This window comes from Anolis sagrei, chromosome X, assembly GCF_037176765.1.
Source record: "Anolis sagrei isolate rAnoSag1 chromosome X, rAnoSag1.mat, whole genome shotgun sequence".
Taxonomy (NCBI): Eukaryota; Metazoa; Chordata; class Lepidosauria; order Squamata; family Dactyloidae; genus Anolis; species Anolis sagrei.
Window position 1 is genome coordinate 6057971 of NC_090034.1, and position 288358 is coordinate 6346328.

Below are 288358 nucleotides of genomic sequence, written 5' to 3' on the forward strand. Positions count from 1 at the left end.
CTTTCCTTCCCTCCCCCTTTCTCTTCATTCCCTCTTCCTTCGCTCCCTCTTTCCTTCATTCTTTCCCTTTTTCTTTCCTTCTCTCCTTCCTTCCTTGTCTAACTTTCCTTCCTTCCCCCCTTTTTCCCTCCCTCTTTCTCTCCTTTCTTCCTTCTTTACCTCTTTCCTTCCTTCCTTTTCTCTTTCCTTCTTTCCTTCCCTCCCCCTTTCTCTACATTCCCCCTTCCTTCGCTCCCTCTTTCCTTCCTTCTTTCCCTTTTTTCTTTCCTTCTCTCTTTCCTTCCTTGTCTAACTTTCCTTCCTTCCCCCTTTTTCTTTCCCTCCCTCTTTCTCTCCTTTCTTCCTTCTTTACCTCTTTCCTTCCTTCCTTTTCTCTTTCCTTCTTTCCTTCCCTCCCCCTTTCTCTACATTCCCCCTTCCTTCGCTCCCTCTTTCCTTCCTTCTTTCCCTTTTTTCTTTCCTTCTCTCCTTCCTTCCTTCTCTAACTTTCCTTCCTTCTCCTTTTTCTTTCCCTCCCTCTTTCTCTCCTTTCTTCCTTTTCTACCTCTTTCTTTCCTTCTCTCTTTGCTTCCATGCTTCCTTCTCCTTTTCCTTCTCTCTCTCTCTCTTTCTTTCTTTCTTTCTTTTTTCCCCCTCCCCTTCCCTCTCTCTTTCTTCCTTTTTTCTGTATTGTCATGTAGCTTTTGTCATTTAGCTTTTGGGGGCTTTTTAATTCCCTTCTGCTGTGTTTTTCAGTGTTTTTATGAGTGAAGGACATACATTGGGTTGTTAGGTGTCTTGTGTCCAAATTTGGTGTCAATTCCCCCAGTGGTTTTTGAGTTCTGTTAATATCACAAACGAACATTACATTTTTATTTATATAGATTAATTAAAGAACAAGACCTGCCTGGGACACACCAGGTATCCAGGAACTCAGCAAGCTCTGTCTCCGCCAAACCAAACAAATGGATAATCCAATCTGTTTGGAGAACGGAAATGGTTCACTTTAACCAAACTGGCTTCTTTGCACCATTCACAAAGCTGTCCTTCTCTTGATCAATCCAGCTCATGTCCAAATGCAGACTGCTAAGATATATACCCACTAAAACCAAGAATCTTGAATGTAGCAGACTGAAAGGCACAGGTTTTCCTGCCTCAACCAGGAACGGAGCCAGCTCCTCTTCCTTCTCCTCCTTCCAAAAGTCGAGTAGTTGTCTTCATGGCAAGCGGCAAGGAAGTGTGTGTGTCCTGATGAAAGCGAGGGCTGGAGACTTCCGCTGATGGGGTCAGCACAAACTGAGCCACGCTGGGCATTTTCAGCAAGTTCATCAACTCAGTGGCTCGGGTCAGGATCGCTTCGGCATCGTCAGCAGTGTAGGTGGAGACAACCGCCGGGCTTTGGACAAACGTCCGCAGCTTGGACAAGAAGAGGGAGACCCTGTGCGGAGATTTCAAAAAACAGTGGGCCCTGCATGAGTAGATGGTGGGTATGTAAGGCAACAACAATTTGGAGCAATGTCTAGGACTCCACGCAACCAAAACCTGGGGTTCTTTCTGCAAAACATTGCAAGTGAAGCAATGTCTAGGACTCCACGCAACCAAGACCTGGGGTTCTTTCTGCAAGACTTTGCAAGTGGAGCAATGTCTAGGACTCCACGCAACCAAGACCTGGGGTTCTTTCTGCAAGACTTTGCAAGTGGAGCAATGTCTAGGACTCCACGCAACCAAGACCTGGGGTTCATTCTGCAAGACTTTGCAAGTGGAGCAATGTCTAGGACTCCACGCAACCAAGACCTGGGGTTCATTCTGCAAGACTTTGCAAGTGAAGCAATGTCTAGGACTCCACGCAACCAAGACCTGGGGTTCTTTCTGCAAGACTTTGCAAGTGGAGCAATGTCTAGGACTCCACGCAACCAAGACCTGGGGTTCTTTCTGCAAGACTTTGCAAGTGGAGCAATGTCTAGGACTCCACGCAACCAAGACCTGGGGTTCATTCTGCAAGACTTTGCAAGTGGAGCAATGCCTAGGTCTCCACGCAACCAAGACCTGGGGTTCTTTCTGCAAGACTTTGCAAGTGGAGCAATGTCTAGGACTCCACGCAACCAAGACCTGGGGTTCTTTCTGCAAGACTTTGCAAGTGGAGCAATGTCTAGGACTCCACGCAACCAAGACCTGGGGTTCTTTCTGCAAGACTTTGCAAGTGGAGCAATGTCTAGGACTCCACGCAACCAAGACCTGGGGTTCTTTCTGCAAGACTTTGCAAGTGGAGCAATGTCTAGGACTCCACGCAACCAAGACCTGGGGTTCTTTCTGCAAGACTTTGCAAAGCAGCATGGGAATTGGCTTCAATTTACCTTTCAATTGAATTGAAACTACAATTGTAATGTACTATTACTATAGTGGACTGGATGGTTCCTAGGTTTGCTCCTATTACTGCAGACCAAAAGGTCAGCAGTTCGAATCCAGGGAGCAGGGTGAGCTCCCGCTGTTAGGCCCAGCTTCTGCCAACCTAGCAGTCCGAAAACAGACAAACGTGAGTAGATCAATAGGTACCGCTCCTGCAGGAAGGTAACAGCACTCTATGCAGTCATGCCAGCCACGTGACCTTGGAGGCGTCTACGAACAACGCCGGCTCTTGCTTTGAAAAGGAGATGAGCGCCAACCCCCAGAGTCAGACACGATTGGGCTTAATGTCAAGGGGAAACCTTTCCCTCTACCTTTACCATCATATCATCATCTTATATGTCATTGCCAGATTGCTTTTGCCTCCTTGGTCACCCTGCTCTGGGAAGGTAACAACGCTCCATGCAGTCATGCCAGCCACATGACCTTGGAGGTGTCTACGAACAACGCTGGCTCTTTGCTTTGAAATGGAGACGAGCATCATCCCACAGAGTTGGGCACGACTAGACTTAATGTCAGGGGAAATCTTTACCTTTGAATTGAATTGAAACTACACTTGTAATATACTAGTATTATAATAGTGGTTTACTATTACTGTATGTGGCCGGCATGTAGTCATGCTGGCCACACGACCTTGGAGGTGTCTACGGACAACGCCGGCTCTTCGGCTTAGAAATGGAGATGAGCACTACCCCTCCTCCCCAGAGTTGGACACAACTGGACTTAATGTCTGTGACTGGGCAACTTTTTGAGTCTGGACTCCAACTCCCATCATCCTACGATTGGCAGAATCCAGCCTTCTCAGATCTAGTTCAGGGTGGGCAGCTTGTGGAACTCCACACATTTTTGGACTCTTTCAGCATACCCCATTAGTCTAGCCCAGGCATGGGCAAACTTTGGCCCTCCAGGTGTTTTGGACTTCAACTCCCACAATTCCTAGCAGCCTACCGCCTTCTAGGAATTGTGGAAGTCCAAAAGACCTGGAGGGCCAAAGTTTGCCCATGCCTGGGCTAGCCAATGATTATGGATAATAATATGAGTCACACCCTACTGAAAGCCATCCTGGCTCTTCTCTGATGGCCACATTTCTCACCTTGGGATCAGGTCCTGGCTGCGTGAGGCGAGTTTGGCCAGGGCGGTCATCAGCACAGCAATGATGCGGGGAGAGTACTTTGGGACGGTGGCCGAAGGGCGCAGCTGGGTGATCTCAAAGAGCATGGCCTCCAGAACTTCAAAGAACTTGTTGATCTGCTCGGCTGTGCACCTCTTGTCGTGGAAGACTGACACGTATTCACCAATGGCCCACACCTGTAAGAAGACGTGACACTGAGAAAAGAGGCGAACACAATTCCATACTACCATGCCAGCAACACTCGTAAACAAAACAAAACAAAACAAAACAAAACAAAACAAAACAAAACAAAACAAAACAAAACAAAACAAAACAAAACAAAACAAAACAGCAAATGTTCATCAGGTGCTCTGCTAAGGCTGATTTCTCTGGTTGAAGTAGTCTGCAGTGCCTTTCATGTTCCTTGATTCGTGTCTGGGCAATGCTGCGTTTGGGGGTCCCTATGTAGACTTCTTGTCCACAGCTGCATAGGACACGGTTGACTCCTGCAGAAGTGAGAGGATCCCTCTTGTCCTTTGCTGAACGTAGCATTTGTTGGATAGCAGAGCACCTGATGAACCAACCTGGACACAGCGTTTTATTTGAGAACACAGAAATGCTGGACCACTCTCACAACCACCACGTCAGACTACACAGAGAAGCCATTGAAATACACAAGCATGTGGACAATTTCAACAGAAAGGAGGAAACCATGAAGATGAACAAAATCTGGCTAGCAGTATTTAAAAAAACTCTAAAATTACAACAGCACAACAACAGAGAGGAAACAAACAAGGACATCTAATCACCTCTCAACAAAAGTTTGCTCTAGGCAATGTCAGGCCATCAAATGCTAATCAAGGTGGTCAGTTGAAACATTCCCACCTAGCTCCAGCAGACAAGAGTCCTTTGTCTCACCCTGGTCATTCCACAGATATATGAACCCCTTTTCCTAGTTCCAACAGACCTCACAACCTCTGAGGATGCTTGCCATAGATGCAGGCAAAACGTCAGGAGAGAATGCCTCTAGGACATGGCCATATAGCCCGAAAAAACCTACAACAACCCAGTGATTCTGGCCATGAAAGCCTTCGACAATACAAATTGGAAATTTAAAAATAGATTTCACTTAAGCAGGATGTCAACATGTATGGAAACAAGGAAAAGGGGTATATGCAGGTTGATCTTTACCACATGGGTGAAGATATCCTCTTTGTTCTGGATGTTGGTGACTGTTCCCGAAAACTCCAGAAGCGGCTTAGAGAGTTCCACAACCAACGAAGGATGCAGCTTGCACAGAACAGGCAACTGGGAGCTCATCACTCTGTCAATTAAACAAGGGTGGTTTTAGGATCAAGAAAAGAGCTTTGGCCTATATTTCCTTCCTTCCAACTCCTAAGCTAACCTTTTGCTTTGGGAGGCAATAAATGTTTTGGTGTTGGATGCCATCTCCCAGACCTTGAACCAATATCTGACAGCTGTGATGGAGTGGATGAGGGCTAACAGGGTGAAGCTTAATCCAGACAAGACAGAGGTCAGACCGGGTTATTGGGTGGCAACCTGTGCTCGACGGGGTTACACTCCCCCTGAGGGCGCAGGTCCGTAGCTTAGGGGTCCTCCTGGATTCATTGCTTGATGCTCAGGTGTCGGAGGTGGCTGGAAGGGCCTTTGCACAACTCAAACTTGTGCGCCACCTGCTACCATACACCGTGAAGTCTGACTTCGCCAGGGTGGCCCATGCCTTGGTTACATCCAGACTGGACTACTGCAATGCACTCTACGTGGGGCTGCCCTTGAAGATGGCCCAGAAGTTTCAATTGGAACAACGGGCAGCAGCCAGGCTCCTTACAGGAGCAAACCTATAGGGAGCATACAACACCCCTATTACAACAGCTTCATTGGATGCCGATAAGTTGCCGAGCCAAATTCAAGGTGCAGGTCATGACCTATAAAGCCCTAAACAGTTCAGGCTCCGCCTGTCTTTGCAATCGCATCTGCTTCTATGAACCGGTGCAAACTCTAAGATCTTCTGGGGAGGCCCTTCTCCTGCTCCCATCTCCATCACAAGCATGGTTGGTGGGGACAAGAGAGAGGGCCTTCTTGGTGGTGGCCCCCCACCTCTGGAATGCCCTTCCAAGGGAAATAAGACAGGCCCCATCCCTCCCCTCCTTTCGTAAGAGCTTGAAGACCTGGTGGTTTCAACAAATCTTTGAGAAGGACCAGTTCTAGCTCAGCCAAAACATTATTGAATATAGCCTTCTTTGTTGTTGTTCATTCATTCAGTCATTTCTGACTCTTCGTGACTTCATGGACCAGCCCACGCCAGAGCTCCCTATCAGCCGTCACCACCCCCAGCTCCTTCAATCCAGTCATTTCAATGGCCTTCTACTTCCTACCTATTACCCTGGCCATCCCTCTAATAGGCACTGGAAATGTGCAGCCACAGACCTGTACCTGCTATTGCTGTTAGCCTGTTATAGCACCATACTTAATTCCCGGTCCCCTCATATTTTGAGTTGGCACTAGCCCGGCCTTTTAATTGCTCTGCACAAGCAGGATTATTTTTAATATATATGTGTTATTGTGATAGTTTTTTTGCTTATGTTGTTTTGTTAATTTTATGTTATGCTGTTTACGCTGTATGTTTTGGTGATGTTGCTTGGAAACCGCCCTGAGTCCCCCTCGGGGTGATAGAGCGGTATATAAATAAAGTTTTATTATTACTAGCTATCCCCTGCCAGGCGTTGCTGTGGCCCAGTCTGGTGAGCTGGAAAATAAAGTAATGAGAAAGTGTTGGTTTCTAATATATGTAATGTCTTGATGCTTGTGGGTGAACAGAATTTCTTGCTATTTCTTTTTCAGTGTTGATGTGGAGAGTGTCTGGTTTGCCTACTCTGGAACATGCAACCTAGCATTGTCCTTCTTTATGGGTCACTTTCAGATCTATGATACTATATCTGTGTGTGTGTGAATCATATCTATCTATCTATATCTATGGCTGGATGGTTCTTTGTCAGGAGGGCTTTGATTACGTTTTCTTGCCTTGGTGAAGGGAGTTGGACTCGATGGCCTTAAGTATTTTCTGTTGATCGTGGGGGTTCTGTGTGGGGTTCAGAATGCTCTTTGATTATAGGTGAACTATAAATCCCAGTAACTACAACTCCCAAATGTCAAGGTCTATTTTCCTCAAACTCCATCTGTGTTCATATTTAGGCATATGGAGTATTCATGCCAAATTTGGTCCAGATTCATCACTGATGGAGTCCACAGTGCTCTCTGGATGGAGGTGAACTACAACTCCCAAACTCAATGCCCACCAAACCCTTCTAGTGTTTTCTGCTGGTCATGGAGTCCTGCGTGTCACGTTTGGTTCAATTTCATCATTGGCGAGGTTCAGAATGCTCTTTGATTGTAGGTGAACTATAAATCTCAGCAACTACAACTCCCAAATGACAAAATCATTTTTTTTGAGTGAAGGACATACATTGGGTTGTTAGGTGTCTTGTGTCCAAATTTGGTGTCAATTCCCCCAGTGGTTTTTGATTATGTTAATCCCACAAACGAACATTACATTTATATTTATATTTATATTTATATTTATATTTATATTTATATTTATATTTATATTTATATTTATATTTATAGATAGAGATTATGTTGCTGCCCCTACCCACATCCCAATCTTGAAGAACCATTTAATTCAGCCTCAGATGCAACCTTCTGCTTATAATTCTACACACATCTTCTTAAGCGCACTACTCACCTGTACACTTCTGTCCTGAACCCTGGAACTTCGTAAAGCTGGTCACTTCTCTCCAGCATTGCCAAGACCAGCTTGCTTGCAAGGGACCCATCTGCAAACTGGAGAAGGAGATGGCCCTTGAGATGTAACCAGCAAAGTCTGAGGATGGGGAAACCTGACAAGTTTTGTGGTGGGGCCTATTTCAGTTCACTGCTAAAACATAGAAATACCAGGCGTCTGTCTCGTCATTCTTTTGGTTTGGTTGCAGACGTACCACTATGCTAATGGGAAACATAGTTGAGTGCCTAAAGCTGTGCAAGGCCCTCACTCCCAATTTTAGTGACTGGAATATTGGATCAAGCCAATTAAGAGTAAGTAAGTGTACACAGAACTGCAGGGCAAGGCATAATTCCTGTTGCTAATACTAACTAGAACAGACTCATCGAATCTACAGGATTTGCCTATTTGGGTTGCAGTAAGTTTTTCAGGCTGTCTGGACACGGTTCAGAAGCATTCTCTCCGGACATTTCACCCACATCTATGGCAGGCATCCTCAGACGTTGTGAGGTCTGTTGGAAACTAAGTAAGTGAGGTATATATATCTGTGAAATAATGTTCAGGGTGGGAGAAAGAACCGGAACTGTGGCGCAGCTGGCTGGGAGTCAGCTGCATTAAGATCTCTACTGACTAAAAGGTCATGAGTTCGAAGCAAGCCTAGGTCGGAGTGAGCTTCCAACCAATTTGTGTAGCTTGCTGTCGACCTTTGCAGCCCAAAAGACAGTTGCATCTGTCAAGTAGGACATTTAGGTAGCCCAGGTTGAAGTGAGCTTCCGACCAATTTGTGTAGCTTGTTGTCAACTTTTGCAGCCCGAAAGACAATTGCATCTGTCAAGTAGGAAATTTATGTGGGGAGGCAAATTTAACTAATTTACGAGGCCATAAAAGTCTGCAGCAAGCATGCAAAGAATGAGGAAGTACTTCATCGGAGTCACAAATGGTCGGTGAAGGGACAGCTCTCCTGGTGGACAGAATAACCTCAAGAAAAAGCTGGAATGTTAAATTGCCTCTGTGTCTGTCTATATCTGTTGTGTGTCTATGGCATTGAATGTTTGCCATGTATATGTACATTGAAATCCACCCTGAGTCCCCTGCGGGGTGAGAAGTGTGGAATATAAATACTGTAAATAAATAAATAGTCTGTTTGAGGCAAATGTGAATGTTGCAATTGGCCACCTGCAATGCACTTGCAGCTTCAAAGCCTGGTTGCTTCCTGCAAATCAAGGAACATGAAAGCCACTGCAAACTAATTCAACCAGAGAAGTCAGCCATAGCAGAGCACCTGATGAACCAACCTGGACACAGCAGATTATTTGAGAACACAGAAATGCTGGACCACTCCAACAACCACCGCATCAGAATACACAAAGAATCTACTAAGATCCACAAGCATATGGACAACTTCAACAGAAAGGAGGAAACCATGGAAATGAACAAAATCTGGCTACCAGTATTAAAAAACTCTAAAATCAGCATAGTAAATAAAGAACAACACTTAAAAAAAACAGGGGAATTCCAGACAAGAATCAATCAGGGCCAGTTAACACCTCTCAACAAAGGATTCTTCTAGCCAGCAACCAACCAGGTCATTCAACGCTAATCAAGGTGGCCAATTGCAACATTCACACCTGCCCCCAACAGACAAAAGGTTCTTTCTCCCACCCTGGACATCATTCTACAGAGCAATACTCAAAAGGCAGGTGAATTCCACATATGAAACAATCAGGGCCAGCTAACAAAGGACCCACCAGGCAGGAAGCAGCCAAGCCTTGAAGCTGCAAGGCTATTCAATGCTAATCAAGGTGGCCAATTGCAACATTCACACTTGTCTCAAGCAGACAAGAGTTCTTTCTCCGACCCTGGACATCATTCCACAGATATATCAGCCTCAGGATGCCTGTCATAGAAACAATCAGGGCCAGCCCAACAAACGCCTCCCAACACCTTCCAACAAAGGATTCCCCCAGGCAGGAAGCAGACAAGCTTTGAAGCTACAAGGCTATTCAATGCTAATCAAGGTGATCGATTGCAACAGTCACACTTGCCTCAAGCAAACAAGAGTTCTTTCTCCCACCTTGGACATTATTCCACAGATACATAAACCCCACTTATCTACTTTCCAACAGACCTCACAAACTCTGAGGATGCCTGCCATAGATGTTGGCAAAACATCAGGAAATAATGCTTCTGGAACATGGCCAGGCAGCCCGGAAAACTCACAGCAACCCAAATAAAAAGAAGGTTGTTGTGAGGATAACATAGGATAACAAAGGTCGGAATTCTCTCAACAGACCTGTTTTAGTATTTGGCTTATTCAGGAACTGATTTGATGGGCCTGATGGGGGCTACTGAAAGAGGCATGGGCCATGATTCCACTGGGCTTCCCAAAGGAAATGCATTTGCCAACTTACACTACTCTATCCAGAGTATGAAAAATCGGAGGCACTTTAAATACTGGATGGCCAGAAGCTGGATGGCCATCTGTCAGGGGTGATTTGAATGCAATATTCCAGCTTCTTGGCAGGGGGTTGGACTGGATGGCCCATGAGGTCTCTTCCAACTCTTTGATTCTATGATTCTATGATTCTATGGATGCCATTGCCTTCGATGTTTCATACTCTGGATAGAACACAATGAATGCAGGTTGAAATGCAGCCTAGTTCCAAGCACGCACCTGCACTCTGGCATATGAACAAAGTAAACAAACAAACAAACAAATAGCAGATTCCTCCAAGAGGCAACTTACCTTGGCTACAACTCCAAAGAAGAGTTGCAGCAGGACAGGGACGCTCTCTGCACACTGCGCAACGCGAGGGGGAGTGGGCACAGACCCCAGGAGCTGGCGGACAGGAGCCAACCTGTTGGAAACACCCCAGCAGAAACTGTCATATCCTCGAGGCATCCCTGGCATTCCCCAAATGTTTCCCTCTTCCCAGAAAAAAATGAAGGGGGGGAAATTCACTTTTTCACTGCTCCTTATACAGCAAGGGTGGAAAGTCCCCCAATCAATCCTCTTTCGACATCAGTTTTGAACTTGATTTTGTGGCACTCAAAAAAGCTCACTCTTTGTAAGGTGGGCCTAGCACTGGCAGCTAAGGCAGGAATCATGGGAACTTCTAAAGGTTTTCAAACCTCCAGCAAAAGTTTGATCAGAGCAACCAAACTGTCAAACTGTCTTATTTTCTTCCTGGGGAGAAACTACACTTAAGTCTGTTATCATAGGCTTTCAGGGCCAGAATCACTGGGTTGCTGTGAGTTTTCCGGCCTGTCTAGCCATATTCCAGTAGCATTCTCTCCTGATATTTCACCCACATTTATGTCAGGCATCCTCAGAGGTTGTGTTGGAAAAGGTCTGTTGGAAAATAGGCAAGTGGGGTTTATATATCTGTGGAATGATGTCTAGGATGCAAGGAAGGACTCTTGTTTGCTTGTTTCTCTTTCTCTTTTCTCTCTTTCTTTCTTTTTCTCTTTTCCTAATTTAATATACATCTATATTTTAATGGAATCTCAAAACTGAACTCTTGTCTGCTTGAGACAAGTGTGAATGTTGCAATTGGCCACCTTGATTAGCATTTAATGGCCTTGCAGCTTCAAAGCCTGGGTGATTGCTGCCTGTGGGAATCCTTTGCTGGGAGGTGTTAGCTGGCCCTAATTGTTTCCTGTCTGGAATTCCCCTGCTTTTTAACAGCGCTCAAAAACAAATCAAGGAACATGAAAGGCACTGCAGACTAATTCAACCTGAGAAGTGAACTATAGCAGAGCCCTTGATGAACCAACCTAAACATGGAATATTATTTGAGTACACAGAAATGCTGGACCACTCTCACAACTACCATGTCAGACTACATAGAGTAGCCATTGAAATCCACAAGAAGCATGTGGGCAAGTCCAACAGAAAGGAGGAAACCATGAAAATATACAAAATATGGCTACCAGTATAAAAATATACTCTAAAATCAGGACAGTAAACAAAGAAAAACACTCAGACAGAAAACAACCAACACCTCCCAACAAAGTATTCCTCCAGGTAGCAACCAGCCAGGCTCTGAAGCTACAAAGCCATTAAATGCGAATAAAGCTGGCCAACGGCAACATCACACTTGCCTCCAACAGACAAGAGTTCTTTCTCCCACCCTGGACATTCCACAGATATATAAACCCCACTTGCCTAGTTTCCGAGAGAGCACCCAGGCTTTGAAGCTGCAAGGCCATTCAGTGCTAATCAAGGTGGCCAACTGCAACATTGACACTTTACTCAAACAGACAAATAGTTCTTTCTCCCACCCTGGACATCATTCCACAGATGTATAAACCCCACTTGCCTAGTTTCCAAAAGAGCAGTCAGGCTTTGAAGCTGCAAGGCCATTCATTGCTAAATGCAACATTCACACCTGCCTCAAACAGACAAAGAGTTATTTCTCCCACCCTGGACATCATTCCACAGGTATATAAACCTCATTTGCCTAGTTTCCAAGAGCTCACAACCTCTGAGGATGCATGCCACAGATGGGGTTGAAATGTCAGGAGGGAATGTTAGAACCTCTGGCATAGTTGTGGGCCAAACATCAGAAGAGAATGCTTCTGGAACATGACCATACAGCCCAGAAAATTCACAGCAACCTGATGAACACTGAACTGATTTGTTTGGGGACTAGCTGTGGACCCGACATCCAGCAGCAGAAGAGCTTGGTCGGTAGAGAACATCAGTGGGAAAAATGGTGAAAAGACCTGACCCTCCCACCATTTTTCCTGTTGTTGTTTTGTAGTGATCCAGATCCTCTTCTGATCTAGCTACTCTCTTTCCCCTCGCTTTTAGTCACTCATCCATCTAGGTAACAGTCGATTATATTACATTTCTAACAGAACAAAGCAAAAAAACAGACAAAATACAACATTTGTGAGTTTGGTAGTTGATTAAATTTCCTTTGACCAGTATCTGGCCCCTTGGAGTGCCTCTGGTGTTGCTGCAAGAAGGTCCTCCCTTGTGCATGTGGCAGGGCTCAGGTTGCATTGCAGCAGGTGGTCAGTGGTTTGCTCTTCTGCACACTCGCATGTCAAGGATTCCACTTTGTGGCCCCATTTCTCAAGGTTGGCTCTGCATCTCGTGGTGCCAGAGCGCAGTCTGTTCAGTGCCTTCCAAGTCGCCCAGTCCTCTGTGTGCCCAGGGGGGAGTCTCTCATTGGGTATCAGCCATTGGTTGAGGATCTGGGTTTGAGCCTGCCACTTTTGGACTCTCGCTTGCTGAGGTGTTCCAGCGAGTGTCTCTGTAGATCTTAGAAAACTATTTCTAGATTTAAGTCGTTGGCGTGCTGGCTGATACCCAAACAGGGGATGAGCTGGAAATGTCTCTGCCTTGGTCCTTTCACTATTGGATGCTACTTCCCGGCGGATATCAGGTGGTGCAATACCGGCTAAGCAATGTAATTTCTCCAGTGGTGTAGGGCGCAGACACCCCGTGATAATGCGGCATGTCTCATTAAGAGCCACATCCACTGTTTTAGTGTGGTGAGATGTGTTCCACACTGGGCATGCGTACTCAGCAGCAGAGTAGCACAGCGCAAGGGCAGATGTCTTCACTGTATCTGGTTGTGATCCCCAGGTTGTGCCAGTCAGCTTTCGTATGATATTGTTTCTAGCACCCACTTTTTGCTTGATGTTCAGGCAGTGCTTCTTGTAGGTAAGTACAAGTAAATACATCTAGGTAACTGAGGTACAAATATTCCAGAGAAAGGAAAAGAAAAGAGAGGCCATCGATTCAGCAACATGTCCTACCTGCCAGGCTCTCCAGGCGCCAACTCGGCCCGGAGAAGGTACTGGAAGAGGCCCCTGTATTCCGGGTGACGGAGGGCTTCCTGGCAAGTGGTTGGCTTGGAAGAAGGGTCCAAGGGCGTCCGTTCAGACAGCGGAGTCAGGGAAGACCTATTGTAGTCGTTGTCCAAAAAAGTAGCCATGTTAGTCTCTTGCAGCACAAAAAGGAGGGGGGAAAAGAAACATTGCAGCACACTTAAGACAAACAGATTGTGATTCCAGCATAAACTTTTGTGGATACAGACTTACTTATTACAATGCAGTACAAAGTGATGTTAAAGCCTCGTGTTATGAAGCATAAAAGCAGCATATTGATGCTCTGTAATAACCCCAGTGCATGGCAAGTGCCCAATGTACAATTCAACTACACTAAAGCGCAAACACACAACTAAAACATAAGACTGAGACACCAAACTAAGACTAATGCTCAAACTATCAATACAAACTAACTAAGTTGAATGTAAAGAAATTCTACCACCTCTTCCAAACTATAATGAAAAAAGGAAATCCAAAAAAGGTAATGTATTGTTCTATCATTACAGATCTAGCTAAATACGGATCCTGCATTTAATTAATCATATCAGTTTATTAATCTGTTTGCAGTTGTGTACCTTTTACCACTGAGCAAATTGGGTCTTTGGATTGCAATAAAGGTTTGATTGATTGATTGAGATCTAGCTAAATTAAACTAACTATGGTTGCTAGAGCTCCTGATGGCGCAGTGGGTTAAAGCACTGAGCTGCTGAGCTTGTTGACCGAAAGGTTGCACGTTCGATTCCGGGGAGCGGCATGAGTTTCTGCTGTCAGCCCTAGCTTCTGCCAACCTAGCAGTTTGAAAACATGCAAATGTGAGTAGATCAATAGGTACCGCTCCGGCGGGAAGCTAACGGTGCTCCATGCAGTCATGCCGGCCACATGACCTTGGAGGTGTCTATGAACAACGCCGGCTCTTCGGCTTAGAAATGGAGATGAGCACCACACCCCAGAGTCAGACATGACTGGACTTAATGTCAAGGGGACAACCTTTACCTTTTACTATGGTTGCTAGTAGCTAAATTATTAGATTTTTTTTTATCAGAAATTGTTTCGTAGAATCCTAGACTTGGAAGAGACCTGGAGGGCCATCCAGTCCAACCCCATTCTGCCAAGAAGCAGGAAAATCGCATTCAAAGCACATCCAACAGATGGCCATCCAGCCTCTGTTTCTAAGCCTCCAAAGAAGGAGCCTCCTCCACACTCCAAGGCAGAGAGTTCCACTGCTGAACAGCTCTCTCTCTCACTGTTAGGAAGTTCTTTCTCATGTTCAGGTGGAATCTCCTTTATTTCCTGTAGTTTGAAGCCACTTAAGAAGATCTTAACATCTTAGAAGGTTCATAAGGAGAGATACGTTCGGATAGGTAAGGTATAGGTATATCCTTATAGGCTTCTGACTTTGCCATCCTACAAGTGAGTGGGAAATTGGTTTCTGGGCCTTCGCTTCTCTCACCTGCCTATCAACCTGCACTGTTGCTGGGGGAGCAACTGTTCCAAGCAGAAGGGGCCATCTGTGGCATGGGGAAGGCTGGCAGCCCCAGACGCCATATAGGGTGAAGGGCACCTTTACCTCAGTTGGACATCCAGCACAGCAGTCAAACAAGGCAGGTCGAGCAGCAAGTGAAATATCTCCAAGGCCGTGTCCGGTCCAAGCAAGGCTGGCAAAATGTCCATATAGTCCGCAACCAGGGCTGGGCTATTCCATGCTAGGAACTGCAAAGAGAAGAAGTTGATAGCCATGTATAAATATGTAGGGGATATGACAGCCATGTATAAATATGTGAGAGGAAGCCACAGGGGGAGGAGGGAGCAAGCTTGTTTTCTGCTTCCTTGGAGACTAGGACGCAAGGGAACAACGGCTTCAAACTACAAGAGAGGAGATTCCATCTGAACATGAGGAAAAACTTCCTGAGTGTGAGAGCCGTTCAGCAGTGGAACTCTCCGCCCCGGAGTGTGGTAAAGGCTCCTTCTTTGGAAGCTTTTAAGCAGAGGCTGGATGGCCATCTGTCAGGGGTGATTTGAATGCAATATTCCTGCTTCTTGGCAGGATGGGGTTGGACTGGATGGCCCATGAGGTCTCTTCCAACTCTTTGATTCTATGATTCTGTGATTCTTTGCACATCCCAAGTGAATGATCAAACAGTGGGCGGAAAGCACAGCAAAACAAGAGGAGGAAGCTAAGAGTTTAATCTCTTTGCACATTGACATAATTCTGCATAATGTAACTAATCAGGTCCTGCTGTCTATCAAGCTCTGTAAGGCCCTGTAACGATGGCCAACAATTTGTGAAGAAGCCACCGGTTTGTAACGATTTTGTAAAGATGCCACCACTTTGTAAGGGCTTATTAAATTGATAGCGTAGCAAATAGCTATTAATATTGAATTGGTCTTTTTTCAAGGTGTAGCGTGACTTAACTTGGAAAGAGGGGCGGCTCAACCCATTACGCAAAGTAAGGATTTGCAGTGTAGTTGATTTTGCCCAGGGGCACTCTTGAGGCGCTCTTGGGGGGAAATAAACCTTGAGATATGCGAGTTGTAGTTACTGGGATGTATAGTTCACCTACAATCAAAGAGCATTCTGAACTCCCCCAAAGATGGAATTGAACCAAATATGGCACACAGAACTCCCACAACAGAAAATATATATCAGTGATTTGGAGGGGGGGGGGGGGGACACCAAAAATACTGTGTGCTTATCATTGAAAATTACCTCTGCTTGGAAAGGATTTGTAACAGAGGCTATGCTTTATAAAAACTGTAACAAGTTTATGGAAATGTAGCAGAAGCTTGATGGTTTCAATGTTTCTTACTCTTAGAGACACATATCTTCCGAGGTTACATTTATAACATTTCTTAAACCAACTCTGGAAAAGACTCTTCCTTCCACTAAACAGGTTTCAAACTTATTTTTCGTCAAACGGTGTTTCTTTCCTTTGTACATAATAATATATAATAATAATAAACTTTATTTGTACCCCGCTCCATCTCCCCAATGGGGACTCGGTGCGGCTTACATGAGGCCAAGTCCAAAACAACAATTACATGAAATAAAAAAACCCGAAAATGCAAATAATAAACAATAATAACGCAATTACATAAAACAAAAGACAACATAACAATATAAAATTACAATAAACACAATCACGGTAACATGGGCGAGATACAAGATACAAGCTTATTCTTTCTTTGTGATATTTTTGTTGCAAATAAGATTCTCACTGGGTTTCTCTCACCCCTTCTACTCATACACTAACTACTAATATAAATAAGTCAACTCGACTTATCTAAACTACCTAGGCTAAAAGCCAAAACCTTCCTGATCCTCACTACAGTAGAATCAGACTTTCCCTGTAGTTTTTAAACTACAGATTATTATTATTATTATTATTATTATTATTATTATTATTATACTTTATTTGTACCCCGCCAGCATCTCCCGAAGGACTCGATGTGGCTTACATAGGCCAAGGCCTCAAAACACAACACAACAATACAACACCTAAAGCAAATTAAAAACAGTTAAGCAGTATTAACAACAAGCAATAAACAATACATCAAGACACTATAAAACTGGGCCGGGCCAGAGTAATGGGTACAAGATTAAAAGTGCTGATGTGACAGGTGATATGTAAGGATTATAGGGTAAGTGCAGTTTGCAGTAAGCTTAGTTCTACTAAAGTGCTTCTGGGACTTGTTATTGGAGATTCCTATTCTGGAAAGGCATATCGGAACAGCCAGGTCTTCAAGTTCTTTCTAAAGAGTGCCAATGTCGGGGCCTGTCTAAGATCTTTTGGGAGGGTGTTCCAGAGTCGGGGGGCCACCACAGAAAAGGCCCTGTCTCGTGTCCCCACCAAGCACGCCTTCCTGTTTCTCACTACTACAGAACCAACCACTCCTGTAGTTCGCTGACTACAGACTGACTGTTTTAAAATGGCTGCCCTGCCAAGTGGCAGTTGGCTCCGCCCCTATTTCCAAAGCAACCCAGCTCAAAGTGAGCTGAGCAGGCTACCGTCCTCCCCAGTTATGCAACTTTAAATACTTACCCTTTCAAACGCCTATCTATAACTATACATAACAGTAGATTAAAATTTACACTTCACCACAAGCCCATACCAAACTTTTCTGAATCTGACATCCTCCATATGCATTTAACTACAGCATTTGGGCTGTGCAGACACTTTCCAAAATTCTCCCCCTGGCTTACAATGCAGCCTTGGTACCTTGAATATGTTTGGGGTGTTCTGGCGGAAGATGCTGACACTCTCGGCAAATAAGGGAAGGTTGTGCCTGCAGAACTGGACAAACTCGTAGGCCAGCATGGGGCTGTGGAAGAGCTGAGCGGGGACCTTGGTGAACAGGTGCTTGTAAACAGCCTCCGAGTCCACTGCTGCCGTCTCGCCTAAGGATGGACAAGGAAACGGCAAAGAGAAATAATGTAAGAATACAGGGGTATTTGCAGGAATGAAGTTACTGTGTTCTTGGCCATTAGTTCCTTCACAGAAAATGTGGTAATGGAGGCAGAGGGGTTGCTTCTGGTGTGAGAGAATTGTCTGTCTGCAAGGAAGTTGTTTAGGGCATCCTGTGGGAGGCTTCTCTCATGATCTTGCATAAGCTGGAGCTTATTTATTTATTTATCGTGTCAGGAGCAACCAGACAGTTGTATTACATTTTTAACAAAACAAACAAACAAACAGACAGACAAAACACAAAGTATGCAAGCTTGGTAGTTGATTGAATGTCCTTTGACCAGTATCTGGCCACTCGGAGTGCCTCTGGTGTTGCCGCAAGAAAGCTAGAGAAGGAAGAATGGAGAGAAAGAGGGAAGGAAAAGAAAAAGGGGAGAAGGAAGGAAAGAGGTAGAGAAGGAAGGAAGGAAGGAAGGAAGGAAGGAAAGAAAAAAGGAAGGAAGGAGGGAGTGAAGGCAGGAGGGCAACATGTGGCGAGTACAGCTAGTAACATATAATAACACTTTATTTATATTCTGCCCTATCTCCCCAAGAGGACTCAGGGCAGGTCACAGTACATACACACGGCAACCTTCAATGCCATTGTGGATAGTTGGGACAGAGATAGACAGAAAAGAAAGGAGGTGTGTTGTGTTGACATCCAGCTTTTTGGCTCCATGGAGGTTGTGCTTGAATCCAGCCACAGGGGGGTGCTGTCGCTCCATCCTCTGTGGCGAAGAGCCACCAGGACTTACTCTTTCCTTTTGGGCATTTTCTGATCTTTTTCTTTATGGTATCATAAAATACCTCCCTCACTTTTTAGCGGTACCTAATTTCTCTACTTACAGCTTAAGCTGTTTTTGAACTGTTTAGTTAAACAGTAAGCTGGGCTGACAGTCAGGTGCTCACACCAACCCAGGACTTTGAACTGGCAACCTTTTGGTTGGTGGAGCTTATTTATTTATTTATCATGTCAGAAGCAAACCAAACAGTTGTACTGTATTTTTTAACAAACAAAAAAACAAACAAAACACAAAGTTTGCAAGCTTGATAGTTGATTAAATGTCCTTTGACCAGTCTCTGGCCACTTGGAGTGCTTCTGGTGTTGCCGCAAGAAGGTCCTCCATGGTGCATGTGGCAGGGCTCAGGTTGCATTGCAGCAGGTGGTCAGTGGTTTTCTCTTCTCCACACTCGCATGTTGTGGATTCCACTTTGTGGCCCCATTTCCTCAGGTTGGCTCTGCATCTCATGGTGCCAGAGCGCAGTCTGTTCAGCGCCTTCCAAGTCGCCCAGACCTCTGGGTGCCCAGGGGGAGTCTCTCATTTGGTATCAGCCATTGATTGAGGTTCTGGGTTTGAGCCTGCCACTTTTGGACTCTTGCTTGCTGAGGTGTTCCAGCGAGTGTCTCTGTAGATCTTAGAAAACTATTTCTTGATTTAAGTTGACGTGCTGGCTGATACCCAAACAGGGGATGAGTTGGAGATGTCTCTGCCTTGGTCCTTTCACTATTGGCTGCTACTTCCCGGCGGATGTCAGGTGGTGCAATACCGGCTAAACAGTGTAATTTCTCCAATGGTGTAGAGTGCAGACACCCCGTGATAATGCGGCATGTCCATTAAGAGCCACATCTACTGTTTTATTTTCTGGTGACAGCTCATGAGACAGGTTAATCTCCTTTCCCTTTTCTCCCTCTGTTTTCTTGCTTAGTAGGTAATTCTGTGGACGGCTGTTGTTTATCCTTCCCATTGTAGGCAAGCATGCACAATGAAAGTAGGGTTGGCTAGACTAGAACCCCAATGCTTCTCAGAAGAATCATAGTTGGAAGAGATCACATGGTCCAATCTTTAAGCAGTGGTTCTCAACCTGTGGGTCCGCAGGTGTATTGTTTACATGTGATTTATATTAATTGTATTGTATTTATTGTTTTTGTTTAATTGCTTTCTGTTTTTATTGATGTGTTGTTGGGCTTGGCCTCATGTAAGCTGCTCCAAGTCCCTTGGGGAAATGGTGGCGGGGTATAAATAAAGATTATTATTATTATTATTATTATTATTATTATTTTGGCCTACAACTCGAAAGGGTCTGCAAGAAAGATGTCGAAATCAACGGGGTGACAATCCCCAAAGGCGTGGTGGTGATGGTCCCTCCCTACAATCTCTACCGGGATCCAGAATACTGGCCAGAACCTGAAGAGTTTAGACCCGAGAGGTAATCTCTTCTCCTTTCTCTGCCACTCCTCGGACGGATTCATGATAGTAGATCTTTTGTCAGTGGGTCAATATCTTTCTTGAATGAATATGGGATTTTCATAGTGAAATTATATGTTCTGCAGGTAATTAGATAGATGGATGGATAGATGGATAGGTGGATAGATGGCTGGCTGAATGGATAGATGGATGGATAGAGGGATAGAGGGATAGAGGGATGGATGGATAGAGGGATGGATAGAGGGATGGATAGAGGGATAGATAGAGGGATGGATAGAGGGATAGATAGAGGGATGGATAGAGGGATGGATAGAGGGATAGAGGGATGGATGGATAGAGGGGTTGATAGAGGGATAGATAGAGGGATGGATAGAGGGATAGATAGAGGGATGGATAGAGGGATGGATAGAGGGATGGATAGAGGGATGGATAGAGGGATAGATAAGAGGGATGGATAGAGAGAAGGATAGAGGGGTGGATAGAGGGATAGATAGAGGGATAGATAGAGGGATAGATAGAGGGATAGATAGTAGATCTTTTGTCAGTGGGTCAATATCTTTCTTGAATGAATATGGGATTTTCATAGTGAAATTATATGTTCTGCAGTTAATTAGATAGATGGATGGATAGATGGATAGGTGGTTAGATGGATAGATGGATGGCTGGATGGATAGATGGATAGGTGGATGGATAGATGGATAGAGGGATAGAGGGACAGAGGGATGGATGGATAGAGGGATGGATAGAGGGATAGATAGAGGGATGGATAGAGGGATGGATAGAGGGATAGATAGAGGGATGGAGAGAGGGATGGATAGAGGGATAGATAGAGGGATGGATAGAGGGATGGATAGAGGGATAGATAGAGGGATGGATAGAGGGATGGATAGAGGGATAGATAGAGGGATGGATAGAGGGATAGATAAGAGGAATGGATAGAGGGATGGATAGAGGGATGGATAGAGGGATAGATAGAGGGATGGATAGAGGGATGGATAGAAGGATAGATAGAGGGATAGATCCATCTATCTAAGAGGGATAGAGGGATAGATAGAGGGATAGAGGAATAGATAGAGGGATAGAGGGATAGAGGGATAGATAGATAGATGGATGGATGGATAGATAGATAGATAGATAGATAGATAGATAGATGGATAGAGAGATGGATGGATGGATGGATGGATGGATGGATGGATAGATGGATAGATAGGTGGATGGATGGATGGATGGATGGATAGATAGATGGATAGATAGACAGATAGATGGATGGATGGATGGATGGATGGATGGATAGATAAGTGGATAGATAGATATTTTTCATAGATGGATGTACGTTCTTTGGATATTCATTACATACCCTATACAGCAGTGGTTCTCAACCTGGGGTCCTCAGATGTTTTTGGCCTACAACTCCCAGAAATCCAAGCCAGTTTATCAGCTGTTAGGATTTCTGGGAGTTGAAGGCCAAAACATCTGGGGACCCACAGGTGGAGAACCACTGCTTTAGAGTATTCTTTCCTGCAGAAATACCTGTTCACAATCAATACCAAAAGTCTATGTTTTTGTGCATCCACATAAAGTTCCAATACACTTTCCAGCCATATCTAGACTTCAGATTGCACATTAGTTTTACCAAGGGTATAAAGGGTGGTGTCCTGAGAAGGGGAAAGGCCATAATTCTGACATACTGTGGTTCAGGAAGAACTGGGCAATAGGCAGCAACACCCGAGCGTAGGAAAGGTCTCCACTGATCCGGCTGTGCAAGTTCTTCAGACAAGAGAGTGAGCGGTAGACGTAAGAGGAGTCCTGCCTGCAAATAATATCCATGATGGTGATTGCTTCAACGAGGCACTGCAGGGGAAAGAAAAAAAATCCCACAATGACAGATCCCACAATGCTTGCCCTTCATATACAAGGCCTCCTTCTCGCTGCGCTACTTACTGCTTTCTGCAGCTCGGCATCTGCCTTCTTCAGAGCACCTGGCAGGCAAAACAAATCCAAGTCAAACCGTGTCCGAAATATTAAAAAATATTTTTAATTACAAAAATGGGAGTCAAGCACTGAAAGGGTTATATGGATACAATCACTCAACAAAATCTGCAGTTCAATATAAGCAGGTGTGCCTGTAGCTTAGTAGTCTGCAGTCTGAGACAGGTCTCTGTGGGAGAAAGGCCTCAGTGTGTTAGTAGGCCACAATATGAGTAGGGCTCACTGTTAGTTTGCCTCTGTATGAAAGAGGCATCAGTCTGAGAGAGCCCTCAGTGGGAGAAAGAAACATCAGTCTGAGAAAGCCCTTAGTGGGAGAAAGGCTTCAGTGTGTTAGTAGGCCTCTATATGAGTAGGCCTCACTGTTAGTTTGCCTCTGCATGAAAGAGGCATCAGTCTGAGAGAGCCCTCAGTGGGAGAAAGAAACATCAGTCTGAGAAAGCCCTTAGTGGGAGAAAGGCTTCAGTGTGTTAGTAGGCCTCTATATGAGTAGGCCTCACTGTTAGTTTGCCTCTGTATGAAAGAGGCATCAGTCTGAGAGAGCCCTCAGTGGGAGAAAGACCTCAGTGTGTTAGTAGGCCTCAGTATGAAAAGGCCTGATGTGAGAGAATTCCAAAGTTGAAGGCCTTGTATGTAAAACTATTGTGTGAAACTCCAGTGTGAAACTCGTGTGTAACTTCAATGTGAGAGGAGTCTCTGTTAGAGCGAAGCTGTTTATCTGCATGAGAAAGAAGCCCAGTGTGGAAGCAAAGAAGGAAGTAAAAAGAACTCTATTTGTGTTATGGAAACTTTGTATGAAAGAGGCATCAGTCTGAGAGAGCCCTCAGTGGGAGAAAGACCTCAATATTAGTAGGCCTCAGTGTTAGTTCACCTCAGTGTGAAAGAGACATCAGTCTGAGAGAGACCTCAGTGGGAAAAAGGCCTCAGTGTGTTAGTAGGCTTCAATATGAGTAGGCCTCACTTTTAGTTTGCCTCGGTGTGAAAGAGGTATCAGTCTGAGAGAGTCCTCAGTGGGAGAAAGGCCTCAGTGTGTTCGTAGGCCTCAATATGAGTAGGCCTCACTGTTAGTTTGCCTCTGTGTGAAAGAGATGTCAGTCTGAGAGAGTCCTCAGTGGGAAAAAGGCCTCAGTGTGTTAGTAGGCCTCAATATGGAGTAGGCCTCACTGTTAGTTTGCCTCTGTGTGAAAGAGGTGTCAGTTTGAGAGAGCCCTCAGTGGGAGAAAGGCCTCAGTGTGTTAGTAGGCCTCAATATGAGTAAGCCTCAGTGTTAGTTTGCGTCAGTCTGAGAGAGCCCTCAGTGGGAGAAAGGCCTCAGAGTGTTAGTAGGCCTCAATATGAGTAGGCCTCACTGTTAGTTTGCCTCTGTGTGAAAGAGGTGTCAGTGTGTTGGTAGGCCTTGGTATGAAAAAGCCTGATGTGAGAGAATTGCCAAGTTGAAGGCCTCATATGTAAAACTATTGTGTGAAACTCCAGTGTGAAGGCTACAGTGTGAAACTCCTGCGTAACTTCAATGTGAGAGGAGGCTCTATGAGAGTGAAGCTGTTTATCTGCATGAGAAAGAAGCCCAGCGTGGAAGCAAAGAAGGAAGTAAAAAGAACTTTGTTATGGAAACTTTGTTCTTATAACTAGTGCAAGCATATTATTTTGCAATAAAGGAAAGCCTCCTAAAGAAGAAATAACATTGGACTGTGTGTTTTTGTTCTATCACTTTTGGCTACTGGTGCTGGGTCATGCTGCTGCTAAGTTACTCTGCTGCATATTTATGATGAGGGTCTTTTGTTAATAAGTCCATTTGCCCAACAAACCCCTTATAATGTGGATTGGGAGAGCTCAACCCAAGGGTCCTGCCTGGCCCATGCCCCACAACTGACTCCAAGGCAAAGTGGAAACACAGTCACTGTTGGATTGCTCATGAAGATTCAAAATCTTGGGGTGAGGAGGAGGATCTGTTATTTGAAGTACAATGAAACCCATATAAGCTGCAATGTGGGAAAGGAAATAGTATGGGAAAGGGTTGAAAGAGCATAGTAAACATCTGCACGCCAACCACTGAAACGAAAAGACCATGAAGACTCACGGCGGTTGCACTGCTCTATAAGACGCTGGCAGTATTCGAAAGCCTTCTCCCGCAAGCGCTCCTTTGGAGGAAGAAGGCGGCTGGAGCTGGAGGTGACAGAGACCATGGACACAATAGAGCCATCCACCTCGGATTTGTCATCTGCAAGGAAAGCCATAAGGTGGGATCTGCAAGAATGGTCTGAGAAGTCAGCCAAAGGTCCCTAAAGAGGCATATTCTTTGCTAATTAAAACTAAACACACACTTTTTTGTTTTTGTGTTATGTCTTAATTAGATTGCATGCTTGAGAGCAGGCAACTTTTTTGTTGCTCTTGTAAAGCACAATGTGGGTACTATATAAATAATAAATATTAATAAGAATCAAAACAAAGCATGCTGTTGCTAATTCCCTCTCTCGCCTCAGAGAGCCTCGTTCAAGCCCTTGATCAGCCAAACGAACCCAGAAATCACACTTTCTTACCAGAATTTGGACCAGCTGCCCCATCGCTACCATAGCACAGGAGCCACTTCCGCAATATGGAAAAAGCCTGCATGTTGAGCCACTGGTCCTCAGTGTAATACTGCCCAACTGAAAGCACGGTGAAGAAGTCTGTAGCGACTGTGCCATCAACCTCCGCAATGGGACCTGGCTGAAGGAGGGAAGAGACCAGTTACGTTCCAGAAATTCTGGACATCACAAGAAGCTTTTTGAAGCTTCGAGGATCACTCCTGGTTGATCATGAATGATCTCAAATGTTACATATTTTGTTCCTATTTCCATTTCCATCTCCACACCTGTCTTGCTCTGGGATTGAAGAAGCCTCCTGAGGTCTGGGGAACTCCTTGCTGGACACTGGCATACCTCAGCCAGTCCACCATCCTTTTGCTGAGCAGATTGATCTGATCTAGGAAGGCAAAGCAATGAGGGAAACACAACTGTGAGATATGTTACATGCTTTCCATGTTGATGGTTTTTCCTAAGCCAGACCTCTGGCCTTTTCTCAGGCCAAATTGCATTCACACGTCCATAAGATTGTTGCTTTTACCGTCATTAAGGCTCGCTGGTGCAAGACTGATGACCTTTGACAAGAGGGGAAGGAGGTGCCTTGCATTCGGACCTTCGGGAAGTCGGCCTTCGAGGATTTTCACCACACGCTGCCCCACGGCTTCTATGTCTTCCATTTTACCGCCCTTTGCATAAAGTAAACATTGGAATGAGCCACAAAAGCTACAGTAAATTATATGAAGCTCACCAAAAAGTCATCCACACTCTAGCAATATAATCTAGAAACATTACTTGTCTCCAGAATCTCCCAGCTGCATGGGATTGTTCTTGCATTAGTAAAAGTAAAGGTTTCCCCTTGACATTAAGTCTAGTTGTGTCTCACTCTGGAGGGCGGTGCTTATCTCCATTTCTAAACCAAAGAGTTGGCATTGTCCATAGACACCTCCAAGGTCATGTGGCCAGCATGACTGCCTGGAGTGCCATTACCTTCCTGCAGAAGCAGTGCCTATTGTTCTATTCACATTTGCATGTTTTTGAACTACTAGGTTGGCAGAAGCTGGGCCTAACAGCAGGAGCTCAACTTGTTCCCTGGATTCGGACCACCAACCTTTATTTATTTATTTATTTACATTTATATACCGCCCTCCTCACCCCAAAGGGGACTCAGAGTGGCTTACAAGATATATATACATACAATATAGTATATTATTAGCGTACTACAATATCAGTATTAAATATTACTATATTGTACTATACAATATATTATATTGTATAATATAATATATACAATGACCTTGTATAGTACAATATATTGTACTATACAATATAATGGCACAGTGGGTTAAAGCACTGAGCTTGTTGACCAAAAGGTCACAGGTTCGAATCCTGGGAGCGGCGTGAGCTTCTGCTGTCAGCCCCAGTTTCTGCCAACCTAGCAGTTTGAAAACATGCAAATTTATTATTTTACTCTGTTATTATTATTAATACCCCTCGAGTGTAAGCCGAGGGCAGCTTTTACAGCCTAAAAAAAAGGCTGAAAAACTCAAGTATATACAATAATAAGCTACCATTAACTGTTAATCGCAACTTTTATTTCCAAAGACGAAATAATATCGGATATACAGTGAGGCTTAGAAATCTGGCTTTTAGCTTACAGTAAAAACCTAGATTTTGGTAAATACCAGAAGTCACCACATGAGGGAAGCTTTAGAAAGAGGCAAGAAAAACACATTATTTACTAGTGATCTTAACATGTCTGAAAATCTAAGTATGAAGTGAGACAAACTAACTATGAAACAACAATGTAGAATATCTATTTACTTATATTTCTGTAATTTGGGTCTATGGAATGTTGTTGATTTATTGTCTTGCTATGGCCCAATCTGTGTATGTGTGTATTGTGTGTATGTATGTATGTGTGTATGTGTATATATGTGGTTTTGTGTTGTAATGGGGTTTTTGCTTTTTAAGTCATTTGTGCTGTGTTTTTCAGTGTTTTTATGAGTGATGGTCACTTGTTGGCCTGAGAGGTGTACTGTGTCCAAATTTTGTGTCAATTGGTCCAGTGGTTTTTGAGTTATGTTAAACCCACAAATGAACATAACGTTTTTATTTATATAGACTAGCTGTCCCAGTAACTACAAACCCCAAATGTCAAGGTCTATTTCCCCCAAGCTCTATTTGTGTGCATATTTGCGCATATGGAATATTAGTGCTAAGTTTGGTCCAGATCCATCATTGTTTGAGTCCACGGTGGTCTCTGGCTGTAGGTGAACTACAACTCCCAAACTCAAGGTAAATGTCCAAAAACCCCTTTTAATGTTTTCTGTTGATCATGGGAGTTCTGTGTCCCAAGATGGGTTCAATTCCATCATTGGTGGAGTTCAGAATGCTCTTTGATTGTGGGTGTACTATAAATCCCAGCAATTACAACTCCCAAATTACAAAATCAATTTTTTTGAGTGAAGGACATACATTGGGTTGTTAGGTGTATTGTGTCCAAATTTGGTGTCAATTCGTCCAGTGGTTTTTGAGTTATGTTAATCCCACAAACGAACATTACATTTTTATTTATATAGATATGCTGGATTGTCATGTGAGGGTTTTTTGTATTATGTAGTTGTGTTTTATTTTGTATGCCACTTTGAGTCCCAAAGTGGGAGAAAAGTGGGATAGAAGTAAGTAAATAAATAATAATACTAATCTACGGATGTTGCAAGACACTAGCAGACTTACCTGGGCTAGCATAATGGGGAACACCAGACTCAAGAGCCTGGTGTCTTGGATCTTATCCCAAGACAGGGATAAGTCACTATATGGAGAAATCTCCCTCAAGATGGCCGCACAAAGTGTCTGCACTTGCTCAGAGGACTTTGGGAGATGTAGTACTGTCTGTAGCAGTTCCACAAATTTGCCATCCAACCTGCAAGAAGTCATTTCAATCAATCACGCAATTACGAAAGCAAAGGCATTAAGTTGCAAAAGCAAGAGGACAGGAGATTAAAGGCCCTTCTACATTGCCATATAATCCAGAATATCAAGGCAAATATTCCACATTATCTGCTTTGAGATGAGTCCACACTGCCAGATAATCCAGTTTAAAGCAGATAACACCGGGACTGTGGCACAGCTGTCTGAGTGTCAGCTGCATTAAGATCACTTCTGACCATAAGGTCATGAGTTCGAAGTCAGCCCAGGTCGGAGTGAGCTTCCGACCAATTGTTTAGCTTGTTGTTGATCTTTGCAACCCGAAAGACAGTTGCATCTTTCAAGAAGGAAAATTAGGTACCACCTATGTGTGGGGAGGCTAATTTAACTAATTTACGAGGCCATAAAAAAGACTCCAGCAAAGCACTCCATGCGGGGAATGCGGAAGTACTTCATCAGTGTCGCAGATGAACAATGAAAGCGACAGCTCCCCTGGTGGCCAGAAAAGTTAAATAGCCTCTAACTGTTTGTCTATATATGTTGTGTTTCTATGGCATTGAATGTTTGCCATGTATATGTACATTGTAATTCGCCCTGAGTCCCCTGTGGGGTGAGAAGGGCGGAATACAAACACTGCAAATAAATAATAAATAAATAAATAATCTGAATTTTATACAGCTGTGTGGGAGAGGCCTAAGACATTTTACTATTGATATTTTACTCTATTGATCTGAGGTCTGTACAATGCTCTCATGAACAACTGCTTGCTAAAGGAGTATTTCTGGATGTCAAAATATACAGGAATAATAATAATAATAATAATAATAATAATAATAATAATCTTTATCTATACCCTGCCACCATCTCCCAAACGGGGACTTGGGGTGGCTTACATGAGGCCAAGTTCAACACAACATTATAATATGATAAAACCAGAATACAAAACAATCAGCACAGTAAAGTAAATAAAACATGAGAATACAATAAACAGTATAAAATAGTACAATGAGAAATCATTCACAATCACAATGACAATGAGTGGGCCACATATACCTTGATAACAAAGGCTCTGACAAAGGCGTTTCTATTTATGAAGTCTTTTTCTACCCAAACAGCCCTGTCTTCTCCTCCCTGTTCTGTCATTAACTTCCATTTGGACCCAAAACAAGCAGCATTTGCTTCCACTCACTTCCGCCTGTATTTCGTGGCTGAGACAATAAGGAGGAGCCTTTGCAAGCAGTCAATAGTTTCGGTGCCCACGTCATGATTCTGGAGGAGGACGTATATTCGAGAAATGAATTTCTTCAGTTCATCGTCTTGGATTTCCCTGGTATAACAGAAGAATATACAAGTTAAGATAGCCCAAGGTTTTGTAACAACAGTGTGATGCAGCACCTTAAAAAGCCAATGGGATTTTGCACTGCATCAAAAGGTGTCCAGAGTCTAAATCAAGCATGGGCGAGCTTCAATCCTCCAGGTGTTTTGGACTTCTTCCACAATTCCTAGCAGCTGGTAAGCTGTCTGAGGGGTTTGATACTGAAGTCCAAAACATCTGGAGGAAGGGCTAAAGTTTGCCCAAGCCTGATCTAGATCAAGGGAAGTCATGGTGCCCCTCTATTATGCTTTGGTTAGACCTCACCTGGAATGCTATGTCCAATTCTGAGGGCCACAATTTAAGAGGGATATGGTCTCTAAACTGGAAGGTGTCCAGAGAAGGGCAACTGAAATGACACAAAGCTCTGGAGACCATGAATCATCCCTATGAGGAGTGTCTTAAAGAATTGGGCATGTTTAGCCTGCAGAAGAGAAAGTGGTGAGGAGACACGAGAGCCATGTTTCACGATTTGAGAGGATGCTATAAGGAAGAAGGAGCCATGGGTTCAAATGACAGGAAAGGAGCGAGGACCGGATCCTGGCTGTCAATGGCACAAGCCTCATTGGTTCTGACTACCAGAGGTAGGCAAAAAGGGAATTGCTACTGATGGTGCATAACTGCATAATCAAGCAGGGATGTGTGTTACAACTCAAGTACCTCATTCAGTTTCCATGATGCGTTCAGGCTTCCTGCTCTGCCTTAGATGTCAGCTGGTTTTCTTTTAACCCTCAGACTGTATATTTTATTTATTTATTTATTTTTATTTAAAACATATTTTGCCCTTTTCACCCCGAAGGGGACTCAGAGCGGAGCACAACATAAACATGGCAAACATTCAATGCCTGGATACAATACATAAACATTAAAAAAACATTTATCTAAATATTAAAATACACCATTTAAAATAACACAATTTAAAACTGTCCTAGCCATCCGCATCAAATCCAATTGACCCTGTCATCTTTCCCATTGTCGCTTCATTGCCCTGTCCCGAATGCTTGGTCCCACAGCCAAGTTTTGACCATCCTTCTGAAGGACAGGAGGGAGGGGGCCGACCTGATCTCACAAGGAAGGGAGTTCCACAGCAGGGGAACAATCACCGAGAAGGCCCTGTCTCTCGTCCCCACCAATCAGGGGGAAGCGATTTCCATCCCTGTTGCTTGTCTTGAAACTGTTCTAATTTTTAGATTCACACAAAAGACAATGGATTCCCAGAATCGCAACAAACACAAATCCACTACAAGTCATAGTACATAAATCACAAAGATAAATGTTTTTTAGCTTATATAATACAATATTAAATGTATAACCAACTTATATAATACAGCGAAACAATGGCTTCAAACTACAGGAAAGGAGATTCCATCTAAACATGAGGAAGAACTTCCTGACTGTGAGAGCCGTTCAGCAGTGGAACTCTCTGCCCTGGAGTGTGGTAGAGGCTCCTTCTTTGGAAGCTTTTAAACAGAGGCTGGATGGCCATGTGTCAGGGGTGATTTGAATGCAATATTCCTGCTTCTTGGCAGGGGGTTGGACTGGATGGCCCATGAGGTCTCTTCCAACTCTTTGATTCTATGATTCTAAGAGCCATCGGGTCCAACCCCCTTCTGCCATGCAGGAAGATACAATCAAAGCACTCTCGACAGATAGCCATTTAGTCTCTAGAATCATAGAATCAAAGAGTTGGAAGAGACCTCATGGGCCATCCAGTCCAACCCCATTCAGCCAAGAAGCAGGAAAATCGTATTCAAAGCACCCCTAACAGATGGCCACCCAGCCTCTGTTTAAAAACCTCCAAAGGAGGAGCCTTTACCACACTCTGAGGCAGAGAGTTCCACTGCTGAACAGCTCTCACAGTCAGGAAGTTCTTCCTCATGTTCAGATGGAATCTCCTCTCTTGTAGTTGGAAGCCATTGTTCCATTGCGTCCTAGTCTCCAAGGAAGCAGAAAACAAGCTTGCTCCGTCCTCCTCCCTGTGGCTTCCTCTCACATATTTATACATGGCTATCATATCTCCTCTCAGCCTTCTCTTCTTCAGGCTAAACATGCCCAGCTCCTTAAGACGCTCCTCATAGGGCTTGTTCTCCAGACCCTTGATCATTTTAGTCGCCCTTCTCTGGACACATTCCAGCTTGTCAACATCTCCCTTCAATTGTGGTGCCCAGAATTGGACACAATATTCCAGGTGTGGTCCAACCAAGGCGGAATAGAGCATGGGGAGCATGCAAAATATCCAGATCTCTTTCATAGAATCCTAGAGTTGGAAGATACTTCATGGGCCATCCAGCCTCTGTTTAAAAGCCTCCAAAGAAGGAGCCTACACCACACTCCAGGGCAGAGAGTTCCACTGCTGAACAGCTCTCACACTCAGGAAGTTCTTCCTCGTGTTCAGATGGAATCTCCTTTCTTGTAGTTTGAATAGAATAATCTGGATTCAAATAAAATAATATGGATTATCTGTTTTGATAGTCTGGGTTATAATTTGGCATTGTTGAAGGGGCCTTATCTATTCACCAGTAGTTCCCCGAGCTTGCTACAGCCATGTATTTGGGAATGGCAAGTCCCAGAACCCCCCACTCGGGGATTCTGGGAGTTGTAGTCTCCCAAAAGGCCAAAGAAACAGCCCTTCTTCCTCCTACCTGGCCTGACGCAAGAAGCTCTCGCTCCCCGCCGTGTACATCTTGCTCCCTTTTCGCTTCTCTGAAGATAACTGGAAGGAAGAAGCCAAAAAGGAACTTCAAAGGAACACACTGATCACTTGTTTCTCTGGTCGGCCATTTTGGCCGGTGAGTCACTTCTGCGCATGCGCAAGGGTCCGTTCCTAAAGGTTGCCCGGGTTGAAAGTCGGTCCCTCGACATTATAGTTCCAGAGGCGTTTGGGTTGATTGGAGCCTTGAGTGGAGCCTTGCTGGACTGTGTGTATATAGATATATCTATATCTATATATATCTGTAGAATGATGTCCAGGGTGGGAGAAAGAACTCTTGTCTGTTGGAGGCAAGTGTGAATGTTGCAACTGGCAAACTTGAATAGCATTGAATGGCCTTGCAGCTTCAAAGCCTGGCTGCTCTCTTCGAAACTAGGCAAGTGAGGTTTATATATCTGTGGAATGATGTCCAGGGTGGGAGAAAGAACTCTTGTCTACTGGAGGCAAGTGTGAATGCTGCCATTGGCCAGCTTGATGAGCATTGAATGGCCTTGCAGCTTCAAAGCCTGGCTGCTCTCTTCGAAACTAGGCAAGTGAGGTTTATATATCTGTAGAATGATGTCCAGGGTGGGAGAAAGAACTCTTGTCTGTTGGAGGCAAGTGTGAATGTTGCCATTGGCCAGCTTGATCAGCACTGAATGGCCTTGCAGCTTCAAAGCCTGGCTGCTCTCTTCGAAACTAGGCAAGTGAGGTTGATAGATCCGTGGAATGATGTCCAGGGTGGGAGAAAGAACTCTTGTCTGTTGGAGGCAAGTGTGAATGCTGCCATTGGCCAGCTTGATGAGCATTGAATGGCCTTGCAGCTTCAAAGCCTGGCTGCTCTCTTCGAAACTAGGCAAGTGAGGTTTATATATCTGTAGAATGATGTCCAGGGTGGGAGAAAGAACTCTTGTCTGTTGGAGGCAAGTGTGAATGTTGCCATTGCCCAGCTTGATGAGCACTGAATGGCCTTGCAGCTTCAAAGCCTGGCTGCTCTCTTCGAAACTAGGCAAGTGAGGTTTATACATCTGTAGAATGATGTCCAGGATGGGGGAAAGAACTCTTGTCTGTTGGAGGCAAGTGTGAATGTTGCCATTGGCCAGCTTGATGAGCATTGAATGGCCTTGCAGCTTCAAAGCCTGGCTGCTTCCTGCATGGGGGAAATCCTTTGAAAAGGGGAACTCTCTGCCCCGGAGTGTGGTGGAGGCTCCTTCTTTGGAGGTTTTTAAACAGAGGCTGGATGGCCATCTGTCAGGGGTGATTTGAATGCAATATTCCTGCTTCTTGGCAGAATGGGGTTGGACTGGATGGCCCATGAGGTCTCTTCCAACTCTTTGATTCTATGATTATGTGATACCTCACTTGCCTCGTTTCCAACAGACCTCACAACTTCTGACGATGTCTGCCGTAGATGTGGGTGAAACATCAGGAGAGAATGCTTCTGGAACATGGCCATACAACCCAGAAAACTCACAGCAACCGGCCATGAAAACCTTTGACAACACATATAATAAAGTGGTTTATTATAACCATGACACAAAATGCAAGAAAGCAGCCAGGCTTTGAAGCTACAAGGTCATTAAGTGGTAATCAAGGTGGCCAGTTGCAATATTCACACTTGCCTCCAACAGGCAAGAGTGCAAAGTGCTCTGAATGGTCCAGCAAGGGGCCATCAGGTCCCATGCGTGTTAAGAAATGTCTTTTATGTAGATAAGTGACCCATCTTAAAAAAAAAACAATTCAAACATATCAATTTTTTACATATCCTTAGAATCATAGAATCAAAGAGTTGGAAGAGACCTCATGGGCCATCCAGTCCAACCCCATTCTGCCAAGAAGGAGGAATATTGCATTCAAATCACCCCTGACAGATGGCCATCCAGACTCTGTTTAAAAGCCTCTGAAGAAGGAGCCTCCACCACACTCTGGGGCAGAGAGTTCCACTGCTGAACGGCTCTCACAGTCAGGAAGTTCTTCCTAATGTTCAGATGGAATCTCCTCTCTTGTAGTTTGAAGCCATTGTTCCACGTCCTAGTCTCCAAGGAAGCAGAAAACAAGCTTGCTCCCTCCTCCTCCCTGTGGCTTCCTCTCACATATTTATACATGGCTATCATATCTCCTCTCAGCCTTCTCTTCTTCAGGCTAAACATGCCCAGCTCCTTAAGCCGCTCCTCATGGGGCTTGTTCTCCAGACCCCTGATCATTTTAGTTGCCCTCCTCTGGACACATTCCAGCTTGTCAGTATCTCTCTTGAATTGTGATGCCCAGAATTGGACACAATATTCCAGGTGTATTCCAGAGAGAAGGGGCCAGGGGACAGTTCCACCTTGTCTCCTCTGCTGTACTAATTATATAATATAATATAATATAATCTTAATCTATTTAAATACAAAATGTAATGTTCGTTTGTGGGATTAACAGAACTCAAAAACCACTGGACAGATTGACACCAAATTTGAACACAAGACATTTAACAACCCAATGTATGTCCTTCACTCAAAAAATGGATTTTGTCATTTGTGAGTGGTAGTTGCTGGGATTTATAGTTCATCTCCAATCAAAGAGCATTCTGAATCCCACCAACGATGGAATTGAACCAAACTTGGCACACAGTTCTCCCATGACTGACAGAAAATACTGGAAGGATTTGGTGGGCAGTGTCCTTTGGTTTTGGAGTTGTAGTTCACCTACACCCAGAGAGCACTGTGAACTCAAACAATGATGGATCTGGACCAAACTCTACACAAATACTCAATATCCCCAAATGTGAACACTGGTGGAGTTTGGGGAAAATAGAATCTTGACATTTGGGAGCTGTAGTTGCTGGGATTTGTAGATCACCTACAAAAGCATAAAAGCAATGAATAATAAAAATTATAAAAACTATGTCTTCTTGTTCAAAACCTTGACAGTGCCATTTGGACACAAGACACTTCTCAGGCCAACAAGTGACCATCTAATAAAAACACTGAGAAACAGCAGAAGGGACTTAAAAAGCAAAAAAAAAAAAAACCCCATTATAACGCATGTGCAAAACCACATATATACACAAACACACATACACATACACACAAATATATACACACAGATACATGTATATATACACACACAAAACACATATACACAGAAAGGGAGAAGGGAGGAAGGGAGGGAGGGAGAGAAAGAGGGAAAGAAGGAGGGAAGGAGAGACGAAAGGAAAGAAAGGTAGAGAAGGAAGGAAAGAGAGAAGGAAATAAAAAAGTGAAAGAAGGAAGGAAAGAGAGGGGGAAGGAAGGAAGGAGAGAAAGAGGGAGGGAAGGAAGGAAAGAGAGAAGGAAGGATGGAACCAAAGAGCAAAGGGAGGGAGGAAAGAAACAGATAGAGACGGAAGAAAGAAGAAGGGAAAGGAGAATGGAAAGAAAAAGAGAGAAGGAAGGAAAGAGGGAGGGAAGGAAGGAAGGAAGGAGAGAAAGGGGAAGGTTGGCCACAGCAACGTGTGGCGGGCACAGCTAGTATAGTATAATAGATTAACAGTCCAAACAGGGCTGTAGCCCTGAAAAATTTTTCAGGAGGGGTTGAAATTTTCACTGGGGGGTTGAAACCTGCCTCCTAGCTCATGCTGAAGCAAAGAATACAGCAGGGGGCAGAGCAGCCTTCAATAGCCTGCAACTCCACCCCTGTCAACCACCTCCACCAAGTCTGGCCTCCTTAATGAGAGCATTCAACACCCACACCCACAACTTGGTTGCTTCACTACATCGGCTATTGCTGCAAGTAATGACAGTGTGAATAAATTGACCACCAAACGCAGCGCCCAGACACGCATAAAGGAACATGAAAGGCACTGCAGACTCCTTCAACCAGAGAAGTCAGCCATAGCAGAGCACCTGATGAACCAGCCTGGACACAGCATATTATTTGAGAACACAGAAATGCTGGACCACACCAACAACCACCATGTCAGACTACACAGAGAAGCCATTGAAATCCACAAGCAGGTGGACAATTTCAACAGAAAGGAAGAGACCATGAAAATGAACAAAATCTGGCTACCAGTATTAAAAAACTCTAAAATTACAACAGCAAAACAGCAGAGAGGAAACAACCAGGCACAGATTAACACCTCCCAGCAAGAGATTTTCCCAGGCTCAGGCAGGCCTTCAAATGCTAATGAAGGTGATCAGCTGAAACATTCACACCTAACTGCAGCAGGGAAGAGCTCCTTGCCCCACCCCAGCCATTCCACAGATATATAAACCCATTTTTCCTACTTCCAACAGACCTCACTACCTCTGAGGATGCTTGCCATAGATGCAGGCGAAACGTCAGGAGAAATGCCTCTAGAACATGGCTCTATAGCCCGAAAAAACCCACAAGAACCTTGTCAATATTTGCTTGAGATAGAGTTTGCAGTTCTGGAGGGACTTTTGATTTTTTGTATTTCATAGACTTAGCATGGGAATTTGGTTAACCAGTTAAAATTCATGAGTAAACCAGTTTTTTTAAAAAATCTGAAACATTTTGGGAGGGGTTTGAACCCCTAAAACCACCCCCTCGCTACAGGCCTGAGTCCAAACATAAAATCCCATGTAGAATTCTTAAAAGAAAGTGATAGCAGAAGGCCAAGAATTGGTACACTTTTGTGCAAACTTTGAGAAGACCAGAGTCTTCGCTTTGGGGTTGAGAGCCGAGCCACTGAACTCAGCAAACATGAACTTCTTAATAAGCATGCCGAAGCCGTCGTGCTTTTCAGTGACATTCAGCTTTTCTGCTCAGGGCTTTTCCTGAGGATTTCCTTTGATAACGGCTTTGCGACGCTTCCCTCTGAAATGCTGAGACAATAATACTTAAGGAAGTAGGTTATTAATTATTGTTCTAAATGTGCCACCTTGTTCTGAGAGGTTTCCGGGGCTTATCCAGGTTTTTGTTTCCTGAGAACTGGGTCATTGGAAAGTGATGTGGAAAAAGAAAGTTTATTTTGCATATATATATATATACACACTAGCTGTACTAGCCATGCATTGCTGTGGCTATCCTTCCCTCCCTCTTTCTCTCCTTCTTTCCCTCCTTTCATTCCCTCTTTCCTTCCTTCCTTCCCTTTTCTTCTTTCCTTCTCTCCTTCCTTCCTTCTCTACCTCTTTCCTTCCTCCCTTTTCCTTTTCCTTCCCTTTCTCTCCTTTCTTCTTTCTCTGCCTCTTTCCTTCCTTCCTTCACTTTTTGCTTCCATCCGTCTTTCTTTCCCTCCCTCTTTCTCTCCTTTCTTCCTTCTCCACCTCTTTCCCTCCTTCCTTTGCTCCCTCTTTCCTTTCCTTTTTTCTTTCTTTCTCTACCTTTCTTTCCTCCCCCTTTTCTTTTCCTCTCTTTCCTTCTCTACCTCTTTCCTTCCTTCCTTTGCTTTTTGCTTCCATCCTTATTTCTGTCTTTCCTTCCCTCTCTCTTTCTCCCTTTCTTTCTCTTTTTCCTTTGCTCCTTCTTTCCCTCCTTTCCTTTTTTCCTTTCTTCTCTCCTTCTTTCCCAACCCCTTTCTTTCCATCCCTTTTCTTTTCCTCTTTTCCTCCTTTCTTCCTTCTCTATTTCTTTCCTTCCTTCCTTTGCTCTTTCCTTCCATCTTTCCTTCTTTCCTTCTTTCCTTCCTTCCTTCCTTCCTTTTTTCCTGTATCGTCATTTAGCTTTTCGTCATTTAGCTTTTTGGGGGTTTTAAGTCCTTTCCACTGTTTTTCTTTTTGCGGGGGGGGGGGGGGGGGTCTGAGTGATGGTCACTTGTTGGTCTGTTAGGGGGGGTAGTATCCAAATTTCGTGTCATTTAATCCAGTGGTTTTTGAGTTATGTACATTTTTAAGTTATGTTATATAAGCACAAAGCTGACATAGGGCTCATGCGGACCCCGGACCAAGGTTCCTCTCACTTCCCATCACCCATCTTGACCACCCTTTCATCCCAATGGACCCCATACCAACCCTCACCACCATGGTTGCCCCAGTCCCCTCGGCTGGGAGCCCCCAGTATACATGGATCCCTATTATGTACCTTACTTAATGTATATATCCTTTTGCTCCCTTGCTACTTCATGGTTCGCTTTTCGCAGACTCGCTCTTTTGCGGATTAAAAAAAAAGAATTTAAAATATACAAGTAACTTATTTACTTACTTACTTACTTACTTAGGTGATCCCTTGTTGTCTGAGTAGGATTGTCTTCCAAGACTGGTGTCCTGGCGGTGGGTCCGTAGGTGGCTGTGGAGCCCTATTCTTGACATGCATCTTCTCCCGCAGTGAGGGCATTGGTTTCTAGGTGGAAGGCGGTCTCCATCGGGATTGGCTTGATGCGCCTTCCTCTTGGCACGTTTCTCTCTTTTGCCCTCCATTTATGCCTCTTCAAATTCTGCAGCACTGCTGGTCACAGCTGACCTCCAGTTAGAGTGCTCAAGGGCCAGGGCTTCCCAGTTCTCAGCATCCAAACCACAGTTTCTAAGGTTGGCTTTGAGCCCATCTTTAAATCTTTTTTCCTGCCCACCAACATTACGTTTTCTGTTCTTGAGTTCGGAATAGAGCAACTGTTTTGGGAGATGGTGACTGGGCATTCAGACAACGTGGCCGGTCCAGCGGAATTGATGGCGGAGGACCATCGCTTCAATGCTGATGGTCTTTGCTTCTTCCAGCACGCTGACATTTGTCCGCCTGTCTTCCTAAGAGATTTGCAGGATTTTTTGGAGTCCGGGCTGATGGAATCATTCCAAGAGTTGCATGTGATGTCTGTAGATAGTCCATGACACGCAGGCGTATAACAGGGTTGGGAGGACAATAGTTTTATAAACAAGCACCTTGGTATCCCTACAGATGCCCCAGTTGTTGGGAATCAGCCTGTGTTTGTGTTTCAGGATCCTGATGTGGGAAATGATGAGGGAAACGAAGGTGCTGAGGTACAAGATAGAGATGGTTTGGTCAATGATTTTCAGGCAGACAGTGACAGAGAGGCCCCAGTGCAAAGGGCAGTTTCTCATGAGAATATCCCTGCTGGGCCTAGCAATAATGGTTCACTCCCTCTCTCTGTGAGCTCTCAAGATTTGGGTTTGGAAAACAATCTGACACCTGGGAATTTTAATGAGCAGCCAGATAGGGAGCTGAAGAATACACGGCTGGAGATTAGCCAGGATCGACAGCAAACTCAGTGTTTACGCCGCTCCGAAAGGCTTTGTCTGATAAGAGGAAAATGTGGGGGGAAGCGAAACCAATTTCTGAGTTTTGGGATATAAGGTTTGCCTCAAGGGAAAACCTGTTAGATCAGGCATCGTTTGGAAATCAAGTTCATGTGCTATGGAAATCCTATTCAGGGGTCTTGTTCCTGTGAAGTTTTTTAGCCTTTTGGATTGTCTTTGCATCTTGGTGATTCCTGTCTGGATAAATGCTTCTTGGATTGCTTTTCTATCTGGTGTGGACATTGCTTTGTGTTACTACCTTTTCTGGACTTATTACTTTTTGGAACTTTCTTATTTTCTTACAAGCATTTATTTCTTCTGGCAATTTACTAAGCTTCAATAAAAGAAGATCTGTTTCTTCACTCTTTGTGTGGTGTGTTTTAAAGTCAGAGGGCTTTTTCCTGACCTGGAGTGCAACACCGGTCCTCGAACACTCTCTGCTTCATTCGGAAAAATTCTGCACTTGCAGAGCTCAGGCAGTGTTGTATTTCAGTGTCAATGTTGACTTTTGTGGAGAGGTGGCTGCCAAGGGAGCAGAAATGGTCAGCATTTTCTAATGTTACACCATTAAGCTGTATCTCTGGCATTGGAGAGGGAGTGGTTGGTGACTGCTGGAAGAGTACTTTGGTTTTCTCAATGTTTAATGACAGGCCGAGTTTCTCGTATGCTTCTGCAAAGGTGTTTAGAGTGGCTTGTAGGTCTTCTTCTGAATGTGCACAGACTACGTTGTCATCAGCATATTGGAGTTCTATAACAGTTGTTGTTGTGACCTTGGGAGAGCTGACCATCCTGTTAAAACAGAGCCAACAGCTGTGTGATTGGAAGGACAAAATGTTCAATGACAGGCCGAGCTTCTCGTATGCTTCTGCGAAGGTGTTTAGAGTGGCTTGTAGGTCTTCTTCTGAATGTGCACAGACGACGTTGTCATCAGCATACTGGAGTTCTATAACAGTTGTTGTTGCGACCTTGGAAGAGCTGACCATCCTGTTATATCAGAGCCAACAGCTGTGTGACTGGAAGGACAAAATGTTCAATGACAGGCTGAGCTTCTCGTATGCTTCTGCGAAGGTGTTTAGAGTGGCTTTTAGGTGTTCTTCTGAATGTGCACATAGTACGTTGTCATCAGCATATTGGAGTTCTATAACAGTTATACTAGAAGTGTGGTAAATAACTGCTTAAAGGGAAGAAATGACGAGGGAATTGGATTTTTGTCGGGAAAGAGAACCATTCACCCCGCCTGCCATGCCTAGCTTAGGGAAATAAATACTGACCTACTTTATGGGGTCTTGTAAAGATTACGGAGATAATGTATGTGAAGCCGTGCCGATTCAATACCATCTTCTCAAATGAGTTGGAATTGCTGGAGTATTATCCTAAGCCTAATCGCTTTTTGGTGTTTGTCGTCTCCTTGATCCTCTCCTCCCGCCTCTTCCTGAAATCCAACGGAGCCGTTCGGAGGCTTAACCTTTCCCGAGTCTTCAAATTATGAACAGGGCTCACTACTTCGTCGTTGATGCTTCTTACAGCAAATGGCTTTGTTAAAACACTTGTTGGGGGGATTTGGCCAACGACAACGCACTTAATGAGATTTCCCAATTTGGCACGCTGCGGTTCTTTTAATTAACCCGCCGAATATGCCGGGCTTCAAGTCCCAGGCCCTTCTCCCTTCGGCCTGCAAAGTCTCTACTAGTCTTGCGGGGAAGAATATTCTGTTAGGAACCCAAAGAATGTCTAAATGCATGAATTTGTCTGCCTTCCCATTTGAGATGAGGGAGAATCAGCATTTGGGAAGCATCGGGCAAAGGAAAATCAGAACTGTTGGGGCCAAGCACATTTTCTAACTTGCTAGGACTCCTTACTAAGAGGACTGGCTTCCCAGGGATGGAAGGAAAGAAGGGAAGGAGGAAGGGAAGAGAGAAAGAAGGAAGGGAGGAAGGAGAGGATGGAAGGAAGTGAAGGAGGAAGGAAAAAGAGGAGAAAGGAAGGGAGGAATAGAAGGATGAAAGGAAGGAAGGAAGGAAATAGAGTAGGGAGGGAGGGGAGGATGGAAGGAGAAAAAGGGAGGTAAGGAAAGGAGGGAGGGAGGTAAGGAGGAAGGAAAGAGAGAAGGGAGGGAGGGAGGGAAGGATGGATGGAAGTGAAGGAGGAAGGAAAAAGTGAAGGAAGGAAGGGAGGGAGGGAGGGAGGAATCGAAAGATGGAAGGAAGGGAAGGAAGGAGGAAGGAAAGAGAGAAGGAAGGAAGGAAGGGAGGGAGGGAGGAATAGAAGGATGGAAGGAAGGGAAGGAAAGAAGGAAGGAAGGAAGGAAGGAAGGAAGGAAGGAAGGAAGAGAGGAATAGAAGGATGGAAGGAACGGAAGGAAGGAGGAAGGAAAAAGAGAAGAAGGAAGGAAGAGAAAGAAAGAGAGAAGAGAAGAAAAGAGAAGAGAAGGAAGTGCGATAGGGTGGAAGAGAAGGTTTGGAAGGAAGTGAAGGAGGAAGGAAAAAGAGAAGGAAGAAAGAGGGGAATAGAAAGATGGAAGGAAGCAAGGGAAGGAGGATGGAAAGAGAGAACGAAGGAAGGAAAAAGAGAGAGAAGGAAGAGCGAAAGGGTGGAACGGAAGGATGGAAGGAAGTGAAGGAGGAAGGAAAAAGAGAAGGAAGGAAGAAAGAGGGGAATAGAAAGAAGGACAGAAGGGAAGGGAGGAAGGAGGAAGGAGAGAGAGAAGGAAGGAAGGAAGGAAGGAAGGAAGGAAGGAAGGAAGGAAGAGAGGAATAGAAGGATAGAAGGAAGGGAAGGAAGGAGGAAGGAAAGAGAGAAGGAAAGAAAGAAAGAAAGAGAAGGAAGGGCGAAAGGGTGGAAGGGATGGAAGGAAGTGAAGGAGGAAGGAAAATGAAGGAAGGAAGGAAGAGAGGAATAGAAGGATGGAAGGAAGGAAAGATGGAAGGAAGGGAAGGAAGGATGGAAGGAGAAAGACAGGGTTAGGAAGGGTGGGAGGGAGGTAAGGAGGAAGGAAAGAGAGAAGGAAGATCGAAAGGGTAGAAGGGAAGGATGGAAGGAAGTAAAAGAGGAAGGAAGGAAGAGATGTATAGAAATATGGAAGGAAGTAATGGAAGGAGGAAGGAAAGAGAGAAGGAAGGGAAAGAGGACGAAAGACTGGAAGGGAATGGAGGGAGGGAGAAAGAGGGAGGGAAGAAAAGGAAGTAAAGGCAAAAGGGAAGGAAGGAAGGGAGAAAGAGGGAGACAGATGAGAGGAAAGAGGGAAGTAAGGAGGGAGGGAAGAAGGAAAGAGAGAAGGCAGGAAGGATAGAATGGTGAGAGAGAAGAGGGCCTGAGAAAAGAGCCCAAGGGGTCGCATCCAGCCCCTGGGCCTGGGTTTGCCCATCCCTGCCTTAGTGTCTGGAGAACAAGCCCTATGAGGAGCGGCTTAAGGAGCTGGGCATGTTTAGCCTGAAGAAGAGAAGGCTGAGAGGAGATATGATAGCCATGTATAAATATGTGAGAGGAAGCCACAGGGAGGAAGGAACAAGCTTGTTTTCTGCTTCCCTGGAGACTAGGACGTGGAACAATGGCTTTAAACTACGAGAGAAGAGATTCCATCTGAACATGAGGAAGAACTTCCTGACTGTGAGAGCCGTTCAGCAGTGGAACTCTCTGCCCCGGAGTGTGGTGGAGGCTCCTTCTTTGGGAAGCTTTTAAGCAGAGGCTGGATGGCCATCTGTCAGGGGTGATTTGAATGCAATATTCCTGCTTCTTGGCAGGGGGTTGGACTGGATGGCCCATGAGGTCTCTTCCAACTCTATGATTCTATGATTCTATGATTCTATGATTCTATGATCTGAATGCAATATTCCTGCTTCTTGGCAGAATGGGGTTGGACTGGATGGCCCAGGAGGTCTCTTCCAACTCTTTGATTCTATGATTCTATATGCATCTTCACTGTAGATTTAACACAGTTTGCTCCCACAAGGCTCAATACTATACAATCATGGGAGCTGTAGTTTTACAAGGTCAGTAGCCTTCTCTGGCAGTGTTGGTGCCTCACCAAACTGCAACCACCAGGACTCAATGGCACTCAACTATGGCAATTCAAGTGGCATCAAACTGCATAAATTCTATATTTAAATCCTATATTTAAAGGGCTCTTTTGGACCTGAACCCCTTTCACTTTACACTGGATGCTATCAAACTGTCCCCTTTGCCAGGCTTTGCACACCCCAATGCAATCCCCTCTCTTTGCATTTACATTCTCTGGATATTCTGGAAGGAAAGGGTGTTTTTACCCACCGGCTCCTTCCTGAATTTAAAGATAATATAAATGCAAAGCATGTTTGCTGGAGATGGATTTTATTTTAGTGTCCTGACACTGTATAAAATTTACAGCTGGATTTCTCCAACTGCCGAGCAGAGAAATCTTTGCACATTGTCATCGCTCATCAGCTACAGACTAGGAAGCATGTTGTCTGAAATTCTACATTTTCCAGCATGGTGGGTTGTTTTTTTTTCCTTTCAAAAACTGTATCAGAAATTGACTGACAACTGTAAGATGCCTTCAAATTACTCTCTTTTCAGTTGCGTGCCAGAATGGCACAAACATATTGCTGCCCGGGGTAGATAGAAATAACTCTAAACCTTGCTTCAGTGTTATGTGAATACCGCAAAGGGAGAAAGAAGGAATAATTGCATCTCTCAGGATTCGATAGCATTGAGCCACAACAAAGTGGTGTCAAACTGCATTAATTCGACAGTGTAGATCAGGCGTGGGCCAACTTGGGCCCTCCAAATGTATTGGACTTCAACTCAACACAATTCCTAACAACCTAATAATAATAATAATAATAATAACAATAACAACAAGATTCCTAACAGCCTCATAACAACAATAACAACAACAACAACAACAACGGCCTGATTCTGGCAGCCCAAGAACAAACCGTTAGAACCAATGCCATCCAAGCCAACAACAACAACAACAACAACAACGGCCTGATTCTGGCAGCCCAAGAACAAACCGTTAGAACCAATGCCATCCAAGCCAACAACAACAACAACAACAACAACAACGGCCTGATTCTGGCAGCCCAAGAACAAACCGTTAGAACCAATGCCATCCAAGCCAACAACAACAACAACAACAACAACAACGGCCTGATTCTGGCAGCCCAAGAACAAACCGTTAGAACCAATGCCATCCAAGCCAACAACAACAACAACAACAACAACAACGGCCTGATTCTGGCAGCCCAAGAACAAACCGTTAGAACCAATGCCATCCAAGCCAACAACAACAACAACAACAACAACGGCCTGATTCTGGCAGCCCAAGAACAAACCGTTAGAACCAATGCCATCCAAGCCAACAACAACAACAACAACAACAACAACAACAACAACAACGGCCTGATTCTGGCAGCCCAAGAACAAACCGTTAGAACCAATGCCATCCAAGCCAACAACAACAACAACAACAACAACAACAACGGCCTGATTCTGGCAGCCCAAGAACAAACCGTTAGAACCAATGCCATCCAAGCCAACAACAACAACAACAACAACAACAACAACAACAACGGCCTGATTCTGGCAGCCCAAGAACAAACCGTTAGAACCAATGCCATCCAAGCCAACAACAACAACAACAACAACAACAACAACAACAACAACAGCTTGATTCTGGCAGCCCAAGAACAAACCGTTAGAACCAATGCCATCCAAGCCAACAACAACAACAACAACAACAACAACAACGGCCTGATTCTGGCAGCCCAAGAACAAACCGTTAGAACCAATGCCATCCAAGCCAACAACAACAACAACAACAACAACAACGGCCTGATTCTGGCAGCCCAAGAACAAACCGTTAGAACCAATGCCATCCAAGCCAACAACAACAACAACAACAACAACAACAACAACAACAACAGCTTGATTCTGGCAGCCCAAGAACAAACCGTTAGAACCAATGCCATCCAAGCCAACAACAACAACAACAACAACAACAACAACGGCCTGATTCTGGCAGCCCAAGAACAAACCGTTAGAACCAATGCCATCCAAGCCAACAACAACAACAACAACAACAACAACAGCTTGATTCTGGCAGCCCAAGAACAAACCGTTAGAACCAATGCCATCCAAGCCAACAACAACAACAACAACAACAACAACAACAACAACAACAACAACGGCCTGATTCTGGCAGCCCAAGAACAAGCCATTAGAACCAATGCCATCAAAGCCAGAATTAAAAAGTTGATGACAGATCCCAAGTGTAGACTCTGCAAGGAAGCAGACAAAACAATAGATCATGTCCTCAGCTGCTGCAAGAAGATCGCGGACAGACTACAAGCAGAGTCACAACACCCTTGCTCAGATGATTAATTGGAACTTGTGCCACAAACACCATCTGCCTGCGACAAAGAACTGGTGGGATCACAAGCTGGAAAAAGTCACAGAGAATGAACACTCGAACTCCTCTGGGACTTCCGGATTCAGACAGAGTTTTGGAGCACAACACTCCTGGCCTCATGGTTGTGTTAAAAAACCAAGTATGGATGGTCGATGTTGCAATCCCAGGTGACAGCAAGACTGAAGAGAAACAACTGGAAAAGCTGACACGATATGAGGATTTAAGGATTGAAATGCAAAAACTCTGGCACAAGCCAGTCAAGGTGCTCCCAGTGGTGATTGGCACACTGGGTGCAGTGCCTAAAGACCTTGGCCTGCACTTAAGCACAATCAGCACTGACAAAATTACCATCTGCCAGCTGCAAAAGACCTTACACCTTACTAGGATCTGTACGCATTATTCGTGGATACATCACAGACTCCTAGACACTTGGGAAGGATCTGACGTGTGATCCAATTCAACAGCCAGCGTAGTATAGATTGTCGATGTTGCAATCCCAAGTGACAGCAGGATTGAAGAGAAACAACTGGAAAAGCTGACACGAGACAAGGATTTAAAGATCGAACTGCAAAGACTCTAGCACAAGACAGTCAAGGTGGTCCCAGTGGTGATCGGCACACTGGATGCAGTGCCTAAAGACCTTGACCTGCACTTAAACACAATCAGTATCTGCCAGCTGCAAAAAGGCCACCCTACTGGGATCTGCACGCAGGTTTCGCCGATACATCACACAGTCCTAGACACTTGGGAATGGTACGACATGTTTGTTTGTTTTTCTGTCGTGTCAGGAGCGACTTGAGAAACTGCAAGTCGTTTCTGGTGTGAGAGAATTGGTTGTCTGCAAGGACGTTGCCCAGGGGACACCAGGATGTTTTGATCTTTTACCATCCTTGTGGGAGGCTTCTCTCATGTCCCCGCATGAGGAGCTGGAGCTGACAGAGGGAGCTCATCCGCACTCTCCCCGGATTTGAACCTGCGACCTGTGGGTCTTCAGTCCTCCTGGCCAGGATGTTCTGACCTTTTACCATCCTTGTGGGAGGCTTCTCTCATGTCCCCGCATGAGGAGGTGGAGCTGACAGAGGGAGCTCATCTGTGCTCTCCCCGGATTCGGAACCTGGGTCTTCAGTCGGCACAGGGATTTAACCCTCTGCGCTACCAGGGGCTACTGGTACGACATGTGATCCAATACAACAGCCATCAGAGTGATCTTGTCTGCTGTGAACTCATCTTGTTGTGTTTCAAATAATAATAATAATAATAATAATAATAGTAATTATTATTATTATTATTATTATTATTATTATTATTATTCCTGGGAAAAATTGAGAGCCAAATTGACAAAGAAAAAACCTGGATGTGGCTCACGAATGGAAATCTGAAAAAGGAGACAAAGGAGGGCCTGATTCTGGCAGCCCAAGAACAAGCCATTCGGACCAAGGCCATCCGAGCCAGAATTGAAAAGTCGACGACAGATCCCAAGTGTAGACTCTGCAAGGAAGCAGATGAAACAAGAGATCCCATCCTCAGCTGCGGCAAGAAGATCGCGCAGACAGACTACAAGCAGAGGCACAACACCGTTGCTCAGATGATTCATTGGAACCTGTGCCACAAACACCATCTGCCTGCGACAAAGAACTGGTGGGACCACAAGCCTAAAAAAGTTACAGAAAATGAACACTCGAACTCCTCTGGGACTTCTGGATTCAGACAGACAGAGTTTTGGAGCACAACACTCCTGGCCTCATGGTTGTGTTAAAAAAGTATGGATTGCCGATGTTGCAATCCCAGGTGACAGTAGGATTGAAGAGAAACAGCTGGAAAAGCTGACACGATACGAGGATTTAAGGATCAAAATGCAAAAACTCTGGCACAAGCCAGTCAAGGGGGTCCCAGTGGTGATGGGCACACTGGGTGCAGTGCCTAAAGACCTTGGCCTGCACTTAAACACAATCAGCACTGACAAAATTACCATCTGCCAGCTGCAAAAGGCCACCTTACTGGGACCTGCACACAATATTCGCTGATACATCACACAGTCCTAAACACTTGGGAAGGGTCCGACATGTGATCCAATACAACAGCCAGCACAATGATCTTGTCTGCTGTGGACTCATCTTGTTGGGTTTCAAATAATAATAATAAGAAGAAGAATAAGAATAAGAAGAAGTTGTCATGAGCTGGCCAGTTGATTGCCTATCTATCCATCACTTGCCTATCTATCTATCTATCTATCTATCTAATCTGTATCTATCTATCTCTATCTCTATCTATCTATATCTATCTCTGTATCTATCTATCTATATCTGTATCTCTCTCTCTCTCTCTATCTATATCTGTATCTATCTATCTATCTATCTATCTATCTGTATCTGTATCTATTTATCATCTATCTATCTATCTATTTATCTATCTATATCTGTATCTGTATCTATCTATCTATATCTGTATCTATCTATCTATCTATCTATCTATCTATCTCTGTATCTATCTATCTATATCGGTATCTCTCTCTCTCTCTCTATCTATATCTGTATCTATCTATCTATCTATCTATCTATCTATCTCTGTATCTATCTATCATCTATCTATCTATCTATCTATCTATCTATCTATCTATATGTGTATCTATCCATCTATATCTCTATCTATCTATCATCTATCTATCTATCTATCTATCTATCTATCTATATGTGTATCTATCCATCTATATCTCTATCTATCTATCTATCATCTATCTATCTATCTATCTATCTATCTATCTATCTATATGTGTATCTCTGTATCTATCTATATCTCTATCTATCTATCTATCTATCTATCTATATGTGTATCTATCCATCTATATCTGTATCTATCTATCTATCTATCTATCTATCTATCTATATCTGTATCTATCTATCTATCTATCATCTATCTATCTATCTATCTATCTATCTATCTATATCTATCTATCTATATCTGTATCTATCTATCTATATCTGTATCTGTCTGTCTGTCTGTCTATCTATCTATCTATCTATCTATCTATATCGGTATCTCTCTCTCTCTCTCTATCTATATCTGTATCTATCTATCTATCTATCTATCTATCTCTGTATCTATCTCTGTATCTATCTATCATCTATCTATCTATCTATCTATATGTGTATCTATCCATCTATATCTCTATCTATCTATCATCTATCTATCTATCTATCTATCTATATGTGTATCTATCCATCTATATCTGTATCTATCTATCTATCTATCTATCTATCTATCTATCTATATCTGTATCTATCTATCTATCTATCATCTATCTATCTATCTATCTATCTATCTATATCTATCTATATCTATCTATATCTGTATCTATCTATCTATATCTGTATCTGTCTGTCTATCTATCTATCTATCTATCTATCTATCTATCTATCTATCTATCTATCTATATCTCTATCTATCTATCTATTTACAGTACTTATATTCTGCCCTTCTCACCCTGCATTTCCAGATTTCACTGTGGACTTGTCTATTTTTGACTGCAGCCCAATCCCATTTTGTGACCCGCGCAACAGGGCACCCCAGAAAACTGGATGCTTGTACATGCTCATAATATGACTTTGGGATTAAATAGTAATTTACTGCGAGGAGCGTTTGGGAATATCACATTAGCACTAATGCATTCGATCATGAAAGGTAATCGGTTTAATGGCAAACCGCCCAGGCAAAGTCTTGAAATGAATGTGTTACGTTAACTATCAGCAAAATCATTATCTGTTAGATGGTTCCTTTAAAAAAATTACCCAAAATAATTGACACCCCCAAAATACTCCGCCCCCCCCCCCCCCCGCCCTCATTGCAAGAAATGATGGATTACATTAAAGTGAAATGTTAATCATTACATTAAAACATAACGGACTTACTTTAAAATAGTTTCTGAAAATGCTAAAAAGGAAGGGGTATTTATTCATTTATTGTGTCACCCGCAATCAGAACATTGTATTACATTTCTAACAGAAACAAAGCAAACAGACAAATAAAAAAAACCCCACAAATTTTGCAAACTTGGTAGTTGATTAAATGTCCTTTGATCAGTATCTGGCCACTTGGAGTGCCTCTGGTGTTGCCGCAAGGACGTCCTCCCTTGTGCATGTGGCAGGGCTCAGGCTGCATTGCAGCAGGTGGTCAGTGGTTTGCTCTTCTCCACACTCGCATGTCGTGGATTCCACTTTGTGGCCCCATTTCTTAAGGTTGGCTCTGCATCTCGTGGTGCCAGAGCGCTGTCTGTTCAGCACCTTCCAAGTCGCCCAGTTTTCTGTGTGCCCAGGGAGGAGTCTCTCATTTGGTATCACCCACAGATTGATGTGCTGGGTTTGGGCCTGCCACTTTTGAACTCTCGCTTGCTGAGGTGTTCCAGCGAGTGTCTCTGTAGATCTAAGAAAACTATTTCTTGATTTAAGTCGTTGACGTGCTGGCTGATACCCAAACAGGGGATGAGCTGGAGATGTCTCTGCCTTGGTCCTTTCACTATTGGCTGCTACTTCCCGGCGGATGTCAGGTGGTGCAATACCGGCTAAGCAGTGTAATTTCTCCAGATACCCCGTGATAATGCAGCATGTCTCATTAAGAGCCACATCCACTGTTTTAGCGTTGTGAGATGTGTTCCACACTGGGCATGCGTACTCAGCAGCAGAGTATCATAGCGCAAGGGCAGATGTCTTCACTGTGTCTGGTTGCGATCCCCAGGTTGTGCCAGTCAGCTTTCGTATGATATTGTTTCTAGCACCCACTTTTTGTTTGATATTCAGGCAGTGCTTCTTGTAGGTCAGAGCACGGTCCAGAGTGACTCCTCCCAGGTATTTGGGTGCGCTGCAATGCTCCAGTGGGATTCCTTCCCAGGTAATCCTCAGAGCTCAGGATGCTTGTCTGTTCTTGAGATGAAAGGCACATGTCTGTGTTTTAGATGGGTTGGGGATCAGCTGGTTTTCCCTGTAATAGGCAGTTAGAGCACCTAGAGCTTCGGAGAGCTTCTGTTCTACCATCTCAAAGCTCCCTGCTTGAGCGGTAATGGCACGATCATTAGCATAGATGAAACTCTCTGTCCCTTCTGGCAGTGGCTGGTCATTTGTGTCGATGTTGAAAAGGAAGGGGTAAAAGTAATAGTTTTAATGAGTTGTTGCCATGCGTCCAGCAGGAATTGGCATTTTGTGCCTGTCCTAGGCTTGGGCAAACTTGAGCCCTCTGAGTGTTTTGGACTTCTAACAGCTGCCTCAAATGTGTAGCTTGTTGTCAACCTTTGCATCTGTCAAGTACGAAAATTAGGTACCACCTATGTGTGGGGAGGCTAATTTAACTAATTTACTAGGCCATAAAAAAGACTCCAGCAAATCATGCGGGGAATGAGGAAGTACTTCATCAGTGTCAGAGATGGACGATGAAAGCAACACCTCCCCTGGCGGCCAGAAAAAGTTAAATAGCCTCTGTCTATGTCTGTATATGTTTGCATGTCAAATTGGCATTGAATGTTTGCCATATATGTGTACACTGTAATCCGCCCTGAGTCCCCTGCGGGGTGAGAAGGGCGGAATAGAAATACTGTGAATAAATAAATAATAAATAACACCTCCCAACAAAGGATTCCCCCAGGCTGAAAGCAGCCAGGCTTCGAAGCTGCAACGCCATTCAGGGATAATCAGTGTGGCCAATTGCAACACTCACTCTTGCCTCCAATAGACAAGAGTTCTTTCTGGACATTATTCCACAGATATATAAACTCTGAATGTGATTTTGTTGCTTCTTGGAAGTGTTGGACTGGATGGCCCGCGAGGTATCTTCCAACTCTATTATTCTATGAAACCTCACTTGCCTAGTTTCCCGCAGACCTCACTACCTGCTGTAGTTCAGCGTGATGGTAACGTTGCTACTACTGGTAGGAGGGAGAAGAGGGCTGCGCAGGTGCTGGAAGAGGAGCAGCAGCGAAAGCGGATTAGAGAGATAATCATGGCCCCGAGTGATTCTGAAACCTTTGAGGGCTTCTCCGACTGTGAAATGGGGGATGGGGAGGAAAGCAGGGGAGTCAAGAGGGTTACTTGCGATCCAGAGTCTGACGAGGAAACTCAAAGGAAGTGTATCCATGATATACTTAATGCTCCTACGGAGGACGAGGACTTCATGGGCTTTGAAGGGAGTGATGGGTCTGGGAGTGACATGGTGGAAGAGGATGGGCTCGACTGGACCCGTGTACAGGAGATTAGGGATATCTGTAACCAACCCACCTCCAGCGATGACTTTGAGGGGTTTACAGAGGAATGGCAACCAGGGAGCACTTGGCAAGATCTAAGTCTTGACAGATGCTGGCAGAGGTGGAGGGATGGGCGCTCGGGTTCAGCTGCAGGGAATGGGGCAGCTGAGAGCGATGAGGAAAGGGTGGGGAGCACCTCATCTTCTGATGAGGAACTTTAGGATAAAAGTTAGTATTGTTTGCATGAATCTTTGCAGAAGGCAAAGTGTCTCTTTTGGGGTGTGAATCTTTGTTACTGCCAATTCTCGAGTTTGGGTCCTTGGGCTACAGATTCCTGTGTTCCTGTGTTTACTTCTTGTGATTCCGTGAACAACGACTTCTACTCTACTGCTTTGACTCCGGACCGTTTTGGACAACGCGTTTTTACCTTTTAGACTTTGTCAATTTGCTTGCGTCGTGCTACAACTTCGGAAAGTTTTTGGACTGTGTTTTTGCCTGTTTCTATTGTGCCTTTGTACCTCTATTTCTGCTTCATTGATTATTCTAAAGCCTTTGACAGTGTGGATCATAATAAATTGTGGCAAGTTCTTGGTGGGATGGGCATCCCAAGCCCCCTTCCCTCTCTCCTGAGGAATCTGTACAAGAACCAAGGAGCAACAGTAAGAACTGACCACGGAACAGGAGACGGGTTCAAGATTGTGAAAGGCGTCCGGCAAGGCTGCATCCTCTCACCCAACCTTTTTAACGTGTATGCAGAACACATCATGCGAGGATGTGCGGGGCTTGAGGAATGCAAAGCTGGGGTGAAAATTGCTGGAAGAAACATTAACAACCTCAGATATGCAGATGACACCACTCTGATGGCCGAAAGCGAGGAGGAGCTGAGGAGCCTTCTAATCAAGGTGAAAGAAGAAAGCGCAAAAGCTGGGTTGCAGCTAAACATCAAAAAAACCAAGATTATGGCAACAAGAATGATTGACAACTGGGAAATAGAGGGAGAAAATGTGGAGGCCGTGACAGACTTTGTATTTCTAGGTGCAAAGATGACTGCAGATGCAGACTGTGGCCAGGAAATCAGGAGACGCTTCCTTCTTGGGAGGAGAGCAATGTCCAGTCTCGATAAAATAGTAAAGAGTAGAGACATCAGACTGGCAACAAAGATCCATTGCCTAGTCAAAGCCATGGTCTTCCCTGTAGTAACCTACGGATGTGAGAGCTGGACCTTCGGGAAGGCTGAGCCAAGAAAGATAGATGCTTTTGAACGGTGGTGTTGAAGGAAAGTTCTGAGAGTGCCTTGGACTGCGAGAAGATCCAACCAGTCCATCCTCCAGGAAATAAAGCCCGGCTGCTCACTGGAGGGAAGGAGACTAGAGACAAAGTTGAAGTCCTTTGGCCACATCATGAGGAGACAGCAAAGCCTAGAGAAGGGAATGATGCTGGGGAAAGTGGAAGGCAAAAGGAAGAGGGGCCGACCAAGGGCAAGATGGATGGATGGCATCCTTGAAGTGACTGGACTGACCTTGAAGGAGCTGGGGGTGGTGACGGCCGACAGGGAGCTCTGGCGTGGGCTGGTCCATGAGGTCACGAAGAGTCGGAGACGACTGAACGAATGAACAACAACAACAAAACTGTGTTTGGACTCTACATAGTGTTGAGCTTCTTTAAGGCTTCTGAGTCTTGACACTACCTCTGATGTGGGTGAAACATCAAGAGGGAATGCTTCTGGAACATGGCCATACAGCCCAAAAAACTTACAGCAACCCAGTGATTTGGTCTTGAAACCCTTCGACAATACGTATGCGTATTAATCTTAATTAATCACAGAATATCCTCCTTCCATTGATGGCTGCACTCCCCGTTGAAAATAAACATTTCCGAAATGCCTCCAGGGCCTGGCGAGATGAGCAATATCTCGTATAACTTCCGAGCCCTAACCTGTCGTAAACTTGTTCATAAATGTCATGCAAATCGAGGCCGGCGCATTCTTCACCTGTTAGATTTATGCCCCGATGTTATTAAAATGTTATGTTTTTGATATGGAAATCAAACAGGGGGAGGAAAATGCTTGTACAAGCAAGTTCGGGGAAGGCCCGCCGCGCCTCGGGGTCAATTCGTTGCCGCTCTGCGATGATAGAAATTTAACTGGGGTAAATGTTCCATTATACGAGGCCCATTGCTCTCCGAGCGCAGCTGTCTATCATAACTTCAGAGCGCCCGCATTTACATCTTTGTTCAAATTGACTGTGTCGTTAACGGGGGAACGGCGACCCCAGAAGTTCTCGCAATTAAGGAAAGGAAAGCGGGTTTATCACCCATGTTGCGGCAGGCGGAGAGCACATTACGGGCTGATAGATGTTGGGTAATTAAAACCCAGGAAGACAGGTGCTTAAAAACGCCAAAGTTTACTTCCTCATCGGTGCTGCAAAATGAGTTTTCAGGCTGGCAAGAAGGAAGGTGTAATATTGGGGCTACGCAACATGGCTCTCAACACCACAAAGATGGATTCGCAGGCTTTCCGCAGGTCTTTCTGTATTTTTAACAAGGTGCACACTTAATATTTCTCCTTTCTGAATTTAGCATCACCTCATTCCCTTCCGATCCTGGATGGATAACGTGTGCAGAAGGGGGGAGGGGGCAGGGAAGCCCAATTGCAATCATCTCCATCAGAAAAATAGAAACTACTGTTAAGTTGGCTTTGGAGGCAAGTCTCGTAAATCTATGGAAACAAGGTCCATTTCTAAGCGGAAGAGCTGGCGTTGCCCGTAGACACTTCCAAGGTCATATGGCTAGCATGACTGCATGGGGTGATGTTACCTTCCTGCCGGAGAAGTACCTATTGATCTACTCACATTTGCGTGTTTTTGATCTGCTAGGTTGGCAGAAGCTGGGGCTAATAGCAGGAGCTCACCCTGCTCCCCAAATTAGCACCACCAACTTTTCAGTCAGCAAGTTCAGCAGCTCAGTGGTTTAACCCACTGTGCCACTGGGGCTCCATTTGCAGGTAGTCCTCCATATTTGCTGAGATTGGGGTCGCACTGGGTGCCAGTTTTTTGGAAAGTGGAAACATTCAAATTGAAAAACCAGTTTTTACGTGAGAACACACGTCTTTAGAAATCTCTAAGCGTTTCATCACAATTTTATGATCAACTTCTGCTGGAGGCGTTTTCTCTAGGCATAGATAGATCCTGTGGTCGATTTTCAGCTGAAGGTGATTGTAAAGTTGTGTTGGAGGACTTAGAGATTCCTATAGAGTGTCGTGTATCATGTTCTGCAGTTGAGGGTGGGTGGTGGTAGGCCTAGCAGTTGGTGATGGGAGGGTTAATGTAAGTCTTAGTTCTAAGTAAGAGTTCATGGGTGAAAACAATTAAGGGTGGAGGTATGCAAGAGATAGGCTGCAGCTGGGTGTTTCTGGATATAAGGAGCGAGCCTTGGGACTGATCTTCAGGAGAAATGTAATTGGGTTGTTGTAGTTTTTTTTTAGGCTATATGGCCATAGTCTAGAGGCATTAGCCCTAAAATATAGCCCGAAAAAACCTACAACAACCCAGTGATTCCAGCCATGAAAGTCTTCAACAATACAGAAAAGTAATTGTTTTACTTTGGTGGTAGATGCTGCTGGTTTCCCCCCAGTTTGTGGATTTTTGGTATCCTGACCTGTCTCTTGAACCCTTGGAACCCCAGAACCTTGAATCTTTGGACTGGCTTTGGACTACGGTATAGACTTTTGATCCCTGGACTTTGCTAACTGAACTCTCTGCGTTTGACCACTGGACTGGACCTTTTGACTACAGTGTTTTCTTGAATCTGCAACACTGTTTGCTGTCAGTTTTGTTTTATATTCTGTGGCTGAGTGCTATCTTTATGTTTTATATTTTGGGCTATTAAAACAGCCAGGAAGTAAGTGCTGCTTTAACTAAATTGTTTAACACAAACTGGGGGTTTGTTTGGTTCATCTCTACCTGAATAAGGCAGAGCCCTGGCATTGTGACATAGAGCAGGCATGGGAAAACCAAGGCCCAGGGGCAGGATGCAGACCCTTGGGTGCTTAACTCAGGCCTCCTTATTTTCCTTGTCCTAATGGTATAAGGACATGGTGGCCCACTGCATCGTTGTGTCAAAAAGACAAGGGAGGAAGGCATGCAGAAGCTGAGTCGTCTGGTGCACTCTTAGCCATTGTATGTCTTGCCGTCCTCCTGGCATAAGGATGGGGCTCCTCCTGGTATAAGGATGGTATTTGCAGCCCCATCCTTATGCCAGGAGGACGGCTCGAGGAAGGCATGCGGCACCTAAGAGCCCTCCGGAGCACTCTCAGCCATTGCCTGTCTCGCCCTCTTCCTGGCATACTGCGAAGAGGACAGCCTGACAATCCAGAAAGGCAGATTGGGGCAGTCTCCGTGTGTCTTGCCTTTATCCCAGCATAAGAACAGGTTGAGCAGCCCCAACTTTATGCCAGGAGAACAACCTGAGGATGACCCTTTCCTGCCCCTCTAAATCCAGCATGTACCTGGCTCCCCTCCCTCCTGGTCAGGCGTGCAATGCAGCACCAAGGCAAAAAAGGTTTGCCAATGCATTTTAATCAAATCTGTAAATAACCAAAGCTGTCATAGATGTGGAAAACCAACTTTAGAGTGAAACAGAAAACATGGAGAAGGTGAACGTCAATTTTTCCATTTCCATAAAAACTGCTTCTTTCCTGTTGAATTTTCCAAACCAGACATTAGAGCAGCGTTTCTCAACCTGAGGGTCGGGACCCCTGCGGGGGTCGCAAGGCAGTGTCAGGGGGGCCGCCAAAGACCATCAGAAAACACAGTATTTTCTGTTGGTCATGGAGGTTCTCTGTGGGAAGTTTGGCCCAATTTTATCGTTGGTGGGGTTCAGAATGCTCTTTGACTGTAGGTGAACTATAAATTCCAACAACTACAATTCCCAAATGTCAAGGTCTATTTTCCCCAAACTCCACCACTGTTCCCATTTGGGCATATTGAGTATTCGTGCCAAGTTTGGTACAGATCCATAAGTCCACAGTGCTCTTTGGATGTAGATGAACTACAACTCCAAAACTCAAGGTCAATGCCCACCTAACTCTTCCAGTATTTTCTGTTGGTCATGGGGGTTCTGTGTGCCAGGTTTGGTTCAATTCTATCATTGGTGGAGTTCGGAATGCTCTTTGATGGTAGGTGAACTATAAATCCCAGCAACTACAATTCCCAAATGTCAAGGTCTATTTTTCTCAAACTCCACCAGTGTACATATTTGGGCATATTGAGTATTTGTGCCAAGTTCGGTACAGACCCATCATTGTTTGAGCCCACAGTGCTCTCTGGATGTAGCTGAACTACAACTCCCAAACTCACCAAACCCCATCCTCCCACCAATCCTCCCATCCCAACCCCACCAGTATTCAAATTTGGGCATATTGGGTATTTGTGCCAAATTTGGTCCAGTGAATGAGAATACATCCTGCATATCAGATATTTACATAACGATTCATAACAGTAGCAAAATTACAGTTATGAAATTACAGAAAATAATTTAATGGCTGGGGGTCACCACAACATGAGGAACTGTATTAAGGGGTCGCGGCATTAGGAACGTTGAGAACCACTGCATTAGAGTGTCCCATTCTGCCTCACCAGGAATTGTGTTAGTGGATCCACCCACATTCTGTCTTTAAGTCCATAGTTTCCCAAGGCTCTCTGTTCTCCACTGAGGCCTGCCCATGTTGGGTGCCATGAGCAAGGAAGCCACACTAGCCATTTCATTCATCAGTCGTATTCCACAAAAGAAGGAACGGGACTGTCCCTGCTGTCGGTTCTTTTTCACCGGAGCGGAAGCGGACAGCTGGCGAGGGAGCTGAACAAAAGCTCTCTTGTGTTTGCAAAGGAGGAATGCAGGCTGGCGAGTTGGATGTGCATCGCTTTGACTCTGGAGACTTGGGACAAAGACGGATCCTGTTCCTTTTGCTCTGAAAGAATGCAAGCAACAGATGCTTGAAATGTGTTTGTGTAAGTATGTGTACGCCTTGAGGGAAACTTAAGATTCCCTGAAGGCATACACATATGTATACAAACGCATCTGTTTGAGAGCATCCTTCTACCTAAACTAGTGCTTCCCAATCTGTGGTCCGTGGACCACTAGTAGTCCCCAAAAACTAAAATATGGTCCATGGCTTCACCATTACTGTATGAGAGCGACTGGTCTCACAAAACCCTCTTATAGTGCCGAGTCAATGTGGATGTCGGGAGAGAAGAGACTGACTACCCGCGAAAGGCATGATAACAAGCCTTCTCGCTGCTGCTTCTCTTCCTCCTCACACCCCTGAACGGAGCCATTCTATGTGGCACCTGGAAGTAGGGGCACCTTGGAGGGAGCAAGCTTGTTTTCTGCTTCCCTGGAGACTAGGACGCAAAACAATGGCTTCAAACTACAAGAAAGGAGATTCCATCTAAACATGACTAAGAACTTCCTGACTGTGAGAGCCGTTCAGCAGTGGAACTCTCTGCCTCGGAGTGTGGTGGAGGCTCCTTCTTTGGAAGCTTTTAAACAGAGGCTGGATGGCCATCTGTCAGGGATGATTTGAATGTAATATTCCTGCTTCTTGGCAGAATGGGGTTGGACTGGATGGCCCATGAGGTCTCTTCCAACTCCAGGATTCTATGATGTGGTCTGTCCAATGCAAGTTTCTGAATCGGAACCCCAAATAACCAAACAAACCTAAAGCTGACCAAAAACTGATTCGTAATCCTTTTGGTACTCATGTTAGAGAATGGTCGCGGGTCAAAGTGGTCCCTGGTCAACAAAGAAGTTGGGAATCACTGACCTAAACCATTAAAACTGCAGGGAAAGAGATTCCACCTAAATGTGGAACTGCAGGGAAAGAGATTCCATGGCCAGAATCAATGGGTAGTTGTAGGTTTTTTCGGGCTGTATGGCCATGGTCTAGAGGCATTCTCTCCTGACGTTTCGCCTGCACTTTAGCAAGCATCCTCAGAGGTAGTGAGGATGCTACCTCTGAGGATGCTTGCCAAAGTGCAGGTGAAACGTCAGGAGAGAATGCCTCTAGACCATAGCCATACAGCCCGAAAAAACCTACAACATTCCACCTAAATATTAGGGAAGAATTTCCTGACAGTCGGAGCTATTCGACAACGGAAGACACTGCCTTGGAGTGTGGTGGAATCTCCTTCTTTGAAGGAATCTACACAGAGGCCATCTGTCATGAGGGTTCGGATTGTGTCTTCCTGCATTCATGTCCCCTGGGGTCACTTCCAATTCTCATGAGTCTATGATTCTATGAAATTACAACTATTATCATGAAATTACAACTATTATCCCCCTGGAGCATTGCAGCGCACCCAAATACCTGGGAGTCACTCTGGACCGTGCTCTTACCTACAAGAAGCACTGCCTGAACATCAAGCAAAAAGTGGGTGCTAGAAAAAATATCATACGAAAGCTGACTGGCACAACCTGGGGATCACAACCAGACACAGTGAAGACATCTGCCCTTGCGCTGTGCTACTCTGCTGCTGAGTATGCATGCCCAGTGTGGAACACATCTCACCACACTAAAACAGTGGATGTGGCTCTTAATGAGACATGCCGCATTATCACAGGGTGTCTGCGCCTTACATCACTGGAGAAACTACACTGTCTAGCTGGTATTGCACCACCTGACATCCGCCGGGAAGTGGCAGCCAATAGTGAAAGGACCAAGGCAGAGACATCTCCAGCTCATCCCCTGTTTGGGTATCAGCCAGCTCGTCAACGACTTAAATCTAGACATAGTTTTCTAAGATCTACAGAGACACTCGCTGGAACGCCTCAGCAAGCGAGAGTCCAAAAATGGCAGGCTCAAACCCAGAACCTCAACCAATGGCTGATACCAAATGAGAGACTCCCCCCTAGGCACACAGAGGACTGGGTGACTTGGAAGGCGCTGAACAGACTGCGCTCTGGCACCACGAGATGCAGAGCCAACATCAAGAAATGGGGCTACAAAGTGGAATCCACGACATGCGAGTGTGGAGAAGAGCAAACCACTGACCACCTGCTGCAAAGCAACCTGAGCCCAGCCACATGATGCACAAGGGAGGACCTTCTTACTGCAACACCAGAAGCACTCCAAGTGGCCAGATACTGGTCAAAGGACATTTAATCAACTACCAAACTCACACATTTTGTATTTTGTCTGTTTGTTTGCTTTGTTCTGTTAGAAATGTAATATAATTTGACTGGTTGTCCTGACATGACAAATAAATAAACAACTATTATCATGGGATTCATTGGGAAGGATCATACACCCTGATACCTCAAACTACGGCAAGGCTATTCTTTTATTTCGTTTTTATTCTGCCCTCCTCCAAGGAGGGCACGGTGGCATACAGAGTTCTCCCCCCGCCCCTCCCCGCAACTTTATCCTCACAACAACCCTGTGAGGTAGGTTAAAAGAGACAGTGACTGGTCCAAGGTCCCCCCGTGAGCGCCATGGATAGACAGGACATCTGAACCCCTCTCGTTAGGCTGAGCCCAACATCTTAGCCACACACACAACATTGGCTCTTTCGGTGTCAGGACCAGCCTTGAAAACTGGCACTGTGTTAAAAACAGATTCTATATATCCCATTTCTCTCTCTTTCTCTTGTATGTGGTGTTGCTCAATGAACCGGAATGACACTGAAGATGGTGTGAGCTGCTCCACAAATCCCCATATATGTCAAAAGATTTGTGGACTGACAATGAAACTAAACCTTTCGTGCACCGTGTTAATTTAACACTCTCAACTAGAAATGACAATACAATCCTCAATATGCTTCGGGAACTTCTCGTGGATATGCAAAACCACCTATTGAATAAACTGGCAGGAGCATATCATAGGGTCACGCTGGAGGACCTAGGACATGCCGAGAAAGGGAATTATTTCGTTCAGAAAGAAGTAAATGAACCCATGGGTATCAGTCATGTGGTTAGGAGCACCCGGTGGCGCAACGGGTTCTACTGTTGTGCCGCAGGACTGCTGACCGAAAAGTCGGCGGTTCAAATCTGGGAGCGAGGTGAGCTCCGTCTGTCAGCTCTAGCTCCCCATGCAGGGACACGAGAGAAGCCTCCCACAGGATGGTAAAACATCAAAACATCTGGGTGTCTCCTGGGCAACGTCCTGGCAGATGGTCATGTGGTTAGGAGTCCCCAGTGACGTAATGGGTTCAACCCTTGTGCCGGCAGGACTGCTGACCAAAAGGTCGGCGGTTCAAATCTGGGGAGCAAGGTGAGCTCCGTCTGTCAGCTCTAGCTCCCCATGAAGGGGCATGAGAGAAACCTCCCACGGGATGGTAAAACATCAAAACATCTGGGTGTCCCCTGGGCAACGTCCTTGCAGACAGTCATGTGGTTAGGAGTCCCCAGTGACGTAATAGGTTCAACCCTTGTGCCGGCAGGACTGTTGACCAAAAGGTCGGCGGTTCAAATCTGGGGAGCGAGGTGAGCTCCGTCTGTCAGATCTAGCTCCCCATGCAGGGACACGAGAGAAGCCTCCCACAGGATGGTAAAAATCAAAACATCTGGGTGTCTCCTGGGCAACGTCCTTGCAGATGGTCATGTGGTTAGGAGTTCCCAGTGACGTAATGGGTTCAACCCTTGTGCCGGCAGGACTGCTGACCAAAAGGTCGGCAGTTCAAATCTGGGAGTGAGATGAGCTCCCATCTGTCAGCTCTAGCTCCCCATGCAGGGGCATGAGAGAAGCCTCCCACAGGATGGTAAAAATCAAAACATCTGGGTGTCTCCTGGGCAACGTCCTTGCAGACGGTCATATGGTTAGGAGTCCCCAGTGACGTAATGGGTTCAACCCTTGTGCCGGCAGGACTGCTGTCCAAAAGGTCGGCGGTTCGAATCTGGGGAGCGAGGTGAGTTCCGTCTGTCAGATCTAGCTCCCCATGCAGGGACACCAATTCTCTCACACCAGAAGCGACTTGCAGTTTCTCAAGTTGCCCTGACACAAAAAAATGAGCTCATGGGTATCAGTCATGTGGTTAGGAGCCCCCAGTGACGTAATGGGTTCAACCCTTGTGCCGGCAGGACTGCTGACCAAAAGGTCGGCGGTTCGAATCTGGGGAGTGTGGTGAGCTCCGTCTGTCAGATCTTGCTCCCCATGCAGGGACACGAGAGAAGTCTCTCACAGGATGGTAAAACATCTGGGCGTCCCCTGGGCAACGTCCTTGCAGACAGCCAATTCTCTCACACCAGAAGTGACTTGCAGTTTCTCAAGTCGCTCTTGACACAAAAATAAAATATGTTTATGGGGTCATTCTTTCTCAAGTTGCTCCTGACATGAAAAAAAAATGAACCCATGGGTATCAGTCATGTGGTTAGGAGCCCCCAGTGGCACAATGGGTTAAATCCTTGTGCTGGCAGGACTGCTGACCAAAAGATCGGCGGTTCGAATCTGGGAGCGAGATGAGCTCCCTCTGTCAGCTCTAGCTCCCCATGCAGGGGCATGAGAGAAGCCTCCCACAGGATGGTAAAACAAAACATCAAAACATCTGGGCGTCCCCTGGGCAATGACCTTGTAGACAGCCCATTCTCTCACACCAGAAGCGACTTGCAGTTTCGCTCCTGACACAAAAATATAATATGTTTATGGGGTCATTCTGTTATGAGCCAAAAATGATTGCTATGTTCTCAGGTCAACTCACTTTGGCAATATCGAGTCCCGGAAATAGAACAACTGTGATACCAAGGAATGGGGAAACTGGCCTGGTTTTTTAAAGGGGGAGGAAATTAGAAAACGATCAATAACTTTACCAGCAATTGTGTGCATATGGGAAAATCTGGTTCCCAAAGAAATGTTCAGAAAAGAGAGGATCCATCCGTTTTTGAGGGTTTGGAGTCGTGAGATGAAAGGATGTAAAGTTCTCTCATTGCAGAGTATGGAAGTGTTCCTGTTTTGGACTACGAATCCCAAATCTCACATCCAAGTAGATGGGAAATTCTGGGAGCCCAAAAGTAGCATTTCCATGCATGAGAGGGAGAGAAATTTGAGAAAGAGAGAAAGAAAGGAGTCGTCTTTGGAGACTGAACGCCCCACCGCTGCCTCCTGCCCTCCCCACCCCACTCGAATACATGCTTCTGTCCTGTGTTTTTAATATGCTCTCACAAAACTACCATGCTTTGGAGGGGAAGAAAGAAAAGGAAGGGGGGGGGGTGTTGGGTGGGAAATCCCAGCAGTCATACAATCAAATTGTCTTTATTATTAATTATTAATTATTATTATTTGTTTTTTTTAAATCTAAAAAGGAGAGAAAAATAATCTCCAAAGTGAAAAGCAAAAAGAGGATTTTTCAGACCACAGGTCAGTGGGGGGTGGAAGTGGGGGGCTTATTTATTTGCGTATTTGTTTGGCACCTCGGGATCCGAAAAACCGCTGACCTGTTTGCTTTAAAAACATGCTTCGAAGGGAGCTTTTCCTTTGCGTTGGTAGAAACATCTTGCTGGGAAAAAAAAAGATGTTACAGTCATATCTCTTGGTTTTTTTCTTTTTTTCTTTTACAAAAAAAAAAAATTATCTCCACCAAAGCCACTGCCGCTGCATTTCCGAACCTCTGGGTTCCTCATTCGCCAGCGGCCTGTCCTTGTGGGGTGGCGGAGGTGATGACGCCGCCGGTTTGCAGCAGAGCCGCTCCTCCTGCCTTGGACTCCTCCATCCGAGGCCGCTTGACCTCCGGCTCATTGGAAACCTCCTCCGTGTCTTTTGTCCCAGCTTCTCTTGCTTGGTTGACGACCACTGGAGTGGAGGAGCTGGCCTGGGCCGCAAGGAGCTGCAAGGGATTGGTGAGGGCTGGAGAAAGAAACGGAGAGGAGAATGGAGTGAGCTTCCGACCAATTTGTGTAGCTTGCTGTCGACCTTTGCAGCCCGAAAGACAGTTGCATCTGTCAAGTAGGAAATTTAGGTACCATTTATGTGGCGAGGCTAATTCACGACACTATAAAAGTCTCCAGCAAGCATGCAAAGAATGAGGAAGTACTTCATCAGTGTCACAAATGGACAGTGAAGCGACAGCTCCCCTGGTGGCCAGAATACCCTCATGAAAAAGCTGGAATGTTAAATAGCCTCTGTGTGTCTGTCTGTATATGTTGTGTAAAAGACAAAAGGTCCCTAAGACCAAAAGTAAAACAGTTATATAATAGCAATAATGTATATTATGTCTTTGCTTAATTGCTATAACATTCAATATATGGCATCTAGTACAAAATATACTACACATGGAATTGCGTAGTACCTTGGGAAGTACCTTGGAATTGCGTAGTACCTTGGCCACGGTGGTCGTACCTTGGGAAGTCTGATCTGGCCACGGTGGTCCACGCTCTTGTTACATCCCGAATAGACTACTGCAACGCTCTCTACGTGGGGTTGCCCTTGAAGACTGTTCGGCAACTTCAACTTGTCCAGCGAGCGGCGGCCAGACTGCTCACCGGAGCGACATACAGGGAGCATACCACCCCCCTGCTGTGCCAGCTCCACTGGCTGCCGATTCAGTTCCGAGCACAATTCAAAGTGCTGGTTTTGACCTACAAAACCCTATACGGTTCCGGTCCAGTGTATCTGTCCGAACGTATCTCCCTCTACGTCCCACCTCGGAGTCTGAGATCATCCGGGGAGGCCCTGCTCTCGACCCCACCACTGTCACAAGTGAGGCTGGTGGGGACGAGGAGCAGGGCTTTCTCAGTGGTGGCCCCTCACCTGTGGAACTCACTCCTGGGGGAAATCAGGGCATCATCATCCCTCCTCGCCTTTAGGAGGAGGGTGAAGACGTGGTTATGGGACCAGGCCTTTGGGCACTCTGGCAATTAAATTAGACAATCAGCGAGTAAGACCAACAGGATTGATGAAGTGGAACATAAAACTAGATCTATGAGTTAGCGAATGCTGACTATGTAAGAGGGAAATTGGGTTTGTATAGGTTTTTATTGATTTTATGGTTATAATGCATGAACTGTTATTAATTGAGAATTGATGTAATTTTGTGTATGATTGTTTTATGATGCAGGAATCGAATCGTGCCTTTGCCTTTGTAAGCCGCCCTGAGTCCCCTTTGGGGTGAGAAGGGCGGGGTAGAAGAACCCCAAATAAATAAATAAATAAATTCTCTAAACCAAAAATTATTTTTCTTATGTGGTATAAACAACAAATTCTTACAGCAAAATGTACAGCTGTTTTCAAAGTTTTTTTGAAAATCAAATTTATCAATAACAATACAAAGTTTGTAAGTCTTTTTACAAGTCTCTTAATCCAGAGCTTCTTAATGTAGGTACACCGCTGATTGCTACAGTTAAATATATCAGTTTGTAGACCATATTTTGCTAAAGTTTGTCCACAGTTTTTCAGTCCTTTTTCAAAATCCACAGTTTGTCAACCACAACTGGTTTTGACTATATGCAGTCTTCTTCAGGTGGTAGTAGAAATCCAAAATAGTAAGTTTTGTAAAGTGGACAATTCTTCAAGTAAGGTCAATATATGAAGGTAAACAATGATGAGGACCTAAAGGGAACACATTCAGTGGCTAAACGTAGTAAGGAAAACAATTATTAAAAGTAAAGAAAAAAATCAGATTAAGAGACTTGTAAAAAGACTTACAAACTTTGTATTGTTATTGATAAATTTGATTTTCAAAAGAACTTTGGAAGCAGCTGTACTTTTTGCTGTAAGAATTTGTTGCAGGGGATTGGTGAGGGCTGGAGAAAGAAACAGAGAGGAGAATGGAGGGATATTTACTTATTTACAGTACTTTATATTCCGCCCTTCTCACCCCTCGGGGGACTCGGGGCGGATTACAATGTACATATACATGGCAAACATTCAATGCCATAGACACACAACATATATAGACAGACACAGAGGCTATTTAACATCCCAGCTTTTTCCTGAGGGTATTCTGGCCACTGGGGGAGCTGTCACTTCACTGTCCATTTGTGACATTGATGAAGTACTTCCTCATTCTTTGCATGCTTGCTGGAGATTTTTATGGCATCGTAAATTAGCCTCCCCACATAAGCGGTACCTAAATTTCCTACTTAGAATTATAGAATCAAAGAGTTGGAAGAGACCTCATTGGCCATCCAGTCCAACCCCCTGCCAAGAAGCAAGAATGTTGCATTCATATCACTCCTGACAGATGGCCATCCAGCCTCTGTTTAAAAGCTTCCAAAGAAGGAGCCTCCACCACACTCCGGGGCAGAGAGTTCCACTGCTGAACGGCTCTCACAGTCAGGAAGGTCTTCCTCGTGTTCAGATGGAATATCCTCTCTTGTAGTTTGAAGCCATTGTTCCGCGTCCTAGTCTCCAAGGAAGCAGAAAACAAGCTTGCTCCCTCCTCCCTGTGGCTTCCTCTCACATATTTATACATGGCTATCATATCTCCTCTCAGCCTTCTCTTCTTCAGGCTAAGCATGCCCAGCTCCTTAAGCCGCTCCTCATAGGGCTTGTTCTCCAGATGCAACTGTCTTTCGAGCTGCAAAGGTCGACAGGAAGCTACACAAATTTGTCAAACACTCTCTACTTGACCAATTTGTGTAGCTTGCTGTCGACCTTTGCAGCCCGAAAGACAGTTGCATCTGTCAAGTAGGTGAGTGTTTGAGGACATCTGTAGGGAGGCCAAGGTGCTTGTTTATAAAGCTATTGTCCTCCCAATCCTGCTATATGCCTGCGAGACGTGGACTATCTACAGACGTCACATGCAACTCCTGGAACGATTCCATCAGCGTTGCCTCTAGAAAATCCTGCAAATCTCTTGGGAAGACAAGCGGACAAATATCAGCATGCTGGAAGAAGCAAAGACCACCAGCATTGAAGCGATGGTCCTCCGCCATCAACTCCGCTGGACTGGCCACGTTTTCCGGATGCCTGACCACCGTCTCCCAAAGCAGTTGCTCTACTCCGAACTCAAGAACGGAAAACGGAATGTTGGTGGGCAGGAAAAGAGATTGAAATATGGGCTCAAAGCTAACCTTAAAAACTGTGGCATAGACACTGAGAACTGGGAAGCCCTGGCCCTTGAGAGCTCCAGCTGGAGGTCAGTTGTGACCAGCAGTGCTGTAGAATTTGAGGCACGAATGGAGGGTGAAAGAGAGAAACGTGCCATGAGGAAGGTGCGTCAAGCCAACCCCGACCGGGACCGCCTTCCACCTGGAAACCAATGCCCTCACTGCGGGAGAACATGCGGGTCAAGAATAGGGCTCCACAGTCACCTACAGACCCACTGCCAGGACATTGATCTTGAAGGACAATCCTACTCAGACTATGAGGGATCGCCTAAGTAAGTAAGTAATGAGGAAGTACTTTATCAGTGTCACAAATGGACGGTGAAGCAACAGCTCCCCCGGTGGCCAGAATACCCTCATGAAAAAGCTGGAATGTTAAATAGCCTCTGTGTGTCTGTCTATATATGTTGTGTGTCTAAGGCATTTAATGTTTGCCATGTATATGCACATTGTAATCTATCCTGAGTCCCCTGCGGGGTGAGAAGGGCAGAATATAAATACTGTAAACAAACAAACAAACAAACAAACACCAATGGCCCTCCCTCCAATGACATTGCAAGTTATTGTGAGCACCCTAAACATGTGCAACAGCCCTGCCAATGTCCTCCACAAACCCCATCCTGCCCACCACCCAAGTGAAGACTTTCATATGGGGGCAATTCCAACCTATATTTTAGGTGTCCTTTGGGACTCTATAGTGTGCCCTCAACCTCTCCTTTTTTGAAAATTGATTTTTCATAGGTGATTTTTCACCTAAAAGCATGACTAACTGATTCAAAACCATCCAAAAATCAGGATCCCCCAATGCCTGGATCAAAACAAACCCCTTCACAAATTGAAGCAAAGTGGTGGTAGCTTCTGGCCCACTGAAAACACTGGTGAGGATCACTGTAGTTGGGAGTCATTGGCCTTCCACAGCCCTGGATTTAATACTATATATAAGGGGGGGGGGGGGGGGTGGGAATCAGCAGCATAGAAGGAAACTCTGCATTTCCAGTGGATGTACGGTTCCACGCATGAATAGACCAATCTACCTACCGTAGGTGCCGCTGGTGATGCTGTTGGTGGGGACAGCGTGCTTTCCGTTTTGCGTCACGGCTCGGACGGGGAGCTGGTGTTGACCGATGGCCACCGGGGTGGCTTGCTGGAGGATGGTGACCGTTTGTCCTGGGACGCCCTGAGACATCTGGCTGGCCACGGTCTGGATCACCCGGCTGCCAGTGGGGATTGCAGCAAACGCAATGGTGGGCTTATCTTCAATTCCTGCAGAAAGAGAGCGCATTGTCACCCTTAGGAGCAATGCTGGCTATGCCTTTCCTCCCTTGCCAACATTGGGAAGGGAGGAAATCCAATGTTACTATGTTTCTGTGGATAGACTGGGTATATATTGTGGAGCTAAATTTCACTGATATTGATGTGGGAGAGGGCCTTCTCTGTGGTGGCATCCCACTTGCTTAAATGTTTCCCTCCTCCCTAATTTTCAGAAAGAAAAACACTTAATAATTTCCCCATTTTGGGGGGAGGGAAGAGGATTCCAAGCAAATAAAAACCTGGGTTACTGTGAGTTTTCCTGGCTGTCTGGCCATGCTCCAGCAGTATTCTCTCCTGACATTTCACCCACATCTACGGCAGGCATAATAATAATAATAATAATAATAATAATAATAATAATAATAAGTTGTAACTTTTTAGGACTGTATGGCATGTTCTAGAAGCATTCTCTCCTGACATTTCACCAGCATCTGTGGCTAATGGCATCCTTAGAGGTTGCGAGGTCTGTTGGAAACTAGAAAAGTGGTTTATATATCTGTGGAATAATGTCCAGGTTGGGAGAAAGAACTCTTGTCTGTTGGAGGCAAGTGTGAATGGTGCAATTGGCCAACTTGATTAGCATTTAATAGCCTTGCAGATTCAAAGCCTGGATGGTTGTGGATTAGGGAATCCTTTGTTGGGAGGTGTTAGCTGGAGGCAAGTGTGAATGTTGCAATTAATCACCATGAAAATGAACAAAATTTGGTTGCCAGTATTTAAAAATACCCTAAAATCAGGACAGTAAACCAAGAAAAACACTCAAAAAACGGGAATTCCAGAAATGAAACAATCAGGGCCAGCTAATCATCTCCTAACAAAGAATTCCTCCAGGCAGGAAGCAGCCAAGCCTTGAAGTGGCAAGGATATTCAATGATAATCAAGGTGATTTTTTGCAACATTCACACTTGCCTCAAGCAGACAAGAGTTCTTTCTCCCATCTTGGACATTGCACAGATATATCAACCCCATTTTCCTAGCTTCCAACAGACTTCACAACCTCTGAGGATGCCTGCCATAGATGTGGGTGAAGCATCAGGAGAGAATGCTTCTGGAACATGGCCAGGCAGCCCGGAAAACTCACAGCAACCCAGTGATTCCGGCCATGAAAGCCTTCGACAACACCTCAAAAAAATCTCTATTATATGTTACCAGAGCTTTTGGGGCTTCCTCAAATGCACAGCTGAAAATGTGGGCAGAGAGCCAAGAAAACGATTACTAAAATAAACTACTTAGTTCCAAAGGTATAAGCTTGATTCCTTCTTTACTAAGTGGTCACTTTTCTAAGAGCAAGGTAGGTATCTGAGTGCACCTAACAGCCTACCGAATGAAGAAACACAAAAAGCTCCTATTTTATGACGTTTTGGAGCATCTGTTGGGAGCCCCCCGCACCAACCGCAGCTCTGAGATCAGAGTGAAGAGAGGGTCCAGGAAGGCAGTTCCATCTCGTCTCCTGCACTGTGCTTATAATATATCTAGCTGTACCCACCATGCTTTGCTGTGGCCAACCTTCCCTCTTTCTCTCCTTCGTTCCCTCCTTCGTTCCCTCCTTCGTTCCCTCCTTCGTTCCCTCCTTCCTTCCTTCCTTCCTTCCTTCCTTCCTTCCTTCCTTCCCATCTTTCCTTCTCTTCTTCCTTCCTTCTCTCTTTCCTTCCTTCCCCTCCTTTTCTTTCTCTTCTGCTGTCTCCCTATTCTTCCTTCTCTCTTTCCTTCTTTCCTTCCCTCCCTTTCTCTACATTCCCCCCTTCCTTCGCTCCCTCTTTCCTTCCTTCTTTCCCTTTTTTCTTTCCTTCTCTCCTTTCTTCCTTCTCTCTTTCCTTCCCCCTTTTTCTTTCCCTCCCTTTCTCTCCTTTCTTCCTTCTCTGCCTCCTTCCTTCCTTCCTTCCTTCCTTCCTTCCTTCTCTCTTTGCTTCCATGCTTCCTTCTCTCTTTCCTTCCTTCTTTATTTCCCTCCCACTTTCTTTTCTTTCTTTTCTCCCCTTCCCTCCCTCTTTCTTCCCTTTTTTCTGTATTGTCATTTAGCTTTTCGTCATTTAGCCTTTGGGGGCTTTTTAAGTGTTTTTCTCTGTTTTTCAGTGTTTTTTGAGTGAAGGATATACATTGGGTTGTTAGGTGTATCGAGTCCAAATTTGGTGCCAATTGCCCCAGTGGTTTTTGAGTTCTGTGAATACCACAAACGAACATTACATTTTTATTTATATAGATATAATGTAATGTAATGTAATATAATATATTGTATATACATATAATATTGATAATATTATAATGTGTTATATATATATATATATATATATATATATATATATATATATATATGCTCTGTGCATAATGAGTACCTTAAAAACAAAAGAACCAATGAACGAAATCACACCAAATTTGGCAAGAAACGTTTCACAACACAAGGAGTGACCATCACTAAAAAAAAATGATTTTGTCATTTGGGAGTTGTAGTTGCTGGGATTTATAGTTCACCAATAATCAAAGAGCATTCTGAACTCCACCAACGATGGAATTCAACCAAACTTGGCACACAGGACTCCCATGACCAACAGAAAATGCTAAAAGGGTTTGGTGGGCATTGACCTTGAGTTTTAGAGTTGTAGTTTGCCTACATCCAGAGAGCAATGTGGATTCAAACAATGATGAATCAGGGCCACACTCTACACGAATACTCAATATCCCCAAATGTGAACACTGGTGGAGTTTGGGGAAAATACAATCTTGACATCTGGGAGTTGTAGTTGCTGGGATTTATAGTTCACCTACAATCACAGAGCATTCTGAACCCCACCAACGATAGAATTGGGCCAAACGTCCCACACAGAACCCTCATGTGGGCCACAGCAGCGCGTGGCAGTGGACGGCTAGTACAATATACTATTACTAATAATGATAATCATATATTATAATTATATATTATATATTAAATGTAATATTACTAATAATATTACAGTATAATGTTATAGTACAATGTAATATAATATATAATATTAATATTGTGCTATGATAATAATATAATATATTGTATTTACTTTTTACTTGTAAGCTGCTCTGAGTCCCCTTTGGGGTGAGAAGGGCGGCATATAAATGTCGTAAATAAATAAATAAAGTCACATGATATTGCTAGAACAGACCCACAAACATGATTCACATTTCCCTGCTGGATCAAGTTAATTACCTCGAGGCTCACCAGCCAAGTCCAGGACTGTCCCTGTGGCGGCTTCATGGCTGCCACTTGCTGGGCCCTGGTTGGTCAGGATATATCCATTTGCAGAGTTTGCAGAGGAGGTCACGACCCGGACCATGGTGACCGTCGGGGCTTGCTGGACCACATGAATGGCATGGCCCGAAGGCTGCTGGGAGGTCACAATGGAGGCTGGCATGTAGGCCACTGGCTTGGCCATGAGGGCTGAGGGCCGAGAAGGGACTGCCATGATTACTGGCTGGGCACTTACAGGCGAGCCTGGGGGAAAGGAAGAGGAAATGGGAGGAAATTGGTCAGAGGAGAAGATCCTAATCCAAGCAGCTCTGAATTCAAGCTTTTCAAAAAGAGAGATATCAGCCAGCACGTCAACTACTTAAATCCAGACATAGTTTTCTAAGATCTACAGAGACACTCGCTAGAACACCTCAGCAAGCGAGAGTTCAAAAGTGGCAGGCTCAAACCCAGAACCTCAACCAATGGCTGATACCCAATGAGAGACTCCCCCCTGGGCACACAGAAAACTGGGCAACTTGGAAGGCGCTGAACAGACTGCGCTCTGGCACCACGAGATGCAGAGCCAACCTCAAGAAATGGGGCCACAAAGTGGAGTCCACGACATGCGAGTGCGGAGAGGAGCAAACCACTGACCACCTGCTGAAATGCAACCTGAGCCCTGCCACATGCACAAGGGAGGACCTTCTTATAGTAACATCAGAGGCACTCCCAGTGGCCAGACACTGGTCAAAGGACATTTAATCAACTACCAAGCTTGCAAATTTTGTTTTGTGTCTGTTTGCTTGTTTTTGTTGTGTTAGAAATATAATACAATCGTCCGGTTGCCCCTGACACGATAAATAAAAAAAAGTAGAATGGAATTCCAGGTTCAACCAGGACGTTTTCCAACCGCAACAATTCTCTCATGCAAAGGAATTACTTACCAGGTGCACTTTGTGAATACCGATACTCTGGAACGGAGGCTAGCTTTGAACCAAAGTCGTGATCATGTGGAATGGGTGAGCCCTCCCTCGACAGGCACTCTGGGGTCTGGAGGCCACTTGTGTGAGGAGACAGCAAGCCAGGATGAGTGGGGGACGCAGGGGCACTCCTGGAAGGCACGGTCCAAGGGGAAAGTCACCGTTAGCTTACCAAAGATGACAACATTTGGATGCCAGCATGATGTGCAGAGTTTGGTGACATACAGGACTCTTTGGAAAATGACAATTCCCAGAATTGCACAGAACTGAGTTATAGCATATCAAACTGTATATACTCGAGTATAAGCCGACCCGAATTTAAGCCGAGGAAACTGGGAAAACGTATTGACTCGAGTCTTAAGTCGGGGGTTGGAAATGCAGCTGCTACTGTAAATTTCAGAAATAAAAATAGATACCAATAAAATTACATTAACTGAGGTATCAGGAGGTTAAATGTTTTTGAATATTTACTATGCGATAAACTGGCATTGTAAGTGGAAAAGGAGGGTCAACAAAAACAATATGGTATCAACAATAACTTTTTAATAATAATTATAATAATTGTAATTATAATAATTATAATCTATATATATATAAATGTAATATTCGTTTGTGGGATTAACAAACTCAAAAACCACTGGACACCAAATTTGGACACAAGACACCTAACAAACCAATGTATGTCCTTCACTCAAAAAAAATTTGATTTTGTCATTTGGGAGTTGTAGTAGCTGGGATTTATAGTTCACCCACAATCAAAGAGCATTCTTAACTACACCAATGATGGAATTGAACCAAACATGGCACACAGTTCTCCCATGACCAACAGAAAATACTGGAAGGGTTTGGTGGGCAGTGTGCTTTGGTTTTGGAGTTGTAGTTCACCTACATCCAGAGATCACTGTGGATTCAAACAATGATGGATCTGGACCAAACGGAACACGAATACTCTATATGCCCAAATGTGAACACTGGTGGAGTTTGGGGAAAATAGAATCTTGACATTAGGGAGTTGTAGTTGCTGGGATTTATAGTTCACCTACAATCACAGAGCATTCTGAACCCCACCGACGATAGAATTGGGCGAAATCTCCCACACAGAACCCCCATGTGGGCCACAGCAACGCGTGGCAGGGGATGGCTAGTAATAGTAATAATAATAATAATAATTATTATTATTATTATAATTATACATTTGTATCCTGCCTTATCTTATGGGGACTCAGGCCAGCATCCAACAGAGTAACAGGCAAACATTCAATGCCTATCTAAACAATGCAGAGCTAGATACAGATATATAATTATATATACTAATTTCACATATGCATTGCCTCCTGAAACGTTTGCCAATTCTCTCTCGCTACATGTGCATTGCCCTTGTGCAATATTTGCAAGCCCTATATATCTATATTCAGATATATTTAGATATCTCTCTATATATAATGATATCTATATAGGATTTGCAAAAAATTGCAAACATAGATAAAATTATTTTACATACACACACACACATATACACACACAGATATATAAGTACCTTTATATATTTATTGATATTTGTATCTATATAAGATTTGCAGAGACTTGCAAACATGTGAGGGGAAAATTCAAATAAAAATAATGTATACATACAAGTATAGAGGTACATGGAAAATAATGTATATAGACAGATATAGAGGTACATGGAAATCTCTAGATATCTATATGTATATATATTCTCCCCTATGAACCATCAAGGTTATTAAGATCTTCTGGAGGGGCCCTGCTCTCGGTCCCTCTTCTTTCGCAATCGCGATTGGTGGGGACGAGGGACAGGGCCTTCTCGGTGGTGGCCCCTCGGCTCTGGAACTCCCTCCCAATGGAGATTAGATCTGCCCCTTCCCTCCTCACTTTTAGAAAGCTGGTAAAAATATGGCTTTGGAATATTGCATTTGCAGAATGATGACTGAGTCAATAACTGCTGACCACATGGGTGGATGACGATGAATTTATGATTTATTCTGACAAACTGACCTTTTGTAAGTTGTATAATTGAATTTTAATTTATTTTTGTACTATTGTATTATGATGTTTACTGTGGTTTATCTTATTGTATTTTAATCCTATGCTGTTAGCCGGCCTGAGACCCTCTTCGGAGGTCGAGAAGATCGGGTTATAAAAGCTCAAAATAAATAATAATAATAATAATATATAGGATTTGCAAAGTCCTGCAAACATAGGAGAGGAAGACTTCCAAGGGAACAAAAATTCACATATAAAGTTAATACATTTAGATACACACACAAAAAATCCAGGAAATTGGGTGGGTTTGGAAGAGACCCATACAAACAAGGCGGACATGAAAAATATCTCCTTTCTCTCCTTCCCTCCCTTTTGACTGGAAAAGGAAACACACTGTCAAGGGAGGGGAAGAGGAGACAAAAATATGTCATATATTGAAAGCAATGGTCTCCAGGCTCCGCTGTCCGGCCTTGACCCCATTATAAGCCAAGGGAGGCTTTTTCAGCTCAAAAAGAGGGCTGAAAAACTCCTCTTATCTTCGAGTATATACAGTGCATTGATTCTACAGTGTCAAGGCACCCTTGGAAGCAAGTTCCAGAGTCTGGGAGCAGCCATCAAGAAGACCCTGTCCCTTGTAGCTGTGACAATGGTGGGACAGAGAGAAGGGTGGCTTCCTCCTACAGTGGAGCAGGAGATGGCTCTTGTCCTGCTCTCCAACCAAACTTACCGGGAGGAAAGAGGCCCAAAAGGGGTTCGGAAGCAGGATACCCCCCTCTGTCTCCGTTTTCGGAATGCCTGTTCCACCAGTTTGCCTTCTGAGGGAGGATCGATGCGCCAAAAAGAGCCCTTTCCCGGCTCCTCCTGAGAACGTGGGACTTTAATAAAATAACGGTTCAAGGAGAGGTTGTGCCGAATGGAATTCTGCAGGGAGCGAAGGAAAAAGAGGGTTATCCCAAAGCCAGCAAACGAACGAGAGCCGCGTTCTTGCAGAGCTTCCCGTGCGAGCCTTACCTGCCAGCCTTTATCAGCTGTCCGGTAATAAGGATAATGCTTGGTGATGTGGGCATAGATCCCACTTAGTGTTAATTGCTTGTCCTGGGCTGACGAGATAGCTTGAACAATTAGCTGGGCATAGGAATATGGCGGCTTGGATTCGTCCTGCAGACAGACAACACAAACACAGACACACAGGGGAGTTTTTAGCAGCTTCACAGTTCATTAATGATTTAGGTTGCAGCTTTTCTAACAAGGTAGGCGCCAACTATCCAGATGCCTTTCAAGGTAACACCAAGAAACAAGCAAGCAAACAAAAATCCCAAAACTGTTCTCCCCAACATGGAAATTCCCCATTTCTCTCTGTGCTTCTTGGGCCAATTCTTCTCCCTGAACACAAGCGCAAAGAGTTTTGGTGGAACTAGTCTTTTTAAATGTGTTGTCGAAGGCTTTCATGGACTGAATCACTAGGTTGCTGTGAGTTTTCCAGGCTGTCTGGCCATGTTCCAGAAGCATTCTCTCCTGACGTTTCACCCACCTCTATGGCAGGTATCCGCAGAGGTTGCGAGGTCTGTTGGAAACTAGGCAAGTGAGGTTGATATATCTGTGGAATTATGTCCATGGTGGGAGAAAGAACTCTTGTCTGTTGGAGGCAAGTGTGAATGTTGCAATTGGCTACCTTGATTAGCATTTGCAGATTCAAAGCCTGGATGGTTGTGGCCGGGGGAATCCTTTGTTGGGAGGTGTTAGCTGGCCCTGTTTGATTCTTTTTTTTTCCTTTTAAAAAATAAAGGCTAAAAATCAAAATAACATTTGCCATCACATAAGTACTGCCAGCAATGGGGCAATGCAGTACACCATTGTTTTCGTGGCTGGTTTTTGGATTGCCTAGAGGCTTTGGTGGCCCCTGGACATGATGTGAGACTGGGTCAAGTATTTTTGTACAACTCATAAAAGTCGGCGGTTTGAATCCGGGGAGCAGAGTGAGCTCCCGTCTGGAATGAATGAATGAATGAATGAATATATATGTGTATGCGTAATGTTCGTTTGTGGGATTAACATAACTCAAAAACCACTGGGGGAATTGACACCAAATTTGGACAGCGTACACCTAACAACCCAATGTATGTCTTTCACACAAAAAAAATTGAGTTTGTCATTTTAGAGTTGTAGTTGCTGGGATTTATAGTTCACCTACAATCAAAGAACATTATGAACTCCACCAATGATGGAATTGAACCAATCTTGGCACACAGAACTCCCATGACCAACAGAAAACACTAGAAGGGTTTGATGGGCATCGACCTTGAGTTTGGGAATTGTAGTTCACCTACATCCAGAGAGCACTGTGGACTCAAACAATCATGGATCTGGACCAAACTTGGCACGAATATTCCATATGCCCAAATATGAACATACATGGAGTTTGGGGGAAATAGACCTTGACAATTGGGAATAGTAGTTGCTGTGATTTATAGTTCACCTACAATCAAAGAGCATTCTGAACTCCACCAACGACTGAATTGGGGCAAACTTCCCACACAGAACTCCCAAGACCAACAGAAAATACTTAAGGCCATCCAGTCCTACTCCCTTCACCAGGGCAAGAAAACGTAATCAAATACTGTTTACCCACAAGCAGAAAGAAATTACATATATTAGAAACCAACACATTCTCATTACTTTATTTTCCAGATCACTAGACTGGGCCACAGCAACTCGTGGCAAGGGACAGCTAGTATATATATAAAAGACCAAGCAGGAATCCAAAATCTGCTCTATAGAGTTATAATGCTCAGACCACTGCATTAAGTTAATATTTGTCTGCAAAGAATAATTTTAGTGGTTCCCTCCACGTAGTCTGGAGTGTTGACTCACCAAATGTTTTGAACTTTGATTCCCATGGAACCTTGCTATTGGCCTTACTCTGCTCCCTGGATTTGAACCGCTGACCTTTCGGTCAGCAGTCCTGCCAGCACAAGGATTTAACCCATTGCACAACCAGGGACTCCATGTTTGGTCAAGAGGTATTAAAATTAACTAGGTATTTTTAATTACAAAAATGTGAGTTAAGCACAGAAAGGGTTAAATGGGTGCAATGTCTCAGCAAAAGCTGTAGTTCTATAAAAGCATGTGTGCCTGTAGCTTAGAAGCCCTCAGTGTTAGTGGACCTCAGTGAGAGAGCCCTCAGTGTGAGGTAGGCCTCAGTGGGAGAAAGTCCTCAGTCTGTGTGAGGTCCCTGTGGAAGAAAGGCCTCAGTGTGTTAGTAGGACTCATTATGAGAAGGCCTCAGTGGTAGTTTGTCTCAGTGGGGGAAAGGTCTCAGTGTGAGAGAAGCCTGTGTGAGAGAGGCCTCAGTGGGAGGAAGGTCTCAGTGTGTTAGTAGGCCTCAGTATGATAAGGCCTCAGTGTTAAGTTTGCCTCAGTGGGGGAAAGGTCTCAGTATGAGAGAAGCCTGGGTGAGAGAGGCCTCAGTGGGAGGAAGGTCTCAGTATGAGAAGGCCTCAGTGTTAGTTTGCCTCAGTGGGGGAAAGGTCTCAGTGTGAGAGAAGCCTGTGTGAGAGAGGCCTCAGTGGGAGGAAGGTCTCAGTATGAGAAGGCCTCAGTGTTAGTTTGCCTCAGTGGGGGGAAAGGTCTCAGTGTGAGAGAAGCCTGTGTGAGAGAGGCCTCAGTGTGAAAAGCTTCAGTGAGAGGAAGCCACAGATTGAAGGTCATTGTGTGTGAAGCTTCAGTGTGTGAAGCCTGCTGTGTGTAAAGTTACTGTGTGTAAAGTTACTATGTAAGTTTGGTGTGAGAAGAGGCTCTGTGAGAGCAAAGATGTTTATCTGCATAAGAAAGAAACCTTGAAGTTAAGAAGGAAGTATAAAGAACTTTATTTGTATTATAGAAACCTTGTTCTTGTAAATAGTGCAAACATATTATTTTACTACAAAAAAAGCCTCCTGTAGAAGATATAACATTGGTCTGTGTGTTTTTGTCCTTTTTTCACTTTGGGCTACTGGTGCTGTGTGACGCTGCTTATAATAAGTTACTCTGCTCTGCATTCATGGGGATTTTCTTTTCTTAATAAGACTAACCGCCCAGCAGAAACCCAAGCAAGTCACTCTCTCAGCCTCAGAGGAAGGTACCCTCCCACACATATCTTGCCAAGAAAACCTGTGACAGGCTTGCTTTGGGGACACCTTAGGTCAGTGGTTCTCAGCCTGTGGGTCCCCAGGTGTTTTGGCCTACATCTCCCAGAAATCCCAACCAGTTTACCAGTTGTTAGGATTTCTGGGAGTTGAAGTCCAAAATATCTGGGGACCAACAGGTTGAGAAGCCCTGGTCTACAGGGTATTCAAACAAGAAAGGGGGTATCATGCACAAGTCACTCTTTCTTGCTGTGGGTATAACAATTTAGGAAGTGGAGATCTGTGGACCTGCCTTGAGCTCATGAAGAAAATGGACTAAAAAACCACAGTGGTTGGAAATAGGTAGACAGAAGAGTCTAGCTTCTTGGAACACACCTTTGGGCTGTCTCCACCTGACGCATCTGCCTGCTGCTCCGACGTAGCCTTTGCTGCATATTCAGCCGCCAGCTGCAGGTCCGAGGTAACGTTGTGGGTAAAACGGTATCCTGAGGAGCCAGCACCGCGGGGACTGGCCGGGCACGAGTTGGGAACACTGTGGAAGGAAGAGCGATGGAAGAGAGAGGGAGGTTTCTTAGCTACGTGTTAGCAATGCACATACTTAAAATATTAATAATGCAAAGATACTTCACACTTTATACCATTATACCACCTTTCCGACATATTCTGCAAACCAGTTGGCTGAAACTGAAAATCCTTAGTGTATTCCCTAAGGAACCTGGCAAGAACAGTGTGAGCTGAATATACAGAAAAAAAGCTCAAAATCCTTTGCAAGCATTTAAGTTCCTTGAAGAAAAGCCTAGCCCAACAAGGTTATGTTGGTGGAGGATTTTCACGTTGATACAACACCCCAAAATGTCCTTTCTATTAATGGTATGCCAGTAGAGCCGTGGCAGGCTGATAGAGGTGGAAAAATCACAATGAGGAGACGTGCCACAAGATGGCACTCATGGCACGAGCTGGAAGAAATACATGCCAAGCAATAAAACAGAAAAAAATATATGAATGCTTACTTAAAGCAGAGGCTCTTTCAGACCAAAGAGGAGTCATTAAGATGTGGGAGGATTAATAAGTAAATCAAAACCCACCATCAAATAACTATGACCTGGAGAGAAAAGCACATCTGGGGGTGCAGAATGGCACAGGGACCAGCCGGAAAGGTACAAGGCACATTGAGCGTTTTCCTTGGCCCTTCACCTGCAGTCTGCCTGCCAAGAGCATCACAGCTGAAGAAACAGGCAAAGCACTCTGATCAAAAGACCACTGCAGTTGTGTATCCCGCATATGCCAAGCCCCTATATTCACACAATGACACACGTCTTGAGAAATCAACTGGCACCCTTTAAATGCCACCAACAGGGAATGCACCAAAATCTATCCAATGAACTTGTGCACACTGCCAGGAGGAGAAAAGTGAAGGCTGAGCATCGTGATGAAAGAAATCCCTCCAATGCCCACGCAATGCCTCCTTTGCCATCTTTATGTCTGACAACGTTGGCACAACTCAACATGAACACCGGTAACTATAGTTTGGGACATAAAAGCTACACTTGTGTGGATGACACACAATGGTGTAGGCAGAACAGCATGAAAACAGAGCTCTGAGAAGTTACTCTTTTGGATTTATGACTTTCAGAAGCCAGCATGTCTAGTTTAACTCTGCACTGTGTAAAGAACTACCTACTTTAATGTTCAATGTTCACGGTAATTGGCCCAAACCCAGCACCTCAATTCATGGGTGATACCAGATGAGAGACTCCCCCCTGGGCACTCAGAAGACTGGGCGACTTGGAAGGCGCTGAACAGATTGCGCTCTGGCACCATGAGATGCAGAGCCAATCTTAAGAAATGGGGCTACAGGGTGGAATCCTCGGCATGCGAGTGCGGAGAAGAACAAACCACTGACCACCTGCTGCAATGCACCCTAAGCCCTGCCACATGCACGATGGAGGACCTTCTTGCGGCAACCCCAGAGGCACTCCAAGTGGCCAGATACTGGTCAAAGGACATCTAACCAAATACCAAATTTACAAAATCTGTGTGGTTTTTTTCTTTTTTTTCTTTTTCTTTTTAATCTCTGTGTTTGTTTTGCTCTGTTAGAATTGTAAAACAATGGTTGCTGATGACACGATAAATAAAATACGGTAATTGGAGAATGCTGGGAACTACAGTCCAAAGACTACTTTTCAAAGCTGAGCATGAAGGTCAACATACTGTGGGAGGGACATAGTTTATGCCTTTGGAACAAATAGCTAGAAAACCAAGGAATTGGGAGGAGGGGGTTACTAAATCCATTTCACATGCAAGGCTAGTTCAAAGCCAAGACATTTTGATGTCTGAAGAAAGTGGAACTACCCAATGCTCCTTGTTCTATACTTAGGCTTTAAAAGATAGGTTCCAGCATGTTGCAGTGGATTTAGAGTTGGAATATGAGCCATTCAGCAGTGGAACTCTCTGCCACGGAGTGTGGTGGAGGCTCCTTCTTTGGAAGCTTTTAAACAGAGGCTGGGTGGTCATCTGTCAGGGGTGATTTGAATGCAATATTCCTGCTTCTTGGCAGAATGGGGTTGGACTGGATGGCCTATGAGGTCTCTTCCAACTCTAGGATTCTATGACTTTAGAGGACCAGGGTTTGAATCCTTGCTTGGTCATGAAAGTCTACTTGATGACCCTGAATGAGTCATGCACTCTCAGCCCCACCCTAACTCTAACTCTAACCTGTGACAGGTTCTCATCAGTGTCACCACAAATCCACAACAACTTGTAGACACACAACCAGGAACCATTCAGTCCCGGCCCTCATCTATTCAACCCACTCGTGCTGACTCAAGAAGTGGGTCATTTCTTTCTGCTGGCCATTTGTAAACAAGGCTTGCAAGAGAACTTTTGCTCTCTGAACTGGTGCCTTCAAACAAAAAAGCAAACAAAACTGGGAGAATGGGTCTAGTTGTGAATATCAAGACACAACAAGAACCGTGATGATCCAGACCAGTGTTTCTCAACCTTCCTAACGCCACGACCCCTTCATACAGTTCCTCATGTTGTGGTGACCCCCAACCATAAAATTATTTTCGTTGCTACTTCATAACTGTAATGCTGCTTCTGTTATGAATGGTAATATCTGATATGCAAGATGTATGTTCATTCACTGGACCAAATTTGTCACAAATACCCAATATGCCCAAATCTGAATGCTGGTGGGGTTGGAAGAGGGGATTGATTTTGTCATTTGGGAGATTTATAGTTCACTTACAATCAAAGAGCATTCTGAACTCCACCAACAATGGAATTGAGCCAAACTTGTCATACAGAACTCCCATGAACAACAAAAAATACTGGACAGATTTGGTGGGCATTGGCCTTGAATTTTGGAGTTGTAGTTCACCTATATCCAGAGAGCACTGCTGACTTAAACAATAATGGATTTGGACCAAATTTGGCACGAATACTCAATATGCCCAAATGTGAAGACTGGTGGAGTTTGGGGAACATAGACTTTGACATTTGGGAGTTGTCATTGCTGGGGTTTAGAGCTCACCTACAATCAAAGAGCATTCTGAACCCCACCAACAATAGAATTGGGCCCAACTTCACACACAGAACTCCCATGACCAACAGAAAATACTGTTTTCTCTGATGGTGTTTGGTGACCCCTCTGACACCCCTTCACGACCCCCCCAGGCGTCCCGACCCCCAGGTTGAGAAATGCTGATTCAGACAGAAGAAAACTGGAGTGTCTCAAATCTTCACTTTCCTTTGCAAAGGCTGCCTATGGCTGGATGCAGGAGTCTAGATGAAGACAATGCAAGATAGCCCAAAAAGTCCTACGAGGGAATGCCAGCATTCCTATGCCAAAGGGTTCTACATGGAAGAGAAAAACTGCATTTTCTTTTACTCCAGATTGAGTCACTTGCGATAAACACGGTCTCCCAAAAGGGAAGTGCCATGGGAAACTAGATTCCTAGCACTCAGCAGTTGCAACAACATTTCGACTACCCAATTAAACAATGTATCAGCCTACTTGAGACAGTAAGAAAAAGAACCTGGACCCGGGTTTCTACTGCTCTCCTCCCTCCTAGAAACTTTAATATGTTGTCAAACGCTTTCATGTCCAGAATGTTTCCATAAACCCACTTTGGTTGGGATTCAATGTTTACTTTTAAGCTCTTTTTTGTATTTATATTTGAATTATTGTATGTTTACTTTTAAGCTTTTTTTATTGTATTTCTATTTGAATTACTTCTAAGCTTGTTATTGTATTTATATTCGAATTATAGTCCCACTGGGACTCAGGGTGGTTAATAATAATAATAATAATAATAATAATAATAATAATAATGGGTTGTTGTAGGTTTTTCCAGGCTATATGGCTATGTTCTGGAGGCAATGTTTCTCCTGACGTTTCGCCTGCATCTATGGCAAGCATCCTCAGAGGTAGTGAGGTCTGTTGAAAGTAGGAAAAACGGGTTTATATATCTGTGGAATGACCAGGGTGAGACAAAGAACTTTTGTCTGCTGGGGCTAGGTGTGAATGTTTCAGCTGATCACCTTGATTAGCATTCAATGGCTTGGAAGCGCCTGGGGGGAATCTTTTGTTGAGAGTGATTTTATGTGCCTGTTTGTTTCCTCTCTGTTGTTTTGCTGTTGTAATTTTTGAGTTTTTTAATACTGGTAGCCAGATTTTGTTCATTTTCATGGTCTCTTCCTTTCTGTTGAAATTGTCCACATACTTGTGGATTTCAATGGCTTCTCTGTGTAGTCTGACATGGTGGTTGTGAGAGTGGTCCAGCACTTCTGTGTTCTCAAATAATATGCTGTGCCCAGGTTGGTTCATCAGGTGCTCTGCTATGGCTGACTTCTCTGGTTGGAGTAGTTTGCAGTGCGTTTCATGTTCCTTGATTCCGGCCATGAAAGCCTTCGACAATACAATAATAATCCTAACTGGCTTGCTTTGACTTTTCCAGGCAGTATGGTCATATTCTAAAATCATTCTCTCCTGATGTTTTGTCCACATCTATGGCAGGCATCCTCAAAGGTTGTGAAGTCTGCTGGAAACTAGGCAAGTGGGGTTTATATATTGTGCAATGATGTCCAGGGTGAGAGAAAGAACTCTTGTCTGTTGAGGCAAGTGTGAATGTTGCCATTGGCCACCTTGATTAGCACTGCAAAGCCTTGCAGCTTCAAGGCTTGGCTGCTTCCTGCCTGGGGGAATCCTTTGTTGGGAGGTGATTAGCTGACCCTGATTGTTGTTTCTTGTCTGGAATTCCCCTGTTTTTGAGTGTTGCTTATTTCTTTACTGTTCCGATTTTAGATTTTTTAAAATACTGGTAGCCAGATTTTGTTCATTTTCATGATTTCCTCGTTTCTGTTGAAATTGTCCAAATGCTTGTGGATTTCAATAGCTTTTCTGTGTAGTCTGGCACGGTGGTTGTGAGAGTGGTCCAGCATTTCTGTGTTCTCAAGTAATATGTTGTGTCCAGGTTGGCTCTGCTTCAATCTGAGAAGTCAACCATAGCAGAGCACTCGATGAACCAACCTGGACACAGCATATTATTAGAGGACACTGAAAACACCTCCCAACAAAGGATTCCCCAGGCAGGAAGCAGCCAAGCCTTGAAGCTGCAGGGCCATTCAATGTTAATCAAGATGGCCAATGGCAACATTCACACTTGCCTCCAACAGACAAGAGTTCTTTCTCCCACCCTGGACATTATTCTACAGATATACCCACTTATTTCACAATGCAAATCCCTCCAATTTCTTACTGATATGGAGGTTATTCTCAGTTGCCTAGCCACAAAAGCCATCCCTTGAGTCGGAAAATAGCTGGGAAATTTTACTTTTCACCATCAAGGCATAATTTCCTGGAAATTTATGCTGTCATAAAAATCAACTATTTTACCAGAAAACGTTAACCACAAGCTTAGCTGGCTGTGATCAATTTATCCCTGGATGTGTCAGTTTGTCCTAGATGCAGAATTGTTCATGCACATGCATAATGCTTTGCCTAGGGAAAAAAACACACACTCGGGCAAGTATGTCTATTTTTTGACTTTGAAACACCACAATATTTGTGCATTTCCCTCGCAGAAGGAGAAGCAAACACGGCAAAACCCACCCGAGTCAAGAGCCACCTGCTTTGGGATAATACCAAGAAATGAGACAGGATCTTCTCATAATCCTGTCATGATTTACTTGATAAATCCCACAGGTAATGGGTTTGCCATACAAATTAAACGATATCGGAGGAAAATAGCAATGGGTGGGGAAGTGGGGTGGGAGGCTGAGAACAAAACACAAAGCTTTAAAATATAATGCTACATACTAATACCAAACTTAGTCACTCAAAGGTAGAATAGGGACAATAAAATGTTTTGGTGGGGAGGAAAAAGTTTCGCTAGTTACCAGGGGAGCATTTGCACAGTTAAAACTTGTGCGCCAGCTGCACCCGTACCTGACTGGCACAACCTGGGGATTACAACCAGATACAGTGAAGACATCTGCCCTTGCGCTGTGCTACTCTGCTGCTGAGTATGCATGAGTATGCATGCCCAGTGTGGAACACATCTTACCACACTAAAACAGTGGATGTGGCTCTTAATGAGACATGCCACATTATCATGGGGTGCCTGCGCCCTACACCACTGGAGAAATTACACTGCTTAGCCGGCATTGCACCACCTGACATCCGCCGGGAAGTAGCAGCCAATAGTGAAAGGACCAAGGCAGAGACATCTCCAGCTCATCCCCTGTTTGAGTATCAGCCAGCACGTCAACGACTTAAATCTAGACATAGTTTTCTAAGATCTACAGAGACACTCGCTGGAACACCTCAGCAAGCGAGAGTCCAAAAGTGGCAGGCTCGAACCCAGAACCTCAACCAATGGCTGATACCAAATGAGAGACTCCCCCCTGGGCACACAGAGGACTGGGCGACTTGGAAGGCGCTGAACAGACTGCGCTCTGGCACCACGAGATGCAGAGCCAACCTTCAGAAATGGGGCCACAAAGTGGAATCCTCGACATGCGAATGTGGAGAGGAGCAAACCACTGACCACCTGCTGCAATGCAACCTGAGCCCTGCCACATGCACAATAGAGGACCTTCTTGCAGCAACACCAGAGGCACTCCAAGGGGACAGATACTGGTCAAAGGACATTTAATCAACTACCAAACTCACAAATTTTGTATTTTGTCTGTTTGTTTGCTTTGTTCTGTTAGAAATGTAATATAATTGACTGGCTGCCCTGACACGAAATAAAACCCGTACCTTGGGATGCCTGACTTGGCCACAGTAGTCCACGCTCTGGTTACATCCTGTATAGACTACTGCAATGCGCTCTACGTGGGGTTGCCTTTGAAGACTGTTTGGAAGTTTCAAATGGTCCAACGGACGGCAGCCCGATTGTTAACAGAAGCGGCGCTCAGGGAGCATACAACTCCGCTTTTGTGCCAGCTCCACTGGCTGCCAGTCTGCTACCAGGCACAATTCAAAGTGCTGGCTTTAGCCTATAAAGTAAACGGTTCTGGCTCAATTTACCTGTCCGAACACATCTCCCCTTATGAACCATCTAGGACTTTAAGATTGTCCAGGGAAGCCCTGCTCTCAAACCCACCCTCATCACAAGTACGTTTGGTGGGGACGAGAGACAGGGCCTTCTCTGTGGTGGCCCCCGGCTATGGAACGCCCTCCCTAAGGAGATTAGAATCGCTCCCTCACTCTTAACATTTCAGAGACAAGTTGAGAAATGGTTATATGAGCAAGTGTTAACAAATGCAGAATAACTGACATAGGAAATGGAATAACTCGCAAATGGAACTTGGACAACGTTATTTAACTAGGAGAGGCTGATGATAATGACGTTGGTTTTTATTGTTTTTATTGCTTCTATTGTGGTTTTATACTGTTTTAATGTTTATTTTGTATTTTGTTGTTATGAGTACTGACTTGTTGTAAACCGCCTTGAGTCACCAATAAGGTTGAGAAAGGCAGTATACAAGTATAGAAAATAAATAAATAAAAAAAGACATTATAGTGGGTTGTTGTAGGTTTTTTCAGGCTATATGGCCATGTTCTAGAGGCATTTCTCCCGACAACAACAGAGAGGAAACAAACAAGGACATCTAATCACCTCTCAACAAAAGATTGCTCCAGGCACTACCAGGCAATCAACTGCTTAAAAAAACCTCTAAAATTACAACAGCAAAACAACAGAAAGGAAACAATCAGGCACATCTAATCACCTCTCAACAAAAGATTCCCCCAGGCACTGCCAGGCCATCAAATCAAGGTGATCAGTTGAAACATTCACACCTAGCTCCAGCAGACAAGAGTCCTTTGTCTCACCCTGGTCATTCCACAGATATATAAACCTCTTTTTCCTAGTTCCAACAGACCTCACTACCTCTGAGGATGCTTGCCATAGATGCAGGCAAAACGTCAGGAGAGAATGCCTCTAGAACATGGCCATATAGCCCGAAAAAAACTACAACAATCCAACGATTCCGGCCATGAAAGCCTTCAACGAGACATTATGGTGGTTGTGAAGGATCCAAAAACCAGTCAAATGAGGACCGAGCATTCTTAGTAGCAAGGATATTGACTGATTGGTAGGGATATATAAAACTGGGGAAGAGGGTATTCAAATGGGGCAGAGTAACAGGAAAGAGGCTATTAATGGCTGCTTGCCATCCTGAACAGAACCATTCCATATTGTAAAAAATGACTGCAAGTTCCCCTTACTCTTTTTAAAGACGATGAAAACAAGTCTCTAAAAATACCAAAAGAAGATGACTGCATTCCCTTGGCTGCTGACCACGCTGTTCTTGAATGTGACATGCTAGCTGTGCCGCAAACAAACGTGCCCTCAAGCCTTTTGTGCCTTTCATCAAAGACTTAACTAATTTTGTTCCCAAACCACAAAATCCATCGCGAATGGTGCCACTCAGAGCTTGGATGTACTATCTGTTGCCTAAACATGGCAGTCACTGAATGCCCATCAATCTTGGCTGATAGAGGCAAAAGTGAGAAATGTTGGGGGTTGCAATCCAAAAACATTTTGAGGGGTGTATTTCTCCCTCACTCCCTAATACTTACAGACACATATGGCACTGCAGGATTGGCATCTCCACCCACATTTAGTGAAGATAACTTCAATTTCCCACAGTACCTACTCATCTTTTGCCAATTAGAAGGGGCTAAATGCCCTAAAGGTGCTAGATCTCATCTGATCTTAGAAGCTAAACAGAATCAACCCTGGTGAAAAGTTGTATAGGACACCACATTTAAATATGAGGTGCTGTAAGCTCTATTTCAGAGGAAAGGAGTGACAAAACTATCTCTCAGTTCTCCTTGCCTAAGAAAACACCATGAAATTAATAATAATAATAATCATAATCATCATCTTTATTTATTTATTTTATAAATAAAGTTTATAATATATTTATATATAAATATTATAATAGGGTTGCCATAAGTTAATGCTTATGTTATTGTTTTACTGTCTTGTTGATTTTAATTCTTGTATTGTTGTTGTTATTGCTTGTATTGTTGTATTCTGGGCTCAGCCTCATGCAAGCCGCACCAAGTCCCCTAGGGAGATGGTAGCGGGGTATAAATAAAGTATTATTATTATTATTATTATTATTATTATTATTATTAGTCAACAGACAACTTAAAGAAATATTCACACAAAAACCCAACTGCATGTCTTAACGATAAAGATGCAAAACCCCAATGTAATCATTATTTGAATCGCTGATATTGCGCCACCTGACATCTGCCGGGGAGTAGCAACCAATAGTGAAAGGACCAACGTAGTGGCATCTCCAGCTCATCCCCTGTTTGGGTATCAGCCAGCACATCAACGACTTAAATCTAGAAATAGTTCTCTAAGATCAACAGAGACACTCACTGAACACATCAGCAAGTGAGAGTCCAAAAGTGGCAGGCTCAAACCCAGAACCTCATCCATGGCTGATACCAAATGATAGACTCCCTCCTGGGCATACAGAAGACTGGGCGACTTGGAAGGCGCTGAACAGACTGCGCTCAGGCACCACCAGATGCAGAGCCAACCTCAAGAAATGCGCTACAAAGTGGAATCCATGACATGCAAGTGTGGAGAAGAGCAAATCACAGACCACCTACTACAATGCAACCTGAGCCCCGCCACATGCACAACGGAGGACCTTCTTGCAGCAACACCAGAGGCACTCCATTTGGCCTGCTACTGGTCAAAGGATATTTAATAGAATACCAAGTCTGCAAACTTTGTGTTTTGTTTGTTTGTTTGTTTTTAATGCAATACAACTGTTTTGGTTCGCTCCTGACAAGATAAATAATTATTTGAGTGTTGTTGAAGACTTTCATGGCCGGAATCACTGGGTTGCTGTGAGTTTTCTGGGATGTATGGCCATGTTCCAGAAGCATTCTCCCCTGATGTTTCACCCACATCTATAGCAGGCATCCTCAGAGGATGGTAAAACATCAAACATCTGGGCATGCCCTTGGCAACCTTCTTGCAGACGGCCAATTCTCTCACACCAGAAGCAACTTGTAGTTTCTCAAGTCTCTCTTGACACAAAGAAAAAAACCCTCAGAGGTTGAGGGGTCTGCTGAAAACTAGGCAAGTAAGGTTTATATAAATTTTATAAATTTATAAATATAAATTTAGTTCATTTTCATGGTTTCCTCATTTCTGTTGAAATTGTCCACATACTTGTGGATTTCAGTGGCTTCTTGTTGTAGTCTGACATGGTAGTTGTTAGAGTCGTTCAGCATTTCTGTGTTCTCAAATAATATTCTGTGTCCAGGTTGGTTCATCAAGTCTCTGCAATGGTAGACTTCTCTGGTTGATTTAGTCTGCAGTGCCTTGCATTTTTCTTGATTTGTGTCGGGCATTTTCATGGTTTCCTCCTTTCCTTCCTCCAAGGAGGAATCAGCCAGGCTTTGAAGCTGCAAGGCTATTCAGTGCTAATCAAGGTGGCCAATTGCAACATTCACACTTGCCTCAAACAGACAAGAGTTCCTGGACATTCCAAAGATATATAAACCTCACTTGCCTAGTTTCCAACAGACCCCTCAACATCTGAGGATGCCTGCCACAGATATGGGTGAAAGGTCAGGAGGGAATGCTTCTGGAACATGGCCAGACAGCCCTGGCAACTCACAACAACCCAATTATTTGAGTGCTAGACTAGGGCTCTGGGAGACCATTGTTTGAAGCCATGGAAACCCACTAGGTAACCTTAAGCAAGTCACACTCTCTCAGTCTGCTTAGGAGAAGACAAGGCAAATTTCCTCTGAGTAACGTTGGTCAAAAAATCCCTCCTTCGGTAGAGATTTCATATGTAGGAGTCGAAACTCATAATTTGCTTAGAAAACTGTATGACAGCTTCTGAAGATCACCATATGTTGGAAACAATTTGAAGCAACAGAATGACAGCGCAAACTTTAGATCTAGACAGTTTCATAATTTTCCTTCCTTGCCATTCTTATTCCCATTTTAGAGATGTAAAACAGATGCAAAATGTCAGCAGCCACATTCCAACACCATAGGTTATGGAAACCAATGAGGTTAAAAACATGACTCTCCAAAGTCTATGTGGTCAATGGCTTGCATAAAGCCATCCTGGAAAGAAGTAAGTTTGGAAACACGATATCGAAATGCAACACACAATCCACAGAACCGCAAGGTCTCCTAGAAGCCATTCGCGATATTCCTTTAAAAAAAAAAAAGCAACGAAGATAATCCAAGCAATTCCAGCCTCATGCTTCTTTCGCACACAAAAAACATGCTGTTTCCAATTAGGGCAGCATTGAATTTAGATATGCATTATGAAAAGCAGAATACATCCAATCAAGATTGCAAACAAGAGCTGCTCAGCCCATTTGAAAAAGTATGTTCATCTTTTGAAGTCGATGCAATGCAATTATATCAACAGCATATTTCCTGAGCATGGGAAGCCCGGAGAAGAGAATTCATTATTTGTTTGGCTAGTTGGATCTGAAATTGAAGCTGAATGTATTCAAATGCATCGGCTTCCTTTCGTACTCGATGCCTGCGCCTCTCACTTCCTCCTACAACGGGACTCTACCAAGTTTTGTTGTCCTGCTTTTGCCTGGTCCAGCAAAATAGTTGAGCGCTGCGGGCCAAACAGGGAATTATGAGATGTTCAGTGCTGCTGTTACAACACTAACATAACCTGTATTGTCAAAGGCTTTCATGGCCAGAATCACTGGGTTGTTGTAGGTTTTTTGGGTTGTATGGCCATGTTCTAGAAGCATTCTCTCCTGACGTTTCACCTGCATCTGTGGCAGGCACCCTCGGAGGTTGTGAGAACCTCACAACCTTTGAGGATGCCTGCCACAGATGCAGGCAAAACATCAGGAGAGAATGCTTCTAGAACATGGCTATACAGCCTGAAAAACTGACAACAATCCACTAATGCAGGGGTCCTCAAACTTTTTAAACAGAGGACCAGATCATAGTCCCTCAAACTGTTGGAGGGCCGGATTATAATTTGGAAAAAAAATGAATTCCTATGCACACTGCACATACCTTATTTGTAGTGCAAATACCACTTAAAACAATAGAATAATTAAAATGAAGAACAATTTTAACCAATATAAATGTATTAGTATTTCAATGGGAAGTGTTGGCCTGCTTTTGGCTGATGAGATAGGATTGTTGCTGCTGCTGTTGTTGTTGTGTGCTTTCAAGTCATTACAGACTTAGGCTGACCCTAAGCAAGGGCTGGGTAAATGACCTTGGAGGACCACATTCGGCCCCCGGGCATTAGTTTGAGGACCCCTGCACTAACGTAACCCTTTCGTGGATTCCTGGCTAAGAATATTGCTGTTATTACTACAATTCAGTCATAGAATCATAGAATCAAAGAGTTGGAAGAGACCTCATGGGCCATCCAGTCCAACCCCATTCTGCCAAGAAGCAGGAATATTGCATTCCAATCACCCCTGACAGATGGCCATCCAGCTCCTGTTTAAAAGCTTCCAAAGAAGGAGCCTCCGCCACACTCCGGGGCAGAGAGTTCCACTGCTGAACAGCTCTCACAGTCAGGAAGTTCTTCCTCGTGTTTAGATGGAATCTCCTCTCTTGTAGTTTGAAGCCATTGTTCCTTGTCGTACTCTCAAGGGAAGCAGAAAACAAGCTTGCTCCCTCCTCCCTGTGGCTTCCTCTCACATATTTAGTAATTTACTCCAAGTCACACAGAAACCAAATGATAGGTGATAACTGAATTAATTTAATTGATAAAAGCCGAAGTATTTAGTGTGGATTAAAACATTGTGCATCCTTTCATTCATAGCTAGTTTGCAAATTGTCACCATATAGGGTTAACATTTTGTGCCTGTATGCCAGGTTCTGAACTGATTCCTACAAATATGTGTTTTGATGGATTTTAACTCCATTTTTAGTGCTGTTTGTTTTTAATTCTGTTTTAACTAAGTGGCACAGTGGGTTAAACTGCTGAGCTGCTGAACTTGCTGTCTGAAAAGTTGGCGGTTTGAATACAGGGAGCAGGGTGATCTCTCGCTGTTAGCTTCTGCCAACCTAGCAATTCGGAAATATACAAATTGAGTAGATCAATAGGTACTGCTTCCGTGGGAAGGTAACTGTGCTCCATGCAGTCATGCATAATCTTGGAGGTGTCTACAAACAATGCTGGCTCTTCGGCTTAGAAATGGAGATGAGCACCAACCACCAGTGTCGGACTCGACTAGACTTAACATCAAGGGGATACCTTTACCTTTACCATCTGTATATTTTTAAACTGTATACTAATACTTTTATGTTGAGCCATTTTGAGTCCCCTTTAGGGAGATAAAGTGGGGTATAAATAAATATAATAATAATATATGTGACAAAGAACTGGTAAGATCACTGCCTGAAAAAGATACAGAAAATGAACACTTCAAAATACTCTGGGACTTCAGAATTCAGACTGACAGAGTTCTGGAGCACAATACTCCTCACTTCATGATTGTGGGGAAAAACAAAAGTATGGATCGTCCATGTTGCAATCCCAGGTGATAGCAAGATTGAAGAGAAACAACTGGAAAAGCTGACACGATATGAGGATTTAAAGATCAAACTGCAAAGACTCTGGCACAAGCCAGTCAAGGGGGTCCCAGTGGTGATAGGCACACTGGATGCAGTGCCTAAAGACCTTGGCCTGCACTTTAACACAATCAGCGATGACAAGATTACCATTTGCCAGCTGCAAAAGGCCACCCTACTGAGATCTGCAGGTATTATTCGCCGATACATCACACAGTCCTAGACACTTGGGAAGGGTCCGACGTGTGATTCAATACAACAGCCAGCAGAGTGATCTTGTTTGCTGTGTACTAATCTTGTTGTGTTTCTAATAATCATGATGATGATGATGCAAGGGAAAAGGGAAAAGCTTACACGATATGAGGATTTAAAGATTGAACCGCTAAGACTCTGGCACAAGCCAGTCAAGAGGGTCCCAGTGGTGATGGGCGCACTGGGTACAGTGCCTAAAGACCTTGGCCTGCACTTAAAAACAATTGGCGCTGACAAAATCACCAGCTATCAGCTGCAAAAGGCCACCGTACTTGGATCTGGACGCAGTATTCACCAATACATCACACAGTCCTAGACACTTGGGAAGTGTCCTACGTGTGATCCAATTCAACATAGTGATCTTGTTTGCTGTGTACTCATCTTGTTGTGTATCTAATAATAATAATAATAATAATAATAATAATACTTATGGATCGTTGATGTCGCAATCCCAGGTGACAGCAGGATTGCAGAGAAACAACTGGAAAAGCTGACACGATATGAGGATTTAAAAATCAAACTGCAGAGACTCTGGCACAAACCAGTAAAGGTGGTCCCAGTGGTGATCGGTACACTGGGTGCAGTGCCTAAAGACCTTGGCCTGCACTTAAACACAATCAGTGCTGACAAAATTATCACCTGTCAGCTGAAAAAGGCCACTCTACTCGGATCTGCACACATTATTCGCTGATACATCACATAGTCCTAGACACTTGGGAAGTTTCCGACATGTGATCCAATTCAACAGCCAGCAGAGTGTCTGCTGTGGACTCATCTTGTTGTGTTTCAAATAATAATAATAATAATAATAATAATAATAATAATAGCTTCCACTACACTCAAAGGCAGAGAGTTCCACTGCTGAACAGTTGCAAGTAATACAACAGCCAACAGTGTGATCTTGTCTGCTGTGGACACATCTTGTTTTGTTTCTAATAATAATAATAATAATAATAATAATAATAATATTTTAATATATATGGATCAAAATGTATAATGGGAATGGATCCTTAATGCATCTTGAACAAGATTTAATTAAATGACAATTTACATTAGGGCTAACGAAGTACTATATTATCCCTATTCTGCAGTTATGTTCACACAACGATTGCAATGGCTCAGCATTGTCACACTTCTGTGCTGGCATTTAATTTAAGGGTACGCCATTCCCCACTCCTCCATCCCTCCTAAAATTACTATACAGCTTCTGAAAAGACTCACATGGCTATTCCGTGCCTCGGAGGAGTTTCTCTATATCTCTGCAGTCAGACGCACCAGCATGTGTTCAGCTAGTATGTTCATGTGTCATTAGAGTTGATTTAAAGTAAAGATTTACAACAAAAAAACCCCTAGCCCTCCATTCAAATTAGATTTTTTAAATGTTTCTTAAAGACACAATACCATAGAAAGAGCCTAAGTCGTAGAAATAATCACTAACATTAATTCTCCCATTTCTAATTATATTATGTGAATACTAGCTGTACCTGCCATGCATTGCTGTGGCCAGCCTTCCCTCTTTCCTTCCTTTCCCTCCTTCCTTCACTCCCTCTTTCCTTCTCTTCTTCCTCTATTTCCTTCCTTCCCCCTTTTTCTTTCTCTTCTGCTCTTTCCTTCCCTCCCTCTTTCTCTACATCTTTCCCCCTCCCTTTGCTCCCTCTTTCCTTTCTTCTTTTTTCTTTCCTTCTCTCCTTCCTTCCTCCTCTAACTTTCCTTCCTCCCCCCTTTTTCTCCCTTTTTCTCTCCTTTCTTCCTTCTCTACCTCTTTTCTTCCTTCTCTCTTTCCTTCTTTCCTTCCCTCCCTCTTTCTCTACATCTTCCCCCTCCCTTTGCTCCCTCTTTCCTTTCTTCTTTTTTCTTTCCTTTTCTCCTTCCTTCCTTCTCTAACTTTTCTTCCTCCCCCCTTTTCCCTCCCTCTTTCCCTCCTTTCTTCCTTCTCTACCTCTTTTCTTCCTTCTCTCTTTCCTTCTCTAACTTTCCTTCCTCCCCCCTTTTTCTCCCTCTTTCTCTCCTTTCTTCCTTCCCTACCTCTTTTCTTCCTTCTCTTTCCTTCCCTCCCTCTTTCTCTACATCTTCCCCCCTTCCTTCCCTCCCTCTTTCCTTTCTTCTTTTTTCTTTCCTTCTCTCCTTCCTTCCTTCTCTAACTTTTCTTCCTCCTCCTTTTCCCTCCCTCTTTCCCTCCTTTCTTCCTTCTCTACCTCTTTTCTTCCTTCTCTCTTTCCTTCTCTAACTTTCCTTCCTCCCCCCTTTTTCTCCCTCTTTCTCTCCTTTCTTCCTTCCCTACCTCTTTTCTTCCTTCTCTTTCCTTCCCTCCCTCTTTCTCTACATCTTCCCCCCTTCCTTCCCTCCCTCTTTCCTTTCTTCTTTTTTCTTTCCTTCTCTCCTTCCTTCCTTCTCTAACTTTTCTTCCTCCTCCTTTTCCCTCCCTCTTTCCCTCCTTTCTTCCTTCTCTACATCTTTTCTTCCTTCTCTCTTTCCTTCCTTCTCTAACTTTCCTTCCTTCCCCCTTTTTCTCCCTCTTTCTCTCCTTTCTTCCTTGTCTACCTCTTTTCTTCCTTCTCTTTCCTTCCCTCCCTCTTTTTCTACATCTTCCCCCCTTCCTTCACTCCCTCTTTCCTTTCTTCTTTTTTCTTTCCTTCTCTCCTTCCTTCCTTCTCTAACTTTCCTTCCTCCCCCCTTTTTTCCTCCCTCTTTCTCCCTTCTCTACCTCTTTCCTTCCTTCTTTCTTTGCTTCCATGCTTCTTTCTCCATTTCCTTCCTTCCTTCCTTCCTTCCTTCCTTCCTTCCTTGTTTTTCTCCCCTCCTCCCCCTCTTTCTTCCCTTTTCTTCTGTATTGTCATTTAGCTTTTCATCATTTAGCTTTTGGGGGCTTTTTAAGTCCCTTCTGCTGTGTTTTTCAGTGTTTTTATGAGTGAAGGACATACATTGTGTTGTTAGGTGTCTTGTGTCCAAATTTGGTGTCAATTCCCCCAGTGGTTTTTGAGTTCTGTTAATCACACAAACTAACATTACATTTTTATTTATATAGATTAGTTTATGGGGATGGGAAATAAGCTGACCAGTCCTGGTTCAGGTGTGCTTTCTCTCTCTTGGCCTTTCCTCACCTTATGTGCAAAGACAAAGAACAATCAACATGGATTTTGGGATCTAGAGTAGGTCAAACAAGGAGGAAAAGGAGCTTGGACTGAACTGCAAAGGATCTCCTTTGTGGTTACTTGAAAACTAATCTGAAAAACCACCCAGAGGAACATTTAGTGCACATTCTCCTTCCTCTCTGAATATGTATTAAACCTATATTAAAAAATAATGCACATCTTCTTTGGAGAATGATTAAATAAATATAGGATCTTCCTCACTAGTGGCTTCAATGGTGATTGATCATTACAGCCGAGTCCTTCGGAGAAGCAATTCCAATCATGACTTAAATCAATTTAATTTAGAACAAATCAGTCCTGTGCGTCCCGATAAACAAACCAACTGTGGTGTGTTTATCCCCTCCCACAGCGCTCAGAAGTGATTACATTGCATGATGGTCATGAATAAGAGGCCTGCGTTTGAGAGGAAGAGGACAGTAAATAAAACACCTGGATTTTGCTTCTCCATTTGTGGAAAACAAATGAACAAACTAGGACAGAGTTGCTGTGAGTTTTCCAGAAGCATTCTTTCCTGACGTTTTGCCCACATCTATGGCAGAGGTTGTGAAGTCTGCTGGAAACTAGGCAAGTGGGGTTTATATATCTGTGGAATAATGTCCAGTGTGGGAGAAAGAACTCTTGTCTGTTTGAGGCAAGTGTAAATGTTGCCATTGGCTACCTTGATTAGCATTTAATGGCCTTGTAGCTTCAAAGCCTGGCTGAGTGCTGCATGGGGATCCTTTATTGGGAGGTGTATAAATAGAGTAAAATAATAAATGTAATAATAATAATAATAATAATAATAATAGAGTAAAATAATAAATGTAGTAATACAGAGTAAAATAATAACTTTAAAAACAATTAATAAATGTAATAATAATAGAGTAAAATAATAAATGTAATAATACAGAGAGTAAAAAATACATGTAATAACAATAATCAATAGAGTAATTTAATAAATAGTAATAGAGTAAAATAATAAATGTAATAACAATACAGATGGTAAAAAATAAATGTAATAACAATAATAATATTTATTTATTTATTTATTTATGGCATTTATATGCCGCCCTTCCCACCCTGAAGGGGACTCAGAGCTTACAAAATATATATACCTACAATATATTATATTAACATAGTACAATATCAGTAGTAAATATTACTATATTGTACTACACCATTATATTGTAATATTATTAGTAATATAACAAGTAATATAAAATATATAATTATAATATCATTTTATTATTAATATTATATTGTATTACATTATTATATTATATCAATATTATATGTATATACAATATATTATAATTATAATTATAATATATATTATATTATATCAATATTATATGTATATACAATATATTATAATTATATTATAATATATTATATATTATATTATAATAATAATAGAAGAGTAAAATAATACATAACCTTGACTCAAGTATAAGCCGAGGGGAGCTTTTTCAGCCCAAAAAAGTCCCTACAATTTGGTCAACTAACACTACTGAAGATCATAGAAGAGCCCAGACAACTATGGGAAATATGATATTGATTTTTGAAGCTCTCCAATAAAAATTCACACCTCGACAACAGACTGTCTAGGCACATATCATGTGGAGAGGCACTATACTCTTTTTGCAAAGAACACAAGAAAGAAAGAAAAACACAGAAGTTTTGTGCTTTGATTTGATGAAGTATCTCTTCCTTTGTGGCCAAAGGTAAGCATCCAACGTATCTGTCTTTCAATGAAATGGTGATATTCAGCTTATCTGAATATACAGACTGAGTTGACATGATTTTGTCTTGGTGAATGGCTGTTATGTAATTTATCCTATATGTATTGGTTAATTTTAATGTTGATGCATGATATTTTAGATTTTAGTATTAGCATTGAATTTTTGCTGTCAGCCGGTCTGAGTCCCTCTACAGAGGTAGAGAAAATCGGGATATAAAAGTTTTAAATAAAAATAAATAAATCTGTTTGAATGTATCTCTCCTTATCTAGGACCCTAAGATCTTCTGGGAAGGCCCTGCTCTCAGTCCCACCTTCTTCACAGATGTGGTTGGCGGGAACGGGAGACAGGGCCTTCTCAGCGGTGGCCCCTCAGCTATGGAACGCCCTCCCTAGAGACATTAGATCGGCCCCCACCCTCTTAACATTTTGCAAAAAAGTTAAAACCTGGCTTTTTGAGCAAGCTTTCCCAAATGCAGTGTAGCAGACAAACTCTGATCTTCAGAACGACTGGACAATGTGATTGGATAATGATTTTAGTAAGGAGTTGCGGAGGATTTATGTTTATATTGTTTTATTATTTATTGAATTTTACTTATGTTAAATGTTTTAATTGTTTTTATGTTATTGCGGGCATCGAATGGTGCTGTTTGTAAACTGCCCTGAGTCGCCCTCGGGCTGAGAATATAGTAAAAAATATAGTAAATAAATAAATAAACAAACGTAGACCTGAACCTCTTCGCTTCAGTTAGAGGCCCTAGACTTGGAAGACAGGAAAAAAAAGTTTTTGGCCATTTCCACAAACATGATCTCATAGACAGGATGTTTCTATTGGCTTTCTCCCCATGACCAAGGACCATTTTTCTCAGTGCGGAATAAGAAGGCAAATTATTTGGGGGGAGGCATTGTAAAAAGGATATTTAAAGATGAAATCTAGGGTCTGAGGGACAAAACACGATCCAATGTTTAAATCTGAATTTTCACCGAGTTTACAGGACTATCCCCCTCTTCCACAAGACTACCACATTTGCTTAAAATCGGAAATGCAGCAAAGGGGGTTTCTTAGACACTAAAGCGATGAACTAAGCAAAAGGTAAGGACAGAAAAGGATAAAGAAAGGGAGGAAGGGAGGAAAAGGAAAATGGAGGCCAATAATTCCTGTTTTTGTTCATTTCCCATGATGGAACTGCTGAAGTGGGCAGTTTTCCTTTGGCTGAGTGAACGCTCCACCATTTCCTATTCTTTGGGGAGAGAAACCCCAACATAAACTGACAAAAAGGGGGGAGGGAAAGAAAGAGATTACAAGCACAAGAACAAGAAACTGGTGGTGGAAGGAAGGGAAAAAACCTGGCAGGAAAACATGTGAGAAAGTAAACAGAGAAGCAGTCGGAGGGGTGGGACTGTTTGTTTTGTGTGTGTGTGTTCCTGTTCGTGGAGCCAACGCTGGCCCAACCAATTCAAGGGGAGCTGGGAAGGGGAGGGCCGGGCTCGGATTTCCAAAAAGGAAACTAATTTCGGATCTCTCCAGGCTCCAGCCTGTTTTCCCAGTGACCAATCAGGGGAAGGAAAGGCAAACGCACACCAAATTAGGCAAGTGAACTCTACCAAAGGGAGGGGACAGGGAACACACACAGAGACAGACACACACACACACACACAACACTGGAAAGCTGAGCTAATGAGAACCGCTTCCCAATGCGCCGGGAGGGAAACAAATGAGAAGGGCTCCAAACTCACCCTGCCCTCCTTATGTGGATTGTTGACATTCCTCAAAGAAGGCAAGAAAGCGCATAGCAACCAGGGAATCTAGTAAAAAGCATTCTCCATAAGCAAGCCTCTGGGAAGTCTGGTTTTTCCCTGGAGCAAAACAGACTTGGGTACTTCAGTGGGATGGGATAGGCTGCCCTAATGCCTTGGATCAGAAGTTCCATCTAATCCAGTGGTTCTCAACCTTTCTGATGCCGCAACCCCTTAATACAGTTCTATATGTTGTACTGACTTGCAACCATGAAATTATTTTCATTGCTACTTCACAACTACAATTTTGCTACTGTTAGGAATCATAATGTAAATAAGTGATATGTTAGATGTATTTTAATTCAGTGGACCAAATTTGGCACAAATACCCGATACGCTCACATTTGAATACTGGTGGGGTGCAGTGGGGGGATTGATTTTTGTCATTTGGGAGTTGTAGTTGCTGGGATTTATAGTCAACCTACAATCAAAGAGCATTCTGAACTCCACCAATGAAGTAATTGAAACAATTTTAGCACACAGAACTCCCATGACCAACAGAAATTACTGGAAGAGTTTGGTGGGAATTGACCTTGAGTTTTGGAGTTGTAGTTCAGCTACATCCAGAGAGCACTGTGGACTCAAACAATGATGGAGCTGGACGAAACTTGGCATGAATACTCAATATGCCCAAATGCAAAGACTGGTAGAATTTGGGGAAAACAGACCTGGGCATTTGGGCGTTGTAGTTGCTGGGATTTATAGTTCACCTACAGTCAAAGAGCATTCTGAACTCCACCAATGACGTAATTGAAACAATTTTAGCACACAGAACTCCCATGACCAACAGAAAATACTAGAAGGGTTTGGTGGGCACTGGCCTTGAGTTTTAGAGTTGTAGTTCAGCTACATCCAGAGAGCACTGTGGACTCAAACAATGATGGAGCTGGACGAAACTTGGCATGAATACTCAATATGCCCAAATGCAAAGACTGGTAGAATTTGGGGTTGGGCCAAACTTCACACACAGAACCCCCGTGACCAACAGAAAATACTGTGTTATCTGATGATCTTTGGTGACCCCTCTGACACTCCCTCGCGACCCCTCCAGGGGTCCTGACCCCCAGGTTGAGAAATGCTGATCTAATCCAACCGTACTGGGCTCTCAAATCTAGGGTCGGAAAGCAGGAATCCTTCTTGTCCTGGCTGCACACCCCACATCTATCTCAATGAATCCTCCGTCACCTTTACAGCTGCTTTCAAAATGCCCCAAGTTCTCTCTCCCCCTCCCATTTTTGTCCTTTGTCTTTGACTTCAATAGCTTCAAATGGAATTCAAAGTAGAAAAGTAATCTGCATTCATTTTACTTGGAGGGGACGGGGAAAGGGGAGGGGAGGGAGCCTGCACATGTCCTGGTTTTTACATGTTGGCAGGTATGCAATATAAGGTACAGAAATCCAGTGTGTTGTGGTTTGAGCACTGGATGTTAACTCTGGATCCCCACTTTGAAAGGCATAAAAATCCATCTGGTGACCTATGGTGAGTCACATAATCTCAGCCCCAGAAACTCCCGTGGGCTTAAGTTGGGGGAAAAAAAACCCTTGAAGGCTGAGAGTGTCAAAAAAAGTAAATGTTGGTCTCCTTGGGGGGACGGGGACCCTACAATTTGGTGAAGTAACACTACTGATGTTCATAGAAGAGCTCAGACGACTATGGAAAATATGATATCTATATAAATAAAAATGTAATGTTAGTTCGTGCTACCATCAGAACTCAAAAACCACTGGGGGAATTGACACCAAATTTGGACACAAGACACCTAACAGTCCAATTTATGTCCTCCACTCAAAAAGATTGATTTTGTCATTTGGGAATTGTCGTTGCTGGGATTTATAGTTTGTTGTTGTTCATTCGTTCAGTCATCTCCGACTCTTCGTGCCCTCATGGACCAGTCCATGCCAGAGCTCCCTGTCGGCCGTCACCACCCCCAGCTCCTTCAAGGTCAGTCCAGTCACTTCAAGGATGCCATCCATCCATCTTGCCCTTGGTCGGTCCCTCTTCCTTTTGCCTTCCACCTTCCCCAGCATAATTGTCTTCTCCAGGCTTTGCTGTCTCCTCATTTATAGTTTACCTACAATCAAAGAGCATTCTGAACTCCACCAATGATGGAATTGGGCCAAACTTAGCACACAGGGCTCCCATGACCAACAGAAAAAACTGGAAAGGTTTGGTGGACATTGACCTTGAGTTTGGGAATTATAGTTCACCCACATCCAGAGAGCACTGTGGACTCAAACAATGATGGATCTGGACCAAACTTGGCACGAATATTCCATATGCCCAAATATGAACACAGATGGAGTTTAAGGGAAATAGACCTTGACATTTGGGAGTTGTACTTACTGGGATTTATAGTTCACCTACAATCAAAGAGCATTCTGAACTCCACCAATGATGGAATTCAACCAAACATGGCATACAGGACTTCCATGACCAAAAGAACACACCAGAACGGTTTGGTGGGCATTGACCTTGAGTTTGGGAGTTGTAGTTCACCTACATCCAGAGAGCACTGTGGACTCAAACAATGATGGATCTGGACCAAACTTGACACAAATATTCCATATGCCCAAATATGAACACAGATGGAGTTTGGAGGAAATAGACCTTGACATTTGGGATTTGTAGTTACTGGGATTTATAGTTCACTACAATTAAAGAGCATTCTGAAACCCACAAATGACAGAAATGGGGCAAACTTCCCACACAGAACTCCCATGGGCCACAGCAACGTGTGGCAGGGGACAGCTAGTGATATCTATAAGAAGGGAAAGAATCTGAGTAAAATGAAAGCAGATTACTTTTCTACTTTGAATTCCATTTGAAGCTATTGAAGTCAAAGAATTCTGCATGTGGAAATAAGCTTTCGTCAGCAATCACTGCCTATAGTGACACAACTGAGTCTCCTTGGGGGGAGAGGGCGGTTTGTAAATAAAGCATTTATTACTTGATACATAACAAGATACGTACACAGCAAACAAGATTGCTGTGCTGGCTGTTGTATTGGATCACATGCTGGGCACTTCCCAAGTGTCTAGGGCTGTGTGAGGTATCAGCGAATAATGCGTGCAGATCTGAGTGAGTAGGGTGGTCTTTTGCAGCTGACAGATGGTAATTTTGTCAGCGCCAATTGTGTTTAAGTGCAGGCCAAGGTCTTTAGGCACTGCATCCAGTGTGCTGATCACCACTGGGACCACCTAGAGTCTTTGCAGTTCAATCTTTAAATCCTCGTATCGGGTCAGCTTTTCCAGTTGCTTCTCTTCAATCCTGCTGTCGCCTGGGATCGCAACATCGACAATCCACACTTGTCTTTTCCCACGATTGTGAGGTCAGGAGTCTTGTGCTCCAAAATTCTGTCAGTCTGAATTCAGAAGTCCCAGAGTAGTTTGACGTTGTCATTTTCTGTAACTTTTTCAGGCTTGTGGCACAAGTTCCAATGGATCATCTGAGCAAGGGTGTTATGCCTCTGCTTGTAGTCTGGCTGCATGATCTGCTTGCAGCAGCTGAGGATGGGATCCATTGTTTCATCTGCCTCCTCCTCCTCCTCCTCCTCTTCTTCTTCTTATTTCTTTGTATCTTGCTTTTATTTCTTGATTGAGACACAAAGTCGCTTGCAACATTAAAAGACAAAGCCATAGCAAACAACTATGAAAACAGAACTCAACAAAGAATAATGGTCACCCAATGAGTGGGCTGCTTTGGCTGAATGAGGAATCAAATCTTAGGCCCCTACTACACTGCCATATAAAATCTGGATTATCTGCTTTGAACTGGAATATATGGCAGTGTAGACAATATAATCCCGTTCAAAGCTGATAATGTGGCAAATAATGCATGCAGATCCGAGTAGGGTGGCCTTTTGCAGCTGTCAGGTGGTGATTTTGTCAGCGCCAATTGTTTTTAAGTGCAGGCCAAGGTCTTTAGGCACTGCGCACAGTGTGCCAATCACCACTGGGCCCACTTTGGCTGGCTTGTATCAGAGTCTTTGCAGTTCGATCTTTAAATCCTCATGTTGTTGTGTTATTTGTGGTGGTGGTTGAACTAATTACTCTCCCACCAGAGCTAATGAGTGCAATAATTTCTGCAAGTGAATTACAGCGTTTGGGATGTTTACTTTTTCCCTGGCTTTTTGGATTCCAACTCCCAGAATCTGAATACCCTGGAGGATTCTGAGAGTCGTAGTCCAAAACCAATACTAGCCCAACTTCCGTAATGAAAGAAATAGGAGACACTCCAGCTCCAGAAATCCATTTTTTTCTTCCTCTAGAACTAATGAATACCAGGTGCTGTAGGCTGTGTTCCAGGAGACGGAACTGACAAAAACCATATTTGAGTATTTCTTGCCCTATTAAAGTAATGGGGTTGCCATAAGTCAACTTGAACACACAAACACACACAACCTCCCTTTCCTTATCCCTTTAAAAGCCCTACAAGACAGGGCATCTTGTGCTCTCTGATGTGAAGGAATGGCAAGGCTCACGTGCCAGGGTTGGCGCCACAATTGTGCCCACGGACTACAACTCTTTCTTTCCTTCCTGGAAAATTGCCGTAGCCAGAGAGCTCGCCGATTGGCAGTGGTCCACAGGTCACCATTTTGAGTAACACCGCTTTAAGGCGAGTCTGACGGAGAGAGAAGGACCTAGCAAGCTACAAAGGAGTCGCTTTTAGACGACTCCACTCTTTCAAAAACAAAAACCATACAAAAAATACATCACTCTCATATTCCAAAAGGAACTGATCTCATCCGCTCGGCTTCCTGAGAACAGAAAGCAAGGCGCAGAGTTGTCTCACGTGGGGCAAAGCAGAAAAGGGGATGTTTACACATTCAGCAGGCCCTCCCCTGAAACAAGAAATACACAATGCAAAAGCTGGGCCAGAGTCAAAAACCTCAAAAGTATTTTTTCCCCCCAGAAACTGGGTTAGATTTGCTGCTTCTAAGCCTCAGCGGATGTGGAAGCCTCAGGCCAGCGTTTCATAAAACATTCTTCTGTCGGACTGGGCAGGATTATCATCTCTCACTTTCTCTTTGCGACAAAGCCGCTTCCCAAAGGCTGTGCTGCTGGCGGGGAGGATCTGGTCTAAGAGATACATAAACAGCAGCATTAAAAATGGAGGGCGTTTGCTGAGTTCTTTTGCCACCCTGCCGCCTGCAAAAGCAGCCATGGAAGACCTAACTCTAATGTCATCAAAAGGAGGATGTTAGGAAACAAAACCACAAATGCTTCTGCTAGAAAGAGAATGAAAATAGAACACGTTCTGGGTTGTTGTAGGTTTTTCCGGGCTATATGGCCATGTTCTGGAGGCAATTTTTCTCCTGACGTTTCGCCTGCATCTATGGCAAGCATTCTCAGAGGTAGTGAGGTCTGTCGGAACTAGGAAAAATGGGTTTATATATCTGTGGAATGACCAGGGTGAGACAAAGGACTTTTGTCTGCTGGGGCTAGGTGTGAATGTTTCAGCTGATCACCTTGATTAGCATTCAATGGCTTGGAAGTGCCTGGGGGGAATCTTTTATTGAGAGTGATTTGATGTGCCTGCTTGTTTTCCCTCTGTTGTTTTGCTGTTGTAATTTTTGAATACTGGTAGCCAGATTTTGTTCATTTTCATGGTTTCTTCCTTTCTGTTGAAATTGTCCACATGCTTCTTGTGGATTTCAATGGCTTCTCTGTGTTGCCTGACATGGTGGTTGTGAGAGTGGTCCAGCACTTCTGTGTTCTCAAATAGTATGCTGTGTCCAGGTTGGTTCATCAGGTGCTCTGCTATGGGTGACTTCTCTGGTTGAAGTAGTTTGCAGTGCCTTTCATGTTCCTTGATGCATGTTTGGGCAATGCTGCTGTGTTTGGTGGTCCCTCTGTAGACTTGTGCACAGCTGCATGGTACACGGTAGACTCCTGCAGAGATGAGAGGATCCCTCTTGTCCTTTGCTGAATGTAGCATTTGTTGGATTTTCTTGGTGGGTCTTTAAGTGGTTTGTATGTTGTGTTTCCTCATCAGTTTCCCTATGCGGACAGTGGTTCCCTTGATGTATGGCAAGAACATCAAGATAGATATCTACATAAACGCTCCAATCATCACCCAAGTCAAAAAAGAAGCACAATTAAAGCCTTGGCAGACCGTGCAAAAAGAATCTGCGAAGCCCACCTCCTCCAAGATGAACTGAACCACCTCAACTGGGCTCTACAGGCCAATGGAGACTCCACCTCAGACATCAGAAGAACTGCAAGACCACCGAGGACAAGCCACGAGAGTAAAGATGAAGATCCACCCAGAGGAAAAGTGTTCTTGCCATACATCAAGGGAACCACTGACCACAGATGGAAACTGATGAGGAAACACAACATACAAACCACTTACAGACCCACCAAGAAAATCCAACCAATGCTCCGTTCAGCAAAGGAGAGGAGGGATCCTCTCACCTCTGCAGGAGTCTACCGTGTACCATGCAGCTGTGGACAAGTCTACAGAGGGACCACCAAACGCAGCATTGCCCAGACACGCATCAAGGAGCATGAAAGGCACTGCAAACTACTCCAACCAGAGAAATCAGCCATAGCAAAGCACCTGATGAACCAACCTGGACACAGCATATTATTTGAGAACACAGAAATGCTGGACCACTCTCACAACCACCACGTCAGACTACACAGAGAAGCCACTGAAATCCACAAGCATGTGGACAATTTCAACAGAAAGGAGGAAACCATGAAAATGAACAAAATCTGGCTACCAGTGTTAAAAAAACTCAAAAATTACAACAGCAAAACAACAAAGGGGAAACAAACAGGCACATAAAATCACTCTCAACAAAAGATTCCCCCCAGGCACTTCCAAGCCATTGAATGCTAATCAAGGTGATCAGCTGAAACATTCACAGCTAGCCCCAGCAGACAAAAGTCCTTTGTCTCACCCTGGTCATTCCACAGATATATAAACCCATTTTTCCTACTTCCAACAGACCTCACTACCTCTGAGGATGCTTGCCATAGATGCAGGCGAAATGTCAGGAGAAAAATTGCCTCCAGAACATGGCCATATAGCCCGGAAAAACCTACAACAACCCAGTGATTCAGGCCATGAAAGCCTTCGACAATACATAGAACACATTCTCTCTCTTATTTTAACTATATACATATGTTCAGATTACTCGCAGCTCACACCCAAGCAGCCAAAAGCAGCAACAGAAAAATACCGAGAGGTGCCAAACACTGGACGTGACAGTTTGCCCATCTCTATTATTTATTGTTTCATATCCCATGCTTCTTCCGGTCTGGGACTCAAGGCAGCTTATACAAGGAGGCAAATCTATATAAATAAAAATGTAATGTCGTTTGTGGGATTAACATAACTCAAAAACCACTGGATGAACTGCTGCCAAATTTGGACACAAGACACCTATCAGGCCAACGAGTGACCATTGCTCATAAAAGCACTGAAAAACACAGCAAAGGGGACTTAAAAAGCCAAAAAACAAAATTCATATTACAATGCATGCACAAAACCGCACATATTTATTTATTTATTTATTTATTTACACCATTTCTACCCCGCCCTTCTGACCCCCGAGAGGGGACTCAGGGCGGCTAACACAGGCAACTATTCAATGCCAACAGTATCAAAACAACAATATAAAACAACAATATAAAATCTATTACATAACAATTAAGCAGTGATATTAATTAAAATTACAAAACCACATAGAATACATCACAGAATTACAGGTCATAAAGCCATTTCCAATTTTCGAACAATCCTATTGTCCGAGTTCAGTGCCTAAAGTGCTGTTGTGCCCACTAGCCAAAGGCCTGGCTCCAAAACCACGTCTTTAGTTTTTTCCTAAAAGTAAGGAGGGAGGACGCCGATCTAATCTCGCTGGGGAGCGAATTCCACAAGCGAGGGGTCACCACCGAGAAGGCCCTGTCCCTCATCCCCAACAGACGCGTTTGAGACGCTGGTGGGACCAAGAGCAGGGCCTCCCCAGCAGATCTTAAATTACGAGGTGGAATGTAGAGAGAGATACGTTCGGATAAGTAAGCTGGGCTGGAGCTGTATAGGGTTTTATAGGCCAAGACATATATATGCAAACACACATATATACACACACAAAATACATATACACAGACTGGGCCACAACAATGCATGGCAGGGAACAGCTAGTCTTAGATAAAAAGCTAAATATCTGACAGTAAAATCACCAGTAATTTTAATAAGTGGAAAACAGTTTGAAGACACTCAAATATACAGCGCATACATCTTAGAAAAAGATTCCCTGTAACAAATTAATAATAATAATAATAATAATAATAATAATAGGAGACCGAGGGCCTGATTCTTGCAGCCCAAGAAAAAGCAATTAGAACAAATGCCATCAAAGCCAGAAAAGTCGAAGACAGATCCCAGATGTAGACTCTGCAAGGAAGCAGGCGAAACGATAGATCACATCCTCAGCTGCTGCAAGAAGATCGTGCAGACAGACTACAAGCAGAGGCATAACATCCTTGCTCAGATGATTCATTGGAATTTGTGCCACAAACACCATCTGCCTGCGACAAAGAAGTGATGGGATTACAAGCCGGAAAAAGTCACAGAAAATGAACACGTCAAACTACTCTGGGACTTCTGAATTCAGACAGACAGAGTTTTGGAGCACAATACTCTTGAACTAATGATTGTGTTAAAAAACAAAGTATGGATTGTCTATGTTGCACTCCCAGGCGAAAAAAGGATTGAAGAGAAACAACAGGAAAAGCTGACACGATATGAAAATTTAAAGATTGAACTGCAAAAGCTCTGGCACAAGTCAGTCAAGGTGGTCCCAGTGGTGATCAGCACACTGAGTGCAGTGCCTAAAGACCTTGGCCTGCACTTAAACACAATTGGTGCTGACAAAATTACCACCTGCCAGCTGCAAAAGGACACCTTACTGGGATCTCCACCGATATATCACACAGTCCGAGACACTTGGGAAGTGTCTGACATGTGATCCAATACAACAGCCAGCAGAGTGATCTTGTTTTCTGTGTACTAATCCTGTTGTGTTTCTAACAACAAAAAACAACAACTTTATTTTTGTATCCCGCCTCCATCACCCCGAAGGGACTCAGAGTGTCTTACACAAGGGACAAAATGTCCACAAAACATCAAAGCAAAAAGGTCCATTAAAAACAAAAACAAAATCAATTAAAAAATCGCAAATCATAATAACAATCAGATAAAAGACCACCAAATAAGACATAAGGGTACAAAACACCAGCCTTAAAACTCACTCAAACAATGCAAAACAAAAAACCAATTATTTGAGGTCAGTGAGAATGAAAAGCCCTTTGCTGGTTGGTGAAAAAAGCACATGTATTTACAAATCTAGAAAGAGACTCAACTCCACCTCAAAGTAGAGTGAAACTTCATTCCATCCCATTCCAACCACTTCATCACGCTACAGAAAAACTCCACTTAAAATCCTGCAGAATTCTGGGGTTTGTAGTTTAGTGAAGCTGTTAAAGGTTCCTCCCTAAACTACAAATCCCAGAATTTTGCAGGAGGCAGAAACCGGATTTGAAGTGGATTTTTTTCTCTAGTGTGATGAGGTGCTGTCCCTGCAGGAAGTTGCCTCTCCACACAACAACATATCAGAGAGGAAGACAACTTGGTAGTCTGTATAAAACACGCTAAAGACATTCACAGGTTGACATAAGCCATGGTGGTTTTTTGATGTGCAAATCCACTTGTGTCAACAAGCTGGTTAGTAAATCATGGATTGTTGACACAAATAGATGTGCACATCAACAAACCACCATCTGAACCTTCCATCTGTTGCTGGCAAAGGCTTACAAACCTGGCTTGTTCAACCGATAGCTTATTTCAACGTCAAAACCAACACACATGGTTTGTTCCTAATTCCTCAGTTGCCTACTCCAAAAGAGGATCAGACAAAAGGAGTGGAACAGAAACAAATAGAAAGAAAGTAGATAAAAACCAATATTTGTTTGATTGTCATCTCTTTTGCAGCAAACCACCTTCAACACAAATCATGGTTTATTGTTGACATGCACTGATTGAGCGATGGAAGTCTGCTACTCACTGGATGCTAGCGCCCTGAGCACTGGAGTAACCACAATGATGGCAACATGCAATCTCCTTACCTGATAGTGCCAGTGGGTGATGGCAGGGGGCTGACCAGGCTCCGGAGATCCGGCTCCGGAATGTGAATCTTAAGAGGGGAAATCTGTGGGTAGAGTGGCCGAAGTGGAGGTGATGAAGCTTCTTCTTTGACTTCCTCTTTGTGATAAAGCGACGTGAAATGGATCTTGATGTTTGTGCTGGGGAATCGGAAGGTGCATCTGAGGAAAAGAAAGAAAAGAGTTTGGTCATCTGCACAGCACTGAAGTTCTGGGCTGGTACATACAATCTGTACATTCATATTTGCAGGTTTGACTTCTGTGGACCTGATTATTCCTGGATTTGATTAAACATATTCTGCCTAAAAATCTCTAACTCCTCCCATGTGTTCAACTTTCTCCAGTTATGCTGTAGGACTAAAAGATTGTTAGAGGGAACATCTCTGTAGAAGTCTCTAGTCAGTGGTTCCCAACTTTTTTTTTTACCAGGGACGACTTGACCAGGGACCACTTCAATACAGACCACTTGATCAGGGCCCACTTTGACCAGGACACCACTTGACCATGGATCACTTTGACCAGGGACCACTCTCCAACATTGGTACCAAAAGAGTTACAAATCAGGTTTTGGTCAACTTTCGATTCAATTTGGTTATTTAGGGTGTTGATTCAGAAAACTGCATTGGATAGAGCACATCAGCTCTAGTTTCTGATACAGAACATATGCCATCCAGTAGTCACCATCTGCTCACCCAAAGAAAACCACATTTAACGATCCAGAGCTGATGTGGTAGTAGTCAACTTTTGTGAGTAGTCAGCCTCTCCCCTCCCGATATCCCTGTTGCCTCGGCACTACAAGAGGGTTTTGTGAGACCAGTCACTCTCATTGCCGTGTGGTTTGAAGGCAATGGTGTAGCAATGGTGAGCCTGCAGACCATATTTTTGTTCTTGTGGATGACGGACGGTCCATGGACCACAGGTTGGGAGCCACTGTTCTAGGTCCTCCAATATTATTCTGTGGCCAGCTTCCAGCAGAAGGAAACCAGAGTCATGCTAGAAACCTACATATTCCTAGAGAGGTGTTCTCTCAGTAAAAAACAAAACAAAACCAAGAAGTTCTTTATTTGCATTTTTTACAAGGGTGCTTTGCCCCTAACCTCAGCGAATTTTTTTACAGGGGTGCTTTGCCCCTAACCTCAGCGAATTATTATTATTATTATTATTATTATTATTATTATTATTATTATTAAATCTGTGACATTTATACTGAATGTCACAGATTAAACTAGGAAACACTGCACCCGACATCAAGTTCTCTTCTTCCAGATTCAAAGAATCATAGAATCGTTAAGTTGGAAGAGATCTTGTGGGCCATCCAGTCCAACCCCATTCTGCTAAGAAGCAGGAAAATCACATTCAAAACGCCCCTGACAGATGGCCATCCAGCCTCTGTTTAAAAGCCTCCAGAGAAGGAGCCTCCACCACACTTCAGGGCAGAGAGTTCCACTGCTGAACAGCTCTCACAGTCAGAAAGGTCTTCCTAATGTTCAGGTGGAATCTCTTTTCCTGTAGTTTGAAGACATCGCTCTGTGTCCTAGTCTCCAGGGCAGCAGAAAACAAGCTTGCTCCCTCCTCTCTATGACTTCCCCTCACATTTTTATACATGGCTATCATGTCTCCTCTTAGTCTTCTCTTCTGCAGACTAAACATGCCCTGCTCTTTAAGCCGCTCCTCATAGGGCTTCTTCTCCAGACCCTTGATCCTTTTAGTCACTCTCCTCTGGACACATTCCATCTTGTCAACATCTCCCTTCAATTGTGGTTTCCAGAATAGGACACAGTATTCCAGGTGTGGTCTAACCAAGGCTGAATACAGGGGTTTAATATTGTCCCACAATATTAAAAGCAACTTTTATGCAACCCTGCATTTGCCTTTCCTTTCGTTCAAGAAGAACTTGGGAAACCAACTTTTCAGCATGTGTAGGTATTTCCCCCCAGAAATAGTACAAGAAGAATATAAGCCAGGAAAGTTTTCATCCAGCGCTGTGCATCTCAAGAGCTATACATCACGGCTCTGTAAAATCCAGATGTCCCACAAAATGTACCTTTCCCACCAAAACAATATCTCCCTGGTGATTTGTTCAAGGAAATGCCCAGGCCCGCTCCATTTCATCTGACATTTCCTCCATCAGCAGTTATGCCTGGTTGTAACCGGATGCACAGACATCAAACATGTTATAAGTATGGACAGTTATGATGGATGTTATAGCATACAAGTCAATTTTCTGCTGGCACATTTCTCTCTCCAGGACTGCAAACTGCCTTGGCAAGGTTCCTGCTACCCTGCTACATCTCCCCACTGGCAAGCGCTGAACAAAGGATGGAGAAATGGTAATTCCAGTTCTGAAAGATCCTGTGGGAGAGAAGCAGCACGGGGAGGGAGTAATGCTTTCCAGACACAAAATGCCAACAGCAAAACTCCTGTTTTTTGGGTGCACACTCCCTTTTATGTGAAACATGCCCGGTTAATTACTCTGATTGTTTAAATACTTCTTATTTTTCCAGAATTGACAGGAAAAAAGAAGACAAAACCAAGGATGTGATTCTCCAGGGAACTAAAATGGGGTTACATTCTCCCTGAGGTTCAAACTACAAGAAAGGAGATTCCATCTGAACATGAGGAAGAACTTTGTGAGAGCTGTTCAGCAGTGGAACTCTCTGCCCTGGAGTGTGGTGGAGGCTCCTTCTATGGAAGCTTTAAAACAGAGGCTGGATGGCCATCTGTCAGGGGTGCTTTGAATGCAATATTCCTGCTTCTTGGCGGAATGGGGTTGGACTACCCCGCCCTTCTCAACCCCCGAGGGGGGACTCAGGGCGGCTTACAAACAGGCACAATTTGATGCCTACACAATAATACAAAACGTATAAAAACAGCAGTTAAACAGTTATAGCAATTAACTGTTTAATTGCTATAATCACAATCAATAACCAATCTCATGTTCAGTGTTCGCCAGCTCATAGTCCATACTTCATTCCACATAGTCTATTCCTATCCGTCGTCGCAGTCCTTTATTTATCTACCAGATTGCCCAAACGCCTGGTCCCAAATCCATGTTTTTAATTTCCTTCTAAAGGAAAGGAGGGATGTTGCTGATCTGATTTCCCCGGGGAGTGAATTCCATAGGTGAGGGGCCACAACTGAGAAGGCCTTGCTCCTCGTCCCCGCCAATCTCACTTGTGATAGAGGCGGGGCTGAGAGCAGGACCTCCCCAGAAGATCTTAAACTCCGAGGTGGGACGTAAAGGCCCATGAGGTCTCTTCCAACCCTATGATTCTATGATTCTAGGTGTTTCCCCCCCCCCCCCCCTCGCTTTGGAACACCCTCCCCACGGAGGATAGGCAAGCCCCTGCACTGTCCTCGTTTCATAGGGATCTGAAAATCTGGATGTTCCAACAAGCATTTGAGAATGACTAGTCCCTACTCAGGCGGGAAGGTAATTGCGCTCCATGTAGTCATGCTGGCCACATAACCTTGGAGGCGTCTACGTTCAACACCAGCATTTCGGCTTAGAAATGGAGATGAGCACCACCCCCAAGAGTCAGACACAGCTAGACTTAAGGTCAAGGGAAATCTTTACCTTAACTTAGTCCCTACTTATCAATGCCCACTCCCTAGCCCATGAGATACAGAGCGGTTGCTCCCGACACGAAAAAAAAGAAAGAAAAGCCCACGAGATAGTGCTCAGTTCTCTGCACTTCTTCCAATCCCCTGACCCTATACTATGCTGTTTTGCACTATCCCATACACGGTTCTTTTTACATCTTGATCATGCCCATCCTAGTATTTCCAATAACTGTTTTTTTGTTGTTGGTGTGTTGTTTGAGTGAATTTTAAGGGCTACTTAAGCCACGAAGTGGAGCCCAACCTGGGTCTCTTCGCACTGGAGCTGGAGGACCCCAAGTCTCGTCCCCCCCGCCGCACCACCTCAATAGCATGAACCCCAAGCTCTCCATCAATTGCCACGCTATGGCCTACGAGATCTAGGGAGCCCTGGGCTGGCCTTCCTCGAAGCGGAGCACCTCATAGCACCCGCCTCCCCACCTGGAGCAAGATGTCGTCCCTTGCATGCCCAGCCACGGCCCTTGGCAGAAGCCCAAGAGAACCTCCTCCAGCCTGGCCTTGCATGCCCAGCCACAGCCCCTGGCAGAAGCCCAAGAGGACCTCCTCCAGCCTGGCCTTGCATGCCCAGCCACGGCCCCTGGCAGAAGCTCAAGAGGACCTCCTCCAGCCTGGCCTTGCATGCCCAGCCACGGCCCCTGGCAGAAGCCCAAGAGGACCTCCTCCAGCCTGGCCTTGCATGCCCAGCCACGGCCCCTGGCAGAAGCCCAAGAGGACCTCCTCCAGCCTGGCCTTGCATGCCCAGCCACGGCCCCTGGCAGAAGCTCAAGAGGACCTCCTCCAGCCTGGCCTTGCATGCCCAGCCACGGCCCCTGGCAGAAGCCCAAGAGGACCTCCTCCAGCCTGGCCTTGCATGCCCAGCCACGGCCCCTGGCAGAAGCTCAAGAGGACCTCCTCCAGCCTGGCCTTGCATGCCCAGCCACGGCCCCTGGCAGAAGCCCAACAGGACCTCCTCCAGCCTGGCCTTGCCCAATTACACCAGGTTTTCCCTGGCTAAGATCGCCCTCCGAAGGCACCTGAACCAGGACCACGTTACGGGTGCCAAAGTCACATATGGTGAGAAGCACCAGAGAGTGGAGCACCTCAAAGAGAACAGCCTGACTTTCCCAAGCCCAACAACATCAAGATGAGCTCTGAAGACCTGTCCATCTTCTCCTGCAGCAAATGAGAAGGCTCTGTGTGAGAGTCGGAATGTCTGCAAATAACGGGGAGGCCATCACTAGCCTTTCCATCAGCATCCCGCTCAGCCCAAAAAGCTCCCTGTTAGTATCCCCCTGGTCAGTGTAGTCCTCTCTAGCCATCTTGAGAAGGTGTGGAGCACACCCAGCCCTGTCCACCAGAACCTTGACTCCTTTTCGACACTTGAAAAACAACATGGTGCTAATTCTCATAACAGTGTTAGCCATGCTGCAGGCAACAAGCCACTGATTTTGGCAACCTCAGGTGTTTTATGCCCTTATGCTTTATTTGGTGGTGTTTTATCTGATTGTTATGCTTTGCTATGTTTTATTTTAATTCTATTTTCTGTTTTTAATTAACTGTTTTGCTTTGATGTTTTGGGGACACGTTGTCCCATGTGTAAGCCGCCCCAAGTCTCTTTGGGGGGATGAAGATGGGCTACAAAAATGAAGTTATTTATATTATTATTATAAAAATGCACAACTAGAGGTGGTGGGTGCACCGGTTATTTCAACTCCGAACTTTATCTCAAATCTACCCAGACCTGTTTCAATTTATGATTTGTCTTCAACACCTTAGTTTACACTAAAATTATTTAGAACATGTGTTAACTCACATTTTTAACATGAGATCTCCACGCAACACACAAGTAAAACCAATTCAAAATCATTAATACAATTATTGAAACAGACTAAAATGTACGAAACATGTTAACAGGTTGAAAATATGAAAACAGATTATCCTGTGCTTAAGCATTTGAAGGTGATTCCCAAAGGTTTTATGTCTTTACTTTGTGTTTAATGAAGTCAAAGTTGGCATCGATGGGCTCCAAAGGGGAGCATTTCACAACAGGGGAGCTACATTTGAAAAGGCCCTTCCTCTCCCATCTCTGAAGGTAGTTATGTAATTCTGATGCGGTCTCAGGGGTGCCTTTAATGTCTGGGAATTTGCTGGTGTATAAATAACAGATGGTCTAAAGAGCTAGGAAGCCCAAGACAACATTTCAAATACTCATGGCATCTCTCCCTGTGGCGTTTTAAGGAGAGAGAGTTGCCCCAGGGAGATGGCATCCAAGAAGATTTCGCAGCAAGTGATGAGAAATTGATCCTGTATCTCCATATTTGAATTGACACATTAAACCTGGAAGTGCAGGCATGGGCAAACCCAGGCTCGGGGGGGGGGGGGGGTGGATGTGGCCCCTTGGGTTTTTTTTTCCTTTGGCCTTCCTCACTCTCACCATCCTATCCTCCCTTCCTTCTCTCTTTCCTTCCTTCTCTCCCTTCCTTACATCCCTCTTTCTCCCTCCCTGCTTCCTTCCTTCTCTCCCTCTTTCTCTTTCCTCCCTTCCCAACCTTCGATCCTTCCCTCCCTCCCTTTTGTTTTTCCTTCCTTCTCTTTCCTTCCTTCCTTCCTTCTCTCCCTCTATCTCCCTCCCTCCTCCCTTCTCTTTCACCTTCCCTCTTTCCTCCTCCCTTCCCTTTTGTCTTTCCTTCCTTCTCTTTCCTTCCTTCCTTATCTCCCTCCCTCCTTCCTTCCCTTTCACCCTTCCCTCTTTCTTCCTCCCTCCCCTCCCTCCCTCTATCTCCTTCCCTCCTCCCTTCCCTTTCACCCTTCCCTCTTTCCTCCTCCCTTCCCATTTGTCTTTCCTTCCTTCTCTCTTTCCTTCCTTCTCTCCCTCTATTTCCCTCCCTCCTTCCCTTTCACCCTTCCCTCTTTCCTCCTCCCTTTCCTTTTGTCTTTCCTTCCATCTCTTTCCTTTCTTCCTTATCTCCCTCCTTCCTTCCCTTTCACTCTTTCCTCCTCCCTTCCCTTTTGTCTTTCCTTCCATCTCTCTTTCCTTCCTTCCTTATGTCCCTCTATCTCCCTCCCTCCTTCCTTCCCTTTCACCCTTCCCTCTTTCCTCCTCCCTTCCCTTTTGTCTTTCCTTCCTTCTTTATCTTCCTCTATCTCCCTCCCTCCTTCCCTTTCACCCTTCCCTTTCCTCCTCCCTTCCCTTTTGTCTTTCCTTTCATCTCTCTTTCCTTCCTTCCTTCCTTATCTCTCTCTATCTCCCTCCCTCCTTCCTTCCCTTTCACCCTTCCTCCTCCCTTCCCTTTTGTCTTTCCATCCTTCTCTCTTTCCTCCCTCCCTCCATTCTCTTCCACCCTTCCTTCTTTCCATGCTTCTCTTCCTCCCTTTCTTCCTTCTCTTTTTCCTTCTTTCCTCCTAAGAGATGTTTAGTTGGGAGAAGAGATGGTTGAAAGGGAACAGGAGAACCATGTTTCAAGATTTCAAAGGGTGTCCCACTGAAGAGGAGAAAGAGGAGGAGAACTGACTTTTTGCTGCTCTAAAAACCAGGGCACAAGGGAGCAATGGGTTCAAATGGCAGGAAAGAGAGTCGACTGAAAAGATTAGGAAAAACTTCCTGGAGAGTGGCCTAGGTTGCCTCAGAGTGTGGTGGAGTCTCCTTCTCTGGAGGCTTTTCTGCAGAGCCTGTCTATCAAGAGCGCTTTGATTGTGCCTTCTTACATGGCAGGTGGTTGGACTAGATGGCCCTTGGGGGTCTCTTCCAGCTCTAAGATTCTATATCAGGAGGTGGCAATATGGGGCCTCACGGAGACACTTTTCCTGTCATGTCCACCATCTCATCCTGACAAAGGCCAACCCTTTTGGGATGCAAACGTTTCCTGTCATTCCTTCACTTTCTGCCTCCAAAAGAGAAGAGGAAAGGGACTTGGGGAGGGCCCACCTATCCCACTCCGGCCCGCCATGTGGTCCCCAAGTTAAAAAGTTTGCCCATGCCTGTGGTAGTACAATCAGATTTGCTTTGAAATTCAAATTACATATTTTTCTGCTTGGAAACTAAGACAGGAATCTTAGCTGTTTCCAAATGAAAGGATTATTCCATTTCACCTAACCAACTTGTTTCCAGCCAAATGTAGACGATGAGACCTGGCCCCACAAGGACTGGGAGAGGAGGAGGAGGGAGCTTACCAAGTAAATAAGGTATATTAGGATTTCCCAAACTCTGGTCTTCCATGTGTTCTGGACCCCAGCATTATTTATTTATCATATCAGGGGCAACCGGACAATTGTATTACATTTCTAACAGAACAAAACAAACAAACAGACAAAAAACACAAAATTTGCAAGCTTGGGAGTTGATTAAATGTCCTTTGACCAGTATCTGGCCACTTGGAGTGCCTCTGGTGTTGCCGCAAGAAGGTCAGCCATGGATTGAGGTTCTGGGTTTGATCCTGCCACTTTTGGATTGTCGCTTGCTGAGGTGTTCCAGCGAGTGTCTCTGTAGATCTTAGAAAACTATTTCTTGATTTAAGTCGTTGACGTGCTGGCTGAAACTCAAACAAGGGATGAGCTGGAGATGTCTCTGTCTTGGTCCTTTCACTATTGGCTGCTACTTTCCGGCGGATGGCAGGTGGTGCAATACCGGCTAAGCAGTGTAATTTCTCCAGTGGTGTAGTGCGCAGACACCCCGTGATAATGCGGCATGTCTCATTAAGAGCCACATCTACTGTTTTAGAGTGGCGAGATGTGTTCCACAATGGGCATGCATACTCAGCAGCAGAGTAGCATAGCACAAGGGCAGATGTCTTCACTGTGTCTGGTTGTGATCCCCAGGTTGTGCCAGCCAGTTTTCATATGATATTGTTTCTACACCCACTTTTTGCTTGATATTCCGGCAGTGCTTCCTGTAGGTCAGAGCACGGTCCAGGTATTTGGGTGTGCTGCAATGCTCCAGTGGGATTCCTTCCCAGGTGATCTTCAGAGCTCAGGATGCTTGTCTGTTCTTGAGATGAAAGGCAAATGCTGTGTTTTAGATGGATTAGGGATCAGCTGGTTTCCCCTGTAATAGGCGGTAAGGGCACCTAGAGCTTCGGAGAGCTTCTGTTCTACCATGTCAAAGCTCTCTGCTTGAGCTGTAATGGCACGATCATCAGCATAGATGAAGCTCTCTGTCCCTTCTGGCAGTGGCTGGTCATTTGTGTAGATATTGAACATAGATGGAGCAAGCACACTCCCCAGAGGCAGGCCGTTCTTCTGTTTCTGCCATCTACTTCTCTGGCCTTGGACCTCAACAAAAAAGCTCCTGTTTTGTAGCAGGTTTCCTATGAGGCGGGTGAGGTGGGTGACTCCAGAATTGACCAAATATAACATCTAGCCCTGGTATGGGCAAACTTTGCCCCTCCAGGTGTTTTGGACTCCCAACTCCCACAATTCCTAACAGCCGGCAGGCTTAGGAATTGTGGGAGTTGGAGTCCAAAACACCTGGAGGGCCGAAGTTTGCCCATGCCTTATCTAGCCTGACTCCACTTTGGTTTCTCACATATGCCCACCACTCAATTTTCTTCTATTTCACAATTTAGAAAGTACTTTTCCAGTTTTAAACTTAGAATAAGCACAGAAAAACGGTATTGTTTTAACCAGAGCGCCTGGAAATTAAACATTAATAAATCCTCACCCCAGAGCAGTATCATAAAATATTGTTAGACTAATGGATTTCTTTAAAAGCCCTTTCATTTATTCTGAGTTCTTGCAGTGGGAAAAAAAGACACCACATCCCAAACAACAGAAGTAAAAGAAAAGATGGGCTTCTTTATCAATCTCCTTCACGACGCATGCAAAATTCAACCACTGTGACTAGAGAGGCATGCTAAATGCAAAAAAAGAGAAAAGCTGTAAAGAAGGAACTGGCAGTATCTGAAAGCCAAGGCTCAGAAGCCACGGACAAAAGTATTTCATTTTTAAAAATTAACCACCACAGAAAAGGGGGAAAGCTGAACGGATATTGGATGGGGAAAGATCCGTTGGCCTTTCTTTCCTTTTTCCTTTCAAACACACACCTTTTTTACAGTTCGCTGGGCACAAGGCACTGTAAACATGCCTGTATAAATAGGAAGGCTTCCATAAATCACCCTGGAACTGTAAATTCTGCAGACATCTTGCATTACTCAATCCATGAAAATATTTGCACTGTAAGAGCTTGTTTACACACTCAAGGATCTCGGGGCGGCTGTCTCAGCAATGTTATTCCCAAGAGAGCCATTCTTGCTATTTGAAACAGACAATAAGTTGTGGGGTGTTCAAAAGTCACCTTTCTGGTCACCATTCTCTGGATGTTCACACACTGCTAGCCCAGTTTAGTCAAGTCATGCACTTGATGTGCCTGCACGCAACTCCTTTACACCAAAACTATGAATTGAGCTCTTGGATTGATCTAGACTAGAAGCGTCAAACTTTTAGCACTCCAAATGTCTGGGCCTTTAACTCTTGGAAGTCCTAGCCAGCTCAATGGCCAGCTGAGGTCTAAAACATCTGGAGGGCACAACACAATACTATTGCTCCCCCTCAACACTTCTATCACTGGAATACATGCCTCCCCCCCCCCCCCCAATGGGAAGTTTAGTTTCATAACCCTGTGTATCTTTATGAGCTCCCAACAAATAACTTGCTCCTAGGTTGTTGTAGGTTTTTTTGGGCTATATGGGATTTTGGGCTATAATGGAATTTTGGCCTGCATCAATAGGAGCATAGTGTCTAGATCTAGGGAAGTAATGCTCCCCATTCTCTATTCTGCTTTGGTTAGACCACTTTACCTGGAATATTGTGTCCAATTCTGGGCACCACAATTCAAGAGAGATATTGACAAGCTGGAATGTGTCCAGAGGAGAGCGACTAAAATGATAAAAGGTCTGGAGAACAAGCCCTATGAGGAGCGGCTTAAGGAGCTGGGCATGTTTAGCCTGAAGAAGAGAAGGCTGAGAGGGTATATGATAGCCATGTATAAATATGTGAGAGGAAGCCACAGGGAGGAGGAGGGAGAAAGCTTGTTTTCTGCTTCCCTGGAGACTAGGACGCAATGGAACAATGGCTTCAAACTACAAGAGAGGAGATTCCATCTGAACATGAGGAAGAACTTCCTGACTGTGAGAGCCGTTCAGCAGTGGAACTCTCTGCCCCGGAGTGTGGTGGAGGCTCCTTCTTTGGAAGCTTTTAAACAGAGGCTGGATGGCCATCTGTCAGGGGTGATTTGAATGCAATATTCCTGCTTCTTGGCAGGGGGTTGGACTGGATGGCCCATGAGGTCTATGATTCTATGATATGGCCATGTTCTAGAGGCATTCTCTCCTGACGTTTTGCCTGCATCTATGGCAAGCATCCTCAGAGGTAGTGGGGATGCTTGCCATAGATGGAGGCGAAAAGTCAGGAGAGAATGCCTCATTACCTCTCAGGATGCTTGCCATAGATGCAGGCGAAACGCCAGGAGAGAATGCCTCTAGAACATGGTCATATAGCCCGAAAAAACCTACAACAACCCAGTGATTCCGGCCATGAAAGCCTTCGACAATACATTGAACATCTCTACGGGCAGAAACTGTTCCAAGACACACGAAAATTGGAAAAACGAAGGACCAGGAAAGCATATCTACAGTGCTCCCTGACTTTCCTTCTACGTTATAGAGACACAGATACCATTCCACAATTTCTTGCAGCCAAAAGGACTTTCAAAACACCACAGGCTCTCCAGATCTATGACTGCCTGGAACGCAACCTCTTACGAGAGAGAATTCACACCATCCGCAAAGAAGTCACCTCACTACCTCTGAGGATGCTTGCCATAGATACAGGCGAAACGTCAGGAGAAAATGCCTCTAAAACATGGCCATATAGCCTGAAAAAACCTACAACAACCCAGTGATTCCGGCCACGAAAGCCTTCGACAATAACTTGCTCCTATTTTTATCTCAATATAGTTTTTAACATTTTATCCTGTACATGGGGCCCGCCCACTGTTTACTATGTTTGTGTTTTTTGTTTATTCTAATGCCTTTTTATCGATTTTTTAAATGTAATTTTGATGATGTTGCTTGTTGTTTATATTTTGGTTTTATCTTGGTGTAATATGTTGCAGTTGCTTATTTATTTATTTACAACATTTATATCCTGCCCTTCTCAACCCGAAGAGGACTCAGAGTGGCTTACAAGATATATATACATACAATATATTGGGTTGTTGTAGGTTTTTTCGGGTTATATGGCCATGTTCTAGAGGCATTTTCTCCTGAAGTTTCACCTGCATCTCTGGCAAGCATCCTCAGAGGTAGTGAGGTCTACTGGAACTAGGAAAGTGGGTTTATATATCTGTGGAATGACCAGGGTGGGACAAAGAACTCTTGTCTGCTGGAGCTAGGTGTGAATGTATCAGCTGACCACCTTGATTAGCATTTGATGGCCTGGCTTTGCTGATATTCTGTGCTAAATGGTTGAGGTTTCTTACTTGAAGGAATTGTACTTAGAGGTATTTAGGAGTGATGATGATGATTAGAAACAAGCATGGCCATATTCACTATTCAGTGCTGCAGCATTTCAGCACATTTCCCTTGCAGAAGGATAATTACGTTAGTCTGTCCCAACAAATAACAGAGTTCGTAGCACTTGAAAGCACAACATTTATTATTGTATGAGATTTTGTGATGTACACTTCTGCAGGAGCATGACCCAGAATCTATATATATAAATTTGTTAGGGGCATCCAACGAGGAAACAAAACTCAAAAACCCCCCAACGAAACTTAACCAAAATTCCCATGCCCATAACACAACCCACAAGGTACAAACATATCTACTCAAAATGAAAAACAACACAACAACACACTCACAAAACGGCAAAACAACAAAACTCAAAAAAACCCAACAAAACTTAACCAAAACTGCCATGCCCATAACACAACCCACAAGGTACAAACATATCTACTCAAAATGAAAAACAACACAACAACACACTCACAAAACGGCAAAACAACAAAACTCAAAAATCCCCCAACAAAACAACTAAAATCCCCGTGCCCATAACACAACCCACAAGGTACAAACATATCTACTCAAAATGAAAAACAACACAGCAACACACTCACAAAACGGCAAAAGAACAAAACTCAAAAAACCCCAACGAAACTTAACCAAAATTCCCATGCCCATAACACAACCCACAAGGTACAAACATATCTACTCAAAATGAAAAACAACACAACAACACACTCACAAAACGGCAAAACAACTGAGCATGCGCATTGGCGCCCAGCCGCAAGTTCCCTGGTGCGCGCACATGGCCTTCCGGCCAACGTTCCCTCTGCGGAAACCATGCCCACTCCAAGCCCCGCCGCGCCGCTTCCCGCACACACACACCCCCTGCCGCACACACACACGCAACCCCACACTCCATCACTCCCCCCGCCGCCGCATACACACACGCAACCCCACTCCCCCCGCTGCCACACACACACACACAACCCCACGCTCCATCACTCCCCCCACCGCCGCACACACACGCAACCCCACTCCCCCCGCCGCCGCACACACACACGCAACCCCACTCCCCCCGCCGCCGCACACACACATGCAACCCCACGCTCCATCACTCCCCCCGCTGCCGCACACACACACGCAACCCCACGCTCCATCACTCCCCTGCCCCAATCTTACCTCCTTTTACTTCACGCCATCTCCAAACCCCACCCCGCTCCTTCCTGCCCTGTCAAAATCTAGGAAAGACAGGAAGGAAGGAAAGAAGGAAGAAAGAGAAAGGGAGGTAAAGAAAAAGGGGGAAGGAAGGAAAGTTACAGGAAGAAGAAAAGGAAAGAAAAGGAAAGATGGAAGGAAAGAAAAGAGAGACAGCAGAAGAGAAAGAAAAAGGGGGAAGGAAGGAAAGAGATAGAGAAAGAAGAGGAGAAGAAAAGATGGGAAGGAAGGAAGGAAGGAAGGAAGGAAGGAAGGAAGGAAGGAAGGAAGGAAGGAGGGAGGGAGGGAGGGAAAGAAGGAGAGAAAGAGGGAAGATTGGCCACAGCAACACGTGGCGGGTAAAGGTTGTTATTTCTATTATTATTATTATGCTATTGTTCCTCTGAGACCCTTTTAGGGGGAATGGGAGAGGTGTCAGGTCCCGGAGGCTTGCATTATTGTTATTGTTATGATGGTGGTGAAATAAAAGGAAATAAAAAGTGAAAGAAGGAAGCAAACAGGGAGGGAAGAAAGGCAAAGGAAGAAAGAGGGAGGGAATGAAGGAAAGAGAGAAGGATGAAACCAAGTAGTGAAAGAAGGAAAGAAAGAAGTAGGGAAGGAAGAAAGGAGAGAAAGGGGGAGGAAAAGGGGGAAGGAATAGGTAGGGACCTCTCTTTCATAATAGTCCAGATATCTACCTCAACTTTGATAAGTTTTACTATAGGCCACAGCAAAGCGTGGCAGAGCACAGCTAGTACTATATATATATGGTAATCACTGCTATAGCTAGAAGTGGGATTCTTCATGCATCCACAAAAGTACATGATGCTCATTGCGAAGGTGCCACAGGTCTCTTAAAGAGGGACCATAGTGCTTTAATTGTGTGAAAAAGTGTAAAAGGGTGCTTTAGAAAGAACAAAACAGCATGTGGCCTTGGTAAGGGCACATGATAACATCCAAGCGCATTCAACAACACAAAGAGTGGTTTTGTCTCATCGGAGGCTGAAGGAAGAGAAATGAAAACAAAACCAACACAAACGCACAGCAAAGTGCAAAGCTGTTTGCTTCCTGCATTCCACTTACAACATTTTGTCCAATCTGGCAGAAATATGTTTGCTCTTGGCCTGAAATTCGGCGTGGAAAGCATTCTGGTTGGCGGGGTTATTTCAGCCAAACCCCAAACAGCCTGAAATAGCAAGGCTCTTCTCTCCTGTTTTAAGGAAACTTTTTGCAACCTGAGACTGCAACAGGATTATTAGGTAAACTATGACAAGCAACTCAGTTTGAGAATCTAACTAAATAAAACGGCTGCTTCTTGGGATAGGATTCGATATACAGAACTCATTACCTTTGACACGGTCCTCAATATTGTAATTTTGGGCTCATGAAGCAAGCTCTTGAGCACTATAAATCAGTCCTGAATATACCAGATCTGTATTTATTCATACGTTTAGGGCTTCTCCCAGCACAGTTCAAATTAAAGACTTTTAAGCTCTCTGAGGCCGGCCTTTTTGCTTCTATTACTGCAACCTGGTGACTGCAACTTGTCACTTAGCTCTTCCCTTCCAAATTCTGCATGGAATGTAAACAGTAAACAACTTTTTGAATCCACAGGTTCTGTATCCATAGATTCAACCCAAAATATTCAGGAAAAAAACCCTGCTTTGAGTCCCCCTCGGGGTGAGAAAAGCAGTATACAAACACTGTAAATAAACTGTAAATAAAAAAACAATCCTTGTTTTTGCAGCACAATAACCATTATGCTGATGTGTAGACATTTCTTACTGCAGCTTCCCGTCTTTTCCCAGATCCTAAGGCTCTCACCAAACTTGTTTGAGTTGCTTGCCATAATATATAAGGACACTATTTTACGGTGCCATTCAAACAATGGGACTCGAGCATTCATGGATTTGGGTACCCACAGGGTCTTGAAACCAAACACCAGTGGATACCGGGGGCCCCTTGTATTTCCATTCCAAGAGCACTGGTTTGAATGCTAGAGTAAGATTTTGGAAAAGCAGAGCCAAATGTCTAGTAGACCAGGAAAACATACTTGGTGACTTTAGCTACTTTACCGTCTGTCAGTCTCAGAAGACAGAGGTGAGCCTCTGAGAAATCCTGACAAGAAAACACCATGGCAGGGTTGCAAAAAGCTGAATTTAATTAGATGGCTTATATATTGAGCCATGAGTATTTCAACAAGCTATGACTATGAAATAGTAGCTAGAGTCAGCACGGTGTATTGGTTTGAGAGCTGGATTTGGGAAGGCTAGGGTTCCAATCCACAGAAGTCTATTTTTGACATTTCCCCCCAAACTTTATTTATTTCTCTCTCAGCCTATGACAAAAGCAATGGCAAACACCCAGGGATCAAATCTTGGCAGGAAACCCCTGTGATAGATTTGCCTTACTTGAAGGCATACATCATCATCAACAACAACGATAACAATATTTCCTATGCTCAAGATTGAACAAGGCAGTTCAAGAAACGTAACTATAGATTTTATCCAGATCAAACAATGGCTAGCCCTAAACTGGTTGGGACCTGCCTATCTTCGTGACCGCATCTTCCCCTACTAACCAACACGATCTCTAATATCGTCTGGGGAGGCCCTTCCCTCACTCCCACCCCCGTCTCAGGCACGGTTGGTAGGGATGAGAGAGGGCCTTCTTGGTGGTGGCCCCCTGGCTCTGGAACTCCCACCCCAGAGAGATTAGACTAGTACCCACCCTGTCCATCTTTCGTAAAGATCTAAAGACATAGCTGTTCCGCTGTGCTTTTGACTAGACCAGGGGTTCTCAAACTATGGCCCGGGGGCCGGATACGGCCCTCCAAGGTCATTTACCTGGCCCTCGCTCAGGATCAACCTAAGTCTGAAATGACTTGAAAGCACACAACAACAACAATCCTATCTCATCAGCCAAAAGCAGGCCCACGCTTCCCATTGAAATAATAAGTTTATATTTGTTGCAACTGTTCTTCATTTTAATTATTGTATTGTTTTAAAGTGTTTTTTGCACTATAAATAAGATATTTGCAGTGTGCATAGGAATTCATGTTTTTTTTTTCAAATTATAATCCGGCCCTCCAACAGTTTGAGTGGCTGTGACCTGGCCCTCTGTTTAAAAAGTTTGAGAACCCCTGGACTAGACAATCCCCCAGATAGCTTGGCCCCAACTAGGAACCAAAATCTTGTTCTTGCACTTTACTATTGCCTTGTATTTAAAGTTATAATGCTCTATCTCATACTGTCCTCTATCTCTACTGCTGCCATATGACCTATGCACTTTATCAATCACCCATATCCTCACAATTGTTCTTGCACCAGTTCACCCACCCATGCCCAGAAACTGCTCATTCTTGCAGAGCTCACTGGTTACTGGTTTGATGTTTGCTTTTATATTTTGTTATGTTGTTGTTTCAGGTTGCTGTTTATATATTTTTATGTGCTATATTTTAACCATGTTGTTCGGGCTTGTCCCCATGTAAGTCATCCAGAGTCCCTTTGGAGAGATGGAGGTGGATACAAAAATCATAGAATCATAGAATCAAAGAGTTGGAAGAGACCTCATGGGCTATCCAGTCCAACCCCCTGCCAAGAAGCAGGAATATTGCATTCAAATCACCCCTGACAGGTGGCCATCCAGCCCCTGTTTAAAAGCTTCCAAAGAAGGAGCCTCCACCACACTCCGGGGCAGAGAGTTCCACTGCTGAACGGCTCCCACAGTCAGGAAGTTCTTCCTCGTGTTCAGATGGAATCTCCTCTCCTCTTGTAGTTTGAAGCCATTGTTCCCTTGCGTCCTAGTCTCCAAGGAAGCAGAAAACAAGCTTGCTCCCTCCTCCTCCCTGTGGCTTCCCTTCACATATTTATACATGACCCTCATCATGTCTCCTCTCAGCCTTCTCTTTTTCAGGCTAAACATGCCCAGCTCCTTAAGCCGCTCCTCATAGGGCTTGTTCTCCAGACCCTTGATCATTTGAGTCGCCCTCCTCTGGACACATTCCAGCTTGTCAATATCTCTCTTGAATTGTGGTGCCCAGAATTGGACACAATATTCCAGATGTGGTCTAACCAGAGCAGAATAGAGGGGTAGCATTACTTCCCTGGATCTAGACACTAGGCTCCTATTGATGCAGGCCAAAATCCCATTGGCTTTTTTTGCCGCCACATCACATTGTTGGCTCATGTTTAACTTGCTGTCCACAAGGACTCCAAGATCTTTTTCACACGTACTGCTCTCGAGCCAGGCATTGTTACCCATTCTATATCTTTGCATTTCGTTTTTCCTGACAAATAAAGTTGTTGTTGTTGTTGTTGTTGTTGTTGTTGTTATTATTATTATTTTTATTATTATAGCTAAACACTTGCAGAATTTGATAAACTGCTCACAAATGTGTCATTCTTCATTGATCAACTCAAATTCCACACCAGACAAAGCAATGATTGTATGATAGAGACAATAGCTTAAATCTAACTATCAGCTCCAAGCAAAGTAAATACAGAATCAGTGGGAAGCTGGGATTTATGTAAATTCTATTTGTTAAATGGGCATACTCTGGTTGGGACTAATACATCCAATTCAGTCCAAATTAGATGGAACCTTGTTAATGGAAATATACCTCCCTAACTTTTAGTTGTCTCCTTACGTTTAGTGGCAAGATGGAGATGCGTACTTGCAGTAAATGAAGGATTCCAATTTGCATTGGTGACAGGGTTGCCATGTTTTCAAAACAGCAATAACAGACAGTTGGAATTCATGACAAGCAAGTTGACAATCGAGATGAACAAGTTTGTGCTCCCCCTAAATATCTTGGGTGAATGTACAAATTCATTACACCTTAATAGAAATGAGTGCAACTAGGAGTGTTTTAGATTTCTTTCATATTTTAGAAAACCTGTGTTGTAATACACATATACAATGGGATATCAAAGAGACAGAACCCAACTTTATTTTTATTTTGTACACATAGCTGAATGTGATTTTATACACAACATTTGTAATATTTTTGTGCATGACATAAAGTTTATGTGCAATCAACAGTCAGAAAGCAAAGGCATCACTATCTCAGCCACTCACTTGGGTAATTTTAATTTTTTTGAAAATGTCAGAATTCTGGGTAATAAATGCTCAACCTGTAATCACCGCTGTTAACTAGCCATATACTGCATATACTCAAATATAAGTCGACCCGAATATAAGCAGAGGGACTTAATGTTTTTCCCACAAAAAAACAGGAAAACATATTCATTCGAGTATAAGCCGAGGGTGGAAAATGCAGCAGCTATTGGTAAATTTAAAAATAAAAAGGGATACCAATAAAATTACATTAATTGAGGCATCCATAGGTTATATGTTTTGAATATTTACATAAAACTGTAATTTATGATAATACTGTCCAACTCTGATTTAACCATTCTAACCTTCTTCATGTAAATGTGCTTACGTATCTTCCAATAATAATCAAGAGAGTAAAATAATAAATGTAATAATAATAATAATAGAGTAAAATAATAAATGTAGTAATAATAACAATAATAGAGTAAAATAATAAATGTATGATAATAATAGAGAATAATAATAATAGAGTAAAATAAAGTAAATGAAATAATAATAATAATAATAAGAGTAAAATAATAATAATAATAATGTAAAATAATAAATAACCTTGACTCGAGTATAAGCGGAGGGGTTTTTTTTCAGCCTTAAAAAGGCTTATTCCTGAGTATACACAGTATTTCTTTGTAAAATTAAAACATTACGTATATTCATAAAATACATTATGCATGGATTTCTTTTTTGATGAAGGGCATCTTGTTCAGTCTATATAAAAGGAAAATCTCAAATAAAGGACATTCCTTATAATAGGGATAACTGCTGGTCTGTTAAGGGACAAGATTTCTGAACCTCAAATTACGGCTGTCTCTTGTAATATGGGCCCTTTGATAACATAGTTGGTGCCTGCATATACAGGAGAAGAGTCATTATTTTGGATGGTCCAAAATATGTGAATCTAGTATGTAGCATTTGTTATTGTCATGTGTGTCCAAGGGAAACCTATCACAAGAATTTCTGGGGCTGAGAGTGTATGAGTCACCTAGAGTTACTCAATGGCTGTTGTAGTTCAGCCTGAGATTATGTCTGATGTCAATGGGGATGATGGTTTTCCTGGGCCTGTGTCTGATGTCAATGAGGGTTCTCAAAAACAGAGTGCTTCTCCTGTAGATTCCCAAGGTCGAATTCCTGGGAGAGGCCCACAGAAGTCTTTATCTGAGAAACTGTCTTCTGAGGATGATTTGTCAGGTGCAGAATTTAATGAGTTTGGGAGATAGAAAACAAGGCTTTTAAAAACTGAGACAAAATTCTCAAGATCGGCAAAGGTCAGCCCGTCTGCTAGAAAAGAGAGATAAGAAATCCTTATCTGGCTGTAATGGCAAATGGAAAGCTTTCCTTTCAGTTCATGGGACAGGAAAAACTTTATATGATATGAGGAAAGGATTTTAGCTCAGTCTCGCCAACGTTGGAGTTTCATGATGGTCTTGCTTCCAAGTGGATTTCTAGTTTCATGTTTCAAGCTTTGCCAGGTTCCTGTTCTGGGCATTGGATCTCCATGCTGTCTTGTTCCTTTTTTGGATCTTGTGTTTTTACCTTTGTACCCTGAAGTTCATGGCCTATCTGTACTCTTTGGAAAATACTATTTGGACTATACTGTTTCTATAATTTTTATTGTTTTGCTTACATATGTCCTTCAATGAACTGCTTGCTGATTTTACTATACTTGTGTGGTATTTAAGGACAGAGGTGTTCCTGTTCTGGAATACAACAATGGCTTTCCACAACTGAGCAGGGACTTGAAAGGGTCTCTAAGGAAGTGGTTCTCAACCTGAAGGCCTACAACTCCCAGAAATCCCAGCCAGTATACCAGCTGTTAGGATTTCTGGGAGTTGAAGGTCAAAACATCTGGGGACCCACAAGTTGAGAACCATTGCTCTAAGGTCTACATCTAATGCTCAAACTACTACACTAAACTGGCTTGTGTTCATGTTTAATGTTATTATGGACATTCAACCTCTCTGAAAATGGAAATAAAGCCCTATTAAATACATTTAAAAGTACATTTTATATGCTATGTTTGTCCAATTATCTCTGAGCTCTAGGGAAGATAGTAAACAAAACAAACATCCACCACAATGGTTTACAACAAATCTAAAACCATCACCATCATAAATACCCGAAATAAATTTCAGAGAATGGAGGGTAGGAAACCTTGCAGCAATAAAACAAGTCTGAAGCTGAAGACAAAAGAATAAAATCCACGATCAAAATAATAGAAAACCATGACATAAATTTACAAGCTTGGGATTTTTAGAAATGTTGCCAAGACAGGCCTTCCTGTTGTGGCTAATGAACAGGCCCTTTGGTTCCGTTTGAGAAAAAATAACAAGACCGTGGTTTCAAAATAAATTAAAGCAAAATCCACCACTCCACTGTTCCACGCTGGCGGAAAGCACTTCACTCCCTTGATGTAACACTGCTCACACCACTATTAAGAGTCCCCATAATATGACCTAAAGCGTCTCTTGCAAAATATCTCTTTTTCTTCCAGCCTAGAAGATGCAGCTGTTCCTGCCGTACCTGATCCGCTGTCTGCATTCCTTTGCAATTAGGTAAAGAAAGAAAACTGAAAGGGGTGAGAGGGGGCTGGGAGGAGCTGCCATTGGGAATTTGGCTGTGGGAATGCTTCCAGCCTCTAACCCACACAATAGACAAACATGGATGAACCCCTTTCTATTTGCCTCCTTGAACCTCAATGCCATTATTTCAAAATCACACAACTCTAGATTTTGAAGAGACCATAGATTTGGAAGAGACGACATGGGGCATATAATCCAACCTCCTGCCATGAAGGAAAAGCACAATCAAAGCACCCCCGACAGATGGCTATCCAACCTCCGTTTAAAAGCCGTCAAAAATTATCTATTTTTTGTTTTATTTTATTGTAATATGCTGTTGAGCTTGGCCTCATGTAAGCTGCCCCAAGTCCCCATTGGGGAGATGGTGGCAGGGTATTAAATAAAGATTATTATTATTATTACTACTACTACTACTACTACTAGCTGTACCCGCCACGCTTCACTGTGGCCAAACATCCCTCTTTCTCTCCTTCTTTCCCTTTGCTTCACTCCCTTTCCTTCCCATCTTCCCATCTCTTCTTTCTTCCTTCTCTATCTCTTTCCTTCCTTCACCCTTTTTCTTTCTCTTCTGCTGTCTCTCTTTTCTTCCTTCTCTCTTTCCTTCTTTCCATCCCCCCTCTTTCTCTACATCTTCCCCCCTTCCTTCGCTCCATCTTTCCTTCCTTCTTTCTCTTTTTTCTTTCCTTCTCTCCTTCCTTCCTTCTCTAACTTTCCTTCCTTCTCCCCTTTTTCTTTCCCTCCCTTTTTCTCTCCTTTCTACCTTCTCTACCTCTTTCCTTCCTTCCTTCTCTTTTTGCTTCCATGCTTCCTCTCCCTTTCCTTCTTTCTTTCCATCCCTCTTTCTTTCTTTCTTTCTTTCCTTTCTTCCTTTCTTTTTTCTCCCCTTTCCTCCCTCTTTCTTCCCTTTTTTCTGTATTGCCATTTAGCTTTTGGGGGCTTTTTAATTCCCTTCTGCTGTGTTTTTCAGTATTTTTATGAGTGAAGGACATACATTGGGTTGTTAGGTGTCTTGTGTCCAAATTTGGTGTCAATTCCCCCAGTGGTTTTTGAGTTCTGTTAATCCCACAAACAAACATTACATTTTTATTTATATAGCTTAAAGAAGGAGGCTTTCAAATGTTATACTCGAGGATCTATCGCACAGTAAATTTTAGGTATATACTTCAAAATAAACCTTTTCTCCTTTACATCACAGGTCAATTTGTCAGATAACTGGAATTGCTCTCTTTCAGAACTGTGTTTGCTGCTTTGGAATATCTGAATCGCGCCTGCGGGCGGTTTACCAAGATTGTACACCAGCTGGGGCCACAAAGTGAGATGAAGTTTGAGAGCCTCTGACCTAAATCAAGCAAAGGCCTGCTATATTGAGGGTCATGGAAAGGGTTTTGTTTTATATCGCCACAAGCTAGTTCAAAATGAATCAACATCATTTCCAACGCGAACTTGTAATATACTCTATGCTTCCATCCCTGCCTTGCTCTGTTGTTCCCCTCAACCACAAACGGTGCAGAAAAAGCCTTGAAGTATGTTCTGCTTTCCAACTTTTCTTTGTCCCCTCCATAATCCTGGAATAGCCTCCTGCCAAAATGGGTGATCAAAGAATAGTACAGTCATAGCATGCAACTCAAAGTGGGGGAAAAAGGTCTTAGAGCAGTGGTTCTCAACCTGGGGTCCCCAGATGTTTTTGGCCTTCAACTCCCAGAAATCCTAACAGCTTGTAAACTGGCTGGGATTTCTGGGAGTTGTAGGCCAAAAACATCTGGGGACCCCAGGTTGAGAACCACTGTCTTAGAGGCTACAAGCAGATTTGCTACTATGAACATCTGATTATCAACAAGGGTGGAAAGAGAACTTAAAACCTGACTATACTTTGCTTAGTTTCATTCGAACATATGGAATATACAGTAGAGTCTCACTTATCCAACCTTCGCTCATCCAACGTTCTGTATTATCCAACGCAGTCTGCTTCCCACCTGGATCCACAGCTGTTTCAATACATTGCAATGTTTTGGTGCTTTAATTCGTAAATACAGTAATTACTGCATAACGTTACTGTCTATTGAACTTCTATTTCTCTGATCTATAAATAAAAATGTAATGTTCGTTTGTGCGATTAACAGAACTCAAAAACCACTAGACGAATTGACACCAAATTTAGACACAAGACACCTAACAACCCAATGGATGTCCTTCACTCAAAAAAATTGATTTTGTCATTTGGGAGTTGTAGTTGCTGGGATTTATATTTCATAGAATCATAGAATCAACGAGTTGGAAGAGACCTCATGGGCCATCCAGTCCAACCCCTTGCCAAGAAGCAGGAATATTGCATTCAAATCACCCCTGACAGATGGCCATCCAGCCTCTGTTTAAAAGCTTCCAAAAAAGGAGCCTCCACCACACTCCGGGGCAGAGAGTTCCACTGCTGAATGGCTCTCACAGTTAGGAAGTTCTTCCTCATGTTCACCTACAATCAAAAAGCATTCTGAACCCCACCAAGGATGAAATTAAACCAAACATGGCACACAGTTCTCCCATGGCCAACAGAAAATACTCAAAGGGTTTCGTGGGCAGTGTCCTTTGGTTTTGGAGTTGTAGTTCACCTACATCCAGAGAGCTCTGTGGACTCAAACAATGATGGATCTGGACCAAACTCTACAAGAATACTCAATATGCCCAAATGTGAACACTGGTGGAGTTTGGGGAAAATAAAATCTTGACATTTGGGAGTTGTAGTTGCTGGGATTCATAGTACACCTACAATCACATAGCATTCTGAACCCCAACAACGATGGAATTGGACCAAACCTCCCACACAGAAACCCATATGGGCCACAGCAACCCGTGGCAAGGGACGGCTAGTTTGTTATAAAACATGGTGTTTTGGTGCTTAATTTGTAAAATCATAATGTAATTTGACGTTTAGTAAGCTTTTCCTTAATCCCTCCTTATTATCCAACATTTTTGCTTATGAAATCCTCTGCTGGCCCATTTATTTTGGATAAGTGAGACTCTCCTGTACTTCATGTATAAGCTGACCTCATGTATATGTTGAGTGCAGGTTTGAGGACCAAAATTATCAATCTATATCTAGACTGAGACATGAGTATACTTTACTGTTACCTCTAACCACAATGGGCTCATACATACATACATATTTAATTATTTATTTACATCATTTCTACCCCGCGCTTCTCACCCCCGAGGGGGGACTCAGGGCAGCTTACATGGACAACAATTCAATGCCATAATATCAGTACAACAACATAAAAACAAATACATAGAAAATTAACAATAACATTAATTAAAATCACATACTCATATACTAACATACAAGCAACACACGCAACCAATCGCCAAATAGAAAGGAAAAGTAATTCTGTACCGCATAGGTATTTTCACAAGGCTGTGCAGGCATTTACGCAAAGTAAGCATGCTTTAGAAAATTATCTTCAAAAGCTCTAATTACACACAGCGATTTCTCTGTACTTAATACCAATTACGTTAGCGGCAGTGAACATTTCCCATTTATATTTGCCGAAAAACAATTCCGTAATATTGCGGCACTCAAGCACTTTGTGTGAGCTTGCTTGGAAGAGGACTTTTCGAATAAATTTGCTGTTTTCATTTACCGTAATATGCCACTGCAACAGAACCCCAGTGGATAACAAGTAGAAGCAACTCCTCTTGTAGTTCCCAAGTACAAATCTCATCTGAGTCCTTGAGTTGGGAGAGGAAATGATCGGGACATTTCAGCTTATTTTGCAAAATTTCATTCTGTTCTGCTTGGGGGTGTGTGTGTATACACACACACACACACTTCTGTTTACTCTCCCCATGTCATTACCTATTTTGATGATGGGCTCAAAACTCACAACGGCCTTTTTCCCCATACAAGGGAGCTCTAATTTCTTCAGACATTCGCCACGGGAGAAAACAGGCAGTAAGTTGAGACCAAGCAGAACAAGAAAGGCATGAACTTCAAAGGGATTAATCAATAAATGAATTAGAAGCTTTAAGCTGAGCTAATGGCACATTTGTTTTTCCGCTTTGTGGCAATTTGGGTTCTGGTGCATAATTGTCGCAAAGGAAAACATTACAGGGGACACTTGCTACTAAGTAAAAGATCTTTATTAATTTTAATTTGACTCTGAAACAGAGGAAAAAGCTCCTATATTGAGATTACAATAATAGGATAATTTAAGTAATTCAATAGGCTTCCCAAATTGGTTTCTCAAGGTGTTTTGGATGTCAACTCTCAGAAGCCTCAGCTATTATTGATTTATTATTATTTATTTAGAGTTTTTATAACCAGGTCTTCTCGACCTCTGGAGAGAGACTCAGGCCGGCTAACAACAGAGGATTCAATACAGTAAGATCATCATTCTGCAAATGCAGTATCCCAAAGCCATGATTTTACCAGCTTTCTAAAAGTTAGGAGGGAAGAGGCAGATCTAATCTCCACCGGGAGGGAGTTCCAGAGCCGAGGGGCCACCACCGAGAAGGCCCTGTCCCTCGTTCCCACCAAACGCGATTGCGAAGGAGGTGGGACCGAGAGCAGGGCCCCTCCAGAAGATCTTAACAATCTTGATGGTTCATAGGTCAATAGCTATGTTGACAAATAGTCAGAAATTTTGGGAGCTGAAGTCCAAAAGATCTGGTAGACCAAAGTTTGGAGACCACTGGATTAGTAATCTAAGAAGCATTATTTAAAACAGCGGTCACCTTCAAAACAAAAAGCTGTCAGATCCATAAGTCCATCCAGGTCAGCGCTGCCTATGTTCACCAGGAATGGGTCCACATTTTGTTTCAATCCATTGCTGAAGGTCCAAATTGGACAAAATTTGCAACTTGGGGTGGACCAGGAGAAGAAAAATTTCTGAGCTCTGGCTCTTCTTCCCAGTAGAAAACAAGGTGTTAAGAAGGTGCAGATTCACTGTCAGAATCACTTATCTAGGTAAATCTTGGAGGAAATGCTAGGAAAGAGCCTCCAATGCGAACAAAAACCACAACAAAGAAAGTTTTTCAAGGTGTTTTGGACGTCAATTCTCAGAAGCCTCAGCTATGTTGACAAATAGTCAGAAATTTTGGGTGCCGAAGTCCAAAAGATCTGGTGGACCAAAGTTTGGAGACCACTGGATTAGCAATCTAAGAAGCATTATTTAAAACAGCGATCACCTTCAAAACAAAAAGCCATCAGATCCATAGGTTCATACAGGTCAGCGCTGCCTATGTTCACCAGGAATGGGTCCACATTTTGTTTCAGTCCATTGCCAAAGGTCCAAATTGAACAAAATTTGCAACTTGAGGTGGACCAGGTGGACCAGGAGAAGCGACAATTGTGAGCTCTGGCTCTTCTTCCCAGTAGAAAACAAGGTGTGAGGAAGGTGCAGATTTACTGACAGTATCACTTATCTAGGTAGATCTTGGAGGAAATGCTAGGAAAGAGCCTCCAATGCGAACAAAAACCACAACAAAGAAAGTTTCGATTTGCTTGCTGAAGCCTGCACTCCACCCCAGAATGTGGTTGAAAGACTGTACAAAAAAATACCAACAACTGATCATAAATATGGTGCAAAATGGATTTCCCAGCTCCTATTCAAGACAGTGACCAATCTGCAAGGGAACTAGAGTTCCCTAGACGAAGTAGGGCTGGGAACATTCATTAGTTTCCTGGAGTTGTTGAGTGACAACAATTGCGCTGTGGTTTGGTGACTCAGTGAAGACCGTTAAAAGGGCCAACCTTTGAAAGACACACATTGTCACAATTTTGGCAGCTCTCTGGGGCTTGTCTGTCAATGACAGCACAAGGCAACAAAAGAGGATGTTCCATAATTGCATCATGCGTCCACATCCGATTTCAAAATACCAGAGTCCATTTCATAACATTTCATTCATAACTCTGTTTGTGGACAACACTCACCACCAGGAAACAAAGGCAAAGACACATCAAAGCTCTTGGAAGAGGAATCAGTGTTCAATGTGATAGAGATGATTGCACAGAAGAACAAAACAGAAACAAGCCAGGCACAACAACTTTCCTAAGGGGGCTGGACTGAAATTGCACATTTGTTCAAAACTCTTTTAGCACACACTAGTATAGCAAGGCATACATCAAGTGGCTTTCTTGTTTATCTCCACTGCTCTTCATAGGCACTCAGAGAGGACTTTTGGGATGTGATCCTACACAACTGATCACAACATATATTTTGGACCCCAGTACAACTCTCTTCTCAACACATCCAACCTCTCTACCACTGACACTGACCATAGCGTCACACTAGAGGACATAGGGAAACCATATTAATCAAATCCGTGTAAATGGAAACAGCAAATTTGGAGGGTTACCATATATGGATCTACCTGAATTTCTCAACCTGGAGGTCAGGGCCCTTGGGGGGGGGTCACAAAGGGGTGTCGGAAGGGTTGTGAAAGACCATCAGAAAACACATTCACACCTAGCTCCAGCAGACAAGAGTCCTTTGTCCCACCCTGGTCATTCCACAGATATATAAACCCTTTTTCCTAGTTCCAACAGACCTCACTACCTCTGAGGATGCTTGCCATAGATACAGGCAAAACGTCAGGAGAGAATGCCTCTAGACCAGTGGTTCTCAACTTTCCTAATGCCGTGACCCCTTAATACAGTCCCTCATTTTGTGTGACCCCCAACCACAACATTACTTTCGTTGCTACTTCATAACAGTCATTTTACTACTGTTATGAATCATAATGTAAATATCTGATATGCAGGATGCATTTTCATTAACTGGACCAAATTGGGCACAAATACCCAATACACCCAAATGTGAATGCTAGTGGGGTTGGGCGAGGATTGATTTTGTAATTTGGGAGTTGTAGTTGCTGGGATTTATAGTTCACTTATAATCAAAGAGCATTCTGAACTCCACCAACGATGGATTTGAACCAAACTTGGCTCCCATGAGCAATGGAAAACACTGGAAGGGTTTGATGGGCATTGACCTTGAGTTTGGGAGTTGTAGTTCACCTATATGCAGAGAGCACTGTGAACTCATGCAATGGTGGATCTGGACCAAACTTGGCACAAATACTCAATATGACCAAATGTTAATGCTGGTGGAGTCTGGGGAAAATAGATCTTGACATTTGGGAGTTGTAGTTGCTGGGATTTATAGTTCATTACAATCAAAGAACATTCTGTACTCCACCAAGGATAGAATTGGCTCAAACTTCCCACATGGAATCCCCATGACCTACAGAAAATACTGTGTTTTCTTATGGTCTCTGGCGACCCCTCTGACACCCCCTCGCGACCCCCTCAGGGGTCCCGACCCCCAGGTTGAGAAACACTGCTCTAGACCATGGCCATATAGCCCGAAAAAACCTACAACAGCCCACAGTATTTTCTCTTGGTCTTGGGGTTATGTGTGGGAAGTTTGGCCCCATTCTATTGTTGGTAGAGTTCAGAATGTTCTTTGCTTGTAGGCGAACTATCAATCCTAGCAATTACAACTCCCAAATGTCAAGGTCTTTCCCCCCAAACTCCACCAGTGTTCACATTTGGGCATATTGAGTATTCATGTCAAGTTTGGTCCAGATCCATCATTGTAGTGATTGTAGTAACTGTTTATTAATTGTGTAATGTGTTAAGTTGTTAACTGTTTTTACAATGTGCATTGAATTTTTGCTGTTCTTATTGGTTGTGAACCGCTGTGGGTCGCCTTCGGGCTGAGAACAGCGGTATATAAGTAAAGTAAATAAATAAATAAATAAATAATAATTGTTTGAGTTCACAGTGCTCTCTGGATGTAGGTGAACTAGAACTCCTAAACTCAAGGTCAATGTCCAACAGATCCTTCCAATATTTTCTGTTGGTCATGGGAGCTCTGTGTGCCAAATTTGGTTCAATTCCATCACTGGGGGAGTTCAGAATGCTCTCTGATTGTAGGTGAACTATAAATCCCAGCAACTACAACTCCCAAATGACAAAATCAATTCCCACCCCAGTATTCAAATTTGGATGTATTGAGTATTTGTGCCAAATTTGGTCCAGTGAATGAAAATACATCCTGCATATCAGATATTTACATGACGATTCATAACAGTAGAAAAATTACATTTATGAAATAGCAACGGAAATAATGTTATGGTTGGGAGTCAACACAACATGAGGAACTGTATTAAGGGGTTGCGGAGTTAGGAAGGTTGAGGAACACCGATTTAGCCACATCACTGCCCATTCAGAAGCGGAGAGGCGGGACTTCAGGGGCCGCTTCATCCAGTTGGCAGAGAAACCAGCTGTCTTTGGAATCCTTCCCTCCAGAAACTCTTTCTATTTGAGGCAGTCATTACAAGAATGTTCCTTGAAGGACCAGTGGCCAAGTCTGCTTATATCCCTCTTCCCCTTTTCCCTCCATTGCATTTGCTAAATTGTAAACCGAGACTGTCTTGTGTGCATTTTTAAACACTGTACAGTGCTGGCTACATTGCACATGTTTTATAAACCCACAATTCTGCATGTCTACACAAAGAGCTGGAATATATCCCCCATGAATATGTGTATCATACTGCATTCCTAAATGGAAATGTAGTAAAACACCATTTGGCCCGCCCACTGTGTTCTATTTCTCTATCATGTTATTTTGTAATTGTTTATTTTATTTTGTTATTTCGTGTATTTATTTATTTATTTACTAGCCGTCCCATGCCACACTTTGCTTGGTCCCACATGGGGGTTCTGTGTGGTAGGTTTGTAAGTGATTGTAGGTGAACTATAAATCCCAGCAACTACAACTCCCAAATGAACCATCAAGAGTATTAAGATTGTCTGGAGAGGCCCTGCTCTCGGTCCCGCCACCTTCGCAGGTGCGTCTGGTGGGAACGAGAGACAGAGCCTTTTCTATGGTGGCTCCTTGGCTATGGAATTCCCTCCTGAATGAAATTAGATCTGCCCCCTCCCTCCTGACCAATCAATTTTTGTGTGACAGACATCCATTGGGTTGTTAGGTGTCTTGTGTCCAAATTTGGTGTCAATTCGTCCAGTGGTTTTTGAGTTCTGTTAATCCCACAAATGAACATATTTAGTATTCGTGTAGAGTTTGGTCCAGATCCATCACTGTTTGAGTCCACAGTGATCTCTGGATGTAGGTGAACTACAACTCCAAAACCAAAGGACACTGCCCACCAAACCCTTCCAGTATTTTCTGTTGCTCATGGGACAACTGTGTGCCAAATTTGGTTCAATTCCATCGTTGGTGGGGTTTCTAATGCTCTTTGATTGTAGGTGAACTATAAATCCCTGAAACTACAACTCCCAAATGACAAAATCATTTTTTTTTGAGTGAAGGACATCCATTGGGTTGTTAGGTGTCTTGTGTCCAAATTTGGTGTCAATTCGTCCAGTGGTTTTTGAGTTCTGTTCATCCCACAAATGAACATATTGAGTATTCGTGTAGAGTTTGGTCCAGATCCATCATTGTTTGAGTCCACAGTGATCTCTGGATGTAGGTGAACTACAACTCCAAAACCAAAGGACACTGCACACCAAACCCTTCCAGTATTTTCTGTTGCTCATGGGAGAACTGTGTGCCAAATTTGGTTCAATTCCATCGTTGGCGGGGTTCAGAATGCTCTGTGATTGTAGGTGAACTATAAATCCCAGAAACTACAACTCCCAAATGACAAAATCATTTTTTTTGAGTGAAGGACATCCATTGGGTTGTTAGGTGTCTTGTGTCCAAATTTGGTGTCAATTCGTCCAGTGGTTTTTGAGTTCTGTTAATCCCACAAATGAACATATTGAGTATTCGTGTAGAGTTTGGTCCAGATCCATCATTGTTTGAGTCCACAGTGATCTCTGGATATAGGTGAACTACAACTCCAAAACCAAAGGACACTGCCCACCAAACCCTTCCAGTATTTTCTGTTGCTCATGGGACAACTGTGTGCCAAATTTGGTTCAATTCCATCGTTGGTGGGGTTCCTAATGCTCTTTGATTGTAGGTGAACTATAAATCCCTGAAACTACAACTCCCAAATGACAAAATCATTTTTTTTTTGAGTGAAGGACATCCATTGGGTTGTTAGGTGTCTTGTGTCCAAATTTGGTGTCAATTTGTCCAGTGGTTTTTGAGTTCTGTTATAGATTTATTGGCCTGAAGCAGGCCTCCAAAAATTGATTGCTTATGTATTTATTTTGATGGTATTTTTGCTTCTTTGTATTTTATTTTGCTGTACTGTAATTTTGAGCTTGGCCTCATGTTAGCCGCCCTGAGTCCCCTTTGGGGAAATGGTGGCAGGGTACAAATAGATTATTATTATTATTATTATTATTATTATTACCACCTATTTTTAAAAAACAAACCAGTGAATGAGTGAAAAAAATCTGGGCAAAGTAAACGATCAATAATCAGTGGAAGCAAATAGGCTTGTGTGCTGCCCAAAATGGTAGTGACAACTTGGATTTTCTGAAATGGCAGTCATCCCTCCACATTTGTGTTTCTGACTTTTGTGAGTATGATTATTCACAGATTTCATTAGTCTTCTCCTCATGAATCTCTAAGTCCTCCAGTATACCTCTACAGTCAACTTCCCCTACCCATAATGGAGAATTTAGAGATTTCCAGGAAGAGATCTCTAGGAAAAATTCTTAGATATTTATCTCTAGGAATCTTTAGGTCCTCCAGTACAATTCTACGATCCGTTTCCAGTGGAATTCAACCATAAGGTCATACTGGAAGATTTCAAAATTCCTAGAGAAGTGTTCTCTCCAGTAGAAGGTTCCCTGGATTCCGGCCCAGTTTACCTGTGTGAATGTATTCTCCCCTATGAACCATCAAGAGTATTAAGATTGTCTGGAGAGGCCCTGCTCTCGGTCCCACCACCTTTGCAGGTGTGTCTGGTGGGAACAAGAGACAGGGCCTTTTCTGTGGTGGCTCCTCGGCTATGGAATTCCCTCCCGAATGAAATTAGATTTGCCCCCTCCCTCCTGACCTTTAGGAAGCTAGTGAAAACTTGGCTGTGGAATGAAGCTTTTGCGGAATGATGTCTGAGACCGGAAATTGACCAAAGTTACTGACCACAATATATGGACTGAATATACGGACTGAGTTGGACATAATTTTATCTTGGTGATCGGCTGTTATGTAATTTATCCTATATGTATTGGTGAATTTTAATGTTGATGTATGATATTTTAGATTTTAGTGTTAGCATTGAATTTTTGCTGTTAGCCAGTCTGAGTTCCTCTACAGAGGTAGAGAAGATCGGGATATAAAAGTTTTAAATAAATAAATAAATAAAAATTCATATTTTTTTTATTGTCAAAGGCTTTAATGGACGTAATCACTGGTTGTTGTAAGTTTTTTGGGTTAAAGAACATGGCCATATAGCCCGAAAAACTACTCTGCCATGCTACTCTACTGCTGAGTATGCATGCCCAGTGTGGAACACATCTCACCACTGCTTAGCCGGTATTGCACCACCTGACATCCGCTGGGAAGTAGCAGCCAATAGTGAAAGGACCAAGGCAGAGACATCTCCAGCCCATCCTCTGTTTGGGTATCAGCCAGAACGTCAACGACTTAAATCAAGAAATAGTTTTCTTAGATCTACAGAGACACTCGCTGGAACACCTCAGCAAGCGAGAGTCCAAAAGTGGCAGGCTCAAACCCAGAACCTCAACCAATGGCTGATACCAAATAAGAGACTCCCCCCTGGGCACACAGAGGACTGGGCGACTTGGAAGGCGCTGAACAGACTGCGCTCTGGCACCACGAGATGCAGAGCCAATCTTAAGAAATGGGGCTACAAAACTGAATCCACGACATGCGAGTGCGGAAAAGAGCAAACCACTGACCACGTGCTGCAATGCAACCTGCGCCCTGCCACATGCACAAGGGAGGACCTTCTTGCGGCAACACCAGAGGCACTCCAAGTGGCCAGATACTGGTCAGAGGACATTTAATCAACTTCCAAGTTTGCAAAATTTGTGTGTGTTTTTTGTCTGTCTGTTTGTTTTGTTCTATTAGAAATGTAATACAATGGTACGGTTGCTGATGACACAATAAATAAGTAAGCCCGAAAAACCTACAACAACCCAATTTCTTTTTTCTTTATTCATTTTCATGGGGATCCTATGTTTCTCACCCCAGGAAACAACAATCTCTGTCAAAAACAACATATTTTCACTGGTTAAGCGCACAGAGAGGCCACCTTTCCAACCCAACATCTATATAGATGCCAAATATGTTCAGCATTTTGTATCTCGCTCCTCCCAGTGAAGGGCAGCAAATGAACCCAAGGAGATAATAAACTATGTCAATTTCAGACCCAAGAGAAGAGGCGTTCCTCTGCTTCGGCAGTCCCACTTGGCTACACCCCAACATCTGTTTTCAATCTATATGGAGGTGAAGGAGAAATTAAAAACATAATGTAATTACAGCCGCCTCAATTAAGGAAGTTTTAGGACAATTATGGGAGTTTTAACATTGCATTTTAGTAAGAACTACAGCACTGAAGCTAGATTTGTGGGAATGCATAGCTGTATCAGCCTCACCACACTAAAGATGTTACACAGGTGGCATTATATGGCTATTAAACTGAACAGAATTAGCTTTTCTATCTCCCTTCTTTGCTGCAGGGAAAAGGGAACCATTTTTCACTCATGCATATAGTGTAAAGATGAGCACAATCGTTGGTTAATGGGATTAATGGTTAAGAGCATTACTGGATAATGGGGACTTTTTTCAGCTATGGATATAATGTAGAGGTATGCACAATAATTTGTTAATAGTATTAGAAATGATATTTTTGTTGTGACTCGGCTGGAACCACAGAATGATAGTGTTGTAACTCAGATGGGTCTCAGAGTGACTCTGACTAGGATGATGGGATTCAGGTTCACAATCAGGTTCAAAATGTTCCTGTTGTAGACAATGAGGAACAGGGTGTGCAAGTTCAGTTTCCCACAGTAGGGAATAATGTTTTTAATACTGAAACTAGCCAGGTTCAAATTGACTCAGAAAAGGAGGACAGTTCTCAACCTGATAGTAAGCAGGAAGGCAACCAGGCTGACACTAACGAGCAGCCTGACCTTGATGCAACGGGAACATTAGATCGGGCTGACTGTTTGGAATTCAGTGTTCGAAGGAGTGTGAGAATAGCTAATGAGAAGAAGGTCCGAGGCCAAATAAATGCTTTCATGTGTTGCAAAGTGTATTAAGCAGGGTGTTTGAAAACAAATCTTTGTCAGAGCAACTTTTTGCTCAATCAAGCAGCTTGTGCTCATTTGCCTGGATTATCTTGTAGCTCCTGTGTCCATGGTCTCGGGACTTTGTCATGTTCTCATGGGATTTCGTTTTGTTGGTGCCTCTTGGAATCATGCTTCATAGTGCTATGTTATATTGATCTCTTGGAACATTACTTGCTTTGAAGAACTTTTTATCTTTTACTTTTCAATAAACTACAAAGATTTCAGTCCGTGTGCAGTTTGGTGATTTCAGCAAGGTGAATTTATTCTGAGGTGCGACAATTGTTAATTCCAAAGCAATGGATATGTATTTGTTATGAACTTTAACAATGTGGGTCTATGACATTAGGGTTTGAATCACTCAGTCGTTGATACCCAGTTGGTGACTTTGGGCAAGTCACTTTCAGCCTCAGAAAAAGGAAAGGACGACTCCACTGTGAACAAATCTTGTCAAAATAACCCCAAGTAATAGGTTCACCATAAGTCAGAAGCATACATAGTTGGTGAGGAGCAAGAACATGGAATACCACTGGAATGGAGAAGCCCATTTTAGATATTAACTATTCTGAAGATAGAAGCTTCCCTAGGTTGCCATTTTATAAACATATACTCTCCACAGCACCAGACATTTAGTGCTTTAGATATACAACAGTGTTGTGGCTCACTTTGAGCCTGAGTTTCCTCAGGACGAGGAGGATGATGGGTTACAGATTTTTGAACCTGTTCCTGTTATTGAGGCGGACAGTGTTAATTCTGGAGATGACATTTCTGTTCCCCAGAGAAAGGAATGTTGTTTTAGATAAAGACAGTGAAACTTCACAGCTGCAGGTGGATGAGTTGGCCCCATCTGGTAGTTCAGGGCCTCTTGTTTCCCAGGGTGACCTGGCTCAAGATAATGAGGGATCCAGCCTTGAAGATGGAGACTTGATTAGGGAGGACCGTTTGCAGTTAAGGGTTTGCTGAATTGCGCACCTTGCCCACAAACGTGAAATTTGAGGTCAACATAATGCTTTCATGTTGGGGAAACATATTTCATGATCTAATTGAAGTCTGTCCGTTGTCAATGCAATGTTGCTTATACCCTGTTAACTTCTCTGAAATTACCTCGGCTTTGGGGGAAAGCTTCTAGCTCTTTGGGACTTTGGTTTTGCTCTTGATTTTTTGGGGACTTTGTCATGCTGCCATGGATTCTTGTTAACCAATGCTAAAAGAATATACTTCATGTTCTTGTCTCTGGATCTTGGGAACTTTGTCTTTGCATTTAAGACTCTGTTTGGGCTATTGAACTTTTGCAACTTTACTTCTATGTTTTTGATCTTGCTTTTTCTTCAATAAACTACAAAACCTACAGCCTTGGTGTGTGGTGGTGTCTTGAGCAAGGTGAATCTATCCTGAGTTGCAACAAACAGGCCCTCTACTTTTCCTGGAGCCTGGATGTAGGACCCCAAAACAAAGTGGAAAAAATGAATTAAAAATCTGCTTTTTAAAAAACAGACAGATCACAGGGACAGCTAATCACCTCTCAACAAAGGATTCTCCTTGGCAGTAACAAGCCACACCTAAAAACTGTCAGGCCATCAAATGCTAATCAAGGTGGCCAATTCAAACATTGCCTCCAACAGACAAGAGTTCTTTCTTCAACCCTAAATTTTCCAAAGATATATAAACCCAATTTTCCTAGTTTCCAACAGACCTCACCACCTCTGAGGATGCTTGCCATAGATGTAGGCAAAACATCAGGAGAGAATGCTTCCAGAACATGGCCATACAGTCCAAAAAACCTACAACAACCCAGATCACAGTGTTCACCTAGGAATCTATAGGTCACTTTGTGGCATTCTATGGTCAATGTCTGCCATTTGACCATAAAACTGTGCTAGAGGACTTAGACATGCCTAGAGAGTTGTTCTTTCCAAGTATCTCTAGGGCAGTGGTTCCTAACCTTAAAAAAAACAGTGATCACTTTATCAGAGACCAGTTTGACCACGGACCACTCTCCAAAATTAGTACCAAAAGGGTTACGAATCAGTTTTTGGTCAACTTTAGATCTGGTTTGGTTATTTGGGGTGCTGATTCAGAAAACTTCATTAGATAGCTCAAGCCTAAGCAATGTGCAGTCACTGAATTCTTGACAGCAAAAGGTGTCAACCCAAAGGAGATTCATCAGAGGATGCAAGTTGTTTATGGTGATTGTGTTGATGTGAGTCCTGTGCGTCGTTGGGCGAGTAAGTTTAAAGATGTTGAGGTGACACCTTCTGCTTTCAAGAATTAAATGACTGCACGTTGCTTAAGTCACATTGACCGACTGTCTGCACAAGGTTCCATACTTTACACTTTGACAACACAACTGTTCAATGCTAAGGCTTCCCGCCAAAATGGAACTGTAGACGAAAGTCTACTGAAGAAGCCAGTACCTGCCACATACCTGTACTGCCATCTGTTGAGGAGTTACAAAGGTCAAAATTGTAAAATTGAAGGTCTGAACTTTTCATACGAGAAGCAAAATGATTATTAGCTTTGTATATATCTATAAATGTAACTATTCTCTTATCACAGGACAACATGTATTTGACAATTTAGAAATTAATTCATCTGCTCACTCCGAGAGTCCCTGGTTGCTTGCTGACAATACGACTGTAAGTTATTACTTTGCACATTAAAGCTTGTTTCAAGAATAGTAAAATAATGACCAGGGCTGGAGGAAAAGCGCATCTTTCAAGATCTGATACTCTAATACTCCTAAATCTTGTAAATGTCTCTTGCTATGTCAGCATTAACTTCTTCTGACAATAACAGCCGCTGTCAAAAATCTGTTGGGCACCAAGTCACATTTGATGGAATGTCTTTGATTGATTGCATACCCCAACTCTGTTCCTCAAGCATCCAATGTGGATGGAAATGAATTGGGAGTTTAAGGTTACACGCACCTCTAAATACTTGGAAGTATCTTGACCAAATATTGACCAGGGCTAAATTCTAGGAAACCTCATAAATCAGTGTTTCAGGGTATATCATGTGGTGGACAGACTTTCCCCTCTTAATACAACACAGCTGGTAACCAAACTCTAATAGATATCACTGTATTTTCTATTATCTACGGGATAGTCTATATTATTATTTTGTGTTAGTCTCCATCCTTAGTTTGGACCAATGGCTAACCAAACCCTTTATTTATATTACTGAAGTCATTCTCAACATACCTCTGGTCATGTAAAATATGGACTGCTCTCTAAAGGCTAGAGGTGTACAATGGATTTTTTTTCATGTCAGGAGCAACTTGAGAAACTGTAAGTCGCTTCTGGTGTGAGAGAATTGACCGTCTGCAAGGATGTTGCCCAGGGGACATGTGGATATTTTACTATCCTGTGGGAGGCTTCTCTCATGTCCCCGAATTAGAAGCTGGAGCTGACAGACGGGAGCTCACCCCACTCCTCGGATTCAAACTACTGACCTTTGGGTCAGCAGTTCAGCCGGCACATGAGTTCAACCCATTGTGCCTCCATTCAATGGAATGGAAGCCTCAATAGACCTCTTCCTCTGAATCTCTAATTCCTCCATTTTTCCCTACAAATCCATTGAAAATAGTGAAGGGACGCGACTTCCTATCAATTCCTATTTCATTTTGAGAAGGATTAGTAAGGAAAAGAGAGGTTTTAGAGGATGGTGCATGGTTCTAGGGATGGTGATGAGGTATTTTTTTAAATAAGTGTTTTCATGAATGAGGGTGTTTTTTATTATTATTCTAAGGCAAAACCTCAAAAAAACCACCACCCCCTTTTTTAAAGAGGATTAAAGTGCATTGGGAATCTAGCAAGGGATCGCATGAGCCGTAAATGTGGCATTCAAGGGGGACATACAGTCAATCAGGTGCAATATATCAACCCATCTAAGACTGTATGCAAGCAGTCCACAAGTTACGAACAAGATATCTGTAGCTGAATGGGTATGTACAGTATATACTTGAATATAAGCCGAGTTTTTCAGCTCTTTCTTCAGGCTGAAAAAGTCCCCCACAGCTTATACATGAGTCAAAGTTATTTACTCTGTTATTATTATTATTTTATTACATTTATTATTTTACTCTATTTATTATTATTATTGCATTTATATTATTTTACTCTATCATTATTATTATCACATTTATTATTTTACTGTATTTATTATTCTAATTATTACATTATTTTACTCTATTATTATTGTTACTGTTACATTTACATTCTTTTACTTATTATTATTATTATTATTATTTTACTCTATTATTACTGTTATGATTACTTTTCCATTATTTTACCCTACTATTATTATTGTTAAATTTATTATACTCTATTTATTATTGTGATTATTATATTTTTACTCTATTATTATTGTTATTATTACATTTATATTATTTTACTTATTATTATTACTTTTATCTTTTTACTCTATTATTACTGTTATGATTACTTTTCCATTATTTTACCCTATTATTATTATTATTAAATTTATTATTTTACTCTCTTTGTTATTATTAGAAGGATACGTAAGCATATTTACACTGCAGGTTAGAATAATGGTTTAATCAGAGTTGGACAGTCTTATCTTAAATTACAGTTTTATGTAAATACTAGCTGTACCCGCCTCGCATTGCTGTGGCCAACCTTCCCTCCTTCTATATCTCTCCTCCTTTCTTTCTCTCCTTCCTTCCTTCCTTTTTTCTTTGATTATCTCTTCCTTCCTTCCTTTTCTGACTTTTCCCTTACTTCCTCCCTTTTTCTTTCCCTCCCTCTTTCTCCCCTTTCTTCCTTTCCTACCTATTCTTGTACTATAATCCACAGCAGTCCTCCTGATCAATCTATCTATTTACCTATCTATCCCTAATCTATCTATCTTATCTATCTGGAGGATTGCTGGGAGTTGCAGTCCAGGAATAGGAAATTGGAAATATGCAGGGATTGGGATGCTCTTAAAAGAGGTCCAAGGAGAAGAAAGCTTGCATCTTGGAAGCAGTACATTTGGGTCATCCTCCTCTCCTAAAGGGCCTGGTCTAGGGGATGCTGGGAGATGTAGTCCTGAAGAGAGTGTGGATATGCTATTGTGTGTTTTGTTTGCTTTGAGAGTCGTTTTGCACATGAGGTGTAGCTTCTTTTTGCTTTTTAAGTCCCTTCCGTTGTGTTTTTCACTGTTTTTATGAGTGATGGTTACTCGTTGGCCTGATAGGTGTCTTGTGTCCAAATTTGGTGTCAATTCGTCCAGCAGTTTTTGAGTTATGTTATTCCCACAAAATAACATTACATTTTTATGTATATACTAGCCATCCCCTGCCATGCGTTGCTGTGGCCCACATGGGGGTTCTGTGTGGGAGGTTTGGCCCAATTCTATCATTGGTGGGGTTCAGAATGCTCAGGTGAACTATAAATCCCGGCAACTACAACTCCCAAATGTCAAGATTCTCTTTTCCCCACACTCCACCAGTGTTCACATTTGGGCATATTGAGTATTCGTGTAGAGTTTGGTCCAGAGATCCATCATTGTTTGAGTCCACAGTGATCTCTGGACGCAGGTGAACTATCTTGTAGCTCCTGTGTCCATGGTCTCGGGACTTTGTCATGTTCTCATGGGATTTCGTTTTGTTGGTGCCTCTTGGAATCATGCTTCATAGTGCTATGTTATATTGATCAAGATTCTATTTTCCCCAAACTCCACCATATGGAGTATTCTTGTAGAGTTTGGTCCTGATCCATCACTGTTTGAGTCCACAGTGATCTCTGGACGCAGGTGAACTACAACTCCAAAACCAAAGGAAACTGCCCACCAAACCCTTCCAGTATTTTCTGTTGGTCATGGGAGAACTGTGTGCAAAGATTGATTCAATTCCATCGTTGGTGGGGTTCAGAATTTTCTTTGATTGTAGGTGAACTATAAATCCCAGCAACTACAACTCCCAAATAACAAAATCAATTTTTTGAGTGAAGGACATACATTGGGTTGTTAGGTGTGTTGTGTCCAAATTTGGTGTCAATTCATACAGTGGTTTTTGAGTCCTGTTAATCCCACAAACTAACATTACATTTTTATTTATATACTAGCCGTCCCCTGCCACGCGTTACTGTAGCCTGGTCTGTGTATATGTGTTTTGTGTGTGTATATATGTGTATATGTTTATGTATGTGGTTTTGTGCATGCGTTATAATGTATTTTTAAAAAAATTTGCTTTTAAGTCTCATTTGCTCTGTTTTTCAGTTTTTTTTATGAGTGATGGTCACTCGTTGGCCTGAGAAGTGAATTGTGTCCAAATTTGGTGTCAATCTGTCCAGTGGTTTTTGAGTTATGTTAATCACACAAATTAACATTACATTTTTATTTATATAGATTCGAAAACATTTAACCTATTGATGCCTCAATTAATGTAATTTTATTGGTATCTATTTTTATTTTGAAATTTACCAGTAGCTGCTGCATTTCCCACTTGTGGAGATAAAGCTTCAGTGGAGACACTTTTCCCCCATGATAATAACTTTTCCACGAGTGGATTCCCCTTCATTCTGAGGGGTGGATAATATAGAATCATAGAATCAAAGAGTTGGAAGAGACCTCATGGGCCATCCAGTCCAACTCCATTCTGCCAAGAAGCAGGAATATTGCATTCAAATCACCCCTGACAGATGGCCATCCAGCCTCTGTTTAAAAGCTTCCAAAGAAGGAGCCTCCACTACACTCCGGGGCAGAGAGTTCCACTGCTAACGGGTCTCACAGTCAGGATGTTCTTCCTCATGTTCAGATGGAATCTCCTTTCTTGTAGTTTGAAGCCATTGTTCCGCGTCCTATCTTATTTCTGTTCTTAACTATGAGTCATTTGTAAGTCAGATGTTTGTAACGTGCCTGTATTGTGTTCCCAGTTAAATCACATTTTAAACTGAAGTGAAATGGAAACAGAATAGTACATAAGGCCTCTTGTATAAACTGTTTTAACAATGAAAGAAGACTGTATTGCTGACAAGCATCATACAGTGCTTTATGGAAGTACTGCATGTGCTTTCAAGTCATGTGTTGACTTATGATGACCCCATGAATTTCTTAGGGTTTCCTAACACTCTGCATTCTTTGCCCAAGTTCCCTCTTTTGAAATGTAGCACACAGCACTTGGTATTAGTTGGCAGTCTCTCATCCAAGTACTAAACGGGGCTAATCCTGCTTAGCTTCCAAGTTCACACATGATTTGGTACTTTTAATATATTTAGGAATTATGTATTTATTTACATACTGTTCAATACTCTAATTAATCTGGGTGATACCGGAAAAACATGTGGTTGAGTTGCTGTGAGTTTTCCAGGCTGCATGACCATGTTCCAGGAGCATTGGAAGCAAGTGTGAATGTTGCAATTGGCCAGCTCCAGACAAGAAACAATCAGGGCCAGCTAACACCTTCCAACAGAGGATTCCTCCAAGCAGGAAGCAGACAGGCTTTGAAGCTGCCAGGCTATTCAATGCTAATCAAGCTGGCCAACAGATAGGAGTTCTTTCTCCCACCCTGGACATTACTTCACAGATATATAAACCCTACTTGCCTAGTTTTCAACAGACCTCACAACCTCTGAGGATGCCTGCCATAAATGTGGGTGAAACATCAGAAAATAATGCTTCTGGAACATGGCCAGATAGCCCAGAAAACTCATAGCAACCCAGTGATTTTGGCCATGAAAGCCTTTGACAACACAAGAAATTATGTGTTTCCTAATTGGTTGGTCTTATGCATTTTGAAATTTGTTCTTTTTTCATATTAAAAAGAAAACAAGTCTCAAGTGAGCCAACAAATATCTGGTCATCTAAAATCAAGTAATGGCAGAGCACCTGGACAATCGCTTTCTGTACTCTGCCTCCCAACCTTCCTATGTCAATACATCTCAGCAAGGCTGTTTGAACAACGTTTAATAATAAACAGATTTGAACAATCCCGAGAATAATAGATGAGGGATAGTGCTCACTGAAAGACCAATGTGAACGCTGAAAATGAAGGATTGGAAGCAACCTCCTCTGCAATTGTACGTTTCTCACTCTTTTCCTTCTTCCGCCTTGGAAGTGAGGCAGTTGCCCAGAGGGTCTCATTTCCAGATATTGAGCAGATTTGCTGAGAAAGGTGGCAGTTTTGTGAACCCTCAGACCCAAAACTTGGAAAATTAGGAGGAGGAACTGTTCATACTGTGTGTCAAAGATACACAAAGAATAGCTAGTGAGGCCAAATACAAAACAGAAACCCATGTAACTTGGAAGAAGTACCAAAATACTGTACTCTTTCCACTGTACACACTCTACACAGCGTACAAATTTTTTTTAACAAACAGGTATACCTTAGTGAACATAGTATCTCCTATTTACAAAGTCTTTTGATGCTCAGCCAGCCTCCCTTTTCTTCCACACCATGTCTACACAGTGTGTTACAGGCAGACTCAGGGCAGCCTTCCTGGAATATGATCTTCCCCTTGTCCTACCACCCTCCACTCTGCAAACTATTATTGTCTTTTCTAGTGAGTCATCTCTTTTCATGATATGGCCAGAATACAACAGCCTCAGTTATTTTGCCCTTGGAGGGAGGTTTCAAGCATAATTTCTTCTAGTGTCCATTTATTGGTCTTTTTAGCATTTTGTTGTTGTTGTATTGTCGAAGGCCTTCATGGCTGAAATCACTGGGTTGTTGTAGGTTTTTCGGGCTATATGGCCATGTTCTAGAGGCATTCTCTCCTGACGTTTTGCCTGCATCTATGGCAAGCATCCTCAGAGGTTGTGAGATCACAACCTCTGAGGATGCTTGCTATAGATGCAGGCGAAACATCAGGAGATAATGCCTCTAGAACATGGCCATATAGCCCGAAAAATCTACAACAACCCTTTGTTGTTTATTTCGTTCAGTCGTTTCTGACTCTTGGTGACCTCCTGGCCCAACCCAGGCCAGAGCTCCCTGAACATGGTGGCCACCTGCAGCTCCTTCAAGGTCAAGCCAGACACTTCTAGGATATTATCCATCCATCTTGTCCTTGGTCGCCCCCTCTTCCTTTTTCCTTCCATTATCCCCAGCATCATTCTCTTCTCCAAGTTTTCCTGTCTTCTCATGATGTGGCCAAAGGACTTCATCTCTGCTTCCAACATCCTTCCGTCCAGTGAGCAGTCGGGCATTATTTCCTGGAGTATGGACTGGTTTGATCTTCTTGCAGTCCAAGGCACTCTCAGAATTTTCCTCTACCACCAGAGTTTCAAAGCATCTATCTTCCTTCACTCAGCCTTCCTTATGGTCCAGCTCTCACATCCATAGGTTACTACGGGGAATACCATTGCTTTAACTATGTGGACCTTCGTTGACAGTGTCATATCTCTACCCTTCACTCTTTTATTGAGATTGGTCATTGCTCTCCTCCCAAGAAGGAAACATCTTCTGGTTTCCTGGCTGCAGTCTGCGTCTGAAATCATCTTCTCTCCTAGAAATACAAACCCTGTCGCTGCCTCCACGTTGTCTCCCTCTATTTGCCAGTTATCAATCAGTCTGGTTGCCATCATCTTGCTTTTTTTGATGTTGAATTGCAACCCAGCTTTCTTCTTTCATCTTGGGTAGAAGGCTCTTCACCTCCTCCTTGCTTTCAGCCATCCAAGTGGTATCATCTGCATATCGAAGGTTGTTAATGTTTCTTCCAGCAATTTCAACTCCAGCCTTGGATTCGTCAAGCCCCGTACACCACATGATGTGTTCTGCTTACAAGCTGAAGAAGTCGAGTGAAAGTAGATGGTCCTGCTGTACACCTTTCCCAATCTTGAACCAGTCTGTTGTTCCATGGTCTGTTCTGACCATTGCTACTAGGTCATTGATTCCTCAGGAGACAGACAAGGTGACTTAGGATCCCCATACCACCAAGGACTTGCCACACAGAATCATAGAAATATAGAATCATAGAATCAAAGAGTTGGAAGAGACCACATGGGCCATCCAGTCCAACCCCATTCTGCCAAGAAGCAGGAATAATGCATTCAAATCACCCCTGACAGATGGCCATCCAGCCTCTGTTTAAAAGCTTCCAAAGAAGGAGCCTCCACCACACTCCGGGGCAGAGAGTTCCACTGCTGAATGGCTCTCACAGTCAGGAAGTTCTTCCTCATGTTCAGATGGAATCTCCTTTTATTTATTTATTATGATCCACAGAGTCAAAGACTTTAGAAATAGATATTTTTTTCTGAAACTCCCTTCCTTTCTCCATTATCCAGTGGATACTGGCAATTTGGTCTCTCATAAATGAGTTCTTTTTCTTCCTTTGAGCTTTCTTTGCTGTCCACCTTTGACAACACATAGAGAAATGGGATTTGCAATGCCATGGACCATTCTAATGTGAGCCTTTAGTGATACATCTTTACACTTTAAGATCTTGTCTCGTTTCTTCACAGCTGCCCTTGCAAGTCCTAATCTTCTTCTGATTTCTCGACTACAGTCAGCACTACTTGCAACTCTATCATTCACAGGGTCACCATAAATCAAAAAGGACTTGAAGTCAAGTGACAACAGCAACTCAGCAGTGGAAAGATGACAGAAGAGGACTGGGAAACACACGTTTTCAGTGACTGGTTGGTTGCAGCTGTGTCTGCAGTAAATAATGCAATAAATCATTAGGCACCCCCATAACTAGCAGAGTCAGCAGCACGCCTGTGCAATATGTAAGCATTTGGCTGGGCCTTCGTAGTCAGATGCAGACCAAGGATGGGTCTCTACAGCCAAACATCTTTGGTTGTGAAATGCTGGTATCAGCAGATGATGTCATCAGTCTGTGCCTATGAGGCAATTTGCCCCTTTGATGCCCTCTGATTCCCTCCAGCAATGGAATGGCCTTGGGTGAGGATTATCACTACTCAATGGTGAAGGGAAGGAGGAGAATCTTTGGATGTTGCAAAGGGAGAAGGGGAATGTCAATGTCTTCAACAGCTAAAGAACCCACATATTTGCCATCTAAGGTAGAAGTGAGTTTGCAAGACAGTCCGTGTTTTGAATTGCTTTGAGTTCCAGAGTACAAGTGTGGACAGCATGGTTCAAATCCCCACCCAGCCAAGGAAATCCACTAGATAATCTTGCACAAATTGCACCCTCACAGCCTCCAGGGAAGACAAAGGCAAACCTCCTCTGAAGAAATTTTGCAAATGAACTCCCATGATAGGTATGATATGGTTACCATAAATTAGAAATTACTTGAAGACGCACAACAATCTCATTAACAGAAAGAGAGCTTATGACTGCATCAGGGAAGAAACCTAGGCAAATACCAATAATGTAAAGTATTCTCATACATATCTTGTGCTTGGGCATAAAGGGCTTTAAGTCATGATCTTCAAGAATGTATGTGTGTGAGAGAGACAGTCTTCTAATGACATTGCCCACCTACTGCACCAGAACCAATAAAAACTGGATTGCCTCAATTCTTGGAAAGGAATAACAAAGAAATAAGCCATTCAAGCTAGACAGCAATGTATATATATGTCATTGATGTGTGCTTTAAAGTCATTTCCTAAGAAGAATCTATACTGCATTTTCCTAGCAAGGTTTCTGCAGCCTTCCTCTAAGGCTGAGAGAATGTTAGTTGCCCAAACAGATGTTCATGGAGTTCTAGTCCAACATTCAAACTACAAGGGGCATTCATTAACTATTTCCCCTGACCCACTTCTATTTATCACAGAATGCTGAAACTGCACATGTGTAATGATATCAGTCTCTATAGGTTACATGCCAATTTACAACTCAGAACTGATAATGGTCTTGATGTTACAGGTGCTGAAGTGGTGTGAGGTTTGAGAATGGACCCAGTGGAATACAGAACACTCCTCAAGTTCCTTTCTTTGCAAGGCTGCACACCAAAGGAGGCATTCGAGGAGATGAAAGAGATTTATGGTGATGATTCCCCATCATATGATGGAGTCAAAAACTGGCATTGTCAATTCAAATGTGTTTGGACTTTGGTGAAAAAGCTCCAATTCCAGGGCGACTCCACTCTGCTATTGGTGAGCACATCATCCAGCAAGTGGAGGTCGTCATTTTGGGAAATCACCATGTAATCATTCGCCACCTAGCCCAAAATATTAAGGTTAATATGGGGTTCATGGGGGAAAAAAAACATCCAAGACCATCTTCCCATGCATAAGGTATCCACTTGCCGGGTCCCCCGGCTGCTCACACCTTTCCAGAAGCAGAAACGAGTTGAATACTCTCGGGCTCTATTGACGATGTGCCATGGAAACTAGGATCATAGAATCATATAATCAAAGAGTTGGAAGAGACCTCATGGGCCATCCAGTCCAACCCCCTGCCAAGAAGCAGGAATATTGCATTCAAATCACCCCTGACAGATGGCCATCCAGCCTCTGTTTAAAAGCTTCTAAAGAAGGAGCCTCCACCACACTCCGGGGCAGAGAGTTCCACTGCTGAACGGCTCTCACAGTCAGGAAGTTCTTCCTCATGTTCAGATGGAATCTCCTCTCTTGTAGTTTGAAGCCATTGTTCCGCGTCCTAGTCACCAAGGAAGCGGAAAACAAGCTTGCTCCCTCCTCCCTGCGGCTTCCTTTCACATATTTATACATGGCTATCATATCTCCTCTCAGCCTTCTCTTCTTCAGGCTAAACATGCCCAGCTCTTTAAGCTGCTCCTCATAGGGCTTGTTCTCCAGACCCTTGATCGTTTTAGTCACCCTCCTCTGGACACATTCCAGCTTGTCAATAAAAGGAGGACTTTTTCAACAGACTGATCACACAGGATGAAAGCTGGGTCCATCACTATGATTTTGGGACTAAAGTACAGTTGATGCAATGGAAGTATCGTGACTCACTGCCTCCAAAGAAGGCACATGCCCATCTCTCGGCAGGCAATTCCCAGCACGGAGTAATATTAATGGATTTCCTAGCAAAGGGGACCATGATCACTGGGGTATATTATGCTTCACTGCTGAGGAAATTGCGGGATGCCATCAACACCAAGAGACAATGTGCCATGCTCCCCAAAGGTGTCCGCCTTCTGCAAGGCAATGCACCAGTTCACAACTCACATGTTGTCCAAATGGAAGAAGCATATTTCTGTGGCTTTCAAATTCAACCGCATCCCCTTTCTTCACCCAAGCTCGCACCATCGGACTTCCACCTCTTTCCAACAAGGAAGTTATTTTGGAAGGACAAGCATTTTTCAGATATTTATTTGTCGTGTCAGGGCAACCAGTCAATTATATTACATTTCTAACAGAACAAAGCAAACAAACAGACAAAATACAAAATTTGTGAGTTTGGTAGTTGATTAAATGTCCTTTGACCAGTATCTGGCCACTTGGAGTGCTTCTGGTGTTGCCGCAAGAAGGTCCCCCATGGTGCATGTGGCAGGGCTCAGGTTGCATTGCAGCAGGTGGTCTCTGGTTTGCTCTTCTCCACACTCGCATGTCGTGGATTCCACTTTGTAGCCCCATTTCTGAAGGTTGGCTCTGCATCTCATGGTGACAGAGCGCAGTCTGTTCAGCGCCTTCCAAGTCGCCCAGTCCTCTGTGTGCCCAGGGGGGAGTCTCTCATTTGGTATCAGCCATTGGTTGAGGTTCTGGGTTTGAGCCTGCCACTTTTGGACTCTCGCTTGCTGAGGTGTTCCAGCGAGTGTCTCTGTCGATCTTAGAAAACTATTTCAAGATTTAAGTCGTTGATATGCTGGCTGATACCCAAACAGGGGATGAGCTGGAGATGTCTCTGCCTTGGTCCTTTCACTATTGGTTGCTACTTCCCGGCGGATGTCAGGTGGTGCAATGCCGGCTAAGCAGTGTAGTTTCTCCAGTGGTGTAGGGCGTAGACACCCTGTGATAATCATCACCCCGTGATGATGACACTCTGATTTTCGAAGTCACAATGTGGCTTTTGGAGCAACCTGTCGACTTCTACAAGCGATGTTTTTCCAGTTACTTCAAAAAGATGGGCAAAGTGTGTGTCCCTCGGTGGCACTGATGGAGATAAGGACTCAGAATTGGGCCAAGTTTCATTGCTCTCAGTCTGCAGGAAGTGGTTCAGGGGAAATCTTTAATGAACGCACCTCGTACTATACCACCCTGGATCTTGAGGTATACACAACATAAAAGAAATAGAGATAGTACTCCTAATGATCGTGAGTGTGTGTCTCTAAACTTCCACAGCTGCGGGCCTTAGGCATTTCCACACTCCAAAGCAGCAAAACGCAACCATTTGCAGAGTCCAGTTCATAAAGTAACTTAATGGCAAAGCCTCCAAGGAAGAGGCACTGTGTTAGCATCTTTGCTGGATACACCAGACTGGTTTAATTGTTATGTAAATTACACTTGCTATGCCATCAACTTTCTCTTAATGGGCCATTCATCACTGCAAAGTTTTCTTTGAAGGAGCCAGCTGCTCTCCCTCAGAGGTCTCCTGAAACATCTTAGGTTTTTTAAAAACTGCTGGAATTACCCTGAAGTAAAAAAGCGAGATAGAGAAATCTCAAATTCACAAATGCATTCCATTCCCTCTATGCATGAAAGGAAGTTAACTAACCATTAAATAGACTAAAGGTTTGCTAACAGCCTAATTCACAAGTCAGTTAATCCAACCTACCTGGACAGAGCTATATATAGTATATTCTACAGATTTAAAAGGCACACACCTACACAAAGGAAGCATCCAGTTTTCTAGATGCAGAAGAGCTTACACCTGCAAATATGTGCATAGGTTATTATTTTCTCAATAATGTTGTAAACTCCTGGATGTAAACAAAGAAAAAAGAACTCACAACTGGATTCAAGAAGTAGAGGATGATTCTGTGGATACCTTGAACCACCTAATGACAAATAAATAGGACCATGAGCAAACCTAGATGTCAAGATGAGTAAAACTGAGACTTACACACTTGGGACATATCATGTATTTATTTATTTCATATCAAAAGCATTGCATAAATTAGTACAAAACTGATAAAAATAGAAGGAGCACAAGTGGCTAAATATCCTTTGACCAGAAACGGACAACAGCGACCGCATTGTCTGTAGCCTCAAACAATTCTTCCTCTGTGCATGAGGCAGGACATTGTGGACAAGCATACAGATGTGGTTGTGTGTTTTGCTCCACAGTTGCACAAGATGGAAGATTCTTTTAGGTAGTGACATTTTGTCAAGTTGTCTTTGATCTGCCCACTCCTGTGGTTCTCCTGAAGCTTTTTTTTTAAAAAAGTATATTTTTATGTTTTACTTATTCTATTGAGATGTTTGTTTTATGCTTTTGTGTTATGCTATTGCTCTGTTATTGTAATTGCACTACCGGGCTTGGCCTCAAACCGAATCCTCTTTGGGGAGGTGGTGGCGGGGTATAAATAAAGATTATTATTATTATTATTATTATTATTATTATTATTATTATTTGAAACACAACAAGATGAGTCCACAGCAGACACTCTGTTGAATTGGAGCACACGTCGGAGACTTCCCAAGTGTCTAGGACTGTGTGATGTATCGACAAATAATGCATGCAGATCCCAGTAAGGTGGTCTTTTGCAGTTGGCAGATGGTAATTTTGTCAGCGCCAATTGTGTTTAAGTGCAGGCCAAGGTCTTTAGGCACTGCATCCAGTGTGCTAATCACCACTGGGACCCACTTTACTGGTTTGTGCCAGAGTCTTCGCAGTTTGATTTTTAAATCCTCATCTCGTGTCAGCTTTTTCAGTTGTTTCTCTGCAATCCTGCTGTCACCTGGGATTGCGACATCAACGATCTATACTTTGTTTTTTAACACAATCATGAGGTCAGGAGTATTATGCTCCAAAACTCTGTCTGTCTGAATCCGGAAGTCCCAGAGGAGTTTGGCGTGTTCATTCTCTAACTTTTTCCGTCTTGTGATTCCACCAATTCTTTGTCGCAGGCAGATGGTATTTGTGGCACAAGTTCCAATGAATCATCTGAGCAATGGTGTTGTGCCTCTGCTTGTAGTCTGTCTGCGCGATCTTCTTGCAGCAGCTCAGGATGTGATCTATTGTTTCACCTGCTTCCTTGCAGAGTCTACATTTGGGATCTGTTGTCGACTTTTCAATTCTGGCTTTTATATTATCATCATCATCATCATCATCATCCATGATTTGAGTCAACTGAGAGGATGCTGATAGCCATGCAGTGTGTTGCTTTCACAGTGTTCAACCTTATTTCTCTCACAGTTAGAAGCAACTTCCCATCTCACGTTAGGGGGGGGGGGGGGCAATGCCAGCTAGCTTGTAGAGGACATATCATGAGAAGGCATGAAGAAATGCTGCTAGCTGATCAACAACAAAAACAACACACTTTATTTATATTATACTTTATTTCCCTGGAGGGCATCAAAGTGGATTATTTTAGTTATTTACAGTATTTCTATACCGCTTTTCTCACCCCTAGTACACATATAAGGCAAACATTCAATGCCTCTTTACACAAATAACATACAGTACAGAGATAAGGTAAATGCCTTCCCCTTTTTCCATCTCCGGTGATGCTCAACTTCTGGCCATGGGGAGGTGATCTCGTTCCATTTTGCCTGCCGAAGGAGCCTGCTGTCTGTAGACACCTCTGATCTTTTTGCCAGCATGTATGCATAGGGCACATTTTACTTTCCCACCAAGGTGGTACCTATCAATCTACGTGCATTGCATGTTTTCGAACTGATAGGGTTGGGAGAAGCTAGGACTGACAATCAGGAGCTCATACCGAACATAATATATGTGTAGTATGATCTGAAAGATGCACACGAGGGGAAAAGGTCCCACTGAATTCAGTACATCTTTTCAATAATCATATTGCAGATCCTTTACTGTTAATGAAATGTGTAAATATTAAGTGTACTATATGTTTATTTTGCTTTCAGTAACTCTACCAAGTCTTGAGGTAAGAAGAAAGCTACCAGGAATCTCAAAGGGAGACGTAGGAGGACTGAACAGGAGATATCACATGAAAGAATAACTTCCCAGCTTCTGCAAATATTAATTATTTTGTTAAGGTCTTTAAGAGCTTTTAATATCTAATAAGAGAAGTGCTTCATGCAAAATTAACTCCCATAAGGAATGTACATACGCATCGCTATGAACCGTTCCCAAAGGCCGTCTTTAAAAAGGAGATTGATGGGCAGAATCATTCACGGATATCAGGAAATGTATCGTCATAAAAGCTGAGTCTGGCTTCTAACACACGCGCTTTCTACCTTGCAAACAGGTGACATGAGTACAAGTATCCAAATCTAATAAAAAAGCTTGTATATGTTATTTCCAAAGAACATATAAAAGGTTTGTTTCAACATAAAAAAGCAGGGGAGAAAGGTGCTTTGGGGGAAAATATAATATCTTTGTTGTTGTTTCTTCATTTAGTTGCTTCCAACTCTTGGTGACCTCCTGAACCAGCCCAGGCAAGAGCTCCCTGTGGGCTGTGGCCACCCCCAACTCCTTCAAGGTCAAGCCAGTCACTTCAAGGATAACATTCATCCACCTTGCCTTGATGGGCCCCTCTTCCTTTTTCCTTCCATTTCCCCCAGCATCATTCTCTTCTCCAAGCTTTCCTGTCTTCTCCTTATGTGGCCGAAGAACTTCATCTTTGCCTCTGATGTCCTTCCTGCCAGTGAGCAGCCGGTCATTATTTCCTGGAGTATGGAGTGGTTGGATCTTCTTGCGGTCCAAGGCATTCTCCACATTTTCCCCCAACACCAATATTTTTAAGATTAACTTCTTTATTTTCGAATAAGCTTTCACACATTTCAATGTACGTCTTCAGACACACTGAACATTCATGTTTTGGTGCATCAGACATGGACTAAAGGGTATAAAAGTGTATGATGAAAGAAATCAATCTCAAAGATGCTACTGGATCCTCACTCCACTTTTCATTCTCATGCCTTTTCCTTTCTCTTGTCCTTTTTATGTTCACTTGCAAGAATTCACTAGAAGCAAAGATGACTAAGGCTGTCTATTAATTTACTTACTTACTTATTTGTATACCACCTTTCTCAGCCAATTGGCGACTCAAGGCGGTTTCCAACGAATCAGTATACATAAAACATAATATATATATATAAAAAACATTAAACTGTCTAAGACATCACAAAAGCAATAAAAACAACATCATCAGCGTCTCATTATTCTCAAGCATTGTCTAGTTCCATTTTCAGGTCATTCGATTTCCTATATTAGCTACTCTGTATTTGTAAATGCTTGCTCGAATAGCCATGTTTTAACTTGCCTCCGAAACGTCAAGAGGGAGGGAGCAGATCTGATCTCCCTAGGGAGGGCGTTCCATATACGAGGGGCCACCACTGAGAAGGCCCTGTCTCTCGTCCCCACCAAACGTGCTTGTGACGAAGGCAGGACCGAGAGCAGGGCCTCCCCAGATGATCTTAAAGTCCTCAGTGGTTCATAAGGGGAGATACGTTCGGACAGGTAAGTTGGGCCAGAATTGTTAGAACTGTCTACCCTGGACATATCTTCCATCTCACTGGAAAAGATCATAACGTGTGGCAAAATGGAAGGCACTAGGGGAAAAGGCTATAGCATATATAAATGGAGCCCCCGGTGGCGCAGTGAGCTAAAGCCTTGTGCTGGCAGGACTGAAGACCAACAGGTCGCAGGTTCGAATCCCGGGAGAGGTGGATGAGCTCTCTCTATCGGCTCCAGCTCCTCATGCGGGGACATGAGAGAAGCCTCCCACAAGGATGATAAAACATCAGAAATCATCCAGGCGTCCCCTGGGCAACGCCCTTGCAGACGGCCAATTCTCTCACAACAGGAGTGGTTGCTCCTGACACGACCAATATATATAAAATCAATGAATCCTGAGCTAACAAGGTCTTAGCAGGGGTCCCAATAACAGAGTGTACTAGATGTTCCTTGTTCCTCATTCATAGGGTCACCATAAGTCAAAGTCGGTGCAATAGCGAATAACAGCCACCACAAAAGCCACAACAACCACAGCAAATCACACAAAAAAATCCCCAGAACTACCACAGAAAACAACAACCACACCGATTGCTGCAGTTGCAATAGATGTGTGAACTGAACAAAATGGATGCAAAACTAAATAATGAAGCTTTCTAACTATTTGACTAATACCATAAAATATCAAAAGAAAGTCACTCAATATTTAATGCATTTGCCCTTCTGCAATGTGAAGCGTAAACATTTTGTTAAAACTAGCCAAATAATATAATCTACGAGTGAATGTTCTATGTTGCTTCTGCAGCTCCTCTTATACAAGTAGAGCACATATTGCCTACAATTCCAAAATCTGAAATTGTCCACATGGGTTGCTGATGCTTTTCTAGTGGTTCAATGCACACAACAACTCGGTTTGATACACAAAATCCTTAAAAATATTGTATATAGGCATGCCTAAAATGTGTATATGAAACAGAAATGTCATGACACAGCCAATGGGCCTTCCTTTCCTACAAATACTGACTTTTTTCAGTTTGCAAGCTTTGAACTTGCTTGATATACCCAGGCCAGAATTCTATGTCTGAAGCAATGGCTAAATGTCAACTGGACTTGTCCAAGAAATAAGTTGTGGGCTTTATAGAAAATATTCCTAAACCTTGGAGGGAGGCTATCTTCAAAGAGATGCTGCTGTGCAAATCTACTGATTCGAATAAAAGTTCACCAATAGGAGCTGCTTTGCAAAGACACAAAGTTCTCCCTGCAATGCAAAAGCATTAAAGAGCAAAAGAAAACCTGCACAGTGCTCCAAAGCACATACAAGGCATGTTTCTTGACCACAGATGCCACATTTCCACTTGGAACTAGAGACAGGAAGCTGTGCACATCTGTGCAAGTTTGAACCAAAACAGGGATGGCTGTGTTATGATTTTCGGAGAAGGGGATAAAACAGCCTTTGGATTTGCAAACACAGAATGCACAGATACCGCTGGCATGGAAAGACAGAGTCAAAGAGGCAGCTCCAGCCCTAGTTTTGCAAGCAACATCGGGTGGTTGGATGTGAGGTGAGCATTTGGAGTGGCCCATCCCAAAATAAACAGATAGAGATGGATACTCAGTCTATCCTGCTCCACCCCCCCCCCAATAAATCATCCACAAGTGACTACAATATACTCTCCTTAAAATATATTCCTGATTTGGCTTCCCCAATCCCTATGGTTTCTAACAAGCTTGGACAGAAGGGCATACAAGAGGCACTGCTGGATTTGATGTCAGGTCCAACTAAGTCTGAATATTTTGCAACTAACAGCCAGATGCTGCGCAGAAGCTTACCAGCAAAGCACAAAAACATGTTCTCTTATTGCTGGTCTACCTGGTTTTCAAAAGCAGGGTTGAGAAGTTGATATGCCAAATCCATGACTCTGTTTTTCAATTGCTCGACTCTGACTTCATCTCCTTAAGGCAAATGTATATTAGTAATAACAAATGTCCTGTAGCAAAAAGCACAAGTGAATCATCTCAAGTTAACAGAGCATTAAACATGTTTTAATTGAACAACATTTCTGAATCAGCAAACATCTCAAATTTCAATAAAAGTAAACAGGGAACAAAGTAGGCACTGAATATTGTAAGTGCTTATTTTGAAGCTGAAGTGGGTACGTTTCTATTGACTACATCTTCACCCCAAATTGCTTCCAAAGCCAACACAATGATTTCAAATTTTACCTTTTGTATACAAATGTGTATGTAGTTCCAAAGCATAAACACTGCATTCCTTTGTCAATATTCACTTTCTCCTTTTCCAAAAACATTTTAACAACTTTGGCCCCTGATGAACTGCATACTACAGGCATTTTGAGGCAGAAATATGCCTTCTCTGATTATGAATAGCTATTGTTATCATTATTACAGTAAACTCTATTATTTACTCTATTATTAGTAGTAGTAGTATTATGTTTGTAATAATAGCAATGGAAATACACAAAAAAAACAGCACCCACATTCCCTGCCTTCTGATTGAAGAGGACATATTTATTTATGTATTTATTTACAGCACTTTTATTCCACCCTTTTAATAATAATAATAATAATAATAATAATAATAATAAAAAAAAAAAACTTTATTTGTACCCCGCTATCATCTCCCCAAGGGACTCGGTGCGGCTTACATGAGGCCGAGCCCACAATACATCAGCAAAAAACAACAACAGTAATACAAAACAATAATACAAAACAGTAATACAAAACTGACCACCTCTCGGCCTATGAGCCCTCGAGGACTTTGAGATCTTCCGGGGAGGCCCTGCTCTCGATCCCGCCCGGCTATTTGAGAAGGCATTTGATCAAGAAGTGCAATGACTGGCAATTGACCATAGGAATGGAACAACGGAAATTATATCGGATTGTGGCTTGACAATGAGACAATTCGGAATGGAGTAGTAATTTTGTAGTAATGTTGTTGTTTGATAAGATGTTTTTTATGATTATGATGAATTGTGGACTGTTTTGCACTACGCTTTGTAGATTGCACTTGTTTTTTCATGTTGTACACCGCAATGAGTCGCCCCTGGGCTGAGAATTGCGGTATATAAACGCAGTAAATAAATAAATAAACAAACAAACAAATAAAGGCGACTCAGGGCGGAGTACAAACTGGCAACAATTAGATGCCACAACACACACACATCCATCCGTTAAAAGCAGTTAAATCACATAATAAAATCCATATAAAAATCATTAAAACTACAATAATCAATGTCTTCCAGTTCAACTCCTTGTCTATTTACATTGTTTAAGCCATTCCGTGTTCGTTCATAACACTGTGTTTGGTTACCCTGAGGTTTCAAAAGCTTGCTCGAAGGACCAGGTTTTTACTCTTTTCCAAAAGGTCAGGAGGGAGGGGGTCAATCTAATATTCCTGGGAAGGGAGTTCCACTGTGGAGGGGACATCACTGAGAAGGCCCTGTCTCTTGTCCCCACCAAGCGCACCTGCGAGGCAGGCGGGATCGAGAGTAGGGCCTCCCCAGACGATCTTAAATTCCTGGAAGGTTCGTAAGGGGAGACACGTTCGGATAGGTAAGGTGGGCCGCGATTAAGGCAATATTCTCAAGTGATTTGTGCCTTTGCAAAGTCAAGTTTCAAGTCGGGTTTTTTTCAATGCTTAGACCATAGGTCGTTCACATATAAGGCCAACAACATAAATGAAAACCAGATTATGAAATACAATATAAGCTACACCATTAAAACCCTCAGAGGCTAAGGTCAGTCAGTGGGCTTCTTGTACATTAATTTCTACACCATGCTGGCTACTGACCCCCAAATAGGGCTAATTTATTTTGGGGCAAATCCAGCAACCACCATGTCAGACAACACAGAGAAGCCATTGAAATTCAAAAGCATGTGGACAATTTCACCAGAAAGGAGGAAACCATGAAAATGAACAAAATCTAGCTACCAGTATTAAAAAACTCCAAAATTAGAACAGCACAACAGAGAGGAAACAAACAAGGACATCTAATCACCTTTCAACAAAGGATTGCTCCAGGCACTGCCAAGCAATCAAATGCAGTTGAAACATTCACAACTGGCTCCAGCAGAAAAGAGTCCTTTGTCCCACCCTGGTCATTCTACAGATATATAAACCCTTTTTCCTAATTGCAACAGACCTCACTACCTCTGAGGATGCTTGCCATAGATGCAGGCGAAACATCAGGAGAGAATGCCTCTAGAACATGGCCATATAGCCCGAAAAAACCTACAACAACCCAGTGATTCCAGCCATGAAAGCCTTCGACAATACAAAGTTTTGCTTTGTTTACATAAACACAGTACTCAAGGCAAAAGATCTTGAAAAAAGTAAAAGAAACGTAATTTTATTTTTGGTCTTCCGAAGTAGAACGTACACTGTGCAGTCAATGGCAAACAGACCGTCAGAGGAAAATAATTAGAAAACAGGTTAAGTATGTATCACCTTGTTAACAGCGCTGGGTTTGAACTAGCAGTTATGTGGTCAAAGTAACTCCCAAGCGAACAGAGGTTACTGTTCTCTCTTAACTCTGAGCATGTGTACACATACATGTATCCTGATAACATCATCTTAACCACAAGAATAGAATATCCAGGCAGCCATTGAGGTCACAAGAAAGCAGACGCCATGATGCGCAATGCTGCCAGCGACCGTGTTGAGCCTCGCTACTTAAAAGGCTATGCCTGAGCATTTGGGCTTTTGCAAACACACACACACACACTCCAGCAGCACAACTTAAAATGGCTCCTAGCCCATGGAAACTTTCCAAGAAGGAAAGAAGCCAGTGTATCCTACAGAAGGGTTGGGTGACTATGGGCGAATAAGGGAACAGTTTTCTGCCTGGGAATAATCCAGGAATTGCATGGTTTGCCAAAAATGATTGTGCAAAAAGGAAGAAAAGTGGTTCCCTACTTCCACTTGAAAGTAGTTACTAGATGCCCTTGGGTACATCACAGTGTCTCAGCCTTAGAGGGAGACAAGATAAACCTCCACTGAGTAAATCTTGTCAAGAAAAGGCTAGGATACTTTCAACAACAACAACAACAACAACAACAAAACTTTATTTATATACCGCTCTATCTCCCCAAGGGGAGATACCAAAAACATTAATTGATTTGAATGAATATGGCAACAACAAAGAGATATGGAGAGACTACACACCTGGAGTCTAATAATTACTGTATATACTCGAGTATAAGCCTACTTTTATAAGCCAGCATGACTGCATGGAGCGCTGTTACCTTCCCGCCAGAGTAGTCCCTATTGATCTACTCACATTTGCATGTTTTCGAACTGCTAGGTTCGAAAACTGTATGGATATATATCTTGGATATATACCTTGTAAGCCGCTCTGAGTCCCCTTCGGGGTGAGAAGGGTTGCATATAAATGTTGTAAATAAATAAATACCCCCCCCCCCACACACACACACACACACATTATATATATCCGGAAGACCAAAGCTTTTGGGAAACGCTGTTTTACTTCCAAAGCCTGGAAGTTGTGGTTTCAAAAAAAAAAAAAAAGGTTTTTTTGCACTCTGGGGAGAGGGATGGATTTTGGAGGATGGAAATGAGAAGGAAGGAAGCCAGGTGCCTTCTCTCCAAAGCTGCATCCCTTTTCTTTAGGAAGAGGAGTCACCCAGCATTATGGGGGTTTTTGGGGGACTCCCTGAATGTTTTAAAGAGGAGGGGATCGTCCACCCAAGCAAGCCATGCCCTAAGCCTCCCCTCTTAAAGGGCCACGCTCTTTATTTTGGCCAAGGAGGAGGGGTGACATCGTGCTTTGCTTGCTTCAGGAGAGGGGAGCCAAGCTGCCATTTTGAACCGCTGAAGGGGGCTCCACTAGGCAGCCATTATCCGTACCCCCTCCCCCCCAAAATAAAAAAGTTCAATGAGAATGCCTATGGACTCCAATGCTTGCTGGTCACCCCACCAGTGAGGACGCAATGCCTTTCGGGAGGGTTACAAAACGAGGCCGGCGCTCCGCCGATCCTGTCCGCAGCTGGAGTTTCTCTTTACAAAGATGTTATATATATATGTATATATACACACACACACACACACACACACACACACACATACATATATATTAGGCCTGGGTAACAATGGAAAAATTTGTTTCTAAAATCGATTTGAATTTGGGGGGTTTTTTTGTTTCGATATTTAAAATAATTACAAAATTTTCCTTTTAAAAAGTTCGATATTTACGAAATTTCGTAAATGGTAAAAAATTAACGAATCGATTTCCGAAACAATAACGAATCGATTCGTTAATGGCGGACGCGACCGCGAAATACGCTAAAAAACCTCCAAAATCTTCTGAAGCTTCCCTCTCCCTCTGTTGTTGACTGTTGGTGTGATATTATAATTTTTTTTCACTAATTAAACCATAAAACTGGCCCAGACATGCGGAAATAATAACGAAACGACCTCAAAACAATAACAAAACGAATACAATATCGAAATACGAAGCATTTGCAAAACGTTTTTGAAAATTCGGTTTTTTTAAATAATTGCTCCAGAATGGTTCGTTATCGTTTTGTAATTGAAAAAATTAACGAATTATTAACGAATTACGAATTAACGAAACGAAACCGCCCAGCCTTAGTATATATATATATATATACACACACACATACATATATATATATACACACACATTCACACACTCCATGCACTCCCCCTGTTCAGAAAGCCAAACAAAACAAACCCTGGGACTTCATTTTATGTTCCACCTGAGGTTGGATGAGCCGACAGCCAAACACCCCCAGGAAAAATGATTCTGAAGAATGACCTAAAGAACGCAGGCAAACCTGCAACTATTTGCCTGCAAGAAACGACAGGGCAAATTCCATTTTAAAGACAGCAATGGGAGGAGTTTGCATCATTTCTTTTACAACTTGCAAAAAGAGTTTATTTACTCCATTCATAAACACTGGCCGGAAAAGCACTTTATTGTTTCAGGGCTCCCAGTTGCCTAGAAATAACTGAATGAAACCCTTCCCCCCACCCCCCACCCCCTTTCTTTCAAAGCTTAAAAGGAAAGTCTTTTCCCCTGTTCCAAATAAAAAGTACAGACAGCTTACTTTGTCCTCTTTTAATTCGACACAAGGTTTACTTCTCGGGGAAGGAAGTGACAAGGCGCAGAAGAAATGTACACAAGTAAATCAAGAGCTTATAGGAGAAACACAAGAATGCCCTGGGCTTCACAAAAAGAGGGGAGGGGGGGGAGATAGAGAGAGAACCCGGCTTGTTTTACAAGAGGAAATTAATTACACTGACATAGTCCAAGTGTTTCGCCTTCTAAAAAGAAGTATTTCAAAGCCCTTATGCCTCGGAGGAAGCAAGTGGCTGGGGATTTATAACTAAATTGCTAAACGCAAGAAAATGGCTTGTACAGCATTGAATCTCTCTTTTTTTAGGTTTCCAGAAAATATGGAGTAGGTGATTAACCTAAGGACACCCTACGTTTCCACCCATCACTTCCAAATGCAAGTTTAGCATCCCTTATTGGGAATTCCAAAATCTGAAATTCTCCAAAATCAAAATATGTTCACATGGGGGGGGGGGGGATTTGAAATAGTGACACCTTTGCTTTCTGATGTTTCAATGTACATCAACATTATTTCATGCATAACAAATAATTTTGAAGTATGTGTGAAAGTCAGTGGTTCTCAACCTTTGGGTCCCCAGGTGTTTTGGCCCACAAGTCCTAGAAATCCCAGCCAGTTTACCATCTGTTAGGACTTCTGGGAGTTGAAGGCCAAAACATCTGGGGACCTACAGGTTGAGAACGACTGGCGTAAGATGTATAGGAAATATAAATGAATATTTTGTTTAGATTTGGTTCCCACCACTAAGATATCAAGGTAGGTAAAATAAAGGTTTCCTTTAAGTTTATTCGTATCCGACTCTGGTTGGTGGTGTTCACCTCCACTTTTAAGCTGAAGAGCCAGTGTTGTCCGTAGACGCCTCCATGACTGCATGAAGCTCCATTACCTTCCTGCAGAAACGGTACCTATTGATCTCACATTTGCATGTTTTCAAACTGTTAGGTTGGCAGAAGCTGGGCCTAACAGTGGGAGCTCACCCTGCTCCCCGGATTTGAACCACCAACCTTTTGGTCAGCAAGTTCAGCAGCTCAGCAGTTTAACCCGCTGCACCACCAAGGGGTATAATGGGGAAAAATGCAATTTTAAATGTACAACATACAATTGTGATGATCTTGTATTGGAAGTAGAAATCTTTCTCTTACTTGCATTGTATGTAAAGATTTGAGAAATGACTGGAGGGCAGTAAACAAAATACCTTGTTGTTTTATATGCTTATGTATCATTTTTCTATTGTTGAGTCCCCCCAGGGGTCAGAAACGCAGTATATAAATACTGTAAATAAATTAAGTGCAGCACTTGAAGTGCTTCTGTGAGCTGTCCCGAGTCCTTCGGGGATATGGTGGTGAGGTACAAATAATAATAATAATAATAATAATAATAATAATAATAATTTTGTGAGGAGCCCCCGGTGGCGCAGTGGGTTAAAGCACTGAGCTGCTGAGCTTGTTGATCGAAAGGTCACAGGTTCGATTCCGGGGAGCGGCGTGAGCTTCCGCTGTCAGCCCTAGCTTCTGCCAACCTAGCAGTTTGAAAACATGCAAATGTGAGTAGATCAATAGGTACCGCTCCAGCGGGAAGGTAACGGCGTTCAATGCAGTCATGCCGGCCACATGACCTTGGAGGTGTCTACGGACAACGCTGGCTCTTCGGCTTAGAAATGGAGATGAGTACCACACCCCAGAGTCAGACATGACTGGACTTAATGTCAGGGGACTACCCTTACCTTTACCTATTATTATTTTTATTATTACCTCACCACCATATCCCTGAAGGGCTTGCAGAAGCTCACAGAAGCACTTCAAGTGCTGCAGATAAATAATAATAATAATAATAATAATAATAATCTTTATTTATAACCCATAAAACAACAATACATAAGTATATAAAACAACAAGGTATTCTGTTTACTGCCCCACAGTCATTAATACAAAAATTTACATACAATGCAAGTAAGAGAAAGACTTCTACTTCCAATACAAGATCATAGCAATTGTATGTTGTACATTTAAAATAACTATCTGACAACTGCAAACGGCCACCTTACTTGGATCTGCACGCATCATTCGAAAATATATCACACACTCCTAGATGCTTGGGAAGTGTTGGACTTGTGATTTTGTGATACGAAATTCAGCATATAGATCTTGTTTGTTGTGACATACTATGTTTTTGTGTCAATAAAATAATAATAATAATAAAGGTAAAGGTAGTCCCCTGACATTAAGTCCAGTCATGTCTGACTCTGGGGTGTGGTGCTCATCTCCATTTCTAAGCCGAAGAGCCAGCGTTGTCCGTAGACACCTCCAAGGTCATGTGGCCAGCATGACTGCATGGAGCGCCATTATAATAATAATAATAATAATCATCATCATCATCATCATCATCATCTTGTCTTAAGCAATGTATTCTAAAAAGAAATATTCCAAAATCCTTTTTTTGTGTGTGCAAAAAGTGTAGAAAAACACAATTACCCCGCCTCCCGGTACATTCCCCATGCATCCATCTACCTGGAGCCTCAATTCGACTATAAAAACAAGAGCCAGAAGATTCTTAGATAGCAAATTCACTTTCTATACTGTTTCCATACAATCCAGCAAAAATACAACAGGACCCTAATATTCGTGATGGGTATGTTTCCCAACAACACACAAATATGCTAATATCATGCATAATAGTGCATCCTATTGAAATTGAAGACTTCCGGCTCAATAACACTATAGTATTTTCTAGGACAACCCAAAAAATGCCTAAATGACATCTTTTGGCAGATGTGTATAAATGAAGCCATAGAAGTCCTATAGACATGGGACCCTTGTGTATATATTTCTTCGTGTAATCTGACCACTCTTGATGAACCACCATGTTTCCTACACCAATTGTGACCCTGGGATAGAAAGACAGCTGTTGTTCCTTTCCCATCTGTGGAAACTTTCTCCACCCCCACAATCCGATATCCCTTTGGAATTTCTTTCTTTTCCCACAATGAAGTTATTTGGTCCCTAAGGAGGAGAGGTATTTACTACAACCAGGCTTGCCTCAGGGATACTCTATACTTTCTTTTTTTTAATTAGCACCAATCAGATATGCATTTTAAGATCGTAAATAACTTAACTGTCTGCCTTCACAATTATTCTGAAATTGATGATTTATATCCTGCTTTCATCTCTTGATTGAGACTCAAATAAACTCATATTGTGAAGGGGGGGAGGAAACAACACAGTTTAAAATGTACAACAAATGAATATTAAAATGTATTAAATTTGCAGATCAGTTGAAATCACTTTAAACACGTCAAAACTGTTAAAATAATCAAGACACTGCAAAGCAGCCTGTGGATTGTTCTCAAAAACAGATTCCTCCTAAGGTGACATCAAGTAGTCCCTTGATAGGTAAAGGTAACGTTTTTCCCGTGATATTAAGTCCAGTCGTGTCCGACTCTGGGGGTTGGTGCTCATCTCCAAGCCGAAGAGCCAGCATTGTCCATAGACACCTCCAAGGACATGTGGCCAGCATGACTGCATGGAGCGTTGTTACCTTCCTGCTGGAGCAGTACCTACTGATCTACTCACATTTGCATGTTTTCGAACTGCTAGGTTGGCAGAAGCTGGGGCTAACAGCGGCAGCTCACACCACTCCCTGGATTCGAACCTGCGACCTTTTGGTCAGCAAGTTCAGCAGTTCTGTGCTTCAACCCACTGCGCCACCGGAGGCTACCTTGATATCCACAGGGATTTGGTTCCAGGGATCCCCATGAATATCAAAATCCATAGATGCTGGCATGCATTAAATATAGTATCATAGTAAAATGGTTCTCCTTATATAAAATGGCAAAATCAAGGTTTGCTTTCTGGATTTTTAAAAATATTTACAAGCTATGGATGCAGGAGTTCGATCTCAAAATAAACTTGATAGTTTGGACCACATTCTCAATATCATTTTTCTTCTCTAAGACTTACTCTAGAAATCTCATATTTTGACTAAGAGAATATTTTCCTATACGTCTATTCTATTGCATCTCAAGACAAAAAAGAAGCATCCACTCTGCTGTGAGTCCAGGGACTTTCAACTCCATATCCCGCTAACATTTTCCCATCTCAACAAGTCTTTGCAAGAACTGGATGATGACTGCTTCAATTTGCTTCTCACCCTGTTTCCCATATTCCTGCAAGTCTGCAGAGTTTTGTTTCCTATTCGTCCATAAGCCACTTCAGAACAGTGAGGTTCAGAAAAATATTATTACACAAACCAACATTTTCCACTGAATATAACCTATACCACCAACAACACCAAAAGAGTTTGAATCTCCACTTGGCTACGGAAATCTACTAGGAGATCTCAGGTAACCTGTCTCCGTTTAAAAACCTTTGAAGAAGGAGACCCCACCACACTTTGAAAGTAGCATATTTCACTCCTGAACAGTCTTACCATTTTGGTGGAATCTCTTTTCCTGGAGTTGAAATCCATTACTACCTGTCTTAATCTCCGGAACAGCCAATAGTGAAAGGACCAAGGCAGAGACATCTCCATCCCATCCCTTGTTTGGGTATCAGCCAGCACGTCAACAACTTAAATCAAGAAATAGTTTTCTAAGATCTACAGAGACACTTGCTGGAACACCCCAGCAAGCGAGAGTCCAAAAGTGGCAGGCTCAAACCCAGAACCAATGGCTGATACCCAATGAGAGACTCCCCCCTGGGCACACAGAAAACTGGGCGATTTGGAAGGCGCTGAATAGACTGCGCTCTGGCACCACGAGATGCAGAGCCAACATCAAGAAATGGGGCTACAAAGTGGAATCCACAACATGTGAGTGTGGAGAAGAGCAAACCACAGACCACCTGCTGCAATGCAACCTGAGCCCTGCTACATGCGCAATGGAGGACCTTCTTGCGGCAACACCAGAGGCACTCCCAAGTGGCCAGATACTGGTCAAAGGACATTTAATCAACTACCAAGCTTGCAAACTCTGTTTTGTCTGTTAAATAAATAAATCTTCGGAACAGAAGTAAACAAGCACTGGTAAAGACTAAAGTTATTGGACCACAATGTGCTGACTGAGTTGGACAATGTTTTTAATTTGGAGAATGGTTTTATATGTATTTTAATCTTATATGTTTTTAACCTATTGTTTTATGTATGTTGTTTTAAATTATTGGTTTTTTGCTGTTAGCTGTACTGAGTCTCTCCACGGAGGTAGAGAAGAACGGGATGTAAAAGTTCTAAATAAATAAATAATAATAATCTTCAATATGAAACCTTTCAAATATTTAAATATGGTTATCATGTCCCCTAGTAACCTTTTCTTCTCCAAGCTAATCATACCCAGCGTATCTGTCCGAACGGATCTCCCTCTACGTCCCGCCTCGGAGTTTAAGATCTTCTGGGGAGGCCCTGCTCTCGGCCCCGCCTCTATCACAAGCGAGATTGGCGGGGACGAGGAGCAGGGCCTTCTCGGTGGTGGCCCCTCACCTGTGGAATTCACTCCCCAGGGAAATTAGATCAGCGACATCCCTCCTTTCCTTTAGAAGGAAATTAAAAACATGGATTTGGGACCAGGCGTTTGGGCAATCTGGCAGATGAATAAAGGACTACGGCGACCGATAAGAATAGATAATGTAGAACGAAATATGGACTCTGAGTTGGCGAACGCTGAGCTTGAGATTGGTTTATTGACTAATATATATTGATTGTTTTAATTGTTTTAATTGCTGTTTTACACGTTTATTTGTATTATTGTGTAGGCACTGAATTGTGCCTTTTTGTAAGTCGCCCTGAGTCCCCCCTCGGGGGTTGAGAAGGGAGGGGTAGAGTTACACGAAATAAATAAATAAATACCTGGCTCTTTATATTGCTAAACATAGGGCTTGGGTTCAAAACTTTTTACCATTTTGGTTGTCTTCTCAATATTCTTCTTGAATTGTGGTAACCAGAACTGGACAGACGATGTCTCTTCAAAGCAGAACAGTGTGGGACAATAACTTCCCTCAATATTGCCATTGTATTCCTATTGAAGCTCTCTAGAATTCCACTGGCCTATTTAGGCTGCCACATCACATGGTTGACTCATGTTCAATTCAACAGATTGAGAATTCCTTATTTGGAATTCCCAAAATACTTCAAAATAGTCCACATAGGTGGCTTGGATCCTTTGTTTTCTATTTTTCCAATGAACGCAAACTTCGTTCCATGCACAATCTTAGTAAAAATATATATATATAAATAAAAATGTAATGTTCATTTGTGGGATTAACATAACTCAGAAACCCACTGGACGAATTGACAACAAATTTGGACACAATACCCCTATCAGGCCAACAAGTGGCCATCACTCATGAAAACACTAGAAACACAATGGAAGGGACTTAAAAGGCCAAAAAAAGCAAAAAGACGCTACAGCGCATGAGCAAAAACAACTCCGCCTGGCAAATAAAACACACAACAGCATATCAATACTCTCTTCTATGAGTTCCATTTAAATGCCCTGCTCCTATTTTATCTCATCATAGTCTGTTAATTGTTTTTATTCGGAATATGTGGCCTGCCCATTGTCATCTCTATTGTGATTGTGTCTATTGGAATTTTTATATTATTATTATTATTATTATTATTATTATTATTATTATTATTATATTTTTAATGTCATTTTGATAATGTTGTTGTTGTCTGTTGTATATGCTTTGATTTTATTGCTGTATTATGTTGTCCAGGCTTGGCCCCATGTAAGCCGCTCCGAATCCCCATCGGGGATATGGTGGCGGGGTAGAAATAAAGATGATGATAATGATGATGATGATGATGATTATTATTATTACTACAGCTCCTTGCATCCCCTAGACCAGGGCTTTTAGGAGAGGAGGATGATCCAAATGCACTGCTTCCAAGCTGCAAGCTTTCTTCTCCTTTGATTTTTTGAGAGCATCCCAATCACTGCTTATTTCCAATGCCCTATTCCTGGACTGCAACTCTCAGCAATCCCCCAAATAGATAGATTAGATAGAGATAGGTAGGTAGGTAGGTAGGTAGGTAGGTAGATGGATGGATCAGGAGAACTGCTGGGAGTTGCAATCCAAGAATAGGTAGAGAAGGAAGAAAGGAGAGAAAGAGGAAGGGAAAGAAAATGTGGGGGGAGTGGAAGGGAAGAAGAAGAGAAGTGAAGAAGAAAAGGAAGGAAAGAGAAAAAGAAAGAAAAAAAGGGAATGAAGGAAGAGGGAGGGAAGGAGAGAAAGAAAGAAGAGAAAGAGGGAGGGAGGGTTGGCCACAGCAATGCGTGGCAGGTACAGCTAGTATTGTATAAAATTGCATCCATAATATGTGTGCAATGTGAATATGAAGCATAACTGATGTTCATGCTTAGATTTTGGGTCCCATCTCCAAGATATTGCATTATGTACATAAATGCAAATGCAGGTTTTCTGACATTGAAAATACAAAATATTTGTGCTCCAATGCATTTCAGATAAGGGATACTCAATCTAAACCGCCTTTACCTCCATATACAGCTTTCCTATTGACAGTTTATCATTTGGCCCAAAAGTCATCTTCAGGACAATTTTCAGCATTTGGTAGCCCATCCATGTTTACAGTGCAACAGAACTGAATCCTGAATCCTTTCTGTTGCTAACAGGAATTGTTGTTTTTTTTTAAAAAAAATTCTGCTGGTATAAACAGTAAAATAACCTTTTTGGTATTTTTTAAAAGGAAAAACAAACAAAGCATCAAACTATGCCACTCTACCAGGCTGATTCAGTTTTCATTTTTTCTCCCCATATATAGAATACGGTAACCACAAACCAGCCTCACATGTGTGTGTGTTTGTGTGGGAATCCTAATCAAAGCAACCCTGAGTCCAAATATTTCTGAAAAAGTTACCCACTACCTAGCAACAGACCACCAAACCAAAACAAACCCAACTACTATTCTCACAGGTTTAATGCAGCAGTATCCTCTCCCAACAAAATCCCATCCGAAGTTAATTCTTAGGAATCACATGGTAAAATTAATGTCGTTATGACATGACTATAAACTACAAGAAAGGACTGGGTAGTTGTAGGTTTTTTCGGGCCATATGGCCATGTTCTAAAGGCATTTTCTCCTGATGTTTCGCCTGCATCTATGGCAAGCATACTCAGAGGTACCTCACTACCTCTGAGGATGCTTGCCATAGATGCAGGCGAAACGTCAGGAGAAAATGCCTTTAGAACACGGCCATATAGCCCGAAAAAACATACAACAACCCAGTGATTCCGGCCATGAAAGCCTTCGACAATACAAGAAAGGAGATTCCATCTGAACATTAGGAAGAACTTCCTGACTGTGAGAGCTGTTCAGCAGCGGAACTCTCTGTCCCAGAGTGTGGTAAAGGCTCCTTCTTTGGAAACTTTTAAACAGAGGTTGGATGGCCATCTATCGGGGGTGCTTTGAATGCAATTTTCCTGCTTCTTGGCAGAATGGAGTTGGATGGGATGGCCCATGAGGTCTCTTCCAACTCTATGATTCTATGACTTTAGCTACCATGGCTCAATGCCATGGAACCATGAGTTGTAGTTTGGGGAAGCTCCAAAACTAAAATTCCCATGACTCCATAACATTGAGACATGGCAGTGAAATGATGTCAAAACGTATTAATTCTACAGAGTAGACACATCCTAAGACACAACTCAGAACTATCTGGGGTAACTATAACGAAGGAGGATTACCATGAGGATTTTGGATTTTACTCTGGGCCAGATTTGTAAGTCATGCCAAATTCATGTCATCTGAGATGAGGAGAGCATACACCCCATCACAACCAAGACACTAAGCACAACAAATATTTTGAGCCACTCTGACTTCCAACTTAGAGGAATGAAAGCAGGGTACAGACAATCAAACCAACCACATTCTTCCTTCCTCTGAGCTTCTTACTGGGCTCACACATGGGTCTTATTCTTTTCCACCGTGGACTGTTTTGAGTTGGTTAATAATCATGATGATAATAAATATAGTAACAACTAGTACATAAATCAACAAACAAACAAACAATAACACAATATCTATTTCTGGGGCCAGCACATGGGCCGCATACTTTACAACTGTCAGCCACTTTGAGTCCCAATAAATTTTGGGAACGCAGGATAGCAATCAATAAAAACAGACAATAAATCATAATGATGATATAGTTAAACGTGATAACAAATACGTAATGATATAACAATACATTATCCTCCTCCCTATGAGCTCCCTGCTTTGGGGGGTACATCTGGCTTGTATTATTTGCAACTCTAAGCCACTTTGATGTTCCGATCTTTTTGAGAGAAAGTGGGTATACAAATAAGCAAACAAATACACAAACCACAAAGCACTGCCGTCCTCCATCACAACTCTCTATGTCTGGGCCCTAACATTATATATTTGCTATAATAAATATAATAAATATGACGAATATAATAGTACATTCTCCTCCTCTTCTCTCAGAGGTCTCTACTCGTAGTTCCTTCTTTGCCATTGGAGACCACTTTGCACTCTCTTGGGAGAAAGTAGTATACAAACAAACAACAGAACATCCCCTTTGCAATAGTATATATAGGCTATCATCAATATAATAAACATGAGAAATATAGTAGTACTTTCTCCTCCCTCCTCAGAGGTTTCTACACATGGGTCACCTTCTTTGCAACTGTGGGTTGCTCTGGACTCTCTTGGAAGAAAGCAGTATAAAAATAAACAACAAAACTTTCCCTTCCCAACAGTACAGATTAGCTATAATCAGTAAACCAAATACAACAAATAGAGGAGCACATTCGTACGTGGATCGCCTTCTTTGCCACTGTAGGCCACTGTGTGCACTCTTGGGAGAAAGCAGCATACAAATAAGCAACACAGTTTTCCCTTTCTAACACCATATATTGGCTATATAATAAATATGACAGATATAGTAGCACATTCACACATGGGTCGCCTTCTTTGGACTCTCTTGGGAAAATGCACTATACAAAATAAACACCAAACATTCCCTTCCCAACAGCAGATACTGGCTATATAATAAATATGACAAATATAGTGCCTTCTCTTCCTCCCTACACATGGGTCGCCTTCTTTGCCACTGTAGGCCGCTTTGGACTTTCTTGGGAGAAAGTGGCATACAAATATATAACACAACTTCCCCTTCTCAACAGTACAGATTTACTGTATAATAAATATGTCAAATAGCATAGTGCCTTCTCTTCCTCCCTACACATGGGCTGCCTGGTTTGTTACTACAGGCCACTATGGACTCTCTTGGGAGAAAGTGGCATACAGATAAAAAGCACAACTTTCCCTTCCCAAAGGTATAGATTGGCTATATAATAAATATGACAAAATAAACAACAAAGCGTTCCCTTCCCAACAGCAGATATTGGCTATATCTATATAAATAAAAATGTAATGTTCATTTATGGGATTAACATAACTCAAAAACCACTGGACGAATTCGCACCAAATTTGGCCAACAACTGACCATCACTCATAAAAACAGTGAAAAACACAGCAGAAGAGACTTTAAAAGCCAAAAAATAAAAAATACATTACAACGCATGTGGAAAACCATACATATATGCAAACACACATATACACACACACAAAGAACATATATACAGACTGGGTCACAGTAATGCTTGGCAAGGGACGGCTAGTAATAAACATGACAAATAGAGTAGTGCCTTCCCTTCCTCCATAAACATGGGGTGCCTTATTTGTTACTGTCGGCCGTTTTGGATTCTCTTGGGAGAAAGTGGCATACAAATACACAACATAACTTTCCCTTCCCAACAATATAGATTGGCTGCATAGTAAATATGTCAAATGGAGTAGTGCCTTCTCTTCCTCCCTACACATGGGTCACCTTCTTTGCCACTGTAGGATGCTTTGGATTGTCTTGGGAGAAAGTGGCATACAAAGAAACAAGAAAACATCCCTTTTGCAGTAGTTTATATCGGCTATCATATAGTAGCACATTCTCCTCCTCCAGAGATCCCTGTCACCTTCTCTGCCGTTGTAAACCACTTTGGACTCTCTTGGGAGAAAGCGGTATACAAATAAACAACAAAACATTCTCTTCCCAACAGCATATATTGGCTATATAATAAATATGATGAATCGCATAGTACACTCATACATGGCTCGTCTTCTTTGCCATTGTAAGCCACTTTGTAGTCTCTTGGGAGAAAGTGGCATACAAATACACAACAAAATTTCCCCTTTCCAACAGCATATATTGGCTATATAATAAATGTGACAAATAGAGTAGTGCCTTCTCTTCCTTCCTACGCATGGCCCGCCTTCTTTACCATTGTAGGCTGCTTTGGACTCTCTTAGGAGAAAGTGGCATAAAAATAAACAACACAACTTTCTCTTCCCAACAGTACAGATTGGCTGTATAATAAATATGAGGAATAGAGTAGCGCACTTGCCATTGTAGGCCACTTAAGATTCTCTTGGGAGAAAGTGGTATACAAAAAACAAGAAAACATCCATTTTGCAGTAGTATATATTGGCTATCATCAGTATAATAAATATGACCAATAGAGTAGTGCATTCTCTTCCTTCTCTACATGTGAGTCACCTTCTTTGCCACTGTAAGCTGCCTTGGACTCTCTTTGGGAGAAAGTGGCATACAAATAAACAATACAACTGTCCCTTCCCAACAGCATATATTGGCTATATAATAAAAATGACAAATATAGTGCCTTCTCTTCCTCCCTACACGTGGGTCGCTTTCTTTGCCACTGTAGGCCGCTTGGGGCTCTCTTGGTGGAGAATGGTATACAAACAAACAACAAAACATCCCTTTCATTAGGCTGCTTTGGACTCTCTTGGGAAAAAGTAGTATATAAACAAACAAGAAAATATTCCTTTCACAATAGTTCATATTGGCTATCATCAACATAAACAAATATACTGGAGCATTCTCCTTAGAAAACATCTCTTTTGCAAATGTTTATATTGGCTATCATCCATATAATAAATATGACCAATAGAGTAGTGCATTCCCTTCCTCCCTACACGTGGGCTGCCTTGTTTGCTACTATAGGCCACTTCATTTATTTATTTACTTACTATATTTATATGCCGCCCCTCTCAGCCCAGAGGTGACTTGGAGCTTTGGTGTCTCTGGGGAGAAAGTGGCATAAAAATAAACAACACAACTTTCCCTTCCCAACAGTATAGATTGGCTATATCATAAATAGGACAGAGTAGTGCCTTCCCTTCCTCCCTACACGTGGGCTGCCTTGTTTACCATTGTAGGCCGCTTTGGACTCTCTTGGGAGAAAGCAGCATACAAATAAACAACACAACTTTCCCTTCCCAACGGTATAGATTGGTTGTATAATAAATATGACAGAGTAGTGCCTTCCTTTCCTCCCTACATGTGGTCTGCCTTGTTTGCCACTGTAGGCTGCTTTATTTATTTACTTACTTACTATGTTTATATGCTGCCCCTCTCAGTCCAGAGGCGACTTGGAGCTTTGGAGTCTCTTGGGAGAAAGTGGCATACAAATAAACAATGCAATTTTCCCTTCCCAACAGTATAGATTGGTTACATAATAAATATGACAAAGTAGTGCCTTGCCTTCCTCCCTACACGTGGGCTGCCTTGTTTACCATTGTAGGCCACTTTGGACTCTTTTGGGAGAAAGCAGCATACAACTAAACAACACAACTTGCCCTTCCCAACAGTATAGATCAGCTATATAATAAATATGTCAAATAGAGTAATGCATTCACATGTGGCTCGCCTTCTCTGCCATTATAGGCAACGTAAGACTCTCTTGGGAGAAAGTGGCATACAAGCAAACATGAAAATATCCCTTTTGCAATAGTTTATACACACTATAACGATCAATATAATAAATATGACCAATAGAGTAGTGCCTTCTCTTCCTCCCTGCACGTGGGCTGCCTTCTTTGCTATTGTAGGCCGCTTTGGACTCTCTTGGGAGAAAGCAGTATACAAATAAACAACACAAAATAAACAACACAACTTTCCCTACATAATAGATATGACAAAGTAGTGCCTTCCTTTCCTCCATACACGTGGGCTGCCTTGTTTGATACAGTAGGCCGCTTTGGACACTCTTAGGGGGAAAGCGGCATACAAATAAACAACACAACTTTCCCTTCCCAACAGTATAAATTGGCTATATCATAAATAGGACAGAGTTGTGCCTTTCTTTCCTCCCTACACGTGGGCTGCCTTTGGACACTCTTGGGAGAAAGTATCACACAAATAAACAACACAACCTTCCCTTCCCAACAGAATAGATTGACTATATCATAAATAGGACAGAGTTGTGCCTTCCCTTCCCTACACATTAGTTGCCTTCTTTGCCACTGTAGGCCGCTTTGGACTTTTTTGGGAAAAAGTGTCACACAAACAAACAACACAACTTTCCCTTCCCAACATTATAGATTGGCTATATCATAAATTGGACAGAGTTGTGCCTTCCTTTCCTCCCTACACATCAGTTGCCTTGTTTACCATTGTAGGCCGCTTTGGACTCTCTTGGGAGAAGGTGGCATACAAATAAACAACACAAAATAAACAACACAACTTTCCCTTCCCAACAGTATAGATTGGCTATATCATAAATAGGACAGAGTAGTGTCTTCCCTTCCTCCCTACACGTGGGCTGCCTTGTTTACCACTGTAGGCCGCTTTGGACTCTCTTGGGCAAAGGCGGCATACAAATAAACAACACAAAACAAACAACACAACTTTCCCTACATAATAAATAGGACAGAGTAGTGCCTTCCCTTCCTCCCTACACGTGGGCTGCCTTGTTTACCATTGTAGGCTGCTTTATTTACTTACTTACTTACTTACTATGTTTATATGCTGCCCCTCTCAGCCTTGTTTACCATTGTAGGCCGCTTTGGATACAATTGGGAGAAGGCGGCATACAAATAAACAACACAAAGTAAACAACACAACTTTCCCTATATAATAAATATGACAAAATAGTGCCTTCCCCTCCTCCCTACATGTGGGCTGCCTTGTTTACCATTGTAGGCCGCTTTGGACTCCCTTGGGAGAAAGCGACATACAAATAAACAACACAACTTTCCCTACATCATAAATATGACAAACAACACAATTTCCCCTTCCCAACAGTATAGATTGGCTACATCATAAATAGGACAGAGTAGTGCCTTCCCTCCCTCCCTACACATCAGTTGCCTTGTTTACCACTGTAGGCCGCTTTGGACTCTCTTGGGAGAAAGCAGCATACAAATAAACAACACAACTTTCCCTTCCCAACAGTATAGATTAGCTATATAATAAATATGTCAAATAGAGTCGTGCATTCACACGTGGCTCACCTTCTTTGCCACTATTGGCTACTTAGGACTCTCTTAGGAGGAAGTGGCATACAAACAACACAACTTTCTCTTCCCAAGAGTATAAATTGGGACAGAGTAGTGCCTTCCCTTCCTTCCTAAACGTCAGTTGTCTTGTTTGCCACTGTAGGCTGCTTTGGAGTTTTCTGGGAAATAGTGTCACACAAATAAACAACACAACTTTCCCTTCCCAACAGTATAGATTGGATACATAATAAATATGACAAAGTAGTGCCTTCCCTTCCTCCCTACACATGGGCTGCCTTGTTTGCTACAGTATGCCGCTTTGGACTCTCTTGGGCGAAAGCAGCATACAAATAAACAACACAACTTTCCCTTCCCAACAGTATAGATTGACTATCATAAATTGGACAGAGTAGTGCCTTCCCTCCCTCCCTCCCTACACGTGGGCTGCCTTGTTTACTATTGTAGGCCGCTTTGATCTCTCTTGGGAGAAAGCGGAATACAAATCAACAACACAAAATAAACAACACAACTTTCTCTACATCATAAATATGACAGAGTAGTGCCTTCCCTTCCTCCCTACACGTGGCATGCCTTGTTTACCATTGTAGGCCGCTTTGGACTCTCTTGGGTGAAAGGGACATACAAATAAACAACACAAAATAAACAACACAACTTTCCCTAATAAATATGACAGAGTGGTGCCTTCCCTTCCTCCCTACACAACTTTCCCTTTCCTCGTAGTTTCCATGCCCGGGGAGGGCCTTCCCACGTGGGAGGCCTCTGCGAAAGGGCGAGGAGAGCGGCCTGCAAGTCCAGAGAGGCGGCGGGGACTCACTGTGGCGGAAGGCGCAGGGCCGGGGCGCTCCTCCGCTGGAAGGCCCCGTCGACGAAGACGCCGTTCTTGCCGAGGCAGCTCAGGTAGAAGTGCGGGGCGCGGAAGGCGAGCTCGAGGTGGCGGCGGGAGATGAAGGAGGAGCGGCCCATGGGCACGTCCACGGCGCCCTGCGAGGAGTTGCGCCCGATGGTCACCGCCGCCCGACGCACCAGGAACTCGAAGTCGCGGCCTAGCAGACGGGCCAGCGGCGCCGACAAGGGCTCCCCCGCCGCCGAGGAGGAGGGAGCGGGTCCCGCCGGAGGAGGAGAGGGCGAGGGGGCCGAGCGCAGCTCCAGCAAGGCCCGCGCCCCGCTCCGCTCCTCGCCCGCTTCCGCCATCTTTGCCCAGCCAGGCGAGCAGGCAGGGGAGGAGGAGCCAAGGCCGAAAGGGAGGGAAGCAAGCAAGCAAGGAAGGCCTCCGCCTCCTAGGCCGCTTGCCACGCTCAGGGCCCTCAAGTGTTTTGGACTTCAGCCCCCAGAGTTCCCTCTCATTGGTCTCTGCAGCTGAGGCTCATGGGAGTTGGAGTCCCAAACTCGAGGCCTAGCTAACCAAACCTCTACTCTGGGCCCTCAAGTGTTTTGGACTTCAGCCCCCAGAGTGCCCTCTCATTGGTCTCAGCAGCTGAGGCTCATGGGAGTTGGAGTCCCAAACTTGAGGCTTGGCTAACTAGGCCTCTCCACTCTAGGCCCTCAAGTGTTTTGGACTTCAACCCCCACAGTTCCCTCTCATTGGCCAAAGTAGCTGAGGCTCACGGGAGTTGGAGTCCCAAACTGAGGCTTAGCTAACCAGGCCAACCCCCAGAGTGCCCCCTCATTGGTCCAAGTAGCTGAGGCTCATGAGAGTTGGAGTCTGAAACCCAAGAGTTGGTGAAACAAGGCCTCCACTCTGGGCCCTCAAGTATTTTGGACTTCGGCTCCCAGAGTGCCCACTCATTGGCCAAAGTAGCTGAGGCTCATGGGAGTTGGAGTCTGAAAAACCAAGATTTGGTGAAGCAAGGCCTCTACTCTGGGCCCTCCAGTGTTTTGGACTTCAACTCCCAGAGTTCCCCCTCATTGGCCAAAGTAGCTGAGGCTCATGGGAGTTGGAGTCCCAAGCTCGAGGCTTGGCTGACCAGGCCTCCACTCTGGGCCCTCCAGTGTTTTGGACTTCAACTCCCAGAGTTCCCTCTCATTGACCAAAGTAGCTGAGGCTCATGGGAGTTGGAGTCCCAAATTTGGTTAACCAGGCCCTCTACTTTCATGAGAAGAAAGGAAAGCTTAGAGAAGAGTATGATACTGGGGAAAATGGAAGGGAAAAGGAAGAGGGGCCGACCAGGGGAAGATGGATGCTATCCTTGAAGTGACTGGATTGACCTTGAAGGAGCTGGGGGTGGTGACGGCTGAGAGGGAGCTCTGGCATGGACTGGTCCATGAAGTCATGAAGAGTCGGAAACAACTGAACCAATGAACAACAACAACTCTTGATATCGAGTTAGAATTTGGAGGCTCCCACCTAGGAGAGAGGAGCCCTTAGACTCACCAACGAGAGTCTGGTCCTCTGGCGAGCGAAGAGAAAAGAGCCAAGAATTTTCCCTGAATTTTCCCAATAAATCTCACCAAAGTTGAAGAAAAGCCACCGAGTTGTATTTATTTCGTCCAGCTGGAACAGATGTCATCAGGAGAGACATACATGCAGTGAATTTTGGTCCAAGGCCTCTACTCTGGCCCCTTGAGTGTTTCGAACTTTGGCTCCCAGAGTTGCTTCTCATTGACCACAGTGGCTGAAGCTCATGGGAGTTGGAGTCCCAAACCCAAGACTTGGTTAGTTAGGCCCTCTATTCTGGTACTTCTGCTCCTCATTGGCCAAAGTAACTGGGGCTCATTTCCTACAGACCTCTGAGAAACCTCTGAGGATGCCTGCTGTAGATGCAGGTGAAGTGACAAGTGGAGTGCCGCAGGGTTCCGTCCTGGGCCCGGTCCTGTTCAACATCTTTATTAATGACTTAGATAAAGGGTTAGAAGGCAGGATCATCAAGTTTGCAGACAACACCAAATTGGGAGGGAAAGCCAATAGTCCAGAGGACAGGAGCAGGATTCAAAACGATCTTGACAGATTAGAGAGATGGGCCAAAACTAACAAAATGAAGTTCAACAGTGACAAATGCAAGAGACTCCACTTTGGCAGGCTTTTAAACAGAGGCTGGATGGCCATCTGTCAGGGGTGATTTGAATGCAATATTCCTGCTTCTTGGCAGAATGGGGTTGGACTGGATGGCCCAGGAGGTCTCTTACAACTCTTTGATTCTATGATTCTATGAAACGTCAGGAGAGAAGGCTATTGGAACGTGGCCTTACAGCCCGGAAAACACACAGCAACCCAAAAAATAAGTCGACTGCAAAATACCTGAAACTCACGGTACAAGCATGTGTCGTATGATGGGCTCCGTCAGTTGCCGTTTCTTAAAACGTGTAGAAACGCTGAGGTTATTGCACATGATGAAGTCCTAGGACACAATGGAGCCATGGATTCCAACTGCAGAAAAAGAGGTCCCACCTAAGCATTAGGAAGAACTTCCTGACAGTACGACACTGCCTTGGAGTCCAGTGGATTCTACTCCTCAGAGGTTTCTAAGCAGAAGCTGGATGGCCATCTGTCGGGAGGGTTTCAAGTGTGTCCTCCAGCCTGGTAGAAGGAGGTTAGACTTAGAATCATAGAATCATAGAATAAAAGAGTTGGAAGAGACCTCATGGGCCATCCAGTCCAACCCCATTCTGCCAAGAGGCAGGAATATTGCATTCAAATCACCCCCGACAGATGGCCATCCAGCCTCTGTTTAAAAGCTTCCAAAGAAGGAGCCTCCACCACACTCCAGGGCAGAGAGTTCCACTGCTGAACAGCTCTCACAGTCAGGAAGTTCTTCCTCGTATTCAGATGGAATCTCCTCTCTCGTAGTTTGAAGCCATTGTTCCGCGTCCTAGTCTCCAGGGAAGCAGAAAACAAGCTTGCTCCCTCCTCCCTGTGGCTTCCTCTCACATATTTATACATGGCTATCATGTCTCCTCTCAGCCTTCTCTTCTTCAGGCTAAACATGCCCAGCTCCTTAAGCCGCTCCTCATAGGGCTTGTTCTCCAGACCTTTGATCATTTTAGTCGCCCTCCTCTGGACACATTCCAGCTTGTGAATATCTCTCTTGAACTGTGGTGCCCAGAATTGGACACAATATTCCAGGTGTGGTCTAACCAAAGCGGAATAGAGAATGGGGAGCATGACTTCCCTGGATCTAGACACTAGGCTCCTCTTGATGCAGGCCAAAATCCCATTGGCTTTTTTTGCCGCCACATCACATTGTTGGCTCATGTTTAACGTTGTCCACGAGGACTCCAAGATCTTTTTCACACGTACTGCTCTCAAGCCAGGCGTCCCCCATTTTGTATCTGCATTTTGTTTTTTCCTGCCTAAGTGGAGTCTCTTGCATTTGTCCCTGTTGAACTTCATTTTGTTAGTTTTGGCCCATCATCTCTCTAATCTGTCAAGATGGTTTTGAATCCTGCTCCTGTCCTGTGGAGTCTTGGCTCTCCCTCCCAATTTGGTGTCGTCTGCAAACTTGATGATCATGCCTTCTAGCCCTTCATCTAAGTCATTAATAACTTTATGACCATTGTGATCTTCTCCAGCTCTTTGAATCTATGAATATATACACATGGAGTCTTGCTTGGCCAGCTCTGGCCATTGTGAGGGACAAAGCCTTGCCAGATTGCACCGTGTTGATTTTGCCGCTGCGTCCTTCCGTATCGCGGCACTACGCAAACAGAAGGGCTTTGTGGAAGAAGAAGTGATTTAAAAATATGTCTTTCTCTTCTGTTCTTCCACAGGATGTGTGCCCAAGCCAAACACGTTCCTGATAACGTTTTCCAGGGCTTATTATTCTCCTGAATGTAACTGAATACACTTTATTTCCAGTCCCAAAGAGAGAGAGAGAGATTGGTCATAGACATAGCAGGCAGGTAAACTTCACTTTCTCAGTGTCTTGTCAGTAAGTGTATGGGGCCCACAAGCCCTGTTGTACCCGGCTTCAACCCTCAATTATTATTATTATTATTATTATTATTATTATTATTATTTGAAACACAACAAGATGAGTGAACAGCAAACAAGATCACTCTGCTGGCTGTTGTATTGGATCACACGTCAGACCCTTCCCAAGTGTCTAGGACTGTGTGATGTATCGGCGAATAATGCGTGCAGATCCCAGTAAGGTGGCCTTCTGCAGCTGCAACACAGTGCCAATTGTGTTTAAGTGCAGGCCAAGGTCTTTAGGCACTGCACCCAGTGTGCCAATCACCACTGGGACCACCTTTAGTGGTTTGTGCCAGAGTCTTTGCAGTTCGCTCTTTAAATCCTCATATCATGTCATCTTTTCCAGTTGTTTCTCTTCAATCCTGCTGTTGTCTGGGATTGCAACATCGACAATCCATACAATGCTGGCTGTTGTATTGGATCACACGTCGGACGCTTCCCAAGTGTCTAGGACTGTGTGATCTGTCAGGGGATAATGCATGCAGATCCGAGTAGAGTGACCTTTTGCAGCTGACAGGTGGTAATTTTGTCAGCGCCGATTGTGTTTAAGTGCAAGCCAAGGTCTTTAGGCTTCACCTAGTGTGCCGATCACCACTGGGACCACCTTTACTGGGGATGAGTCTTTGCAGTTTAATCTTTAAATCCTCATATCGTGTCAGCTTTTCCAGTTGTTTCTCTGCAATCCTGCTGTCACCCCGGATTGCAACATCGACAATCCATACTTTGTTTTTTAACACTGGTGATCCACCGAGCACATGTTGGGAACCACTGGTGTAGACCCATACAATGCGGTTTCATTGAACTGCATTATATGGGTCTACCCTGACCATATAATGCAGTTCAAGAGGCATTCTATGGAAGTGTATATCCATGCTTTGTTCCATACTACAAAGATTGTATGACATTATGTGACAAATGCAAGATACTCCACTTTGGCAGGAAAAACGAAATGCAAAGAGACAGAATGGGGGACAATGCCTGGCTTGAGAGCAGTACGTGTGAAAAAGATCTTGGAGTCCTCGTGGACAACTAGTTAAACATGAGCCAACAATGTGATGTGGCGGCAAAAAAAGTCAATGGGATTTTGGCCTGCATCAATAGGAGCCTAGTGTCTAGATCTAAGGAAGTAATGCTACCCCTCTATTCTGCTTTGGTTAGACCACACCTGGAATATTGTGTCCAATTCTGGGCACCACAATTCAAGAGAGATATTGACAAGCTGGAATGTGTCCAGAGGAGAGCGACTAAAATGATAAAGAGTCTGGAGAACAAGCCCTATGAGGAGCGGCTTAAGGAGCTGGGCATGTTTAGCCTGAGGAAGAGAAGGCTGAGAGGAGATATGATAGCCATGTATAAATATGTGAGAGAAAGCCACAGGGAGGAGGGAGCAAGCTTGTTTTCTGCTTCCCTGGAGACTAGGATGCGGAACAATGGCTTCAAACTACAAGAGGAGATTCCATCTGAAAATGAGGAAGAACTTCCTGACTGTGAGAGCCGTTCAGCAGTGGAACTCTCTGCCCCGGAGTGTGGTGGAGGCTCCTTCTTTGGCAGCTTTTAAACAGAGGCTGGATGGCCATCTGTCAGGGGTGATTTGAATGCAATATTTCTGCTTCTTGGCAGAATGGGGTTGGACTGGATGGCCCAGGAGGTCTCTTCCAACTCTTTGATTCTATGGTATGTTGGAGGAAAGTGCTGAGAGTGCCTTGGACTGCGAGAAGATCCAACCAGTCCATCCTCCAGGAAATAAAGCCCGACTGCTCACTGGAGGGAAAGATACTAGAGACAAAGTTGAAGTACTTTGGCCACATCATGAGGAGACAGCAAAACATAGAGAAGACAATTATGCTGGGGAAAGTGGAAGGCCAAAGGAAGAGGGGCCGACCAAGGGCAAGATGGATGGATAGCATCCTTGAAGTGACTGGACTGACCTTGAGGGAGATGGGGGTGGTAACGGCCGACAGGGAGCTCTGGCGTGGGCTGGTCCATGAGGTCACGAAGAGTCGGAGACGACTGAACGAATGAACAACAACAATGATTCTATGATATAATGCAGTTCAAGATGCATTCTATGGAAGTGCAAATCCATGCTTTGTTTCATGCTCAACGTTACTACAAAGATTGCATGACATTATCTTCAGGCTATGTGTATACGTCAGATGCAAATTAAGCATAAATTGACTTCATGTTTAGACTTGGGTCCCACCTCCAAGGTACCTCATTATGTGCTTAGATACAAATACAGGTATTCCAAAATCAGGAAAAACCCAGGAGAGTTTGGGTGCCAGGCGTTTTGGAGAAGGGTGACTCAACCTGCACACTTAAGCCCTGAGAATGGCTCAAAACGAGTCAGTGAAAGAATCATGATTTATATATACATAAAAATTCTCTCTTTGACGTTCTCTGCAGTTTGCTCCCTCTGACCTCCCTCTACTCCTCTTTCCGAGTTGCTTAGCAATCTCTACAGCCTCGGATGAGAGTCTGTTCCGCAAGCCTATAATTCCACCCGGAAGTTGCCGCGTTAGTAGCCAAGCGAAGGCCTTAAACAAGACAACATCAATTCTCCCTCGTCCTTAGAAGAGCAAGAAAGAGAAATAGGAAATAATTATGATAGACATGCCGCAACGGCGCCTTGAGATTGGATTTCTGCGAGGGAGCAGCAATGTGAGCGGCTCCCGGCCCTGTTTTTCTCCCCAGAAATCAAAAAGCCTGCCCCGGAAAATATTTGCCAGCGCTTTGAGGCTCAGAAAATAAATTCCAAACAAAAGTAGGCAGATTTGATTGAAACGACCCCGGCCAGCGCTTGATATTCAGCATTTGGCATTTGCCCTGCGAGCCTTGAGTGGAATGGATTTCCACAAACCCCTTTGCTCAAAGAGAGAGGGAGGCAGCAATGGCAGGCTTTACGGAGACTTAGGAAGGCATTAATAATTCAAGGCAGAAGGTCTAAGGCCATCCTGTACAATTACAGCCTGAGCAATCAGCATTATATTTACATGAAACGCGGGTGGAAAACAACGCTGGGAGGCAGAGCTTGTCGGTTGCAGTGGATTAGACGGAAAAACAAGAGCCCTGTAGCCAAAGTTTTGGCTGGTTGTTTTAAAGCAATATGTGAACTTCGCTCTTCATTACCTCTGAGGCTCCTGGCCCAGTGAGTTGGGCGTTCAAAGCGCTATCTGCCGCCGAGCCTTTAGGCAGAAATGCAACTACCTGAGCTGAGAGTCACTCTGCCGTATTTCGCAGGCAAAAACTGGGACATGACGGGCCAAGAAACATTAAAGAACAGTCAAGATGGCCAAACAATTCATGACAAAGACCATACATTAGATTTTGTTGTCCATTCGTTCAGTCGTCTCCGACTCTTCGTGACCTCATGGACCAGTCCACGCCAGAGCTCCCTGTCGGCCGTCACCACCCCCGGCTCCTTCAAGGTCAGTCCAGTCACTTCAAGGATGCCATCCATCCATCTTGCCCTTGGTCGGCCCCTCTTCCTTTTGCCTTCCACTTTCCCCAGCATCATTGTCTTCTCTAGGCTTTGCTGTCTCCTCATGATGTGGCCAAAGGACTTCAACTTTGTCTCTAGTCTCCTTCCCTCCAGTGAGCAGTCGGGCTTTCTTTCCTGGAGGATGGACTGGTTGGATCTTCTCGCAGTCCAAGGCACTCTCAGCACTTTCCTCCAACACCACAGCTCAAAAGCATCGATCTTCCTTCGCTCGGCCTTCCCTAAGGTCCAGCTCTCACATCCGTAGGTTACTACAGGGAATACCATGGCTTGGACTAGGCGGATCTTTGTTGCCAGTCTGATGTCTCTACTCTTTACGATTTTATTGCTCTCCTCCCAAGAAAGAAGCGTCTCCTGATTTCCTGGCCACAGTCTGCATCTGCAGTCATCTTTGCGCCTAGAAATACAAAGTCTGTCACGGCCTCCACAATTTCTCCCTCTATTTTCCAGTTGTCAATCATTCTTGTTGCCATAATCTTGGTTTTTTTGATGTTGAGCTGCAACCCAGTTTTTGCGCTTTCTTCTTTCACCTTGATTAGAAGGCTCCTCAGCTCCTCCTCGCTTTTGGCCATCAGAGTGGTGTCATCTGCATATCTGAGGTTGTGAATGTTTCTTCCAGCCATTTTCACCCCAGCTTTGCATTCCTCAAGCCCCGCACATCCTCGCATGATGTGTTCTGCATACAAGTTAAAAAGGTTGGGTGAGAGGATGCAGCCTTGCCAGACGCCTTTCCCAATCTTGAACCAGTCTGTTGTTCCGTGGTCAGTTCTGACTGTATACAGTTCCTCTTCTAATGATCTCAACCCATCAAAAGCAGAGGATTTAAACCTGAACTCTTACCTGGAGATGAAACCAGGGGTCCCAGGGCTAACCCTGAGATCTGACAACTCTGCTTTTAAGTCACATTGAATTGTGGGCTGAGTGAAAAGGCAGGATATAAATAAATATCATCGGAATTATCAACAACAAAAATCATCCCAATTTTAAGCCTTGGTGGAAATACAATAGGGTTTGCCACAGGATCCCTGGGGAAATAATAGTTACCCAAATGGGCCTGTGGTGCCACCTTTTAAGAGCCCAGCAGTGAGATACAATTCTTGGCTTCTCTCAGATCCATACAACTTTTTCCCCCTTTGCAAATGCTCATAGACCCTCCGCTCCCCTCCTTCCTTTGTACCACAATCTTTCATGCTTGTTCTCAGCCCAAAGGTGATTTTTAAAAAAATGTGCAAGAAGTTTGAAGAAAATCCATTCAGCTATTTCTGAGTTATCGGAGCATGAAAATAACATCTGGTTTCGAGGGGGAAAGCGGCGCGCTTCCCCCGCTTCCCCTCCATTCTTTTTGTTCATCAGAGTTAGAAAGATGGGGAAAAGGGTGGGGGGGGCACTTACAAATGTGATTTAATGCATCTAATTTGGCATGTACACATCCTCGCCTGGAGAACGGAAGGCGAGGCCTTCATCGATTCATCCGGGACGAACCTTGATTGGGGAGTAACGCAATTAGATGCTTACAATTGTGCCCAAGTGCATTCTGGCATGCTCCATTAGCGATGGAAACATTGTCCGTTGAGGGACCAAAGTTTATGAGGGCCGGGGTGTCCCTGGGAGAGAGAAGTGGGGAAACGTGGAAGAGGAGGAACATCGGGGTTTACCACCACATCGCATACAACTCTCCGGTCTGTTGCGGGTGATCAAGCCTTAGAGGACTCGGACCCATGTTTGGAGGACTACATCCTGCCATAGTTTGAGATCTTCTGGAGAAGGCCTTCTCTGTGGCTGCCCCCTGCTCTAGGTGTGCTTCCACACTCTTGTATTGATGCAGTTTGTGTTGTAGATCATCCACCGGAGGCTGATCTACAATACGAACTGATGATTTAGAGAGGATTGTGAGCTCTCCTGTGGCACAAGGTGATGGAGTCTCAAGTGCGCCAACTGTGCCAACTGCGACCATATCTCATGAAGGCAGATCTGGCCAGGGTGGTCCATGCCTTAGTCACCTCCAGATTGGACTACTGTAATGCACTCTATGTGGGGCTGCCCTTGAAAACGGCCCGGAAATTTCAATTGGTCCAGTGGGCGGCGGCCAGGTTGTTAACTGGTGCTCCTTACAGGGAGAGGTCAACCCTCCTGTTCAAGGAGCTCCATTGGCTGCCGTTCATTTTCCGGTCCCAATTCAAGGTGCAGGTGCTTACCTACAAAGCCATAAATGGTTTGAGACCCGCCTACATGTGTGACCGCATCTCTGTATACGAACCCACACGATCTCTTCGATCATCTGGAGAGGCCCTGCTCGCGATCCCACCTGCCTCGCAAGAGCGATTGGTGGGGACAAGGGACAGGGCCTTCTCGGTGGTGGCCCCTCGACTCTGGAACTCCCTCCCCATGGACATCAGGCATGCCCCAACGTTGGCAGTCTTTAGAAGGAGCTTGAAAACGTGGTTGTTCCAGTGTGCCTTCCCAGAATAAGGAAACTCCAAGCAATATGTCCCAAATGCACTTTACTAGAGATCTAGAATTGCCTGCACTCTCCACCTCTCCCTAAAATATCTATCCTATTTCACCTGATCATGCCCAGCACTTTTAAAGATTTTAATTATTACATTTGGCCCTGCCACAGGTTTTAATGCGCCGCAGTGTTATTGTTAATGTTCTTCCTTGCTTATGAGTTTGTTGTTATTGTATTGGTTTTTGTTGTGTTTTACTGATGTATTTGGGGTCGGCCTCTTGTAAGCCGCACCAAGTCTTTCGGGAGATGGTAGCGGAGTATAAATAAAGGATGATGATGATGATGATGATGATGATTATTATTATTATTATTATTAGTCTGGGAAATGATGGTTCTCTCTATGAGAAAACTGGTTTGGAAAGTGCAGGGCCTCAAGGGCATTCAGGGGAGTCAGAAGTAGCAACAGTAGATAATGACTTGAGTGAAGAGCCCTCCTGTAGCTATGGTGTTTACAAATTGGAGCTGAAAATAGATTGCATCATTCAGAGACATTACGTGGGAAAGTTGTGAAGGAAATTCACAAGAAACAGAACTATTTCTTTTTTAAATGGTAATTTTTATTGATTTTTAATGAATAAAATAAAAAAGGCAAAGAAAGAAAAAAACAAGTGTGATTATTGTGAAAGACGATGCAAAAAGAGAGGGGAAAAAAGAAAATTATATAGAGTCTCTGTACTACCAATCTTGTTCTATACTTGATAACTGTACTCTCCCTGAGTCTATAAATGTTTCTACTTTAGCCTTTCTTAACAATATCTTTGGATGTTATATAACTAGTAGTTGCTCACTAGTTATATAACAATCATTTTTTTCTCCTCCTTCATATATATCTTGAACAATTGCCAGTCCATAGAAACGGAATGATTTCATGGGTGTCTATTATTATTATTATTATTATTATTATTATTATTATTATTAAACTTTATTTGTACTCCGCTAGCATCTCTCGAAGGACTCGATGCGGCTTACAAAGGCCAAGGCCTCAATACACAACATAACAATACACTTAAAGCAAATAAAACAATTAAAGCAGTATTAAAACAACAAAACCACAAGCAATAAACAGTACATCAAACAGGATAAAACTAGGCCGGGCCAGAGTAAAGGGTATAGGATTAAAAAGTGCTGATGTGACAGGTGATATGTAAGGATTATAGGGCAAGTGCAGTGTGCGGCAATCTTAATTCTAATAAAGTGCTTCTGGGACTTGGTATTGGAGATTTCCTAATCGGGAATGGCACATCGGAACAGCCAGGTCTTCAAATTCTTTCTGAAGACTGCCAATGTAGGGGCCTGTCTAATATCTTTGGGGAGGGTGTTCCAGAGACGGGGGGCCACCACGGAAAAGGCCCTGTCTCGTGTCCCCACCAGACGCGCCTGCAACGCAGGTGGAATCACGAGCAGGGCCTCTCCGGATGAAAGAAGTGAGCGCTTGGGTTCATAAACGGAGATGCGGTCACGCAGGTAGGCTGGTCCCAAACCGTTCAGGGCTTTGTAGGTAAGCACCTGCACCTTAAATTGGGCTCGGAAGATAAACGGCAGCCAGTGGAGCTCCTTGAACAGGAAAGTTGACCTCTCTCTGTAGGGAGCACCAGTTAACATCCTGGCTGCTGCTCGTTGGACAAGTTGGAATTTCCGAGCCGTTTTCAAGGGCAGCCCTACGTAGAGTGCATTACAGTAATCCAACCTAGAGGTGACCAAGGCATGGACCACCCCGGCCAGATCAGCCTTCGCGAGGTACGGTCGCAGTTGGCGCACGAGTCTTAATTGTGCAAAAGCCCTCCCAGACACCGCCGACGCCTGAGCTTCAAGCATAAGCGATAAATCCAAGAGGACTCCCAAGCTACGGACCTGTGGTTTCAGGGGGAGTGTATCCCCGTCCAACACAGGTTGCCACCCTATACCCCGGTCAGGTTTACGATCGACCAGGAGGACCTCTGTCTTGTCGGGATTGATCTTCAGCTTGTTCTCCCTCATCCAGATAGACACAGCGGCCAGGCACTCGTCCAGCACCCGAGAGGCCTCCTTGGAATTGGGTGGAAATGAGTAGTAGAGTTGTGTGTCATCTGGGTAGAGGTGGCACCTAACTCCAAAACTCTGGATGACCTCTCCCAGCAGTTTCATGTAGATGTTAAAAAGCATAGGAGACAGAATGGAGCCTTGCGGGACCCCACAGGTCAAGGGCCAGGGGTCCGAGCAGGCATCTCCCAGCTTCACCAACTGGGATCGGCCCTCCAGGAAGGATCGGAGCCACGACAGAACCGTGCCCCCGAGACCCATCCCAGAGAGACGACCCAGAAGGATACCATGACTATTAAACAAGTTGTTTACCTTAAGGTCAGTTCAGGCAACACTGCTTTAGAGTGAGAAGCTAAGCCCGAGTTCTCTTGTTCCTGGTTCAAGTCAAGCTTTGATTTTGGATTTAATATATCCTGTAAGTTTTCTATGTTCCTGTTCATGTACTCCTGTTGAAGTTTTACTAATTATACCTTCGTGATTGTGGACTTATGCTTTATCTCTGATTTCTGGCTGTTCCTGGGCTTTGTCACCTCTGGAACTTTACGAGACATTTGGATTATTGCTTGGGTGTCACCTGTTGCAAAACCCTTTTGGATTATATATCTTCCTTTCTTATTCCCGATTTTGATATGCCTTTTATTTGTTTTTACAATAAACTGTTTGCTTATATTCCTGGACTCTTGTGTCGTGCGGTGATCATAAGTGTTTCCAGTTCAGTACCACTTGGCCTGCAATGGCTCATGGCTATGGGACCATGGGATTGGGAGTTTGGTGATGGACCAATGCTTTTAGGCAGAGAAGGCATACAAAAATAAAGCTCTCATGGTTCCACAGTGACAGTAAAAGTGGTGCCAGACTTCATTAATTCTACAGTGCAGATGCACCTTGTGACTTCATTCTGACTAACATTAGAGTAGATCTCTCTCTACTATCCTTTTATAGGTATGGAAAAAATTTCTGCTGGCTTTTGATGACTGATTCCACAAATAAAGAAGGTGCTGCCATCGTTATTCGGTGCTTTCCTTTTTAATGCCATGCTCTGAATTGCTTCTAATTCTGCTGTGAGCTGAATAGCACAGTTAGTCCTCAATATTCATAGATTCTGTTTCCACAGATTCAACTATCCACTATGTGGAAATGTTGTTGTTGTTCATTTGTTCAGTCGTCTCCGACTCTTCGTGACCTCATGGACCAGTCCACGCCAGAGCTCCCTGTCGGCCGTCACCACCCCCAGCTCCTTCAAGGTCAGTCCAGTCACTTCAAGGATGCCATCCATCCATCTTGCCAAATATTCCCAAATAAATACATTCCAAAAAGCAAACCTCGATTCTGCCATTTTTGATAAGCAATACCATTTAACTATGTCATTGTGCTTAAAAAACTACAATTTTGGTATCCATGAGGTGTCCTAGAATACCAAGGGCTTGCAGTGCTTCTAATTTTCACATAGTATGGATTTTTGTAAGATGTGTCCGTTTTAAACCTTTAGAACAGCGTATTGTCGAAGGCTTTCATGGCTGGAATCACTAGGTTCTTGTGGGTTTTTTCGGGCTATAGAGCCATGTTCTAGAGGCATTTCTCCTGACGTTTCGCCTGCATCTATGGCAAGCATCCTCAGAGGTAGAGGTCTGTTGGAATTAGGACAATGGGTTTATATATATCTGTGGAATGGCTGGGGTGGGGCAAGGAGCTCTTCCCTGCTGCAGTTAGGTGTGAATGTTCAGCTGATCACCTTCATTAGCATTTGAAGGTCTGCCTGCGCCTGGGAAAATCTGTTGCTGGGAGGTGTTAATCTGTGCCTGGTTTTTTCCTCTCTGTTGTTTTGCTGTTATAATTTTAGAGTTTTTTAATACTGGTAGCCAGATTTTGTTCATTTTCATGGTCTCTTCCTTTCTGTTGAAATTGTCCACATGCTTGTGGATTTCAATGGCTTCTCTGTGTAGTCTGACATGGTGGTTGTTGGTGTGGTCCAGCATTTCTGTGTTCTCAAATAATATGCTGTGTCCAGGCTGGTTCATCAGGTGCTCTGGTATGGCTGACTTCTCTGGTTGAAGGAGTCTGCAGTGCCTTTCATGTTCCTTGATACGTGTCTGGGCGCTGCGTTTGGTGGTCCCTATGTAGACTTGTCCACAGCTGCATGGTATACGGTAGACTCCTGCAGAAGTGAGAGGATCCCTCTTGTCCTTTGCTGAATGTAGCATTTGTTGGATTTTCTTGGTGGGTCTTTAAGTGGTTTGTATGTTGTGTTTCCTCATCAGCTTCCCTCTGCGGTCAGTGGTTCCCTTGATGTATGGCAGGAACACTTTTCCTCTGGGTGGATCTTCGTCTTTACTCTCGTGGCTTGTTCTTGGTCTTGCAGCTCTTCTGATGTCTGAGGTGGAATATCCATTGGCCTGGAGAGCCCAGTTGAGGTGGTTCAGTTCATCTTGGAGGAGGTGGGGTTCGCAGATTCTTTTTGCACGGTCTGCCAGGGCTTTAATGGTGCTTCTTTTTTGACTTGGGTGATGGTTGGAGTTTTTATGTAGATATCTATCTGTGTGTGTGGGTTTTCTGTAAACGGTGTGACCCAATTGTTGATCTGGTCCTAATTCCAACAGACCTCTACCTCTGAGGATGCTTGCCATAGATGCAGGCGAAACGTCAGGAGAAATGCCTCTAGAACATGGCCCTATAGCCCAAAAAAACCCACAAGAAGCTTTAGAACAGCGTTTTTCAACCTGGGGGTGGGGACCCCTGGGGGGGGGGTCACAAAGGGGTGTCAGAGGGGTCACCAAAGACCATCAGAAAAAATAGTATTTTCTGTTGGTCATGGGGATTCTGTGTGCCAAGTTTGGTTCACTTCTATCATTGGTGAATTTCAGAATGATCTTTGATTTTAGGTGAACTATCAATCCCAGCAACTACAACTCCCAAACGTCAAGGTCTATTTTCCCCAAACTCCTAGTGATCACATTTGGGCATATTGAGTATCTCTGCCAAGATTGGTCCAGATCCACCATTGTTTGAGTCCACGGTGCTCTCTGGATGTAGGTGAACTACAATTCCCAAACTCAAGGTCATAGAATCATAGAATTGAAGAGTTGGAAGAGACCTCATGGGCCATCCAGCTTCTGTTTAAAAGCTTCCAAAGAAGGAGACTCCACCACACTCCGGGGCAGAGAGTTCCACTGCTGAACGGCTCTCACAGTCAGGAAGTTCTTCCTCATGTTCAGATGGTATCTGAGGTCATTGCCCACGAAACTCTTCCAGTGTTTTCTGTTCGTCATGGGAGTTCTGTGTACCAAGTTTGGTTCAGTTCCATCATCGGTGGAGTTCAGAATGCTCTTTGATTGTAGGTGAACTATAAGTCCTAGCAACTACAACTCCCAGATGACAACAACAATCGCCCCCAACCCCACCATTATTCAAATTTGGGTGCATCGGGTGTTCGTGCCAAATTTGGTCCAGTGAATAAAAAATACATCCTGCGTATCAGATATTTACAGTTTGATTCATAACAATAGCAAAGTTACAGTTGTGATGTTACAATTAAAATAATGTTATAGTTGGGGGTCACCACAACCTGAGGAAGTGTATTAAGGGGTCACAGCATTAGGAAGGTTGAGAAACATTCGCTTCGGTTGCTTCCTGCCTGGGGGAATCCTTTGTTGAAAGGTGATTAGCTGTCCCTGATTGTTTCTTGTCTGGAGTTCCCCTGTGTTTGAGTGTTGTTCTTTATGTGCTGTTATATTTTGCAATTAACTGGCATTTACTCCTTCAAGTCCTTGTGCGACACCAAACACAGAGCCCTAGGTGGCAGCAGAGGATCCAGATTGCAGATCTGTTTGGCTGAATCACACCCTTGAGGCCAGAGAATAAGAAGGCAGGAGAAAGAACACAATGACAAAAATATATATACAAGACTTGGCCATCCGTGTGTCCGAACACTTCCTTGGCTTCACAAGGGCTAGGATAATATAACCTGCATATTGTCCAATGTTCCAATCTGTCAGGGAGGATCTTGTTTGATCCCCTAGCATCCCAGTTTGTCCATTTTCGTTGTGTTGCTGCAAAATGAGTGCAAAAGTAGGCTGTGCTGCAGTTCAGCCAGATAAAGAAAAGGGAAAGAAGGAAATGCCTTTCCCTGTAGACTTAGGAAAAAGTAAACTGCTACAATATCTCCTTGGGTACTTACTCACTTTGCTTACTTGCTTGGGCGATCCCTCATAGCTTGAGGATGTCTTCCAGGTGTGGTGTCTTGGTGGTGGGTCCATAGGCGGTTGTGGAGCCCTATTCTTGATCTGCATGTTCTCCCACAGTGAGGACATTGGTTTCCAGATTTAAGGTGGTCCCAGTCGGGGTTGGCTTGATGTTCCTTCCTCTTGGCACGTTTCTCCTTTTCGCCCTCCATTTGCGCCTCTTTGAATTCTGTAGCACTGCTGGTCACAGCTGACATCCAGTTACAGCGCTCAAGGGCCAGGGCCTCCAAGTTCTTGGTGTCAATGCCACAGTTTTTGAGGTTGGCTTTATCCCATCTTTCAATCTCTTTTCCTGTCCTCCAACATTCAGTTTCCCATTCTTGAGTTGGGATGTATATTCTATTAGAATCATAGAATCATAGAATCAAAGAGTTGGAAGAGACCTCATGGGCCATCCAGTCCAACCCCCTGCCAAGAAGCAGGAATATTGCATTCAAATCACCTCTGACAGATGGCCATCCAGCCTCTGTTTAAAAGCTTCCAAAGAAGGAGCCTCCACCACACTCCGGGGCAGAGAGTTCCACTGCTGAACGGCTCTCACAGTCAGGAAGTTCTTCCTCATGTTCAGATGGAATCTCCTCTCTTGTAGTTTGAAGCCATTGTTCCATTGCGTCCTAGTCTCCAGGGAAGCAGAAAACAAGCTTGCTCCCTCCTCCCTGTGGCTTCCTCTCACATATTTATACATGGCTATCATATCTCCTTTCAGCCTTCTCTTCTTCAGGCTAAACATGCCCAGTTCCCTAAGCCGCTCCTCATAGGGCTTGTTCTCCAGACCCTTGATCATTTTAGTCGCCCTCCTCTGGACACATTCCAGCTTGTCAATATCTCTCTTGAATTGTGGTGCCCAGAATTGGACACAATATTCCAGATGTGGTCTAACCAAAGCAGAATAGAGGGGTAGCATTACTTTCTTAGATCTAGACACTATGCTCCTATTGATGCAGGCCAAAATCCCATTGGCTTTTTTTGCCGCCACATCACATTGTTGGCTCATGTTTAACTTGTTGTCCACGAGGACTCCAAGATCTTTTTCACACGTACTGCTCTCGAGCCAGGCATTGTCCCCCATTCTGTATCTTTGCATTTCATTTTTTCTGCCAAAGTGGAGTATCTTACATTTGTCACTGTTGAACTTCATTTTGTTAGTTTTGGCCCATCTCTCTAATCTGTCATTGGGATGCTCTAGGACTCACTCAGTTGAGCTTTAACTACTCCCTGTATCCTAGGAGGTAAAGGGTTATAAAGGGTGAGGACTGGGACATCCATAGGGAGACCAAGGTGCTTGTTTATTCTCACATTGCCAGGGCTCTGCTTTATTCAGAGGCAGAGATGAATCAAACAAAAACCCAGTTTGTATAAAACAATTTAATTAAAATTTAATTAAAACAGCACTTACTTTCTGGCTGTTTTAATAGTCCAAAATATAAAACATAAAGATAGAACTCAGCCACAGAATAAACAAAAACAGCAAACACTGTTGCAGGTTCAAGGTAACTTCGTAGTCAGAAGGTCCAGTCCAGTGGTCAAATGCGGAGAGTTGAGTAAACAAACTCCAGGGATTAAGAGTCTATACCGTAATCAAAAGCCAGTCCAGATTCAAGGTTCCGGGATTCCACAGGTTCAGGAGACAGGTCAGGACACCGAAAATCCACAAACCTGGGGGAAAACCAGCAGCATCTACCACCAAAATAACACAAATACTTTTCTCCCAAAGATAAATTCCAAGGATTGCTCCTTATATCCAGAAACACCCAGCTGCAAACTATCTCTTGCATACCTCCACCCTTACTTCCTTTCACCCATGAACTCCTACTTACAGATTACTCAACCCTTTAGAACTAAGAGTTACATTAACCCTTCCATCACCAACCACCATCAATTGGAGAACATAATATATGACATTTATAAAGCCATTGTCGTCCCAACCCTGCTATACGCCTGCGAAACGTCGACTGTCTACAGACATACGCTACACGTGAAACGATTCCATCAGCGATGCCGCCGAAAAATCCTGCAAATCTCTTGGGAAGACATCTGGACAAATGCCAGCATGCTGGAAGAAGCAAAGACCACCAGCTCTGAAGCAATGGTTCTCCACCATCAACTCCGCTGGACTGAAGGCCACCTTGTCCGAATGCCCAATCACTGTCTCCCAAAGCAGTTACTATACTACCAACTTGAGAATGGGAAATGTAATGTTAATGGACATTACATTTTTTTTGTCGTGTCAGGAGCAACTTGAGAAACTGCAAGTCGTTTCTGGTGTGAGAGAATTGGCTATCTGCAAGGACGTTGTCCAGGGGACACCCGAATGTTTATTTCTTTATTTCTTTAAAACTTTTATATCCTGATATTCTCAACCTCCGTAGAGGGACTCAGACCGTTTTGATGTTTTTACCATCCTTGTGGGAGGCTTCTCTCATGTCCCTGCATGAGGAGCTGGAGCTGATAGAGGGAGCTCATCGCACTCTCCCCAAATTTGAACCTGCGACCTGTCAGTCTTCAGTCCTGCCAACCAGAGGCAGCCCTAGGTAATTTTCAACGGTAAGCAAACAATATTTTGGCACCCCCTCCCCCTCAACCAATCACTGATATATATTTTCTGTGCGTCGTGGGAGTTCTGTGTACCATATTTGGTTCAATTCCATCATTGGTGGAGTTCAGAATGCTCTTTGATTGTAGGTGAACTATACATCCAAGTATCTACAACTCGCATATGTCAAGGTCTATTTTCTCCCAAGAGCGCCTCAAGAGCACCCCTGGGCAAAATCAACTATACTGCAAATGCTTACTTTGCGTAATGGGTTGAGCCGCCCCTGCTTCCGACACAGGGCACTGGGAGCTCCAGGAAAAGAGATTGAAAGATGGGCTTAAAGCTAACCTCAAAAACTGTGGCATACACACTGAGAACTGGGAAGCCCTATCAGGAGGTCAGCTGTAACCAGCAGTGCTGTAGAATTCAAAGAGGCACGAATGGAGGGCGAAAGGGAGAAATGTGTCAAGAGGAAGGTGCATCAAGTCAACCCCGACCAGGACCGCCTTCCATCTGGAGACCAATGCCCTCACTGCGGAAAAACATGCGGATCAAGAATAGGGCTCCACAGTCACCTACGGACCCACGGCCAAGACACCCCACTTGGAAGGCCATCATCCTCAGACAACGGGGGATCGCCTAAGTATATTCCAGTTCAAAGCAGATAAAGTGAGATTTTATTCAGCTGTGTGGAAGGGGCCTGGCTGCGTTACCAGGGAGTATTCAGGGAGCTATACTCCAAAAAAGCAAAACATTTCTTTGAAAACTGCGCAGTGGGCCTGCCTGAAACATGGACTGTTAACAGGTGCTCCCTGTTCAAAGGATTTACAGATGCTCTGTGCAAAAAAACATGGCTTTTTAAACAAGCAGTTAGAATGCTTTCGTTTACAACCCTGCTGCTTCCCTCCCCATCTCTTCCTCGGTGGTTTCTCTCCCGCTTTTGTACAGAAGCAGATCTTGTTACAGAAGGGAAGATGGAGTAGCTGTACAATGCCTTTTGACTGGCCGCGGCAGGAGCTGTCCGTCCCGAATCACCCCCCACGGTTGAAATTTAGATTGGTTTTTGGAGCCGCAGACTAGACTTGCCGGGAGTTGGAGAAGTCTGATGCCCGGAGAATTATCGGCGTGATCATTCCTCTCTGGACAGCCAATGGCCGCCTCGTTCCGATCAATACTTGGAACATGATGATGTGGCGTGGAAAATTCTCCCCTTTTCTGTATTGTTCCACGAGAAACAAAATCCCCCCCGCCTCACTATTATACATGGGCCATTTCATACAGCGAATTAAGGACCACAATGCGCCGACACAATACGAGTCAAATTGGCGACGGGAATGCTTGCAACACTAGTCAAATCTAAAACCAAAGTTGTAATTAACTTTCTTTCGGGTGGATACCTCCTCTGAAGCAGAGCGATTTATTCTCACAAGCCTCTTGGCGTGCTAAAATGGGCATGTTTAAATGTAATTTTTCACAGCAGCGCCAGTGCTCCAGATAAAGGTGTTGCTGAACTGTGGGTTGTGTTTTGCTCACGGAAGACAGCACATCTGTCTCTGCTGCTTCGTCTTCTTCTTCTTCTAAATGCAAAAATAATGTTTCAGTCCTGCTATTTTTAAATTTAAGTTTTATACGAAGCGAGGAAAGGAAAGATATGTGTGAGTCCAATACAAGGAATCATCTGCAGAGGAATACGTTACCAAATTTTGCATGGACAATAGTATTTATTTGTCGTGTCAGAACAACCAGTCAAATTATATTACATTTCTAACAGAAACAAAGCAAACAAGCAGATTACAGAATTTGTGAGTATGAGAGTTGATTAAATGTCCTTTGAGCAGTCTCTGGCCACTTGGAGTGCCTCTGGTGTTGCTGCAAGAAGGTCCTCCTTTGTGCATGTGGCAGGGCTCAGGGTGCATTGCAGCAGGTGGTCAGTGGTTTGCTCCTCTCCACACTCGCATGTCGAGGATTCCACTTTGTAGCCCCATTTCTGAAGGTTGGCTCTGCATCTCGTGGTGCCAGAGCGCAGTCTGTTCAGTGCCTTCCAGGTCGCCCAGTCCTCTGTGTGGACAATAGTGAGCCAAATGGAAATGAAGGCCTTTTGTCCCAAGAATACCATTTTAGGAAGGCATGACTTTTTAGGGATCATAACCTTGGTGGTGGCAAGTTCTTGGTGGCACTGGGATTGTGGCGCAGGTGGCTGAGTGTCAGCTGCATTAAGATCACTCTGACCAAAAGGTCATGAGTTCGAAGCCAGCCCGGGTTGGAGTGGGTTTCCAACCAATTATGTGTAGCCTGTTGTCGACCTTTGCAACCCGAAAGACAGTTGCATCTATCAAGTAGGAAATTTAGGTACCGCTTATGTGGCGAGACTAATTCACGACACCATAAAAATCTCCAGCAAGCATGCAAAGAATGAGGAAGTACTTCATCAGTGTCACAAATGGACGGTGAAGCGACAGCTCCCCTGGGGGCCAGAGTACCTTCATGAAAAAAGCTGGAATGTTAAATAGCCTCTATGTGTCTGTCTATATCTGTTGTGTGTCTATGGCATTGAACGTTTGCCATGTATATGTTCATTGTAATCTATCCTGAGTCCCCCGCGGGGTGAGAAGAACAGAATATAAATACTGTAAACAAACAAACACCAATGGCCCTCCCTCCAATGACATTGCAGGTTATTGTGAGCACCCTAAACATGTGCAAGAGCCCTGCCAATGTCCTCCACAAACCCCATCTTGCCCACCACCCAAGTAAAGGCTTTCATATGGGGACAATTCCAACCTAGATTTTAGGTGTACCACCTTAAAGTGTGGGGAGGCTAAATTAACTGATTTATGAGGCCATAAAGAAGACTCCAGCAAAGCATTCCAGCGGGGAAGCATGCGGGGAATGTGGAAGTGCTTCATCAGCGTCGCAGATGGACGATGAAAGTGACAGCTCCCCTGGTGGCCAGAAAAAGTTAAATAGCCTCTGTGTATGTCTGTATATGTTTATATGTCAAAAATTGGCATTGAATGTTTGCCATATATGTGTACCCTGTAATCCGCCCTGAATTCCCTGCGGGATGAGAAGGGCGGAATATTAAAACTGTAAATAAATAAAATAATAAATAAATGAGCATACCAAATCACCTTCCCTCTCTCCTGAGGAATCTGTATAAGGACCAAGTAGCAACAGTAAGCACTGAGCATGGAATAACAGACTGGTTCAAGATCGGGAAAGGCATACGTCAGGGTTGTCTACTCTCACCCAACCTTTTTAACTTGTATGCAGAACACATCATGCGAGGATGTGCAGGGCTGGATGAATGCAAAGCTGGAGTTAAAACTGCTGGAAGAAACATTAACAACCTCAGATATGCAGATGACACCACTCTGATGGCCGAAAGCGAGGAGGAGCTGAGGAGCCTTCTCATCAAGGTGAAAGAAGAAAGCGCAAAAGCTGGGTTGAAGCTAAACATAAAAAAACCAAGATTATGGCAACAAGAATGATTGACAACTGGGAAATAGAGGGAGAAAACGTGGAGGCAGAGACAGGATTTGCATTTCTAGGTGCAAAGATTACTGCAGACGCAGACTGCAGCCAGAAAATCAGAAGACACTTATTTCTTGGGAGGAGAGTAATGACCAATCTCGATAAAATAGTGAAGAGTAGAGACATCACACTGGCAACGAAGATCCGCCTAGTCCAAGCCATGGTCTTCCCTGTAGTCACCTACGGATGTGAGAGCTGGACCTTAGGGAAGGCTGAGCGAAGGAAGAGAGATGCTTTTGAACTGTGGTGTTGGAGGAAAGTGCTGAGAGTGCCTTGGACTGCGAGAAGATCCAACCAGTCCATCCTCCAGGAAAGAAAGCCCGGCTGCTCATTGGAGGCAAGGAGACTAGAGACAAAGTTGGAGTCCTTTGGCCACATCATGAGGAGACAGCAAAGCCTAGAGAAGACAATGATGCTGGGGAAAGTGGAAGGCAAAAGGAAGAGGGGCCGACCAAGGGCGAGATGGCTGGATGGCATCCTTGAAGTGACTGGCTTGACCTTGAAGGAGCTGGGGGTGGCCACGGCTGACAGGAAGCTCTGGCGTGGGCTGGTCCATGAGGTCACAAAGAGTTGGAATCAACTGAACGAATGAACAACAACAACCTTTTGGGAAACCAGAATCTCCAAAGCCTTTTGGAAGCATGACCTTTTGAAGATTAATTAGCATTTACTAGCTCCATGCAGTCATGCTGGACACACGACCTTGGGGGCGTCTATTGACAAAGCCTGCTCCGCTTTAAAAATGGAGATGAGTACCAACCCCCAGAGTCGGTTATGACTGGACTTAATGTCAGGGGAAAACCTTTACCTTTACTCCATTCTTGGTGAAGTTCAGAATGCTCTTTGATTGCAGGTGAGCTATAAATCCCAGAAACTACAACTCCCAGATTACAACAACAACCCCCCTCCCCAACCCCACCATTATTCAAATTTGGGCGCATTGGGAGTTTGTGCCAAATTTGGTCCAGTGAATGAAAATACATTCTGCATATCAGATATTTACATTTTGATTAAAAAGAGTAGCAAAGTAGCAATGAAAATAATATTATGGTTGGGGGTCACCACAACATGAGGAATTGTATTAAGGGGTCGCGACATTAGGAGAGTGGAGTAACACTGGTCTAAAGCAGCTTTGCTGTAATGGAGACAGATGTCCAAAATGGAATCTGAGTCCTGAATAGTCCCAGATCCGATCACATGGTCTGCAGCTCCTCCCACAACATAGAGTTAAGGAAAACTGCATACCAATGCACACATATAAAATATAGTAAGCAATCCGAAATAAATGCATATCAAATAACTAGTTTTGGAGGCTTAATAACTAGTACTGCAGTCTGGAGAACAAGCCCTATGAGGAGCGGCTTAAGGAGCTGTCCATGTTTAGCCTGAAGAAGAGAAGGATGAGAGGAGACATGACAGCCATGTATAAATATGTGAGAGGAAGCCACAGGGAGGAGGAAGGAGCAAGCTTGTTTTCGGCTTCCCTGGAGACTAGAACGCAATGGAACAATGGCTTCAAACTACAAGAGAGGAGATTCCATCTGAACATGAGGAAGAACTTCCTGACTGTGAGAGCTGTTCAGCAGTGGAACTCTCTGCCCCGGAGTGTGGTGGAGGCTCCTTCTTTGGAAGCTTTTAAACAGGGGCTGGATGGCCATCTGTCAGGGGTGATTTGAATGCAATATTCCTGCTTCTTGGCAGAATGGGGTTGGACTGGATGGCCCATGAGGTCTCTTCCAACTCTTTGATTCTATGATTCAAAACAGCAGCAAAGTTACAGTTGTGACGTAGCAATGAAAATAATGTTATGGTTGGGGGTCACCACCACATGAGGAATTGTATTAAGGGATTAGGAAAGTGGAGTAACACTGGTCTAAAGCATCTTTGCTGTAATGGAGTCAGATGTCTAAAATGGACTCTGAGTCCTGAATAGTCCCAGTTCCGATCACATGGTCTGCAGCTCCTCCCTGTTATACTTCACAAGCCATCTAAAGATCATTTGTGGTGGAAAATCTCTGAGAACTCCTCTTCGGAGGGCCCTGGCTTCCTGCTGGGCTCAAGTCATATGTCCCATTTAAAAGCAATTATTTACAGGCCCAGCACACGACAGAACACTCCCACAACATAGAGTTAAGGAAAACTGCATACCAATGCACACACATATAATATAGTAAGCAATACGAAATATATGCATAACAAATAACTAGTATAGGAGGCTTGTAGAAGGTTGCTATTTCCAACGTACCTGGGAAGGAATCCCACTGGAGCATTGCAACACACCCAAATACCTGGGAGTCACTTTGGAGCGTGCTCTAACCTACAAGAAGCACTGCCTGAACATCAAACAAAAAGTGGGCGCTAGAAACAACATCGTACGAAAGCTGACTGGCACAACCTGGGGATCACAACCAGACACAGTGAAGACATCTGCCCTTGCGCTATGCTACTCTGCTGCTGAGTACGCATGCCCAGTGTGGAACACATCTCACCACGCTAAAACAGTAGATGTGGCTCTTAATGAGACATGTCGCATTATCACGAGGTGTCTGCGCCCTACACCACTGGAGAAATTACACTGTTTAGCCGGTATTGCACCACCTGACATCCGCCGGGAAGTAGCAACCAATAGTGAAAGGACCAAGGCAGAGACATCTCCAGCTTGTTTGGGCATCAGCCAGCACGTCACAACCAGACACAGTGAAGACATCTGCCCTTGCACTATGCTACTCTGCTGCTGAGTATGCATGCCCAGTATGAACACATCTCACCACACTAAAACAGTAAATGTGGCTCTTAATGAGACATGCCACATTATCACGGGGTGTCTGCGCCCTACACCACTGGAGAAATTACACTGCTTAGCCAGTATTGCACCACCTGACATCCGCCGCGAAGTAGCAGCCAATAGTGAAGGGACCAAGGCAGAGACATCTCCAGCTCATCCCCTGTTTGGGCATCAGCCAGCACGTCAACAACTTAAATCAAGACATAGTTTTCTTAGATCTACAGAGACACTCGCTGGAACACCCCAGCAAGCGAGAGTCCAAAAGTGGCAGGCCCAAACCCAGCACCTCAATCCATGGGTGATACCAGATGAGAGACTCTCTCCTGGGCACACAGAAGACTGGGCGACTTGGAAGACGCTGAACAGACTGCGCTCTGGCACCACGAGATGCAGAGCCAACCTCAAGAAATGGGGCCACAAAGTGGAATCCACAACATGCGAGTGTGGAGAGGAGCAAACCACTGACCACCTGCTGCAATGCAACCTGAGCCCTGCCACATACACAATGGAGGACCTTCTTGCAGCAACATCAGAGGCACTCCAAGTGGCCAGATACTGGTCAAAGGACATTTAACCAACTACCAAGTTTGCAAAATCTGTGTGTTTGTTTTGCTCTGTTAGAATTAATACAATGGTATGGTTGCTGATGACACGATAAATAAAACCATGAAACTCTGTTGCGGGACCTAGAAAATGCCCAGAGAGGACATATTTTGGATACACACAACTGTAGAAACTGGTCCTGTGGATACAGAAGCGTCATACAGTATTCCAACCAAAATAGTTTATGAGCAAAGTTTGGAATATACCATTTAAACCACACTAATAAAGTGATCCTATGCATTCCTATTCAGAAGTCATACTGTCCTCAGTGAGACTTACTTGCTGCTAAGTAGGCAAGGATGGTAGCACATAAACTCCATCAAATCTTGCATTCCCTCTGGCCATCAAAATATTTCAGTTCGACTCTTGTTGGAAAAAAACTTTGCACTTATCAGTACAGTACAGACATACTTCCCTTAATGAAATAGATATATTCTTGGGCATTACGCCTTTAACAGAAACTTTGGTACCAGAGGCAGAAATAGCATGGAAAGAACAGAGAGAAAGACTTCTACACCACCAGAAAAGAATACATATTTTATCGAAAGCCCTCTTTATTCAGCACTAACAATATGTTTATGCGGAATGACCAAAAAAAGAGGTCAGGTAAGCCTTGCAGAAGTAAACAAAAGCATTTCCGAGCTTCGAGAAACCACTCAAAAGCTTCTTCAAAAATGCATTTAGGGATTATTATTCTTTCTTCTTTTTCCACACTCTGTATTTCTATTTTGTTGGCCAGATGTATATGTCTATATATAAAAATAATCTGGTTATACCTAGTGAGGCAAGCTTTATTCGCTCCGATTTCCAAACATGGTCAGTAAGGGATTCTGGAGGCAGCTGCTGTTTAACTGGCCTGTTCTTGTCAGTCGGCAAAGCCAACTGGAAAAGTACTATTCAAAGTAGAATTATTACTGCAGTCAATAACTGCTACTCATGACACAAAATGTGTGCTTCACCAGCCCTCTTTTCATCGTTTTCTCTCTGCCAGTGTTTCTCAAACTGGGGGGTCGGGACCTGGGGGGGGGTTGCAAGGGGGTGTTAGAGGGATCACCAAAGACCATAAGAAAACACAATATTTTCTATTGGTCTTAGGAGTTCTCTGTGCCAAGATTGGTTCAATTCCATTGTAGGTAGAGTTCAGAATGCTCTTTGATTGTAGATGAACTATAAATCCCAACAACTAAGGTAAAGGTAAAGGTAGTCCCCTGACATTAACTCCAGTCATGTCTGGCTCTGGGGTGTGGTGCTCATCTCCATTTCTAAGCCAAAGAGCCAGCGTTGTCCATAGACACCTTCAAGGTCATGTGGCTGGCATAACTGCATGGAGTGCCTTTAGGGAAAGGTAAAGGTTTTCCCCTGACATTAAGTCCAGTCATGTCTGACTCTGGGGTGTGGTGCTCATCTCCATTTCTAAGCCGAACAGCCAGCATTGTCCGTAGACACCTCCAAGGTCATGTGGCCAGCATAACTGCATGGAGCGCCGTTACCTTCCCGCCGGAGCAGTACCTATTGATCTACTCACATTTGCATGTTTTCGAACTGCTAGGTTGGCAGAAGCTAGGGCTGACAGCGGAAGCTCACGCCGCTCCCCGGAATCGAACCAGTGACCTTTCGATCAACAAGCTCAGCAGCTCAGTGCTTTAACCCACTGCGCCACCAGGGGCCCAACAACTACAACTCCCAAATGTCAAGGTCTATTTTCCCCAAATCCCACCAGGGTTCACATTTGGGCATATTGAGCATTCGTGCCAAGTCTGGTCCAGATCCATCATTGTTTGAGTCCACAGTGCTCTCTGGATGTAGGTGAACTACAACTCCAAAACTCAAGGGCAATGCCCACTAAACACTTCCAGTATTTTCTGTTGGTCATAGGAGTTCTGTGTGCCAATTCTGGTTCAATCCCATCATTGGTGGAGTTCAGAATGCTCTTTGATTGTAGGTGAACTATAAACCCCAGCAACTACAACTCCCAAATGACTAAATCAATCCTAAAAGGAGATTCTTTGTAAGAACACATTCATGGCAGACTTTAAATGTCATTAGATATATAGGAAAGACAAACAGATAGAGGTATGTGTCGGCATTTTTCCAACTTTGGCGTCCTGGTGTTTACCAATGTCTGTCTGGAGACAGAATTATCGTGACACAATGTTGGCATGCAAAACGTAAATAGCAGTCAAACACCAATCCCTACGGATAGATGGTAATACTTTTCCAATTGAAAATATCATTCAAAGTGTCTGCTGTCCCATCCAAAGCAACTGCCTCCTCAGGAGAGACTTCTTTCAGAGTCTTGGAAAGTTACATTTCATTACAACTGACTTACCCCAGCCAACATGACTACTGGCTATTAGGCTTGGTTGATTAAAAAAAATGGTTCAAAACTCTTTTCAGATGTAAGAGGCACTGGTGGTTCAATTCTAAAGTCGCTTCCGACTTTCAGCCTAGCTTACTGTCCACTTAAGCAGTTTGAAAACAGCTGTGAGTAGAGAAATTAGGTACTGCTTAAGGAGGGATGTATTTTATGGCACCATAAAAAGCCAGTGGGAGGAAAGTCTGTGATCAAAAGGCTCTATGTCATAAAGGAGGGAGCGACAGCATCCCCCTGTGGCCAGAATCTAGCATAACCTCCAGGACGCCGAAGTTGGAAAAATGCCGACACATACCTCTATCTGTCTGCCTTTCCTATATATCTAATGGCATTTAAAGTCTGCCATGAATGTGTTCTGTGATCTGCCTTGAGTCTCCTTCAGGGTGAGAAGGGTGGAATATAAATGCTGTAAATAAAACTATATAAATTAAAATGTAATGCTCGTTTGTGGGATTAACATAACTCAAAAACCACTGGGCGAATTGACACCAAATTTGGACACAAGACACCTACTACCCCAAGGAGTGACCATCACTCAAAAATTGATTTTGTCATTTGGGAGGCAGTCATAGGGCAGGCCTCCTGTCCATCATAATTAAGCTTTGGTTCCGCCCATTGTTCAGGGCTCTGGGAGGGAAAGGAGCCATTTTTTGGGCAGTCTCTCATAAGGAAGCTAAACTATAGGACGTAGACCAGCTCGTCCCGTAGAAAAGCTTCGTTTCTCAAGAACATCCGGGGAAACAGAAACAGAAATTCCAGGGAAAAGGTCCCAAGGCTCTGGCTGAGAGCTCACAGCCTCACAGCAATCAAAGGGAAAACAGCCCTGAAGTTTTCAAAGAATTCTCAGAGGGAGGACAGCATTACAGATCCACAGAACTCCAGCTGAAATATCTTCAAGCCTCGGCTGGTAGGTCTACCCAATACCCAGACGCATTTGGAATCGGTAGTAGGACCCACACCGATGAGATAGTAAACAGCCTGGGAGAGGTTAAATGGGGTTTTTCCTACAGAGAAAGTACAGTTAATTAAAGTCAGGTACCAGTCCATAGACTAAGAAAGCCTTGAAGTGTTGTTTGAACCACTGAAGATTTGTTGTTTGTTCCATAATAAAGACTTTGCTGTATCATTAAAGACTCTAAAGACCATCACTTCAGAAAAATCCCCGAGAACCTCTCTTTGAGGTGCCCTGGCTTCCCGCTGAGCTTAAAGTATACGTCCTATAGAAAAGACAGCTGTTACAGGCCCAGCGTGCAACAGAACAACGATGATGATGATGGTGGTGGTGGTGATGGTGATGATAGTGATGGGATTGGATGTGGAGGGAAATGTCCCTGCATAGCAAAAAACAGTTATATCAGAGAGGACAAGAGCAGGTTCCCTGTATGACTAATGCTATGCCTACAGTTTTCCATAATTTTGCATTTCGGGGCTTCGTCATGAGCAAACAGCTCCGATTAACAGCCTCGTCTCCACCTCCTGGGTTCCTGAGCTGGATGGATGAAGCAGCGGAGCCGTCTCTGACAAGGAGAGAGACGCCGAGCTCCTTGCCAGTGAGAGTCTAATGCAATCTCACACATCAAGAGGATGCGGATAGCAAGAATGAATGGCAGGGGCCAACCGTGTGCTTTGATGTTCTGATAAATTGATGGCCCGACACATCCATCACTCTGTCCTGCTGTCAAGAGAACTCCCAGATCTGGAGGATGAGGTTCCCCCCTCCCTTATATATAAAAAAAAAGTGAGGGGAGAAAAATGCAAATGGAGGAAGAGGCTAAGCTCATGCTGTGCAGCCAAGGGCAGCGTGCGGTGCAGCTCCCAACCTCAGAGACACCACGAGAGCCTTTGGAAATCACTTGCAGCGGAAGCAACATTCATGCTGCATGCAGATGTGGGCAGTGCTGGGTTGTATTTGTCTTACAAGTTGGTGGCAGCCACTTTCCACAGGGATAAGAACCAAATTTAATTTCAGAGAGTCATATGGCTAGGGCCAGAATAACCCCATCGTCCACCTTAAAGTGTCAGTCTGTGCCCCACTTTGTCCTTTGTTCGACCATCTATATATATAAAAAGAGAAAGGGCGTCCAACGGGACAGCAAAACTCAACCCCTCCCTGACAAAAAGTTACCAAATTTACCATGCACATACCTCAACCCACAAGGTATGCACAAACCGATTCAAAATTCTAAACAACATTTCGACACACTCACAATTAGACAAAACAACTGAGCATGCGCAAAGCCGTCTCGCCGCAAGTCCTCGGCGGCGCACATGGCCGGCCAGCCAATGCACCCTCCGCGCAAGCCACGCCCCCATCCCCCGTCACCCAGCCCCTACCCTCCCATACACCCTTTTTCCAACGCACCCTCCTTCTTCTTCCCCCGGCCACGCCCCCCACGTTCACACCACACCCCCTCCCTCCCCTCCCCCGCCCCGCCCCTAAACACCCATACCCCAACCTTACCTCCTCCCTCTCCTTCTTCTTCCCCTGGCCACACCCCCCACGTTCACACCATGCTCCCACGCCCCCCACGTTCATGCCACGCCCCCTCCCCCGCCCCACCCCGCCCCTAAATGCCCATAACCCCAACCTTACCTCCTCCCCCTCCTTCTTCTTCCCCCAGCCACGCCCCCCACGGAAGGAAGGAGGGAGAGAAGAAGGGAAAGAAGGAGGAAAGGAGAGAAAGAAGGAAAGAAAGAAAGGTAAAGAAGGAAGGAAGGAGAGAAGGAAGGCTAGAAGGTGTGAGAGAAGAAGGGAAAGAAGGAGAGAAGGAAGGAAAAAAAGAAGGGTAAAGAAGGAAGGAAGGAGAAAATTAGGAAGAGAAAGAGGGAAGGAGAGAAGGAAGGAAAGAAAAGGTAGAGAAGGAAGGAAGGCTAGAAGGAGGGAAAGAAGGAGGGAAGGAGATAAAGAAGGAAAGAAAGAAGAGTAGAGAAGGAAGGAAGGAGAGGAGGGAGAGAATGGAATAAAAAATGAAAGAGGGGAGGAAGGAGAGAAGGAACGAAAGAGAGAAAGAGGGAGGGAAGGAAGGAAAGAGACAAGGAAGGGTGAAACCAAAGAGCAAAAGAGGTGAGAAAAGAAACATGTAGAGAAGGAAGAAAGAAGAAGGGAAAGAAAAAGAAAGAAAAAGAGGGAAGGAATGAAAGAGGGAGGGAAGGAAAGATAGGAAAAAAGGAGAGAAAGAGGTAGGGAAGGTTAGCCACAGCAACGTGTGGTGGGTAAAGCTAGTCTCTTATACGAATATACAAACAAGTTTACGTCATACATTTTCAAGTGTCCACCCATGGAAAATTGCAACACTGAGGTAATGGTGCCCCTCTTCTCTCTCCGTACCAGTTGCCTCTCTTATTCCTCGGGTATGTGTTAGACTCTTTTAGTAAAATTCCACCCCTATAACACAATACTCCGACAGAGATAAGGCTTTCCACTTCCATTTCCGGCGTCTGGAGGTGGTGCTCAACTCTGGCCACGTTCCATTTTTCTATGCCGAGGAGCCTGTTGTCCATAGGCACCTCCGATTGTGTTGTCGGCATGTCTGCATAGGCCACCCTTTTACCTCCCTGCCAAGGCAGTACCTATTGATCTACTCACATTACATACTTTTGAACTGCGAGGTAGGCAGAAACTAGGGCTGCCAGGTGGGAGCTCACCCCAACTCACAGCCGCTGGGGGAGATCATCCGGAGTTTCGAGGTACACGGATGATGTCCAACTCTGTCACTCCTTCCCACCTGCTACTAAGGAGGCTGTTCAGGTCCTGAACCGGTGCTTGGCCGCTGTAATGGTCTGGATGAGGGCGAACAAATTGAAATTGAATCCAGACAAGACAGAGGTATTCCTGGTCAGTCGCAAGGCCGAACAGGGTATAGGGTTACAGCCTGTGTTGGACGGGATCACACTCCCCCTGAAGACGCAGGTTCGCAGCTTGGGAGTGATCCTGGACTCATCGCTGAGCCTGGAACCCCAGGTTTCAGCAGTGACCAGGGGAGCATTCGCACAGTTAAAACTTGTGCGCCAACTGTGCCCGTACCTTGGGAAGTTTGACTTGGCCACGGTAGTCCACGCTCTGGTTATATCCCGTATAGACTACTGCAACACTCTCTACGTGGGGTTGCCTTTGAAGACTGCTTGGAAGCTTCGAATGGTCCAGCATTCGGCAACCAGGTTGCTAACAGGAGCGGCACTCAGGGAGCATACTACTCCTCTGTTGCACCAGCTCCACTGGCTGCCAATTTGCTACCGGGCACAATTCAGAGCTGGCGTTAGCCTATAAAGCCCTAAACCAGTGGTTCTCCACCTTCCTAATGCCGTGACCCCTTAATACAGTCCCCCATGTTGTGGTGACCCCCAACCATATTATTGTTTTCGTTGCTACTTCATAACAGTCATTTTACTACTGTTATAAATCATAATGTAAATATCTGATATGCAGGATGCATTTTCATTCACTGGACCAAACTGGGCACAAATACCTAATACACCCAAATGTGAATGCTAGTGGGGTTGGGGGAGGATTGATTTTGTAATTTGGGAGTTGTAGTTGCTGGGATTTATAGTTCACTTATAATCAAAGAGCATTCTGAACTCCACCAGCAATGTATTTGAACCAAACTTGGCTCCTATGACCAATGGAAAACACTGGAAGGTTTGATGGGCATTGACCTTGAGTTTGGGAGTTGTAGTTCACCTATATCCAGAGAGCACTGTGGACCCATGCAATGGTGGATCTGGACCACACTTGGCATTAATACTCAATATGCCCAAATGTGAACACTGGTGGAGTCTAGGGATCTTGACATTTGGGAGTTGTAGTTGCTGGGATTTATAGTTCATTACAATCAAAGAACATTCTGAACTCCACCAACGATAGAATTGGCTCAAACTTCCCACATGGAATCCCCATGACCATAAGAAAATACTGTGTTTTCTTATGGTCTTTGGCGACCGCTCTGACACCCCCTCGCGACCCCCTCAGGGGTCCCGACCCCCATGTTGAGAAACACTGCCCTAAACAGTTCTGGCCCTACTTACCTCTCCGAACGCATCTCCTCCTATGAACTAGCTAGGACACTAAGATCATCTGGGGAGGCCCTGCTCTCGGTCCCGCCTGCATCACAGGCGCGCTTGGCGGGGACGAGAGACAGGGCCTTCTCAGTGGTGGCCCCTCGGCTGTGGAACGCCCTGCCTGCAGATATCAGATCGGCCTCCTCCCTGCTGGCATTTCGGAGGAAAGTGAAGACCTGGCTGTTCGAACAAGCATTTGATTAAACAGTGTAATTGAACATAGGAATACGGAATAATGGATGACGAGACTGGATTCTGATTTTACTGTTGAGGCGCTAATGATTGTTATACGGATATTTAATGATTTATGTTACAATTGTTTTTAATTGCCCTATACTTGTCTCGTGATGTTTTGTATTGATGTTGTTCACCGCTTTGAGTTGCCTGAGGGCTGAGAAAAGCAGTATATAAATAAAGTAAATAAATAATAAATAAATAATAATTGCTGACCCTCCAATCAGCAGATTTACTGCAGATAGATGTTTAACTTGCTGCACTACTGTGGCCCCTTAATGCAGTTTGACACTACTTTCCACTTCATCACACTATAGAAAACACTCCACTTTAAATCCGGTTTCTGCCTCCTGCAGAATTGTGGGGTTTATAGTTACGTGAGGCTATTAAAGGCTCTAAACTACAAACTCCAGAATTCTGCAGGAGGCAGCAACCAGATTTTAAGTGGATTTTTTTCTCTAGTGTGATGAGGCTCACAATGTAAAGTTTAGTGAATTGCTTTCAGCCGCCGAGTCTGAAAAGTCCAAAAAACTCAGCCGGAGGTCTCCCGGGGCATATTGGATCAAAGGAATCGGTCACACGCTGCTCCACAAAGCGAGAGGACGAGGATTCAGAGGCAATGTTGATATATTGAAGTGGCATTAAACTTCTCATTAGCCCCGATGAACTCTTTCTCACCGTCTCCCTTTGTGTGTATCTCTGGCATGCATGAAAGGCCTTCAGGACAGGTGGAAATTTCACTTGGGGAACCTGCTCCTATTATTCCGTCTCCGTGCTATGAAAAGCTGCAACAGCTGGATATCTGACTGCCACACAAAAATGGGCAGCCGCACCAGTGGTGTGCTGGGAACAGAGATCGCAAGGGGAAACTGTTGGATTGTTTGATGGCAACGACAACACAATCACCTGCCCTGTTCCTGTTATTGTTATATGTCGTCAGGTCAACTCTGATTTATGGAGACCCCCATCATGGGGTTTTCTTGGGAAGTCTTTTTTTTTCAAGAGGAGATTTCCAGTGCAACTTGCTCAAGATCATCTAATGAAGTGGTTCTCAACCCTCCTAATGCCATGACCCCTTGTCGGCTACACAACCAGGTGTTGACAACACAGGCTCCTCGGATTGAAAATGGAGAAAGCATCTCCCCAGAGCCTGAGATGAGCAATGCCTCCATAAGCCAGAAATGAAAGGAGAAGCCTCTGCCTTTGTTTGTGTGTCTCATTGTATATCAGTGTTTCTCAACTTTCTTAATTCCTAATTCAAAAGGGGTAACTGTCTAGATCAAAGGTTCTTAACGTTCCCAATGCTATGACCCCTTAATACACTTCCTCATGTGGTGGTGACCTCCAACCATAACATTATTTTCGTTGCAACTTCATAACTGTCATTTTGCTACTGTTATAAATCATAATGTAAATATCTGATATGCAGGATGTGTTTTCATTCACTGGACCCAATTTGGCACAATAATCTCATATGCTCAAATGTGAATACAGGTGGGGTTGATTTTGTCATTTGGGAGTTGTAGTTGCTGGGATTTGTAGTACCCCTACAATCACACAGCATTTTGAACTCCATCAACGATGGAATTGAACCAAACTTGGCACACAGAACTCCCATGATCAACAGCAAACACTGGAAGGGTTTGGTGAGCTTTGATCTTGAGTTTGGGAGTTGTAGTTCGCCTACATCCAGAGATCACTGTGGACTCAAACAATGATGGATCTGGACCAATCTTGGCACGCAGAACTCCCAATTGGCACATTTCTCCCTTTCGCCCTCCATTAATGCCTCTTCAAATTCTGCAGCACTTCTGGTCACAGCTGACCTCCAGGTAGAGTTCTCAAGCGCCAGGGCTTCCCAGTTCTCGTTGTCTATGCCACCGTTATTAAGATTGGCTTTAAGTCCATCTTTCAATCTCTTTTCCTGTCCACCAACATTCCATTTCCTGTTCTTGATTTGGGAGAAGAGTAACTGATTTGGGAGACGGTGATATTTGGGCATTCGGACAATGTGGAGTTGATGGTAGAGGACCATTGCTTCAGTACTGGTGGTCTTTGCTTCTTCCAGCATGCTGACATTTGCCCATCTATCTTCCCAAGAGATTTGCAGGATTTTCTGGAAGCAATGCTGATGGAATCGTTCCAGGAGTTGTGTATGACATCTGTAGATAGTCGACGTTTCGCAGGCGTATAGCAGGGTTGGGAGGACAATGGCTTCATAAATGTCATATATTATGTTCTGCAGTTGATGGTGGTTGGTGATGGAAGGGTTAATGTAAGTATTGAGTAATCTGTAAGTAAGAGTTCATGGGTGAAAGGAAGTAAGGGTGGAGGTATGCAAGAGATAGGCTGCAGCTGGGTGTCTCTGGATATAAGGAGCTAGCCTTGGGACTGATCTTTGGGAGAAAAGTATTTGTGTTAGTTTGGTGGTAGGTGCTGCTGGTTTTTCCCCAGGTATGTGGATTTTTGGTGTCCTGACCTGTCTCCTGAACCTGTGGAATCCTGGAACCTTGAATCTGGACTGGCCTTTGACTACGGTATAGACTCTTGATCCCTGGACTTTGTTTATTGAACTCTTGGCATTTGATCATAGACAGTCCATGTTTCGCAGGTGTATAGCAGGGTTGGGAGGACAATGGCTTTATAAGCAAGCACCTTGGTTTCCCTATGGATGTCCCAGCCCTCAAACACCCTCTGCTTCATTCAGAAGAATGCTGCACTTGCAGAGCTCAGGCGGTGTTGTATTTCAGTGTCAATGTTGACTTTGGTGGAGAGGTGGCTGCCAAGGGAGCGGAAATGGTCAACATTTCCATTAAGCTGAATTTCTGGCATTGCAGAGCAGCAGTGTCTATTTCATACCTTTATACATTTCATTATCTGGGCAGCCCATTTCTCAATATCATGATTAAAATGCTGCCAAAGGTCTATGTCAGGGCCAGAGAATCCTCATCAAACCGTGCCATGCTAAGGTACAATGAGATCCAACAAGATTTGGAGAAAGAAAACATCCTTTTCTCTGGGATTTGTAGTTTGCTGAGGCAGTGGCATTCTTTGCCAGAGGAAATCAGGACCTTATAAAACTTCAACTCCCAGGAGTCCATACCATTGATCTTTTGGCAACCAAATGTAGCTTTGCTCTGCATGAAGTCAAATTGTGTCTGCCCTGCAACAACCAGCAATGTGACTTCTTAGGGAGAAGATGCAGAAGCGAGGGAATTCGCGACAATGTTATTAATGTACTGGTAGGAATTCAATTACGAGACAATTACTTGAATTAATTACATATCCAGGCATTGGTCTCGCAGGACCCTGGCATCTGATTTGGCTGAGTGTTGATAACTAAGGAAGAAGCACCGGGAGAGGGGAAACGTAGGGCGGTCCAACCAGGTTGCATCTACACCAGTGGTTCTCAACCTTCCCGATGCTGTGACCCCTTAATACAGTTCCTCATGTTGTGATGACCCCCAACCATAACGTTATTTTCGTTGCAACTTCATAACTGTCATTTTGCTCCTGTTATGAATCATCATGTAAATATCTGATATGCAGGATGTATTTTCATTCACTGGACCCAATTTGGCACAAATACCTGATATGCCCAAATTTGAGTACTGGTGGTGTGTGTGTGTGTGTGGTGTGTGTGTGTGTGTGGGGGGGGGATTAATTGTGTAATTTGGGAGCTGTAGTTGCTGGGATTTATAGTTCACCTAAAATCAAATTGCATTCTGAACTCCACCAATGATAGAATTGAACCAAACTTGGCACACAGAACTCAGCAACAACAACTCCCAGCAACAACAACTCCCAAATGTCATGACCAAGAGAAAATCCTGGAAGGGTTTGGTGGACATTGACCTTGAGTTTGGGAGTTGTAGTTCACCTACCTACAGAGAGTACTGTGGAATCAACGATGGATCTGGACCAAACTTGGCACGAATACTCAGTATGCCCAAATGTGAACACTGGTGGAGTTTGGGGGAAATAGACCTTGACATTTGGGAGTTGTTGTTGTTGGGAAATATAGTTCACTTACAATCACAGAGCACTCTGAACTCCAGCAATGATCCTAACTTGGCACACAGAACTCACATGGCGAAGAGAAAATACTGGAAGGGTTTGGTGAGCATTGACCTTGAGTTTTGGAGTTGTAGTTTACCTACCTCCAGAGAGTACTGTGGACTCAAACAATGATGGATTTGGACCAAAACTTGCCACAAATACTCAATATGCCCAAATGCAAACACTGGTGGAGTTTGAGGAAAATACACCTTGACATTTGGGAGAACAAAATCTGGCTACCAGTATTAAAAAACTCAAAAATTACAACAGCAAAACAACAGAGGGGAAACAAACAGGCACATAAAATCACTCTCAACAAAAGATTCCCCCCAGGCACTTCCAAGCCATTGAATGCTAATAAAGGTGATCAGCTGAAACATTCACACCTAGCCCCAGCAGACAAAAGTCCTTTGTCCCACCCTGGTCATTCCACAGATATATAAACCCAGTTTCCTACTTCCAACAGACCTCACTACCTCTGAGGATGCTTGCCATAGATGCAGGCGAAACGTCAGGAGAGAATGCCTCTAGAACATTGCCATATAGCCCGGAAAAACCTACAACAACCCAGTGATTCCGGCCATGAAATCCTTCGACAATACATAGTTTGATACTATTTTAACTGCCATGGTTCAGTGTTATGGGATCCTGGAAGCTGTAACTTGGTGCAGAACCATTACTCTTTGGAAGTGAAAGCTAAACTACAAACCCAAGGATTTCATGGCACTGAGTCATAGCAGATAATAATAATAATAATAATAATAATAATAATAATAATAATAATCTTTATTTGTACCCCGCTCCATCTCCCCGATGGGGACTCGGTGCGGCTTATAGTTGAAGTGGAGTCAAACTGCATTCATGCTCCAGTGTAAATGCAGACTGGGATTCATTTCAGGGATTCCATGTTTTCGAATACCTTTGGAAATTCCATCATTACTGCTGTCATTGCCATGATCCCATTACATAGGATTTGCCAGTCCAGATATAACACATATTATCAACTTTTCATTTCCAAACAATATTATAAACATTAGTTATGGTCATCTTCTCATAGCCAGAAGCTGGTCCGGACGGGAGCAGATAATCACTTATCACTTACCAATTTTTTCAAGCTAATCTGATACGAATGGGACAGATCTGATCCATCTGAACCCAAGAGGAGCACAATCCAAGTACGAAAAGCAGGCTCTAAAAGAGCAAAGGCGTTTTCCCTCCCCCTTAGCAACAGCATTAATATGTCAGGAATGATTTTGCTCTTATTTCTTTTGACAAAAATCAATAGCAGCAAGTTCTCATTACCACAATATTACAAATTAACCTGTATGGTGGCTGCGACGGGAAGCCGAGCGGTGGGTGACAAACATCTTTCCGTGTATCGAATTCTGGTCCCAAGATACAACGATCAGAATAAGAAGTCGTGTTCTCCCGCCCACATCCTCCTTTCTTCCACACAAAGCCTTTCCAAAGAATGCTCGTGCCTCACCAAACTACAACTTCCAGGCTTCCATAGCATTGACCCAAAGCAGTGAAAGTGGCACCAAACAGCATTAAACGCTGCAGTGTAGACGCATGACTACACCGATTTATTTATTTGTTTATAGTATTTATATTCCACCCTTCTCACTGTGCCGTCGCGCCTGGGGGGCTATAACTCTTAGTGAAAGAGGCATGGACGTGACATCTTTCCCCCAGGGGATTGCTTCTTGCCCTCCTTTAGGAAACTGGAACTCCCAAGGACCAAAACACTGTAGATAACTCAAAATAGGTTTTATTGTTCACAAAGAGTTATCACTTTAAGGCAATAAGCCCTAAACGACTCCGGCCCAGTTTACCTGTCCGAACGTATTCTCCCCTATGAACCATCTAGGTTGTTAAGATCGTCTGGAGGGGCCCTGCTCTCGGTCCCACTGGCCTCTCAGGCGCGCCTGGTGGGGACGATGGACAGGGCCTTCTCAGTGGTGGCCCCTCGACTCTGGAACTCTCTCCCACTGGAGATCAGAACTGCGTCCTCCATTCTGTCGTGCAGAAAACGGGTGAAAACCTGGCTATGGGGTTTGGCTTTCGACGAGTGAATCAATATTTCTGTGATCGGATAGATGACGATGAATGATGGACAATGAATGATGGACAGTTTCAAAGGGGTAAAGGAAAATATACATTACAGTCTCTGGTTGTCTTGGGTCCAAGAGTTTTGCATCTGAGAAGCTTTTCCAGGTCCCTCTTTCTCAATGGCTGTGAATATCGGAATAATCACAACCCCAATTCCAATGGCCTATATTTTGAAGGCACAAAGCCTTCCTCTGGTGCCAAAGAACTGGTTTGAAGGCGCTTGAGACTTCTCGACGTCGTCCAGGTTGATCTGAACATGAAGCATAAGTCTCAAGGGTAAGAACCTCAGAATTGGTGCCGAGAGGTAACTTAATCAAGGGCTTTTAGAGCCAAGTCTCTTTCTCATGTCCATCTGATAGAAAATTTGATAGTGGAATGGAAAAGGAAATACTGTCCTGCTCCAGGAAGAGGTGGAGCCAAACAATTGAGCTGAGGAAGCAATATAACTGGTGCAAACAACACTGATTGACAGCTATAAATAACCAATCAATCCAACTATACATTTACAGGGTAAAAGGGCAAAATCAGGCATGATACAACAGTTCAAATCTTGCAACTTGCAGTTTTACATATAGGTGGCGCCACTCGCGCCGTACATTCCAACAGACAAAAGTTCTTTCTCCCACCCTGGACATTATTCCATAGGAGTGTGTGTGTGTGTGTGTACACTCACTCTGTGTCACAGTGTCAGGCCTCTGCCGTTATTTAGGTAGAGGTGAATCAAACAAGCACCCAGTTTGTATCAAACAGTTTAATTAAAACTGCACTTACCTTCTGGCTGTTTTAATAGTCCAAAATATAAGACATAAAGATAGCATCCACAGAATCTAAAACAAAAACTGATAGCCAATGCTACACCGTAGTCAAAGGGTCCAGTCCAGTGGTCAAATGCCAAGAGTTCAATGAGCAGGTCCAGGGATCAAGAGTCTATACCGTAGTCAAAAGCCAGTCCAAAGATTCAAGGGTCCAGGAGACAGGACAGGACACCGAAAGTCCACAAACCTGGGGGAAAACCAGCAGCATCTACCACCAAAATAAGACAAATACTTTTCTCCCAAAGATCAGTCCCAAGGCTAGCTCCTTATATCCAGAAACACCCAACTGCAGCCTATCTCTTGCGTACCTCCACCCTTAATTGCTTTCACCCATGAACTCTTACTGACAGATTACTCAACCCTTTAGAACTAAGACCCACATTAACCCTTCCATCACCAACTTCTAGGCCTGCCACCACCTACTATCATCAAATGCAGAACATGATACATGACACTCTGAAGAGGACTCAGGGTGGATCATAATGCACACATACACCACAAACATTCAGTATCGTTTTAGACATACAAGACAGACAGATTTTGGCATTTTCCAACTTCGGTTCCAACTTTGCTCTCTTTTGCTATCCACATATTTCTCTCTGCAAGATTCAGGATGGATACTGAGGTTGTTAAAAAAAAGGAAGAAAAGGGTTCATTCTGAGAACTAGAGAGGGGGGGATCTCTGCAACCCATATCTGCAATGTTTGAAATTTAATTCTGTGCTATACTGCTCCGTTTCGAGACTTATAACAATGTCATCATTCCCAGAGACACGTGGTTTCCAAATCCTCATAATGTTTCTCGGAGAAACCCATCTGCAATATTTCCATCTGTTCTGGCATTTCTGCTCTGCAAAGGAAAAGGCAATTTCTACCTCCATCCACCCTTCCAGTTGGATATTATTCTCTGCTCCAGTGAATAATCAGTTAAACATTAGATAAGGGAATCAAAACCAGAGCCAACCTCACTGCAGAGAAGGTGCTTCTCAAGGAGGGAGCAGGCCAGGTTTTTGCCTTGGCTTTCTGACACAATCTACAAATCTCTAACCAACTCTCCACTTGCCCTTGACCCAATATATGCTTCCTCTGGATGGATACAAACCAGAACTGTGGCGCAGCTGGCTGGGAGTCAGCTGTTCAGCAGTGGAACTCTCTGCCCCAGAGTGTGGTGGAGGCTCCTTCTTTGGAGGCTTTTAAACAGAGACTGGATGGCCATCTGTTGGGGGTGCTTTGAATGTCATTTTCCTGCTTCTTGGCAAAATGTGGTTGGATGGATGGCCCACCAGGTCTCTTCCAACTCTAGGATTCTAGGATTCTAAGTCCTTCAGATTCCTATCCCGATCCTCGTAATTGTTTATCAAGTCCTGAAGACTGTGATTTGTTTTGCTTTCCACACACAAAAGGAAGGATATGAGGGTGTGACAAGTCTCTGTGACACCTTTGTTTTTTTGGGTTTTTGTTTTGTTTTTTTGCCCCAGGGAGGCATCCTGTTAAGCCTGCAAATCACTGTTCCTATTACTCTCAGCAGGGAATCCCATTCCACCTCCCCACACTCACCCTCTGTGGATTGAGCAGAGCCATTCCATTTTCCAAGGTCACTTTCACATTCTCTAGAGACTCATTCCTTTTCCTTGTCATCACAGGCACAGGAGTGATCTTCACATTGATTCAGTCGCCCCAAATTTACAGAAAACTCTCGAGCCGTTTCCCTACAGTTCTCTTTCTGCGTTCTTGGAGGCTGCAGTTCTCTTTCCTCCATTCGCTCCAAAAGGTGTTTCTAAACACCTTCATAGAAGCAAGAAGCTCGGCCTCTCATTGAACATCGAGAAAACCAAAGTGCTCTTCCAGCAGTCATCAGCCAACCCCTCTCCAATGCCAGAAATACAGCTTAATGGTGTAACACTAGAAAATGTGGACCATTTCCGCTCCCTTGGAAGCCACCTCTCCACAAAAGTCAACATTGACACTGAAATACAACACTGCCTGAGCTCTGCGAGTGCAGCTTTTTTTCTGAATGAAGAAGAGAGTGTTTGAGGACTGGGACATCTGTAGGGAGACCAAGGTGCTTGTTTATAAGGCCATTGTCTTCCCAACCCTGCTATACGGTTGCAAGACGTGGACTGTCTACAGACATCACATGCAGCTCCTGGAATGATTCCATCAGCACTGCCTCCGGAAAATCCTGCAAATCTCTTGGGAAGACAAGCGGACAAATGTCAGCATGCTGGAAGAAGCAAAGACCACCAGCACTGAAGCGATGCTCCTCCGCCATCAACTCCGCTGGACCGGCCATGTTGTCCGGATGCCCGACAACCGTCTCCCAAAGCAGTTGCTCTACTCCGAACTCAAGAACGGAAAAAGGAAAGATGGGCTCAAAACCAACCTTAAAAACTCTGGCATAGACACTCAGAACTGTGAAGCCCTGGCTGTGCTGGTACGGCTGTACCAGGATCTCCAACTTTCTTGGCTTTGTATTAAATGTTTGTTTGCAGTCCCAGGTTTCAGGGATTCTGCAGATAGGTGGCTTTCTTTGGTTGCAGTCATAGGGCAGGAGCCCCCGGTGGCGCAGTGGATTAAACCCCTGTGTTGGCAGGACTGAAGACCGACAGTTCGCAGGTTCGAATCCGAGGAGAGGCGGATGAGCTCCCTCTATCAGCTCCAGCTCCTCATGCGGGGACATGAGAGAAGCCTCCCAAAAGGATGATAAAAACATCAAATCATCCAGGAGTCCCCTGGGCAACATCCTTGCAGATGGCCAATTCTCTCACACCAGGAGTCACTCCTGACACGACAAAAAAAAAAGTCATAGGGCAAGTCACCTGTCCATCATAATTAAGTTTTGGTTCCGCCCCTTACTCAGGGCAATTGGAAAGGGAAGGGAGCCATTTTTAGTTAGTCTCAGCAAGGAAAGCTAATGTATAGGACGTGTGTAAGCTTCCCCTGTACAAAAGCTTCAACCCTTAAGACTTTCCGGGGGGAAACAGCCTTAAGAGCATCCAAGACTTTCCGGGGGAGAACAGTCTTAAGAGTCTCCAAAGATTTCCAGGGAAACAGCCCTAAAGACCAAAGAATACCAGCTGGAGAACATCTAAGCCTTTACTGGTAGGTCCACTCGGTGTTCAAGAAGCAGTTCGACCCAGTAGCAGAGCCCACATCAGTAAGGGTTAGATTACAGTCAGCCTGGGAGAAGTTAAAAAGGGGACTTTCCTTTAAAGTAAAGAATAAGTTATTGAAGACAGTTGCCTGTCCTTCGTGGGCAAGTTTAGGAAGCCACCAGTTGCATAAAAGCCTGGAAGCATTTGTTTAACTTTACTGAAGACAAGAGAAGTTTCTGTTTGATTGTTCATTAATAAAGGACTTTGTTATACTTCACAAGCCATCTAAAGATCATTTGTGGTGGAAAACCTCTGAGAACTTCTCTTTGGGCCCCCTGGCTTCCCACTGGGCAAAGGTTGCACGTCCTGTTCTAAAGGAAATTCTTTACAGGCCCAGCGAGTGACAGAACACTGGCCCTTGAGTGCTCCAGCTGGAGGTCAGCTGTGACCAGCAGTACTGTAGAATTTGAAGAGGCACGATTGGAGGGTGAAAGAGAGAAACGTGCCAAGAGGAATGCGTGTCAAGCCAACCCTGACCGGGACCACCTTCCACCTGGAAACCAATGTCCTCACTGCGGGAGAAGATGCAGATCAAGAATAGGGCTCCACAGTCACCTATGGACCCACCAGTACACTGATCTTGGAAGACTATCCTACTCGGACAACGAGGGATCGCCTAAGTAAGTAAGTAATTCGCTCCAAAAGTTACCTTTATTCCAAAAGCCTCCTCCGAATGCTTTTCTCAATTCCTGAGCTCGCTTCTCTCCCAGGATGGATGGAGAGATGCGTTTCCCAGTAGCAAAGATGCTGTGGGTATTTTGATTTGCATAGTAATTGTCTATCTTCTCTGCAGCCTATGAATTTTTAAAATCAGGCCCATAATTGAGGGATGCCATGGCACTGATGCATGGGCTACCAGGCAAATTGCACAGCTAAGTGGGGAAAGGAGGCATTCAGGGGCTATCAGCACCACAACACACGCCGGCGTAGACCTTTACAGTTGTGCCATTAGGCGTCTCTTTTTGTCGGTTACACATAGTTATGACTTATTTTGCAAACTGGTTGTGCAAGAGTTCAGTTGGAGATGCCAGGAGAGGGCAGCATTCACTCACGGCTATGGCCTGAACCCAGAAAGAGAAGGACCCCAACCTTCCTAGACACAAAAATGATACAAAATGCCCTTAATATTTATTTGCAAAGGGGGATTTATCCTCCCTATAGGAATGAGGCTAGAGCAGGCACAGGCAAACTTGAGTCCTCCAAGTGTTTTGGACTTCAACTCCCACAATTCCTAACAGCCTACCGGCTGTTAGGAATTGTGGGAGGTGAAGTCCAAAACACCTGGAGGGAGGGCCCAAGTAGTAGCTCACCTACATCGAGAGCAGTGCAGAATCAAACAATAATGGATCTGGACTAATGTATTGTCGAAGGCTTTCATGGCTGGAATCACTACACGAATCAAGGAACATGAAAGGCACTGCAGACTACTTCAACCAGAGAAGTCAGCCATAGCAGAGCACCTGATGAACCAGCCTGGACACAGCATATTATTGGAGAACACAGAAATGCTGGACCACACCAACAACCACCATGTCAGACTACACAGAGAAGCCACTGAAATCCACAAGAAGCATGTGGACAATTTCAACAGAAAGGAGGAAACCATGAAAATGAACAAAATCTGGCTACCAGTATTAAAAAACTCTAAAATTACAACAGCAAAACAGCAGAGAGGAAACAACCAGGCACATCTTAACACCTCTCAACAAAAGATTTTCCCAGGCTCAGCCAGGCCTTCAAATGCTAATGAAGGTGGTCACTTGAAACATTCACACCTAGCTCCAGCAGAGAAGAGCTCTTTGCCCCACCCCAGCCATTCCACAGATATATAAACCCATTGTCCTAATTCCAACAGACCTCACTACCTCTGAGGATGCTTGCCATAGATGCAGGTGAAACGTCAGGAGAGAATGCCTCTAGAACATGGCCCTATAGCCTGAAAAAACCCACAAGAACCTAGATCTGGACTAAACTTGGCACAAATCCCCAATATGCCCAAATGTGAACACTGGTGGAGTCTGGGGGAAATAAATCTTGACATTTGGGAGTAGTACTTCCTGGGATTTATAGTTCACCTACAATCAAAGAGCATTCTGAACCCCACCAATGATAGAATTGGGCCAAACTTCCCACACAGAACCCCCATGAACAGAAAATACTAGACTGGATGGCTTTAAGGTAGCATTTCTCAACCTGAGAGGGATCGTGAGAGGCTGTCAGAAGGATTGCCAAAAACCACCAGAAAACACAGTATTTTCTCTAGGCACTGTCAGGCAATTATTTTTTTAATTATTATAAACATTTATTATGGTCAATGACCATCATCAAAGAGGTACAAGTGACAGGGTGTGCAAGTGTCAGAGTACGCACACATGTACAAGCACAAGTACAGAAGTATACAAGCATCAGGTTACACACACATCCGGGTATCAGGAAACAATGTTAAAACAAAGTTTATATGCTAATCAAGGTGGTCAGTTGAAACATTCACACCTAGCTCCAGCAGACAAGAGTCCTTTGTCTCACCCTGGTCATTCCACAGATATATAAACCCCTTTTTCTAGTTCCAACAGACCTCATTACCACAAAGGATGCTTGCCATAGATGCAGGCGAAATATCAGGAGAGAATGCCTCTAGACCATGGCCATATAGCCTGAAAAAACAATACAGTATTTTCTGTTGTTCATGGGAGTCCTGTGTGCCACGTTTGGTTCAATTCCATCATTGGTGGAGCTCAGAATGCTCTTTGATGGTAGGTGAACTATAAATCCCAGAAACTACAACTCCCAACTGCCAAGATCTATTTCCCCCAAACTCCATCTGTTTTCATATTTGGGCATATGGAGTATCAGTGCCACGTTTGGTCCAGATCCATCATTGTTTGAGTCCACAGTGCTCTCTGGATGTAGGTGAACTACAACTCCCAAACTTAAGGTCAATGTCCACCAAACCCTTCTAGAGTTTTCTGTTGGTCATGGGCGTCCTGTATGCTACGTTTGGTTCAATTCCATGATTGGTGGAGTTCAGAATGGTCTTTGATTGTAGGTGAACTATAGATCCCAGCAACTACAACTCCCAAACTCAAGGTCAATGCCCACCAAACCCTTCTAGAGTTTTCTGTTGGTCATGGGAGTCCTGTATGCTACGTTTGGTTCAATTCCATAATTGGTGGAGTTCAGAATGGTCTTTGATTGTAGGTGAACTATAAATCCCAGCAACTACAACTCCCAAGTGTCAAAATCAATTTTTGAGTGATAGTTGTTCCTTGGGTTAGTAGCTGTCTTGTGGCCAATTTTGGTGGCAATTTGTCCAGCAGATGTTGAGTTATGATGTCACTCAAAATGAACAGAGCATTTATAGATAGATAGATAGATAGATTCCAGTTCATGATGGAATGCACCCCATTTCCCTTCACCTGGGAGCCCAAACCAGCCAGATTAGAGAGATGGGCCAAAACTAACAAAATGAAGTTCAACAGTGACAAATGTAAGATACTCCACTTTGGCAGAAAAAATGAAATGCAAAGATACAGAATGGGGGACAATGCCTGGCTCGAGAGCAGTACGTGTGAAAAAGATCTTGGAGTCCTCGTGGACAACAAGTTAAACATGAGCCAACAATGTGATGTGGCGGCATAAAAAGCCAATGGGATTCTGGCCTGCATCAATAGGAGCATAGTGTCTAGATCTAAGGAAGTGATGCTACCCCTCTATTCTGCTTTGGTTAGACCACATCTGGAATATTGTGTCCAATTCTGGGCACCACAATTCAAGAGAGATATTGACAAGCTGGAATGTGTCCAGAGGAGGGCGACTAAAATGATCAAGGGTCTAGAGAACAAGCCCTATGAGGAGCGGCTTAGGGAACTGGGCATGTTTAGCCTGAAGAAGAGAAGGCTGAGAGGAGATATGATAGCCATGTACAAATATGTGAGTGGAAGCCACAGGGAGGAGGGAGCAAGCCTGTTTTCTGCTTCCTTGGAGACTAGGACGCAAGGGAACAATGGCTTCAAACTACAAGAGAGGAGATTCCATCTGAACATTAGGAAGAACTTCCTGACTGTGAGAGCCGTTCAGCAGTGGAACTCTCTGCCCCGGAGTGTGGTGGAGGCTCCTTCTTTGGAAGCTTTTAAACAGAGGCTGGATGGCCATCTGTCAGGGGTGATTTGAATGCAATATTCCTGCTTCTTGGCAGAATGGGGTTGGACTGGATGGCCCATGAGGTCTCTTCCAACTCTTTGATTCTATGATTCTATCTCTACCGTCCCATTGTGAATAGCACTTGTACCTCAAGGCTTGGGACCTTTCACAGGAGAGGACTTCAACAGGAGCACAAAGGACTAGAGAATAGCCCTCTGCCCCTGTCCAAAAAGAATCATTGTGCCCCATAGGCCAGGTCGATGCACATTTCCCTAACAAGAGAATCCTGAGAAAGGTTGATATCATCACATGACAACAGTTTGCAAAGTCTTGTTGCAGGACTTTGCATCACTTTTGCCCATGCCCCAACAACATCTTTCCTGAATGAATCGTAACTCATCACGAGTTGCACTCTCAATACGCAATCTGCTTGCAGTTTGGGCGACTTCCTGAATGGGAGATTCCCCTCTGCATGACTGCATCAGAGGTTCACATTGGACATGCAATATTAGGTTCTTTCCTCCCTTCTGTGATTGCAATGCTCACTAAAGAGTGGGAAGAACGAGTAGAAGGAGGCACAGAACGAGCTTGTAAAACTGGCAGGGTTAAAGCGAAGGGATTTGATTCGTCCATGCGCAAGATCAATCAGCAAAATGCACCACTTTAGGGAATGGTCTGATCGGGAGATGTTATAGCTTGAGTCCAAAAAGCAGGGAGGAAGTCAGACTCAGAAAAATGGATTTAGATACTTTTGAACAAGATTCAAGAAGGTTGTGGGTTCCAGGGTTATGACATTTATATGTTCTACAAAAGCTTGGCGTCGGAGTGGTTGGATTCAGAATTTAATTGCTTTCAGTGAGAGTTATTAAAAACCCCAAATACTCCAAGTCTTCTTTAGGAGAGAAGTGTATAGCCAGTATTGTTATGTCCTCTAACGTTTGACAGATGAAAACTGGGACACATGGGGCCATGAAGCATCCGACTGTGGTCAAGATAGCAAATGTTATTGACAAGGGGAGACTTTTGCACTGTTGCAGGGCTATGGAATCCAAGGAGTTGTACTCTTACAAGGTCTTTAATCTTCCCTACCAAAGAGTGAGTTGGGAGAGTGGGCTTACTAACCAAAAACCTTCCCCATGCAAAGTAACTTATTAGCAGTAGCAACAGTAATCCAAAGTGATACAAAGAACAAAAACACAAATAAAGTTCAACCTTCACAATGAAGCTTCACACACGAGGCCTTCTCCTACTGAGGGTTCTCTCAGACTGAGGCCTTTCTCTCACAGAGGCCTTCTCACACTGAGGGCTCTCTCAGACTGAGGCCTTTCTCACACTGGGGCCTTCTCACACTGAGGGCTCTCTCAGACTGAGGCCTTTCTCACACTGGGGCCTTCTCACACTGAGGGCTCTCTCGGATTGAGGCCTTTGTCCCACTGAGGCCTTCTCTCACTGAGGGCTCTCTCAGACTGAGGCCTACTAACATAGAAGCCTTCTCTCTCAGATTGAGGCATTAACAAAAGACCTTCCCCATGCAAAGTAACTTATTAGCAGTAGCAACAGTAGTCCAAAGTGATACAAAGAACAAAAACACAAATAAAGTTCAACCTTCATACTAGAGCTTCACACACGAGGCCTTCTCCTACTGAGGGTTCTCTCAGACTGAGGCCTTTCTCCCACTGAGGCCTTCTCCCACTGAGGCCTTCTCCCACTGAAGGCTCTCTCAGACTGAGGCCTACTAACATAGAAGGCTTCTCTCTCAGATTGAGCATTAACAAAAGACCTTCCCCATGCAAAGTATCTTATTAGCAGTAGCAACAGTAACCCAAAGTTAAACAAAGAACAAAAACACAAACAAAGTTCAACCTTCATACTAGAGCTTCACACACGAGGCCTTCTCCTACTGAGGGTTCTCTCAGACTGAGGTCTTTCTCTCACTGAGGGCTTCTCACACTGAGGGCTTTCTCAGACTGAGGCCTGCTAACACAGAAGCCTCCTCTCTCAGACTGAGGCATTAACAAAAGACCTTCCCCATGCAAAGTAACTTACTAGCAGTAGCAGCAGTAGCCCAAAGTGATACAAAGAACAAAAACACAAATAAAGTTCAACCTTCGCACTGGAGCTTCACACATGAGGCCTTCTCCTACTGGGGGCTCTCTCAGACTGAGGCCTTCTCACACTGAGGGCTCTCTTAGACTGAGGCTTACTAACACAGAAGCCTCCTCTCTCAGACTGAGGTGTTAACAAAAGACCTTCCCCATGCAAAGTAACTTATTAGCAGTAGCAACAGTAGCCCAAAGTGATACAAAGAACAAAAACACAAATAAAGTTCAACCTTCATACTAGAGCTTCACACACGAGGCCTTCTCCTACTGAGGGTTCTCTCAGACTGAGGCCTTTCTCTCACGGAGGCCTTCTCACACTGAGGGCTCTCTCAGACTGAAGCCTTTCTCCAGTGAGGCCTTCTCACACAGAGGGCTCTCTCAGATTGAGGCCTTTCTCCCACTGAGGCCTTCTCACACTCAGAGCTCTCTCAGACTGAGGCCTACTAAGACAGAAGCCTCCTCTCTCAAACTGAGGCATTAACAAAATTTATTTATTATTTATTTACAGTTCTTATATTCCGCCCTTCTCACCCCGCAGGGGACTCAGGGCGGATTACAGTAAACACATATATGGCAAACATTCAATGCCAGTTTGACAAACAACATTTAACACACAAAGGCTATTTAACTTTTTTCTGGCCGCCAGGGGAGCTGCTGCTTTTCATCGTCCATCAATGACACCGATGAAGTTCTTCCGCATTCCACATTCCCCGGAGTCTTCTTTCTTTATGGCCTCATAAATTAGTTAAATTTAGCCTCCCACACAAGGTGGTGCCTTATTTTCCTACTTGACAGATGCAACTGTCTTTCGGGTTGCAAAGGTCGACAACGGGCTACACAATGGCTGGACACCCACTCCGGCCCGGGCTGGCTTCGAACTCACGAGGCCTTCTCCTACTGAGGGCCCTCTCAGACTGAGGGCTACTAACACAGAAGGCTGAGGCGTTGACAAAAGATCTTCCCCATGCAAAGTAACTTATTAGCAGTAGCAACAGTAGCCCAAAGTGATACAAAGAACAAAAACACAAATAAAGTTCAACCCTCACACTAGAGCTTCACACACGAGGCCTTTCTCCCACTGAGGCCTTCTATCTCAGACTGAGGCCTACTAAGACAGAAGCCTCCTCTCTCAGACTGAGGTGTTTGCTAACTGAGGCAAACTAATGCAGAGGCCTACTAAACTACAGACACACCTGCTTATATAGAACTGCAACTTCTGCTGAGTCATTACAGCCATTTAACTCTTTCAGTGCTTGACTCAATTTTTGTAATTAAAAATACCTAGTTAATTTTTAAATATCTCTGACAGAGTGCAGCCAAGGAATAGGAGAGGTGACAACAGTTTGCTTTTGCCAGATCCTTCTGGGGAGAGGAAGCATCCACCCCTTTCTCTCCTCTTCCCACTCCTGATTTAACTCAATGCAAACTACTTTTGGCTCTCAGTTTGCAGCAATTTAAGTAAGCTGAGGACAAAAGGGGAACGTTTCAGAAGGAGAGAGAAGCTGGGAGAGCGTAGGAGCGGCTGAGAAAGTGGAAAGGCAGAGAATTTGGCCCTATTTGCTCCACCAAATAGGGGCTGAATTCAATTTGAAAAGAACCCAGAGCACTTTCTGGTGGAGGAAAGAACAAAGGATTCCCCCAGGCAGGAAGCAGCAAGGCTTTGAAGCTGCCAGGCTATTCAATGCTAAACAAGATGACCAATTGCAACATTCACACTTGCCTCCAACAGCCAAGAGTTCTTTCTCCCATCCTGGACATCATTCCACAAGTATATCAACCTCACTTGCCTAGTTTCTAACAAATCTCATAACCTCTGAGGATGTCTGTCATAGATGTGGGCAAAACGTCAGGAAAGAATGCTTCTGGAACTTGGCCAGGAAAACTCACAGCAACCCAACTTTCAAAACACTTTTCTTGTTGATACTCTCCTTTTTAGTATTGTTTATCCAACCCAAGAGAGTGAAAGATAGTGCAACCTAATCCTTGAGGGTAAAGAAATTCCGGTGTTTTGGAGCATCGGCTAGACATTTCATAGGATTTGGGATGATGATTTACATACTTATGGAATAAGAACAAAGGGAAGGATGACTTAGTGGAAGGGATTTCCACATACTGGGAATACCCATGGACGAGGCTCCCTTAGATGTCTTCACCGAATGTGTCTGCAAAGGTGCTGGGACTGAATCAAGGAAGTTATACCCTAGGGAGAGGTTGTAGGGTTTACAACTTTGCCTGGAGGTGTCAGGACTTCAAGCCATGACACTTGGTCACAGGAAGCTTCCTTATCTGGAGTCAGACCAACAGTCTGTCCCTCTGATGGCGATCTCCAGAGTCCTTCTTAAGCAGAGTCCTTTCTCATGCACTGCACCTTTTTAGGTTTTTATCTGTTATAGAACTCCAATATGCTGATGACAACGTCATCTGCGCATTCAGAAGAAGACCTACAAGCCACTCTAAACACCTTCACAGAAGCATACGAGAAGCTCGGCCTATCATTGAACATCGAGAAAACCAAAGTGCTCTTCCACCAACCAATCCCTCTCCAATGCCAGAAATACAGCTTAATGGTGTAACATTAGAAAATGTTGACCATTTCCGCTCCCTTGGCAGCCACCTCTCCACAAAACTCAACATTGACACCGAAATACAGCACCGCCTGAGCTCTGCAAGTGCAGCATTCTTCCAAATGAAGCAGAGAGTGTTTAAGGATTGTGTGACAGCGCAAGTAGCGCCACCTGTGTGTAGAACAAAGTGCAAAGGTTTAAACTGTATAACATGCCCAAAATTGCCTAGTTTGTAAATGTATAGTTGGATTGATTGGTTATTTATAGCTGTCAATCAATGTTGTTTGCACCGGTTATATTGCTTCCTCAGCTCAATTGCTTGGCTCCACCTCTTCCTGAAGGAGGGCAGAGCTTTTCCTTTTCCATTTTACCATCAAACTTTCTATCAGATAGACGTGAGAAAGAGACTTGGCTCTAAAGCCCTTAATTAAGTTCTCTCTCATCACCAATTCTAAGGTTTTTACCCTTGGGACTCATACTTCATGCCCAGATTGCCCTGGACAACGTTGAGGAGACCCAAGCGCCTTCAACTGGTCCTGTGGCACCAGAGGAAGGCTTTGTGTCTTCAAATATAGGCCATTTGGATTGGGGCTGTGAATGTTCAGGCATTTACAGCCATTTAGAAAGAGGGGACCTTGAAAAGCTTCTCAGCTGCGAAATCTCCTTGGACCCAAGACAACCAGAGACTGTAATGTATATTTCCTTTACCCTCTTTGAAACTTCCAGCTTATTGCCTTAAAGGGATAACTCTTTGTGGACAATAAAACCTATTTTGAGTTATCTACACTGTTTTGGTCCTTGGGAGTTCCAGTTCTTTAAAGGAAGGCAAGAAGCAATCCCCTGGGGGAGAGATGTCATGTCTATGTCTCTTTCACTCAGAATTATAGCCCCCAGGCGCGACGGCATAGATCGGGACACCCATAGGGAGACCAAGGAGCTTGTTTATAAAGCTATTGTCCTTCCAACCCTGCTATACACCTGCAAGACGTGGACTGTCTACAGACATCACATGCAACTCCTGGAATGATTCCACAAGCGTTGCTTCCAAAAAATCCTGCAAATCTCTTGGGAAGACAAGCGGACAAATGCCAGCGTGCTGGAAGAAGCAACGACCACCAGCATTGAAACAATGCTTCTCCGCCACCAACACTGGATCGGCCACATTGTTCGGATGCCTGAGCACCATCTCCCAAAGCAGTTGCTCTATTCCCAACTCAAGAATGGAAAACGGAATGTTGGTGGACAGGAAAAGAGATTTAAAGATGGACTCAAAGCCTACCTTAAAAGGATTCCCCCAGGCAGGAAGACACTGAGAACTGGGAAGCCCTGGCCCTTGAGGCTCAGGCTTCGGCGGTGACCGGGAGGGCTTTTGCACAACTGAGACTTGTGCGCCAGCTACGTCTGTACCTCGCTAAGGCTGATCTGGCCGAGGTGGTCCATGCCTTAGTCACCTCTAGACTGGATTACTGCAATGCGCTCTACGTGGGGCTGCCCTTGAAAACGGCTCGGAAATTCCAATTGGTCCAACGGGCAGCAGCCAGGATGTTAACTGGGGCCCATTACAGAGAGAGGTCAACCCTCCTGTTTAAGGAGCTCCACTGGCTGCCGTTTATTTTCCGAGCCCAATTTAAGGTGCAGGTACTTACCTACAAAGCCCTGAACGGTTTGGGACCACCCTACCTGCGTGACCGCATCGCTGTCTACGAACCCACACGCTCACTCCGGTCATCTGGAGAGGCCCTGCTCGTGATCCCGCCCGTGTCACAAGCGCGCTTGGTGGGGACGCGAGACAGGGCCTTCTCCGTGGTGGCCCCCCGCCTCTGGAACGCCCTCCCAAAAGATCTCAGACAAGCCCCTACACTGGCAGTCTTCAGAAAGAATTTGAAAACCTGGCTGTTCCAATGTGCCTTTTCAGATTAGGAATCTCCCACTACCAAATCCCAGAAGCACTTTAGTACCAAATCATCGCACACTGCACACCGCACTTATATCATAATCCCACACCCCTCCGATACATCAGCACTTTTAACCTTGTACCCCTACTCCAGCCGACTCAGTTTTTAATAATGTCTTGTCGTATTGCTATTGTTATTGTTTTTCTGCTTAACTGTTTTTATTTGCTAGATATTGTATTGTTGCATTGTGTTGGGCTTCGGCCTATTGTGAGCCGCATCGAATCCTGCGGGAGATGCTAGCGGGGTACAAATAAAGTAATAATAATAATAATAATAATAATAATAATAATTGAGCGCTCCAGCTGGAGGTCAGCGGTGACCAGCAGTGCTGCAGAATTTGAAGAGGAACAAATGGAGCGCGAAAGAGAGAAACGTGCCAAGAGGAAGGCGCATCAAGCCATCCCAACAGGGACCGTTTTTCCACCTGGAAATCGATGCCCTCACTGCTGGAGAACATGCAGGTCAAGAATAAGGCTCTACAGTCACCTACGGACCCACCGCCAGAACATCTATCTTGGATGACAATCCTACTCAGACAATGAGGGATCGCCTAAGTAAGTAATTACTTCTGGAAGAAGAGCAAAAGGAAGGATGACTTAGTGGAAGGGATCACCACACTCTGGGAATACCCATGGCTGTCTTAGATGTCTTCACCGAATGTGCCTGTGAAGGTGCTGGGACTGAATCAAGGAAGTTATACGCTAGGGAGAGGTTGTAGGGTTTACAACTTTGCCTGGAGGTGTCAGGACTTCAAGCCATGACACTTGGTCACAGGAAGATTCCTTATCTTGAGTCAGACCAACAGTCTGTCCCTCTGATGGTGATCTCCAGAGTCCTTCTTCCCCAGAGTCCTTTCTCATGCTCTGCATCTTTCGACCAGAGAGGTTGGGGGTTAAACTCTGGGTCTTCTGCAGTATAGGATGTCCCCAGTGATGCCCATTTTCCTTCTGGTTTTCCAGCTCCTGCTGGAAGATGCGGAAGCAGACGAACCTTGGTTTCCAACCTGTTTGAAACGTCCCTTTGTTGGAGAAGATCATTGTTATTCTACATTAATCAGCTGATTGATTTGCCCCTGAAGGTCACAGCAAAGGCCGGCGAAGGTGAGATGAAGCCTCCAGTGCCTGCTGGGAGAAGGTCACACGCTATAAATCATGATGCTTTCCAAAGGCTGGTAGGCAATCCATCAACAGTGCCCTCCCTGTCCCGAGATCCATCAATGTCAGATATTGCCATCCTCCACTTTTGAGATAATAAATAAGATTGCACTTGGGTAACTTTGGACTAAGTGGGAACCTCAGGCCCTGGGCCAAACCTGTCCCACTTAGAGTCCCAATCCAGTGCAATGGGCTTCCTTGGAAGGGCACACCCCATTTCTCAATAACTCATTCTCATGTCCTAGCTTTTGTGTGAATTCTTCCCATGTCAAAATAGGCATTTCAATAGTGTGCTTCCACCAGCAGTTACTATAGAATAGTTGTGCTGGTACGGCTGTACCAGGAACTCCAACTTCATTTTCTTTCTATTAAATGTCTGCATGCATTTCAAGGTTTCAGGCATTCTGCAAAGGCAACTTCCCTTGGTTTGCATTTATAGGGCCAATGACCCATCCATCATTGTTAAGTTTTGGTTCCACCCCTTTCCCCAGGGCCTGGGAGGAGAGGGAGCCATTTTTAGTTCAGTCTTACAGAAGGAAATTAAGCTACAGGACATGGACCAGCTCCACCTGCAGAAAAGCTTCATTCCCTACAGCTTCGGGGAAACAGCTTCCGGAGAGAAATAGTCCCAAAGCTCTGGCTGGGAACTTACAGCCTCTCAGCCTTACAGCATTCAGGGGAAACAGTTTTACAGATCCCAAGAACTCCAGCTGGAGAATCTACAAAGCCTTGACTGGTAGGTCTACTCGGGACCCAAGAAGTAGTTTGGAACCGGTAGTAGGACCCACATCAGCAAAGCCTAGATAGTAGATTGCCTGGGAAAGGTTAAAAAAGGGTTTTCCTTTCAAAAGAAAAGAAACAGTTCTCAAAGCCAGTTGCCTGTCCCTTGTGGACAAGATAAAGAAAGCCACCAGTCATTTGTATGACTGTTGCTGAAGATTGAAGAAGTATTTGTTTAATTTGTTTAATAATAAAGGACTTTGTTAAACCTTTCAAGCCTCTAAAGGCTCTTCCAGAGGAAAATCCTTAGGGCCTCTCAATCAAGGCACCCTGGCTTCCCGCTGGGCACATAGTTCATGTCCTGTTCAAAAGACAATTATTACAGGCCCAGCGCGTGACAGCACAATAGCGTTGGAGAACAGAGAAAATATCAAAACATTAAATATCTTTCCTGGAGTTTACAGAATGACTCCAGTGGGATGAGCATCAGATGGTTTCACCTACTCACATCTAGCAAAATATATCATCTCTAGGAATTTACTATGTCCTCCAGGCAATGCTTCTACAGGAAGTTACCATAGTGTTGTGTTGGAGGACCTAGAACGTTCCTACAGAGGATACCTTTCTAGTAATGTTCTAAATCTCCAGGACAAATCTATGGCAATTTCCAGCAGAAGTCGTGAATTTCAATAGCTGGGTTGGTGTGAATTTTTGGGCTGTCTGGCCATGTTCTAGAAGCATTCTCTCCTGACGTTTCACCCACACCTATGGTAGGCATCCCCAGAGGTTGTGAGGTCTGTTGGAAACTAGGCAACTGGGGTATACACACACACTCTCTCTCCTGTGGAATAATGTCCAGGGTGGGAGAAAGAACTCTTGTCTGTTGGAAGCAGGTGTGAATGTTGCAATTGGCAACCTTGATTAGAGCTGAATTAGCTAACACCTCTGATGTGAAATGGGAAGTTGCTGCTAATAGTGAAAGAAATAAGGTTGAACATTGCGAAAGCCACCCTCTACATCAGTGGTTCTCAACCTGTGGGACCCCAAGTGTTTTGGTCTACAACTCCCAGAAATCCCAGTCAGTTTACCATCTGTCAGGGATGATTTGAATGCAATATTCGTGCTTCTTGGCAGGGGGGTGGACTGGATGGCCCATGACAGGCCCGTAGCCAGGATTTCGTTTCGGGGGGGGGGGGGGGGCTAAAAAATGTTCAGGGGGTTTCGGGGGGGGGGCTGAGTTTTGGGGGGGGGGGCTGAGTCTGAGTGAAAGAGGGTCTAGCCTAGCAAACCTTTTGTATCAATACCCCAATACCCCCATGCATATGGGATATATTGAGTATGGTGATCAGATCATGATATGAATAAACATAACAGTTTAAATAATGCACCAGTAAGGCCTTTTCGCGAACCACCATGAGAATTTCGGGGGGGGGGGGGGGGGGCTGAAGCCCCCCGAGCGCCCCCCCCCCCCCCTGCTACATGCCTGGCCCATGAGGTCTCTTCCAACTCTTTGATTGTATGATTCTATGACTTAAGCAATAATAAAGGACTTCGTTAAACCTTTCAAGCTTCTCAAGACTCTGCATAGGAAAATCCTTAGGGCCTCTCACTCGAGGCACCCCGGCTTCCCGCTGGGCATAAAGAGCACGTCCTGTTCAAAAGCCAGCTGCCATAGGCCCAGCGCGTGACAGCACATATATAAACCCAATTTTCCTAGTTTCTAACAGACCCTACAACCTCTGAGGATGCCTGCCATAGATGCAGGCGAAATGTCAGGAGAGAATGCTTCTAGAACATGATTGCATACTCCGAAAAACCTACAACAACCCAGTGATTCTGGCCATGAAAGCCTTCGGCAATACACTTCAAAAGTACTAAATATCCAAACTAGATCCGAATCAAGGGTATTTCCGCATCAAATGCACAAGTCTAAGTCATACAATGTGATGCAACTTTCTCAGCTGACTCAGGTTTCCAGGACAGAAGTGTAACTCCACCTCTCCCTTATTGAACAAATCAAAACAACTCCAAGCAACCGGGTGCAATCCAGCCTTCCAGTCCAGGACAAGAGATTACATAAGTCATTGTGAAATTTCTGCCCTTTGCTCCAAGTGAGAAGAGGATATAAACCCAGCAGGATCACAGCTGGGATTAAAAGAAGAGGAAGAGCTCTCAACAGGTGAAACCAAGATGGAGCTTCTCCCAAGCTTCTCCATCGAGACGTGGTCACTTCTGGTTGTCTTGCTGGGACTTCTATTGCTGTACGTATTCCTTCAACTAATTGTTTGTATCGCATCATTTTGGAAGTTATTATTAACATTAATTGACTGCGAGCAAATTGCAGATGAAATGGGGCAGAACTCTGTCTTTTCCTCAAACACATCATTGTGCGTACAATTTTTTGCAATTACCTTGTATTGAATCAACTTTGCTACCTTCCTGTGCTTGGAAAGTTACTTTCTAGTAATAGGATCTTTAGTTTCATGAGTCATAGTAGTGTCTGGAAAAAACAATTGCTTCTGGAATGTATTGTTGAAGGCTTTCATGGCTATAATCACTGGGTTGTTGTAGGTCTTTGGGGCTGCATGGCCATGTTCTTGAAGCATTCTCTCCTGACTTTTCTCCTGCATCTCACAACCTCTGAGGTCTCGCAACCTCTGAGGATGCCTGTCATAGGTGCAGGTGAAATGTCAGGAGGGAATGCTTCTAGAACATGGCCATATAGCTCCAAAAACCTACAACAACCCAGCTTTTGGAATGCTTCTGGAGCATGGCCATACATTATCCGGAGTTTTGGAGTGAGATGTCATTTGTACGCAGATGATATTTAGCTCTATCATTCCTTCCCACTTGTAATATGTTGTCTGGGCTCGGCCTCATGTAAGCCGCTCCGAGTCCCCTTTGGGGAGATAGTGGTGGGGTATAAATAATGATGATGATGATGATTATTATTATTATTATGGAAGCTGCTCAGGTCCTAAACCGGTGCTTGGCAGCTGTGACAGTCTGGATGAGGGCAAACAAATTGAAATTGAATCCAGACAAGACAGAGGTCATCCTGGTCAGTCGCAAGGCTGAACAAGGCATGGGGTTACAACGTGTGCTGGACAGGGTCACACTCCCCCTGAAGAAACATGTCTGCAGTTTGGGAGTGATGCTAGATTCATTGTTGAGTCTGGAATCTCAGGTCTTGGTGGTGCCAGGGAAGCTTTTGCACAACTAAAACTTGTGCACCAGTTGCACCTGTACCCAGGGGCGGCTCAACCCATTACGCAAAGTAAGCATTTGCAGTATAGTTGATTTTGCTCAGGGGTGCTCCTGAGGCGCTCTTGGGGGAAAATAGACCTTGACATATATGAGTTGTAGTTACTGGGATGTATAGTTCGCCTACAATCAAAGAGCATTCTGAACTCCACCAATGATGGAATTGAACCAAACCTGGCACACAGAACTCCCATGATGAACAGAATATATATATCCGTGATTGGTTGGGGGGGGGGGGGGCAAAATACTATTTGCTTACCATTGAAAATTACCTAGGGCCGCCTCTGCCCATACCTTGGGAAGTCAGACTTGGCCACGGTGGTCGATGCTCTCGTTACATCCTGAATAGATTACTGCAATGCATTCTACATGGGGTTGCCTTTGAAGACTGGTCAAAAGTATGATAGCTGGGACCCTATGCTGGTTGTGCACCTTGGGACAGAATTCATGAAGGGAACACATGTGCGAGATAGCGCAGTGAGTGAGAGACGCAGCTGCAAGAGAGGGAGGAGGAGGGCATCTACGGCTTTCACGTCCTGCCCTCCTGGAGCCCCGGCTCCTCCACTGTCAGAAAGCAGGCAGGGGAACGCTCAAGAAGAGGGGGAGTAGCGGGGAGATCCAGTTCCTGCCACTCTGTTACCACCAGGGCTTGTAAAAACCTTCCCCGGCTGCCAGCACACTTTCTGCCCTTCAAAGAAAGCTGCCCCAGCAGTTGGGAGCAGTCCAGGCGGACTTCCCTTCATTAATTCTGACGTGCATTGCGCAACCAGCGTACGGGTTCCAGCTATGCGTAGGGTCCCAGCTATCATAGTTTTGCCCTAGACTGCTCAGAAGCTTCAAGTAGTCCAATGGACAGCAGCCAGGTTGCTCACCAGAGCATTTAACACCTCTGCCACGCCAGCTCCTCTGTCGCCAATCTGCTACCAAGCACAATCCAAAGTTCTGAATAGTTCTGGCCCAGCTTACCTGTCTGAACATATCTCCTGCCATGAACCATTGTAAAGTCATATATATATATATATATATATATATATATATATATGATGTGCTGTGGTAATAATATAATATATTGTATACACATATAATATTGATAAACATTATAATGTAATTCAATATAATACTAATAATAATACAATATAAGAATTATATTTTTATATTACACGTAATATTACTAATAATATTACAGTATAGTGGTATAGTACAATATAGTAATACATAATACTAATATTGTACTGTGTTGATAATATAATATATTGTATACACATATAATATTGATAATAATATAATATAATAATAATAAAATATAATAATTATATATTTCTTATTACAAGTAATATTACTAATAATATTACAGTATAGTGGTATAGTACAATATAGTAATATATAATACTAATATTGTGCTGCGTTAATAATATAATATATGGTATACACATAATATTGATAATAATATTATAATATAATATAATATTAATAATAATACAATATAATTATATATTTCTTATTACATGTAATATTACTAATAATATTACAATATAGTGGTATAGTACAATATAGTAATAAATAATACTAATATTGTGCTGTGTTAATAATATAATATATGATATACACATATAATATTGATAATAATATTATAATATAAGACTAATAATAATACAATATAATAATTATATATTTCTTATTCCATATAATGTTACAGTATAGTGGAATAGTACAATATAGTAATACATAATACTATTATTGTGCTGTGTTAATAATATAATATATTGTATACACATATAATATTGATAATAATATTATAATATAATACTAATAATAATGCAATATAATAATTATATATTACTTATTACATGTAATATTACTAATAATATTACAGTATACTGGTATAGTACAATATGGGAATCTATGTTACTAATATTGTGCTATTGTAATAATATAATATTGTTCTGTCGCGCGCTGGGCCTCTAAAGAATTTCCTTTAGAACAGGACGTGCAACCTTTGCCCAGCGGGAAGCCAGGGGGCCCAAGGAGAAGTTCTCAGAGGTTTTCCACCACAAATGACCTTTAGATGGCTTGTGAAGTATAACAAAGTCTTTTATTAATGAACAATCAAACAGAAACTTTTCTTGTCTTCAATAAAGCTAAACAAATGCTTCCAAGCTTTATGCAACTGGTAGCTTCCTAATCTTGCCCACGAAGGACAGGCAACTGTCTTCAATAACTTCTTCTTTACTTTAAAGGAAAATTCCCTTTTTAACTTCTCCCAGGCTGACTGTAATCTAACCCTTACTGATGTGGGCTCCGCTACCAGGTCGAACTGCATCTCGAAGCACCGAGTGGACCTACCAGTAAAGGCTTAGATACTCTCCAGCGGGAGTTCTTTGGTCTCTAGGGCTGTTTTCCTGGAAATCTTTGGAGACTCTTAAGATTGTTTCCCCCTGGAAAGTCTTAATGCTCTTAAGACTGTTTCCCCCCGGAAAATCTTAAGGGTTGAAGCTTTTGTACAGGGGAAGCTTGCATACGTCCTGTACATTAGCTTTCCTTGCTGAGACTAACTAAAAATGGCTCCCTTCTCTTCCCAATTGCCCTGAGCAAGGGGTGGAACCAAAACTTAATGATGATGGACAGGTGACTTGCCCTATGATTGCAACCAAAGGAAGCCACCTTTCTGCAGAATCCCTGAAACCTTGGACTGCAAGCAAACATTTAATACAAAGCAAATAAAATTGGAGCGCCTGGTACAGCCGTACCAGAACAAATATATTGTATTTACATGTAACTTGTAAGCTGCTCTGGGTCCCCTTTAGGGTGAGAAGGGCAGCATATAAATGTCGTAAATAAATAAATAAGATTGATGGGAGAAGCCCTGCTCTCGGTCCCACCATCCTTAAAAACGCATCAAGAGACATGGCCTTTTCAATGGTGGCCCCTCGTCTGTGGAACTCTCTACCCAGTGACATTAGATTGGCCCCCATCCCTCTTGTCCTTTAGAATGAAACTCAAAACCTGGTTATGGGACCAAGCATTCGAACAGTAGAGGCAACCATTTAGATTGAGACTCAATTTGTGCGGATGACAATGGACTGACCTGGACTACCATTCAAAACCTGCGCGATTTAAACAATGTTTTAGTAATTTTAAAGCATTGACGAATAGGTTTGATTGCTTTTATAATTTATTATTGTTCTTGGCACTGAAGCCGCCCTGAGTCCCCCTCCAGGGGAAAGAAGGACGGGATACAAATATTTAAAATAAATAAATAAATACAGCCCGGAAAACTCACAGCAACCCAGTCATTCCGGCCACGAAAGCCTTCAACAACACATTAAAACGCTTGTTAGAATGGTTTAAAACCACCCTTGAAAAGTTTTCTTGTTTACCGTATGTTGTTTACACTTATAAAAGACCATTATGGGATAAATGGCTGTTGAAATAATTCAGTGCAAAAACGATACAGGTTATAAAACCTTCCTTTTTCAAAGGAAGTATTGGGTGGGTGGTGGGTGGTGGGTGGGAGAAGAAGAAGAACTCGGCTAACTAAACTTGACAGGTTTGGTGTAAGGATGGCTCAGGAATAGGTAGGCGTACTCTGAACGCAGGAATTATCACAAGAAATTGAGAAGAGAAACAGCGAGAACATCGAGGACTGGCTCCTCTTACTTCTGGAGTGGATGCAAATCCACTTTGGGTTTTAGTCCGAACTTGGGATGTGTTTTCCTGTCACAGTGATCCCTCTATTTATATAAATAAAAATGTAATGTTCGTTTGTGGGGTTAACAGAACTCAAAAACCACTGGACAAATTGACACCAAATTTGGATACAAGACACCTAACAACCCACTCAAAAAAATTGATTTTGTCATTTGGGAATTGTAGTTGCTGGGATTTATAGTTCGCCTACAATCAAAGAGAATTCTGAACCCCACTAACGATGGAATTGAACCAAGTTTGGCACACAGTTCTCCCATGGCCATCAGAAATTACTGGAAGGGCTTGGTGGGCAGCGTCCTTTAGATTTGGAGTTGTAGTTCACCTACATCCAGAGAGCACTGTGGACTCAAACAATGATGGATCTGGACCAAACTCTACATGAATACTCAATATGCCCAAATGTGAACACTTGTGGAGTTTGGGGAAAATAGAATCTTGACATTTGGGAGTTGTAGTTGCTGGGATTTATAGTTCACCTACAATCAAAGAGCATTCTGAACCCCACTAACGATGGAATTGAACCAAACTTGGCACACAGTTCTCCCATGACCAACAGAAAGTACTGGAAGGGTTTGGTGGGCAGTGTCCTTTATTTTTGGAGTTGTAGTTCACCTACATCCAGAGAGCACTGTGGACTCAAACAATGATGGATCTGGACCAAACTCTACACGAATACTCAAAATGGAGCTAGCCTTACAGAAGTTCCTTGACTACAAAAGTAGAGGAAAGCATGTATATTTCTTTTGTCTCCTAGGCTTGTTGAAAGAACTTTAATCTGTTTGCGGGCATTTTTTTTTACTAGAGTGTCCCGAGCTTTTATGAGGACCAGAAAACTATAAATCAGTCAATAAATAAATAAGCAAACCATAAGAGGTCCATCTCCTTTTGCATTGAGACGCCCCTTAACAAAATGAGATATGCTTTCAGCATTGTGGCTTCCTCACTTAATTTAATGTGAAGCATAATTAAATTAGTTGTATTGTTATTAATTGCCATAACTAATCATGATAATTACTCCCATTATAATTGTTGCTAATTGATGGATAGAGCCCTACATACTGGTAGTATCGATTTAATTTCTTTATTCGTCAGATTGGTATCCCAGCTTTCTGTCCGTGAGATCAAGGCCGACAACATTTTACCTGCACTTTAATTGTGATGGCTCAACACTATGGAATAATGGGAGTTGTAGTTTCATAAGGTCCTTATGCTGGTGTCTCATCAAGTTACACATCCCATAGCATTGAGCCTTGACAAAATGGTATCGAACTGCATTGGTTCTATAGTGTAGATTTGCTTCTCTAGGTCCTCCACAACATTGTGGGATGTGCTTTGGCCGAAGGTCCAAAACATAATAATTTGAGATGACAAAAATAGAATTCTTATCAACAGATCATATTACTGCAAGGATTTGGAATGGATTTCTTCTATAGCAGTGGTTCTCAACCTTCCTAATGCCGCGACCCCTTAATACAGTTCCTCATGTTGTGGTGACCCCCAACCATAACATTATTTTCATTGCAACTTCATAACTGTAATATTGTTACTGAATCATAATGCAAATATCTGATATGCCAGATGTATTTTCATTCAGTAGTCCAAATTTGGCACAAATACCCAATACATCCAAATTTGAGCACTGGTGGGTTTGGAGGGATTGATTTTGTCCTTTGGGAGTTGTAGTTGCTGGGATTTATAGTTAACCTACAATCAAAGAGCATTCTGAATTCCACCAATGATGGAATTGAACCAAACTTGGCACACAGAACTCCTATGCACAACAGAAAATACTGGAAGGGTCTGGTGAGCATTGACCTTGAGTCTTGGAGTTGTAGTTCACCTATCTCCAGAGAGCACAATGGATCTAAACAATGATAGATCTGGACCAAATTTGAATTATGGTGGGTTTGGGGGTGGGGGGTTTGTTTTGTCATTTGGGAGTTCAGTTGCTGGGATTTATAGTTCACCTACATTCAAAGCACATTCTGAATTCCACCAATAATGGACTTGACGCAATCTTGACCAACAGAAAATACTCGGAGGGTTTGATGAGCATTGACCGTGAGTTTTGGAGTTGTAGTTAACCTACATCCAGAGAGCACTATGGACTCAAACAATGATGAATCTGGATCAAACTTGACACAAATATTCAATATGCCCAAATGTGAACACTGGTGGAGTTTGAGGAAAATAGACCTTGACATTTGGGGGTTGTAGTTGCTGGGATTTATAGTTCACCTGCAATCACAGAGCATTCTGAATCCCACCAATGATAGAATTGGGCCAAACTTCCCACACAGAACCCCAATGACCAACAGAAAATATTGTGTTTTCTGATGGTCTTTAGCGACCCCTCTGACACCCCCTCCTGACCCCCAGGTTGAGAAACAGTGTGAATATTTGGGATGGAGGTCTACTGTGCAGGTGAATGTTGCACTCTGACACAGAAACACCTTTTCACCCAGCATCACACAAGAGACCAATAGTTCTATCCAAAAATGTTTATTGAAGAAAACAGGTGAAAAGGGGAAAAGGCAATTCCAAAAGGGTCAGGAGAATAGCAAATATAAAAGTAGCAAGAATCCAAAAAACGACAAAGTATATAAAGTCAAGGGCGCCAAAATCCACAGTGTTACTGCAAGCGTAAATCCATAAAAATGCATCAGAAAATTTTCCAAGGTAAACCCTTCCAGGAAACATAGGCATGAACTAGAACATGAAACTTGAAGATACTAGAATCATGAACTTGAGAGCTGAGGCAGCCATCCTTTGGCAATGTTGTCTCCTCTGAGAAGCATAAGGCTAACATCACTCAATTTAATCCCGATCAAGTACCCATGAGATCATGCCGAACACACCTGGACTTCAAGGCCTTCTCGCGAATTCTCTCAGAATGTCTAATTAATCTGTTTTTCACTCCCTCCATTCTCAAACCTAATCTGGCTTCTTGGGAAAACTCCCCATCGGCCAAAGGGAATTGGTTTCACTATCCTTGGTTGCCTAAGAACAATCACAGGCCCCTCATCCTCTGACATGTCCGAAAATTCAGAGAAATCTTCAGCCACTTGCTGAGCTACAACAGCGAAGTTTTCAGAAAATATAGCTTATATGTAGTTGCCTCAGGCTGCCATATAATGCTGTTTGGAACGGCATTATATGGCCAATGTAAACCCATATAATGCAGCCTAATTCACCCTCTATAGTGCCATATAAGGCAGTTTAAAGGCACTGAGCTGCATTATATGCTTAGCTTAGGCGATCCCTTATTGTCCGAGTAGGATAGTCTTCCAAGATCAGTGTACTGGTCTTGGTGACTGTGGAGCCCTATTCTTGACCTGCATGTTCTCCTGCAGTGAAGGCATTGGTTTCCAGGTGGAAGGCAGTTGGCTTGACGCGCCTTCCTCTTGGCACGTTTTTCTCTTTCGCCCTCCATTTGTGCCTCTTCAAATTCTACAGCACTGCTGGTCACAGCTGACCTCGAGCTGGAACGCTCAAGGGCCAGGGCTTCCCAGTTTTTGGTGTCTATGCCAGAGTTTTTAAGGTTGGCTTTGAGCCCATCTTTCAATCTCTTTACCTGCCCTCCAACATTCTGTTTTCCGTTCTTGAGTTCGGAGTAGAGCCACTGCTTTGGGAGACAGTGGTTGGGCATCCGGACAACATGGCTGGTCCAGCAGAGTTGATGGCGGAGGACCATCGCTTCAGTGCTGGTGGTCTTTGCTTCTTCCAGCATGCTGACGTTTCCCTGCCTGTCTTCCCAAGAGATTTGCAGGATTTTTCGGAGGCAACACTAATGGAATTGTTCCAGGAGTTGCATGTGACATCTGTAGACAGTCCACATCTCGCAGGTGTATAGCAGGTTTGGGAGGACAATGCTTTATAAACAAGCACCTTGGTCTCCCTACGGAGGTCCCGGTCCTCAACCACTCTCTGCTTCATTCAGAAAAATGTTGCACTCGCAGAGCTCAGGCGGTGTTGTATTTCAGTGTCAATGTTGACTTTTGTGGAGAGCTGGCTGCCAAGGTAGCGGAAATAGTCAACATTTTCTAATGTTACACCATTAAGCTGTATTTTTGACATTTCAGAAGATATAGCTTGGGTGTAGTTGCCTCAGGCTGGATCTACACTTTTTGGAACGGCATTATATGGCCAATGTAAACCCATATAATGCAGCCCAATTCACCCTCTATATTGCCCCCATCTTTACTCCCATATAAGGCAGTTTAAAGGCACTGAATTGCATTATATGACAGTGTAGACTTGTATAATGTGGTTCAATGCAGACAAACTGCATCTATATGGCAGCATAGATGAGGCCATACTGAATGCATCAGGCACTGGCTCACACGAGAAGCTATACAAGGCCAGGTTAGTACTTGGAATGGAGACTGCAAGGGAATACCAAACATGGCAGGCTGCAATTCAGAGGAAGGAAGGAATGAAACCATTCTTGAGTATTCCTTGCTTCAGATAACCTTGCGAATTTCAATGATTCACGTTAAGCTGACAAACCTCTTGAGCACACATACTTGACTATAGCGTGTGTACGATAACGTTTACATAACAGACTTTCCCTGCTAATCACCTGTACTGGCACTTCTCTCAATGCCATTTTGTTATTTTTCCCTTCATGGTTCCTGGAGGTAGGGCTTTATATCCATGTTTGGAAACAAGGGATTGGTGGCTTCTTATCTGAACTGCCTTATGATTGCTTTGTACCAAACATTGTAGGCATGGATTGGGATGCCCTGTATCCACAGTTCCAAACAATGTTTACATGACTTCCAGCTGACTGTTGACTTATGGTGGGGGGGGGGGGGGGGAGGTAGTCTCAAGAATTTTGTAGGATTTTCTTTAGGTCATATAAGGCATATATACAGGCCTATAATGCATTGAGCTGCATTATGTGGGTCTACATCAGGCATGGACAAACTTCAGCCCTCCAGGTGTTTTGGACTTCAACTCCCACAATTCCTAACAGCCAAATTTGGTCCAGATCCACCATTGCGTGAGTCCACAGTGCTCTCTGGATATAGGTGAACTACAACTCCCAAACTCAAGGTCAATGCCCAGCAAATCCTTCCAGTGTTTTCAGTTGGTCATGAGAGTTCTGTGTGGAAAAATAGGTTCAAATCAATAGCTGGTGGAGTTCAGAATGTATTGTCGAAGGCTTTCATGGCTGGAATCACTGGGTTGTTGTAGGTTTTTTCGGGCTATATGGCCATGTTCTGGAGGCCTTCTCTCCTGACGTTTCGCCTGCATCTATGGCAAGCATCTGAGGATGCTTGCCATAGGTGCAGGTGATATGTCAGGAGAGAATGCCTCTCGAACATGGCCATATAGCCTGAAAAAAACTACCACAACCCACTTAAAGCATTAGCTTGCAGATCTTAAAGCTTGAGGCAATCGTATAAGGAGATAATATCGCATCTTCTCTCTCTCACCCAAACAGATATGGGGTCTGGCCATTCGGTGTGTTCGGCAAACTAGGCATCCCAGGTCCCAAGCCTGTGCCTTTCTTGGGAACTCTCCTTGCGTACCGCAAAGTAAGTAATTCCTGGAAGAACCTGTGTACCTTCTGTTTGTGAACTTTCCCAGAGCGCCCAGCTCCATCTGATCCGCCAAGGCGATTAATGGTCTTAAATGTTTTCCCCTCAGGGTTTTGTGAAGTTTGATAGCTGGTGCTTCCAGAAATATGGGCGAATCTGGGGGTAAGTGATCTTTTATTACAAGCTTGTATTTCTCAGGGAAGCCGCCGTCCTATCGTGGCAATAAACTAAGCGCAAGGAGGACATACTCTTCCCCGTCCCTCAAAAAAAGCCCTTAATCTGTAATTGGATCAGTTTGGTGGAATCTCGGGTAAAGGCTCCAGCAAGCTATCCATGTTTGTTTACCACTGGCGGTCCCTATATTCTATTGCTTACCTTATAAACCTCTGTAATCCTCTCTCCATTTCTCTCTCTCTCTCTCTTTCCCTCTGACTTCTATTTCATTGCAATTCTCTGCTGATTCACACAACAATCCTAACCCAGAGGAGAGTGTGGTTGGCTGGTAGTTAGCATTTGAGCTTAGTGCAAAACACCATCAGGGTAAAGTATTGTCGAAGGCTTTCATGGCCGGAATCACGGGGTTGCTGTAAGTTTTTCGGGCTGTATGACCATGTTCCAGAAGCATTCTCTCCTGACATTTCGCCTGCATCTATTATTATTATTATTATTATTATTATTATTATTATTATTTGCTGCATTTGTTGACCGCCGTTCTCAGCCCTAGGGCGACTCACGGCGGTGTACAACATATAAAAGACAATTTACAATAAAGCCATAACGAAATATCAACATATCAAATATACCACAATAATATAATTACACTAAATAATCCGCTTCGTCTCGTCGTAGAATCATAACCAAACTCGTAATCCATATTCCGTTCCAGTCGTCAATTACCAATTATTGTAGCACTCAGTTAAATGCCTTCTCAAATAGCCATGTCTTTAGGCTCTTACGGCAGGCATCCTTACAACCGCTGAGGATGCCTGCCATAGATGCAGGCAAAACGTCAGGAAAGACTGCTTCTGGAACATGGTCATACAGTCTGAAAAACTTACAGCAATCCCTCAGGGTAAGTCAGCCTTCTCCAAGCCATACCTATCAAAGGTTTTGGATTCTACTTCATCCCGAAATATTTTATTTATTTATTTATTTATTTGGGGTTCTTCTACCCCGCCCTTCTCACCCCGAAGGGGACCCAGGGCGGCTCACAACAGCAAGGCACACTTAGATGCCTGCTACACAAAACAATCATCACAAAATTACAACAGTTCATAGTTCCCACAATACAAGCCATTATCCCACTAAAATCAGTAAAATCGATAAAATCAATAAAAACAATACAAACCTAATTCTTCCTCCTACCCTATCAGTATACAATAACTCATAGATCCGTTTTTGATTCCACTTCGACAATCCTGCTGATCTTGTACATCTGATTGTCTTATTTAGTTGTCTTATGGTTGCCCAAAGGCCTGGTTCCACAACCATGTCTTCACCCTCCTCCTGAAGGAGAGGAGGGATGGTGATGTTCTGATTTCCCCCGGGAGTGAGTTCCACAGGTGAGGGGCCACCACTGAGAAGGCCCTGCTTCTCGTCCCCACCAGCCTCACTTGTGACAGTGGTGGGGTCGAGAGCAGGGCCTCCCCAGATGATCTCAAACTCCGGGGTGGGACGTACAGGGAGATACGTTCGGACAGATACGCTGGACCGGAACCGTACAGGGTTTTGTAGGTTAAAACCAGCACCTTGAATTGTGCTCGGAATTGAACCGGCAGCCAGTGGAGCTGGCATAGCAGGGGGGTGGTGTGCTCCCTGTATGTCGCTCCGGTGAGCAATCTGGCTGCTGCTCGCTGGACCAGTTGAAGTTTCCAAACAGTCTTCAAGGGCAACCCCACGTAGAGCGCGTTGCAGTAGTCTATTCGGGATGTGACAAGAGCATGGACCACCGTGGCCAGATCAGACTTCCCAAGGTACGGGCGCAGTTGGTGCACAAGTTTTAATTGTGCAAAAGCTCTCCCGGCCACCGCCGAGACCTGGGCTTCCAGGCTCAGCGATGAGTCCAGGATCACTCCCAAGCTGCGAACCTGCGTCTTCAGGGGGAGTGGGACCCCATATACTCAGTTGGGTGTGATATGGAAGTTGTGGTCTGGTGCATTGCGTTATTTATTTATCATGTCAGAAGTAAATTGAAAATACAGTTATAATGTATTTTTACAAAACATAAACAAAGTTAAAACTTGGCATTATACTAAATGTCCTTTGAGCAGAAGCTGGCCACTTGGAGAGCATATTGTTTTGGATGTGGATATGAAAAACTGTATTGTACTTAAAACACACAGTCAACCGAATTTTCACGTATTTCTTTCTTCTTAATTCAGGATTTATGATGGCCGACAACCTGTAATAGCTGTCCTGGATCCTGCTATTATTAAGGCAGTGCTAGTGAAGGAATGTTACACCACTTTCACCAACCGACGGGTAAGCCTCCGTATTTTATTACAATAGTGCATATTATGGTGGGAGCGTGGAGCCAAGGATCATTCTGAGCGAAGTTGGGGTTGGTGGAGGAGTGGACAACTTCACCCCCAAATGTCAAGTGTGAGCTGATGCACACAGCTGCCACTCAAATATCTCCAAAGGCTTTTGCAGCTGGCGCACAAGTTTGAGTTGTGCAAAGGCCCTTCTGGCCACCGCTGACACCTGAGCATCAAGTGATAGCGTTGAGTCCTCCTGGACTCAACACTATCACTTGATGCTCAGGTGTCGGCGGTGGCCAAAAGGGCCTTTGCACAACTCAAACTTGTGTGTCAGCTGCGACCATACCTCATGAAGTCTGACTTGGTCAGGGTGGTCCACGCCTTGGTTACATCCAAGCTGGACTACTGCAATACGCTCTACGTGGGGCTGCCCTTGAAGACGGCCCGGAAGTTTGAACTGGTACAGCAGGCGGCAGCCAGGCTCCTTACTGGAGCAAACTATACTTACTTACTTACTTTACTTACTTACTTAGGCGATCCCTCGCTTTCCGAGGATGATTGTCTTCCAGTGTTCTTGTGGGTCCGTATGTGGCTGTGGAGCCCTATTCTTGCTCTGCATCTTCTTCCACAGTGAGGGCATCGGTTTCCAGGTGGAAGGCGGTCTCGGTCGGGGTTGGCTTGACGCACCTTCCTCTTGGCACGCTTCTCCCTTTCGCCCTCCATTCGTGCCTCTTCAAATTCCGCAGCACTGCTGGTCACAGCTGACCCCCAGCTGGAGCGGTCAAGGGCCAGGGCTTCCCAGTTCTCAGTGTCTATTCCGGAGTTTTTAAGGTTGGCTTTGAGCCCATCTTTAAATCTCTTTTCCTGTCGTCCAACATTCCGTTTTCCGTTCTTGATTTCGGAGTAGAGCAACTGCTTTGGGAGACGGTGGTCGGGCATCCGGACAGTGTGGCCGGTCCAGTGGAGTTGATGGTGGAGGAGCATTGTTTCAATGCTAGTGGTCTTTGCTTCTTCCAGCATGCTGACGTTTGTCCGCCTGTCTTCCCAAGAGATTTGCAGGATTTTCCGGAGGCAACGCTGATGGAATCGTTCCAGGAGTTGCATGTGACGTCTGTAGACAGTCCACGTCTCACAGGCATATAGCAGGGTTGGGAGGACAATAGCTCTATAAACAAGCACCTTGGTATCCCTACGGATGTCCCGGTCCTCAAACACTCTCTGCTTCATTCGGAAAAATGCTGCGCTCGCAGAGCTCAGGCGGTATTGTATTTCGGTGTCCTTACTGGAGCAAACTATAGGGAGCATACAACACCCCTATTAAAACAGCTTCATTGGCTGCCGATAAGTTGCCAAGCCAAATTCAAGGTGCAGGTCATGAACTATAAAGCCCTAAACCAGTGGTTCTCAACCTTCGTGACCCCTTAATACAGTTCCTCATGTTGTGGTGACCCCCAACCATAAAACAGTACTAATGTTGCTACTGTTATGGATCGTAATGTCGGGTTGGGGGTGGGATTGATTTTGTCATTTGGGAGTTGTAGTTGCTGGGATTAAGAGTTAACCTATAATCAAAGAGCATTCTGAACTCCACCAACAATGGAATTGAACCAAACTTGATACACAGAACTCCCATGACCAACGAAATTACTGGAAGGATTTGGTGTGCATTGACTTTGAGTTTTGGAGTTGTAGTTCACCTACATCCAGAGAGCACTCAAACAATGATGGATCTGGACCAAACTTAACATGGATACTCAATATGCCCAAATGTGAACACTGGTGGAGTTTGGGGAAAATAGACCTTGACATTTGGGAGTTGTTGCTGGGATTTATAGTTCACCCACAATCAAAGAACCTTCTATACCCCACCAATGATAGAATTGGGTGAAAATCCCACATGGAACACCCATGACCAACAGAATATATTGTACTTTCTGATTGTCTCTGATTGTCTGACACCCCCTCGTGACCCCCCCAGGGGTCCCGACCCCCAGGTTGAGAAACACTGCCCTAAACAGTTCTCCGCGATTGCATCTCCTTCTGTGAACTGGCACAAGCTCTAAGATCTTCCGGGGAGGCCCTCCTCTCGGTCCCACTACCGTCTCAAGCGTGGTTGGTGGGGACGAGAGAGAGGGCCTTCTCGGTGGTGGCCCCCCGCCTCTGGAACGCCCTTCCAAGGGAAATAAGACAGGCCCCATCCCTCCCCTCCTTTCGTAAGAGCTTGAAGACCTGGTGGTTTCAACAAGCATTTGAAGATGTTTATTATTATTATTATTATTATTATTATTATTATTCCTTTGTCACTTCTAGAATTTTGGTGCCACTGGGGTCTTGAAGTCGGCGATTTCCTTGGCGGAAGATGAACACTGGAAGAGGATGCGGACTGTGCTTTCCCCGACCTTCACCAGCGGGAAGCTGAAGGAGGCAAGGAAAAGAGAAAGATGCGATTGAAATTATGACCACTGGCTGGAATCCATATCCATAGATACAAATGTATATCCCATAGTTCTTATTAATCATAATCATGGCACCAGAGTAAGCGTTGCATTGGGATCCCAAAGTAAGCCCAAGGAAATGGTTGACCTCAGTGGGCATCCTAACCCAAAAGCATTGCAAGAATGTGGCCAAAATGGCGATAGGAAGTGGTATGATGGGACATCAGGTTGCCATTTGGGCTTCCAGGTGGAAGGTGGTCCTGGTCAGGGTTGGCTTGACGCTCCTCCTTATTCGTGGCACGTTTCTCCCTTTTGCCCTCCATCCGTGCCTCTTTGAATTCTGCAACACTGCTGGTCACAGCTGACCTCCAGTTAGAACGTTCAAAGGCCATGGCTTCCAGGTGGAAGGTGGTCCTGGTCAGGGTTGGCTTGATGTGCTTTCTTACTCTTGGCATGTTTCTCCCTTTTGCCCTCCATCTGTGCTTCCTTGACTTCTGCAGCACTGCTGGTCACAGCTGACCTCCAGTTAGAACACTCAAAGGCTAGGGCTTCCCATTTCTCTCTCAGTGTCTATGCCACAGTTTGTAAGCTTAGGTTTAAGCCCATCTTTGAATCTCTTTTCCTATCTATCCTAGCTATTTTTCCTGTTCTTGAGTTGAGAGTATAGTATCTGCTGTGGGAGATTTATTTATTTTATTTATTTACTTCACTTGTATACCACTATTCTCAGCCCTAAGGCGACTCATAGCGGTTTACAACAGTCATGCACAAACAAAGCGAACAATCAATGCAAAAATTCAATGCGGTATCAACAGGTAATTAAAAACAGTTAACACAAAAACAAGCTAAGCAATTAACAATAATAGACAATCAGTCAATTGGCGTCTCATAACTAGAATCATGATCCAAAGTCGTAGTTCCATTTCCTAAAATTCATTGCACTTTTTATTCAAAGGCCTGTTCGAATAACCAAGTCTTCAGATGTTGATTGGGCATTCACACAACGTGACTCTGAGAAATATAATTGCTCTGGGCCAAGTTAAGCTTACTTACTTACATTGGCAATCCTTCGTAGCCTGAGGATGCTGGTCCTCCGGGTCTGGTGTCTTGGCGGTGGGTCCGTATGTGGCTGTGGAGTCCTACTCTTGATCTGCATGTTGTCCCGCAGTGAGGACATTGGTTTCCAGGTGGAAGGTGGTTCTGGTCAGGGTTGGCTTGATGTGCCTTCTTACTCTTGGCACATTTCTCTCTTTTGCCCTCCACCCGTGCCTCTTTGACTTCTGCAACACTACTGGTCACCGCTGACCTCCAGTTAGAGCCCAAGGATAATGATCCTCCAAGTCTAGTGTCTTGGCGGTGGGTCCATAGGTGGCTGTGGGGCCTTTCTCTTGATCTGTATGTTCTCCCGCAATGAGAACATCGTTTCCAGGTGGAAGGTGGTCCTGGTCAGGGTTGGTTTGACACGCTTTCTTCCTCTCGGCACGTTTCTCTCTTTCACCTCCCATCCGTGCCTCCTCAAATTATGCAGCACTGCTGGTCACAGCTGACCTCCAGTTAGAGCCCAAGGATGATGGTCCTCCAAGTTTGGTGTCTTGGCGGTGGGTCTGTAGGTGGCTGTGGAGCCCAACTCTTGATCTGCATGTTCTCCCGCAGTGAGGACATCGGTTTCCAGGTGGAAGGTGGTCCTGGTCAGGGTTGGTTTGACGCGCCTTCGTCTTGGCACGTTTCTCCCTTTCTCCCTCCATCCATGCCTCTTTGACTTCTGCAGCACTGCTGGTCACAGCTGACCTCCAGTTAGAGCGCTCGAGGGCTAGTGTTTCCCAGTTTTCTCTTGGTGTCTATGCCACAATTTTTAAGGTTGGTTCGTGAGTTGGGAGTATAGTGACTGCTTTGGGAGACGGTGATCGGGCGTTTGGAAAACACGGCTCCAGGGGCGGCTCAACCGTTACGCAAAGTAAGCCGTTGCGGAACACTTCATTTCAGCCAGGGGCGCCTCCTCCTCGCCCCTCTGCTGCTCCGTGGCTAAAAGGGTTCCTTCCTCCGAGCAAGAGCAGCAAAGGTGCGAGGGGGAAGCTGCCGCCGCTGAGGCCCTCTTCGGCAGGAGCCTCCTCCTCGCCCTTCTGCTGCTCCATGGCTAAAAGGTCCCTTCCTCACCAGGCTGGGCTCCTCCTTCGCCAGTAACCTCCTCCTTGCCCTCAGCGGCAGCAGCTTCCCCCTCGCCCCTTTGCTGCTCCGTGCTCCTTCTTCCCCAGGCTGGGCGCCAGGCTTGGGAGCCCAGCCTGGCGAGGAAGGGAATTTTTAGCCACGGAGCAGCACAAGGGCGAGGAGGAGGCTGCTGGCGAAGAGGGCCTCAGCGGCGGCAGCTTCCCCCTCGCCCTTCTGCTGCTCCGTGGCTAAAAGTTCCCTTCCTCCTCAGGCTGGGCTCCCAAACCTGGCACCTAGCCTGGGGTGGAAGGAGGACGGAGCATCAGAGGGGCGAGGGAGAAGCTGTCACGGCTGAGGCCCTCTTTGGCAGGAGCCTCCTCCTCGCCCCTCTGCTGCTCCGTGGCTAAAAGTTCCCTTCCTTCCCGGGCTGGGCTCCCAAGCCTGGCGCCCAGCTTGGGGAGGAAGGAGGACGGAGGAGCAAAGGGGCGAGGGGGAAGCTGCCGCCGCTGAGGCCCCCTTCGCCAGCAGCCTCCTCCCCGCCCCTCTGCTGCTCCGTGGCTAAAAGGGTCCCTTCCAAGCCTGGGGAGGAAAGAGCATGGATGGTCAAGGGGGAAGCCGCCGCCACCAATGCCCTCTTTGGCAGCGGCCTCCTCCTTGCATAGATATATATGTATACATACATATATATATATATATATATATATATATATATATATATACAGATATGTGTGTGTGTGTGTGTGTGTACACACGCACACATGCATATACATACACCGGCCTGGGCCAATTTCGGCCCTCCTTCCAGGGTCATTTGGGAATTGTAGTTGCTGGGATTATAGTTAACTACTATCAAAGAGCATTCTGAACTCCACCAATGATGGAATTGAACCAAATTTGGCACACAGGACTCCCATGGCCAACAGAAAATATTGAAAGGGTTTGGTGGGCATTGACCTTGAGTTTTGGAGTTGTAGTTCACCTACATCCCAAGAGCACTGTGGACTCAAACAATAATGGATCTGGAGCAAATTTGGCACAAATACTCCATGTGCCCAAATGTGAACACCTGTGAAGTTTGGGGGGGGGGGGGGGGAATAGATCTTGACATTTGAGAGTTGTAGTTATTGGGATTTATAGTTCAGTTACAATCAAAGAACATTCTGAACCCCAATAACGATAGAATTGGGCCAAACTTCCCACATTGAATCCCCCATGACCAACAGAAAACACTGTTTTCCAGTGGTCTTTGGCGACCCTTCTGACACCTCCTTGTGATCCCCCCAGAGGTCTCAACCCCCAGGTTGAGAAATGCTTCCTTATAGCCAACCAGACCAACTCCCTTCACCAGAGCAAGAAAACAATCAAAGCCCTCCTGACAAAGAGCCATCCTGCCATAGATATAGATAGATCTATAGGATTCAAACACACACACACACACACACACAGAAGATATAATATCATAGATGTGAAAGGGATCCCTAAAGAAGGACAATGATATGTTTTATGTTCCAGAGTAGGCAAACCAGACAATCACCACATTAACACTGACAAAGAAACAACAAGAAATACTGTTTACCCACAAGCATCAAGAAATTACATAAGAAACCAACTTTCTCATTACTTTCTTTTCAAGATGACCAGACTGGATCATAGCAACGCGTGGCAGGGGATGGCTAGCATATATATATATATATATATATATATATATATATATACACATATATATGGCATGGACCAACTTTGGCCCTCCATGTGTTTTGGACTTCAACTCCCACAATTTCAAACAACCAGTAGGAAGTCCAAAATACCTGGAGGGCCAAAATTTGTCTATGCCAATATATATCTATATATCTATATATCTCTATCTATCTATCTATCTATCTATATCAGTGATTGGTTGGGGGGGGGGCGCCAAAATACTGTTTGCTTACCATTGAAAATTACCTAGGACCGCCTCTGCGCGGCTCTGAGAAATACAATCGCTCTGAGCCAAGTTAAGCTTACTTACTTACTTAGGTGATCCCTCATAGCCCAAGGATGATGGTCCTCAAAGTCTAGTGTCTTGGTGATGGGTCCCTAGGTGGCTGTGGAGCCCTACTCTTGGTCTGCATGTTCTCCTGCAGTGAGGACATAGTTTTCCAGGTGGAAGGTGGTCCTGTACCAAACATTGCTTTGTACCAAACATTGTAGGCATGGATTGGGATACTCTGTATCCACAGTTCCAAACAATGTTTACATGACTTCCAGCTGACTGTTGACTGTTGACTGGTCAGGGTTGTCTTGACGCGCCTTCTTACTCTTGGCACTGGCTTCCAGGTGGAAGGCAGTTGGGGTTGGCTTGATGTGCCTTCCTCTTGGCATGTTTCTTCCTTTTGCTCCTCCATTTGTCCCTCTTCGAATTCCGCAGCACTGCTGGTCCCAGCTGACCTCCAGTTAGAGCGCTCGAGGGCCAGGGCTTCCCAGTTCTCTCTCGGTGTCCATGCCACAGTTTTTACGACTGGCTTTAAGCCCATCTTTCAATCTCTTTTCCTCTCCAGCAACGTTATGTTTCCTGTTTTTGAGTTGGGAGTATAGTAACTGCTATTGGGCATTCGGACAACGTGGCTCTGAGAAATATAATCGCTCTGAGCCAAGTTAAGCAAACCAGATGGTTTTGGTCCAGACATTTCCTGATGGAGAGGCTTTTTAGCAAAAAAATGCTGAAAACCAAGACACACCAGACACAAACCCACCCCACTTTGGTGTTTATCATGATTTATCCGTCTCCCACAGGCTTTTTGGAACTCATTTGCAGGTAAGAAGGGAAGCCATCTGCAGATGCTGAAAGGTGCACCTGTCAATTTGTATTTCAGATGTTCCCCATTATAAAACACTACGGGGAGGCTCTGATGCAAAACGTTCAGAAGAAAGTGGATATGGACGAGCCTGTGGTTGTGAAGGAGTAAGTCATTTGGACTTTGGGAGAGATCAACGTAGTTTTTTTGTCCATTCCGGATGAGCAATAGCCTTAAGACAAAATGCAAAATTCTGCTAGGGGAATAGCTGGAAATTCAAAATAATATTGGCCCTGTGTAGACTCTGAACAAGATGTTACCCGCAAGGTTGGAAAAGGGTTGTCGGTGCTGATAGGAGACATGCTTTGTGTTAGACATGGAGAATCTCAGCTACACTTACAATAGCTGTCAGAGGAAGATAGATAGCTTCTTTCCCGGACTGTCTCCTTGTTATCTTGTGCAATGTCTTGCTCTCTTGCCCGCAGATTGAAGGTTCATCTTGATATCAGATCTATATGAGCTTGGTACCTCTTTACACGGGGTGCATACATCTACACTGTAGACTTCTCAACCTTCCTAATGCCACGACCCCTAATACAGTTCCTCATGTTGTGTTGACCCTCAACCATAACATTATTTTCATTGCTACTTCATAACTGTAATTTTGCTACTGTTATGAATCGTCATGGAAATATCTGATATGCAGGATGTATTTTCATTCACTGGACCAAATTTGGCACAAATACCCCATACGCCCAAATTTGGTGGGTTTGGGAGTTTGATTTCGTCATTTGGGAATTGTAGTTGCTGGGATTTATAGTTCACCTACAATCAAAGAGCATTCTGAACTCCACCAATGATGGAATTGAACCAAACTTGGCTCACCAAACTCTCCTGACCAACTAAAATTATTATATCATTGATTTTGTTTACGTGCTCGATTTGAATGCTCTCTTCTGCCATCATCTCCCATAGTGTCTTTGGAGCCTACGCCATGGATGTGGTCACTAGTACCGCCTTCGGGGTGAACATCGACTCCATGAATAATCCCAAAGATCCTTTTGTCAAAGAGATCCAAAAACTCACCAAGTTTCGCTCTTTTGATCCACGCATCATTCTGTTGTGTAAGTCCACTTCTGGTTTTCCGATTACCTTCTTTTTTGAATTCCTGAAGGAGTGTTGAACTCTAGAGATCTTTCCTCCTTTTCACTGGGCATTTCCTTTCTTTGCAGTTACTTTCCCAATCTTGCGAACCGTGTTTGAGGCGCTGAACATCCAAGTCTTCTCCGCAGAAGCCGTAGACTTCTTCACAAGGTCATTTGCAAAAATGAAGGCAGCGAGAGTGAAGGAGACCAAAGAGGTAAGCACTGGGGTTGGGTGAAGAGTTTGAAGTGAACAGATTTGGCATGAAAGGGGTCTTTTGCCAGGACGGTTGTTGCACCAGGCTGTTGCTTCTGCCAACTGATGTTAATGCTCACTCACGTTCCAAAAGTTCATAAAGTTCTACCATGGCAGTGGCCACCTTGACCAGGAGATTCTGGAAGCAGAAGCCCAGAAAAAATAACTTTCTGAATGAAAAGTAATGCTTCCACCTTCGTAACACCTAAACAGATGGCAGTACTGGTATGCGACAGGTACTGACTTGTTCAGTAGACTCTCCTCTACAGTTCCATTTTGGCAGGAAGCTTTAGCATTGAATGGTTGTGTTGTTAAAGTGTGAAGTATGGAATCCTGCGCAGAGAGTCGGTCAATGCGACTTAAGCACCGTGCAGTCATTGAATTCTTGACAGCAGAAGGTGTTACCCCAAAGGAGATGCATCAGAGAATGCAAGCTGTTTATGGTGATTGTGTTGGTGTGAGTACTGTGTGTCGTTGGACGAGTAAGTTTAAAGATGTCAAGGTGGAAACATCTGACTCACATGACAAACAAAGAGTTGGATGTCCTGTGACAGCAACCACCGAGTTTCACAAGCAAAAGTTTGACAGATTCAGGACAATCATCGTATCACTCAGAGTGAAATTTCAAGCATAATCAGAATTGTATTGTCGAAGGCTTTCATGGCCGGAATCACTGGGTTTTTGTAGGGTTTTTCAGGCTATATGGCCATGGTCTAGAGGCATTCTCTCCTGACGTTTCGCGTGCATCTATGGCAAGCATCCTCAGAGGTAGTGAGGTCTGTTGGAACAGAGGTAGTGAGGTTCCAACAGACCTCACGACCTCTGAGGATGCTTGCCATAGATGCAGGCGAAATGTCAGGAGAGAATGCCTCTAGACCATGGCTATATAGCCCGAAAAAAACTACAACAACGCAATAATCAGAATTTCACAAGAAAGTATGGGTCACATTATTGCTTTGCTTGGCTATCAGAAGATCTGTGCATGATGCGTACCCAGGATGAGAGAACTGTGAGACGCTGGTTGCGGAAACAGAGTGTCGACTTCTTCCGTGACGGTTTCAGATTTTTTTTAAATTGGTAGAAATGTATCCAGTTGTCTGGTGATTATGTGGAAAAGTGTAGTTAACGACCACATTCTAAGGATTATTTCTGTGTTTGATTTATTAGAATATTCCCATCCAAACCCAAGTAACGAAGGTGGAGGCATTACTTTTCATTCAACGCTCATAAGATCTGACTGAGTCTGAGGATAACTTCTGTTAAAAAAATTCTTATAAATGAAAATTTTGATGGAATATATGGAAATGAGATGGAGGTGTACCCTGAACTCCATATGAGCAAGCATCCTGTCTGGATTGTGATACATCCTAGAATAGGGATTATTGTTTCAGAACATCTAGACTTCAAAAACAAATCAATGCATATCTCTCATTCATAATTTGGTCATGGCCTAAACTTGATTTTTCCTCCACTTTCTCTCTCCTTCCATGGGTTCCTTCATTTCAATCCAGGGTCGAGTGGACTTCTTGCAGCTGATGATTGACTCCCAGACTTCCAACGGCAACCACCAAAGCAATGGGATTGAACATAATTATAAAGGTAACGTTGGGCACTGTTGAGATTGTCTCTAAAGATTTAATAATAATAACAACACTTTATTTATATTTATAATAATAACACTTTATGTATTTATTTATGGGCCAGAGGTTTAGACACAGGTTGTAAATCATCAGCAATTAAAAGATCTCTCAACCAAAAGGTTGCAAGTTCGAAGCCTTGGGTTGGTGTGAGCTGCCAACTGTCAGCCTAGCCCATTGTTTACCTAAGCAATTCAAAAACAGCTTTAGTTGTAACTAGAGAAATTAGGTACCGCTAAAAGCGGGGGAGGTGTTTTGCAACACCATAAAGAATGGAGATCAGAAAATGCTGGGTGATCAAAAGGAAGGAGGAAGTCCTGACAGCTCTTCGTCATAGAGGATAGAGCAACAGCAGCCCCTGGACTCGAGCCCAACCTTCCATGGCACCAAAATCAGCTGGACACTGAGTCGAAACAAACCACCTCCTTCTGTTTTGTCTGTCTGTGTATTGTCTATACAAAAGTGGCATTGAATATTTGCCATGTATGTGTACCGTGATCCGCCCTGAGTCCCCTTCGGGGTGAGAAGGGTGGAATATAAATAAAGTGTTATTTTTTTTATTAAATAATTAAATTAAATTTCTGGGAAGTGGGGAGGTTCAAAATGCATTCCCAATGCTTTCCAGATAGGAATGTAATTTTATTATTCTTTCTCACTTCATGGGCTGAGATGGTTTGTCATTGTGATTGTCCAGGCCAAGTCCCACATAGAAGTCTATCCATCCTTCCTAACCTTTGTCCTCCAGGTGTTTGGGACTTCTACTCCAAGAAGCCCCACCCAACTTGGCCAACTCTCAGGAATTCTGGGAGTTGAAGCCCAAAAATATCTGGAGGACCAAAGGTTGGGATCCATCACACTATACAGTAGTAAGAAATCATTATAGCCCTGTCGAAGGCTTTCATGGCCGGAATCACTGGGTTGTTGCAGGCCTTTTCGGGCCATATGGCCATGGTCTAGAGGCATTCTCTCCTGACGTTTCACCTGCATCTATGGCAAGCATCCTCAGAGGTAGTGAGGTACCTCACTACCTCTGAGGATGCTTGCCATAGATGCAGGCGAAACGTCAGGAGAGAATGCCTCTAGACCATGGCCATATAGCCCTAAAAACCTACAACAACCCATTATAGCCCTTCTTGTTGAGGAACATTAATGGTCACCCTTGGTTCTTGGAAACTGCCTGCCTTGGAAAACTCAGTGTCATCGCTTTGTTGGCTTGCTTGCCAGGCAGAAGCCAACTGGGCAAAGGTTGTGAGCCTTGACCATTGAAGAGACCTTGATTTCCCCAAACCCCAAAACCAACAATGGCAAGCATGGCCAGAGAAGACAAGAACTAGAGTGCTTTTGATGATTTATGCTGGTGTAACCAGGAATCACACTAAGATAACTCCCTTCTTTTGATATTACGTAAAGAGGTACCATTTTACGCAATGCTTTTACCCAACTGTGTAATGGGCTGCCAAATGGTATCTGGATTCAGTATGTACTTTGAGTTGTTGTAGGATTTTCGGGCTATAGAGCCATGTTCTAGAAGCATTCTCTCCTGACGTTTCGCCTGCATCTATGGCAGGCATCCTCAGAGGTTGTGAGGCTATGTCCAAGTAACCAGATGCAAAAGGTCTGGCTTTGTCCAAATAACCAGATGCCAAACATCTGGCTATGTCCAAGTAGCCAGATACAAAAAGGTCTGGCTATGTCCAAGTAACCAGATGCAAAAGGTCTGGCTATGTCCAAGTAACTAGATGCCAAATGTCTGGCTATGCCCAAGTAGCCAGATGCAAAAGGTCTGGCTATGTCCAAGTAACCAGACGCAAAATGTCTGGCTATGTCCAAGTAATAAGGTGGAAAAGTTTTGGCTATGTACCCCACCTCCATCTTCCCAAAGGGACTCAGGGCAGCTTACATGGGGACAGTTCCAATCAACATGGTTAAAATATGAAACATTACAATTCATAAAACAACATAAACAAATAAAAAACAGCATGACACAATTTAAAGCATCCGTTGAGCAATGGCTATGGCCAAGTAGCCAGGTGCAAAAGGTCTGGTTATGCCCAAGTAGCCAGATGCAAAAGCTCTGGCTATGTCCAAGTAGCCAGATGCAAAAGGTCTGACTAAGTCCAAGTAACCAGAAGTAAAAAAAATGTGCATCATGCACTGGAAATCCCAGAAGATCCTGGTGGATGTCAATAGATAATATCCCAATTGTATACAGGAATGCTTCTCTGATCCACCCCTTACTCTCACCAAAGACACAATGGGTCTCACAACCTCTGAGGATGCTTGCCACAGATGCAGGCGAAACGTCAGGAGAGAATGCTTCTAGAACATGGCCATATAGCCTGAAAAACCTACAACACTCCAGTGATTCTAGCCATGGAAGCCTTTGACAATAGTGTGTACTTTCCTAGCTCCTTCTCACGGACATCTGCTATCTGTCTTCACCCTTCCCTTTCTCTGGCCTCCCTTTAGTTCTGAGTTCTCATTCCTCCTTAAGAAAACACTAGTAGAACTTGATGTTCCTCCAGCTTCAGTTGGGATCTTTTTCATGAGTTAGCAGTATATTTTTTAAAAGAAGCTCTGATCCCTGTTGACAAGAATGCACAAAAGCCAATGCGAAGTTTTCTTTGGTGTGGTCTCCAAACACATTCCACTATGGCACAAAGAAGCGGGAGTGAAAAGTTTCCTCTTTTTTGTTGACAGACTGCTGGATTCAAAAATTGGGGGGGGGGGGGGGGGGAGCAAACAAAAACACACACAAGGTGTGTTTCATGTATTCATATCCTTTTCTTTCTCCCTTTTTTGAATACAAAGATTGCCTCGACTATTGTTGCTAGGGTATAAGGCGAATACGGCAGTTTCTTGGCAGCCTTTCTAGGTACATAAAACCACAAAGCAGGGATCATTTGCCTATTGTGTGAACAGCTTTTGCATACCACGAATGGCACAAACACAGATAATACGCCTACTGTGCATGTAACGCAATTTGGACTTCCACATTCTTGCCTTTGTTCCCAGGCTTGACTGATGACGAAATCCTGGCCCAAGCCTTTATTTTTGTTTTCGCGGGGTACGAACCCACCAGCAACTCCCTCGGTTACATGGCCTATGTTTTAGCCACTCATCCAGATGTTCAGCAGAAGCTTCAAGATGAGATCGATTCTGTTCTACCTAACAAAGTAAGTGTGTGACGGTTGTGTGCTGGGAATGGTTGACTTCTGAAGGATAATACACTTCAGGGATCCTTTTTCGACCATGAAGTACCTCTGGTTTTGGAAAACCATGGATGATGGAAAAGGGCCAAGTGAAAAGTAAAGGATGTAGACTTGTCTGCACTACTTTCCCCATAGTACTGATTCAGCAAATAGGTGAAGATATTTCATTTTGATAGGAGGACTGAGAGTTGAGCTCCCACTGGTTTTAGGAGTGTCAAAGCTCAGATCCCATACGGCACATTGTAGCATACTAATTCAACAGGTGGAACGATACAATCCCTGGTGATTCAACACTCTTGAGCTACTGTAGCCCCCAGTGGCTATGCTGTGGCCGGTGGTGAATAGGGAAAGGATTTGTGAAAGATCTGGCTATATCCCAGTAGCCAGATGCAAAAGGTCTGGCTATGTCCAAGTAGCCAGATGCAAAAGGTCTGGCTATGTCCAAGTAGCCAGATGCAAAAGGTCTGGCTATGTCCAAGTAACCAGATGCAAAAAGTCTGGCTATGTCCAAATAGCCAGATACCAAAGGTGTGGCTTTGTCCAAGTACCCAGATACAAAAGGTCTGGCTATGTCCAAATAACCAGATGCCAAAGGTCTGGCCATGTCTAAGTAGCCAGATGCAAAAGGTCTGGCCATGTCCAAATAACCAGATGCCAAAGGTCTGGCTATGCCCAAGTAGCCAGATGCAAAAGGTCTGGCTATGTCCAAGTAGTCAGCTGCAAAAGGTCTAGCTATGTCCAAATAACCAGATGCAAAAGGTCTCGCTATGTCCAAATAACCAGATGCAAAAGGTCTGGCTATGTCCAAGTAGCCAGATGCAAAAGGTCTGGCTATGTCCAAGTAACCAGATGCAAAAGGTCTGGCTATGTCCAAATAACCAGATGCAAAAGGTCTGGCTATGTCCAAGTAGCCAGATGCAAAAGGTCTGGCTATGTCCAAGTAACCAGATGCAAAAAAGTCTGGCTATGTCCAAGTAGCGAGATGCAAAAGGTTCTGCTATGTCCAAGTAGCCAGATGCAAAAGGTCTGCCTATGTCCAAGTAACCAGATGCAAAAAGTATGGCTGAGTCCAAGTAACTAGATGCAAAAGGTCTGGCTATGTCTAAGTAACCAGATGCAAAAGGTGTGGCTATGTCCAAGTAGCCAGATGCAAAAGATCTGGCTATGTCCAAGTAGCTAGATACGAAAAGTCTGGCTTTGTCCAAGTAATGAGATTCAAAAGGTCTGGCTATGTCTAAGTACCCAGATACAAAAGGTCTGGTCGAGTCCAAGTAACTAGATGCAAATGGTCTGGCTATGTCCAAGTAACCAGATGCAAAAGATCTGGCTATGCCCACGTAACCAAATGCAAAAGGTCTGGCTATGTCCAAGTACCCAGATACAAAAGGTCTGGCTGAATCCAAGTAACTAGATGCAAAAGGTCTGGCTATGCCCACGTAACCAAATGCAAAAGGTCTGGCTATGTCCAAGTAGCTAGGTGCAAAAACTGTGTACCATCCACTGGAAATCCCAGAGGACCCTGGTGGATGTCAGTAAATAATATCACAATCGTATATCTGGCTACAGGATTGCTTCTTTGATCCAACCCTTACTCTCACCAAAGACACAATGGGCATGGCTCAATTGTAAGTCTAGGGAAGGGACCTTAAAAAGGCATGCATAGGTGTAAAGTGGACTTATGCTTGCCCATGCCACCAACAGGGTGCCAACTAGGGGTGGTAAGGTTGGGTGTTTTTTGAAGTTAGTACTGGATAGGGTAATCTTCTGCCTTTAATTGTCCCAAAGGCCCCTCTCACATATGATGCCATCATGCAACTGGAGTATCTCGACATGGTGATCAATGAGACGCAGCGGCTGTATCCTCTTGGTGGGCGGATTGAAAGGGTCTGCAAGAAAGATGTCGAAATCAACGGGGTGACAATCCCCAAAGGCGTGGTGGTGATGATCCCTCCCTACAATCTCCACCGGGATCCAGAATACTGGCCAGAACCTGAAGAGTTTAGACCTGAGAGGTAATCTCTCCTCCTTTCTCCTTCTCTTTCTCTGCCATTCCTCAGAGGGATTCATGATAGTAGATCTTTTGTCAGTGGGTCAATATATTCTTGAATGAAGATGGGATTCTCATGGTGAAATTATATGTTTTGCAGGTAATTAGATAGATAGATAGATAAATAGATAGATAGATAGATAGATAGATAGATAGATAGATAGACAGACAGACAGACAGACAGACACATGGATAGACACATGGATAGACACATGGATAGACACATGGATAGATACATGGATAGACACATAGATAGATACATGGATGGATGGATGGATGGATGGATAGATAGATAGATAGATAGATAGATAGATAGATACATGGATAGTTAGATAGATAAATGGATGGATAGATAGATGGATAGATGGATGGATGGATGGATGGATGGATGGATAAATGGATGAATGGATAGATGGATGGATAGATAGATGGATGGATAGATGGATGGATAGATAGATAGAGAGATAGATACATGGATAGATACATGGATGGATGGATGGATGGATAGATGGATGGATAGATGGATGGATGGATAAATGGATGGATAGATGGATAGATACATGGATAGATACATGGATGGATGGATGGATGGATGGATAGATAGATAAATAGATAGATAGATAGATAGATAGATAGATAGATAGATACATGGATAGTTAGATACATGGATAGTTAGATAGATAAATGGATGGATAGATGGATGGATAAATGGATGAATGGATAGATGGATGGATAGATAGATGGATGGATAGATGGATGGATAGATGGATGGATAGATAGAGAGATAGATACATGGATAGATACATGGATGGATGGATGGATAAATGGATGGATGGATAGATAGATAGATACATGGATAGATAGATAGATAGATAGATACATGGATGGATGGATGGATGGATGGATGGATAAATGGATGGATAGATACATGGATGGATGGATTGATGGATGGATGGATGGATGGATAGATAGATAGATAGATAGATAGATAGAAAGATAGAAAGATAGAAAGATAGATAGAAAGATAGATAGATAGATAGATAGATAGAAAGATAGAAAGAAAGATAGAAAGATAGATAGAAAGATAGATAGAAAGATAGATAGAAAGATAGAAAGATAGAAAGATAGAAAGATAGAGAGATAGAGAGATAGAGAGATAGAGAGATAGAGAGATAGAGAGATAGAGAGATAGAGAGATAGATAGAAGGATATTTTTCATAGATGGATGTATGTTCTTTGGATATACATTACATACCTTATACAGGGAATGGATATCAGAATTGCTTTCCATAGTGCAATGTTGTGTTCTGCAACTGCGCCTTGTCCATTGTGTGTTGCTCATTGACCTTTGTGCACTGCATGACAATACTCAGCCATTGACACATGTTGAACCATGTTGCAATTCTGCATGGATGAATTGCCTAGTGTGGCTATAGTGTATGAAGACATTTACAACATTTTCTCTCTCCTTTCTCTTGTCATTCTGAATATAACCAGGTTCAGCAAAGAGAACAAGGAAAGCGTGGATCCTTACACATACCTGCCTTTTGGAGCCGGTCCTCGGAACTGCATCGGGATGAGATTTGCTCTTGTCACCATGAAAGTGGCAATTACCATCCTCTTGCAGCATTTCTCCTTTAGAGTCTGTAAAGAAACACCAGTGAGTAGAATGTATTTATATTATTTTTAGATGAGGAAAATAATTCACTAAGAACTTTGGTATTATTCTTGTGCCTTTCAGTTGAATGTTGCTTATGTCAGTTCCTAGTTTAAGGGTTTTTTTTGGCGGGGGGGGGGGGGGGGGGAATTGTTCAGAGTCCATTGCCTTCCTCTTTAGGCTGAGAGAATGTGACTTGCCCAAGATCACACAATAGGTTTCTGTGTGCTGGATGGAGATTTGAACCATGGTTTTCCAGAATCTCAGTCTGACGTTCAAATTACTGCATTGTGTTAAGTATTTGGGAGTTGAGTTGCTGGGATTTATAGTTAACCTACAACTAAATAATATTCTGAACTCCACCAATGATGGGATCGAACCAAACTCGACACACAGAGCTCCCATGACCAGCAGAAAATACTGGAAGGATTTGGTGGGCATTGACCTTGAGCTTTGGAGTTGTAGTTCACCTACATCCAGAGAGCACAGTGGACTCAAACAATGATGGATCTGGACCAAACTTGGCACGAATACTCAATATGCCCAAGTGGTAACACTGGTGGAGTTTGGGGAAAATAGACCTTGACATTTGGGAGTTGTAGTTGCTGGGATTTATAGTTCACCTACAATCAAAGAGCATCCTGAACCCCATCAAGGATAGAAATGGGCCAGACTTCCCACACAGAACCCCAATGACCAACAGAAAATATTGTGTTTTCTGATGGCTTTTGGCGACCCCTCTGAAACCCCCTCACAACCCCCCCAGGGGTCCCAACCCCCAGGTTGAGAAACACTGGGTTAAAGCCTTGTGCCAGCTGAACTGCTGACCTGAAGGTCAGCTCGAAGCCACGAGAAGGGGTGAGCTCCCATCTGTCAGCCCCAACTTTCCGTGGGGGAACATAAGAGAAGAAGGAGGGCGACTAAAATGATCAAGGGTCTGGAGAACAAGCCCTATGAGGAGCGGCTTAAGGAGCTGGGCATGTTTAGCCTGAAGAAGAGAAGGCTGAGGGGAGATATGATGGCCATGTATAAATATGTGAGAGGAAGCCACAGGGAGGAGGAGGGAGCAAGCTTGTTTTCTGCTTCCCTGGAGACTAGGATGCAGAACAATGGCTTCAAACTACAAGAGAGGAGATTCCATCTGAACATGAGGAAGAACTTCCTGACTGTGAGAGCCGTTCAGCAGTGGAACTCTCTGCCCCGGAGTGTGGTGGAGGCTCCTTCTTTGGAAGCTTTTAAACAGGGGCTGAATGGCCATCTGTTGGGGGGGCTTTGAACGTGATTGTCCTGCTTCTTGGCAGGGGGTTGGACTGGATGGCCCATGAGGTCTCCTCCAATTCTATTATTGTATGAAAGATCTTGTAAAAATACAATTCCACAAGACTGTTGCTCCTTGAGCTTTGTTAACTCTGTCTCTTTTAAAATTATTATATCACTAGCCGTCCCCTGCCACACGTTGCTGTGGCCTACATGAGGGTTCTGTGTGGGAGGTTTGGCCCAATTCTATCATTGGTGGGATTCAGAATGCTCTGTGATTGTAGGTGAACTATAAATCCCAGCAACTACAACTCCAAAATGTCAAGGTCTATTTCCCCCAAACTCCACTAGTGTTTACATTTGGGCATATTGAGAATTCGTGCCAAGTTTGGTCCAGATCCATCATTGTTTGAGTCCACAGTGCTCTCTGGATGTAGATGAACTAGTACTCCCAAAACTCAAGGTCAATGCCCACCAAAGCCTTCCAGTATTTTCTGTTGGTCATGGGAGAACTGTGAGGCAAGTTTGGTTCAATTCCATTGTTGGTGGGGTTCAGAATGTTCTTTGCTTGTAGGTGAACTATAAATCCCAGCAACTACAACTCCCAAGTGACAAAATCATTTTTTTAGTGAAGGACATACATTGCGTTGTTAGGTGTCTTGTGTCCAAATTTGGTGTCAATTCGTCCAGTGGTTTTTGAGTTCTGTTAATCCCACAAACAAACATTACATTTTTAAACAGGGGCTGGATGGCCATCTGTCAGGGGCGATTTGAATGCAATATTCCTGCTTCTTGGCAGAATGGGGTTGGACTGGATGGCCCAGGAGGTCTCTTCCAACTCTTTGATTCTATGATTCTTTCACAGGATGGTAAAACATCCGGGCGTCCCCTGGGCAACATCCTTGCAGGTGGCCAATTCTCTCACACCAGAAGTGACTTGCAGTTTCTCAAGTCGCTTCTGACATGTAAACAAATTGTGTTGATTCTCCACCAAGATCTGGGAACCAGTTTAACATTCGTTCTCCCCATTTCAGTGATATCACCAAGACACAGGAACCAGTTAAATTCAAAGAACTGGTGCTATATTGAGCCAACTGGTACCTCAATGCTTTCTTCTTTTTTCCTCTGTTGCAGATTCCTCTGAAGATGGGCTCTCAAGCATTCTTAGTGCCAGAAAAGCCGATCGTTTTGAAGTTAGTGCGACGAAATAATCTTCAGTGAAGAGTGGGATGAAGCCCCGCTGTGTGTCTCTTGCGGTCATCTTTGTTGTGAATGCCGTTGCTTCGGAAAAGCTGCTTTATTTTTGTTTTTTTTGCACTACAGCTTTCAGAATTCTTTGCCAACCTAGATATGGAGCCTGGGGATTCTGGGAGTGATAGTCTCTAATCCCTAAGCAGATTCTCCCAAGAGAAACATTTACTTTTAAGACGATGGACTTGCAGTTGCAACCCTGGAGTCGTAACGCTTTCCCTAATTGATTGGCCCATACTGTTATTGTTCTAAGGTTGATTCAATTTAATGTATCGCAAATCCTATATCTGATATAGTAAGTCAATGTATTGGGTATATTAAATCATCAAAATATATTAAATCACTTTCAAAACAAGGAAAGAACTTTATAATACAGAACTACCTGCTGTATCCACAGGACTGGGAATTTTAGGGATGTTGTTGTTGTTCATTCGTTCAGTCGCCTCCGACTCTTCGTGACCTCATGGACCAGCCCACGCCAGAGCTCCCTGTCGGCCGTCACCACCCCCAGCTCCTTCAGGGTCAGTCCAGTCACTTCAAGGATGCCGTCCATCCATCTTGCCCTTGGTCGGCCCCTCTTCCTTTTGCCTTCCACTTTCCCCAGCATAATTGTCTTCTCTAGGCTTTCCTGTCTCCTCATGATGTGGCCAAAGGACTTCCGCTTTGTCTCTAGTCTCCTTCCCTCCAATGAGCAGTCGGGCTTTATTTCCTGGAGGATGGACTGGTTGGATCTTCTCGCAGTCCAAGGCACTCTCAGAACTTTCCTCCAACACCACAGCTCAAAAGCATCCATCTTCCTCCACTCAGCCTTCCCTAAGGTCCAGCTCTCACATCCGTAGGTGACTCCAGGGAAGACCATGGCTTTGACTAGGCAGTGGATCTTTGTTGCCAGTCTGATGTCTCTACTCTTCACTATTTTATCGAGACTGGACATTGCTCTCCTCCCAAGAAGGAAGCGTCTTCTGATTTCCTGGCCACAGTCTGCATCTGCAGTCATCTTTGTGCCTAGAAATACAAAGTCTGTCACGGCCTCCACATTTTCTCCCTCTATTTCCCAGTTGCCAATCATTCTTGTTGCCATAATCTTGGTTTTTTTGATGTTTAGCTGCAACCCGGCTTTTGCGCTTTCTTCTTTCACCTTGATTAGAAGGCTCCTCAGCTCCTCCTCGCTTTCGGCCATCAGAGTGGTGTCATCTGCATATCTGAGGTTGTGAATGTTTCTTCCAGCCATTTTCACCCCAGCCTTGCATTCATCCAGCCCCGCACATCCTCGCATGATGTGTTCTGCATACAAGTGAAAAAGGTTGGGTGAGAGGATGCAGCCTTGGGATGTACGATCCATTAAAAATGGTTCAAAAGTCATTACATAACTGGGAGGAGCTGTCATTTTGTTTCTAAAGTGTTTCTAAAGTATAGTTAGTAAAAAGAAATCATGACTGTAACAAGAGTAAGTAAATGGTTACTATTTGTATAAATTGCGTGTAAATTACTATAATTAGTCATTGTAATAAACGATGCATTAATTACGAAAGTAAGAATGAGAGTGTCTGGGACCATATATGCCCATGATATGACGGTCATGTTGTAAATAGAGGTGTAAAATTGTCTTGAAATTCCTTCATTGTAATAATAATAAAAATGTATTAATATAAGAAATAAAAAAAATGGGAAATGTTAATTTTGCCTGTCTTTTATTTCAAAAGCTTGCAGTGCTTATGGCAAGACAGGAGCAGAATTCACAACAGATTAGAGAGATGATGGGCCAAAACTAACAAAATGAAGTTCAATGGGGACAAATGCAAGATACTCCACTTAGGCAGAAAAAACAAAATGCAAAGAGACAGAATGGGGGACAATGCCTGGCTCGAGAGCAGTACGTGTGAAAAAGATCTTGCAGTCCTCGTGGACAACAAGGTAAACATGAGCCAACAATGTGATGCTGCGGCAAAAAAAGCCAACAGGATTTTGGCCTGCATCAATAGGAATATAGTGTCTAGATCCAGGGAAGTCATGCTCCCCATGCTCTATTCTGCCTTGGTTAGACCACACGTAGAATATTGTGTCCAAGTCTGGGCCCCACAATTGAAGGTAGATGTTGACTCTAAGCTGGAATGTGTCCAGAGGAGGGCGACTAAAATGATCAAGGGTCTGGAGAACAAGCCCTATGAGGAGCGGCTTAAAGAGCTGGGTATGTTTAGCCTGAAGAAGAGAAGGCTGGGAGGAGACATGATAGCCATTTATAAGTAGGTGAGAGGAAGTCACAGGGAGGAGGGAACTGCCCTGGAGACTAGGATGCAACGGAACAATGGCTTTAAACTACAGAAAAGGAGATTCCACTGAACATGAAGAGGAACTTCCTGACTGTGAGAGCTGTTCAGCAGTGGAACTCTCTGCCCCAGAGTGTGGTAGAGGCTCCTTCTATGGAGGATTTTAAGCAGAGACTGGATGGCCATCTGTCGAGGGTGCTTTGAATGTGATTTTCCGGCTTGTTGGCAGAATGGGGTTGGACTGGATAGCCCATGAGGTCTCTTCCAACTCTAGGATTCTAGGATTCTAAGAACTTCCTGACTGGGAGAGCTGTTCAGCAGTGGAACTCTCTGCTCCAGAGTGTGGTAGAGGCTCTTTCTATGGAGGATTTTAAACAGAGACTGGATGGCCTTCTGTCGGGGGTGCTTTGAATGTCATTTTCCTACTTTTGGGCTGAATGTGGTTGGACTGGATGGCTTTGAATGTGATTTTCCTGCTTCTGGGCAGAATGGGGTTGGACTGGATGACCCATGAGGTCTCCTCCAACTCTTTGATTCTATGATTCTATGGCTGTGCTGCCCTATAGATGGTTCCTTGCTTATCTCATGTCTCTTGACAAGTTGCCATTGTAGCATAAGTCAATCTAATATAAGGATTTTATGCACAAGGTACGATTGATAGAAGTGTGACCCAATGGACTACCAGAAGGAGTGCAGCGACCATTGAATTGGGAAGACCTCCCTTCCTCCTCTTCCTCCTCCTCCATCTGCAGTTGCGTCAGATTAGACACAATCTTAATTAAAACTAGCGTGCGGCTTCCAAGAGAAATCGCTAACAGGTTAATTAATGGCTTTGTCTGAGCAGCAAAGCTATCAACACATTTGCAAGGCCCTCAACATTTGAGATGCGCTCTTTTGCTTGGAAGAAGCCATCATTACTCAAGCAACAAAAACACATTAAAAATGGTTCTTGCCCAGCAAACTGAAGCCTCAAAAAATAAGAAAGCATTAGCACAAATGTGTCTCAGTCTTGTTATTTTAATAATTTCCTAGAGCAGTGTTTCTCAACCTGGGGGTCGGGACCCCTGGAGGGGTCACCAGGGGGTGTCAGAGGGGTCTCTGAAAACCATCAGAATATACAATATTTTCTGTTGATCATGTGGGAAGTTTGGCCTAATTCTATCATTGGTGGGGTTCAGAATGCTCTTTGGTTGTAGGTGAACTACAAATCCCAGCAACTACAACTCCCAAATGTCAAGATCTATTTCGCCAAACTCCATAAGAGTCCACATTCGGACATATTGAGTGCTCGTGCCAAGTTTGGTCCAGATTGATCATTGATTGAGTCCACAGTGCTCTCTGGATTTAGGTGAACTACAACTCCCAAACTCAAGGTCAATGCCCACCAAGCATTTTCTGTTGCTCATGGGAGTTCTATGTGCCAAGTTTGGTTCAATTCCATCGTTGGTGGGGTTCAGAATGCTCTTTGATTGTAGGTGAACTAAAAATCCCAGTAACTACAACCCCCAAATATCAAAGTCTATTTCCCCCAAACGCCATCTGTGTTCATATTTGGGCATTTGGAATATTCGAGCCAAGTTTGGTCCAGATCAATCGTTGTTTGAGTCCACAGTGATCTCTGGATGTAGGTGAACTACAACTCCCAAACTCAAGGTCAATGCCCACCAAACCTTTCTATTGTTTTCTGTTGGTCATGGGAGTTCTGTGTGCCACGTTTGGTTCAATTCCATAATTGGTGGAGTTCAGAATGCTCTTTGATTGTAGGTGAACTATAAATCCCAGCAACTACAACTCCCAAATGACAACATCAATCTCCTCCAACCCCACCAGTATTCAAATTTGGGCGTATTGGGTATTTGTGCCAAATTTGGTCCAGTGAATGAAAATCCATCCTGCATATCAGATATTTACATTACGATTCATAACAGTAGTGAAATTACAGTTATGAAGTAGCAACAAAAATAATGTTATGGTTGGGGGTCACCACAACATAAGGAACTGTATTAAGGGGTCGCGACATTAGGTAGGTTGAGAACCACTGTCCTAGAGGGACAGGTACCACCTAGCCTTGCAAACCTGATTGAAGTAATGCATTCATTCTTGAGACCCAAACAAGCTCTGCTGTGGTATTTATTTATTTATCTGGGTTGTTGTAGGTTCTTTCAGGCTATATGGCCATGTTCTAGAGCAGTGGTTCTCAACCTTTCTAACACCGGGACACGTAAATATGGTTCCTCATGTTGTGGTGACCCCCAACCATAAAATTATTTTCGTTGCTACTTCATAACTGTAATTTTGCTACTGTTACAAATCGTAATGTAAATATCAACATAATTAGAATCATAGAATCATAGAATCAAAGAGTTGGAAGAGACCTAATGGGCCATCCAGTCCAACCCCCTGCCAAGAAGCAGGAATATTGCATTCAAATCACCCCTGACAGATGGCCATCCAGCCTCTGCTTAAAAGCTTCCAAAGAAGGAGCCTCCACCACACTCCGGGGCAGAGAGTTCCACTGCTGAACGGCTCTCACAGTCAGGAAGTTCTTCCTAATGTTCAGATGGAATCTCCTCTCTTGTAGTTTGAAGCCATTGTTCCGCGTCCTAGTCTCCAAGGAAGCAGAAAACAAGCTTGCTCCCTCCTCCCTGTGGCTTCCTCTCACATATTTATACATGGCTATCATATCTCCTCTCAGCCTTCTCTTCTTCAGGCTAAACATGCCCAGTTCCCTAAGCTGCTCCTCATAGGGCTTGTTCTCCAGACTCCAGAGCGTCATGATTTGTTTGGGGGAGTATGGAAAACAGATGAAGGGATTCGCAGTACCTTCAACTGATACAGCGCTGACTTCCACAGACCACTGAGACCTCCACACAGAACTCCCACGTCAAACAAAAATACTGGAGGGGTTTGGGAGGAATTGACAGTGATTTAAGGGAGATGTAGTTCACTTACATCTGGAGAGCAATGTTAACCCAAACAACTATGGTTCTGGACCAAACGTGGCACAAATACTCAATATGCCCAAATTTGAACACTAGTGGAGTTTGGGGAAAATAGACCCTGACACTTGGGAGTTGTAGTTGCTTGGATGTATAGTTCACCTGCCATCAAAGAGCATCCAGAACTTTACCAAGAATTGAATTGAACTAAACTTAGCATACAGGACTCTCATGACCAACAGAGAATACTGGAGACATTTGGGGAAAATAGACCCTGACAATTGGATGGCGAGAGCATGAGGCAGGCGAGGCGGGATTTGCAAGCCTCGCACGGAGGACCCCTCACCTGAGAGAGTTAGGCAGGCAGAGGTGGTCCTAGGTAATTTTCAACAGTAAGCAAACAGTATTTTGGCACACCCCCCCCCAAGCAATCATTGATATATATTTTGTGTTCGTCGTGGGAGTTCTGTGTGCCATATTTGGTTCAATTTCATCATTGGTGGAGTTCAGAATGCTCTTTGATTGTAGGCGAACTATACATCCCAGTAACTACACTTGCCGCACTTGCCTGGCCCGCTTTGGGTCCGGAGGCGTGTGCACCAAAAGTCACCTCTTCTCCTGACTTTCTCTTCCGCCATTGGGACCAAGAGAGAGAGAGAGAGAGAGAGAGGTGGAGATACCCACCTTTCCTGAAGGTAGGCGCAAAAACAAAGGAGGGAGCGGAGGTGGGAGATACCTCCAGCCGGAGGGGCTCTCTCTCTCTCTCTCTCTCTTGATCCCAATGGCTGAAGAGAAAGTCAGGAGAAGAGGCGACTTTTGGTACACACGCTGGGGTCTTCAGACACGCCTCCGGACCCGAAGCGAGCCAGGTGCGGCGGTTCCACCCCTTGGCCCACCCACGGATTGGGGAGAGGAGAGGAGGTGGGTGGAGTGCCGGGGGATCAGGAAAGGGAGCCGGTCATGGGGAAGGGATCGAACGCAGAGAACGATTGAGCGCCGGCTTTGCTCGCGCACTCGGTGGCGGGTGGAGCAGGAACGAGAGGGGCTAGGCGAGGCTCAAGGGCCCGGCTCCTTTGGGAAGAGGATTGCCTGGCAGCAAGGCAAGAAGGCCGAGGCTCCCCCCGGACTGCTAGGGCTGTTGTGAGCTGAGTGGGCGCTCTTCAAGTGGCGGTCGAGGGGCATTTACAGAGGCGCCTCTGTGCCCCTGGCAAAAAAAAGTGTTCTGCGACTGCTTACTTCACTTAATGGATGAGCCGCCCCTGGAGGCAGGCGAGGTGGGCTTTGTGCGAGGCCAGGCTTTGCATGGAGGACCCCTCGCCTGCCCCGCGCCCTCACCGGGTGGCGAGAGCATGAGGCAGGCGAGGTGAGCTTTGTGCGAGGCCAGGCCTCACACGAAGGAGCGCTCGCCTGCCCCGCGCCCTTGTGGTAGGGCCAACGGAGGCAGCTTGCAACCCCTCCAAAATACCCAGGCGACCCCCTTGGAGGTCACAACCCCCAGGTTGAGAACCGCTCTTCTAGAAGAATTCTCTCCTGATGTTTCACCTGCATCTATGGAAGTCATCCTCAGAGGTTGTGAAGTTGTGAGGATGCTTGCCATAGATGCAGGTGAAACATCACACTCCGGGGCGGAGAGTTCCACTGCTGAACAGTTCTCTCTCACAGTCAGGAAGTTCAATGTATTGTCGAAGGATTTCATGGCAGTATTGTCATCTGAGTCCCAGTTGTCATCTGCCATATGTCCCAGTTCAAAGCAGATAATGTGGGATTTTATTCAGCTGTGTGGAAGGGGCTCATATAATCCAGTTCAAAGCAGATAATGTGGATTATCCGATTTGATAATCTGGAATTATATGGAAGTGTGGAAGGTGCCTATCTCATACATGATGATCTCATAGAGTTGGGAAACTTGTCACCACTTAGAGTTCATTGTTTTGGCACCATAGATGTGGTTTTGCATGTGTGTTGTAATCTATTATTTATTTTTTTGCTTTTAAAGTGTCTTCTGCTGTATTTTTCAGTGTTTTTATGAGTGATGGTCACTGGTTGGCCTGATAGATGTCTTCTATCCAAATTTGGTGTCAATTCGTCCAGTGGTTTTTAAGTTATGTTAATTCCACAAACTAACATTACATTTTTATTTATATAGATTATCATAAGAGTTGTAGTTTCGCAAAGTTTTAGCCATCAACTGTGAAAGCATGTTGGTTCCTCCCCAGATGATGCTGCAAGTCGCTTTTGGTTGCTTCTGGAGTGAGAGAATCAACCGTCTACGAAGACGTTGCCCAGGGGACACCCGGATGTCTTGCAATCCTGAGAGGACTTCTCTCATGTCCCCCACACAAATGACCAGCCACTGCCAGAAGGGACAGAGAGTTCCATCTATGCTGATGATCGTGCCATTACTGCTCAAGCAGGGAGCTTTGAAATGGTAGAACAGAAGCTCTCCGAAGCTCTAGGTGCTCTAACTGCCTATTACAGGGAAAACCAGCTGATCCCTAATCCATCTAAAACACAGATATGTGCTTTTTACCTTAAGAACAGACAAGCTTCCCAAGCTCTGAGCATGACCTGGGAAGGAATCCCACTGGAGTATGGTAGTGCACCCAAATACCTGGGAGTCACTCTGGACCATACTCTGACCTACAAGAAGCACTGCTTGAATATCAAGCAAAAGGTGGGTGCTAGAAACAATTTCATCTGAAAGCTGACTGGCACAACCTGGGGATCACAACCAGACACAGTTAAGACATCTGTCCTTGCGCTATGTTACTCTGCTGCTGAGTACGCATGACCAGTGTGGAACACATACTAAAACAATGGATGTGGCTCTTAATGAGACATGCCACATTATCACAGGGTGTCTGCGCCCTACACCACTGGAGAAATTACACTGTCTAGCCCAGTGGTTCTCAACCTGGGGTCCCCAGGTGTTTTTGGCCTTCAACTCCCAGAAATCCTAACAGCTGGTAAATTGGCTGGGATTTCTGGGAGCTGTAGGCCAAAAACATCTGGGGACTCCAGGTTGAGAACCACTGGTCTAGCCGGTATTGCACCACCTGACATCCGCCGGGAAGTAGCAGCCAATAGTGAAAGGACCAAGGCAGAGACATCTCCAGCTCATCCCTTGTTTGGGTATCAGCCAGCATGTCAATGACGTAAATCAAGAAATAGTTTTCTAAGATCTACAGAGACACTCGCTGGAATACCTCAGCAAGCGAGAGTCCAAAAGTGGCAGGCTCAAACCCAGAACCTCAATCCATGGCTGATACCAAATGAGAGATTCCCCCCTGGGCACACAGAAGACTAGGCAACTTGGAAGGCGCTGAACAGACTGCGCACTGGCACCACGAGATGCAGAGCCAACCTCAAGAAATGGGGCCACAAAGTGGAATCCATGACATGCGAGTGTGGAGAAGAGCAAACCACTGACCACCTGCTGCAACCTGAGCCCTGCCACATGCACCATGGAGGACCTTCTTGCAACGACACCAGAGGCGCTCCAAGTGGCCAGATACATTTAATCAACTACCAAGCTTGCAAACTTTGTGTTTTGTCTGTTTGTTTGTTTGTTTTGTTCTGTTAGAAATGTAATACAATTTTCTGGTTGCCCCTGACACGATAAATAAATACATAAACCAGATTATGAATCCCAACTACCTTCGATAGTTTTGAATATGTCTGATTTTGGATTTCCAAAATCTTGCTCTCTTTTGTCCGCTTCTTCATGTTTCATATCAGCAGCAGAAAGGTGGAATATGAACGAAGCACTCAATAAATATATAGTAAGTTGCAATAGAAGATGCTCCAATGATGCCTTACCTTGGATCCAGCAAATAAATCCCCCAAAAGCAGGGAATCAATAACACGAAGCTACACCCTGAAGCATCAGGCAGTTAGATGTGGAGAGATTAGAAAGCAATCTTTCAAATGCAGAGGTTTCCCTCCCGCCTCCCAAAGTGTATTTCATTCCTCTGCTTTGGGAACCTGAGCTGCTTGGATTACTCTCGTTCTCCTTAAACAAGATCTTCTTCAAATACAATCCCTTATGCACACCTATTTTATTTGTACCTCCGGCTAAACCTGGATCATTTCCCGACACCTTTCTCTTTGTAGCGAAATTATTAGAGAACTCTATCAGGAGACAAATCCCATGTCGAAAAGGGAGACTCCAAAACCGAAACTCCTTCTCTTACTGCGAATCCCTTGCTTAGCTGGTGCAATAAATCCATTTAATCTATGGTTCACGCTCTCCTCATTCAGAGATGCCTTTGCTCTTGCCTTTGGACCATGCAAGATTTTCAGGCTCTTGATCGACCCATTTGTTTTGTTTAACTCACCGTATTGACTAAGCTGTGTAGTGAGGGTTGAGGAGGAAAAGAGTAAAACACACACAACACCCCTAGTAGGTAGGCATGTGAACTCCTTCTCTCATGGCCTCTTTCAACTACGCAATGGGACACTCTGTCTCCAAGGCAAGAAATTAGTTCAGATCCTCAAAACATTACAGAGTCCTGGTCACAGTTAACAGAGATTATATAGCACAGGCTCACACTTTGTATAGCATCTCACCAGGTTGAATAAGCACACTTGAGCTCTGGCTTTCATTCAGGGCCCTTCAACAATGCAATATAACCCATAATATCAAGGCAGATAATCCACAATACCTGCTTTGAAATGGGTTATCAGAGTCTCCACTGCCATATAATCCAGTTCAGTGTGGATTTTGTACAGCTGTGTGTAAGGGACCTTAGTCTTCAGTTGTGGCTACATACAAGTATTTACAGGTCTGCTATAAGTATACAGAGATGCTCCCTGCCATAGCAAGACACTCATACAACAAGGACGGCAATGGATTAAAGATGCAGGGCAGATCTAGACAGTCCCTTTAATGCGGAAGCTTCTGCAATAAAAAATGTAATGTACCAGGAGCTCCAGCAAGGCAGTGGACTACAAACAAACATTCAATGCAAAGCAAACAAAATTGGAGCTCCTGGTACATTTTCAGCAAAGGACAAGAGGGATCCTCTCACTTCTGCAGGAGTCTACCATGTACCATGCAGCTGTGGACAAGTCTACAGAGGGATCACCAAACGCAGAAGCATTGACCAGGCACACATCAAGGAACATGAAAGGCAGTGCAGACTATTTCAACCAGAGAAGTCAGCCATAGCAGAGCACCTGATGAACCAGCCTGGACACAGCATATTATTTGAGAGTACAGAAATGCTGGACCACTCTCACAACCACCATGGCAGGCTGCACAGAGAAGCCATTGAAATCCACAAGAAGCAGGTGGACAATTTCAACAGAAAGGAGGAAACCATGAAAATGAACAAAATCTGGCTACCAGTATTAAAAAACGTGTCTGGGCGATGCTGCTGCGTTTGGTGGTCCCTATGTAGACGTGTCCACAGCTGCATGGTACACGGTAGACTCCTGCAGAAGTAGGAGGATCCCTCTTGTCCTTTGCTGAATGTAGTATTTGTTGGATTTTCTTGGTGGGTCTGTAGATAGTTTGTATGTTCTCTACAATTGCATCAGCACAACAACAGAGAGGAAACAAACAAGAACATCTAATCACCTCTCAACAAAAGTTTGCTCCAGGCACTGTCAGGCCATCAAATGCTAATCAAGGTGGTCAGATGAAACATTCACACCTAGCTCCAGCAGACAAGAGTCCTTTGTCTCACCCTGGTCATTCCACAGATATATAAACCCATTTTCCTAGTTCCAACAGACCTCACTACCTCTGAGGATGCTTGACATCGATGCAGATGAAACGTCAGGAGAGAATGCCTCTAGACCAGTGCTTCTCAACCTTCCTAATGCCGTGACCCCTTAATACAGTTCCTCATGTTGAGGTGACCCCCAACCATAACATTGTTTTTGTTGCTACTTCATAACAGTAATTTTACTACTGTTATAAATCATAATGTAAATATCTGATCTGCAAGATGTATTTTCATTCACTGGACTAAACTGGGCACAAATACCCAATGCACCTACATGTAAATGCTAGTGGGGTTGGGGGAGTATTGATTATGTAATTTGGGAGTTGTAGTTGCTGGGATTTATAGTTCACCTATAATCAAAGAGCATTCTGAACTCCACCAGCGATGGATTTGAACCTAATTTGCCACACAGAACTTCCATGACCAACGGAAAACACTGGAAAGGTTTGGTGGGTATTGACCTTGAGTTTGGGAGTTGTAGTTCACCTATATCCAGAGAGCACTGTGGACTCACGCAATGGTGGATCTGGACCAAACTTGGCACAAATACTCAATATGTGCAAATGTGAACACTGGTGGAGCCTGGGGAAAATAGACCTTGACTTTTGAGAGTTGTAGTTGCTAGGATTTATAGTTCATTACAATCAAAGAACATTCTGAACTCCACCAACGATAGAATTGGCTCAAACTTCCCACATGGAATCCCCATGACCATCAGAAAATACTGTGTTTTCTGATGGTCTTTGGCGACCCCTCTGACACCCCTTTGCGACCCCCTCAGGGGTCCCGACCACCAGGTTAAGAAACACTGCTCTAGACCATGGCCTACAACAACCCAAAGAAAAAGTTTTTGCAAGTAACAAAAGCAGTTTAAAATAGCAACAAGTATCTCAATTTTTTTACAAAACGAACAAATATTTTGTTAGGTTTTTAAGTAACCAAAACTTTTGTCAGATTTCCCCCGCAAGTAACAAAAAAGAGATAAACTTTTTAGAGGAACTACAAAGCAACAAACGTGGCAACGTGCCATGCAATCGCTTATGCAACACGGAGCTGGTTTTGAAAGGAGGAGAGACAGAAAGGAAATCCTTCCCTAACTGGGCCCCTGAGCCCCTCCTTTGGCTTTATCTCGGCTCTCTTTGCCTTTGGCAGTGGCCACGCTCCCCCTTTCTTTGTGACCTCCGGCGACCCACCTGCTTGCATAAGAGAGCACAGAAGTGGTTTCCCTGGGACTAAACTTTCCTGACCTCCCTGGTTCAGAAACATGTTGTTGACACAAAACACGGCAAGTCACAAGGGGAAGTCAAGGCACTTTGCACTTAGACTTTTGTACGCAAGGGAATTAAACGTAGAGGAGAGATATGATAACGTTGATACAGAGAAGCTATGCTTATTTCCACAAGATTGTTGTGAACGAGTATATTTATTGCACATGATAAATAATAACGATAAATATCCATAATGACCAGAATTGCTATTAGTCGTTGTTTCTCAACCTTCCTAATGCCGTTCATAGAATCATAGAATCATAGAATCAAAGAGTTGGAAGAGACCTCCTGGGCCATCCAGTCCAACCCCATTCTGCCCAGAAGCAGGAATATTGCATTCAAATCACCCCTGACAAATGCCCATCCAGCCTCTGCTTAAAAGCTTCCAAAGAAGGAGCCTCCACCACACTCCGGGGCAGAGAGTTCCACTGCTGAACGGCTCTCACAGTCAGGAACGGCTCTCACCGTTCCTCATGTTGTGGTGACCCCCAACCATAACATTATATTTGTTGCTACTTCCTAACTATTATTTTGCTATTGTTGTGAAATATAATGTAAATATCTGATATGCAGGATGTATTTTCATTCATTGGACCAAATTTGGCACCAATACTCGATATGCCCAAATTTGAATTCTGGTGGGGTTGTGGGTGGGGGTTGGTTTTGTCATTTGGGAGTTTGGTCGTGTCAGGAGCAAGTCGCTTCTGGTGTGAGAGAATTGGCCGTCTGCAAGGACGTTGCCCAGGGGATGCCTGGATGATTTGATGTTTTTATCATCCTTGTGGGAGGCTTCTCTCATGTCCCCGCATGAGGAGCTGGAGCTGATAGAGCGAGATCATCCGCCTCTCCCCAGATTCGAAGCTGCGACCTGTCGGTCTTCAGTCCTGCCAGCACAGGGGTTTAACTCACTGTGCCACCGGGGGAATCATAGAATCATAGAATCTAAGAGTTGGAAGAGACCTCATGGGCCATCCAGTCCAACCCCATTCTGCCAAGAAGCAGGAACATCGCATTCAAATAACCCCCGACAGATGGCCATCCAGCCTCTGTTTAAAAGCTTCCAAAGAAGGAGCCTCCACCACACTCTGGGGCAGAGAGTTCCACTGCTGAACGGCTCTCACAGTTAGGAAGTTCTTCCTCATGTTCAGATGGAATCTCCTCTCATGAAGTTTGAAGCCATTGTTCCCTTGCGTCCTAGTCTCCAGGGAAGCAGAAAACAAGCTTGCTCTCTCCTCCCTGTGGCTTCCTCTCACA

At 44.0% G+C, this 288358-nt stretch overlaps 3 protein-coding genes across 3 annotated transcripts; 1 reads left to right on the forward strand and 2 right to left on the reverse strand.

Annotated features, from left to right (window-relative positions):
* Positions 1 to 838: 838 nt before the first annotated feature.
* On the reverse strand, positions 839 to 31393 carry LOC132781568 (AP-5 complex subunit zeta-1). Its single transcript, XM_067460532.1, has 17 exons — positions 31275 to 31393; positions 28450 to 28587; positions 27069 to 27255; positions 24874 to 25018; positions 24623 to 24732; positions 24309 to 24477; positions 23849 to 23989; positions 21727 to 21764; positions 21474 to 21636; positions 17354 to 17532; positions 14704 to 14846; positions 13065 to 13211; positions 10039 to 10150; positions 7257 to 7354; positions 4685 to 4817; positions 3476 to 3690; positions 839 to 1417 (listed from the first exon to the last, which is right to left on the reverse strand). Exons 1-17 carry the CDS (start codon positions 31313 to 31315, stop codon positions 1135 to 1137), a joined length of 2442 nt encoding a protein of 813 aa, XP_067316633.1. The 5' UTR covers positions 31316 to 31393; the 3' UTR covers positions 839 to 1134.
* A 28029-nt stretch (positions 31394 to 59422) lies between these two features.
* LOC132782174 (forkhead box protein K1) lies at positions 59423 to 184252 on the reverse strand. Its single transcript, XM_060786899.2, has 9 exons — positions 183832 to 184252; positions 108879 to 109076; positions 78122 to 78278; positions 74634 to 74780; positions 74350 to 74543; positions 71586 to 71752; positions 70621 to 70905; positions 67173 to 67397; positions 59423 to 62934 (listed from the first exon to the last, which is right to left on the reverse strand). Exons 1-9 carry the CDS (start codon positions 184206 to 184208, stop codon positions 62708 to 62710), a joined length of 1977 nt encoding a protein of 658 aa, XP_060642882.2. The 5' UTR covers positions 184209 to 184252; the 3' UTR covers positions 59423 to 62707.
* A 57974-nt stretch (positions 184253 to 242226) lies between these two features.
* LOC132782171 (cytochrome P450 3A9-like) lies at positions 242227 to 276576 on the forward strand. Its single transcript, XM_067473498.1, has 13 exons — positions 242227 to 242348; positions 252509 to 252602; positions 252715 to 252767; positions 254987 to 255086; positions 257396 to 257509; positions 262518 to 262606; positions 263415 to 263563; positions 263672 to 263799; positions 265349 to 265436; positions 268490 to 268650; positions 270472 to 270698; positions 272231 to 272393; positions 274782 to 276576. The coding sequence occupies exons 1-13, from the start codon at positions 242278 to 242280 to the stop codon at positions 274866 to 274868; spliced, it is 1524 nt and encodes a 507-aa protein (XP_067329599.1). The 5' UTR covers positions 242227 to 242277; the 3' UTR covers positions 274869 to 276576.
* The last annotated feature ends 11782 nt before the right edge of the window (positions 276577 to 288358 follow it).

Excerpts from the sequence above, each read along its gene's own strand:
- LOC132782174 (XM_060786899.2), bottom strand. The coding sequence starts at position 184,208 with ATGGCGGAAGCGGGCGAGGAGCGGAGCGGGGCGCGGGCCTTGCTGGAG. Across the intron at positions 74,781-78,121 it reads CAGGTGGAGACAGCCCAAAG|GACGAATCCAAGCCGCCATA; the intron begins GTGTGTTCCAAG and ends GTCTGTCTGCAG. Across the intron at positions 62,935-67,172 it reads CATCACCAGCGGCACCTACG|CCCTCACCAATCCCTTGCAG; the intron begins GTAGGTAGATTG and ends TTCTTTCTCCAG.
- LOC132781568 (XM_067460532.1), bottom strand. The coding sequence starts at position 31,315 with ATGTACACGGCGGGGAGCGAGAGCTTCTTGCGTCAGGCCAG. Across the intron at positions 24,733-24,873 it reads ACCAGCGAGCCTTAATGACG|ATCAGATCAATCTGCTCAGC; the intron begins GTAAAAGCAACA and ends TTGCCTTCCTAG. Across the intron at positions 14,847-17,353 it reads ACACCCCAAACATATTCAAG|TTCCTAGCATGGAATAGCCC; the intron begins GTACCAAGGCTG and ends TTCTCTTTGCAG.
- LOC132782171 (XM_067473498.1), top strand. The coding sequence starts at position 242,278 with ATGGAGCTTCTCCCAAGCTTCTCCATCGAGACGTGGTCACTTCTGGTT. Across the intron at positions 257,510-262,517 it reads CCAGCGGGAAGCTGAAGGAG|ATGTTCCCCATTATAAAACA; the intron begins GCAAGGAAAAGA and ends TTTGTATTTCAG. Across the intron at positions 262,607-263,414 it reads GAGCCTGTGGTTGTGAAGGA|TGTCTTTGGAGCCTACGCCA; the intron begins GTAAGTCATTTG and ends CATCTCCCATAG.